The 288,358-nt window shown below is 33.3% G+C and overlaps 6 protein-coding genes across 8 annotated transcripts in view; 5 read left to right on the top strand and 1 right to left on the bottom strand.

The window, feature by feature from the left end:
- LOC129945332 (BAI1-associated protein 3) overlaps window positions 1-44,769 on the top strand; it is a 169,719-nt gene extending 124,950 nt beyond the window's left edge. For both annotated transcript variants that reach the window (XM_056055002.1, XM_056055003.1), the window contains exons 5-11: window positions 3,731-3,899; window positions 23,278-23,593; window positions 31,158-31,667; window positions 31,771-32,244; window positions 38,897-40,283; window positions 40,459-40,705; window positions 41,147-44,769. In XM_056055002.1, coding sequence (XP_055910977.1) covers window positions 3,731-3,899; window positions 23,278-23,593; window positions 31,158-31,667; window positions 31,771-32,244; window positions 38,897-40,283; window positions 40,459-40,705; window positions 41,147-41,238 — 3,195 coding nt within the window. In that variant the 3' untranslated portion in view covers window positions 41,239-44,769. The remainder of the gene's footprint in view (window positions 1-3,730; window positions 3,900-23,277; window positions 23,594-31,157; window positions 31,668-31,770; window positions 32,245-38,896; window positions 40,284-40,458; window positions 40,706-41,146) is intronic.
- Window positions 44,770-76,728: 31,959 nt separating this feature from the next.
- On the top strand, window positions 76,729-77,350 carry LOC129948553 (uncharacterized). The gene is made up of 2 exons (XM_056059626.1): window positions 76,729-76,784; window positions 76,847-77,350. Exons 1-2 carry the CDS (start codon window positions 76,773-76,775, stop codon window positions 77,348-77,350), a joined length of 516 nt encoding a protein of 171 aa, XP_055915601.1. The 5' UTR covers window positions 76,729-76,772.
- Window positions 77,351-84,670: 7,320 nt separating this feature from the next.
- On the top strand, window positions 84,671-269,119 carry LOC129944666 (uncharacterized). Of its 2 annotated transcripts, none has more exons than XM_056054259.1 (7): window positions 84,671-85,474; window positions 149,136-149,164; window positions 192,048-192,089; window positions 259,683-260,131; window positions 260,204-260,623; window positions 268,114-268,368; window positions 268,432-269,119. In XM_056054259.1, exons 4-7 carry the CDS (start codon window positions 260,109-260,111, stop codon window positions 268,694-268,696), a joined length of 963 nt encoding a protein of 320 aa, XP_055910234.1. In that variant the 5' UTR covers window positions 84,671-85,474; window positions 149,136-149,164; window positions 192,048-192,089; window positions 259,683-260,108; the 3' UTR covers window positions 268,697-269,119. The 2 variants fall into 2 exon arrangements, with proteins under 2 accessions (XP_055910234.1, XP_055910235.1); XM_056054260.1 differs by lacking the exon at window positions 84,671-85,474 and adding an exon at window positions 85,770-85,787.
- A 7,376-nt stretch (window positions 269,120-276,495) lies between these two features.
- Window positions 276,496-279,160, top strand: LOC129945922 (protein ecdysoneless). Its single transcript, XM_056055897.1, has 3 exons — window positions 276,496-277,031; window positions 277,096-277,301; window positions 277,450-279,160. The coding sequence occupies exons 1-3, from the start codon at window positions 276,719-276,721 to the stop codon at window positions 278,992-278,994; spliced, it is 2,064 nt and encodes a 687-aa protein (XP_055911872.1). The 5' UTR covers window positions 276,496-276,718; the 3' UTR covers window positions 278,995-279,160.
- LOC129945923 (RNA guanine-N7 methyltransferase activating subunit) lies at window positions 279,143-279,775 on the bottom strand. Its single transcript, XM_056055898.1, has one exon. It carries the CDS (start codon window positions 279,660-279,662, stop codon window positions 279,303-279,305), a length of 360 nt encoding a protein of 119 aa, XP_055911873.1. The 5' UTR covers window positions 279,663-279,775; the 3' UTR covers window positions 279,143-279,302.
- Window positions 279,776-282,831: 3,056 nt separating this feature from the next.
- Window positions 282,832-283,980, top strand: LOC129946198 (uncharacterized). The gene is made up of 4 exons (XM_056056290.1): window positions 282,832-282,992; window positions 283,060-283,478; window positions 283,540-283,712; window positions 283,773-283,980. Exons 1-4 carry the CDS (start codon window positions 282,947-282,949, stop codon window positions 283,876-283,878), a joined length of 744 nt encoding a protein of 247 aa, XP_055912265.1. The 5' UTR covers window positions 282,832-282,946; the 3' UTR covers window positions 283,879-283,980.
- Window positions 283,981-288,358: the final 4,378 nt, after the last annotated feature.

The following is a 288,358-nucleotide window of genomic DNA, read 5'->3' as shown; positions in this document are numbered from 1 at the left end:
TTTGTGTCTTAGACAGAAAATTATGAATACATTTTTAAAAAAGAGGCTGGGATGCGACCCACACTGATAACTTCCCATCCCGTCTGTCGATTTGTCTTGCTTAAAAGTTTGTCTATATGTACTAGTATCAATTTTACCAAATTTGCGCACTATTTTTTATAGATTTTATTTTTTATGAAAAACGAACTGTTTTTATATAAAAATCACTGAATATCGAAAACAATATTTTCTGTAAAATAAAATAAGTTTGAAGCCAATATTTTTAATTTTTGAAAAGCTATTTGAGTCGAAAATAAATTTTTACCAAGTTTTAGTATTGTTTTTTTTTAGAGTTTTATTTTTTGTAAAAAAACCGTCATTTTGATTTTCTTCAAAATTCTATCGAATGTTGAAAACAATATTTCTTATAAGATAAAATTAGTTTGAAGCCAATATTTTATAGTTTTGAAAAGATATTTGAGTCGAAAATCAATTTTTACCAACTTTTGTAAATTTTGTTTAGGTATTTAATTTTTTGTACAAAAACTATCAATTCGATTTTTTTCAAAATTTTACTAAATGTTAACAACAATATTTTTTGAAAAATAAAAGTAGTTAAAACCCAATATCTACAATTTTTGAGAAGATATTTGAGTCGAAAATCAATTTTTACGAACTTTTATTTATTTTTTTTTAAGGTTTTTATTTTTTGTAAAAAAAACTGTCAATTTAATTTTTCTCAACATCTTTCAGAATGCTTAAAACAATATTTTTTATAAGATAAAATAAGTTTGAAGTCTAACTTTCAAGTTTTTGAAAAGATATTTGAATCCATATTCAATTTTTACCAACTTTTGTTAATTTTGTTTCGGTTTTTAATTTTTTATAAAAAAACTGTCAATTCGATTTTGTTCAAAATTTCACTGAATGTTGACAACAATAGTTTTTGAAAGATAAAAGTAAATTTAAGCCAATATCTCAAAGTCTTGAAAAGATATTTGAGTCGAAAATCAATTTTTACCAACTTTTATTAATTTTTTTTTAGGTTTTTATTTTTTGTAAAAAAAACTGTCAATTCAATTTTCTTCAAAATTTTACTGAATGTTGAAAACAATATTTCTTATAAGATAAAATAAGTTTGAAGCCCAAATTTTAAGTTTTTGAAAAGATATTTGAATCGATATTTAATTTTTACCAACTTTGAGTAATGTTTTTTTTAGATTTTTATTTTTTATAAAAAAAACTGTCCATTCGATTTTTCTCAAAATTTTATCAGATGTCAAAAACATTATTCTTCGTTGCCCAAAATTGTTTTGGAGATGAAATCATATGTTAGTCGTTAAATTTAGGAGGTGACAAATTTTTTTTTTCAGTTTTTTTGATTTATAAAAAAAACCGTTATGTTGATTTTTTTCAAAAAATATACTACTTTGAGATCACATTACAGCTTATTATATAAAATTTAATTCAAGTCTCTAGCGTTTTTGGTTCGTAAGATATTTAGGGTTAACCAAAATTTTCACCTTTTTTTTAAACTGCTATGCCCTTTCTGCATCTTTCTGCCTCATTATCTGTATAACAAAATTTATTTGAAGTCGATATCTCTTCTGGTTCTTGAGCTATGGACAACGAAAAAAACGTCGCGAACGTACGGACGTACGGACGTACAAACGTACGTACACACGCACGCACAGACATCTTTCTAAAAATCTTTTATTTCGACTCTAGGGACCTTGAAACGTCGAGAAATGTCAAAATTTTCAATTTGACAAATCGGACCCATTACAATAACTTCCTTTGGGAAGTTAAAAATCAGAAGTTTTTCCGAAATCAACAATCTTCCAAATGAAAATAAAGGAAAAAGAGAGAATATTGTGAGAAATTAAAATTTTAGCTTTGAAACATTTTTATAATCCTTTACTTTACAATAATTAAATACTACTTTGAAATTTACGATTGGAAATAAACAATTTAAATCTTTAAATCCGTATTAAAAAAACTCTTATCTTCCAAACGGAAATACAGAAAAATATTCATTTCCTTTTTGAAGAGGATACACGATTTATCTTCAGCTTTTTATCTGTAAAACAGTTCTAAGCTGAGTTTTGAAATGAATTATATTTATAAAAAACAATTAAATTTGTAAGAAAATTAAAAGCTCGCCCTTCAAAGTAATAAATTAAAAACGATTAACTTAAATTTCGCATCTTTATTTTATCGATATTGATTTTATTGCTTCCGAATGTTGAAGATTTGAAGATCTAACGCCTTTTAATTTCGTTCAAAGTGATATTCCGGATACAAAAAATATAATAATTTATGCTAAAAAATAACCCTTTTGTTTCATTCAATAGCTGCTCTTAAATAAAAAAAAAAAGTTCTTTACTTTTATGTGTTTTTATTTCATTTATTTTCAAAAGCGGTTCTCGTACATTATACTAAAATCAATGAAAAAAGGGAATTTATTGCTCTTTTATTTTTTCAGAACTGTTTCTGATGTTTCTAAGCAATGAAAAAAATGCCTTTAAATCTATTTATTTATCAATCATTTGCACCCAGGTTGTGAATCCCTTTTTATTCATCTAAAGGTACAGCAAAAAAGTATTAAACTAAAGGTACCCAACCTTCTAAAGGCCACATTAGCAGTACAGGTTTAAAGTATGAGGTAAACCTTGGTAAAAGTTAAAATTGAATACGTCAATTTATATACTGTGTGAGTTAACCTAAAAAAACGAATAGCAACAAATCCTTCACAAAAAGCATCCATAAGCACTTTCTTAGGAACCTTTTTTGCCTTTTTTTGAAATTTGATTGCAAAAGGGAAGGCAGATAGGGCAAGAGCCCCCAACCCATATACATCAGAGAACAGTACCAATGTTGTTTTTGATTCGCCTTTTCATCCTGCCTGTTGTGAATTCAATGTGTTTTCAGTATTTTTTGTTTTGAAATTCACAAGGATTCAAGCTATACTTACCGGCTTTTGTGTCTTCTATGAATAGAAATTAATATGCAACCTGTGGCAAATTCAATTGCTGATAGAGGGCTTTCTTCTTCAAGGTATGTGTACCTATAAAGTCGATTACATTGTAGTTGTCGTCATTGCCGTTGGCAGAACAGTGGCGTGTTGGTAGGTTAGGAAGTGATCGTCCTTGTCAGTGTTGGCTACAATTTTGCAGGAAATACAATTCTATTTATTTAGCTAATTGAGTTGGAGTTCTTATGGAATGCTTTTGAAATTCTCTGAAAATTGAAAAAGATATCAAGGTATGTGCGGTTGAATCAGTTTTTTTTTTTTATTTCTGATACAAAAATGTCAACCATCATTGTGTTGGGTAGAAAGAGGGTTAAATAATGCATCCTTTTTTCATTTGCCGCACCGTTCTCATTTCATTTAATTTAATTTCAATTCCACTTCGAAGGAGTGAAAGCGAGGATGGAATATAATAATAAACGTAGGTAGGTAGGTATGTACCATGGGGATGGGAAATCCTTCTGCATCCATGGATGATGTCCTTTCCAATGACCATTTCTATGTATCCCTGTCTTTCGAGTTGATGCTCATTTCTGTATATCTATTCCAATTCACAGTCAATTTTATGATACTAATGAGTTTTTCCCTCTCTCTGCCTTCTTCATTTTATGTTATTTTACAGAGTTTATTATATCCTTGTTTTTCTTGTTGTTTATAAACTAAGTTTATCTTCGTTTCATTTTGTTGTTTTTTCTACTTCTTTTTTTTGTCTCAATATAGTTCGCCCACTATAAGGAGGAAATGTATTTACATGCACAGAGAGCGTTTGGTGTAAATCCGGATCGACATTATCGTTTGCTGCATGCTGCTGCAGAGGATAAGCCAAAAATAATCGTTCTATCGGTTGTTGTGCAGGAAGCGGAAGGACTCGAAGCAAAGGATGCTAACGGTGAGTGTGCGGGTTTATGTGATTTTGTTCTTGTTGTTGTTTTTTGGTTTTTGTTGTTGTTGTAAAGGACGAAGGATGACACAATAAATCGTGATTTATTGAGTGTGAATGAAGTTCTAGAATATGAATTGGTGGCGAGAATGAAAATTTAAATTGGTTGGAGATTTATATTGCATTTGTTTTAAATGATTTTGAAGACCTCGCAGCTTGAATGAAGAATACTAACTTTGTCAAATGTGGTTTAAGTGGTTAAATTGACTTGGTTTTCTATATTAAAAAAAAGGATTTCAAAACTTAACATGACTTGAATAATAAGAAGGAAAAGATATGAAAAATATACAATTCCTTCTGAATCCAATATTTTCACCCTTAAGTTAAGTCCGAAACAGTGCAATAAAAACCTGAGCTATACAATTTTTCCTTGTTTGACTATTAAATTATGTCAATCCCTCCTCCTGTTTGCTATAAAATATGTATTTCAATAAAGAATCTTTTAAATTTTCTATTAAATCTGATGAGACGTACGAGTATCAGTAAAAGCAAAAATAATAAATACATTTTAACCAATACATTAGACGACAATTTGACAATCATTTATTTTTTGGAAAAGCACTCAAAAAGACTATCAAAGAGTTGAAACGAACAAAAAAAGAAAAACAAAATAAAAGAACAAGTGAAACTTTTGATAAATGAAAATCCTTTGCATCTTAAAAAAGGATATAGCTAAAACTTTTGTCTGTGCACATTCAACGGAATTGTATTTTTTTTTAACACACTCAATGGAATATTACTACCCTTATTATGCAGAGACACAGTGTGAGCACATATATATATATATATATAGGAAATATAGAGCATCACATAAGTCCTGACTATGAAAAAGCACTTTTTTGGATAGGTATATTCTTCCAATATTTCAGCTTCTATATGACGGTGTTCGATAGAGTTAGGCGAAGATGGTATACATGAATATAGGTAAAAGGTCGATAGCAATAAATGTGAACCGGAAAGGAGATGGAACATCCTTTTTCTTTGAAGCCATCTAAAAGTGAGCTAAAGGTTATCGCTTTGACTTGGTCCTGAGGATGTGCGTTAAAGGAAGAGAAAAGTCAAAATGTCAAGTTAGACGTGTCTTGGTAACATATGCATTTTGGAAGGACGGGTGAATGTTCATATGGTTGAAATTCATTTAGGCATGCACACAATTTTTCATTCTACTTCGATAAAAGAAGAATATAGGTTAGGTACACATAAATCCGAATGGAGAGAAAGAGTTCAAAATTTAGCTTGAATATGAAAATTAGTTTTTCTTATCTCACATGTAGAGACGAATTGGACTCTTTGAATTGCTGGAATTTTCGTCTCGTATATACAAATGAGGGTATGTATGATTATCGAAAACTATTTATACTATGGGTATGTTCATTCAACTGTTGTCGATTTCAATGAATTGAATCGATTGATTTCACAAAGCAAGTAACAATTTTGGATACCTATAGTTTAAGGTATGGTTTTTGTATGGCTAAGGTTGCTTTTGAATTGGTTCCTAATTTCGTATCTTATAAAGTTTTATCGATTCTTTACCTTTATGTAGTATAGAATTGATTGGCATATAATATAATCTAGCTTGATTTTCAATTTTCAATGGCTTCTTCAGAAAATGTTGTGTTTATAAAATAGATTTACATATGTTGAACATTTAATTATTTGTTCCTGTTCAAAAAGTGTTCCTTTATTTTTAATATTTAAATTTTGATTGGTCCAATCTTAGTTTGACAAAATGCCTTTTTCTGGTAGAATAAAATAAGGTAAGAAAGGAGTAAAATGATAGGGAAAATGTGTTTAAAGTGCTTCAAGTTGTTAGAATTAAGAAATTACACTCAGTTTTGAAAATATCGATGAAGGTTTGTTGTTTTATCAACCATCGTTTGGCGGACAAACTTTCTGTGGGCCATTTATAGTCAAAATTTAGTTTTTTGGTACTAAAGTGGAAAATGAGTTAGAATTTAAATAAAGTGTAGATTCTACTGAAGAAAAAAAATTGTTGGGTAGGTTCTGTGCTGAACTAAAAATCCAAGAAATCACTAACCTTCTATCAGAATTTTTGCGTTAAATGAAAACTTAGAAAATTTAAAGAAAAAACACAATATTTTTGATAAAGTTTTTTATAAGTGAGTTTTTGGCCCAAAAATCATAATATCAAGTTTTTTAATAAGAACATTGCAAAGGTTTTTTTTTTGAATAAAACAAAAACGGTTTTGAATATCAATGAAATTCTTTATTCCTGTGAAAGTACGTTCGATGCCATTATGTATGGAACTCGATTTATTTTGCATGACCACCTTGAACGCTTATAGAAGTCCACACGCTGAACCAAAGTTTCGATGGTTTTCAAGCATATAAATCGGTCGATACTGCTGCAATTTCGTCACTGGCTTGTAACCATAGACTTGACGTAGCCCCAGAGAAAATAGTCTTACGGCGTCAAATTGAACGAAGTGGTCAAGCGACTGGAACATTTCGTTAGATAACAAGTTCTCCAAACTTCGTTATAACTTATGGTGCCGTCCTGTTGGAGCCATATGTCCTTCAATCATCCGATCGGTTTAAAAAAATATTCGGTTATCATTTTTTTTTATAATTAGCAAACACTAAAAGGTTTTTTTATACCTTTAATATGCCAAAGACACAGTGTGAGCATTAGGAAAAGAGGGAAGGGTTGGATAGGAGGTGTCAGTGTACATACATTGCTTTTAAATTTCTGAACATTGCAATGACAGGGAAAGATAGAGCGTGGCAAGGTGTTCCACATTCAGTAGTACAGCTAAAAAAAGAATATCTGTACTTCATAGTACGGCCGAAGTTGGGCTCAAAGGTAAACTGATGGGCATTCCTAGAAGCGCGGGTATTACGGATAAATTGTTTAAGGGAAGGAATGCAACTGGCTATTTCACTAAATCATAGTCCGTTAAAATAACGCTAAAAAAGTGTGAGGCAAGAAACCTTGCGTCGATGTTCGAGTGATGTAAACAAATTGATGATGTTAATGTCACCAATCATTTTAAAAGCTCTTTTTTGAATACTGTCCAAGAGACTTAAATAAGTTACTGGAGCACCAGCCCAGAGATGAGAGTTATATTCAAGTTTCGGACGTATATAGGTTTTGTAGATTGTAGCCAGATCAGACGGAGAAACAAATTTCTTGCTAAGAGTGCTACCGTCAGGGAAAAAATGTATTGGATTAAAAGTAGCAGACAGGAGATTATTTATAAAAATGAGGAAGAGGGTCGGAGTCAAAACGGACCCCTGGGGCACACCAGCGTTTATTTTATGAGTTTTCAGACTTAAACCCGTCCAAAACAACTTGTATTGAACAGTTCGAAAGAAAATTTCTAAGCCAACGAAGAAGAGATTCGTCGATACCGAAAGCACGTATTTTCGATAAGAGAGCAAGTTGCCAGACTTTATCAAATGCCTTTGAAACATCAAGTGCAATAATCTTACTTTCTCCAAAACGATGTAAAGATCTGTTCCGCTGTTCGGTGAACAATGAGATCACCAGTGGACCTATTGCTACGAAAGCTGTATTGCCGGTCATTGAGAAGCTTCCGTTTCTCAAGATATTTCTTAAGCTGATAATTAATCAGAGTTTCCATGACCTTAAAAAGAAGGGACGTGAGTGCTATCGGTCGGTAATTTGTAGGAGAACAAGATTCGCCTTTTTTTAGGATTGGCTGAACAAATGCAGTTTTCCAACTACTCGGAACGAGCCCAGAAGAATAGGATAGATGGAAAAGCTTACGCAGTGGTTTTGCTAGCTCGGAAGAACACTTCTTCAGAATAATAGCAGGGATACCATCTGGGCCAGCGGATTTATGAATGTTGAGATCTTTAAGAACTCTCGCCACAGTTCGAGTACGCAAAAAGATTGGTCCCATAGAATCATTTACGCGTTCAAGAACTTAGGGAGTCATGACACTATCTGATAAGATGGAATTTTCGGCGAACTGACTTGCAAATAAGTTGGCTTTATCAATAGAGCTAACTAAAGGAGTGTCATTGACAACAAGCGTAGGAACCGAGGAAGAGGAAGAATTCCTCATGTTTTTACAAATGACCAAAAATTCTTACTGCTTTTAAGACATTGCAGTATTTTTCGCCGTAATTTTTGGTCATGTACAAATTTGGTCCTTCGAATATAGGCGTTGCAGGCCTTCCTGGCTTGCTTAAACTTTTTCCGGTTTGAACTTTGAACGTTATCGATCCTCATTCACAGTAACATGCCGGTCTTGATCATCACAGAAGAAGTGCGGCCCAATGACGTCACCGAATAGGTATTTTGTTTATTGACGAAGCCATTCAGTCAGAAATGGGCCTCAACACTGATTTTTCGAAGAAAATCCGAATCATTTTCAAGTTGTTGCTCAACCCAATTCACAAACATACAACGCTTCTGGTGGCCAGGGGGCTTCAGTCAATTTCATATTGTTAGGATGTAGGCAAATATCTTTTCGCAAAATTTGCCACAACGACGTCACAGAGATGTACAACGCTTAAGAACGATGTGTCAGACACACATTTGGGCTTTTTGCAACTGAAGCCTTAAGAATATTCTCGACACTACGAGCACTTCTTTGTCTCTGGAACGCGAAAATTTTGTACTGTGCTTGTAGTTTCAAATTTGGCTACTAGACGCTCAATTTTTGATCTGCTAGAACGATCATGACTACCATAAATTGGACTTAGCGCTCTTAAAGTTGAGGCCACTGACTCTGAATTTCGGTAGTACATTTTAATAACTTCGACTCGTTGTTGGTTTGTATATCTTTTCATCATGAAATGGTAAACTTTACTGAAGAAAATGTCAAAAAAGCGGGAACAAATGTGGTGTCGTTTGCTGCTCCTGTCGCTCTGCTATTATGGTCTGAACTAATTCCAAATCTCTAAGTACAACTTAGTTCTACCGTTGAGAATTATTTCGTTTTTATTCCAGAACTCCCTTAGTTTAACGTTGTGACTTAGTACGAACAAAGAAAGGTAGACGGTGCATATCAAATAAATCCCAGATTTGGTGAGAGTTTGCTCCTTGTTGGAGTTAAAGTAAGCTTAAAATATGAGTCCTTATTATGTTTTCAACATCAATTGACATCTTGTTATGTCAATTTTTATTTATTTGTGGAATATCCTTTTATGTGATACAGCATTGTTTTGATGTCTTTATGGTTGCTTAAATTGTTTTCATACATTATTCTGTTTTATTATGCTCTTATTACACTAACACCTCACACTTCTGTGTTTATACATATTCCTTATGACTTCTTTGTTTTTTTGTGAACTCATAAATCCTCTCACTCTTAACTCAATTTAACTCGATTCAATATGCAAATTTTTTATTATCCTGTCAATAGCCTTATGACTTCATACAAAAATGTAAAAAAATAAAACAAAAATCGCGAATGAAATGTCATAAATCTTAAACCCAGACCGATATTTTATATGTATGAATAAAAAATACATGTTTCTCTACCTATAAACGTTTTTTCTTCTGAAAATCAACTTCAAAAAGCCATAAAAAGATTTATTTCGCTTCGCATATTGATAACACCTTCTATATACACTTAATAATCCGCAAATATGTATTATTCCCATAAAAACAACAATAAGCAGCAACAACAACAATAAAAAAGAAGTCACCTTTCATCATTCAAGAGGATTATTATATCAGACGAAAAAAAATAAAAGAATTTAAATAAAAACCTTGAAAGCAAATTTATATTTTCCCACAAATCATATAATAGCTTTTTTTTTGTGTGCCTTGAGTTGAGGTAGGTACTTAATAGAAGCCGCAAAAAAATACAGAATTCTCAAAATTAATCTTTTTGTCAATTTGAACCGAAATCCTTCAGGACAATTTCTTTTTATTAGAAAACAAATAATTTTTCTTTCTTGTTGAAGATGTTTAACTCATTCCACTTGGAAAGCATCAGATAAAAATGAAAACATCAATATTTTCTGTAATTTGTTTTTCTTTTCCTTCTGCCCGCCAGAAGTCCATTGAGTAGCACCGATATTGCCACAGGAAGATTAAAAGTATTTTTATCCTATCCTTGAAAACAATGATTGGAGTAGATCCTTGAGAATATAAAAGCAGAGCAGATGAAAAAAAAAACAGCAAAAGCTTCAAGTTTGAGTATTGTTATCTTTTTTATATCACAAACAATTATAAATTTTATAATCAGCCACAAACAATGACTGATGAGGTGGGTCGGGTCGGGTTGGGTTGGATTTGAAAGCGATGGGAGAAAAAAACACAAAAAAAAGTCCAAACAATGCCCTGTCTATCCACAATGAATTAACTTGGAACAAGCATAATATCCTGGCTAATTCAATCAAACGTATAATTTAATTAGAGAACTAATTAAAAGGTCATACTCCAATGAATTCAGTCATATTTCAAAAGAGAGTTAAACATCAGGAATATCAGCCTGGAACGATTTCAAAATTGCATACAATTAAATCTATCATGATGAGCTTTTGATGTACATCAGTGGGAAAGTACATTGTCATGTCATGTGTGTACACATATCATTCAACATTGCATATCAAATAAATCTTCACTCAGAAAAAAATTAAATTTAATACGATTTTCCAGGAATTGCTAAAGTCTTTAGAAAATTCTATCGAATGTATTTCAATACGCAAAAGGTATTGTGTTTTTAATAAGAGACTTACAACTCTCAACCATTCTTGTGTGGGCGTCATTTCAGGGATGGAGTGGCTAGTCATCAATTTATATATGCAACGTGGCCATATAATATCAACTGTTAGATGGTCTAATGTTAATGCAAATCTTGTTCTGGTTTGCCAAAGTACTCAGTTGTGCTTACAATTCTTTTTGTCAAACTTGTCAGCGATCTCTTGTCTGAAACTTTTAACTTTTTAAATTGTTTATTTCTTGATAGTTTGGGAGTTAAACTTATTATTTCTGAGTATTTTCTAGTTCAGCTTGAATAAAGGATGTCTTTTTAATAAGAGGTTTCATATTTATATCTAAAAAAGTTAGTGTTTTAAAGAGATATTAAAGAATTCTTGAAGAATAAAAAACGATATCAGTCAAATAGTCAACACGTTTATGAGAGTGTATGTGAACCGCACTTTTCATAATCCATTACCAATTTACACATTTTTTGCTATATGTCCTCGATACTTTCACATATTTCATCTTTAAGGCTTTTGATTGTTTAGCACTGGCACAAAGGTTTTAAATCTCAAGAATCAGGTGGTCAACTGTTATGACCTCTTGGAGAAATAACAAAAAAAAAGCACTTTTTTGTAAAATTCCAAATTCTAATGCTGCCTCTTCATCTTAATAGTTGCACAAGTCTCATTTTCAAATAAATAAGCTCTTATCAAAATACCAGCACCGAAATCATATCAAGCTCTACACGCTGGGAATTGAGGGCTTTCAAAAATCATTCTTATATTTTTTCTAGCAGCAAATTGAAGATTATTCTTTGATAAATCAATGTGCGAAGATAAGACGACGCCACGGTCATGGTGCTAACTGAACTTGTAAAGTCTTAAAACCTAAGCCTTTATACAAACATGAGTGTAATTTCATTTGGAAATACCTAATTAGAAAGCCTCACAAGGAATTAACAAATACTACGGGCTAAAGTATGAAATATTTTAAGTTGTTCTGCAGTAGACAGCTTCGATTCTTCACGTCACTAATTTGTCTCTCAAAAATTCTTCTATTTACGTGCTTCACGACGACTCAAAAGTGATTTAGTTTTGACAGCTGTGGCTAAAAAATGTTCATCATATTTTGGAGTGAATTTTAACAATCTTTAAATTTTTAGTAATGGAGCTGTTTTTATAATAGTACTTTCGATGGAAATTCCATTTGCGTTTTTCCCGACCAACTACTCTGGACTTTTTCATGTTTTGAACTCGAAATGAAAGGTTTGCCAAAAACATCCTTTTCTTTTAAGGAAGTAGCCACAGTTTTATATGAAAAATTAGCTGGATTTATGTCCAAAAAAGCGTAGTGTAATTTCTTCTGGCATTTTTTTCTGACTGATTAAATGTAGGCATTAAGAACCTTGTTGACTTACTTGTCTAATCTTACAGATTTGACAACAACGTTTCATGTATTGTGTGATATCTGTCACCACTTTGTAAGAATCGAACCTTAAACATATCGTTGTTGTAAAGCTGTTGCATCTGAAACTTTTGATGAGTTTTTCTCAAATCGAGAGAAATATGGTTAAAAAAGTTCTATCAAAAATCGGTCGAACTTTTTTATGTAAGTAAGTAAGTAAGTAATTTTATTTACAAATAATTAATTAATTAATACATACAATTTTGCAACAATAATGCATGGCTATTCGCCGTTTGCCCGATTGAGAACTTTGTTAGATTATTACTTAATTAAAAATTTTCATTTATAATTCTATTCCTTTACTTTACTATTTTACAATATTTGTATAATAAGGGATAAGACGTCACTTATGTCTTCTTGTTTCTCGTAGAACAGGACATCTACCCATAAAATGAAAAATGTTTTCTCTTTCACCCATATTGCATAATTCGCACAGTAAAGGCAGGTCTTCGCGATGAGGTACGTAATTTAGATTGAGAAGTTCTCCTCTTAGTCTAAATATAAAAGATATATGCTCCATTGGTAAATCATCTCGGAAGTAGTTCCTTTGGTTGAGGTTGTAGTTCAGCTTGCTATATTTCATTCTATAGCTGGATTCTTCTGCCTGTAATGCGTATCCCACTCTACATTTTTCATCAAGTGGTACAGAGCGGGTTTCCACCTTTGATACTCATCTGGTGCTAAATTTATATTTGCTTCTTCCGCTAGCTCCAACCAATCTCTAAACCAACCTGATTTACTTCGTATTGTGTGAAGTGATGCTTTTTTTGGGAGACGTTCGTCTGACATCTCAAGGACATTACATATATAGTCAATATTCAATTTCAGAGATTTAATAAATAGAGGAGAGATACCGGTAGTCGAAATATCCTTTTCATATAAAAACGAAGCAGTTTTTCAACAGATTCATACTTCATACTACCCCAAACCTGGGCTGCATACATTAAAGTTGATTCCGCTACCGCTTCAAATACTTTATATTTACTGCAACATTTTTATTACTAAAAACATTTTTCCACGCAATAATTATTGTAGTTTTGGCTTTTTGTAGTTTCTCGGTAAGATGTTTTTCCATACTGTTATTCTTGGTCATAGTGATCCCTAAATAATTGTATTCCTTGACTACTTCTATTCTTTCATTGTTGAATGACCACTGTTCTTGTCCGCTTGCTCTACCTCCACCTTTGCGAAAAACCATCACCTTCGACTTCGCTAGATTAACAACTAGTCTCCAAGTTGTGCAATACACACCAAGTTTATTTATCATTAGCTGTAGTGACTCTGGTGTATTAGCAAACAACACTAAATCATCTCCTATTATGCAAAACTGAAGTGAATTTTTTGTAGGATGCATTCAAGAAGGAAATCCCTCTATAATTTGAAGGTCTAGTGTATTGCCTTTTTTGTGGATGGGAAAAATAAGTGCTTCCTTGAATTCTTTCGGTATAACTCCAGTGTCCATGATTATATTATACATGTCCGTTAAACGGTTTATCAACATGTCCGATCCATATTTATAGAATTCGGAAGGTATTCTATCCGCTCAAGCTGCCTTGACGTACTTGGGACGTTTTAGGCTGTACAAACCTCATCCTTCTCGATTGCTGATTCCAATATTTCATTGCTAAAGGCTGGTTGAGCAAATTGCACAATATCATTGGTCGTAGGCAAATGATTGAGCAGTTCATTAAAATGTACTCTTAACGTCTCACAATTCAGGTGTCTATTGATGACATGTACCTTCAAGTTTATTGTTTGAGCTTTTTGCCAAAAATCTCTCGTACTTTTACATAATGCTAAGCTTTTCGCTTAGTTTTCATAGTGAGTTACTTTCTTCTCTCTACACAACGATTTGAATTTCCGATTCAGTCGAAGGTATTTCTGTTTAGAAGATTCAAAGTTATCTCGCCTATAGTTATTAAGCCAAATATATGCTGTTTTCCTTGCCAACATACACTCAGTATCAAATTTTTTATGTATACTAGTCGAAACATATATTCTTAATAGATCTCCGTCTATGATTAGTAGTACCCAGAAATGACTGGTGTTGTTTTTCTGAGAGCTGAAATTAGACTTTTTTTTTGTTTTAATTATTAAAACAAAAGTTTTACAATTGTTGCTTTTTTGTTCTTGTCATATCCAACTAAATAAAAATGGCTCATATTTTTACTCCATTAGTTCGGTAATTTTATTCAAAGCTTAAAATACGCTCCATTCAGAGCTAGTTCTGATTCACAAAGGAAACGTAACGTGAGTGATCTGATAACTATGGACTAAAATAGAAATACCAATCTTTTTTTGACAGCTCAGTTCTGCTCTAAGCTTAAAAAGAAAAACGTTTTTTTTATATAAGCGTCATTTTTTACTGAATGTTAAATACGCTTAGTCAAGAGAATTGAAAACTGATTATAAAATGAAGGTGATTGTGGAAAATAATGAAATGTATCCCATAAATATTCCACCTTATAAGGTATTATCTTTTTTGCAACGCTGGTTTAAGCAGCTGACACACGTTTCTTGTTTCACTGTCAAAAATCTTCGATTCGGTCTATAATTTAACCATGAATCGTCTGTCTGCGTGCTCTGTTAAGAAAGTTCATTGCGCGCTTCTTCCATTTTATGGCCAGCTTAATCGACTCACTGAAGCGGCTATTCCGGCTATTGTGACTTAATTTTGCACCAAATTTACATTAAACCACCAACACGCTTACGTAGAGTGCGAACTGAAGTAAATATCGAACCTGTATCGGGCAGTGTTAATGATGACCATCAATTATCGATTCGTCGAAGTTCGAAGATTTAGGTGTGATGCCTTTTAAAATACAGCTGGTGCAAGATTTGAAGCCGAATGACGTACTGCAACGTTAAATTTTTGCTGAATCGGCTCTTGGAAAGTTGGCCGAGGATCCACTTTTTTACCGAAAAATTGTGTTCAACGACGAAGCTCAATGGGTACGTCAATAAGCAGAATTGTTGATTTTGGGATGAATATCAACCAGAAGCATTGCAAGAGCTACCAATGTCTCTACAAAAAGTCACATTTTGATGCGGTTTATGGGCTGTTGGCATGATTGGATCGTACTTCTTCAAAAATGATGCGAATCGTAACGTAACTGTGAATGGTTAGCACTACTGTGAGATGATATTCAACTTCTGTTCGCCCAAAATGCAAGGGCTTGACTTGCATGACATGTGGTTTCAACAAGACGGTGCCAAATGCCACACAGAACGCGCAACAATGGATTTATTGAGAGGCGAGTTCGGTGAACATTTAAAAAAATAATCTATAGTTTAAATTGTTAATTTTGGATTGACTATCGATAAGTTTTCTTCCTTAACCATGATCTTATACTTATTAAACCAAAATTGTAACTTAAAGAATTCATGCGTTGATTTCTGAATTTAGGAATAAAGTTAATCAGCAGACTTTGGTTGATTACCGACATTAAATTATAGCCTACGAAATTCCAAGGTGTAAAATTCACCGACAATATCTAAACAATAAAAATGAATTGATTTACAACTACTCAAATTAATCCATATGCAGTGGGGGTGATTTGAACTATTAGAAAAAGCTCTGCATAGAATAGAATTTTATGGGTCTGAAGTCAACTTCAACCTGCTATTTTTATATGTTAGAAAATCCCAACCCAAATAAATTCTTCAATGCAAACATAAATAAAGAAATCTTCTCAAAAAGAAAATCCCTCTTTCCCAAGGGAAACTTTATTGGCCTTTCCATCCCTATATGTATGTTCTGTTGTATCCGCAATATCCACCCTCTACGGACCATCTTTTTGCGCTTCTCAACCATTATCCAGCAATGGGAATTGAATTTGCCAACCACATGAGCTATAAATCGTTATCGACAATGAGTCCTTGATTTTATTATTCGAATGTGCGCTAAGTGTTTTTTTGTTGTTGTTGTTGTTTGTGTTTATTATCTGTGGCTTTTTTGTGTATAGCCCCCAAACCATTTGAGAATACTCCACAAAAAAAAAAACACTACATTAAAATTGGGGTTGGAAACTGGGAACTAGAAACTACCAAAAGTATAGATATTTATTATTAGTGTGGTAAATAGTGTTGGGTTTTGTTTTATCATTATTTATCTTTCTGTTTATCAGATCACATTTATTTGCATTCGTACCTAGCTTGTCTCTATGCCTGTAGGCGTATTGTATACCTAACCTATGTACTCAGTTCTAGACGGTATTTTGTACTATTGTGTACAATGTTCATAAAATAACGACAAATTATAGCCTTGGGAATAGTTAAATAAACTCCATTATTGAAATGGTTTTAAAGTTTGTTTATTCATTCCCCGTTGCCAATATATGAGGCTTCATGTATTCCGGTTCCAAAAATATACGTAGGTATAAAATAATGGCCTCAAACCACGAAATATATATAAACCTTTGAATTCATGTACGAAAAGCTGATACAATACAAAACCTCGATTTTATTTTCGGGGAATTTGAGTAATATTTCATCTCATGTGTGTATTTGGAGTGTTTAAGTTTATTGGTTGATTTTAAATTTAAGGGTGAGATTTCATAATGAAATAAATGAAATATGCCCTCAAAATATAATAAACAATAAATTAATCTCAACCAAATATTGGATATTGGAGATTTTTATAGGAAAAACCTTCGATAGTAGTAGGCTAGGCTATTGATGCATACATCAGCTTATACCTATTGCTGCAGGGGAGGAAATTATTCCGGAAGTTGGTAAAATTTTAGGCGCAAAAGTTAGCTCAAGTTCACTGATGTGTAGTTTTTATACCCACGAATGTTTGTAAACATTAAAATTGGTCACAGGTAAGAGGTGAGGTTTTAAAATTATGTATCCTTTTCATTATACCTACACTGGCGGAAAATAACACCAGTACACGAGTACGTGGTATGTCTGAAGGCTCCCTCGATTTGATTTAAAAGGGGTTGACTTAGAAGGGATTTTCCTGTAATCCAACATGAGAAATGTGAGGTTCCATTATGTATGAAAATGAGTACAAAAATATTTAACCTTACATTACAACTCATTCCATAAGAAAAAAATTATTTCCAGTAACACCTGTAGAAGCCTTTAAGTGCGATACATACTCACATAAATTAAATCGTTGTAGTCGGTTTTACATGACAGGAATGATTAAAGGATTTAGGAAGGAGAACCTACATACAGATTCAACTTGGTTAATTTTTGTTTAAGAAATATTGATTTTATTTGTGACTTTGACCCGACAGACTTCGTCCTGTCATAGAGGCTATGTTTTAGTTAGAAAACATTTGTATGGGAAACAGAAAAGGGCTGAGACATTTTGGACTAAGTGTATAGGAATATGGCAAGTATTGCACGCGTACAAAATTTGAATTCGAGATTTTAATCAAACATGACATTACGATGAAGTCGTAAAAAGTGAGACCCCCTATTCCATCCGTCTGTCCTAGAGTATAACATATTGGTTCTGTTGTAGTCCCCATACAAAGTTTTTAGTTAAAAATCCGAAATTTTCGCAAACATAAAATTGACTTTATGTATTTTTTTTAACTTTCATTTAATAAAAACAAATATTTGTATATTGCTCCTGCTAATGATGTTATTTTGTTTTTAAGTTTTCTCAAGAACTAATGAACCGATTTTAATAACTCTTGTCTACTCTTCACTGCCTTGATCAACAGTCTTTGGACTCAAGTTAAATCACTTTTGCTTTTATCAATACCAAAATAAAATAAAATAGGTGACGCAACAGCCCGTTGAGAACTAGGGCTTGGTGACTTAGAACACTCAACCATTCCTGTGTGTGAGTACTGTTGTCAGGGATCTAGGGGACCTACAAAATTTGTCAATTCCTCGCAAGAAGTAGTACCCGTGAAATAAACTTGGCATATGCAGATATCGAATCCAAGACCCCTGGCATGACAGTCCAACTCACTAACTATCATGCCACGGAAACTATTTTTATCGATACTAGTTTCTTAAAAAAGACCTGAAAAAAAGTTTTTAAATGTAAGTACAAAATAAATGTACTTAAGTAATGTAATGGAGTAAAGAATAATATCAGCAAAGTACTTTCAAGTCCCAGTACTAGCAAGTAATTAAAAATACGAATGAATTATAATTATATAAGGTTTTTCAACAAGGAGTTCTCTTTGAATATCATAAGACCTTTATTAACTTTCTATAGGAAGTTATTGTAATGGGTCCGATTTGTCAAATTGAAAATTTTGACATTTCTCGACGTTTCAAGGTCCCTAGAGTCAAAATACAACATTTTTAGAAAAATGTCTGTGCGTTCGCGACGTTTTTTTCGTCGTCCATAGCTCAAGAACCAGAAGAGATATCGATTTCAAATAAATTTTGTTACACAGATAATAAGACAAAAAGATGCAGAAAAGGCTCTCAAGAAAATTGCGTGGGTGGTTTTTTTACCATAGCAGTTTGAAAAAATTTGAAAATGTTGGTTAACCCTAAATATCTTACGAACCAAAAACGCTAGAGACTTGAATTAAATTTTATACAATAAATTGTAACCTGATATTAAAGAAGTATATTTTTTGAAAAAAAAAATCTATTTAACGGTTTTTTTTATAAATCAAAAAACTGAAAAAAAATTTGTCACCTCCAAAATTTTACGACTTAAATATGATTTCATCTCCAAAACAATTTGTGCAACGAAGAATAATGTTTTTGATATCTGATAAAATTTGGAGAAAAATCGAATTAACAGTTTTTTTACAAAAAATAAAAACCTAAAAAAAAAATTAACAATAGTTGATAAAAAATGATTTTCGACTCAAATATTTTTTCAAAACTTTGAGATATTAGCTTTAATTTACTTTTATCCTTCAAAAAATATTGTTGTCGACATTCAGTAAAATTTTGAAAAGAATAGAATTGACAGTTTTTTTTACAAAAAATTAAAAACCGAAAAAATATTAACAAAGGTTTTTAAAAAATGATTTTCGACTCAAATATCTTTTTAAAAATTTGGGATCATAGCTTCTTACTAATTTTTACTTATAAGAAATATTGTTTTCAATATTAGTACAAATTTTGAGAAAAATCGAATTGACATTTTTTTTTCTAAAAATAAAACCCTACAAAAAAATGTATAAAACTTGGTAAAAATTTATATTCGACACAAATATCTTTTCAAAAATTAGAAATAATGGCTTCAAACTTATTTTATTTCACAGAAAATATTGTTTTCGATATTCAGTTATTTTTTTGTATAAAAATCCAACAGTCCGTTTATTCATAAAAAATAGTACGCAAGTTTGGTAAAAATTGATAAGAGTACATTATAGAGAAATGTTCAGCAAGACAAATCGACAGACGGGATGGGTTATCAGTGTGGGTCGCATCCCAGCCTCTTTTTTTATAAAAAAATAACAATTTTACGAATAAAAAATGATTTTATCTCCAAAACTTTTGTAAACTTTTTGCAAACGGAAAATAACAACATTCGGTAATATTTTGAGAAAAATTGAATAGACAGTTTTTTTTTACAAAAAATGAAAAACTGAAACAAAAAATTAATAAAAGCTGGTAAAAATAGATTTTCGACTCAATTATCTTTTTTTAAATAAAAAATATTGGCTTCAAACTTATTTTATCTTATAAGAATTATTGTTGTCAACATTCAGTAAAATTTTGAGAAAAACCAAATTAACAGTTTTTTAACAAAAAATAAATACCTTAAAAAACATTACTAAGAGTTCGTAAAAATTGATTTTCCACTCAAATATCTTTTTAAAATCAGAAATATTGGCTTCAGACTAATTTTATTCACAGAAAATATAACTTTCGACATTCAGTTAATTTCTATTAAAATCCAACAGTCTTTTTTTTCATACAAAAATAAAATGTACAGTAAATATCACGCGAAATTGGTAAAAAATTATGTCCTGTTCTTGATATCTCGTCAATAATAGAAAACATTGACTTCAAATTAATTTCATTCCTTCAATTTGTATTTGTTTGTGTAAGAAATGAAAACTTTTAAGAAATGCTACTAAAATTTGTAGAAATTGGGTTTCAACTAAAAATCTTGTTAATAAAAATAGATTTTGAAATCAAATTATTTCATCGTATGCAAAATGTTGCTGGTGATTATTAATTTTTTTTAGAAAACCTGCAAACCTTTTAAACAAGACAGATCGACAGACGGGATGGGAAGTTATCAGTGTGGGTTGTATCCCAGTCCCTTTTTTTTCTTATAGGAATGCATTTATAATATACCAACCACCTTTAAAAACGAGATAAGCCTTAAACAGGGAAGGTTCTTTTAATAATATTTTGTATGACAAATTTCGTAAATCCCTTGCCTTTTACAAATTATATCTTTAATGTTTTGTACACATGCCAATGCTAAACGTGAATTTATTAATTTGTTTTCAAAAATCGTTATATCGGTTTTTTCAACTGATTTTTTAAAATTTTCTTTTAAAAATAAGTAAACGTGTTTATTTAAATTTTATTTTTGGCTTTAAAAAAAGTAGAATCTATTTTTAAAAATCCAAAATAAATAGTACATATTTGAGAATCAAATAATATAAGAGCTTGCTCAGAAAAAAATTATTTAAATCAATTTATAAGCTACTGAGAATAATTAGAAACAGAATGACGGAAAAAAAATCAAAAATCTAAAATTCGAAATGTGCATGGGGCATGATATACTTGTTTTGTTAAAAAACTATAAAAAGTAACGCAAATTTGCTAAGAACATTAATGTTCAAATTCGAACCCAATTGACCTAATGGCGAAGAATGTAGGGGCAAGGTCAGGCAGACAGAGTCGCGTAAACCACTTTTAAAACCTTGAGTTCGAAATTGTAATCGATTGTAATAGTGCCATGTTCGTATATGCCATCTTGTTAATACGTCACAATTAAAAAAGAGTTAAGGGGTTTAATCACAATATTTATTTACCTCTTTGAGAGCTTCAATATTTTCACAATATCAAAATTTAATTAGTTTTTCTATTGTTCCATTTTATTTTTAGCATTGTTTATTTTTGTCAAATTTTATGAGATTGCTTGACCAAAAGCGTCAGCTGTCTAAGCTGGGGCATATTCGACTTTTACTTAAGTATGCACCAATATTCTCCATTTCATACCTGGTCTTAATATAAATACTATAAAAAACTAGGGGCCCAAAAAATTAAATTTACTTTCAACATTTAGGAACGAATAAATGAAATTAAAATCATATTAAAAGCTTGGCAATTTATTTATTTATTTATTTAATCCGTTGATTATCTAACGTTATTATAAACTTATAGCTATTTACATAATTTTTAATTTAAAATTTTAATCAACATAGAAATAAATAAATACTATAACATATTAAAAAAGCTTTCTTTAAATTGTTTACTTTTAACATTGTCATTAACAGATAAAATTAAATTATAAAATTTATTGAAGACTGAAATCAATTGAATTAAAGGGCTATTCATACCATAGTTTGTTCTGCTAAAGATCGGACGTAAAGGTATCTTCTTATGCTAGTTTGACTATAGCTAAAATTTAGACGATTCAGAGCTGTTGTGGATATACCATTAATTAATTTTAAAATAAAACAAAATTGGAGAAATTGTCTATGTTGTGAAAGTGTAGGGAGGTTTATTTGCAAAAGTCTCTGAGAATAAGGAGGTGGAGTGAATATTTGGGAAAACGGAAGAAAACGAACACAAAAACGCACAAATCTTTTTCGGACACTTTCAAGTCTGTCAATATGGACTGAATAGTATGGCGCCCATATAACACAGCCGTATTCGAGTATTTGCCTGACAAATGATACATAAAGAAGTTTTAAGACGTAGGGGTCACGAAAGTCACGAGAAAAACGTTAAATAAAACCTAGAATCTTGTTAGCTTTTTTAACTATAAAGTTATAATGGTCACAGAACGTAAATTTACTGTCAAGAATATCACCTAAATCAGAGAAAACGGAAAGCTTACAAAAGGAGGAAGAATCTTATAAATAGTTATAATCTATAATTGTTTTTTTTGCGTGTAAAACACATAGTTTTACATTTGTCAATGTTCAATAAAAGTCGGTTTGTATTGCACCATTCCCTAAAACTATGAAGATCTTCTTGAAGATGTGAGCAGTCATTAATTGAACTAAAGATTTGAAAATTTTAATGTCATCAGCGTATATATTAAAACGGAGGAGTTTTTTTTTATAACGGATGTTATGTCATTTATATATAAGATAAATAACAAAGGACCTAAATGGCTACCCTGTGGAACACCAGACTTGACGTAAAATTGGTCGGAGAATTCATTTCTGAATATAACGATATAACTTCTTTTCTTAAGATAAGACGTCATTTGTCGTTAAACCCTAAGGCCTTAAGTTTATGGACTAAAGTCTTGTGACACAATTTGTCAAAGGCTTTATTGAAATCTGTGAATACGCAATCTACTTGCTTACGATCTTCGAAGGAGTCAAAGGCAGAAAGAAGTGAAGTGAAGTAGGTTTGTAATTGTTTATTTATTCTGGACGAAACCATGTTGATTTTCACATAAACTTGAATTACAATTAAAGGATAACTTCTTACAGATAATGGACTCAAATAGTTTGGCAATAACGGAAACTTTGGCAATCGGCCGGTAATTCGTTATTTTATTCTTAGACCCTTTTTTCATGAATCGGAGTTATAAAGCCACTTTTCCATAATAGTGGGAAAATTGAGTTTCTAAGAGATTCATTGAACAAAACAAACAGAGGGTACGATAAATGAGACACACATTTTTTTAAAACACATGATGGTACTCTATCAGGGCCAGGGTGAAAAAAGTCATCAAGTTCTGAAAAAAACCATCTAAATATTATATTTTACCTTTTTTCAAACAACGAAAGCTTCAATAATAATAGATTTCTATGCATCGAACAGCTTAAAAAAGAAACCTTCATATAAACAATAAAAACGTTAATTTGCACAATCAAGTAGACACACTCTCTTCCCTTTTCAACAATAAACTTCACTTTATGACTCTTGATGAAAAGTATTTATTTTATTTCAGATCAGATTAAAACAAAAAAAAATTATTCCAATCCTCACAGCTGTACAAATAAAAGAAAACAATAATAAATGATGAATATTTCGTGAACAATAATTCGTTTATGTGTTTTGTTTTTATTCTTTGTTTCTTTTTTGAACTTTTGTTAACCTTTTTTTTACTTTATGTTTTTTTGTTTACAGGCTTTAGTGATCCATATTGTATGCTGGGAATTCAACCAGATGGAGGACCACCAGTATCACCACAACCCTTACCACCTACACCAAGGACCCTTTCGTCGGACATTAATCTTGGCACTGGAATGGGCGGTTTCGACAACAATACAGATTCTCCAACACACCGCAAACACAGTTTTCGCCTGAGTTTTAAACGAAAGGAGGCTACAGCCAGGAGAGAACAAAGGGACTCATTAGGTGGACCGGTACCTGCAAAATTTATAAGGGCCACATCAATCAAGCCGCATACGTTGTGCCCCAAATGGAACGAGAAATTTAAATTGTAAGTTGTTATCCTTTTTATGTTTTTCTTTTTTTCCTATCTGTTCTGGGTTCTTGTGGTTGTGTTTGTATGTTGGTAGTGGGGGTCGTTTTTTCTTTTCTACAAAAGCAGGATCTAGATGTACATACATAACTGTATGCATCAGGGACTAATGTATGTGGTCTAGGATCTGAGGGATGTTTTTCGATGGAATTTATTGCCTGTGTCGTCTGTGGATTCTGTGTGCATACGTTAAAATCCTCTTTCTAATATATTCGAACACCGGTGGCGCTGCTGCGACGTAGCTTTCATATCATGCAAATCAACCGGAAGCAAACAAATATATGGAAGAAAGAGAAAATGTATAGAAAACCATAGAGTGAGAGTGAAAAAGAGACAGACAAAGACAGGCCAATTTCGCAGGATAACAAAAATAGAAATAGAAAGCGTTAACTCATCCCCTCATACACTTACCTATAAACTTATTCGTAAAGAAGCTGGAAGATATGTCACTTTCAGTTGCAGGAAATTATACTCAGCCATTTTGTTTAGACTCATATCTCACACAATCTAAAGAACCTTTATATTGGCTTAGATTTAGATTTAGAAATGTGATGTCCTGAAAACCAAACAAATCACCGTAATCATTCCGCATTTGGAATAAAACATCAAACTTCAACTTAATTTGTTATCCTTCCTGTTCCTGGTTCTGCTTCTGCTTCTTCAGGGTTCCTGGACGACTAGTGGATAAAGATTGTATATCTGATGAGACGTGATTGCATTTTCATATTAGCCATACGATTTAGGGTACATAATATAGGGGTTGTTTTTTTTTGTATTTTAAGCAGGGGAGATCACAGGTAATTCAGATGATTTAATGAGATATAAAGGTAGCCCATCTGGTAGCTTTGTTTTTTGACTTTTTGTCAATCACATTTATTTAAATTTCAAATCAATATAGGTAGGTATTGTGCTGTCCTGTCGTGTCGTGTCCTTTGCCGTCCCTGTCACTGTCAGTTACTTGGAAATTACCTGAACATCAAGCTGGTGTATCTTTTGAATTGGATAGGATTTAATTTCGAATTAGAAAACTCCAAAGCATCCAATACGATGCGACGAGGAGGGAAGGTTAGTCTAGGTGTAGATTGTGAATGCGCGCATTGAATGGAAAGCAATTGAAATCGAACCAATTTCTAGGATATCTATTCAGAACACTGATGTGCCAGAAGACTTAATTGGATTACATCAATTGATTGGAATAAAATACTCTTTTCATCAAGATGCAGGATCAGTATACAATGTACACACATTTATATTCGAGACTCAAGTTAGAAAGAGATAGTGAAACAAAAAACAATACAAACAAAAGAAACAAGACTCTTTTCTCTTGAATGTGAATTTTATTTCAATTGAGCTTTGCTTTGAAAAACGAAGAAAGAATCCATAGTTTTTTGTTTTGTTTTCTAATCAACAATAGCACAAGGCAGGGGATGTTTTTCAATATATTTATATTTTTTTTATTTTTAGTGGAACAGATGGCAAATGGAAAATTGTGTTTTTATTGCGATTAATTAAAATGAAGTGTCAGTTAATACAGATAGTGATTTTCCAGGACAGAAGAAAAAGAAGAAGTTCAATTCGATGTTAAGATTTCTAGCGTTAAATTAGATTTAATGACTTTCTATTCAAGATAAGAACGTTAATTTATTAAAGCACAACGTTCTGCATACTATTTGTTTTTCTTCACTTAATTATAGTGGCTTTAAATGTAAAAGATTGGACGTGGACACATTTCACTAAGAACTCTATTTGAAATTATTTTTTCTTGTGAAATCATTTTTATCTTAAAACCTTTTGACAAATTTGGAGTTAAGTTGAGGTTACTGTAACATTTTTGTCTTGGTTAAGCAGAGACAGAATTATTACTTCTACTATCTCTCATCACTCTAAACGCAGGGTTCAAAAATTTAGATTTCGGAATTCCTCATCATAAAATTTTCTTAGTCCAGTTTCGTTTAATTTTGATGTCTTTTACTATTGGATAAAATATTTTAACATTAAATAAAGAGTGATTTTTTAAAAGCTATTAGAAGAAAAAGTTTAAAGGCGTTAAATAGCATAATCTAGAAGGCAATTGAGACATAAAATGTTCACCGAACTCGCCTCTCAATAAGTCCATTGTTGCGCGTGCAGTGTGGCATATGGCACCGTCTTGTTGAAACCACATGTCATGAAAGGCAAGCTCTTGCATTTTGGGCAAAAAAAGTTGAATATCATCTCACATTAGTGCTCACCATTCACAGTTACGTTACGATTCGCATCATTTTTGAAGAAGTACGGTCCAATCATGCCAACAGCCCATAAACCGCATCAAACTGTGACTTTTTGTAGATGCATTGGTAGTTCTTGCAATGCTTCTGACAATTTCGCTTCGTCACTGAACACAATTTTTCTGTAATAAAGTGGATTTCAGCCAACTTTCCAAAAGACCAAAAATTTTACGTTAAAGGACGTCGTCGTTCGCCTTCAATTCTCGCACCAGCTGTATTTTAAAAGGCATCACACCTAAATCCTTCCGCAAAATTTTCCAAGTTGTTGAGTAACAGAGGCCCAATAGCTGCGAACACCGGTGCGGCGATGAATCGATAATTGATGGTCACCATTAAAACTGCCCGATACAGCTGCGATATTTTCTTCAGTTCGCACTCTACGTAAGTGTGTTTATGGTTTGATGTCCAAATATGTAAATTTGTTACGAAATTAAGTCACAATAGCTCGAATAGCCGTTTCAATGGGTCGATCAAACTGACCATAAAATGTAAGAAGCGCGCGATGCACTTTCTTAACAGAGCACACATTTTGCTAATAAAATTCAATAATTTTCAAGCGTTGTTCGTTTGGTTAAATTTAAGACCAAACTGAAGATTTTTAGTATCGAAACAAAACACGAAACATGCATCAGCTGTTTGAACTAGTGTTGCCAAAAAGATAATAGCTTAAAAATCACCCTTTACAAGAAACATAAACATTTATTTCTTAAAAGTTTTAAGGGAAAGTTATAAGTGTGTGTCGTATATTAATATCGTAAACGCCAGCCCAACGTTTAAATTTAAAGGACTTTATTTTGACCTCTCATGATCTTACATTGAAGTCAAAGCTGCAGCTGTTTATTTAGTTGATTCTGTTAGTACTAACATATAAATCCGAGACCTGCTTAATTAAATGCCCTCCAACCTCTTAGATGCGTTCGAGAGAAAAGTCATGCAGGAAATTGTTGATCCCTTAACTACATAGGTGTGGAAAGACGATTCCGGAGACGATACAACCATAAACTGTATGCAATCTATGCGTCGAAAAATATATAGTAAATGAAAATAAGCGTTTAATTTTAGTGAGCTGGTCCTTCTAGCTCACGTGTTTTCCTTGGGATTATGATGAAGAGATGTAATAGACCAGGAAGCCCAAAGGCAAGACCGACTTCCGGTTAACTAGGGGATGATATTGACAATTTTTCACTGTACCATTCGCACTTAAACAAAAAAAATAATACTTTCCTCATTTTATGTATTTAGTAGGAGTGAGAAAAATTGACGATATGTTAAAATGAGTCATCTCAAAAGGGTTTAACAGAAGAACTTTAATACTGATAGGCATAAAACTTTCCATAACTTCCCATAATGCGATAGAGCTTGAGAATCTTGTATATATAAATTAATCGCAAAATTGGTTGGCAACCACATAACTCAACAACGCCTGGACCAATTTTGGCCAATTCTTTGTTTAAAATGTTCGTTGAACTTCAAGGATGGTTTATACGGCGAAAAACCATAAAAACGACCCTTTTCTTTTTTCCATACAAATGTTTTCTAACTAAAACGTAGTGGGCTTAAAGGATTAGGCTTCAGTCATATCAAATTTTAAAATAATAGGTGTTGATGTCGATTTGACACTAAAAATAAATAAATAAATAAATTGGCTGGCGTAACAGTCCGTTTGAGAACTATAGGGCCTAGTGATTGACAACTCTCAAATATTCCTGTTTGCGAGTACTGTTGTCAGGGATGGAAAGGACCTTCAGTTTTGAGCCGAATCCGAACGTCAAATTTGAGAAAGCACTTTTCATGACAAGAATTACTCTTGGGGAATTTTTCTATTCCTCGCAAGAGTCAGTACCCGTGAAAAAAAAAACTTTAGGTGGCATAGGCAGGGATCGAACCCAAGACATCACGCATGACAGTCCATCGCACTAACCATCATGCCACGGGTATTATTGGTACGGGTCGTCTAATAAGAAGCGACTGAAACAAATTCGTATATCTTGTTTTGTGCAGTGTTTAGCTAATGTTTAGTGACAAAATAATTTATGTTTGATATGCCTCCTATAACACGAATTGATTTAGGTAGAAGAACCCGAAATGCTACAAACCAAGCTAATTACTGATCTAATCGTACTGCACCAGAACGTAATGACCGAATTAAACGTGAAATAATTCGGATGTCACAAACACGTGAAGCGCATTCAACTAATTATCGCGCAATTTTTAATCGAGCTGCTTTCAAAAAACTGTATGATCTCAATACTTTGAAAGAATTAATTCAAACAAATCTTCCACTGTTGAATGAACAAGTATATATTCGATACTCTCATAAAAGTACGAAATGATGAAATTGGAGGGATTTTTTTCTCAGATGCACCTGGTGGGACAGGAAATACCTTTTTTGATTTCATTAATATTAGCAACAATTCGCTCACAAAATAAAATTGCACTTGCACTCGCTTCGTCGGAAATCGCAGCCACTTTCCTTGAAGGTGGTCCATAAACAGTCCATTCAGCACTGACATTGCCGTTAAATATGCAAAGCAATGAAACTTCAATTAGCAGCATTTCGAAGAAATGGCAAAGGTTTTGCAGCAATGTAAATTGATTGTTTGGGATGAATGGCACATACAAATCTTTCGAGGCTTTAGACAGAACCTTTAAAGATCTACGAAACCATAATAACAGATTTGGTGGTGCAATTATTTTATTAGCACCAGATTTTCTTCAAACATTGCTTCGCCGATCAACTCAAGCTGATGAAATCAATGCATGTCTAAAGTCCTCTAATTTATGGAAACATGCCAAAGTACTTCACTTAAATAAGAATATGCGAGTTGAGTTGGAAAATGCCCAATCTGGAAACATATTTTCTAAACAACTCAATGACAAATTTTCTATAGACGTTTCGACTGCCTGCTTTTCAGCATCAACATTTTTGTCAATTAACGCATTCAACGGTGAACTTATTAAGAAGGTTTGTCCAGATGTTTCTCAAAATTACAGAAACCATGATTGGTTGAGCGAACGAGCTACATAATATATTGGCTGTAAAAAACATAGACGGAAATTAATTAAATTTCAAAATTTAAGAACAAATAACAGGCGGATCGAGGATATATAAATCAGTTGATTCGGCTACTAACCAATACGATGTAGCCAACTATCCACCGGAATTTTTAAACTCGCTGGATTTTCCAGGATTGTCACTTCACAAACTTTAAATAAAGGTTGGATCAATAGTTATAATATTGCGAAATATCAACCAAACGCGTCTTTGCAACGGTACACAGTTAGTAATAAAAAAATTCTAAACAACGTGATAGAAGCAACTGTAATCAAAGGAAAGAATAAAGGAGAAGATGTTCTCATACTGTGCATTAAAATGATTCGAGTTTAAACGAGTAAAGTTTCCAGTGTGGCTTGCTTTTGCTGTGACCATAAGCAAGTCCTAGGGACAATCATTAAGTCTTTATGGTATTAATCTAAGAAACCCCTGTTTCTCACATGGTCAATGTTGCCTGTTCCCGTGTTGAAAAACCATCAGATTTGTTTGTCTATGCCCCAAGCAATCAAACAAAAAAATGTTGTAATGATAATAAAACTGATTTCTGTTAATAATAAAGATTCACATGATTAACAATACAGCTATTACTTACTTTTAAATTCCAATATATGTTTAATTTAACTATTTTTTATTCACAGAAGAATGTTTAGCCATGACTTTAAAATACGTTGGAACAAAAACTGCCACATTACAAATCTTTATGGCAGGATGAAATCTGTAGGGTCCTCTAGTTTGTAATAAAATAAAATTAAAAATTAGTATTGTTTTACCATTCCAATAAATAACAGATGGATAAATATCATTTTCAAAAATGTATTGCTATAATTTCGTGTTCACAAATCACACCTTAATGATTTTATTAAAAATCTATTGATAAACAAGCCTGAGATAGATCAAAACAGTCAAATGTCATACCTGTTTGTTTTCATTACACATGTGACAGAACTTTATTCTGGAATCGTTTTTTTTTCTGGAAAAATGTTTTAAATGTCATTTGATGAAAGTCAACAAGAATGGTTTTAAAATTAATAAATTTCGAAAACAGTATTTGCAACTAAAATGTAAGTTAATGGTCTTAAGGGATTTTCTCTTAGATTTGAGAACACAAGAGAAAACATTGATACGGTTTGAAGTTTCTGAAATCAATTTGTGTGAGTACAAGAATAATTTAAAGAGGATTATATTTTTTACTGAAAAGCCAATCCAACGAAATTTTTAGTCAAAAAGAATTTTTTTGCAATAAAACTCTAGGGTCAAGCAGTGAAAAATTCGAGTTGTTCTTGATAGCGATTGCTACTTAATGTAGTTATTTAAATTTTAAATTAATAATATAGTAATAATAATAAAGGAAAGGTTTTGGTGCCATTATAAAAAACATAAATCTTACACTTATTTTTTTTTTTCAAAAACGGTCTTGGAAATAAAAAAATATTCAATATCTATACACTGAAGGAATAGTGATTTTAAATATTTTGTCTCTCCAAGATCTACGTATATAAATGCTCATTGAGAAATTCGGGATGAATTAATATCTACCGGAAATTTAGCAATAACTTAATTTAGCCTTAAAGTGTTGAAATTGGTGCTCAGAGAAGATATGAACTTTGAGAGCATTTTTCAGTGTCACTCAAAATTCAAAAGAACGATTTTTTAAATCAACTTTTAATGGAATAAATGGAATAATAAAACATGAACTCAAATTTTATTTAGAATTTTTATTTAAAAAATAATACAACTCGTTTGTTTATTAATGATTCACGCCTTTGTCGTTTTAAAAATAAAATCTTTTTTTTTCCATTTGTATGTACTTTGGAAAACACATGCTCGTTGCTCGTTCTAATAAACTACCCAATCTTTCATTAATCTAAATTGAGTGTTCCATAAAACGATACGTGCTTTTATGTCAGAGTATTTTTTAACGACTAAAAGTATAGTATATTTGTATTCTATGAACGTGAATGAATTTATTCTCACTCCATGTGCATCAAAAACTATAGTTATAGAGAAAGAAAAAAATAGTTAAAAATTCAAACCAATCAAGCTTTGAATAATTTGCTAATCCTTATTCAAAACACTTTTTCCACACGACGACCAACGACGACACACATTTCCACATCGTCATTGTGCAAAATTTAAAACTAATATTTTTATTCTATGGTTTTTTGTTTTGTTTAAAATTTAAATCAATTTTCTATTGCAGTGACATCGATGACATTAACACGGACACATTCCATCTAGACATATGGGACCACGATGACGAAAGTTGTGTCATGGATGCGGTGTCCCGCCTCAACGAGGTTCGGGGTGTGCGTGGCCTGGGGCGGTTCTTTAAACAGGTGTGTCAGTCAGCGCGTCAAGGTTCACAGGATGATTTCCTGGGGGCTGTAAACATTCCTATAGCCGACATTCCATCGACCGGACTCGATGGCTGGTTTAAATTGGAAGCACGTAGTCAACGGAGTACAGTCCAGGGGCGAATACGCTTGAAACTGTGGCTATCGACGCGCGAGGATCATGGCACCTCCGAGGAGGACAACGAAATCGAAATTAGCAAAATTGAAAAGCTACAAATGGTCTTCATGGCACACGAAGTGTCCACACACGAGCCCACTTGGACGTGGAGTGGTGAATTACCCGGCCCCGCTCTGACCATCCTACATCAGATGGCAGTGCAGGCGGATCTGGTGGAGCTGCATTGTGCTCTGGCGAGGTAAGTCGGTGGCGGCAGCAGGCGCGACGGCACACATCACGTTCTCGTTTATCATAATTATCTCGAGTGGTTTCTTTGCTTGTGTTTAAATTTGTGTATATAGGTTTGTGGCAGCCGTTAAACTCAACCGCACCACACCCATCGATCCGAAGTTCATCCATCGGCTGCTGATAGATGTGGACAAGTTGTGGAACCAACCCAATCAAGAGGCACTTACACGGGAGCTGGAGCAGTGGTTGGCCGAAGCAATGACAAGCATGGTAGAGCGGTCACTCAACCAAATCCGGCGACACCGAGACATCTTCCCGTCGCTGCATCCACCCTCGTTGATTCGATTGGAATTCCTGTTGCGATGCCTGGGTCTGTTGGGCTCAATGAAGGCATTCCGGCAGGTTTGCCCGTTCAATAAGGGTGTGCGAGGCGAGATTGTGGGCTCGTTGCGGAAGGGCTCCATTCAATGGGGACAAATGGTTTTGCGAGACTCACAGCGCTCACCAAATCCTCTAGTCAATTTCACAACCACCCTCATAGCTGACATCCAACTGGGACTTACCTACTATCATGCCCTCTTCGATACGTAAGTATAGATAAAACCGTATAGATATGTGCATTCCAACGTTAGATAGTGGCATAGATAGATAGCTTTGTAGGTGAGGTAGGTACATATTACATACATATATATAGGAACAATTTGATGGTATGTTCTTGTGGTGTGGTCTTTGTGGAAGAAGACATTGTGCTTCTGCTTTAATTAATCGTTTGTGTTCAAGCAGCACGTAAACCCAATGCATCTCACTTTTATTCGATGGGTTGGTTTGGTTTTGGTTGGGACTTGTGGGGTTGGAATTAAACTGTACCTGACTGATGCAATTTGGAAGGCCAATGCGGGATTAATTTTATCTTATAAATTGATGAACATGTGAATTTAAAGATTCCATTATTTGTTTCACATGGGATTGCCATTTAAATTAAAGTTTATGATTTGAACAGTTTTTAACAAAAAGTGAGAAAGGATTTATTTAGATCAAGCTTATTTTTGATGTCATTATTCGTAAGACAATCGTTCCAACTTTTTGTGTTTCTATGGTTTAGTTTTGGTTTCAATGAACAATTTAAAATTTGATTCAATGAACGAAATGTTCAAAGATAGCTTCAACCAAATTATCAAAAATTATAACGATTGGTTCAATAACAAGTAAAAAAAACCAATCATATCTACAACTTATCCCCTAACCCTTTGTTGATCGGCTGTTTTAAATTCATGGTGACACCACGCATACAAAACATTTTGTCTTCTATCCTAGTTGTAAGAAAATATTTTAAATTAAATAAATCAATTGCATTATTGAATTTAATTTATATGAGATAATTCAATTACACTAGTCTGCAAATGTAAGCTTTCTTTCTGGAGAAAAAGAAAGTTCATACCCAATTGAATTCGAATAGCGAATATGCAACTTTAAAAATTGTAAAAACAAACAGTCCTATTCTGATATTCGCGTGAATCGTATATTCGATTTACCTATTCAATTCTCTTTCACACTGCCTTTGCATTCTACTATCTGTCGTCAGTGAACTACATTATCCCAAACCAATTTGACATTCACGTAAACAGCGTTTGAAGCAATTAAAAAAAATTGACATTCTCGTAAACAGCTGTTCATGTGACAATCTTTGAATGTTGGATGGAATGTTCCTTATATGTCGTTCTTCCACTACAAATTTTAATAATCATTTATTTATAAAACAAATATTCTAAATGAATTAATAAAATAGTTTTTAGTTACACTTTGCTAACAACAATTAACAAACCAGACGTCAAATGAATAATCCGCTACATTTCATATGTGGATCTGAACTGTATAAAATGAATGCGTTCAGGTGCATAAAACAATACTGCGCAATATTACCGACAAACACATACTCCCTTCAAATGAATAGCAGAATAGTTATTAGTAATTTTATGAAATACTATGAATGTTTCTTCAATATTAAAGTTAGGGATTATACATTTTAAAATCCATTACGTATTTAATTCAAAAAAAGCTGCTTCAGGAATTTACATAGCCTCAAAAAACTTTTTATGAATATGTGCTCTTTCGAATGTTAAAATGTAATGTCTCCCAAACCTTACCTTAATTTTTAAGTAAGATTTGAATTAAGGCCCTCAAAACCAATGGAAAATATGAAATTTCATTACCAACCAGTGAAATTTGGTCAACAAGGGTTTTTGTAAACAAAAGGGTAGAAACATAGCTTAAGTTATTCTTGAGGTAGTAAAAACAAGAGAAATTTAAGCAAACTAATTGTCCTGCGTGAATTGAAATTTAATTGTAACGTATTGTCAAGCTCCATTCGCGATTTACACTTCAGCGAATAAAATGATTGTGTGTTTCTTAAGCATCTTGGACATGAGCTACGAACTGCGAACGCATATTTTGACTTTTTTACATTAGCTTTATTTCTATTAGATGAATTGAATTACCCTTTTCACCATATTTTCCATAACCATGATCTTTCACACAAAAACAAAACAAGAGTGGTATAATGTTGAGGCTATTGGCGTTTTTCTTTTTTAGTTCAGAGCTGAGCTCTGAGCGAGCAGAGAGAGTAGACTTCTGAGCATAGTATGTTCAGAGCTCTCTGATTTAATTATGAAACAACTTGAGCACTTTACTGTCATGATTTTAAATGTCGTCTCTTTGAAGGCGTTCAAAATTTTCTTTAATCAAATTAATTAATAAAACAGTCATAGAGTTAGTCCATTTGACTCCTGAAATAAATTTGATTCATAAAAATGCTATATGTAATTCATTTTTTCTAAATTATCTTTCCTTCTACACTAGAGCAACTAGCCTCTTCCGCCATTTTTATTGTTTTGACGATGATGTGCTCTGAACATGTTAAGAACTAAAAAAGAAACACGAATTCGAAGCTCTGAACGATTAGAGCTCAAAAAGAAACACAATTATTTATTTGACAGTTCGAGCTCTGCTCTGAACTAAAAAAAGAAAAACGTCATATGTTGCGCGTGAACAATTTATTCGTTGCAGTGTGGATGGTATGTGGAACGCGAATAGAGTTTGACAGATCGTAGCAACCACACTGCAATTCGTTACTACCAAACTGTTTTTCCAAAATGTTCCTGTTTTAAAGAACAAAATGAAAATTTTATTATCCTAACAATAGTGTCAATATTTTTCTTATAATTTAAATATGTCATTGTTTGAAATTGACTTTTTGAATTGTGTTAAATCACGTTTGTTCGTCCATTCGTTCATTTGTTGTTTGCCCTCATGTGCAAGGCCCTTAAGCTATAAATTAAATTGATTCTAGTCTTTGTTGTGCATCTTTTATTACGAAAAAAATCAAACCTTGTAAAACAAATGTCATAATAGACGAATACTCGTTCATTCGTTGGTAGCTCTTATGTGAATACAGCTTTAAGCATTGAAAATAAAAGTGACAGGTGGAAATAAATCTCATTACCCCATTTTGGTATATACGACAAATGTTCAATAAAACAAACCAAAATGGCTCTTAAATAAAACTAACTTTTGATGAAGTTACAATAAAAATGTCATATTTAACAAAGTGACGTTTATGTTAAAATCGAATTGTATATACATTACTATATATATCTATATTTTTTAACAAGCTAACAATTATAGAATCGTGTCAAAGCAATGACATTCTTATGAGATTAATATCTCAGTTTTTTTTGAAATCAAGTACGAGTAGAACGAACGAACGAGTAGATATTTTAATTAAATAAATTAAAACCAATTATTAAAATCACATGTTGATTGATTTCTGTTGAAAAATTAGCACAGCCATGTCTCTAATAGCAAATAGTTTTCCAATTCAAAATTACATATTTAGTTCAATTTAATTTTTAATTTATCTGTGTTTTCATTTCCTATACAATAAATATTGAAACATAAGAAAATGTTTGCCATCATAGAAAATGGAACCACAAATGTTTTTCCTTTTGGATTATTTTCAATAGTTAAATGTTATAATTTTTAGGTCTGTTCCTTTACTCTACATTTCTTTGATCGGTTCCAAAGGATGTACATTTAATTTTCTTGAACTTCACATCATTAAATATCGCATACATTTAAGTTAAACAAAGTTCATAATTATGGGTGTATTAGGTGAAAGAATTTTAAAACAAAAATACGAAATAGCAAACTGTCACTTTTGACAATTGACTGGACTTTATGTCATTTAAAACTCATTGTAAGAATGATTTTAAATGTATATGTTCGTTGGTAACACTGGTATACACGACTGTTTGACATGTATTTAGTGTACGTTGGGAGGTGTTTTGATTTAAATGTCCGTCTTATTTCTCTACCTTTCTTCAACCGTTAAGTTGTTGTAAGATAAAATAATTTAACGTTAAGCTAGGCCGCCTGAAAGAGAACCAGAACATCAAGCGTCACAAATTTCACTTCCATTTTTTAAATTTGGATCGAAAAAATGGTTTGTCTTTTTAGTAAATCTATAATATGACTAATCTGGGATGATTTTCGGTAGTTAATTAAATTTGGTAATGACAGGGTTTAAAAAGTCAAATTGAGCCAATTGAAATTGAAAACCGTTGTTGCTTCACAAGTGTAATAAAGTACAATTTACATTCACTTCCATTTTTCACCAAAAATTATTTCCGTGTGTTAAGAAGTCTAAGCGCATTTCAAGATATTGCTGCTCTCTCCATATAGCCAATTTTCTACAAGCCTATATAACCATATTTTCAATATCGAATCAACAAAGGAAACTCTTAAACGAAAAAGGATGGCAAGTGGAGTGAAAAAGCTTAGCATTATGTCAATCAATTTATTATGTCTTTCAGATAAAAGCTAAGAAAAAAAATGTAGTTACCTAAATTTCACACATGCCGACTTTATTTTTCCATATAGGATCGAAAATTTCGGTACCTACATAAAATTTATTGATGTAAATTCATTTTGAATTTTGTATACAATTCTAAAACATACCAAATGGAAAATTATACCACATGGGGTTAAATAATGTCACCTTTATTTATTTCGTCACCCAAAAAAAGCAAAATTAACCCCCGAAAAAAGAGTCTGAAGAATTTTTCAAAATATCGATTTTTCTCTAGATAGGTAACTTATATGTGTGCCATTATACCTACGACGGACTGAAAACATACGAAATGTAAAAGAAAATATTTTTCCCATCTTCTTAAAAAAGAAATATAAAGAAAAAGAAAACAGAAAAAACAAACCTTTCGCCTTTGATCTATGGCAACTGATGAAATGTTGGTGAACAGGCGAGGCAGGCAAGATGTTTCGAAGACGACGCCGTCGACGAAGACGAAGACGCCGACAAGATGTTCATTTAAAATTCCTAATTTAAAATTTAAATTTACAAGCCTGTATTTCAAGCACACAGGAGACGAGACGAGCCGAGTCGAGTAACAGAACTAAGGCACATTGCAATAAAGTTTAGGAAAACTCCTTAAATTGAGTTTCCTTAAGGACGAACAAAAAACAACAAGTCTTATGTATTTAAAATTCCCCTATCTACACTTCCACCTAAGGATTTAGAATATAAAAGAGGGTATATGTGAACTGTGAAGTTGGAAAAAACCCAATTTAATGCCTTTTTAACTCTTGAATTCTTCAACAAATTCCATTATGGTAAATCCATTGAATTCCAAAATTTATTCGACATTTTGCATCATATCAAGAGAGAAGGGAAACCCGATATCTGTAACTTTTGATAGGCTCCGAAAGTTTAATTATTAACAATAATAATTATTAAATCCTATCCAGGCCCTTTTGAGGGATTTTACCATTAACTTTTGGATATCAATTTCTATATACAATACTCCAAACCCTCTTTCTATCTTCGTCTAAAAGGAAAGCTTAAGCCTAATCTGTGCCAACGTGTTTCGGTTTCAGTTTGAGTTTGAGTTTCGGATCCAAAACCATAATGTTTGTGAATAATTTAGTTGTTGGTTGCAACCTATACTCGTGTACGGGTATCTCTATCAAGCCTTCTTAGCTTCTATACTCGCCACCGACGACGACGTCACCTCTCCGTGCCTTGTGTGTTTCATTTTGGCTTCAGGACTTTGGCCTTCAAAGGTTTTCATTGACTGATGCCCTATGAGAGTGGGTAAAACACATTTCTCGTTCCCAACTTGTATACCCTTTATACATCGGCATAACGCCTGCCCTGTCCTGTCTTGTCCTGTGTTGTGCTGTGCTATGAAACCTGTCATCGACTCGTGTCTGGGAAATCAAATCAAGAAACTTTCATTCTCCTCCCGACATACCTAGAACTACCCATAGGTATAGAAGGCTCTACGTGAGCTTAAAAGGCTCTTTATAGCTGGATAGGGGGTGAGCATGTGCGTTTATGAAACATTTAATCGAAAAGGGTAAAATGTGACATAAGGTGAGACCAGGAGCAGCTGAAAAGGATTTCATAATGGTACATATATTTTTCAGACGTTTGGCTAGCCTTCATGGTAGAGCATAACAATTTTGACAGAGCCTCTCATCCTGCCCTCTGCCTCTCCCTACAACTATAGTCCTATTAGGGACTGCTTAGTCCTGTTAACTTCATAAATTGCCAAATCACGCCAATGGGCCAAGGTAGGTAGGTTTGTAGGTGGTACCTAGAGGCAAACTATCCGACATTCTATAACAACACCTTTGTGGCACTTTAATTAGATTCATGATGGCAATTTTCATGGGCCAACAATTGTTGGCATAGGCATAAGCTGAGGCATGGGTGCGGATTATGAGAGTGAATAATAAATGAAAGCATTCCGACAGGGAAGCAGTTTTTGATTTTATTAATTTTTTTTTCGGACTCTAAGAGAATAGAAATGTTAAAGAGCATTTAATTTAGAATTTTATTGGACTCATAACGGTAACGGTTATTATAATAGGTTGCTTTGGAGACTATAAGTCGTCTCGGGATAAGTTTGAGGAGAAGAAATTTTTAGTGTTTAGTTCGGTTAAGTCTTTGTTTCTGGGGATGGCTTAGGACCATTTAGGAATCTCGGGATAATTATTCCGATTAGGAAAATCCCAGAATGTTAAAGCTTTTAAATGAGGTCTTGATGGAGACCCCAATAATCTGAAGCGGTCTATTAATTTCTTGAATATTTAAAAGACCAAAAGCCTCTGAATGCCATTTAGAGTTTAAATTTTTGACAGCTCCTAATTGAAACTTTTTTACAGCACCAATGGAATCCAATACTTTAGCATTATCTACAAGCAGTTCGATGCCATGCTAGCTGAAGAAGTCCTAAGCCGCATGGAAACTGGACAAGTTCCGGGTGTACCTAGTCTCAACCAATACACCGTCTTAGAAGGCGACAAAGAACCAGTCGATATACGACCCTTCGAGCTATTCCTCGCCCTACAGGAATTTTCAGCCTTGAAGCAGCACCTGTCTGTGATGCCACAGCCTCCCGAAAAACCTCTAGCCCTGCAACTCTTTCACGAATGGTTCATCCCGATTGTCGAACGTTGGATGATTGTAAGCAAGACAAGGGCACTACAAAGAGTGCGAGCAGCCATATCGATGGACCAAATCTGCGAGGGCGAACGAATAGTTCGGTACAGTACTTCGTCAATCGATACAGCGTCGTGTTTCTATCAGGTCAAAGAGTTCTGGAAGATGCTTCAGTGGCCGGACTACAATTCGGCCCCACATTTTGAGGCTCAACTCATCGATGTTGTTTGTTCGGCGGCCATGCACTACAGTGATCTGATACACCAGGCCTTGGCTGATAGCGGTTATTACGAGCAGCAGGGACCTTTTCGTTGCTCAGACGATATGTGCGTGACGGTCAACAATTTGGAGTACGTTCGTCGATCACTCTCCGAATTCCGACCCGATGGGCAACTTCTGCACGACAACGCCGAGGCCCTCTTAGAATCTAGTCTAGCCCAATTGGAGACCCGTGCTGAGAGGGTTCTCTCGAAATTAGCTCCTCTTATGCAAGTTCCCCTTCAAAAAGCTGTGTTTCATTTAGCCTGGTCCCCGGACTCTCTACCCGCCAATCAAGCTATCGTTCCCCTTCTCGAATATCTCGATGTCCACCTTTCTGCCTTAAATAGCGCTTTGCTAACCAAAAACTTCAATCGATCCTTGAATCTCATCTGGAGCACCGTTTTAAGTGAGCTCTCCCGTCAAATGGATACTGGAGCCGAAGGCGATAAGCCATCAAACTTTCACAACAGACTGTACGAAGCCCTGCAACTGCTTGTCGAATTCTTTCATGCTGAGGGATTGGGACTCTCGATGGAGAATTTGCATTCGGGCGAATTCTGGAGGGTGGAACAACGTCTGCAATACCATAAGACCGAAACGGAAAAACTAATCGATATGTTCTACATGCAAAGATTGCAGGAGCAGCTGATGACCATGCCACCGGGGCCATATGGAATGTTATCGGTTCGGGCGTATTTCAATCATGATTCGCTGTGTGTGGAAGTGCTGCACGCGAGGGATATCATTCCGTTGGATCCAAATGGTTTCAGTGATCCTTTTGTCATAATCGAATTGCTTCCAAGGAGGGTGTTTGCTCATTGCACGGAACAGCAGACAAATGTTCATAAGGTGGGTTATACTCTCTCCATATGATGGTGTAGCGTAGTGTAGATGTAGAAGTAGATGCATAGTGGCAGATATTGAAGATGGGATTTCTATTGATTTATGAAATTCATATATATTTTTGCATATTTCTTTTTACTTTTTCGTTTTTTGAATTTTTATTTTTGCTGATTCCCTGCAGAAAACCCTGAATCCAGTTTTTGATGAGTGTTTTGAGTTTTCGGTAACGCTGGAACAGTGTCGGACGGAAGGTGCTATGATTGCATTTACTGCTATGGACCATGATGTTCTCACGGCTAATGATTTTGCTGGTGAGGCATTTTTAGCATTGGGAACAATACCCGGGGTAGCTGAATATACAACGAGCGTTGAGAATTTCCATGGACTGAAACAGATGGATATAGCATTGATGCAACAACATGATAAAAGTAAGTTTTTTTTTAATACAGACCTGCAACCGATTTTTGCAACTTTTGAAATTTTCGGCAAATTTCAAGGAAAAGTTTACAACAAAAATCAAATTAATGAATTGAACATATTTACAAATTAAATAAAAAGATTCAACTAACGAATGAGACAATCAAATGAACGAATGAGACAAATTAACTAATAAATCCGACTGAATGGACGAAATAGATAATAGAACTAACGAATCCAACAAACCAACTAATTCAATCGAGAATTAGAAAAAAAAACAAACAACGAAATAGGGGAAAACAAGTAACGAATAAAACATATAAAAGAACTTAACGAACTAAGGGACAATTCTTTTTAAGTTGAAATGTGACTATTCCACAGAAAATTTTCAAACCATTAATATTTTGAAGTTATTAGTGTTTATTAACATACATTATATTTTTTAATTCCAGATCACCCTATACTACAAATTTTGGAATCAAGAGCCTTGGACAAACAAGCGATAGATTTTGTGCGAAAACAAAAAGCACGACTTTCAGCATAATCAAAAAATTACAGTGAAAATTAAAATATTAAAAACTAAAGCTGCGTAAACTTATTGTTTCTATGCTGTTTATTGGAATGATGATGTACCTATTGTTTAACAGCTTCTATTCTTTTCCTCTACAATTTTGTAAGTGTGCGGTGAGTCAAAACAAACAAAAAAAAAAATCAAATATTTATTTTATAACTTAATTTTACAATCAGGCTAAATAAAAAACAAATATTAACATTAACTGTGAGAAAAACTTAAAACAAAAACATTATTAATCTCTCTATCGAATTTCAGACTTATAATTTTAAATATTAATTTCCAATTTTTCTATAACTATTTAAAAAATAAAAAAACAACCTAAACTTAAAGAATTAAAGACTATCAAAATTGTATATTTATATTGTGTAACTTAAATTAAAAGAAAAACAAAAAAAAAACTATTATATGGCTAAATTAAAATCTAATTTATTAAGATTATTATAAAATGTATAAATATTATCATAAAATAAATAGATATTTTTACTATTAATAAATAAATATTATATTATATTAAATGTACATTTATTAATGTATTTTTGTGAATAAATCGCCGTCAATTTTTCTCACTAGCGCACATCTTTTCATTGGAAAATAATATAAAAATATAACAAAATTATACACGAATAAAAATAATTAATTAAAAACAAAATAAAACAAACAACTATTTTTGTAAAAGCATGAAAAATCTATCTTCTCCATCAATCATTGCTTTTTATACTTTCTTACTACATAATATATAAAATAATAATAAATATAAAACTATTGAATGTAAAAACAAAAAGAAAAAAAACAGATATCAAAATAATCAAAATATGTCATAATTGTCTTCATTTTTAAAACAAAGACTATTTTTTAAAGTTGATAAAGTCTAACACACACTTTTGGAAAAGTAACTTCAAAGACAACTGCTTCCATTTGTACTCTATACTTAGGTCAAATTAGCGAGTAATTGATAGCGAGTACTGTATAGCGAGTAACTGATAGCGAATAACTAACTCTAACGAGCTTTTTCAATTAAAGCTGATTCCACTCGATATTTCTTTCGAAGTCAGTTCAGCTAGTGTCAGTCAGTTCAAATAGAGGAGCGAGTGGAACTGAGTAGCTAAAAGAGAAGTGAGTTATTTGACAGGCGGTAAATGTATCTGTAACCCAATCATTATGGACTATTCGCTAGTGTGGCCTCTATACAACGTTCTTTGGTGCTTTATAAAATATACATAAGAATGAATCTTCGTAAAAGAATCATCTGGCAGCAGCATTTTTATTTCATAGTCTCATGATTGTAACCACAACTGAACTAAGGAAATTTTAAAAATATTATTTTGACAATTTGTAACTTATAAAAAATATTTGTAAGTTATGCTGAAATACCAAATAACTTTTAAAACAGTTTGGATCATTCAAAAAGTGAAAGCAAACAGTCCGAAAATATTTATTCATAAAATAATTCGGAGGTTCCTTGAGCCGTTTTTCCTCAGCTAGAGGATTACCTGGTATTAAGTTGAAACAGCATATATGTTCCCGTAACTCGTTGTAATCATATTTCATTTAAAAAACTGTTATCTGTCAGTTTTGACAGTTATACAAGACAGGAACATTTTGTAATAAATTTATCACATATGTGATTTAAGAAAATCAATGTTTACAAATTGAAACGTCAGATGCAAACAGCTGTCAAAGTTTAAAAGAAATCCTGTTTTAAATTGAGAATTGGGCTATTTAACATCTCTGTCTCATTTATTTGATTTTACTAACAGTGATGGTATTGTTAGCTATGAGAGGCGGCCTTATTTTCAAAATTCCTTCCATTTTTCAACACTATTCTAATTTTATCGACTTCTTTTTTTAAAATACCAAACTGATGAACTGTGTTGTATACATTTTAAATTTTGATTTTAAATTAAATTTTGCTAACAAAGAATTAGGCAAACAAAAATTAATTAAAAAGTGTTTCAACATCCTTGAACAATCTATGCATATTAAATTATTATATAAAATACACCTTTTTATACCTTTTATTATGGGCGAATATTTCATCTCTATGATAAATATTTAACATGAACATACCATAAAAATGCTTAGGCTTACTATACAAACAAATATTTATTTATTTATATATTAATATATAAATTAAATGTGTAAAATATACTTAACAAAAAATAGATAATCAATTAACTAATAAATAATCTGTCTCTTCATTATCAGTTCAGAAGAAACAAAAACCAAAACAGTAAGAAATAAATAACCAGAACAAAGCAAAATGAAACTTTAATACAATTTAAATAGAAATGAGATGTTTTTTAAATAAATGTACCAAAAACATAGCTATACAGCAAAACTACTATAAATCAAAACAAGTACCACCACAAACAAATATATTTTATTAAAAAAAAAAACAAACCTTGTATAATCAAAAACAAAAACAAACCATCCAAAATATACTAAAACTAAGTGTTTTGTTTTTTGGAAAAATTGAAGTGAACATTTTGGATAAAATTTAAACGAAGCTTATTCTTCAAAACTCTGCTTGGTCATAGAAATAAAAATTGGTAAGTCGTGATGTACCTAAGTTGTGTACTATGCAAAAACAAATTTTCTTTCAACATCGCATATGATCTTCTACAATAGGACCGAAATGGCAACCTTGGGGCACACAAGAGCTTTTATAACTGGGATAAAAAGTGTGCTCATATTCTAAAACTCTGGCCAATAGTTATTCATTTATTCTTTAAAGATGTAAGGATCTCCAAAGTGTTCACTTTTTGACCCAAAATAAAACACACTCAGTACATTTTTTTAAAGCTTTATTCACGTACATTTTTATTAATTAAAATACAAAAAATACAAAACTATTTATTTTTAACCAAAACAACAACCAATACTAGCTTAAACATTGTTACCTACTCAATTGAGTAATAAAACTGAAACCCTCCTGAAATGAAAACATAATCACACTATTTAAGAAACATAAAGAACAAAACTACAATTTTTTTAATAAAAATATATTTTTTAAAAAACAAAAACTTTATTTTACATTTTTTTTAAACCAAAAACAACCTTTTTATACGAATATTTATTTTTTCGAAAAAAAATAACTAAAAAGAAAAACAAAACCAAAAATCAAAATAAGGGATTTATGTAAAACTAAAAACTTAAAAATATTATATACAAAGAAATACATACTTACATACATAAATAAATATAGACAAAATTTATTAGGGAAAATTTAATCAAGATGTTTCTATACATGTACACACACTATCTTTAAAAGAAAAGTTTAAAAAAAAGAAAAAGAAAAAACAAACAAACAACAATAACCAATCATTATTATACTACAAAACAAAAAACTGTGTTTAAATAAATATTTGCAATAACATTTTAAAAACAATACAAAACTCGTGAAATGTGTATGCTTCATGTTATACAAAAAAAAAACAATAATAATTGAAATGTAAAACCTGCAATATTGTTTAAATTGTGAACAGTTAAGTTTTATTAATATTTAAAACAGAAAAACTATCATTATACAAAAATAAAATATTATTGCAAAATATTTGAATTTAAAAAGAGAATTGTGGTTATGTTAAAGTATTTATGTATTGTTTAAACTGGCACCCAGAAAAATATGAAAAATAAAACCAATTTATTTGTACATTATTATAAAATATACTATATATGATAAATGTGAATATTATTAAAAACAAAAACCAAAAAAAAAAAAAAAAAAAAAAAAAAAAAAAACAAAAAAAGTATTATATCAAATAAAAATAAAATACAAAGAAAAGAAAATTCTGAAACTCAAACTAAATGTGTTCTTATTTTAATTTAATTTAATGATTGTTCCTTCCCCAGGATTTTTTTAGATTTTTGTCGAAAGAGTTAAACTTATGTCTTTGTAATGATAATTTAAGTCTTATTTGTTCATCTATGAGACAAAATGTGGTAAGGCATTTCACATTCGTGTAGTACGGCCTAAAAACAATTATCTGACGATGTTCGATTGTAGTAGTTGCGTTGAAAGATCTTCTTCTTGATGAATGTCTAATTGGCTTATATCATTTAATGTGTTATTTTGTCTGGACGCTACTGAATTTAAATCCAAAACAATTTTTTTTCTATCTAAAAGCAGAACTGTTCAGACATATTGACACATCAAACTTTGTTTTAGGTGATGTGAGGTCTTATGAATTTATTTCGCTCAAGCTCAATGGTTAAAAAGACGTGATAAAAGTTTGGTAGACATTTTAACTGTTTTTTTATGATAAAACATCAAAATAAGCCGTTTTTGACGTTCTCGAAAATGGACTTGAACTGACGTTTTCCAAAATAGATTTCAACAGAAACTTAATAGATTTACTGAATGATTTGGAAAGTTGTAGCTCGTTTTTTGTTTGACTGTTAAAACAGCTGGGGAAAATGCTGACGAGAAAATATTATTTGATATTTAACCAAATTACAAAAAAAAACTTATTGAAAAATATAAGCTTAAGGAAGCAAATAGCAAACCTTATACCAAAATACCTTAAATAAATACAAATGTCATTCTTCACACTCTCTTCCAAGCTTTTTCAAATACAATCTTCATGAAAAGTGTTTCTCAAATTAGCCGTTTGGATTCGGCATATAAATTGTAGGTCCCCTCCATCCCTACAATTACTCGCACACAGGAATGGTTAAAAGTTGTAAATAAAGGGTAAGTGTTCATTTTTGCACCTTCCACTTTAAAGAACAAAGAAAGCAAGGATGGGATGAGACCCAAATTGAAGTCAAAATCTTACTTTGTTATCTTAATTTTTGAGCTGAAAACCGTGAAGGTTTTTGTTGTTTTTTGTAAGTTTTCTTGTTTTGCTAAACAAAGTTGTCAATTGATTTTCTAAAAATGAAATAAATAGTTAGCAACAATATTTTTCATAACATAAAATAAGTTTGATTAAATAGGTATCCATTTTTGATTCCAACATTTCTTGCCGGAAACCAGTTTTTATCTATTTTATCAATATTTTCTTTTCTGATTTTTCTTGAAAGAAAAAAATAGCAGTTGAATTTTTTGTATAGCATTATATTAGGTTAACAACAAAGTTTTGCATACAATGATATAAATTCACGGTATAAGTCACGATATAAGTCACGGTCTTCTTTAATTTTCCAACTTTGCGTAGTAAAAAAATGTCACTTAGCTTTTTCTCAAAATTTTACCAGGCCTTAGGGGCTAATTATAGCTTTCATTTAAATCGATTCGGATACATTTTTGAATTGATATATGACTATGTTTCCATTTGATTAGAAATGAAAATTATACACTATTCGATAGGAAATTACACACAGAATTTTTTGATAAAAAAAGTGAAATAACGCATTTAATTTTTTATAAAAATGTATTTTTTATTTTCCGGACGAAAATTCATTTTCCTGAACAGCTGATGGTTTAATGTCATTAACGAATCGGTCCACTGATTTGTGGTTCAATTTCACACAATTCCAATGACATATTTCTGTGAGTTAAAATTTTTCGATGGAACTCAATTAGGAAATTTTTAAGGATAGCTATAAACAGCCTGTCAATAAAATTCCAATGTTTGTTTTCAATGATGAAAACCAATGATAGCTTTAACTGGAGCCTCAAACAAGTAAATTTTGACGCATTTGAATTTTGAATGTTATGTTACGACATATATTAACTTTACTGTATTAGGCAAGTATTGCATTCGTTAAAAATGTTAAACTCAACATTTTAATCAAACATGAAATTACGATGCTAGAGAAGTCGAAAAAAGTGGATCTCTCGAATCCATCCGTCAGTCTGTCCCCGCCCCTACAGCCCAAACCGATGGATCAATTGAGTAAAAAAAAGAGGGATGCGACCCACACTGAAAACTTCCCATCCCGTTTGTCACTTGGTCTTGCTGAAACGTTTGTACGTTTTCGTATTGGGTTAAAAAAGTTTTCAGTTGAATTATTCTTAAAAAATTTAAAATTACTAACAATATTTTTTTTAAATAAAGAAATAGTTTAATTTAATAATCTAGTTTTGTTAAATAGATTTTTAGCCGAAATCAATTTCTTGCCAATTTGGATGAATGAAATTAATTTGAGAGATATCAAGAACCGAACATCAATGTTTACCAAATTTGCACAATACTCTGTGTAGATTTTATTTTTTATGAAAAAAACGAGCTGTTGGATATTTATAAAAAAAACTATTGAATATCGAAAAAAAATATTTTCTGTGAAATAAAAAGGTTGAAGACAATATTTTTAATTTTTAAAAGCTTTTTGAGTCGTAAGTTAATTTTTACCAAGTTTTAGTATTGTTCTTTTGTTAGTTTTGTATTTTTTATAAATAAAACTATCGATCAGATTTACCTCAAAATTTTACTGAATGTTCACAGAAATTTTTTTTTAAAGACAAAAGTAGTTTAAAGCCAATATCTCAACGTTTTGAAAAGATATTTGAGTCGAAAATTATTTTTTATCAACTTTTATTAATTTTCTTCGTAATGTTTTTATTTTTTGTAAAAAAAAAACGGTTAATTCTATTTTTTTTAATTTTCAGAATGTTGAAAACAATAATTCTTATAAGATAAACTTAGTTGGAAGCAAATTTTTGAAAAGTTATTTTAGTCGAAAATCAATTTTTACCAACTTTTATTATATTTTCTTTTAAGTTTTTATTTTTTGTAAAAAAAAGTTTCAATTCGATTTTTCACAAAATTTTACTGGATGTGGAAAACAAAAGTTTTTAAAATATAAAAGTAGTATAAAGCTTATATCAAGTTTTTGAAAAGATATTTGAGTCGAAATTCAATTTTTACCAACTTTTATTAATTTTTTGATTAGGTTTTTATTTTTTGTAAAAAAATTATCAATTCGATTTTTCTCTAAATTTTACGGAATGTTGGCAACAATATTTCTTATAAGTTAAAATTAGTTAAAAGTCATAATCTTAAACTTTTGAAAAGATATTTGACGCGAAATTCAATTTTTATCAACTTTGAATAATGGTTTTTTGGGTTTTTATTGTTTAGAAAAAAAAACCGTCAATTCGATTTTTCTAAAAATCTTACCAGATGTTGAAATTTTTATTTTTCGTTGCATACAAGTGTTTTCGAGATAAAATCATTATGTATTCGTTAAATTTTTAAGATGGCAAATTTTTGTTTTCAGTTTTTTTGATTTACTGAGGCCCTTTCTGCATCTTTTTGTTATATTATCGGTATAGCAAAATTTATTTGAAATCGATATCTCTTCTGGTTCTTGAACGTCGCGAACGTTCGGACGTACGTACACACGCACGCACACACATCTTTCTAAAAATCTTTTATTTCGACTCTAGGGACCTTGAAACGTCGAGAAATATCAAAATTTTCAGTTTGGCAACTTCAACTAGTTAACTTCCTATTTGAAGTTAACTAGTTACTGAAGGTTAAAAGCAGATTTCCTAAAGACCTACTTTTGCTCTAAGACTAAAAATATCAGTATCAAATTTAATGGTGAAAAATCGTTGAATCGAAAACGAACCAATAGATTTTTATTAAAATTTCCTTAACATCTTTTTTTAATTTGGCCTTTTCAAGAAAAAGAAACATTTTTTGTATTGCTCCAGAAAAGTACCGCCAAACCGTTATTTGGTTTTAAAGTTTTCTCAAGAACTAATAAATCAATTACAATAATTTTTGTTTCCAGTGTAGACATTTTGGTAAACCCTTAATATCTTGCGAACCAAAAACGCTAGAAACTTTAATTAAATTTAATATAATACATTATAGCGCAACAAATATATATTTTGAGAAAAAAAAAAACAATTAACTAAGCTCATTTTAACTTATGGGAAATATTGTTTTCAACATTCCGAAAAATTTTGAGAAAAATCTAATCGACAGTTTTAAAAAATTAAAATAACTAAATAAAAAAAAAACAGTACTAAAACTTGTTAAAAATTTACTTTCGACTCAAATAGCTTTTCAAAAATTAAATAAAGTGTCTTGAAACTTTTTTTATTGCACAGAAAATATTGTTGATATTCAGTATTTTTTTTATAAAAATCTAACAGTCTTTGTTTGGTACGTGAATTTGGTAAAAATTAATGTTCTGTTCTTTATATCTTTTAAATTAATTTCATTCATCCAAATTGTAAAAATTTGAGATTTGCTACTAAAATTGGTAAAAATTTGTTTTCGACTACAAATCTATTCAACAAAACTGGATTTGCAACTAAACTATTTCTTTAAATGAAAAAAATAGTTGATAATTTAAAAATCTTTAAGAATAATTCACCTAACAACTTTTTAACAAAACACAAAAAACCTACAAACTTTAAAGCAAGACAAATCGACAGACGGGATGGGAAGTTATCAGTGTGGGTCGCATCCCACCCTCTTTTTTTTTGGGGTTCAAAATTGGTATCTCAAAAACAAGTCATCATTTTTCTTAGAAAATCAAATCAAAAACGTATATTAATACGCTTTAAGTAACCACATACTAAAAATATTATTAACTTAATCTAAAAAATTATATGCTTAAAAAATTAAATAAAACCCCTCAAAGGATTCTCAAAAAAAAATAATAAATCAATGTTTATTTAATGGCACTTCTATTTTTGAAGATAATAGACAAAGTTTAAAGGTTTACATTCTAGGCACCTTAAAGCATCGATACCTAAATGTTAACATTTTCAATTTGACTAAACGGAACGATTATAATAATTTTCTATGGGAAGATACTAATCATTCGATGATGTAGAATAACAATATAATTCCCTCAAAGAAAAATAATTTTTGTAACATCATGTTTTGATGATTTTCAATTTGACCGTTTTTGGGTGAAAATAATTTTTATTTCAAATATTTGGAAGAAAATGAAAAATAGTTTCAAAAAAAATGTATGTAAATGAAAAATTAACTGAGTCAAAATTTTCGCGGCTATTTTATTCGTTATTCTGAATGATTACTTTTCTTTTTTTACAAATAAAAAATTATGTTTTTGGACAATTTTCACCAAAATTACAATAAATCGTAACGTTTGTTTAGTTTGTTCTTTTCAACCAGACAGGCGTATCAAATAGGGTTAGAAAACATAAAAATAAAAATGTATAGAATTTCTAAAAACAATTTTCTTCTGTTGACATGTGTTTACAAAAAAGGATTGCTTTTGTCTAGACCCAACCTTTTTACCTTAAACATTTCAAATAATATTATCCTTTGATAATAATTTTGTGATTGTCTTGTTCAAATCTATAAAAACATACTAAACTTTATTTTTAGGTACATACGTTGTTTTTTGATAATTTCAAAGGATAAAATAACAATAGGTACTATATTTTATTATACGAACAGATGGATGCAATCTTGTTTTATTTGCCTTTTATATAAACTATGACACGTAACACAATGAAAACAAAACAAAATTACACATCGAATATTTTTTGTTGTCACCCAAAAGGATAAAAGTCTACAGATGACGTAAATTATTATTATACATATTTCTATGAGTTTTTGTCTTATATCCATAAAGTATAGAAAAGACCAATTTGGACAATAATCAACCCAAAACTTAACTTTTTTCGTTTTATGGTAAATTGTACGAAGAACAAAAAAAAAGTTAGAACAAACGCAACGAACATAACTCCATAACTCCTAAAAGTCCTTAATCCTTTTTAAAAATGTGTTATACGTGTGGGCTTCATTCTCTCTTAAAGCCTTCCAAGTTTTCAACATAAAAACCAAAAGAAAAAAGAACACAGCGCCATTGTACTCGTAATAATAAATAAGACATAGCTACAACTTTATTATTCGAATCCCAAAGCGACTCGTGTAGGTACTATTTATCGTCCTTGTCCTTACCGTCGTCGTCGTTCTCCTCCTTCCATAGGTACATGCAATATATCCTTTAAATAGGTTTGTATGAGTGTTGATGATGGGAAAATTTGGATCTAAGGGTATATTTTTTTCTTTATACAATTGGGAAATAAATAAAAGAAAAAAAAAAGGAATTTTCATTTTGGGTGCTGTCAAAAATTTCTAATCCTATAACGCTTTTGTTAACAAAGAGGGGCTTAAGAACGCTCTATTACCATGCAAAGTGGATGCCGTAATTGCATGACTGAGTTCACTTCTATACTGAGTATAAGTCTTTCCTTCGTCCTCATCACACATTATGTATGAAAAGGACTTTTCATCTTCAGAATTGAAGCCAAGTTATATGTTACTTATATCATTCTGAATGACGTTTCGAAAACGTCATATTCCAGAATAGCACCATTCTTTTGAATGCAACATTTAAGTTTGGTTGTTGTACAATGTACCATATATGAAAATGGATTACCTGCGGGTACCACCTCTCCCCCTTTCCAAGTGAGTCGGGCTCGAGACGTGAGTAGAATTTTTGAACAACCTTTTTTTTATAGAATGTTGAAGAATGTGTGTTATTTCGATATCGAGTGTCAGACACAATGTTCGATTTTGTGTCGACGATGGAATTCATAAAACACAAATGCTCCCTTTTTCCCAAAATTTGTTAGTTTACCTTCATACTCACCTCCATTCCTCTATGAATACCTTCAGATCCCAAAAACCATCCTCCTTCCCTCGAAATTGCATGATGGAATATTGATATTCACATCCGAATTCTATTGGAAAATCCTTGCTGAAATTGGAATAAGTTGTGATTGCATGTAGCGTATATGTTTATCTGTGCTAAGTAACGAACAACATACAGTATAGTCAAACAATATTGTGAATATTATAGATGTTGGAAAAGCGTGACGGTGGAGTGGTGCGGTGGAATGGCGGCCCACAGGGCGGCATGTAAGGAATTTATGCAAATTTATTTGATTGATATTTAATAATTCTCGTGTATCTTCTGTGAATCGACAGCCACATATGATGGTGATGGAAAAGGGCTTGGAGGGATGTCCTGGGCTGGCCGGGATATAGTGAATATGTAAAATTTATATTTATTATACAGAACAAGTTGATATCCGTTAAAATATGAGTTTATTAAATTAATGTTTGCATAGCGCGTGATATGAGATTTTGATGGTTTGTTTGTGATTCAGTAATTAATTAAGTTTGATGGAAGTTTAATTGAGTCGTTGACTATTGTGTGAAATAAAATTAACTTCAATGCGGTGTTTGTCAGCTTGGTTAAATATACAAACATTTTTTTAATAAGTAAAGATTATGAGATTTTTGGATGAGGATGACTTTTTTCGTTAATCCATTGTACATCAGTGATGTGTTGGAGCTGTGATTTTAACAAGACGGCGCAACATGTCACATAGCTCGTGACAAAATTGATTTAGTAACGTAAAATTTAAGGAACTGCTTGACTATTTAATGTGGATATATTTGAAGGCGCTAGTCCACACCTGTTGATGACGGTTCCGTGACATAAGGGCAAGTGTCATAAGACCCAATTTTGAAATTTCAGCGTTTGGCCTTATGTCGCTTTCAGAAAGTGTCATAAGGTCAATTTTTTTGGGGACTTAATATCAAATTTGTTTTGATATTTTTTCAATAACTGAAAGCGGTCTTTACCGTTAGAATTATGATATGAGTAACAGATGTTAAGTAAATGTAATCGGAAAGTTCCAAGCTAATCGTTTGTGTTCTTCTTAAAATGGATGTTCGAAGTGATTTGATCTATATGTATGAGTTTTGTGAAGGCTTAATAGTACGCAGCCAACAGTTTAGAGAAAATTGTAAATTATCTAAAAGATATGCGTTCTATAATAATGCGTGTATTGCAAGTGTGGTAATCGACCTACACAATGAAAACTAAGTTCGGATCCCGAAAATAAAATGAAAACTATAAATGAAATAAAAGAAACAATAGAAATGTTTCAGTAAAAAGAAGCTACATACCCGAAGTTTTAAATGAAGTATGTTCAAGGGATTGTGAGAAATCTCTACAAGTAAGCTTGTAATTTAATTCAAGTGGCATAAGAGTTTTTTATTTGTTTGCCAAATGTTTCCAACACATTGTAGCCATTTTAATTATAAGTTTCAAATTGGAAAAGTAAGACGGTAGCTCATGCGAATTCGAAACATGTCGTTCCATAAAACTTCCACTGCAGCTAAAGATGTTTAGGAATTGTTCAAAACAGAAACCGTAATGAACATTTTCGTCTTGTCTCGATACGCAGATGAACCGTTTTACAGAACCACAATATTTGAAGATAACTTTAGCTACTCAATATTTAGCTCACCAACAATATCAAATCTAATTCAAAACCTACTAAACGATTCCCCAAGAACTTTTAGCTTTGTGTCGTCATGTATATTTAAGCAGCTCCTTATAGTTCATTTCTCTCATGATATACCTACTACTGTTTGTGATTTTTTTATTTTTATTTAATCAAATTTTCAAAAATGTTATTTTAAATGTAATGTTACTATTTTTCCTGAGCCCTCCAATAGACTCAAAATCTCTAGCTCATAATTAACATTATAAGTTTGACATTAAATTTTTAAGAAACAAACTTCTTGCTGTTATTTGCTTTCATTACAAAAATTGCAACTCAAAATAAAAATATTTAAAGCTATTAGTGTCCTCTTTGAATCTTTAGCTTTGGAAATATGTACAAGAATAATGCATGTGTTTTAAGATACATCTCCAATATTCTCTGGTGATGAAGATACAGTTTAAAACTGACATAAGACCGTTGAAATTTGGTCTAATGTCACTTGGCCTGTTGGACTTCTAGACTAGGTCCCACTTATCCCTGTAGGTCAAATATCAATACAATTTAGATTATAATGCTAGAAGCCTATTTTTCAAAAAGAGAACATTTCATGTTAATTATAAAATCATCTCGTTTATATTTTGTTTCAATGATTTTTTTTTTTAAATAGAACATATGAAAACTGATATACATCTTAAGATTTGTCTTTTCCAAATTCCTACTTAATGGTTCCGAATTTTGCTTGCTTAGTTTACAGTAGAGCTTTGCGGTCCAGTTTACAATATTGGTTAACATCGTTCTATAATAATTCGCAGAAAATTTTATTTTCTCTCTCCTAACGAGATGCGTACTTATTACTCTATTCATGATACCTTTTACGTTTTCATTTAACAAAATGAGGCTTGATAATCCAACTATGCCATAAGTCGCACCAAACAGTTATTTTGGTTATTATTAGAAAAATTATTTGTTTGGTTGATAAGATTGTAGTATTGCAAAAGAAACAATAATTGCGAGTGTCAGCATGACTCAGTGACCAACTTAAATAGTGACGATTCATATCGAACCACTTGAACCTTTTCTAGTGCATTGCCCGAGTAAAGTATGACACAATTGAGTTAGGGTCTTCTTGCTACTCTTGCACTTTATACTAAATATATTTATGTATAGATAAGGATATACTATAAGGTAAAAATAATATTAAATAAAATCAATCAGTATCCATCAACTGAACATAATTGCGTATCTGTGTTTTAATCCGCCAATGCTATTCTATTACAAGATATTAAGGGTAAAAAAAATGTTCACCTTTTTTTAAAACTGGTATGTTAAAAAAACCACTCACGCAATTTTTTGAAAACACTTTCTGCATCTTTCTGCTTTATCATATGTATAACAAAATTTGTTTGAAACTGATATCTTTTCTGGTTCTTGAAAAAAACGTCGCAAACGTACGAAAACGTCGAGAAATGTCAAAATTTTCAATCTGATAAATCGGCCCCATTACAATAACTTCCTATGGATAGTTAATAAACTTTCCCTTTATGTATTTTTATTAAATGACTCATTTTTTTGTTCGAAAACTTGGATTCTAGAATTTCGAAAATCTCTCTTTGTCATACTATAAATTATACTGGTCAATAAGGTAACGTATGTGAAATCCAATAATTATACCTTTTATAGGACTTTTGATGTCTTGATCTCGAATCCGACCTAAACAAAATCTATTAACTTACGTTTATGTAGGTTTTTGAGATACAACTTGTAATAATACGAAAAAAAAACTTGCATTAAGCTTTGTGATGGTATTGACATTTTGAAGTAATTTTTTTTAAATAAAATGCATAACGATTTTAAAAATCTACCGCTCTATACTTTAATATTCCGCTAAAAAGTTTTTAGTATCCTACATATTTTTCAAAAAATCTTAAAAGGTTGTACATAAATCTTTCCCTACCATGCATAAACCTTGAAAGAAAGCTGAAGCATCTATGCTAAAATGGTTCTTATCAGAGAAACTCAAAACAGTATAAGAGCAATTATTGATTATAACATCAAGTATTTGGAAAATATTGACAAAAAGTTGAAAACGGGAAATTCTGTGTTCAAACACATGTTACTAAAATCAGAGTTTTGGTTCAAAGTTATAAAAATTAAATCAAAATAATAAAGGAATTACATTCAAGTTCTTTAAGAACTTAAGAAAGAGTCAAATGAATGAAATTGTGTAACTAATGAGAAATTACGAATACTAAATAAGATACTAAAATTATTTAATTTGTATCTAGAACATAAAAATAAGTACTTTGCAAGGCTAGAACACAATTTATTGTCCCGTTTTAAGTTGATTTTATCATTTTTAAAGTGCCATATTTTAAAAACTAGATATGATAGAAAAATTTAAAGTTGAAATTCTGTATCAGAACGAATTATAATGTATTATTTCCAACTACTGTTCTAAATGGTAACCTATTAGATGAAATTATGTCCGAGAAATAACTTTGAGTACCCAATTTCGATTTTTTGTATTAAAGAGGTTGGTTGCACTACTAAATACTTCAAAAGGTTGTTTTTCTCAAAAATGCCTTTTTTTAAGTCAGCCGGACTCATAACTCATACAGTTTTTTAACGATTGATTTTAAATTTGAAAGTATCCTACAATTTTCGTTATATTCCATACTTCAATTGTTTAAACTTTCACTTCAGTATAATGCAGTAATAATATTATGTAAAAAATTTAACATAAATACTTTAGTCACAGTAATTACAAATAATCAAAAAAAAATCACTGCATTATTATAATTATAAAAACAGCTATTAGCCCTGCCATGGACCTTTACAAAAAAGGAGACATCATTGAAATCGTTCTTTACAGCCTCCGTGTTGAAATAAATCGCTTAAAAAAATGATTGTAAAAAGCTTATGATCTCGATTTATTTTATAATATTTCTGAAAAAATCTCCAAAAAGCCTACTTAACGTCTAATCCTTAAACAAGTGCTTGAATTGATACCACCATTTTTTTACCCAACCCTAGACACTTTTAATCCTTGATCTATGCAAGCAAGTTCAAGTGATTCAGTCTCTTGTTAAAAGAGCAGACCCTACCTTAGAATCTTAAAAGTAAAATCCAAACTTATTCTGAAAAAAAAGAAAACAATTAATTAAAAAAACGGCATTCCTTCAAGTGCACAGGCAGCACTTTAAGTCAGCACCTTTTCAATTTATACTTCAATTAGAATACATTCTGAAAATATGTACCTACACAACATCCTTTGAACACTCGACTCGACTTGGGCATTCGTCGGGATCTTCTTGATGTATGCAAAAGCAAATGTATCTAGACTTAGACCTACCTATAAATATATTCTTGAATATACATAAACATCAAATTCCTTACACTAAAAGTCTGCACAACCCTGATGCTGATAGGTAAACAAATCAGCCAGCAGTTTTTTTTTTTTTGAAGAATAAAATTTAGTGCAAAAGCAAGCAAAAGGTATTTTCTTACTTCAAGCCTCTCACACTCACAGTATAATGTGTTTCATAAATATAAAATAAAATTTGTTTCTACACACAAATATATAAATATATACTTATATTTGTTGGTATTAACTTTCAGAAGATGGAGTATCTTCCTCGTCAAGTCGCGCGCTTTCTGTCTCGATTGTGCTGTTTTGTTTTTATTAGATCCATGTCTTCTCTAGGTAGGTATGTTTAAGGAGTATGGGTTGTTGTGTATGTTTTTTCATTGCAGAAATATTATTTCCCTCTCAAAACCAGCATATAAATCGAGGAAGTGTAGGCTGAAGGCTGATATACTCCGATCTGATGCGAGAGACAAAAACAGCGAAAGAGGGTGATGGGAAAAATTTGTGCCATATAATAATTTTGGTAGCAGACTTCATCCTTCAAATAAATTACCTGCCAAATTTTGTTTACGCCATCAGATGAGTTTCTGTATCCTATCTACGAGTATAGTAGCTTCTATCACCATACCTAACCCACCTATAGAACATCATCAACAGCCAGAAGCACGGTAATCGCATCCTCACACCCCAAACATGTTAATTAAAATCCGAGATAGATTTCATTACACCTTGGGGCTAGGTATCCAATATATTTCTGCCTGGATGGATGATGAATTGATTTGAGGTATAGATGAATATACACCCCTATGTATAGCAACATAGGCTTTGAAAACTATACCCGTCCTCTCTGATGCCTCTCAATACTCCATCTACGTTGTATTCTATATCTGACGGATATCGATTTCTGGGTTATAAATTATTTCACTAAGTTTGTGTGGGGATAAGGTCTAAGGTTATGAGTTCATCGCATTATAATATGTTTGCTAACAAATGTAAATGTTCAACTTTCAATACATATTCAATTTAAGGGACAACCACAAAGTTATACCTCCGTATCTACGAGTATAGTTTTGAAACAAAACTTATCAAATAAGTTTTTGATTCTATTTTTGTGTTATATTTATTTTTATTTTGATTTTGTTTTTTCTTTTTGATTCTAAGAAGGTATACTTGTATGATGAGAATGTATTATTTTGTCCTATATCTAACTTAAACTTGGTAAAGAAGAATGTCGTCAAAAGGAATAAACTTTCATTAACTACATATATTTTTCTCGAAACGATATATTTATTATATATGAATAAGAGGACTGAAATTTTGAAAATATAAAATCAAACTTAAAGGATCAGATCGAATGAATTTGGAAATTTATGGAGGTTTGAAAGATGACAACCAAAAGAAATTTTTGTCGTAGAACTTTTAAGAGCTAACGATTGATAGTGATGGTTGTTTTATAGAAAAAGATGGCTTATCGGTATTGGTAGGAAAAAAATTTAATGTCTGGAGAAGAAATTTAAAATAATTTTAGAAGAAATTTTGTAAAAAAAATCTTGGACTTAAAATGTACGGGAAAAAATAGCAGTGGGACAACAAGGTTAGTGTAAACGTGGGGCAATTTCGGGTCTTAATTTTCACTAAGTTACTCAAACTTTAGCTACATTCAGAATTGTGGTTTGGAAACCGAATTGTAATTGTCCAATTCTATCAAACCAACCTCGAAGAAGTGAAGATAGCTATATCTTATTTGAAGTCCAACAAAGCTGCTGGAGCTGAAGGCACCGCTGTTGATATCTTCATCATTAGGCAATAGCTTGGTTAGGATTATGCACCAACTCATCTTCTAAGTATGGTCGAACGAATGAATGCGCGATGAGTGGAATCTCAGCATAGTTTACCCAATTCTCAAGAAAAAAGACCCTCTGAACTGACCCAATAAAAGAAGCATCAATCTCTTAAACATTGCGTATAAGAAACTTTTTGCCCTATTATGTGTTTGAAACGCTTGAAACTGGGGTGGAATAGCGTAAGGCGATAGTTGATTGTCACTGTTTTGATAGTCAATTTTGATCATTACCTTTTCTTTGTTCTGTGTAAAGTAATCGCTAAAACTTTACTATTTGCTGACAGCACTTACCCAAGTTTGAGAAACTTGGTACAAATTACAACAAGTATAAATGTCATTTCGATCAGCTGTTGTGTTTATTGTGTTGAATTTTCAATTTGCAAAGTTTTGTTTCAGTTAAAATGTAAGTATACCTATAACTATACTCAATAATAGTTATAAATTAAAACAATTGTATGTTACATTTTTCAAAAAAATATTCTTTTGTTTAATTGAAGTGCTCAATTTTCGGCGTAGAGCCGGTGCAACACAATCAGTCCCAACTTTTGGTTGATAACCACCACCTCGAAGAAGATTTAAAGTGGCAGCCAGTTGAAGCATAGGTAGAATATATATATATATGAATCGAAAATAAATAATTTATACGTATAGATACAAACAATATGTTGTAAATAACTTATTTTTAAATATTCTTATAAAGTTTCAAAGTTACATTGGGCTAGGAAGTTCGAAAATATTTGCTTTTTTCCTTAAGTTGATTCTCAGCAATTGAAATTTTTTTTGCAGTCATTTCTCTTTCTGGTGCTCTGTACAATTACTGTTCACTTTTATTTATTTAAACTTTCATATATTTCCACTATTTTCCACTAAATTTTAAATTTATAGTGGAGCTGAAGTTCACACAAATTATCTTTCTCCCAAAAAATTAATCAAAATATATGAAAGTGACACCTAAATAGCCACCATAGCAAAAAAGTGATAGTCAATTTGATAATCACCTTACGTGGAGCAAAACCATCAATTTCAATTGTCAACAATCACCTTACGCGAATTCACCCCTGATCATTAACAATCGAACAATCTGGTCAGCCATTGGCCAAATAGTCAGATTATAGCAGATCTTGGAAAAAACCCAGGGGTGGAATCGGCTAAGTGATTGTTGACTATCACATTTTTTTCACCTAATGTAGATCAAATTCGATCATTTTAATTGTCATTTATCAACAATCACCTTAGCCGATTCCACCCCAGGTCTTCAAGGCCGCGTATGAAAGTACTCCTATAGAGAAGAACTTTATAGAGCCATTTAGCATCCCTGTCAAACTTCTCTGTTTATGCAGAATTAACGATGAAGAATACTCGCTACCCTTTTAAGGTTCGCAAAAGATTTCATCGATAATCTTGATGTCAAAAAAGGTCTAAGACAAGGCCTTATATTATCATGTGAGTTGTTCAAAATTGCTCTGGATAGAATTGTGCAAAACTTAACTGTCAGCGCTCAACCTTCCAAAACTCCAAGCTAAGGTCTTCATCAAGAAAGGACATTAAACGAAGATGTTTTCTTCACCATGGACAAGCTATCACTTTGAGATAGTTCAGGACTTTGTCTACCTAGGCACCGATTTAAATTCAGATAACGACACCAGCACCCGGAGAAGAATTCTTGCAAATACCTTCTTCTTTGGACATTGGGGGCAATTGAGTGGAAGAGCGCCATAAATGGCTGAGGTTTGAACCTTGTCAAAGAAAGATAAAAACGTCTTAGGATACTTCCAGAGAATTATTCTTCGGGTAAATTTTGGTCCAATCTGCATAAACAAAATAAGTGAAGAACAACGAAAAGTACGGGCTGTACATCAACTCTGACTAGATTAAAAGAATAAAAGTCCAACAACTTATATGGCTGGGTCATGTAGAGCGAATTTACATCAAATCTCCATCCCGAAAAGTCCTTGAATCCAATCCAGGTGGCGCAATCCGTGGTAGAGGAACTATACCGATTTGCCGTGCAAAACTGGATAAAACTATCTGGGGACCAATTTGCCTGGAGACGCATGTTGGTTGAGACTCAGTTCCGTCCCGGACTGTAACATTACCTTAAGTGAATTTCTTTTTTATTAATCCATTGAATTTCGAAAATAAGAAAAAGAGGCTGGGATGCGACCCACACTGTTAACTTCCCATCCCGTCTGTCGATTTGTCTTGCTTAAAAGTTTGTAGGGTTGGGTTAAAAAAGTTGTTAATTGAAAAATCTTAAAAATTTTAAAATTACCTACAATATTTTGCCTATAAAGTAATATTTCAGTTTGAAAATATAGCTTTGTTAAATAGATTTTTAGTCGAAACAATTTTTTAAAAATTTTAGTAAATGTTTACAAATTGGATGAATGAAATTAATTTGAGAGATATAAAGAACCGAACATTCATTTTTACCAAATTTGCTTAATTTAATTTAAAAATAAGCTGAAAGACATTATCTTAAATTTTTGAAAAGATATTAGGTCGAAATTCAATTTTTATTAACTTTGAGTAATGTTTTTTTAGGTTTTATTTCTTATAAAAAACTGTGAAATAGTTATTTTCGTTGTACAAAATTTGTATAGATAAAATAATTTTGTATTCGTAAAATTTTAGGTGTGTAAACTGTTTTGATTTATAACAAAAACAGCTATTTGGATTCTTTCAAAAAATATATTTGTTTAGTATCACGTTGCAGTATATTACATAAAATTTAATTCAAGTCTCTAGCGTTTTTGGTTCGTAAGATATTTAGGGTTAACCAAAATTGTCACTTTTTTTTAACTGCTATGGTGAGAAAACCACACACGCAATTTTCTTGACAGACTTTCTGCATCTTTCTTTCTTTTTATCTGTGTAACAAAATTTATTTTAAGTCGATATCTCTTCTGGTTCTTGAGCTATGGACAACGAAAAAAACGTCGCAAACGTACGGACGTACATGAATCTTTCCAAAAATCTTTTATTTCGAATCTAGGACCTTGAAACGTCGAGAAGCGTCAAAATTTTCAATTAGACAAATCGGACCCATTACAATCACTGCCTGTGGGAAATTAATAAATAATGTTTTGTTTTGAAAAGAAATTGTTGATCTTACTGCTAGCCAAATTTAAAAAAGCTACAATATTCTTAATGTGATAGACACACGATATTTTACCATAACAGTATTACAGATTATAAGTACGATACAAAATTTTAAAATACACAATAACCTGTTTCATTTGTATTCCCTCTTTTAAATACTTTTTGTTGTATAATACTCGTACTGTTAGAAATGCTTCTTCATTTATTTACCTATGAACTGACCTTCCAACGCACTTCTAGAGACATAATTATATTTTTTTTAATCTCGAAAATAAATGCGTAAAACAATTAACAAGCTCAATTATAGTTCATAGCAAAATTTTCAAAACTCACAAAAAATCCATAAAAATGATATTGAATTTCAGACATAGTATCAATAAACACAAAACAAACAATTTTAAAATCACGTTACAGAACTAGATTTCTGGTATTTTAAAGTATACCTTGCTCTATAGATGATAGAGAATTCTCCTTAAATCCTAATTATCTCGCGAAAAATCTAACATACCAGGAAATTTATTACGCAGTAATATGAAAAAATGACTTGAATTGCATAACGTAAATTATACGCAACCAAAAAGTAGGAACATTTTCAATTAAAATAGTACGTATACGCCTCAGTGAACAATTAAATTTTAATCAGCATTTTAAGAGGAAATAACACAACTATATGCAAATGACTATGTGTATCAATATTTAATATGCAAAACGACTACTGTTTGTTTGAAAATATCAGAAGGACAGTACAAATTAAATTTTATGCACTTTTAATAAATCATAAATTCAAAGTGTTATATGGGGAAATATATAACTTTAAATAGTCTGTCTTCATTACCTTAAAATAAAAAAAAACAAAACACAATAATAATGAATTCATCTTAAATTTATGTTCTGTATTTCTGTCAAATGTAAAACATCGTCATTATCTGATAATATTTCAAAGTTTACAATCCATCAGTTCTGCAACAACGACAGCGATGACATTTAACTGATGCTCGTTCATCTTCAAGAACAACCAAGAACCAACCACAAATCTTATAGCCAGAGACAAACTCTGCAACGTTTATGGCATATGATTGAATAGCTCACAAAAATCTTGTGTAACATTCCAAATGAACATTCATGCAACCAGATCGAATTGGACTCGTTTATATGTTCGTTCCACATTCACATTCCTTTAACAAGATTCTTTTTCTTTTTTGCACACCCACCACATTGCAACGATGTACACCTTCATTTTCCACCTGGCTAACACAATTTATCTCCGGTTGCTTTTATGGGAAACTTCCATCAATCTCTTTGTGTAGAGTCGTATTATAGTGTAGTCATCAAATCTCATTGATTTTCCCATAACTCAATTGACATCTCTTTTTGGCTTCTTTCATTTTTGGATGCTCTGCAGACTAAAAACAAGAACAACAAAAACAATTGGAATGACACATGATGAAGATGATGATGACTTGACAATAAGGACGCACAGTGATGATGGGTAAGTGCTCCAGCTCCAAGCTCAAAGGTGCGAAGATAGCTTCTTGCATTTTTAAGTTCTAACATTGTAAACCCACTCTTTCCCTGTTAAAAGGGGAAGCTTAGATGAATTTTGAATATAAATTGAGATGAATGGTGGATTTTTGTTTTGAAGCTACCTCGTTTAAAGAGAAGACACGTTGACAGGATTTTTTGAAATGTTGCAAACTTGATGAAGAATCCTCCTCGGAACTTAATTCATTTGACACAGATTTTTCATTCTTCTTTTTCTGGGAAATATCTTTCAAAGATTTTATCTTTAATTTGTCACAGGGTTTCAGAAGAATATTTTGACATTTTAATTTTTTTGTTTTCGATTTTTGATATGTTTGTGTTTTTCTTTGAACTTGGACTCTATTCAAGAGACGGATTTTGACATTTCATTTCATTTCCACTTGAAAGCAATTTAATCAGGAGCAATAAGTTTCCAGTTGTGTTAAGAATTATGTTAAGAAAGCGCTTTAGCAGTTGTCAAAGTTAACAAAAATGATATACATATCTAGCTATCAAACAATTTGTCGGTTAGATATTAAAAACTAGGCAACAGGTCTTGAGCTATAGGTGCATCAACGAGCGCCTCATGACCAACCGCATCAAGGCTGAATTCGGCAACATTATAGTCTGATATATTCTTCAAACTCTGATATGTTCTTCGAACTCTAAGACAAAAAATATTAGCAGTATCCTAGCTACGATATTAAAATTGTCCTGGTCGATTTTAATGCCAAGCTAGGAAGGGAAGATATCTTTAGTGGAATAATCGGGTAAACAGCCTGAACGACAACACTTTTGACAACGGGTTCAGGCTCATAGATTTTGCTTCAGGGCGAAACGTCATGGTAGCCAGTACGCGTTTTCTACATCTCAACATCCACAAAGGAACTTGGACTTTTCCATATCAATCTACCGCCAACCAGATTGACCATATTGCGATCGACGCCAGCATCATGGATGTCCGAACTTTCCGAGAAGCTAACATCATCTCGTTGTAGCCAAGGTAGTACTTCGAGTTTCCAGATCCAAGGCAAAACAGGGAGGTGCTGGGAGAAGGTACAACGTCGAACGGCTACAATCGCACCAGATCTGGCGATCTAGAACCGAGTTTCAAGTAACCTCTGTCGAAATTCTGTGCCGCCAACACAATGTATCGAAAACCAGTAGCAACATTGGCAAGATGCAATCAGAGAAGCCGCTTCTGACGTGCTGGGTTTAAAGCAACCACCAACAAGGAAGCCCTCTTTGACGTTCCTCACGGCATGAAAATGCAGCCAAACAACAGGCACGCAAAACGGTGCTGCATAAAAGGACGAGAGCTGCTCATGAACTCTATTAGCAGAAGAGGCGAGAGGAACACCGACTTCTCAGAAGGAAAAAGAAAGAGCATGAGAAGCGTGCAGTCGAAGATGTTGATAGGTTTAAATGCAGGAATGCAGTTTAAAAGTTTTATGAACAGGTGAAACGAAATTCACAGGTGCATACACCTAGAACCGAAAGCTGAAAAGACGTCAATGCTGAGGATTTGAAAGGACCACTTCTGCAGACTGTATAACGGCCACAACGAACTGTATTGGCTGTCAAGCAGGATGATTCATTCAACATAGACGACGAAAGCCAACGACGAAGTAAAGAGTGCCATATATAATCTTTAAAGCAGCTAGAGATAAGTTGGTTAGGAACATGCACCAACTTATCTGTAAGATATGGTCGGAAGAAAGCATGCCCGATGAATGGAACCTCAGTATTATTTTCCCGATCCTGAAAAAAGAGACCCTCTTAACTACACCAACTATAGAGGACTCAGTCTGCTTAACACCGTTTACAAAATCTTCTATGCCATAATATATGAACGTCATCGTCAACAACCTGATAGGCCCTTATCAGTGTGGTTTAGACCAGGAAAGTTCACAGTCGATCAAATATTCACATTACGGCAGATCCTAAAAAAAACTCAAGAACATCAACGATACCCACCATCTTTCATCGATTTCAAAGCCGCATATGACAGCATCTACAGGGATGAGCTGGATAGAGCCATGTCTCGTTTGGCATCCATGCCAAACTCGTCCGTTTGTGCAGGATGACTATGGAGAATTCACTTTGCTCCAGAAATGTTGGAAACAATTTAACAGAACCTTCCGATGTCAAAAAAGGTTTTAGACAAGGTGATGAGCTTTCATATGATTTTTTTAACATCGTACTTAAAAAAATGGTGCAGGGCTCACACGTCAACACTCAGCGTGATGTCAATGGGGCATTTATGAGTAAAAATACGTTTACGGTTAATGAGGGCAAAACAAAGTACATACTGTCATCAAGAAAAGACTTACAACACCGACGTCTTGGCCAAAACATCACCATCGACAGACGTAACTTTGAGGTAGTCAAGGACTTCTTCTATCTAGGCTCCGCTGTAAACGCAGACAGCAACATTGTTTCTTTGGGCTAAGGAAGCACTTGAGTGGCAAAGCCATCTCTCGAAGGACCCAAGTGTCGCTATATATAAGACTTATCATTCCCGTTCTGCTATACAGTGCAGAAGCATGGACTATGACAAAAGTGGATTAAAGCACCTTGGGTCGTTTCGAGAGAAAAGTTCTTCGTATTCCTCGAAGGGAGTGGAGGAGAAGATGGAACGTCAAGCTGTACGGGCTGTGCAGCAGAAAAGCCCAACGACTAAAATAGCTGGGTCACTTAGAAAGGAAACCAATGCTCCGGCCCGGAAAGTCTTCGAATCCACACCCACAAGATAGCACAGTAGAGGAATACCGCGTATCAGATGGCACGCACAGGTGAAAAGTGACCTCACCCAACTTGGAGCGTGAAACTGGAGACATCTAGCTAGCGACCGAGCTAGAGGGAGAAGTTTGTTAAGGGAGGCCCTAATTCACACAAGACTGTAGCATATGTAAAAATTATTAAGTCATATTTGATAGATTTCATTTAAGTTAAAAATGTTAACAAATTCGTCCTGAAAACTGTTGTCATTCGCAGAAAAGCCTTGGTTTGAGAACAATTGGACTGGACAGAAATGTTGTAAGTTCCCTAAATGCAGCCTGAAAACATTTTCATTGGATCTCGATTTTGAAAATATTATGTCAAATATTTATGTATCCACAAAGTTTGACAACCAAATTATTCTTGTGGCTTAGGGCATGGGAGTATCAGAGGACCTTTTTTATTTATTTAGAAATCACGAAAGAGTCACCAGACATGAAACTAAGCGAGAAGTCGTGTTTCGAAGTAAATTTGTCAACCTTGAACTTATAATATAGACGTCTGTATACATTAAGGCAAATTTAATTAATTTTCTGACTTTTGCAGTTGCCATTACTAAGAACTATATGCAACATAATTAATTGTTCATTGAAAGCCATCTACCATATGCTTCGCTGATGCACTGCCATCAGCATTTTAAGTTTCTATCTCACGCATTGGCATCCATCTTCATCTCTTAATAATTAAATTCGATCCTATTCCAAATTGTTTCTGACATCACATTTGACCAGACCATCAGCTCATCAACATCAACACTTTTGTTAAAGTTACATATAGAATAGGTACGTATTATTATGTCAGACACAAAGATACACTTCCTAAATTCTAATTGCACTTAGCTAGCTTCAGTAACAATACAGTAGCCTAAGGCTCTCTGATGTATTTTGCAACAACAAACTAAGGCTTTATATAATTTTCCAAAGAGGGAATTCAGTCAGACACCACCATGGACCATTACCATTATCATCATCAACAGCTTCAGCTATCCTTCGGCAAAATAATATACATATATAGGAGTGTAGTGTAGGAGCACTCTAGCGAGATTGCGCTTCGCTTGCAATTCTATATATGCCATAATATGTGCAGTACATCAAGAAAAGTAAGGTAGGTTAAGTTAGGTACGGTAAAGTAAGGTAAGGTATGTTAAAATTATTCCTAATGTGCATATTTGCAATTTGCCACTACAGCTATTCTACTTGAGATCCAGCTGCAGCGATGAGGCGTAAAATTAAAGTAAAACTTCAAATGTATCCAGTTACAAGTTGAAAATAGAAAGAGAGTCATCTATGTAAGTCTATAATAATGATGCTAGTGATCAGGGTTGTTATAGGGATATTTGGAACCTTATGACAATTTTTCAACAGAACTTTTTTTCCTAAATTAATTAATCCATTAATTTTTCCCATACATAAGAAAAGCAACATGATCCATTTAACTACCGTGGATTATTCTTGTTCAAAGCCACCTACAAGATATTCGCAACATTATTAAATGGGGAATTTCAGGAAGGTTTTAGAAGTGGTTTTACAACTATCGGATATCAGACAAATTTGAACAGGTACTTGAAAGCATCTATGACAAAAATAAGGCAGCGGTATGGAATAGTGCCGAAAATTCGGAGAGTTTCGAATCGAAGATGGAAGTCAAGCAAGGATGCAATCTGAGCCCAAATCTTTTTGCTTTGTTCATAGAGGACCTGATTGAATTTTCTTTCTAGTGGCATTGAAATATTGAGCACACTCATCAATGCCTTGCATTTTGCAGATGAAAATTTTCGCGAACGTAATGAATTTCGAAAAGAGAACAAATCTGATTATCAAAATACGCAGACATTTACTCGGCAGCAATTTGAAGTCACCTGAAGAAATAGTCGCCCTTCTCTACTTTTTTTTATAATTAGCAAACACTAAAAGGGTTTTTTATACCTTTATATGCCAAAGACACAGTGTAAGCATTTTCCTAACGCTAATGATGATAAGAGGGAAGGGTTGGATAGGAGGTGTCGGTGTACATTGGTTTTAGAGTTCTGAACATTGCAATGACAGGGAAAGATAGAGCGTGGCAAGGCGTTCCACATTCGCGTAGTACGGCTAAAAAAAGAATCTCTGTGCTTGATAGTACGGCCGAAATTGGGCTCAAGGGTAAACTGAATACTGTCCAAGAGGCTTAAACAAGTTACTGAAGCACCAGCCCAGAGATGAAAGTTATATTCAAGTGTCGGACGTATATAGGTTTTGTAGATTGTTGCCAGATCAGACGGAGAGAAAAATTTCTTGCAACGTCTCAAAAAACCTAGACATCTTGCGGCATTTTTGGCAACATCGCGTATGTGATCGCTCCACAAAAGGTGGTTGCTGATGCAAATTCCGAGGATGTCAAGATTTTCCGTTTAGTTGATGCAAATGCCACTCATATATAGTGGCAAAGAGGGTTTATCTCGCTTTAACGATGCAAGACAGCATTGCGTTTTCGAAGCATTAAATTCCACACGATTTTGTATTCTCCATTGTACAATGCTGTGTAGGTCGGATTTTAATGAGCTAATCATATTTTTCCGTTGCAGTTCCACATCCGAAGAGGAGGGTTGTGAGACTGGAAACGGATATGAAAAGCTAAGAGCGCTATCGTCAGCGAAACAATGTATTGGATTAGAAGTAGCAGGCAGAAGACAGACAAATGAGGAAGAGGGTCGGAGACAAAACGGAGCCCTGGGGCCACCAACGTTTATTTTATTATCTTCAGACTTGAATCCGTCCAAAACAACTTGTATTAAACGGTTCGAAAGAAAATTTCTAATCCAACGAAGAAGAGATTCGTCGATACCGAAAGCACGCATTTTCAATAAGAGAGCAGTTTGCCAGACTTTTTCAAATGCCTTTGAAATATCAAGTGCAATAATCTTACTTTCTCCAAAACGATGTGAAGATCTGTTCCACTGTTCGGTGAGATGAACCATGAGATCACCAGTGGACCTATTGCTACGAAAGCCGTATTGCCGGTCATTAAGAAGCTTCAGTTCCTCAAGATATTTCTTAAGCTGATAATTAATCAGCGTTTCCATGACCTTAGAAAGAAGGGACGTTAGTGCTATCGGTCGGTAATTTGTGGGAGAAGAAGATTCGCCTTTTTTTTGGATTGGCTGAACAAATGCAGTTTTCCAACTACTCGGAACAGAAGAATAAGATAGATCGAAAAGCTTACGCAGTGGTTTTGCTAGCGTGGAAAAACACCTCTTCAGAATAATAGCGGGGATATCATCTGGGCCAGTGGATTTATGAATGTTGAGATCTTTTATAACTCTCGCCACAGTTCGAGTACGAAAAAGATTGGTTTCATAGAATCATTTACGCGTTCAAGAACTGGGGAAGTCATGATACTATCTGGTAAGGTGGAATTTTCGGCGAACTGCCTTGCAAATAAGTTGGTTTTATCAATAGAGCTAACTAAAGAAGTGTCAACAAGCGTAGGAACCGAGGAAGAGGAAGAATTCCTCATGTTTTTTACAAATGACCAAAAATTCATTGCCTTTGGGACATTGCAGTATTTTTCGCCGTAATTTTTGGTCATGTAAAAATTTGGTCCTTCGAATATAGGTGTTGCAGGCCTTCCTGGCTTGCTTGAACTTTTTCTGGTTTTCCTCAGTTTCGTTGGCTTTAAAACACCGGAAGCTCACCTCTTTCCCCTTGATAACCTCTTTGCAGCTCGAATCGAACCATGGTTTAACCTTGGGATTAATATTTTTAACCCTATTCGGGATAAACGTTTCTATTCCCAAATGTATCATACTAGAAATCATATCGGCACTGGAGTCTTCGTTGCTACCGAGGAAGCATAACGACCAGTTAAAGATCCTGAAGAAATTATTGAGAACGTCCTAGTTGGCTTTCTCGTACTGACAAACGGTTCTCTTTGGAGCTCTTTCTTTAACTGGATTTGTTTGACACGAGAAATTAGCAGATATGACACTGTGATCCGATGTGCCTAGAGGCGTCAATACACTGATTGTGTACTTATCAGGATCAGAAGTGAGAAACAAGTCAAGGGTATTTTCTGCTCGTTAACGTCTGATATACGAGTAGGTTCATTGACAAGCTGAGTAAGATGGTTAAACTCAGCAAAATTCTCAGCGCACATTCCTTCCGGCGCTGCGGCGTCGTCTGGCCCGAATGGCGAAGCTACGAAGAATTGTGAACATTGAAATCGCCCGTTATAACGATTTCAGTGTCAGGATACAGGAAGACAATTCTTTGTATGGAGTCAGACAGAGCATCAAATTCCTGAGAAGTTGAAAATCTGTCCAGGTTTGGGCTCCGATAAAGAAAACAATAGTGAATGATGTGCTTATTCATGGAAAGTTTTAACTACATGAAATTAAAAAGGAAGTTATTACAATGACCATATTGTGGTAAAAGTTGATATGCAACATCATTCCTAATATATATGGCGAGACCATGGTGTGAGAAGAATAATGGCACTAAGCAATACCCATGAATACAAAATTCAGCAATATCGGAATCTTTACCTACTTGTGTTTCACTCAATGCCAAAACAGCTGGTCTGCTAGAATTAGATAAACATTGTTAATTTTCAAACAGAACACAATCCGCAGACGGCAAAGCCAAGCTGTAACGATTTTACTAAAACAAATTTTAACGAATGTTTATTATTACTTTCGACTCAAATATCTTTTCTAAAATTTAAAGTATTCGCATCAAATTTATTTCTCCTTACAGAAATTATTCTTTTCGACAATCAGTAAAAATTTTATAAAAATCCGACAGTCAGTTTTTTCATAAAAATTAAAATCTACAAAAAATAATACGCAAAATTGGCAACAATTGATGTTCTCTTCTCGATATCTCGTCAATAAATAAAGGTATTGACTTCAAAATGATTTCATTCTGTGATAAGTTTTTTACAAAAATCCAATTTGTATTTGTTTATAAAACAACTAAAATCTTTCAAAAAATGCTACTTAAATTGGTGATCATTGGTTTGGGAACTAAAGATCTCGTTAACAATGAAAGATTTTGAAGGCAAACTATTTCATCATATGAAAAATATTGTTTGTAATTTTAAGTTATTTTTTTTTAATAATTTAACCCACAACTTTTTTAACAAAACAATTTTTTTTACAAACCTTTTAAGCAAGACTTGTTGGCAGACGGGATGGGAAGTTATCATTGTGGGTCGCATCCCATCCTCTTTATTTTAATAAATTGAAAACTTCGATTTATATTACAACCCTGCCTTTGGTATTATTACATCAATTCGGTGCGCATTTGGGTTCCGCGTTTAGTGCCTTGCAAAATGATCGAGTAAAATCATTCCTTCTACACCTTCGTGGTATGGCAGGCGTATGATAGAGAAAGCCAAACCAGCAATGGAACACCAAGAAGTGCCTCACATCAGAACAGAAAATTCGAGTTCAGTTTATTCCAGAACAAACGAGCGGGCGGGCACAAAGTCCGTATTTCTATGTTTCTACTAACCAAGCCAGCAATTTTAAGAATCATTTAACCATTTACCATTATACCACCAGCTAGCAGCCAGCAGGAGGAACTTAACACCGAATACGAAAGACACAAAGCCGCGGCATAGTTCCTCGTTGTAGTCGTCGTCGACGTCGCGTCGCATCGTTCTTTTACGATTATGCCCATTGATGTCCAGAGCAAAGTAGAGGTCCCATTTGGTGTGAAGGAGCCGACCGTGTTAAAGTGTTCATTGAACTGACAAAATTATACCAGGATTTTGAAGCACTGCCTGTTAGATGTTAAGTTGGAAGGTGAGAAGCAGAAGAACTATATTACAGCGAGTGCTAACCCAGGGATCGCTCATTATCGTCATCGTCGTAGTCGTAGTCGTACGTCCTCGTCCTCGTCATAGTCAACCACTTGACCCAGTCGGATTGGAGAGGGGGGTTATCTGCTTGTGCTGCACCATATAGTTGGGTACCGCTGCTGCCGGTACCAACTGCCACAGTTAGGTATAGGCTCTCGCTGTCTTGAAGGTTTCGCAATGAAATTATGCAAATTACTAGTAATCCACGTTGGGGTTGGGTCTTCAAGCTATTTTGTTTCACTTATTTTTGTTTTTTGAGTTTTTGTGTGCGTTTTATTGTTGGGTGATGATTGGATGGGACGGTTTGGGATCACAGATAGATAATATGATGATTCTGTTGAACTGCCTTAACGGCGCTTTGAGGAAAAAAAAAAGAGGCCATTGTTAGCGAGGCCCGAGCACACTGATTTAGACCCAAAAGCAAGGAGAGAACCATTTTCATAATTTCTCCACAAGAATACAACAAAAACATAAACAAAAAAAGGTAAAGTGGCAAATGGGCTTTTCCATTTGAAATTCCAACAAACCCAACATAGAATTACCGCATCAAAAAATGTGCGGGGTTTTATGGACGGGCGGGGTTGAAGACTTTGAAGACAGCTATGATAGTATGGTTGGTTGGTTGGTTAGTTGGAAGGTTCGGTACCACCATCAGCGCACTCATGATGGGTAAATGGAGCATTTTCAGGCATAAAACGATATTATGCGGCAAATTAAAGAATTTCCTATGGCAACGGGCAACGAGTGAGCTGTGTGATTTATGATTGCATTAGATTTCCTGGAATTCTTTTCTACTAATTTGGTTGTTGTTGATATGTTTTTTTTGATTTAATAGTTGGCTTATTGTTGGTGTTTTTGATTATCTTTTTTTAGTTTAATTGAATAATAAATAAAATTCGTGTGGAAAGTATGATGACTATAGTAGCTATGGAAATATTTCGTCTTTTTTTTGCACATTAATTTGTCTAAAAAATGCAAATATTTGTTATTTAAAAAACTCGGTTATTTTTGAATATTTCAAATTCATAAATCGAAAAATCATCGTAAATAGAATGGGCGTGTTTGGGGATAAAATATTTCATATGTGGTGAGACTTTTAAAAATGTAATAAATATCTATTCAGAACCAATGAGATGTGGTTTAAATATTTGTATACAAAAACATTGTTCCATGAATTATACACTCAAATTTAATTCGGAGTAATTTAAGTGAATTCTACTGTCATTCCAAAACAAAGCCTATAATATGAATTAATTTCTGTTGTTCAATTCATTCTGTTTCACAGTTAAAATACCCTTTTATAGAAAAATATATAGATAATTTCTCAATTATTATTATTATATAATTTGAAACTTATATTTAGTTGTTACAGCTAAATTTTCGATTGAACAAATTTCAAAAATAGTATGCAATTAATAATAATTGAAGTTGAAACCAATTTCGAGACATTTAAGACCTATTCCTTGTAATTTTGTTTTGATTGTGAGTTGTGAAGAAATTTGAAGAGACGGGATTGGTTCAGGATATTTTAAGCCCTGTGCATCATCGTTTTGCTCGTACCACTGAAAATACCCCTCATGTAAGTGAAAGTGTTGTCTATTCTCAGGAATTAGGACTGTCTAACGGCACATTATGGCGATAAAGCACATTTCTCACTACAAAATTGTAGTATTTGGGATTTTGAGAATCCTCAAGTAATTGTAATAGTGCTGTTTGGTGATCTCTTTGGTCCGGAGAAAACGACTGTGACCAGTAGTCAATTCGGAGAGTTATGGTCATATGATAACCGACTTTAATTTGCCTGATATTGAAGAATACGTCTATACGAGAATATGTGGTTTCAACGAGATGGTACCACATGCCACAAAACTTGAGGTAATATGCCTGTATTACAAGAGACATTTCCTGGTCGAGTTATTTCTCGTCGTGGTGATATCAACTGGCCACCATGACCATGCGATTTTACAACGCTGGTTTTTTTTTGTGGGCGACGTGAACGACCGTGTCAATGCAGATAAACCTTTAATGCTTGAGCACTTAAAAACCAACATTCGTCAAGTCATGGCTGAGTTACCGCCCAATATGTGTCAAAAAGTGACAAAATTACCTCAAAAGAATCCATTCTTTCAACAATTCTCGTGATAGTCATTCAAATGGTGTAGTTTTTCATACATACTGTCAATCAATCCAACAATGTTTAAATATTAAGACGAACCTTTTTTTTGTCTAAAAAAAATTCCAAATTTAATTTTTCTAAACATTTCACCAGATATTAAAAAAGTTATCTTTCGTAGTAAATCATTATTCTGAAGACCATTTTTTGTTTGACTTGAAACGACTTGACTTTTTATTTAAAAAAAATTTCAAATTTTAAATCTGTGCATATATCGTCATAATTTGAAGAAGAAAGTCGATTAAATGTTTGTAATGTGATTTCTGCACATCTTAATTTTTTATCTGAAAAGCTAAATTTATTAAAAGTCAATGACGCAAAATTTGTATCCATTCAGCAAAATTTTAATGATTTTTAACTTCCCATAGGAAGTTATTGTAATGGGTCCGATCTGCCGAATTGAAAATTTTGACATTTCTCGACGTTTCAAGGTTCCTAGAGTCGAAGTAAAAGATTTGAGGAGTGCGTGTGTACGTCCGCACGTTTGGAACGTTTTTTTCGACATTCATAGCTCAAGAACCAGTAGAGATATCGACTTCAAATAAATGTTGTTATACAGAGAAAAAGGCAGAAAGATCCAGAAAAAGCTCTTAAGAAAATTGCGTGGGTGGTTTTCTTACCACCGCAGTTTAAAAAAAGGTGAACATTTTGGTTTACCCTAAATATCTCATGAACTAAAAATTCTACACTTAAATAAAATTTTTTATAACATATTGCAACGTGATACCAAACAAGTACCTATATTTAAAAAAAAATCCAATTAACGTTTTTTTTTTTTATAAATCAAAAAACTGAAGGAAAAAATTTGTCACCTAGAAAATTTTACGAATACAAAATGATTTTATCTCCAAAAGAATTTTGTGCAAGGAAAAATAACGTTCATAACATCTCGTAAAATTTTGAGGAAAATCAAATTGATAGTTTTTTTTATAAAAAAATAAAAACAAAACAAAAACATTACTCAAAGTTGGTAAAAATTGAATTTCGAATCAAATATCTTTTCAAAAACCTTAGATTATGGCTTCCAACTTATTTTATCTTATAAGAAATATTTTTTTCAGTATTCGGTAAAATTTTGAGAAAAATCTAATTGACATTTTTTTTTGCAATAAATAAAATCTTAAAAAAAAAATCAACAAAAGTTCGTAAAAATTGATTTCCGACACAAATATCTTTTCAAAACTTTGAGATATTGGCTAAAACTACTTTATCTTTTAAAATATATTGTTGTCATCGGTCAGTAAATTTTTGAGGAAAATCTAATTGACAGGTTTCTTACAAAAAATAGAAACCTAACAAAACAACAATACAAAACTTGGTAACAATTTACTTACGACTCAAATAGCTTTTCAAAAATTAAAAATATTGTCTTCAAATTTGTTTTCATAAAAAATATTGTTTTTGATATTCAGTAGTTTTTTTTTTTTAAATCCAACAGTCCGTTTTTTCATATTTTACGCAAATTTGGTAAAAATTAATGTTCGGTTCTTGATATCTCACAAATTAATTTTATTCATCCAATTTTTATAAATTTAAGAAATGCTTCTAAAATTGGTAAACATTTCTTTTCGACTAAAAATCTTTTTAACAAAACTTGATTTTCAAACTAAACTATTTCTTTATTTAAAATATCGTTGGTTATTTTAAAACTTTTAAGAATAATTAAACTAACAATTTTTTAAAACCTACAAACTTTTAAGCAAGACAAATCGACAGAGGGGATGGGAAGTTATCAGAGTGGGTCACATCCCAGCCTCTTTTTTGTTCAAAATTGCCAAAATATAGTGTACTGTTAAAGTTATCAAAATTTGAACAGATGTTAACTCGAATGTTTCAAAACGTTGAACAAATATTTTTGCAACTAACGCATTTTATAACTTTTACAAAACATTTTCCATTTTAATTATTTTCCCAAACTTTCTGAACCTATAAATTTTTAATGCATACGTATTTGTAAGGTATCTAAAAAATGTAAGTACAAAATGGAAATGTTGTTTGTAAAAATAATTCCAGGTGATTTCATTTTTAGAACTCACAATTTTTTCCAAGAACTATCTTTTTGAAATTCCTCAAATACAAGTAATGTAAAAAAAAATTGTTTCCAAGTTGTCTTAAAAACGTCTTATTTTCTTTATTCAAATTATTTATAATGCCATTTTAGAATCATATCATTACTTTTTGTTGCTTAAACACTCTTGGTTTCTTTCTGAATCTAACTGATGTCCACAACATTCGATTTTAAATGTTCGAAGATTAACTTCTTACAAAAATTAAATTCTTCAACTTACACATTGAAAGCAAAGTAAATGTATACTTTCAAAAATATTAACCCACATTAAACCACTAATTGTCAAACATTTCTACAATTTTTTTTAGACTGAACGAAAAGCTATAAAAGACTTAAAATTTTATTATTAAATTAGATACAATGCACATAAATGTGTTATAATTTATGCTTGCCTTAATAAAACATGTGTTAATGATCTAAGGTGATGATGAGAATTTGGCACTAAATTCAATCATAATAAAATTAAACTATCCCACCATATAATTTTGTACTATAATTGCTTTAATTTGTATTTTCTTATTGAATTTGTATAAAAGCAACACCTAAAAATATTTTGACTATCACAGTTCAAATACTTTTAACCAAAGCTATAACAGCTCAACACCGATTATTATATCCAAGAATATGTTTTGTTTGGTAAGAATTTGTGGTGCATATTCATTTAATTTTATGTTTTGCAATAATAAACTTTTTCATAGGTTTCAGTTTTGGTTAGCATCATTGCCCTCAATTTGTCGGTTGATGGTAGTAATGTACATCATCACCATCAAGGAGCTTCATATGGTCTTCCTTCATCTATTATATCATCAGGTGGACATGGTGGCCATGGACATCAAGGACATAGTAGCCTGACTAATACGAGAAAATTAGTGTCTACTCCAATTGTTTCGTCCTATAGCACTTCAATTGTTCATCCAGATTCTTGGATCTTACGTCCAATTGCAAACCATAATGGCTACAATTCTCAAATTGTTCATCAACATCATCATCAACAGCAGGAACCACAGCAACATCAACACCACGTTATTTCTCCAGTAACCCATCAATTACCAGCTTCTTCTCAGTTATTTTTGGGACACTCTAATAGTCACCATAACACTAATTCCTACGCAATTCAAAGTTCATACAATGTTCCATTGGCACCGCATGGAATTTACTCTGCATCACTAGCTTCAACTCATAACGGCCTCTCAAGATGGTAATCAAAAAAAAAACATTCTATATTTCTTTTTTTAAATCGTTGTTTAAATAAAAATAAATTTGTTACCTATTCCTTGTGTTCTAGTTTCCCTTGAAAGTCTTAAAATGTAGGTATGTTGTAGAATTTTTGATTTTGGAACTATTGCAATAGAAAAGTTTGACCCTAGGAAAGATCCTTGATCATACAATGCTTGGTAAATTTTGCTGTTTTCTAAAGTTTTTCTTCTTTGAAAAGAGTGATATCCCACTTTATTCATATAAAAACTTGAAATTCAGTATTTGTTTGCTTCCCACAACCCTCGTTTCTGAAAATTTTGAGAGCACTTATTTCTTAAAGATTTTTCATTTCAAAAAAAAAGGTCAACAACTCCTCACTAGATACACCCATTTTTTTTTACAAAATATACGTCGTTCTTACCTCATTATTTTTATAGACCTAAAGCTTTGTTTCCCAAGGCTGTTGATTCAAAAATGTTGTTTTACAAAAATGTCAGCAAAAAAGCCGATGGTATATGAAAAAACTTAACTGATAAACAAAAAATGCAGGCAAAGTCAATTTTCAATTGCTTTTTTCCTAGAAAAGCAAGTACTGTTATATATTGTACACGTACATACATCTTCACCAACATGATATCAACCACTATTTAACATCTTTCATGTTGTCGGTCGCCTCCTTCTCGCTATTGAGTCAAGCTATGAAAATAAATTGTTATAGATGGGAAACTGACTGCAAAACCTTTTATCTAAATTAAAGTCTGAACGATTTTCTAGAAAAAGGAAGTGGTTTTTCTTTATTTTTTTTTGTCATATTCAATATATATGTACATATGTATGTAAGACAAAGAAAAGAAAAAACAAAATTAAGTTTTGTGTTAAATTGTAAAAAGAAAAGGAAAAGACAAAATAAGTATCTTTCTATATCATTGGCTGGACAGGTGACAAGTTTATATGTTGTATTTTATTTTGTCATTTATAAGTTCATTGATAATACAACAAAAAAAAAAAACACCAACCCCTAGAATTTCACAAAACAGCAGGACTAAGGACCTGTATTTAATAAATAAAATATTTCCTTTTTAAGTTTAAGTGAGGTTGACCGCCATTGAGGAATGAAGGTACAAGGTACAAGTTTTATCATAGGAGAAGTTCCCTAATATTTTATTTTATTTTATTTCTTATATTATATTCAGACAGAAAAAAATGAAGAATTTTAGAAATGAAAGTTTAAGAAAGTAGAGTTGGAAGATGACGTTAGGGTGATAAAGTCACATAAAGTCATCAGTCATTATATACAGTGCCGTTCGAAAAATATTGGACAAACTTTTTTTTCGTATTTTTTCGAATTTTGTCAAATGTGTTTAAATAACAACATGTTTTTTAACGAGGTTATGTTTAATTAAATTATTTTATGATACAATATAAATTTTGAGATTCTTCTAAAATGGTCACGGGATTAAAAAGTGAATGTGACGAAAAATGAGTTTTTTAGGCCTTATTTTTAAAGATTGAAGAAAACATACTTTATTGGTGCAGTTTTTTGGTAAGTTTCGTTTCGTGTTCCAGATCCGGGTAAGAAGTTTTTTTCATTCATCAACTAACTCTGGGTGCTTTTTCGCAACCTAAAATTTCATTATAGACCAAATATTCTCCATTCTGGACTGAAGGGAGGCCAAATTCGAACCTCGGTATTATTTTCTACGAAGTTTGAGCTTAATATTAGTCAATCATACTTACTTACTTACTAAAGGTGGCGCTTCAGTCCTGTGTGCCAGTAACAAACTTCTTCATATAGCTCGGTCCCTAGCTAGATGTCTCCAGTTTCGCACCAAGTTTGGTGAGCTCACTTTCCAATTGTGCAAGCCACCTGATTCGCAGTCTTTTTCTACAGCGCTGTCCTGTGGGTGTGGATTGGAAGACTTTCCAGGCCAGAACATTAGTTTCTATGTGCTCTACGTGACCCAGCCATCTTAGTGCAGCTTGTTGTTTCAAATTCTCCTCCACTACCCTTCGATGCATTCGAGACCGTTGATCACACGAAGAACTTTTCTCTTAAACCGACTTTTTTCTTAGTCCATGCTTCTTCACCGTAAAGCAGGATGCGGATGATAAGGGTCTTATATAGCTACACTTTGGTCCTTTGAGAGATGGCTTTGCCTCTCAATTACTTTCTTAGCCCAAAGAAACAGCTGTTAGCAAGAGCTATTCTTCGTTTGATCTCAGCGCTGGTGTTGTTTCTGCTTGTATAGCAGAGACTAGGTAGATGAAGTAATTGACTACCTCAAAGTTTCGTCTGTCGATAATGAAGTTTTGACCAAGACGTCGGTGTTGTAAGTCCTTTCTTGATGACAGTATGTACTTTGTTTTGCCCTCATTATCCTTTAAACCCACTTTTGCCGCCTCTGCCTCAATACTCACAAAAGCCCCATTGACATCACGCTGAGTTTTCCGATTATGTCAATGTCATCAGCATATGCTAGTAATTAGACAGACTTTTGAAAGATAGTGCATCTAGTGTTGACGTGTGAGTTCTGCACTATTCCTTCAAGCACGATGTTAAAAAAATCGCATGACAGCGAATCATCTTATCTAAAACCTTTGTTGACATTGAAAGGTTCTGTTAAGTTGTTTCCAACCAGCAGCGTGAATTCTCCATAGTCATCCTGCACAAACGGACGAGTTTGGCAGGGATGCCAAAACTAGACATGACTTTTCACTGTAGATGATGTCATATGCTTATTTAGAGTACCCGTGGCATGATGGTTAGTTCGTTGGACTGTCATGCAAGGGGTCTTGGGTTCAATCCCTGCCTGTGCCACCTTAATTTAAAAAAATTAATTTGCGCGGGTACTGCCTCTTGCGAGGAATTGACAAATCCTTCAAGAGTAATTCTTGTCATGAAAAAGTGCTTTCTCAAATTAGCCGTTCGGATTCGGCCTAAAATTGTAGGTCCCTTCCATTCTTGACAACAGTACTCGCACACAGGAATGGTTGAAAGTTGTAAGTCACTAGGCCCTGGTTCACAACGGACTGTTGCGCCACCCCATTTGATTTGATTTGATGTCATATGCGGCCTTGAAATCGATGAAAAGATGGTGGGTGTCGATTTGGTGTTCTTGGGTTTTTCCAGGATCTGAAGTAATGTGAATATATGATGGGCTGTGGACTTTCCTGGTCTAAAACCACAATGATATGGACCTATCAGGTTGTTGAAAATGGTCTTTAGACGTTCACATATTACGGCAGAGAAGATTTTGTAGGCGATGTTAAGTAGACTGATTCCTCTATAGGTGGCGCAGTTCAAAGGATCTCCTTTTTTCAGGATCTTGAAAACAATACTGAGGTTCCATTCATCGGGAATGCTTTCTTTCAACCTTAACCAACTTATCTTTAGCTGCTTTAAAGAGCTTGGCATTCAAGCGATCAGCTCCAGCGGCTTTATAAGTCTTCAGCTTAGATATGGCACTCTTTACTTCATCTAAGTCAGGACGACGTGATTGTTGGCTTTCGTCGTCTATTTTGAATAGGTCGTCCTACCTGACAGCGAAATTCAGTTCGTCGTCGCCGTTAGACAGTCTGCAGAAGTGGTCCTTCCTGATCCTAAGCATTGACTGCGGTTCCACTATGATGTTTCCACTTTCGTCTTTGTAGCCTTTGGTTCTACATTTATGTACCTGTAAATTTCGTTTTACCTGTTCATAAAACTTTTGAACTGCCTGCTTTTAAACCTCTCAACATCTTCGATGCTCTCTTTTTTACCTTTTGAGAAGTCGGTGCTCCTTTCGCCTTTTCTGCCCATAGAGTTCATGAGCAGCTCTCGTCCTTTTATGCAGCGCCGCTTTGCGTGGCTGTTGTTTGGCTGCATTTGCCTGCCGACATACCAAATCAAACCAGGGGTTGCTTGTTGGTAAAAATAAAAACAAGTTCAAACTTATAATTTTGGCTTTTGAAAAATGAAACTGCAAGTGTCCCCAAAAAGTTTTAGCACCATGGGCTCCATTACGTTATCTAGGACTCGAAGGTAAACTTTTGCATTGACTTTGGATTCTAGCAAGCTCATTCTACCATTTTTATCTCTAGGGAAGCATCCCCACTCCATCACACTTTCAGTTTTGGGGGCATCCGCAAAATGCAATCAGAGCTTAGTCTTTCTTTTGGGTCTCTTCGCCCAAAGGTCCTCCCATCTCCAACTTGCAGTTTGAATTTTGATTCGTCCAAAAAGATGACATTGTTCCATATGCATTGAGTTTAATTTAGGTGCTCAGAGCAATCGTTTTTCACTGACTTTTTTTTAAAATCTGGCTTGAGTACCAGCTTGAGTGCCCTAAGTGCAGTTTTCACAAGCTTTTTTCTCACTGAGCTCGGCACAAATCATTCTTAAGGTCCACCGAAGTTCTGAACCGATCCTGACGACTGAACAACAGTAAAAAACAAGCTTCAATAGCCGTCGTCTTTTTTGTATTCCCTGAGCCTTATTATTTTATTAATAGTTTGAACCCGGTCTCTCTTTATTTTTTTTTTCAAATTCCATGCAACAGTTTTTTGTGCAATATTCAGTCTCTTAGAAATTTCACGTGTTGTCAAATTGAGCCGTGACCGACACAAAATTTTGGCTTTATGTTCCGAATTGATTTTTCTAATTTGTTTTAACAACATCACTTCGGTTGATATTGGACTACTATCAAGAGTCAAATGTAGCTCTTATTGATAATAACATCAACTTTTATACAGTACGTGAATGAAATGTCGCTACATAGTGCAAAAAAACCGCAGCGGGTAATAAAATGTTTGACCATCATTTTTCGAACAGGACTGTGTATATATGCTGTCCAATTTTATAAGAAGTTAGGGACACTTCAATCTAAACAATTGCAATTGCGATAAAAAATACTGAAATGAATCACGGATTTCTTACATCCAGGGACGAACAGTTTAACACATTTGTAAGCTAATTTGACCGTTGTTGACAGGTAAAATAGGTTTATATGGTTAATACAAAGGTTGTTTCAAACTAAATGCATTATTTTGAAATATTGTTCAACAGTGAAAAAATGTGTATGATCCTCAAATGCTTAATTTTTATAAATCATAGGATTTCAATTTTAAAGTGGCCTTTCAAGGTTGTCAATAATTTAAAATACAAATAGTTTCAACAACAGTTGACTCAATAAGACGATTTATTTTGTGTGCGTAAATGCTGATAGTAAGTAAATTAAGTGTTAACTAATCAAATTATGTTTTAACTAAATTTTAATATTATTCTGACTTTAAAGCAACAAGGAATGGAATAATGAATGTTTCTATGTAAGAAAAAAAATAAATTTATATCAAAATAAATAAATGTTTTAAAACAAAATAACCATCCCTGGATTGAATATAAATTGTACAATCCCTTAACCATTATTGTCAAATTCAGTGTTACCGTCATCGCCATTGTTATTTTTTTGTCATGTTAAACATCGGAACTCTCTTGAAGACATTTTTTCTTTATCGTTGGACATTATCAGTCAATGTCACAAAAGTTGTATTTGTTTGCACAAACATTCCAATTCAACAGAGCACACACCTTTATTACTATTTGAGCTCGTACGTTGTCGTCTTCGTCGTCATCGTCAATGGGTGACAAATATATAGGTGAAAGGCGAAAAGGGCAAAGGTATCTTATTTTCTAACTGTTTATCTACCATCTCTAAATACACACAAAGGATTTCGTATGCAAAAGTTTACTTAACAAAATTGAAGTCGTTTTATACCTTTACCTAACTTTTACTCATAAGTGTATAAGGTATCTGCAAAGTCTATACAATACATGTTTATACAATACACTATAACTTAAGCAGGATTTTTACGCGTCTACCATGTCGCGTCGTCGGTCGTGTCATGATGATGATGATGGTTTGTCAGCAGAAGCCGCATTTTATGCAAATTAAATTTGTATTTCCTGAAATGCGAAGGACGTGTCATTGGTAAGGTTCTTTTTTGTATAATATGTATCTGTATGCTTTGTGTGATGTTTTTGTGTGTTATTAATATTATTCGAGAGTGTGTCGGCTGTGTTTTGTGACAATGACATTTTATTTAACACTAAAGTACGTACATACTGAAAATTTGATGCGATCTTTAAGTTAATGATGACATTTAATAATATAGAAAAAGGTTTTAATTAAAGTGTAACTAAGGCATTTCTGGCGACGCTGAACACTGATTTCTGGTTGTTAGATAAACACTTCCAATTTCCGGTAAAAATGCTAATATGTATGTTCAAGGCAACTTATTATGCGCCGTTAATGTGTACCCAATCTTATGAGGGAACTATTTTTTACTTGCTACTCACATTATTTTTTCTATAAGCGATAATGTTTGCGAGGGCTACAATGCAGTAAAATACAATTTTTCTTTTATTATTTAAAATGAGCCGGATGTAACAAGAAAATATAGCTACTTCCGCCTAAGTTTTGCAAAATATATGTCCTGAAAATAATTACAAAGTTACTGACTTGATTATTTTCAGTAATAAATTTATACTGTCCAGTACCATCAATCCGGTTTAAAACCTTACTTTGGTTGAGTTCAACAAAAGTACTTATTTTCTTACTTTATTTTCACATTTCAACATCAAATACAAAAAAATATTTGTAAAACAAAAACAAATGTAAAATTTTTGTATGAAAAACAAAAGAGCTGATATTCGAACTTGATTTAATTTTGTATTTTCTTTAATCAAATTTGAATTGTTAACGAATATTATTTTTTCTAACTTAACGAAAAAATCAAATATTGCAACCATTAAGTTTAAGACATGAACCATAAAACTTTGTTAATTCCAAAACTATAAAGATACTCTAACCATCATCGTGAACACTCCACTCTTTCTCTCTTAAACGTTTTAGTTTCACCACAAATTACCAATCTAAAATAACACACACACCAAGAAGGTGATCAGATGATCAGTTGTTAAGTCATTAATCACGTTTTGAGATATTCTCTCTTGATATCAAATTTGAAAAGTTAAAAAGAGCTTTTAAATTCTTACTTCTGGTACAACTCTATTGCAAAACCAGACCGATCATTTTTGCCACCACACCACCACCCGCCGTCGTTCGCTACAAAACGCCAACCAAACAACTGTCCAACCGATCGCAACCTGTCAGATACATTTACCCCCCTCCCTTTCTCTTCAACCAGCAGACATTTCTCGGCAAACGGCAAACACTGAATGTAGGCTCTCTTTTTTCCAAGTTTTATATACATTTTTTTTCATCTAGAAACTTAGGTAAGTAAAAACAAATCTCGTTTACCAAACATGCCGCGCTGCCACAATACCGCAATTAACTCGGTCTAAGCCGATGTTGATTTTTTAACTTGGTTTAGTCTTAGTTTTACACTCGCAACGAACGAGCAACCACGACGCAGGGTTAACAGAGAAAACAAAAATAAAAACAAACTCACACGGCTTATTTTTAATACTTCAGGTGCGGTTAAAGTTGTTAAAGTTTTGTATCTGACGGATCTATGTGAAAATTCCAGTCAATCTAATCGATGACGTAAACCTGTTTCAAAATAAAAATACTCCTAATTTCATAAATAAATATTAGTTTTTAAATATATGAAAAAAAATCAACAACAAATTTGTGTTAATCATTTCCTGTAAGAGTATCTCCATCTGTCCAAAAGAGTTACTTCGTGCAAAAGTATCTTATGTCCACGATTATACTTCCTCAAAAATAAAAATACACAAAATGAAATGAAAAGTTATATCGGTTAACAAAGCTGAGAAAATTGCCGCTGTTTCATATATGTAGCTATACGAAAAGAAGAAAAGTGGATGTTAAGAAAATACAAGAGTAAAATAAAATTTCATCTCGAAAAAAAAGAGTTATTGAGAAAAGTATCTGTATCTGTGCTATTATATCATCTCGTATCAATTCATAAAAAAATATAAATAAAATAATACAAAAAAAAGTAGATTGCAATCTTTTGGCTGAGAGGAGTGTGTGTGCTGTGTGGAGTGTGGAATAGATTGCGCGCCCTCTATATTGCTGTATATGGTGGATTGGATGGAGTAAGCCGTACTTATTCGATTACAATAGGCAGCTCGAGAGTCTTATGACGGTGGGCGGTGTTGCAAGGTGAGGGGTGTTTAGTGTTATTTTTATTTTTCTTATTATTATAAAGCACAACACACGGTAACGACGACGACGTCGCAGAGGCCGTTTAAAGCCGGTTGGTCGTTTTGGTCGGTGCTGAGATACATTTTTTAGCTTATGAAGTAGTAATGTTATTATTATTATTTTTTTTTCTCTGTGAGTGTATCTGAGAGATTGAAACAGAGTGCGGAGAACAATAAGAAAAACTTCAAAAATAGAAGAAGTAGAAGCACCCTACACACGAAGAATTAAACAACAACAATAGAGTTGAGGTACAATCGAACGACCGCAGAAGGTGAACAACTTTATGTGAGGTGTTATTTTTTTGCTTTCTGTTCCTAGTTTGATTTGCAGATTTGTTTTTGTTGTAAACATTCTTGATATTTTCTTGTTTCTAAACAAATTTGTTATTTATTATTATTATTATTTATTTTTACTTTTTTGGTTTTCCTATGTGGATTATAGCTATGAATGGCTTTATAGAGAGGGTGGTATTTTTATTTATACCATATTCGTTATCATTACACAATTATAATTGTGTTTCTTGAATTTGTTGTTTTTTTGTTGGTTTCTCTATCTTTGGTTGGGTTGGAAATAAGAAGAAACTTGCGCTCTTAGAATAATGGATTAAGGGGAGGCGATACAATATTATTACAAATAGGCGGTTTGTATATACTCGTGGCTGAGTGAGAGTTTTTAATTGCTTTTCATGTGTTTCTTGGGAGTTGACTGTAATTTTTTAAAGTAATTGAAGTTTCGTTTCGAGAATTTGGACGGGGTGCAGAGGTTAAAAAGAACTCGTAAAGAAAAACGTAGTGGGTTGGATTCTTTAGGAATTTAAATCTTACTCTATTCTATCAGTTTCACTGTTTTTTGTTAATAAACTATCAAAAAATAATTTAAGAAATTTGCTTCAATTTTTTAACGACAATTGTCATTAAAATAAAATTTGATTTGATTTTTTTAGAAAATGTAGATTTAAGGTTGAATTTGCAGTTTCTAAAAATTGTCCGAATGGACTTGTTTCTATAAATTGGACCGAAGTTCTGATTCACATTGCATTCTTACTGAAATTTCATCTTAATAGTGTTGTCTAATGTTTTCAATTTTCAAACTTAATAAATAAGAGTCAGTCTATTCAGAAGTAGGGCGTAGTGCCTTACAACTCTCAATCTCTCTCTCTCTCTCTCAATCGTTTTTTTGTGCTAGTAATTTTGATAGATATATAGGGAACCTACAGTCTAAAGCCGAATCAGAATTGCTAATTCGTAAAAGCACCTTTCATGATAAGAATTACTCTTAAGGGATTTGTCAAATTCTAGCAGAAGTGAGAACGGTGAAAAAATTTTAGATGAAACAGACAGGAATTGAACTCGAAACCTCTGGTATGATAATCCTCCTCTAACATTCTCCTCTATCCTCTATTTAAAAAAATTGGAGCTTCACACCACATCAACTCTCCTCTAATGAAAAAAAAACACTTCATGCTTACCTCGAGGAACTGAAAATATTCCATTTTTATTTAATTATTTGAAAAAGAATCCATATTATTTTTAATTAGATAATGCTTCCAGGGCATGATTCGTTATTCGCTTTTAATAAAAGTCCTTCAAGCAACACCGCTAAGGTTTCGGCCACGCAATAAGCGACGAGCGACTGAACTACGAGTAGCTGAGCGACCAATCTGATCGATGGAGGCCATTTACTTATCGACATGTCGCTGAGCGATTCGTTGGAAAAATGGCATCGTTAAGTGCGGTTCGTCATAGCTTACAAGTTCAAAGTAGCGTTCATATTTATAGATCTATAATAAGATCGAGAACCCGTAGATTTGGTGTTTACCCAAACACTCAAACAAATGCAACCACTCAAGAAGAACAGTCCCGTTATAACAGAATCTCAAAACAATGCGTTAAATACAAGAAATGAGCTTGTGCAATATTTTTGGGAATACGGGCATTGAACAAAAAACACTATTTGTAATTAAAGATTAAATAAATAAAAACTTATCACAACAATTACAAATTTGTCCAATTTTTTCCACTCTTTGGGGACATTTTTATTTTTGTAATCTTTGTTGGTGTCCTGCCATAGCACTGGGAGGCTTTGGACAGCTGAAAATAAATGTTCCGTGTTTATTGTACACATCTTTTTTCAGCGTCGCTCAGCGATCGACTGAAAAATTGAAACAGATTTGATTCCTGAGCGACGTGTCGCTCTGTTGCTTAAAAAATCGCTGAGTCGCTTCGGGTTTATGTGGCCACGTCCATACGATTTTATGTGTTCTAATTTTTGTGCAACGCTTAGTCGCTCATTGCGTGGTCGGACCCTAAGACAGAAGGTCCTAGCTAATAGAAAGAACTAAATGACTATAAAGGATATGATTTCATAAACTGTCTTTTTGAATTATTGGGAGCCTTCCATTATTTACAAAAAATAATGTCGTATAAGTCTGAAGAATGACACATTGAAACTGTCAAAAAAAAACTTTCTGATAGGATCAAAAGTTCATAATTCAAAATTCTATACAATTTTTTTTAGAAAACAATACGAAAACACGATTTTTGTTGCAACATTTAATCATTCCAGAAAATATCACTATGGCATCTACAAAAATAACCTTGATTTTACACTTATGCACATATATGGCCTTTCATTTCAATCGTACAAGGTTCCAACTCTCAAACTAAAAAAAAATCCAAATTTTCAACAAAATCCTTTCTCTTTCTTTAAAGAATTATCTTATCTCTAAAACTATTAAAAACATAATAATAGGGTCACATTCCAGCGTGTCTGGCGTGTATATAACATTCTTAACTTTATCTCTGTTAAAAAATCTTTCTTAAGCTATAAATCTGAATTTAAATACATAATAGTAACAATTCCCATGAGATACAAAAAAAAACATAAAATGCTAACGCATAACTGGAAAAATTCATTTTAATTGTTTTTTGTTTTTTTGTTTAATTTGGAACATGTGAACGAAATTGTACTTTTCTCACACTTGTTTATGTCTTAAAGATGTTTTTATAAAGCGTAAGTGTATTTTAATTAAGCTACTTAAGATAAAATCAAGTTAAAGTTATAAAAATTAAATACCAAAAGCGAAATATCCTAAGTGACACTAAGAATACAAAATGACTATTTGAAAATCAAACCCTTTTTAGAATTGAAAAAGAAACCCACATAACTGTGAGAAATAAAATTACTTGTTTTCAAATGTGTACATATCATTTACCTTCATAAAAATATATTTATATAAAAAGAAGCACCACAAATGACCCTGAACTTGAAATCTTAAACCACGCGATATATAAATCGAACTGAGAAAAAAGAACTTAGTATGCCTAATGCCATATAAAGAAACAGAGCGTCCCTTAAAACCAAATTTATTCTTCGTTTGATTCTGAGTTAATTTATTTAAGGATTTCTTCAAAATAAATTGCGGTTTGATGAAAACTCGTTTTCAAAAAATTCAGTACAAGAAAGTATATGCATTTTGGACATGGTTGCCAATTAAAGAAAAACTCATTCATTTGAAAAAAAATACACTCGTATAGTTTCTAGAAAGGTAAAATCTTTAAATTTATGTGTTATGCCGCATTTCTCAAAAACAGTCTGGATGAATAGTTTAGGTTTTGTTTTTGCAGCCCCGTTAATATAACTTTTTATCTGAACCAAATCAACACGTAAATATAATGAAAACAAAAATTTAATTCATTTTTAGCAAGTAAAAAAATTCAATTGTTTTAACGAAATAGCTTTTATTCGTTAACGTTAACAGTCGTATTTTCGTAATAACATCGAAATTTGTTCGTTGTATAAACTATTAAAATTTTTCGAATTTCTTTATCAGCTAACAAAACTTCTATCATACAAAAAACATGCGGAATTATTTACTACCATTTTGGACGTCCAGCTCATAGTCTTCGTTAATCATTTTGTATATTTAGGTTTAATGTCAAAAGATGCCTTATGATAGTTTTTAAAAAAGATTACGTACGTCAGCTAACGATTTGTCTCTTAATATAATGAATACTTTCATTGATCAATTCAATTATCATGTGGAATCATACGAAATAGTTAGTTAGTAAGTAATTCATTAATTTACATTAATTTACAAAATTGTATACAATTTTTGAATTTAGATGCTATTTAGATGCCGTCAGCCAGATTGAAAAAAAAATTAAGAATGTTTAAATTTGTGTATGTTTTGAGTTTAATAGAATTTTTAGATTTTAAGTTGCACAGCGTACAGAATGGCTTAAAACTACCATTATAAGGGCTTCCATTTAAGTTGAGAACTTCACATCTTGCTTTATAGATTAGGGATATCTCTTCATAACTTAGTGAACCCTCGAAATAATTTCTGGCACCAAGATTATAGGTGAGCTGACTGTAGGTTATTCTACTAAATGAGTCTTGAGCTTCTTCTACTAGTAAATGCTTCAATATGTATTCATACATTTGTTATTTCACATGGTTTACATTGTTGAAATCACCATTCAATCTCACTCCACACTCATTGCCAACAGATTGTCATCTTGCAAACCACCAGTCCTTGATTCTCAGCTCGTATAAAAGAAGTTTTTTTGAAAGTCTTGTGCTCTGATGGTTGCTGCAGACTTTGATGATGTAGTCAGCTTGAGACTTCAGGGTGCTTGTAAGAAGTTTTGGAAGTCCTGTTTCTAAATATATGGCATAACTAGGCGTATTCAGAGGTAGGTTGAAAAGTTTCTTCATAAAATTCCTATACAATTTTCCGATTTCTTCCCCATTTCTTCTTTTGGATTTTGTCGTGTTGATAGAAGGTCCCCATCTGTTACAATATGCAGATAACCGATTAATCATCAATTGCAAACCTTCGGGTAGTTCCGAAAGTATAACGAGGTCTTCGGCGTATAATAACACATTCACGGTGCAGCTAGCTATTTTTATTCTTCATTTCCTGTTCATCTTTATTTATAAATAACGAGAACAAAATAGCGCTAAATGGGCATCCTTGTTTAACCCTTGTGCTGGTGCTAAACCATTCTGAAAAGATCAATTCATCCTCTCACAGTATAGCCTTCGTACCCGTTTACATCTCTCTAATTACTTTCAGGAACTTTGTTGATATGTCAGCGTATAAATAAGAGAATTCCTTTTGATACCCGTGGCATGATGGTTAGTGCAATGGACTGTCATGCGAGAGGTCTTGGGTTCGGTCCCTACCTATGCAACCTAAAGTTTTTTTTTCACGGGTACTGCCTCTTGCAAGGAATTGACAAATTCTCCAAGAGTTATTCTTGTCATGAAAAGCGATTTCTCAAATTTTGGATTTGTTTGGATTTGGCTTAAAACTGTAGGTCCCTTCCATCCCTGACAACAGTACTCGCACACAGGAATCGTTGAAAGTTGTCAGTCACTAGACCCTTGTTCTCAAACGGACTGTTGCGCCACCCAATTTATTTTGTTATTCCTTATGATAAGGTCAAAAGCAGCTTTAAAATACGAAATAATTCTTTAACTTCATGAAATTTTCATAAATTCACTAAAGATACATTTTTAAGCTGATGAAACTTTTAGTTCGTTTTGTAAACAGTTTTTAGATTTTGGTATTTTCCTTCGATAAGAAAAAGATTACAATTTTTTGTAATGTTTAGGAAAACAAGGAAAATTCAAACAATTTGATTCAAATACAAAATTATTTCTAAATACTTAGGACACTCACGCTCTTCCAAATACGGCAATTTTGTTGGATACCAAAGCCATTCACTCAAAAATGCGCCTCGTCACTAAAGATTATTTTTCGACCAAAATTAGGATTCTTCCAAACGATTCGAAACTTAGTCCGCGAACAAACGGCGTTATCTACGGTCATGAACTTTGAGCTCCTGAGTCAGTTGGATCTTGTACGAGTTTAGGCCCAAGGCCCGACGCAAAATTCACCAAGTTGAAGTCTGCGAAAGGCCAAGTTCCTATGCCGGGCGAGGAATAGACTGTCTCGGGTTCTGTACACTTTTACGGACCGCGGCGATGATAGGCACAATGACCGCAACGTTTGCGTTAACGAACACTCATTTTTATAATAAAGTCTTATCATTTGAACGTGCAGTTCAATAATGTAACTTGTCATGATGATTTGGCATAAACAACTGAATAATAAACAAAAGATTTGACAGATGTCATCAAAACTAAATGGCAGACACGGAGTGCCAAAATCTATCCGCACCGATTAAAAAATCCTTTAATAAATTTCATGGTAGGCGTCAGAGTGGCAGACCTATAAATTGGAGCTTTCATATATTTCCATAAAATGGTTTAAACAAACTTTAAATTTATTTTTTATTTTTTCTATAAGTCAAAAACTAATGAGAAAAAAAATGATTTAACTATTATTTTTTGATTTATAAATATTTTCCACACTTGCTCACAATTATACTGCACAAAAATTGTAATAAATAAAGTTTCTATTTCTCTTAATTGAGTTCAATATTGTTATTGAGTTGTGGAAATTTTATATTTCAACACTGAACAAAGCTAATTAAACTCAAACATTTGGCAACCATGAATTTTGACAAAAAAGAAAAATAAAGATCCTAAAAAACCAACCAAACAACCAAAAACTTCAGACTTGTTTTCAAAAGAAACTCCAAAATCGCAAACCAAACGATGATGTCACCGTCATCATCCGTATCACATTTTTTTTGGATTTTGTTGTTGGTTTTTGGACTAAATTCTCTAAAACTTTTCTCATTGTCTACGAAGTGTGTAAGCTCTGCTGATGCTGAGTAAGCACAACAATAACAAGCAACAAAAAAAAAATATTTGCCGAATATAAATTTAATCCAAAATCCAACTATGGTTCCCCAAATTAATGCTAATGTCACGATTTGGTCATAAAAATACCATAAAACTATGTCGCGAGAGTTTCCGTTGCTGCACCAGAGTTATACGCTAAATGGTACTCAAAACTGAAGATATACGAACAAAGATAGACCAAACTTTTATATTTTTGTTATAAGTTGACAGGAAAATATGGAAAATCCAAGATCCCAAATCGAGAGAGAGATGTTTTAGAGGCTTTCAGACTTTTCTGTTTGAACAAAAATTACGAAACAACATCTTTATACTGCATATACTCAAGGCGGAGGATGGGAGAACGTGAAAATAACATACCAAGTTATATATGGCGAAAATTCAAACTCACGTCACGCAGAAGGCACATCAGTGAAAGTGAAATCACTGATGATGATGATGATGAGATTGTAGACCATCGTCATCATCATCATCGTATCGTCGGAATCAGATGGATTGAATTGAAACTGGATTAAAGCTTCCATCCCATTGAAAACCTTGCATCGCCTAGACGCGACTTTATCGTGATGTCGATCTATCCAAATTGGGTGAATGGTTAGTTTGGTTTGTTTGTTGGTGTAAATGAGAGTGGTAGTTTCTCCAAATTGGGCATTAGTTGGAGTTCAAATTGAGTTTATACATAGTTATGGAATTCCATCACAGTTGGGATTATAGATGATTGTTGTTTTTCAAAGTTTCGTAATGATTCATACGCCTTGATTCTTCAAAAAGGCTCTTTTACTCATTGAAAAATCTTTAATTTGATTTATATTTTTGGTCATATGGTATTTTTAATTGTGTATGCGAGAATTTATTGATTTGTTATTAATAAACTTTCGCAATTCAATCAATATTTTTGCTCCAACGAATCATAAATATTTAAGTTCGAAATTCTACTTAGCGGTACGAAAAAGATAAAGTATAATGTTTTATGTCGTCTATGGTCAACTTATAAATATTAATATTCAATAAAATGTTAGGTAACTGTATCGGACTTTCTGATCTTCTAGCACCACTGCTGATCTTCTATAATATTCTGTTTTATTATTTGGTGTGACTGCTTCTTTTTTGACCAGGGAATTAATTAACTTTGTCTTCTTTTGAGCGTCTTTTGGAGCAATACTTTACACTCCCATGACACAAAATTGTTTAACATTTTTAGTTCTGGTTTAATTTTAGGATATCAAAAAGATCGACCCATTTTGATCTTAATAGAATAACAATTAAGCCCACATAAAAGTCTTCAAAACAAACATTTTTCAAAATATTTTGTTTTGATTGATAGATTAAAAAAAATCCCATGTCAAATGACCACACCTGCTTTTGACTTAATCAAATAAGAACGAAAGCCATGACTAACGTCAAAAGTCACGTTTCGATGTTAACAATTCTGAAAGTTCACACGATGAAGTGCTTTTGCGAAGTCCATTCCTCATATAGTTAATTAGTTATAGTAAAGGTTGGTAAGCATCTTGTTTAAGATTTATTTACTTTCCTTAACCTCATTTTTTATTTCACAGAGTAAAGAAATATTGAATAAGTAATAATTTTTATAAATATGTCTACCTACTTTTTGGAGGTAGGTAGGTTGGAAAAGGTATATTTAAATGCCCTAAAGAGTTTAACGGTAAACGTAAACAATAGTTGGTAATTGATTAGCTCGAACAAAGTTTATAGAATGAATAATTTTTCAAAACCACTTCATTCATCAAAATAATTTTATTTTGTGTTTAAATTTAATTGGCAAGTATCTTTTATTTTTACTTACCTTGCGGGCATGATAGTGCTAAAGCAAATGATGATGATTTGCGGTATTACTCTTATTTATTTGTGTGTACAATGGCTTAAAACATAAAAGGCAGTACATTCATTCTCATCAGTTTTTTTTAAGAAATGTAAGTGGTAGTTGATTTTTATTTTGATAAGTTAAACGTTAAGAATTGTATTTTTTTGTATGTAGAAAACTTATACTCTCTTTTCGCTTTAAGATCCATTCGAAAGATTTAAAATCTTTATAAAATGCCATGGATCAGACTTGGGAAAAATACATTTTGCATGGTTTATACAAATTATTCAAATTATTAGTGCACAAAAATTCAAACAAAAACTACGTATAATTTTTTCACTTAATAATGCAAAGACGTAAATATCTTCCATTATGAAAATAAATGCAAAATTATTCTTCTTTCCATAAAATTCAAAAAAAATAAAAATAAACAACTATTTTAATATTTAATCAATTTATTTTTAATGGACGAAAATTTAAAATGTTCTTTACATCCGCCTGGGTGAGGGTCCATGCTTTTGCACCATACAGCAAGACCGGGATGATTAAGGTTCTGTACAGTGTCTCTTTGGTACTTCGCGATAGGGCCTCATTCCTTAACTGCTTGTTTAGGCCAAGGAAACAACGATTAGCAAGATTAATTCTACGTTTGATCTCCACGCTGATGTCATTTGCAAAATTAACAGCAATGCCTAGACAAACAGATTCGTTTACTACCTCGAAGTTATACCCATCAATTGTCACGTTTTGACCAAGTCTACGGTGTGAATCGACTCTATTTGACGACAGTAAATACTTCGTTTTATCCTCCTTAATCTCAAGACCCATTTTCTTCACCTCAGACTCGATATAAGGGATGTCACCCGTCACTGCTTGTTTGGTTGTTCCCATAATGTAGATGTTATCTGCATTTCCAAGATATTGTGTGGATTTTTTAAAGATGGTTCCACTTGTATTGGGGTTGGTGTTGCGCACCACTCTTTCAAAAACTTCCTGATACATTTTTTGCAAAGCTGCCAGTCTCTGGGTCTCTGGGCACATCTCATCCGTTAGGGTTTCTCGCAAGCTCTAGGGATACTCGGTTTGCAAAGGCATTGGTAGTATCCTCCTGCTGGAGTCTTTCAACTTTGAATCTTCTCCAAAGATGCCTTCTCTAATAATTTTGGCGTTCAAATCTCAAATTTGTACGTCGTTTTTAGGACATATGTTTTGGCGAGGAGCTCGTAGAATCCTTTTATTGGTATTCTCTTCCGTCGGGGAATGCGTGCTGATAAGACTCAGATACAATTTGGCCTTAATGCAGATTGTCGTCACTCTTTCGCTTACTTCCCAAAAGCTTAAAACTCTTTGTCTAAGTTTCCCTGTGACAGCAAAACCACATCCAAATAAGCGCTTCCTTCCATCGAGTAAACACTTCACATATAGTAGAAATTGCAGCCTTAATCTTGCTACTGGCCCATTCCATCACATTTCCTGGAGGGCTGTCACATCAGTTTTGAGTTCGGCGAGGGCATCGGCAAGCTGCTCTGCTTTGCGTGACCGGTTGAGTGTACGCACATTACATGGACATAGACGTAAATTGTTGTCCATTTTTCATTTGCGGGGGGGTTGTCAACATATCAGTCCGTTCATCCGAGGCTATTACTTGTGTTTTCATCACACTCTAAAATTTCCTTTCATGACCGGCTTGTGAGACCTGCGCATGACTAAGATCGTTGGAGATGGTTCTTCAGAGCGATATCTAGTCTTTTGTTCCTACTTCCTGAGAAGTTCCTGAGAAGGTAACTCAGGTGTCCAATGGATCCAGCTGGCACCACTAGGAGGTGACGATACTATCTGGCATAAAACCCTGAACTCGAAGACTGGGTTCTATTAATGACAATTCAACTTGTCCACAGGCTCCAAGATTAAAATGGGACTTATCCAAGTACGGCAGCTTGTCAATGGTAGTCCGTTTTCAATTTGAGTATCATCATGATTTTATGTATACTCGCCTCTTTAGCTCAACCCAATTTTATAGGTAACTGGTGTCCAATTGATTTGTTTTTTTTTTCCACTTGTTGACCAAACCTAACACGACTCCTGATGAGATGTCAAACCTTAAGCAATATTCTCACATCTCGAAGAATCCCTCCTTCATTGATTCAAGTCTGAAAACAACAAAATAAATGCTGGTGTGCCCCAGGGCTCTGTTTTATCTGCAACACTCTTTCTCATTTTTATTAATGATCTCCTGTTTGCAACATTTTATCCAGACGATAGTACTCTTAGCTTTCCATATTCGTTTTCAGATTCACACTCCTCTTCTTCGGATGTGGAACTGCAACGACAAAATATGATAAGCTCATTAAATTCCGACCTAAACAGAATTGTACAATGGGAAATAAGAAACCGCGTGGAATTTAATGATTCGAAAACGCAATGCTGTCTTGCATCGTTACAGCGAAATATACCCCACCTGCCATTATCCATAAATGGCACTTGCGTCGAGGAAACTGAACATCTCGATATTCTTGGTATGTGTATCACCAACCACCTTTTGTTGAACGGTCACATACGCGATGTCGCCAAAAATGCCGCAAGATGTTTGGGTTTTCTAAGGTGATGCAAGAAGTTTTTCTCCTCCTCTGATCTGGCTGTTATTTACAAGACTTATATACGTCCAAAGCTTGAGTACAACTCCCATATCTGGGCTGGTGCTCCTGAAACTTACTTAAGCCTCTTGGATAGTATTGAACGTAGATCATTTAGATTGATTGGTGATATTACCATAATAAGATCATTTACGTCACTTGAACATCGTCGAAATGTTTCTTGTCTCACCCTCTTTTCCGTTATTTTAATGGTTTATGCTCTAATGAAATAGCCAGTTGCATTCCTCCCCTTAAACAGTTCAACCGTAATATTCGCGCTTCTATAAATGCACATCAATATACCCTCGAGCCCATCTTCGGTCGTACTGTCAAGTACAGAAATTCGTTCTTTAACCGCGAATGTGGAATGCCTTGCCACACTTTGTCTTTTCCAGCTATTGCAATATTCAGGAATTCAAAACCAATGTGCACCGACATCTCCTTTCAACCCCTCTCTCCCTTTCCTAGTGCTCACACTGTGTCTACATAATAAGGGTAATATATCCCTTTGAGTGTGTGCTTATTATAAAAAAAAGTTGGTAACTTTGTCAGGCACTAAAATTTGGTAATTAAAAAAACTAACATTGTAATCGGACAACACCTTATTTGTTTGCTCTTTATTCATTTTCATATCAAATAAAAACAAAAAACTAATTATCAGCGAAATTCCTCGCAGCTTTCATTTTGATCGATAACACTCAACGGAAATGAAAAGTGGTACATAATTAACATTGACTTGCAGTAAAGATAATATATATGTACCTGCATATCTATCCCAAATTATTTGCACAGCTTCAATATTATACTCTTCGTCTTCGAACTTGTATATCCGCTTCAATATATTCATTTCATTCTGATGTTTAATGAGTCGAAGGTAAACATTCAAGACACAAAAACGTGTAGATAAATACATTTTCTGTTAGCTTATAGATTGAAGCCATCATGCAAAGTGTACCAGTTTATATGTAGCTCCGAAAGATATGTCTACTTTCTGATTATATTTTGAATGATGAAATGAAATGGAAACCAAAGATACCTACTTTGCATTTCAGATGTTTTATGATGGAAGTCATGCGAACAAAACGTTCACCTTTACCAACAAAAAAAAAACAAACAAACAAAACGACAACAATTTTCAATGGTGTCTTTTATCTCAAAATGGCGTAAAAAAAATACATATAGAAATAGGTAAAACGATCTCTTCATATGTTGGTCGTATGTAATACTCCCACACGAAAATATGACAACATTACTGCGATTTTCTTGCACCACCGCCACTGACGTTACCACTATATGGAATACCAAAACCAAAAAACTAAACCGTCAGACAACAAAGAAACCGCATTTCGACATTCATTATGTTTGTGGCATTCATTGAAATCCTTTTCCACATCTTCCATCCACCATCCTCATCCATCGCATTAAAGTTGTCATCACTCTTCATCGGTTCTTCATCAAAAACCTGACATCACATCATTCTGTCACAGCGAAATCACCAGCACAGAGCTACATTACACGATGGTTTGGTTCTTCAGCATGAGAGTGACAACGAAGACTTCGACGCTGACGAAGGAGCAAGATAAACAAAAACAACTTTATAGCTAGTAAAATTCCGCCATATTTGTACTTCAGATACTCGTATCTATGAGAAAACTTAAGTTCGAAGCGAAAATTGTCAAAACAGCCGCAAGGTTCCCTCCATTCAATTAATTTTAACAAATACCTTTTTCACATTAAAGGTGGGTTGGCATGGGTAAATAAGTGAGGGGGCTTAAAGAGACGCTTAAATATACAAGTTCCCCACATGTGCTGGATGGCAAAAGTATCTATCGATTCGATATCGGTAACAAACAAAAATTCCAGCTCTTTCATCAGCTGCAAAGAAGATTCTAAGCACACATATTGATAGTTTCGTAATGATGACACAATTCGCTTGGAATCTCCCCCCACTTGATGTTTAGGCCGATCTATAGAATAGAAGTATCATCATATCTGGCAGTTGCCAGTGAGAAATGACACATCTCTAGATACTTGCTAGACATCACACACAAATTCATAAACAGGTATTGGCCATAGATACGGAGGTATCTAACTTTTTGCTGTATTTTGAAGTTGAAAAGCCAGTTGGTTGGTTTGTCGTCTTTTGGTTTTGTGCTTAGTGTAGCGTACTTGATTGCGCCAAGTGCACTTATTCATTCAAGTGCATTCGCAGTGCCACTCCTCTTCCGCCCCTTCCCAGACTCAATCTATCTATCTTTACCTAAGACTGTGAGACTGAGACTGAATATACATTCTTTAAATGCATCTGCATACATATTATATGCAATTCAGCGCGCATGCATCTGCTTCATCCGAGTATCTTTATACGATGCAATGCTGCGATGCTGTGCCTCGACAACTTTACAGCATTTGATGAATGCATTCAGATAGATATTTAAATTTTGTGTTTCTTAGGTAGGTCGTTATTGGTGGTGTTGTTGTTGTTGCTGTTGTAGCTTCTGCTGATATTGCTGCTGCACCTTGCACTTCACCGACACAACCGTTTTAATTGAATTTCATCTTGTCATTTGTATTCTAGGTGAAGTATTCATTGAGGTTTATATTTTTCCTGCATTTTTGTTTTCTTCAATTTTATTACCCTCTCTCTCTCTCTATTGATATAGTGATGTTGATGTTGAAAATTTGAATCTATATTGGTTGAGGAAGAAGTTCATGATTATTTTTTTTTTTTTTTTTTTTTTTTGATTTTTCTCTACGAGATGATAATTATTTCAAGTACGAGGTTACTATACGATACTTCGATTCCAGCTTGAAGGACCAATTTACTTTAAAGTTATTTTTTCTTTGTAGATTTTTATTAATGGTTAGTTCATTATTGCAGTTCATTGATTTTCGTGAATATTCTATTTTTTAGAAGTGGAATTTCTTGGAAAAAATAATTTAATTAATATCGACTCTAAATGATAATAAGAAATGGGTTTCTTTTTGCTATAGAGGGGAGATAGAAATATGAATTCCTTGATGTTTCTTTTTTCAGAAATTTAAAAAAAAAAACGATAAAATGACAGTAACTTTCCGTAATGGCTTTAAAGCTGATTTATTTAGTGTATATTGCTATAAATGAAAAATATAGTTCTACTGAAAAAAAGTCTGCTCTGCTCTGACATTGCTCTCTTTTTGATGTAAACAATTTTGTATAGATTCATTTAAATAAGTTCATCCATCATTTATTGATACAAAGTTTTAAACAATTGTAAAATTTTAAAAGGACTTCAAAGTCAAAAATGTCCGTACAAATTAATGCCTTCAGTTTTGATCACGAGCCAAGACTTACCAAACCTTTGGATAACCTTAGGTTAGTTTTATAAAAACCGCAAAATATATGTGTACATACTTCTAATTTTTTTGGCAGTCCTTATAATAATAAAGCTCAGCACAAAAAATGTTAGGTAAATACTTTTTATTTACGTTAGTGGATCCCTTATCAAACAATTATCAGCTCAAGAAATATCTGGAAGATCGAAAGCTTCTTAATGACCGACAGTACGGCTTTCACAGCAATAGGTCCACTGGTGATCTTATGGTTCATCTCTCCAAACAGTGGAGCAAATCTTTACATCGTCTTAAAGAAAGTAAGTTTATTGCACTTGATATTTCAAAAGCATTGGACAGGGTTTGCCATCAGGCTCTCTCATTAAAAATGAGTGATTTTGGTTTTCATGAATCCCTTTTTCATTGGATTGGCAATTACCTCTCGAATGGTTCAATATGGATTCAAGTCTGAACACTTCAAAATAAATTCTGATGTACCCCAGAGCTCTGTTCTATCTCCAACAGTTTTTCTTATTTTTCTTAATGATCTCCTGTCTGCAAGTTCTAATCTGACGATAGTACTTTTAACTTTTCATATTCTTTTTCAGACTCACGTCCCTCTTCTTCAGATGCGGAAGTGCAACGTCAAAATATGACAAGCTCATTAAATTCTGACCTAAACAGCATCGTATAATGGGGAATACAAAACAGCGTGGAATTTAGTGCGTAGAAAACTCAATGCTGTTTTAAATCGTTAAAGTGAGATACACCCTCCTTGCCATTATCCATGGCTGGCACTTGCATCAATGAAACTGAACATCTTCATATTCTCGGTATGTGTGTCACCAACCGTCTCTTGTGGAACGATCACGCTATGTCTAATGCCACCAAAAATACCACAAGATATTGCGTTTCCTTAGGCGATGCTGGAAATGTTTCATCCCTTTTAATCTGGCTATTATCTACAAGACTTATATACATCTAAAGCTTCAGTATAACTCCCATCTCTGGGCTGGTGCTCCTGCAACTTACTTAAGCCTTTTCGAAAGCATTGAACGTAGAGCATTTAAATTGATTGGGAATAATACCATCATAATTTCATTTATTTTCGCTTGAATATCGTCTTAAGCTTTCTTGTTTAACCCTTTTTTGTGTTATTTTAACGGAAATAGCCACCTGCGTTCCTCCTCTGAAACAATTCAACCGTAGTACTTGCGCTTCTAGAAATGTTCATCAGTATACCCCCAAGAACTTCGTCCGTACGTCAAAAAAAGAGATTCGTTCTTAAGTCGCACTTCACGAATGTGGAATATCCTTCCACACTCTGTCTTTCTTAGTCATTGCAATATTCATGAATTGAAAACCAATGTGGTTTTATGGTCACTATCATCGACCAACTACGCCAGCAATCGGTAAAATTATGAATTACTTTGAAGAAACTGTAAACGATACTGATGTCTTGAGAATTGTGTACCATTGTAATGTTACTGATGATCTGAATTCATCTATTTAACAGCGATTTCTCACTTTGGCCGATAGGCTCAATTTTCGACCACCTTTTTGCAGCAATTGAGACCGTTTATTCACCAACTTGTCGGCGAAAATTTTGCTTACATATCTTGAATTGTAATATGCTCTAGAAACAACAAATGGTAGATGGTCACAGAGTACAACCTGCCTAGCAACCAAGCAAATATGGCCAAGTATTGACCTAAAATGGTCAAAAGGCTTGATATCAGTGAGCTTATAAAGTATAAGCTCTACAATTGGAGTAATAACGGGAAACTGCCTCATAGGAAGACATGCTCTGAATCTAGGGGTCTACACAAATGACTTCTGTAGAAGCTGCATGGACGAGGAGGAAGAGGAAACGGTCCAGCACCTTCTATGTACATGTCCAGCACTCTCCATTAGAAGGAATAACTTTCTTGGTAATTCCTTCTTCCATAACACCAGTGATATCACAATGGACCCTTGAGGTCTACGTGCGTCAATGTCATCTGGACAGCCACTCCAACCTAACCTAACCTATCTTCAATTGTATCGGACTTAGATAAGTGATTTGAAATACTCCAACCAAAATTAGTCCAGTGGTGTTAAATTACACGATTTTTTAGGCCACACCACAGGTCAACGACGACGCGAGATAATACGCTCACTAAAAGTTTCTTTCAATAAATTTGTTGTTTACTTTTCCCCATTGAGCAAACTATAAAATGGTGTAATAATGTCTTCGGTGCACACTGTCCGTAGTCACTGAGGGTGCTCATTATCCATTAGAGTAAAGGTGGTGCCAAACCAATCCACGGTTTTGCCAAAAAGAACCATTATTTGATAACAAACATGTACGATTTGTAAACGTTTTTAAGAAGTTAGTCTATATTGTATAAATTTATAAATTTCCAGCCCGGAAAAGATGTTGCCAGATTTAAAACCACACGTTTAAAAAAAAAACATTCGTTATTTATGAGAAATGTGGTTCATACAAAAACAGAACAACAAATGAAATAATTTCTAGAATTCGAACTCTTTTCAAACCTTCTTTAATTTAGGCAGCGATGCCTCCCAAAATTAGCTAAAAAATATAAAAATTCTTACATGAACGATTAAATTTTTTACGATTAACAAATTACTCAAAAGCACACAAAATGATACTTTGATGAGTTAAAATTTTGAATACATTATTTTACTGATGCAACGAATTATGATTTGAAAAAAAAACTTATCTTATTTAAATGAATTGTAAATATCGTGTTTATAAATAAATTTAAATCACGACATTCTCTTTGTTCGTAAAGCTTGAAATTTAATGAATGTAATATTCAGATCATTTTATTGAAACTCACACACTACATAAATAAAAAGAGCATTTCTGAGAAATCATATAAGTTTGTTTCTACATTTTTAACAGTGAAAAAAGAGTGTTTTAAGACTCCCTTTCAAAAAAAAATCTTAAAACTCATTCCAGTATGGTTCAAGGAAACACACTTTTCATAATTGTGTACTTGTTCCCTATATTGCTTTTATTTTCTTTTATCTTTATCTTTATTTTTTTGTTTTTTTTTTTCGAAACATGGTGAAGTAATTTACTGTATATCAACGCTCCTTCTATATCCTTTTTATTTTAAATCTAATCTTTTCTTTGAGCTGGATTTTGATGGATTTGTTTCGTTTTTTTTTGTATTAAAATGTTATTTTAATAACATTTTTGATTTTACTCATTTTACTCTGAGTTCTTATGTATCGTGCTCTGTAATAATTTTATGAGATTAAAATGAATTATTTTGCCTTTTTTTGACAGCTTTAACACACGTGTTCACATTTTTTTTCCTGTCTTTGAATGACTTCTTTGATTTTAAAATTTATCTCGGTTCATCTTATTAACTTGTTGGAATTTTTCCATATTCCATCAAATTAATAAAAAAATAAAAAGCAGAAAATTCTAATGAACCCAATCTCTTAATGTGAGGATAAAAAGATTCCTTAATTTATTCATATTCCTAAAAATTGTTCAAAAGGTTTTCTTTTTTTTCAATAGAAAAGTTCCAATAACGTGTTAGAAAACATATTATACTGTAAAGGTGAAAAAGGTATCTTATATACAACATTAAATACCTACACATCCATTCATTTTCATTTTCAGCTAAAAAGTAAGATTCAAAATAAATATATATCATATTTTAAGTAAGTATCTTTTTATATCTTTTATGAATTTGTGTAAAAAAAAAATATAAATAAATTTGATTCTGCTAAGAGCTTATATTTTTTATGGAGATACATATTTCAAATAACTTACTGAAAAAAAGTGTCTTCTTTTGAAATGTTTGATTCTTTGGTAATTTGTTGGAATTTGAATAAATGTACATAAAGTTGAATAAGTTCAAAGGCTAATAAATTTCTATATAAAAGTAGAATTCATATATTTAGAAGGGATCATTTAAATTGTATATATATATATTTTTAATTTATAAAAAGTCAGTCTTTTTATGGAACAACAAGAAGCATTAAAAGCCCATTCAAAAGGTTAGAATTCTTATGAACTCCGTAAATATGTGAAGGGAAAAGCGTATTTATTTCTAAATGTTCATAATTTGTTTCTTGTTCTGTTAATAAATCTTTGACTTTAAGAAGTGCAAAATTCAATAGAGATAAATTTTAACATCCAAATTTCAAGAACCACTTTATTGTCATAAATGGAAATGTTTAAAATATGTAGCTACCAGATTCCTGAAAGCCTTAAAACCACAATAATAATAACATTTTAATAAAGGCCCAATTTCTGAAGTGAAAATGTGATAGAATTCCCTGAAACTGTCAATTTTCCATGAGAGAAGTGTATTTCATATTTTATTTCCGCATTCGGAGGAATTTAATTCCACCATAACCTCAAACACACGATAGTGTAATAGAATTTTGAAATCCAAAATTGTCAAATTGTGTTTAAAGAGCTGTCAACTACTGGGGATTGACATTTTATGCATTCTATTTCTGTTTTAAAACCTATTAATATACTTTGTGAGGTGAGATCCAGTTGAATGGATTTAAACTTAACGTTACACTACTTTAAGCAATCACCCTCTTTTATGTGTCAGTTAATTAAATTAAATCACCTTTAAACAAACCTGATGGTTGACCTACTTTACTTTAAATTTTCAAAAGAACTAACAACCTTCCAATCAAAAAATTGTCCATTAGCTTGTTGAAAAGTAAATAGACCAACTACAAAGCTTATAGTTAAACAAAAACAAAAAAACTAAACCATAAACTTGATTGCAATCTTGTCACTTTGTGGATTGGATCATGAAAACATTGTTTTTATAAACATAATTTATCAAACTACAAATCGAAGTCTGATTTTTTTGTAATCCTTTCACTAATTTGTTTTTATTCATTAGTCTATTGCGTGTCGACTGATTTTATGTTTAGATTATTTTATACAAAATCATAGAAATAAGCTTTATTTTAAATTAATGAAAAAGTATTTATTTTATTTTGTTCTTTAGAATAATAAAAATTACGATAATATTTTGTAATTTGCATAAGTAGTTAAATTTGTTATCTTTTTTTTTAAATTCTCCTAAAATTCTTGTTTTACTTTTGATTTAGTAGTGTTTTTAATTTTTTTTTCTTTAATCTTTAGATTTAAACCATTAGTCTCTTTTAAGTTAATTGAAATATTTTGTGGTTATTATATTCAATTTGAGAAATATTGATGAGATTATTTCATCAATAAATGTAATGACTTTATTGCTCTTTGGAATCATGTTTAGATAAAAATATATCTGAATGTGTTCTCATGCATACAACACAAGCATAAATTATATATATTTTAAAAAATTCTTTTAACCATTAAATTGATAAATTTATGATGTTTATCGTTTTTAATTAATGAAATGACATCAACAAAAATAACAAAAGACGCAATTTAACTTTTTTTTTCGAATGACACTGTTTATTTCTTTGTTTACAAAACTTAAACCTAACAATTCATTGAATAGAAAGATTTGTATTATTTAAATTCATTGACATGTAAGTTCAAGGTCTCTGGTTTATTCATGGAATCTTGTCAGCTTTATGCATACGAATTATTTTTTTCCTGTTTTAAACGAAATATTGAAACTTATAGTGAATTGCTGAGGTGCATCTTTGCACACGATAGTCAACAAATGTAATTTTAACAAATCGTTAACTATAGCCATTCCTTAAATTCAAGATTGTAACGATTTGTCAATACATGACCTCATCTTATCGTAACAATCAACGAAATAAGATAGTTGAACTGTCAAAGTGAATGGTTTCCTTACAATCATCAATTTTATTATGAAATTTCTCAATGAAAATAAAACCACTGGTAGATTAACAGACCAGGTTAGGTAAGGTAAGATTAAAGTGAATGTCCGTGATGGAATAGGACACTCTTAGTCCAGTTTAAAGGCCCATTGTGATACCACATATGTGGTATGTTTTTTTGTGACCTGACACGTGGTGATATTGTTCCACCTGGAGTTTGCCCTATTCATAGCTTCACAGACCAAAGGTCATTTCTTACAATAGTCACTCCTGAATGATTTTTTACAAATTCGAACAATTTTTAATAATTACAAATAAACAAATTTTATTAACAAAACAATAAATAGTAAATTATAGAAATACAAATAGCAAATCAATGGCTGCGTTCGATCTCGTGTTGGATAGGGTACCTTAGATAGATGGAGTTTTAGATAGATAGCTGTCCAAAAATAAAAACAACTTTCAGCTGTTCACAAAAAGCAGAAAAACATTTAAGCTCCTAAGTCAAAATTGTTATATTTTGTTCTATCTCTGATGGAACAGGATGAGGTTCTTTAACTTCAGAATTCTGGAGACTAGACTGGAGGTAAGACCTAGCAAATTGGTCATCTACAAAACGAGAACAAAATAAGTCAATTTTTAAGTTTAAAAATAGATCATAATAACCTTCTGAAATTCGGAGGCAAATAGCTTCTTCATCGTCTATTTTCCACGTAAAACACCAACAAAAAGGTATCAGGTTACTCTATCTGTCTGAGATTGAACGCAGCCAATATTTTGTGAATTGTAAACTTATGTGTTTGACAGTTCACATATGATTTACATAGCTTAGGTTGGGAATTGATGGAAACGCTGCCGTTTTTTAACATTCCTAAATTTCTAAAACAGCTATTCCAAAATTTAAGCTCTTTAATTTTTTAAAACCATATCTTTTGGTTAAAAATAATATTATTAATTAAAATAAAAAACGGATAAGCTTCAATTGGTGTCCACTAAAAAGTGTCGAATGAATTTTTGTTTCAAAAATGCAAGTGTAAGCTTCCGTTAAATTAATAAAATAATATTTTTGGTAGGACTCTGAGTAGTGTCAAAATTAATGTTATTTGTATTTGTTTTTTGTTAAACCTTATAATATATCTATAAATATTTGTTAAGATTTTTTTTGCTAAGAAATTGAAAATTATTTTTTTCTTAAATTTTACAAAATGTTAAAAACGTTATTTTTCGCTGCATAATGTTATTCAATATCAATTTTCGTTTGTAAAATATTAGAAGTAAAAATATTTGTATTTAAAAAAAAAACTTCAACTGATAATTTCTTGACAAATTCTACTCGGTTTATTTATAAATAAGAACTCGAGTGTGCTCTTAGTCATTTCTTCTGGGATAGAAGTTCGATTTAATAAGAATTCAATTTTGTGAGTCTAGGATATTAGAACTCGGTTCACCAATGATTAAACTTCTTCCAAGGGCCGAGTTTTTTTTTTAAATAAATAACGAAACACATTAAGACACGAAAATACAATTTTTATTTAAAAAAAGGTGAGATTATTAAAACTTAGTCTTAAATAAGTGTCTGCTATAACAAAAACTGACAGATGTTTTAAATTTTGTTCATAAAATGCCGGAATTTTGTGTCAGAAAAGTACGGGGTGCTACAAAAAAAAAACAAAAAGCACGTCAGAACTCAGTTCTATTCAACTAAAATCTAAAATTTCTAGAACTACATTTGAAGAAATTCTAAAATTCAAAATACTTTTTTATATGTACAAAAAAGCTACACTAATTTAACGAGAGGATATTTTGTTAGCTGTCAAATCCAAATTAATCAAATTTATTTTGAAAATCATGGTTCTGTTCGAAATACGAAATAAATTAATTTTGTTTAGCAAGTCGCTCAATTTTGGTTGAACGGATACGTTAAGAAATAGAAACGAGACATCGTTACATCTAAAAAATGTACTGTTTGGTGCACTTTATATGTTAGTGAAATATTCGAACCGTACTTTTTTAAGAACGATGCTGGCAGACCCAGATCGTGCGATTATACGCCGCTTGTCTATTTTCTGTTGAGATATGTACAGTCACTAGCCTGCACCGGAAACCACTTGGAAAACACTATTCGTTGCGTTATTACCGATACATGGGCCCTAAATGTTGGAAAAAGTCATTGAAAATAATGCCTCACCATAAGACTACGGCTCAGTCGCGACATACATTTTTTAAAGCTAGAAGATTATATTTCGAATAAAGTAAAGTTCATGTCAATTTAAAAAAATAATCTCAATTTTATTCCGTTTCAAAGTTCTGTGCCTCTAAATAAACACCCTTTAGTTATTCAGTTTAACGTCTCAACGTATAACATTAAAATTAATTGTAGTAGTGAAGAAGCTAGTGTTATTGGGTTCGTGAGATATTCTTCATCAAGCTAAATTTCATTTGGTCTTTTAAATTGTTGTAAACAAAATATTTCTGCATCGTCTGATGTTGGTTATTTTTAGGGAAACAAATTATTTGAAGTTTATCTCTGCAAGTAATTGACATATGGCCGACGAAAAAAAGTAAATCGAATGTACGGAACTACGGAAACACATACAGTCATCTCCCTAAATACCCTTGAAATTAAAATTCTAAAGTACTTGAAACTTTGATAAACGTCAATATTTTTAATTCAATAAATCGCAACCTTTACAAAAATTTCCTATTGGCAGTATTTTATTTTTCTAAAAATAAATGTTCAGTATTTTAAAAAACAAACAACAAAAAACACTTACAGCGCCTAAAGTCAGCATCAGATATCATAACAAGTGCATAATTCAAAAGATGACAGTTGGTTGGATAATGGCTTCAAGCAATACGTTACTATGTATCCTGTATAGCCTTTGATTTATCAAATCTGTTTACATAAAATTATATATTATGTACTTAAATCAATTAAGAATTTCCTTTGATTAAAAAGAAATACCTTTTTTTTCGTTGCGTTGTAATAATACATAATTAAGTCAATAGCAAATATTAATCTATTTCAATAGGAAAGTTAAAGGTAAGCTAAGACAAGTGCTTAAGCTAATACTTAGCCTCAATTTATTTTTCATTATAACAAATAGTATCTACGAGAGTATAAGAATTTCCTTCAATTTCAAACCTTATCATTTAATTCAAACTCCTTTTCAATGACGTCGTAGAACACGACAGCGAACGGGCCGAGTTGGGCCGACTAACTCAAAACGGACTTCCTCTCTTCTATTACGTATTATTATTATTATTACTATATTTACAAAAGCTGATGGCTGCTGCATCATGCTTCGTGAATTTCTGCATTTGTCGTTTCTTGAACTTCCCTATATCGCATTAAGAGCGAGATCTTCTTCGTCTTCGTGGCATTGAATTAAATATTATTTGAGATGTGGTATGATGGTGGTGACGGTGACAGAGCGGCTGCAGCAGATAGCGGATGTTGTCTTAGAGGTTGTCATGTAATTGCAATTGCATCAACATTTTTAACTACTCCATTATGCTTCCTTTTGGCTCGTCATTGTATTCCCACCATCATTTATCTAAGTAAGCTTCATTTCTTTCTTTTTCTCTCTCTCTTCATTCTCTATCTATCTTTTCTTTGCGTTTCATCATCCAAAAGTTACAACAACGAATTATCTTCATTTCATTCCCACAGAAAATTATAAAGTATAGTTACTTGTTCTCAAGTAGCTTTGATTACAAGATTCAAAAGAGAAGAAAATACTGCGAATAAAATTACCACAGTAAAAGGTATTAAAAACTAATCGATTCACATTACATAATTATGTAAGAATGTGGCATGAGTTGAGTTTTTCTCGTTGCTATAGTTTGTGGTAAATTTTATATAGTGCATTTTTCTCCCTTTAGATTGCGTAACGAATAAAAAAAATCGCCTTTATTGGCAAATTAATTGCAATTTTAATTCTCAATCGCCACCATCTGGGTGTAGTTTTTATCTTGAGTCTTTAATGCAGTTTTGTCATTATATTATTTAACAGAAAGGAAGGAATATAATGATTGATATCCTTTCCGGACTTATGGTGCGATTATTCAATGAAAATTAATTGCTTCCAACATAAGTTCAGGTGGGTATAGTTGGTCAAATAATAACAATATAAAGACATTAAAAGCACTTTATCTTCTGATTTGTTGGAAAGGTATATTAATTTTTGATCTCTATTTAATAATATATGTCTGTAAATATAAATTGTTTGTAAGTTCAATTATTTTAAATACAACACTCAGAGAAATTGTGTAATAAAAGAAATGTGATGATGTGGTTTAGTGGTTTCTTCTGTTAAATATGTTATTATGGCACTGATAACTGTTTCTCGCTCGAAGTCTTGACAGGAAGTCAGTATCATACTTTCTCAGAAAAAAAATTAACGTTTTGAAATGAACAATTATTTCCAAAGAATGTGCTGCAAGTTTCTCGAAACGTTTTGGTCGAAATGAAGAACTTACTGAACATTCCGTACTCAAGTTCATAAAAAACGTTTTTTTGGCAGGCAATGGTCTAGTCACAGATAAAGCATCGGTACCTATTGATCACAGAAATTAAGTATCAATGAGCCTGGTCCTGGAGGACCATCTCGAAACCTACCGCGTGCTGTTGTCATTTGTTCTTTCTGTCTGTTGTTCTTTCTCCTCTTTCATGTTGTTTTGTGTTGTTATCAACTTATATATTCAAGTTGCTCAAAGTACTTAAGGTGTCTCTGCTCTATACATTTACACAATCCATCTTTAGTGCACAAAATTCTCAAATCGTGTCATCAGTAGTCTTGGCTTTGTCAATTTCCAGCTGTGACTTCGGACTTTTTCAACTTTCCATAGAAAGTTATTGCAATGGGTCCCATTTAAAAATTTGGACATTTCTCTGCGTTTCAAGGCCACAAAAGTCGAAATAAAAGATTTCTAGAAATATGCCTGTGCGTGCGTGTGTATACGTCGTCCATAGCTCAAGAATCAAAAGAGATATCGACTTCAAATATGTATATTTTGTTATACAGATAATAATGTTGAAAGATACAGAAAGTGCTCTCAAGAAAATTGCTTGGGTGGTATTCTTAACATAGCCATTTAGGGGAAAAGGGGAAATTTTGGGTTAACTGTTTATACCTTACGAACAAAAAACGCTAGAGACTTGAAATAAATTGTATATAATATATTGTAACATGATACCAAACAAATATGTTTTTGAAAAAAATAAAACTAACGTTTTTTTTTTATAAATTAAAAATAAACTGAAAATACAAATTTGTCTCCTCAAAAATTGTACAATTAAAAAATGATTTTATCTCCAAAAAAAAAATGTGTGCAACAAAAAATAAAGTTTTTAACATCTGGTAAAATTTTGAGAAAAATCGAATTAATAGTTTTTTTTACAAGAAATAAAAACCTAAACAAAATTCATTTTGGAATTATATAACCATTAAAAAACTTGAAATATAGGCTTTATCAAGTTTTTCTTATTAAAAATATTTGATCTCATAAAAAATATTGTTTTCAACATTCAGTAAATACATTGAGAAAAATCTAATTGCCATTTTTTTTACAAAAAATAAAAACCTACAAAAAAAATACTAAAATTTGGTAAAAATTTACTTTCGACTCAAACAGATTTTCAAAATATTGCCTTCAAACTTTTTTTATTTCACAGAAAATATTTTTTCGATATTTAAAAAAAAAATAGTACACAAATTTGGTACAATTTGATGTCCGGTTCTTGATATCTCTCAAATTAATTTCATTCATCCAATTTGTAAAAATTTAAGAAATGCTAATAAAATTGGTAAACAAAATTTTTCGACTAAAAATCTATTTGACAAAACTAGATTTTGAAACTAAACTATTTCATTATATGAAAAATATTGTTGGTAGTTTTGAAGTTTTTAAGAATAAATCTACTAACAACTTTTTTAACAAATCACGAAAACCTACAAACTTTTAAATCGACAGAGGGGATGGGAAATTATCAGTGTGGGTCGCCTCTGTTTTAATAAATGCTTCAGCATTCTGGTTACGGTTAATGGTGGGTAATTGAATTCATACATCTAGTGAGGATATTTTGTAAAACAAATAAGACGCTGACAACGTTAAAACGAAATATTGAGTAAGGGATTGAAGATATGGACAAGCAACACGAATTTTATTTTAAAAATAAAAAACATAGAATTATAAGAGCCTGATTCTTAAAAACTTGATGAGAAAGATTGATTTTTAAATCGGTTTTGAACTTAGGTCATCAAAAACATTAGAAAACGATAATTTTATTTCCAGCTACATAACCTTGTTGAGTAGAGCAATTTTATTTAGTTCTTACTAAATTCCATTTCACTTGCCAACATTATTTTTGGGCGATGGCACTACAAAGCGGTTTCCTTATCAACTGTTCAGAAATCCAAAAAATTTACAGTAAATATCTGATTTTCTTTCTGAAATTTGACATGAAGAATTTTGGTTGCGTGTTTTTATCAAAAAATATCCCGACAGCCTTAAAAATAAGTAAAAGCATTCTAACTTCGAAGTTTACTGGAGAAGAAGCTGAATTTCTATATATAATGCAACAGATCTACATGTTTCATATAAAATGAACCAAGGCAATAAGGACAACAAAATTATGTGTTAGCTAGCAACATGTGCAGCATGATGATAGAAGCCACATTTATAGTCTCAACTTAAAGGAAACAAAATAGGAAAATGTAAATTCTCTACATGAAATAAGGCTTTAAAATTGATTGTGACCTCTCCGACAAGACGTTTGTGTGTGTTTCTATAGTCATAATGTCTGTCAGTTGTATACTTCTATAGAGAGAGAGGAAGAATACACGTGTTTTCCTGCTACCATTCTATAAAACTATACCCATAAACTCAATAAAGACTCATAGTAAACTCACCAAGAAGTCTGTACGGTTCGGATAGGCTATGAAATGAATGAAACAACAATGGATATGAGGTTATAGCTACATGTAAATTTATTTCTATAGCATGCAACTTATTATAGAGAAGATGCCTATATGGCTTTTAACACTTTTCAGCATCAAATAAATGTTTAAACACGTGAACTGGAAGGACGAGTATTATATGTCTAAATTTGAATAGAGTACACATACTCGTGTTTATATACGGAAAATTGGCACATTTAGGTTTTAACATGATTTTACAGGAGCAAAGCTTATAGAAACCATCGGACCAAAATAATGGGCATTGTAAAAGTACTCTTCTTGAGAAAATAGATAGAAAATTTTCTCCGGACAAGTTAGTTGATTATGAAAATTGCTATAGGTATCCGAAAAAGCTACTGTGATAAAGAACTCATATGGGTATAGTTGTTTTTGAAAGAAGGGTTTCATAACGACTATTTGATGGACGTGACAAGTGTTTATTCAATATTAAAGTTGTGTAGACTTTTTAAAGATAGAAACGAACCAAAAAAAAGCAAAAAGCTTTTGACTACTTGCAGAAGTTGAAATGTGAATGTTTAAACGAGAACGAGTTGTATTCATTTCGCATCATCTGAATTTTGTACGAAAAAACAACGGAAATGAATGATTCAGAACAGCAAGATCTATACCAAAGTTTTTGATTTTGTTTTCTATAATTCTACATTATCAATTAGCCAATTTGTTGCTCTTTTATCATTTGAGGATTTTTCTAACATATTTATAGACTCATATAATATCTTTATCAAAATGTCCCCATTACGACAATTTGTTCAAATTGGTTGTATTCCAAAAAATGGATCCATAAACAAACACTACTATTTTTATATTTTGTTACCGATAACCGAACGCAAAAGCTAACAATTTTCTGAATGAAATCATTTTATTCGACAGCTAATAATGTTAATTGTATGTGCATATTTATTAGATGTATGATGAGGGTAAGGTGTAAAAATACATTAAGTCTACCTTTAAAGTGTGAGCATCATGAATATCATAAAAGTAATGTATATGTATAATAGGCAGAGCTATACTATAAAATATTAACTTCCTCTCCTATACAAGCTTTTTGAATTTGAATATGTTTTCTGTCTATACCTACACACTTCATCACACGCAAAAGAGGTATTGGAAAAATTATATTGATACACAGTTGCAACCAATTATTTCCAATAATAATGTATAGGTTAGAGAAATTGTTTTTATAGGAAATAGAGATTAGGTTTAAGCATTATACAAACATTTTAAGACTTATAAATATGCCTGTAAGATAAGTTTATCTTCAAAAATGTAATTTCTAAAAAATACTTTAATTTATAAATTTTTTTTTCACAAATCGTTGATTAAAGAACAAAATCTTTAAATTGATTTTGTATAATTAATTTTCAATATTGTTAAAAACAAATTTTTGATATGCAGTTAATTAGGGGTGGAATCAGCTAAGGTGATTGTTGATAGAATAATCGAATTTGATCTATGTAAGGTGATAGTCAAATTAATACCTTGAAAGCAATATTCAACAAAAAAGAAAACTGGTCCATAAACAACGCGCCTATTGAGGTCGTTCATTATTTCAATTATCTTTGAGTTTTGCTGTCTTACAAACTAAATGTTTCGGAACAGGTGAAAAAAGAAAGCAACGAAGCCAAAATAGTTCTAAACTTGATCTGGCCTATGTTTTACTCTAACTAAAAAATCGATCTTAAATCCAAATATCGTGTTTTTCAAGCAACTCTAAACTGCTGCATGTGCTACGGTGCCCAAGTTTTTGGACATTTACGACTAGAGGAGTTTGAAGCCGTGCGAAAGTATTTCTTCAAACGCTTGTTCAGATTGCCTTCTTTAACGCCCAATAATGCTATATATGTAAAGTCTGGCATAACACCTCTTTCCATTACAAACCTTAAAACCAACTCAGAATACATATTGAAAGTTATGAGGAGTGATGAAAGAAGCCTTCACAAATCCATTATGATAAGGCTTATGCAAACAAATGCCTCCCCATTTAAGGAATAAGACCAGATAGCTTCTTCAAATGGCAGTAATCTATTCTTTTTGGAGTCCAATTTGAATCAATGGCACACCATGTTCAATGATCTGATCGCCAGAACTGATGATCAAATATTCAGTGAATATTTTTCAAGATCCTCAACAACAATTTCAAGAAATGTGTATAGAAATCTTTTCTACTAGTTTCAAATCATGTACAAATTTGTACATTTTTTATTTCAAAATCATCTCAGAATTGTTGAATTCGCACTTAAAGCTTTAACAAACTATAATTTCTTTTTTTATATATATTTTGTTGAACTTATGTTAATTATTTAAATTTAACTTCTCTACATTTAAATTGTGTTTTTGTTATGAAATGTCGATCAGGCAAACGGCAGAATTGTCCTTATTCTTAAAAAAAACATTTGTTAATAATTTATATCTTAAAATAAAGAAACTGTCTATCTATTTTTCGATCTATTTAGATATTTTATAGAACCATTTTAAAATTTAACCATAGCAACAATTAATTGTGAAAATTCTAATCTGAAAATGTTCAATCGAATTGAATTAAATTGAACCATCTTACAACGATGGAAAACTCGATAATAGTCAATTGGACTATTAAAAATATAATAGTCAATTGACACCTGAGCCGATTCCATCCCAGTTCTTGTAATACGAATAAATAATTTTAAAAAAATATTAAAATCAGTTCACTAGTTCCTGAGGCAAATTTACCCCCATATTGAAAAAAGCAAAGAAAGAAAGTTAACAGAAAATTTCATAAGTGGACCGTTTTAAAACAAATTCAAATTTTTGACTTTTGCCATGTTCTCGTACATATTATACTTCGCAATTTAAAAAGGTGGTTATGTGACTAACAATGATAAACTAGTGCCTTTACAGATTTGCGGGTAGTAGTTTTGTAATAATTTAAATGTTAACTTAATATATATTTAAAAAAAAAAATGCAATAAGAAATTGTATTTTAAGCTGTTTCCTATCAAAATATTCGAAATTTTAAATTAGTTTAGTAGTATTTTGAGTACGATTAAAATTGTTATAGAACACATTTGTCTTAAACTTTAAAAACAACAACATTACTTATATTGAGAAAGATGTTTTAAGTCATTACTTTTTCTCGGTTCGAATGATATAAAAGACAAAATTAACTATTAAAACATTTTTCTAGCATTTTGTTAAAGTTTTTCTTTTTGTAAGAAAAAACTTTAATTTGTATTTTTCCAAAAGAAAACTAATACCAAACGCCAAGTACATCATATTTCATAATAAAAAATTAGTCTGAAATAAATGAAAAATTTTACTTGCTACACATAAAAACTTTTTGGCAAATATTGCATTCGTAACAAATTTCGAACTCGAGATTTTAAGTCGAAAAAAGTGAATCCCCCGATTCCGTCTGTCTGCTGTCTGTCTTCGTCGCTATACCCCAAAACTATTAGGTGGATTGGCTTCAAATTTGTAAAATTAGATTTTAAGCCGATTTACGTTAGGCTTTTTTTTCATTTCTCAAGACTTTAAATAACAGAAGTCCCGATTCATATTTTTAAATCAACAATGTACCTAAAATTCCAGTTTTCTCAAAATCAAACACTGGATTTTTATTTAATTTTCTCCTACATTATTTTTTTTAACTTGGCTTCTCACCATAAAAAATATATATATTTTTGAATTGCTCTCGCCATAGAACCGACATTGTATTTATTAATTTATGTATTTTTTTTAAGTTTTCTTAAGAACTAATAAACTGCTTTAGTTAGTTTTCTGCATAAGTTCTTATACTGTCTTAATAATATTTGGTGATCAAAAATATCAAATTTTGATTATTAGATTTTTAAAAAGTTTATTTTTTTCATAAAAATTCGATATTTCAAAAACGAGGCAACATTTTTAAGTTTTAAAAAACTGCATACTACAAATATTTTTAAATTATTAATTAAATGGCATTTAAATCTTTGAAGACAAACTTATTTTATTAGCAAATTTTAAAATTATAGAACATAAGTTCTATTTGTAAACAAATACATTGATACAGGAACAAGTTTGTGCAATCCAGTCGTGCACTTTATTTTTGGTGTGATATCTTGAGAAGTCAAGAAATGTCAATTTTGAACAGTGGGAAGTTGAAAACGAAATCACTTATCAGTTAACATTGGAATATACTTCAGTTTTTTGATAATACAAATACAGTCGAACTTCAATAACTCGAACTTCCTTAAGTCGAATTTCTCTATAACTCAAAATTTTATTAAGTACTTTGATTTTTCAATCTTATTTTCATGAATTTGGACCTCCATAATTCGAACTTCTGTAAGTCGAATTTATCTATAAATTGATTTTTTTATATGTATTCTGTTTGATGCCAAATAGTCTTTTTAATTCGAACTTTTCCTTCCATTTGGGAAATCCCATTTTATTTAACCTCTTTTTCGAAATTTACTAAGGCTACTTTAATTATTTGAGACGTTTGTCCAGTAGATATATTCTAAATTCTTTGCCCTTATTTGGGAACCCCCCTTTTGAACCAATTTTTTGAAAAATACTTGAGTCTACTGTGATTAATTTCTGTAGTTTTGTTTGAAGAAGGGGGGTGGCTCTTCAGAATTTGTATGTTTTTCATTTGAACTTCGGTCTTAAACGGGTTAACAGAAAAATGTAAGAGAATTTCTCGCGTATACAAACTACACAGGACATAACATTCAGCCTTCCAGAGTACATCAACTTGGATAGTGAAAATATTGTTTGTCATAGGCAGTCTGATCAAGAAATTTTAATTTCGGTTGCATCTGATAAAGTGGAAGTCATCAGTGACGATGAAGTTGATGCTGATGCTTAACTGTGCAGCCAAATCAAGCTAAGGTCCACGAAGCCTTGGAAACAATACGGAATTCTTTTCTTACTGAAAACAGCACGCCAGATCGGTTTTTCAACGTAATTAACGAGATTGAAATTTTGTATAAATTAAACCGCCAACATATAATTACTATTTTTCTTAAAGCTTTTGTTAATCACAAACCATTTTGTTTCTTCAATTATATTCCATTTCGAATTTGTTTTCTTTCATTTTGAGAGTTCGACTTTTGGAAGTTCCACTCTTAAACTTAAATTTAAAATTTGTTTAAATATCTACTCAGAAAATGGCTAACAAAATAGAAATTTTCAATTTCTGGTTTGATAGATGAATCTATTTAATATATAGATTTTTAATAGACGTGTATTTATATCTCATTAAAGTAGTGTTGACAATGCTGTTTTCGAATCCTTAATCAGTGATGGAAAAAAATTTTCTAAAGAACAAGAAGTGATGTCTAAACAAAAGCAACCGAAAAAGCAGAACTTTTTTCTCATTTCCACATTTGCATGAATACGTAAGAGAAACGGACAAAAATCATCGTGTTACTTTATTTTAAGCCAGTTTTGAAAGCCAAACAATAAGATTTCTGACAAGTGTTTCCTTAAATATAAGAATATTATAAATGTCACTTACAAAATTTTCGGTAATAAGTTGTGTAAAGTAAACAAAACTTAGCTTATTCTCATTTCAGTTAATCGGAATCTACTGTAATAAAATTTAATGGCATAAGACCAAATAGCGATATGAAGAGTCAAAGTTACTTATAAAAGCAATATGTGTCGCATATATTTTTTGCTATACAAGAAAACCTATGTCAAATCGAAGAAGAAAAATTCAAATTGAATTATTTATGTAATGTGCGACAAGGTGTGTTCATTGTCGTTCAATTATGACAAATTGGTTCTAACTTGAAGGTCAAGGGTATTAAAAAATTATAATAATAAAAAACAACACTTTTAATATCGTAAAAAAATAACACAACCAAAAATATCGACATATGTATGAATATACAATACATGAATATTGGATATGTTTGTTTGTATGTACAAAATTCAAAGCTTCAAGTGTAAATTGATGTTAAGTGAAGAATGTTAAATTGATTACCACAAATATAATAATGTTCTTAGAATAAGTGTTTATAAGTTTTTTTTTTTTTGAACTCGTGACAGCTGTGCCACATACATACCTACCTTTTCTTTTTAATTTGTTGTTGTCTATTATAAAGTTTAATGTACGAAAAAAAACCTGGTCATGATGTCATTTTAAAATTGTTTTTTGTCTTAACCTTTTTGTCATGCACACAATGTCATATGTAGTATGTGCTGATTTTTATATTTAATTGGGTTTAGTATGAATTTTTATAGATTCAATTTTATAATTTATTAGCTACAAAATTCTTGTCACGTCAATATATGATTGTTAAAATAGAATGTAATTCAATCTAATGCAACCGGATTTATTTCATAGAAGTAAAAAGTTTTTTCCTAGGTTATATTAGTTCTCTGCTCACTAATATTTTCAAATAGGTATCGCCTTCTCCATACGTCAAAACAACATTTGATTATTTGATCAAATTATTATCATTGACTTTGTTAGTTTGTCTTATTAATTCAAGGGCATTAATTAAGGTGCACCACATTTGCCCTTTAAAAAAAAGGTTAAAACTATCCTCTTATTTTTCTTTATAATTTATTTTGATTGGTGATTGATACAGAATGACCTGAACTGGCATTCAATAAAGAATCAATCTTATTTATATAACTACCTATAAAATGCATCACTCTACGAGTATATCAAGTTTAGCTCATCAATCCTCAAGCCATTCATATACACAAATATGGAGAAGTCTCTTCATCGACAGCCTTCGCTTTATTTATGTAAGATTTTGTTGACCTTCACACCAATTTGTACGACGTCGTCCATTGCGTCGGTTGCTCGCACCATAAATGAATTGTTGTTTTGTTAGTTATAGACATAACTATATGTTATGTACCTACCTACCTACTGTTAAACAAAGTGCGGAGGTGATGATTATATTGCTCGAGGCTGTCTTAACATGTGAACTCTTCATAAGCTCAAACTTAATTACCAAATAAGGAACATTCCAGTAGAAAGCGAGAGTGCGATGATGATGAAGATAATGTGTTTTATTTAATTTTATTATTAAATCAAAAATTAATGGGCTATGACATATTCTTTCTTTGTATATTTGTAATGATTCAAAAGACAGAGCTAATCTTCTTTTGTATATCACTTGCATGCATATATCTTTTGTCAGTCCATTAATATATTAAAAAGTTTTATAAAAACAGAAGTCGACAAAGAGAATCCTTGATAATGGATGTTTTATTTTTGAATTTACAAAAATACATCAAAAAAATCATGATCCATCAGAAGCACTCAATCACAATATCTACCTGACCTTTTAACCATTAAATTGATGCATATAAATATGAGTATAGGTATATGTATGTGTAGAGGTACAAAGGTAAATATGTAGATAATGAAGAATTTAAATTTTGTCCTCGTTGTCGTGTTGTGATGTCAGAGAAGAATAAATCAAAAAAAAAAGAAAAAGAACAAAATTGACAGGAATCCTCACATCATTCGAAATTCAACGGAGACACATCGAACTGAAAAAGAAACAAAATAAACTTTTATATGCCTTACCGATGTCAAATTTTAAGAGAAATGCTCGGCATATATTCAGTCAAGAGAGACAATCGATTGTGAACCGAAAAGTGACAGCTTCTGTCAAATGAAAAAGAAATTCTTTCAAGGGGTTCAGACTACAAAAAACAATGCATAATCATACGTTGCGTCGGTCGTGCTTCGTCAACGTTCGTTGTCGCGAGACTTGACACCAAGCTCCTCGCTGATCCCTACGACAGTCTCAATACTACCTCCATCACAAAATCCACATACCTTTTCAATCCCAAACACACACCCTTTGCTCATTCACACATGGGTCGTTACCCACAGAAATCACCCAGTTGTTTGTATATTTTGTTCATTATGGAAAACTCATTCCACGCACAATGAGTAGAATAAGAGTGTTACATCACCTCCATTCCTCTTTCCCCACTTAGCTTACCTTACCTTTATGATTGGCATATGTTTCTGTTTCTACTCGTCGTCGTTGGCGTTGTTGTCGGTCGTCGTTGTAGTCGTCATCATTTGTGCCAGCTAAAGAGAGGTTGAGAACAGGTACGAGTAATATGTAGTAGGCTCGAGGCAACGAAATGCTTTTTTGCTCACATGGGTGCCTTCATCGATATTATGATGATGATGATGTTGTTTGTTTATTTAACAAATGGAGTGCACAGGTGTAATCGAGTGATACGTTATTCCAACAATTCAAATAAAATGACACTTTCCATTGTGTATTTTTATTTTTCAAAATCATTCAATTGCAAAAACCTACTTAGCGCAAAAAGGTTCGAATTTATCTACTTCTTCTCTTTCTATAGAAATTTCTACAAATGTCAAATAAAGGTACATACATATATGTTTTAATATATGATAGAAATTAGACTTTGATTGAAAATTATGAATCTAATTTTAAATGAAAACCATTCCATGTGTGAATACAATAATTTTGATTGTTTTCTATAATTAAGTTCTTACGTCAACTCTTTTGTTTTAAGTAGTGGGGAAATTTGATTTGTTTCGGTTTACGTTTTAGATTTACTCAATCGGGGTGGGTAACTTCAGAGTTATTTTCATTAAATAAGAAATTTTAGATAAATTCAAATTTAACATGAAATCGATTAGTTTCTCACAACTTATTCGGCAGTGAAAAGAAGAACTAGAGGTGGGCCATCTGTTGGTTTAATTTGACATTGATAGCTTATTTCTGCTCCAAAACTGACAGACATCAAAGTTATAGAAAAAAGGTAAATTTAAAATACAAGGTTTCAAAGAAATTCAAATTAAATGCTTTTGATGCAAACCCAAACTTATGTAAGATCTATACCTCGAGAATATCAGTTTTCATCTAATTTAAGTATAAAGTGAAAAACCTTTTGATTTCTATTTTCAAGGAAACAATATTTGAACGTATTTAAATGAAATGATCTTAGATTTAACACTTTCTGTTTAAAAAAGTGTTCTTTGGTGATTTGTATGTGGTCTTAGGATAGGCAAAGCGCATGTTGCATATAGCATAATATGGCCTACAACATTGAATCTGCACTAAAACCTGAAAATGGATTAACTTTCGGTGGTATCCATTCTTTTGGGTGGCTCAACAGTCCGTAGAGTACCAGGGCTTAGTGATTTACAACCCTAAACCATTGCCTTGTGCGAGGACTGTTGTCAGGGATTAAAGGGACCTTCAGTTTTAATCCGAATCCCAACGTCAAATTTGGAATAGTCAAGGATCGAACTCGAGGCCTCTGGCATGAAAGTCCAACGCACTAACCATCATGCGACGGGTACAGTGGTGTTCAGTTTTAGTTAAAAATTACTTAGGTTGTTGGGCCGAACTTGATTCATGTACGATTATCTGAAAGAACTTGTTTTCAAAATATCCCTTACGTCGAATACAATATCATTTCTGGGTCACAAAATTTAAGCCAAAATCTATTTAAATTATATTTAAAATAAATAAGGGAGCAAGTTGCAACAACAATATTTGATTTATTACAACTTACCTACTTTGGTTTTAATTTTGGGAAACTTTTTAGGAGGTCTCTCAAAGGATAAAAGCTCTGCAAACAATCCTCAATAAATGCATCTTTACAATTTACGATAATGTTCGGAACAGAAATCGAAACTAAAAAAGGTAGGTTAAATATTTGAAGACCTTTTTGAAGGTTAACAAAAACGTAAATCCCCCCAATCATGTATTTTCATTGAATTCCTAGCTATAATTTGGGTTAATAAGTAATTACAGAAAAAAAAAGAATAAAATCACGTTTCACGAAGATTAATTATAAACTTCTACAAGTTTGAAGCAATTTCTTTGCAATTAAATATTAATTTAATTCAATAACCGTAACAGATTAAGATTTCCCTAATAAATATTTATTACAACAAACCACAAAAACTATTCTAGAAGAAAAATTTCATATTTATGTGTTTTGTTTTTTTTTTTTTTTTATTTCTTCCACGCAAAAAAAAAAAATATCTTACTTCCAAGGTTTATATTAAATTTTTGTTTGTATAACAAAGATACACATATCATAAATAAATTTAAACTGCACAATCTCAACCTCGATCTATGAATGGAATTTTCATCTATTTCATGCCACTGTAATAATAATAATATACAATGTTAAATAAGGAAATGATTTAGTGGTTAAGCAGCTTACACAGATCAATCATATTTCTAACAACACCTACAAACATCACATTTGTACATAAAACTACTAATTTCATGAACTGAGATTGTAATATTATAATGAATGACACTTAACATTGTTAAATGATAGAAAGAGATAGTGATAGAGTTAGATGTATTTGCCTTTGACATTTAATTAACATAATTACGTGACATAAATGACATTCAATTCAATTCAATTATATTTTAAGCCTACATATCTACAAGTTGTTCATATTAGAAATTCATTGAGCGTTTGAGGGTTTGAATTGTTAAAAAAAAAAAAAAAATACACAGTTATATGTACCTAAAGTCGTGGAAAATGGTGGCGGTAGTGGTCTTTTTGGCAAAACACTTAGAATATACCAATAGTTACTCTTTTGGTTAACCGACAATGAAATTTTGGTTTAAGGTTTTCGTATTGCAAATATGTACATTGTACCTACTTAAATGAATTTGTGGTCTCATTTCCGGCAGCAATATTGGTCGTTATACAGCGGAATAGGTCTATACTACATTATAACTATATTGAAATTCAAAGATAAATAACTCGCGGTTTGAATATGTAATTTTTGAATATGCATCAGTGCCGTTTATAATGACTCATAAATTCGGAAGTTCTATACACTAATATTTTAATACCATGGTTCAAGGTTTCCAAAAATTATAATATTGATTTAAATTCTTTGATTGTGTTGTTTTCAATTCAACCAATTTCGCCGAAAACGTACAAAATACGTCATTTAAAACTCAACTAGTGGAATTGACGTCAATAAATGACAATCTCATGTATTTGATGTTATTTTATCACGTTTCCTGGTTTCCCATCTACATCTTTAAGATTACAGCTATCACATCTAAATTCTTCTTGACCTTCTTTCAACACTTTAGATTGGAAATGTAATTTATTTATCAATTATTTTTCGTCATTAACAATCTTGTGATGTGTAGGTTGTTAAACTACAGGTCTTTTTACGAAAGAAAATATATGTACTTTTTGTAAGATACATTTTGGCTGTTTTTTTGATGTCAATGAACGATTTGCATCACTAGTAGATGGGAATTATATGATTAATATTTTAAGACTCCAACTTTAATTCTTTAAACTTTAATAGTTTTCCAAATTTAGTCAAAAGAATTCAGAAGAACCTCAAGTCAACTCTGAATTTTAATATAGGAACCATTATTTCATATTCGGGACTTATTGTATAATTCAGGTGACCAGGTTTGATATGAATTTTCATTAGTCTACAACTTTAGTAAAATAGCCTTTATGTTCATAGGGTTTTTAAACTTTACATACAGATTTGTGATTTAGATTAAAATTTTTAAATAAATCCACAAGATGGAGGAATAAATAAATATAAAAAAAAAAACAGGGTGAACTCAAAATCTGGAGGACCATAATCAAATTTTTTCCTCCACCTTCAAATCTGTGATAATCCTAGTTCGACGTTAAACTGGAAACATCCCACCTTAGAATCAATTTAAAAAAAAAAACCTATCATGGGAAAATTTAGTGCTAAAACATGTGGCTTGACGTTTAGCTAGGAACACCAAATAGCACTACATTAGCAAAAAAGATTTTCTGGGTCATTCAAATTCGCTGTTTCTAGTTACGTATGTACTTAAGATAATCACCGATTTTTTGAATTAGGAGTTCTATTTTATGTCTTGATTTGAGCCATTTTTCAGGGGCGAACGCAGGTAGGGGTTTAAAAATCAAAATACCGAAAAATTGTTCGGCTCTTTTATGTTAGTTTTACTTTAAATAAAAAAATCTTTTTACTTAATTTGTTTCACTTCTTGTATTGTGACTCAAGAACATTTTTTTGCTTTTTGTCGCGTGTTTTAACTATTTTTCAAGAACAAGAATCAAATTAATATTGAAAGTTACGTGATGTCTCCTAAATTCAATGGCACGTATTCATAGGTTAGGTTAGGTTAGGTTGGAGTGGCTCAAGGGTCCATTGTGATACCACTAATGATGTTACTCATGGGAGAGTAATGAACTTAAACAAACCGTTTCGTACTTTTAATAAAGTTAGAGAGACGTTTTGTGTCAATCGTTGCCAGTTCACTGCTATTATCGAAGAAGGTATTACCGAGAAAGTTATTCCTTCTAATGGAGAGCGCTGGACATGAACATAGAAGGTGTTGGACTGTTTCGTCCATGCAGCTTCTACAAAGGTCATTTGTGTAGACCCCTAGCCTCAGAGCATGTTTTCCTATTAGGCAGTGTCCTGTTATTACTCAAATTGTAGAGCTTATACTTTGTCTGCTCAGGGATATCAAGTCTTTTGACCGTTGCTAGGCAGGTGGTACTCTGTGACCATCTAGCATTTGTTGATTCTAGAGCATATTGTTTGAGAAGATATTTGCATGTAGCAAGTGGTGTTCCTATGTTATGTTTTTGTCTAACATTAGGCAGAAGTGTTCCGTTTTTAGCGAGCTCATCAGCTTTGCAATTTCCCGGAATGTCCCTGTGGCCCGGCACACAAATGAGGTGAATATTAAACTGTTCCGTCATCTCATTCAGAGATGATCGACAATCGTGGACTATTTGAGAGTTTGTGGAGACAGACGCGATAGATTTAAGAGCGGCTTGGCTGTCCGAGAAGATTCGTATATCCTTGCAAGATATAACGTTTTCTTTGAGCCAGGATAGTGCTTCTTTAATCGCCATTACTTCTGTCTGGAATACACTACATTGATTGGGAAGTCTATATGATAGACTGAGATTCAGTTGTTCCGAATAGATACCACTTCCAACTCCGTGATCGGTCTTTGAACCGTCAGTATAGAAGTGTACCGCATCGTCTTCCAGGGTTCTCTCTTTTTCAAAGAGGATCTTGAAGGAATGGGCACATGGAAGCTTTTACCGAAGCGAAGTGCACCTGTGATGCGCATACCTGCTGACCGCTGGACTTTGATGAGCTTATGTAGATTTACTATCTTGTCCAGTGCGATCCACCATACGACAGCTTTATAAATGAGTTTCGGTCTGATTACCGAAGTGTATAGCCAGTGGGTTATTTTTGGGGAGAAGCCCCATTTTGATCCTATGGCCTTTTTACAAGTAAAAAGCGCTACAGTAGCCTTTTTTACTCTTTCATCAATATTTGCCTTCCAATCTAGTTTTTTGTCTAAAATGAGGCCCAAATATTTAGCTTGGTCGGAAAAGATTAATGGTAATCCTTTAATCTTGGGTGGGCTAATCTGAGGAATTTCATATCCTCTCGAAAAGATTATTAATTCTGTTTTATGTGGATTGACGTCCAAGCCACATTCCTTAGTCCATTTTGTTAGCCTATTTAAGGCATTTTGTAGGAGTTCCGAGAGAACTTGGGGGTGCTTCCCAGAAACAGATATTGCAACGTGCGTCGTCAGCATAATTCCAATGATGTAAGTAGGTCGTTTACTACCATGTTCCATAAAAGAGGCGAAAGGACCCCACCTTGAGGGGTGCCTCGATTCACCGATCTGGTGGTAGTAAAACTTCTCATGTAGAAGTTATTGTCCTGCTTTTGAGCATGAGACTTATAAGATCTATGAGTGATTTCTCTAATTTCAGCTTATTCATTGCTGTTGTGATCGCCTAGTAACTAACGTTGTTGAAAGCTCCTGCAATATCTAGGAACTCTATTAAGTTATATTCTTTGTATTCGAGGGAATATTCAATAATACGTACCTGCGAATGAAGTGCTGATTCTACTAATTTTCCCTTGGAGTAAACATGTTGAGCATGAGACATGGTTTTAAGTTATGTCTGATGTAAATTTCAATCAATCTTTCCAAGGTTTTAAGAAGGAAGGATGGTAGGCAGATTGGTCGTAGATCTTTAAGGTTAACGTGGGAGGGTTTTCATAGAGACTTACTAAAGTCGTGATTTCTTGAACTTGTTGGCTTGTTGGTTTAATAAACACAGCTCTTATTCATAGCCAATTTTCCTGATGTGTTCAGTAAAACCCCAGTTTGCGATTGTATTCTACTACAATCTACAATTATACTTCAATTGTCAGGTCAAAGCAAACAAATATTGTTATATTTTCAAACTGGTTATTTTGTGCTTTCATTCCTCGAAAGCTATTTAATAGAAAAAAACTAACAACGTTCAATAATATGTTGGATGAACACCAAGGAAAGTATTTAAAGCAAACGGAAAAGCAGGAAAACTTATCGCAGTGAGCCAAAGAAATTTGTAGAGAAAATTGCCAAAATGAAGAGCTACACCAGAAAGTTTAAGTACAATTTATTTGATATGATTTTGCTTTTCAACTTTTTAATTCACTAATAATAACTACTTAAACACAGCATTTTCTATGTTTATAGTTAAACCACAGGTTTAGCTATAAACTTAGGTTTAAAAATTTTTATAAACAGCCTAAATTCTGGACTTGCTTAGTAACAACTTAGCAAGAGTTTAGCAAACATCTATGAATATGTCCCAATATTATTAAATATTTGAATGCTTTCCTGCATTTAAACATACCTTAATGTAAGACACAAAACAATATGGGGCTTATTCATAGTCATATTTTAAACCCGAGTCTATTTAAACTGGAGGCTAAATTTAACATATAGGCTAGACACAGCTGCTATTCATAAAGAATGTGCCTACTACAATTTTTAAAAATTTCACTTCAACCTATAAAAAATGACTTGTAGAGGGTAACAAAATGAAATGCGTTAGCTGGAGAGCCAAAATCTTTGAAACCTTTTAAATTATTTTGTTTACTGTTAGTTGAGAAATGTTATGAAGAAGGGCTGCTGGTTTTTTAGACTTGGAAGCACGCAGATATTAGAAAATATTTGATTGAATTTCGATCTATAATATTTAGAACGTCAATCTTAAAATTGACAGTTTTTTTTTCTCGAATCGATACTTTTCATACAAATCGTTTTCATCTATTTCAAAGGTGTCCAATCGGGTTAAGTAGAGCTTTCATTTTTTGTTAGTTGATAGCATTCCAACATCCAGTAAAATATCAAAATATTGATACATGCTTAAGTCTTTTGACATTTTAATTTTTGTTTTTAAATTTTCAAATAAAATTTCTCTTAACTTAATTCAATCAGTTTGTCTTTTTTGACGATTAATAGATTTAGAAACAGCTTAGACATAGGTTCCGTCGTGTTTATTTTGTCTCCAGATTATCGTTTCAAAATGGGTTTAAATTGTCTATGAATAACATAAACTGAAATTTAAAATAAAAAAAAAATATAATATATATTTTTTGAAAAATTAATTATTTTCTCCGTTCGCCCTGCCCTTTATTATCAATTCTGCTTTAAATTTAAATAATGGAAAAAGTAAAACGTAAAATGTTATTCATCTGGCAGTTTTTTAATGGAGCTTTTAACAGAATATTCAACTTTGTGTCCCTTCTTAATCCAAATGTATGCCTTGACTTAAAACTTGCTTGGCATTTTATTTCCTCCTTATTGTTTTAAGAAGTAATGTAAAGCTTTCATCTCAAACACAACTTTTTGATCTACAGTACTTCTATTTGTACTCAACTGCTTATAGTTTCTAAACATAAATAATTGCTTATAATTCTACGATAAAAATTCATAAAAAGCTTTGAAGTACTGAATATGAATATTCCAGTCATTTTCACTTTAAAAGGCACACAATTTCCATTGATTTCAAATTACATATGCAATGCATATCCCATTTTGCAAATCACCTACACAAAAGCTATTGATCCTTGACCCATTCGCCTTAATGACTGTCAGAAGTTTTCTCTACTATAAGAAATTGCCAAAATATTCTTATATTCCTTTATCTAGTACCTACGAGTATGTACCTAGTTTTAACTTTCATGTCAATCTAAGGCAATTCAAGCGAACAAAAATGAAATGATAGTCTTCTCTGAAGCTCAAATACATCAGTAGATGGGTTTGTGTGCCTATATTCAATGTCCACCTAAAAGAAACCCTGACGACGACGATGCATTCCATTCTAAGGACAAACAAGCCTATGTCCACTTTTAGAAGGCTTGACATATACGAATACGTATGCTTATCGATAGTGTTCTTGTGCATACCAAAAATAAATCACACGCGCTAAGTCTTCTTATACTCTTGGTCGTTCTATAGAAAATGACAACCACTCTTCTCAATGGGATTTTGCGGAGGATTTTCTCCTCTTCTCCTGTTTTTTTTTTTTTGTTGTTGTTTGTATTGTTTTTCTTTTGAAAAGTCTTATCCTGTCGCCTTTTTCCAAATGCTTTATAGACGCTAGACGCATCAGACATTGCAGCTATAAAATAGAACATGAACAAAAAGTTCACATCGGGCCGGGCGTTCTATATGCGTTGTTCATGCGCTGCCCACACAAATCAAAGAGAAAGAAGAATTTTACAACAACTCCAACCTGTTTGTCATTTCCCTGTGTGATGTGTTGACAGGAGTAAAAGCCCACAAATTTTTTAGAAGCAACAAGAGCAAAAATAAACTACAACAACTTCTACTGTACTGTGGATGAAAAGTCTCTGCAACGCAGCGTATGTAGCTTGATTAGACTAGATGCTTGCTGGCTCAGGGATTTCTGTCTTGTCTATCTCTTAGGAGTCCTATTTGTGAGATTCTGGAAAATATGTGGAGGTTTCAGATACGTATGATATGTATGATGTTGGAAGTGGTCGTGGTCGGCTTTTCTGGAATATGTCGTCGACAACAGTGAATCATTTCCGAGTGTGTAACATAATATTAAGGATTTCCTTCCTCTTTTCCAGGATGCACCATCGCATCAGGCATCAAGGCAAAAGTGTTGAAATTTTTAGTCATACTCATATAGTCTTTTGATATAGTCTGCTAGTTGTTGATAGATGCAAAAAGTGTGGTTAGCTGAACTTTCAACGACTTATCACATCCGAGTATTAAGAACAAGGTTACCATTTGAGTATTAAGTGTTCTTAATATTATTTTATTGCATGTTAATCTTAATTGAATCAAGCTACGAAAGATAATGGCACTGCAAGCAAAATGTAGAGTCTTAAAAGTTTATCAAATCAAAAGACTCCAAAAGGGAAACATATCTCCTGCTTTATTCTAATTAAAAAGAAAAAGGCTTCTTTTGTTGCAAAGTTATTGGTTGACAATTCCATTTCATACCTTCTTCTCGAAATAACTCTGTACTTGGTTCACTCCTACATATAAATAAAAATTATATATAAAACGTATAGTCATTCTGTTATTAAGAACAACTGGGCCAATTCCAATGCAATTTTTTGTTTCGTTTTCACGAAAGTAAATTAAAAAAAAAATCGGAAACTACACATCAAAAAATCACTTACTCACTTAAGGTTACGCTAAAGTCCTGTGTGAACTTAAGCTCACCCAACAAACTTCTCCATCTAGCTCGGTCCCTAGATAGATGTCTCCAGTTTCGCGCTCCAAGTTGGGTGAGGTTACTTTCCACTTGTGCGCTGAACCTGAATCGCTGTCTTCTTCTACTGCGCTGTCCTGTGGATTTCGAATCGAAGACTTTGCAGGCGGAGCATTGGTTTCCATGCCCACTACGTGACTCAGCCATTTTAGTCGTTGGACTTTTACCCTTCTGGCTAAGCCTACGTCCCTGTAGGGCCCGTATAGCTCGTCGTACCATCTTCTCTACCACTCCCCTTCGATGCATACGGGACCGTAGATTACACGAAGAACTTTTATCTCGAAACGACCCAAGGTTTTTCATCTTCTTTGGTCATAGTCCATGCTTCTGCACTTATAGTAGGACAGGTATGATAAGGGTTTTATAAAGCGACACTTTGGTCCTTCGAGAGAGGACCTTTTTTGATACCGAAAGGTGCTGTTAAGTTGTTTCCAACCTTTATGGAACAAAGTGAATTCTTCATGGTTATCCTGCACAAACAGACGAGTTTCGGGCATGCTTTCTTCCGACCATATCTTACAGATAAGTTGGTGCATTCTCCTAACCAACTTATCTCCAGCTGCTTTAAAGATCTCAGCAATCAAGCTATCCGCTCTAGCGGCTTTGTTAGACTTCAGCAAAGATATGGCAATCTTTAATTCGTCTAAGTCAGGAGGACGGGATTGTTGCCTTTCGTAGCCTATGTTGAATGAATCATCCTGCCTGACAGCGGAATTCGGTTCGTCTTCGCCGTTATGCAGTCTGCAGAAGTGGTCCTTTCATATCCTCAGCATTGACTACGGTTCCACTATAATGTTTTCACATGTTTAGAAATTCAGAAAAGAGCTTTGAAAATGAAAGGAAATAAAACTATAATCGAAACCTTTACATCGCTCGATTGCTGTAGCAAAATTTTATACTATTCGTTGTTCTACCGAAATTTGTATAAACAATTTTTTTTGAATTAGACAGTTAGATTCCCTCACCCCTCCCCTCAAACACATCAACCGTAATACTCAGACTTCTAGAAATGCGCATCAGTGTACCATTAAGCTCAAGTATAGAGATTCTTTTCTTAACAGCACATCAAGAATGTGGATTGTTTTAAGTCCCATTTTGAAATTCAAAACTTTAAACACAATGTGCACCTGTATCTTTCTTATATACTTCCCTCTTTACCTCCACCTAATTTTCCACACTAACCGTAGTTCTCTTTGATAGGGGCTTAGAGCAAAGTTAGAAAAACATAACTTAATAATTGCAAGCTGCATCATGGCAACCCTGACTAAAAAATTCTAAGTAAAACTGGTACATCATTCTCTGTTGTTGTCGTGTGTATATTTGCAAAATCATACAACCTACATTAAGGGAGGAGAAATAGAAATTTCACATTCAATGCCTGTTAAATCTATCGTCCACCTCTTCATGTCTGCCATGTGTCTATGTCTATTGGACATGACTTAAAAAAATTGTGACATCCTTCGTCCTACCTTTTTCTGCAGAGGTACCAGTACTATACATGTCTGAAACAATGATTTAGAGAAATGGTGAAGGTTTTGAAGCTTGTTTTCAGTTTGAATTTTTGTTCTAATGCAACAAAGTTGTAGATAAAGTATCTAAAATACGTAGATACAAACAAAGAACCACAGAGAACCATACCAAAAGTCCAAACAAAAGTAAGAGGACTGTATATTCAAATTCAAGTAGATTTTGTGGGAAAATCTATACACAATGTTGATTTCACATCCAGAGAGTCTATAGAATCTATATGGGGCTGAGATAAAATGCGAATTTACTTTTAGTATCATTTTGCATTGCTTTTGCCTTTCGCAAAAAAAAAGAAGTTAACAAACAAGCCAAAGAACGTTTGAAAAAAGGGCACGAAGTACAACAAAATACAAAATTTCGAGCTATTGTGGGATAGAATGAGATGAGACTAAGATGCAGTACTTGAAAATAAGATAGCAAAGGCTACGCTAATATAGCCTCAATGTAACATAGGATTTTCTCTTTGAAGTTTTGGTTATATTTTTTTTGTTTGTTGGTACTTCTCAGCTTATAGCTCTCTATACTATTCGACTTGTACCTAGCGCGATCTTGGTTGCGATATGCAAATGTACTTATTCCAACTGCAGAAGACAGTTGTTGGGATATTCAAATAAAATTTGTTTTTTGGCATGAAGTACAAAAAAAGGTACAAGTACATATATTTTTACTTCTTTAGGGACTTTCTATCTCAAAACATCGCTATGGTCGTAGATACTTGTTTAATGTGAGTAAGTATAAATATAGGTAAATGTGTTTCTATTTTTTTTTTTGTTTTTATCATTTTTTGAAATGGTTTTAGGTCAGATGCAACATTTTTTTGCTTTCTCCTTCTTTTCATATATTTATTTTTTTTAGTTTATTCTTTATTTTTATTTTTGTAATAAAATTGCGCAATAGTTCGATCAAATTTGAAAGGTAACTGAGGCAATAAAATTAAATAAATTCAACATAGCCTCTTTTTGAGTGCGTTATTATCTATGGATAAAGTAGTTATATGCAAGTTTTGATTCTATTGAAGGATACAAATATTTTCAATGTAAGAAAGGATAAATTTATTAAATTTCTTTGAATTTCAAATTGAATTAAAATCTTCGAAGGATTGAGAAAAAGTTTAAGCCACTTGAATACAAATTTAAGGGTCTTAAAAACCTATTACTTAGTTTTTCGTAATGGTATTCATTTAAAAAATTATTATTAACTGTTCAGAACTGATGCTTGTTGTTTTTATTGTAAGATTATTTTTTTGAAGAATAGAAAATCAAAGATTTCAGTCATTTGGTTAATACATTAATTTAAATTGCCGCAAACTACGAAGAAAAGTATTGACAACCCTTAAAAAACAAAAAGAATTTAACAGCAGTTATTCAAAATATTAATTAGGACTTGACATGAATATATTTGATAAGGGTAGTTTTCATTTGAAAACCTTGAATGAATGTCAATTTCGAAGCAGTGCTTGAAAATCAGTACAATAACATCATATCTCTTTTTATATTAAATTTAAAGAAATTATATTTTACATCAATAAATGAAATAATTCCAATTTTTTTTTTAAACTACAGTCGCTATTCCAAAAATAAAGTTTTATCTTTTTACCTTTTTGCTATTACTATTCACAATAAATTAAATTACTTAGAAACATTATTTTTTGGCTTAGTGAGAAAAGTTAACTGAATTCACTCAAGTGCATTACCAATTTTCCTTTGAGAATTTTCGACAGTTAATTAAGTTTTAAATGATTAAACATTTTCTAAAGAAATTTAATTTACTTAATTTGACTTTCCAAAAATACACAGAAAACATACCTCATGGAATTTATTTTCGGCTCTTGAATTCAAAGATTTAATCAATGGGATTGTTTCTATTTTTGAAACTATTTAAAGAAATTTACATTTAATAAATTGGAGTCTTTTAGTTTTTCTATTTGGGGAAAATTAATGTTTGTGAAATAAATGTACATGTATAGGTAATATTTTAGAATTACTAGAATGTTAAAGATTTGAACTAAAAATCCAAAACAATATTCTTGGAAAAAAGTACGTATACGCCCGAGTGTACTTTTGAATTTTCAATTATTTATTTAAAAAATAATTTAAATTTGTGCCATTTTTACTGAAGCAAACGGAGCCTTTTAAAACTATCACTTCTTTCTTTACAAAGTGAAATAAAACCAATTTTCAAAATGTTGTCATATTGCACTTTGAAAAATGGAAATAAGGGTAAATTATTTTTAGAAATAAGGCGAACTTATTTTATCATAGAGAAAGCAACCAACATAAGGGTGAGTATAACAGTGGTTTATGTATATGGGACATAATGGCCCTTGCACATTTTAATATTTTAGGTAGGTGCATTTAAAAAATCTATTTCACCATGAAATAACTCCCCAAATTAAAAATAATATAAGCACATAACTTTTTCACGGAGCCGTTTTAAAAGCTGATTTTAACTAGAAGAGTTTCTTAGATGATACAACTTTAAAATTTAGCTGTCTATTTACACTTAGGAAAGTTGCAATTCGAATAACTTTTGGAGTCAACGTATATTTTTATTTTATTTAATGTTGAAACATTAAAATTTTTCATTGCATTCAAGATTTCGAAGATCGATCGATATTCAGGCAATGTTTTCAAGCAACGTTTCTCAGTTTTAACACTCAAAAAGCTTATAGTGAAAAAGTTTGTCATTTGAGTTTTTTATGGTGTAGGTGTATTTAATAATTACCAAAAGATTAACTTAGAAAAATCGACAATAATTTCTTAGTGGTATTAAGTCTCAAGGATAACTCTTTACAATTTGTATCAGTTCAGCCTTAATTCGTAGACATCAGTCCAGCTATGTTAAAATACCAGCGATAGTTCCGCTCAAGGTATTTAACTCTGATATATGGTTAAAACAACTTCATAATAACCTCAAAAGAAAAAATCGTATCCATATGATTTAAAACAAGACCCTTTTTCTACTTGAAGATAAGGCTAATGGCCTGTTTGATAGTATTATAATTCTCATTGTCGTCATTTATTCGAATTCTTTCGAAAACTCAACATACATACTTTGAAACTTAGTTTATTGAATTTGATTAAAAATAATAAAGGGGTTTTTAATAATAAAGGGGTTTTTAATAAGGGTGGGTAGATGTTGTGTATAGATGTCGTAGCATTTGCTGTGTGGCACGTAGCGTTGTCCTGCTGAAATCACATATTGTCTGGGCCATAAGAAATTAGTTATCATCGTTATGTGTGATCGCCCCAGTAACGTCGTTTTCAAAAAAGTACGAACCAATTATTCCAATGGCCTTAAATCCATACCAAACGATAACTTTTTGAGGATGTATTATCACCTGGTGAACCTCGCGTCGTTGGTTGGTGTCGTCCCATATACGTTAATTTATCTTAACACAGTCATTCATCCAAAAATGCGCCTCGTCACTAAAGATGATTTTTCGGCCAAAATATTGGTCCTCCTCCAAACGATTTGAAGCCCAGTCATCGAACAAACAGCTTTGTCTATGGTCATAAATTTTGAGCTTATAGGTCAGTTGGATCTTGTACGGGTGTAGGCCTAAGACCCCACGCAAAATTCGCCAAGTTGAAGTTTGCGAAAGGCCGAGTTCTTGTGCACGGCGAGGAATAGACTGCCTCGGGTTCTGCTGTATGCCTTGACTGATTGCGTTGATGTTCGTGGCTGATTTTGCGTTAATTGAACGTATGGATGTCGTCTCAAATTTGACCATGAAACATTGAAGAGTCGAACGTGAAGGGTTATCACGTCTACCGTTAAAGTAATGCAATGCGCTCAACGTTTGCGTTAATGAACACTCATTTCGATAATAGAGTTTTATCATTTGAACATGCTGTTCATTTGTGTAACTTGCCATGATGATTTGGCATAAACAACTGAATAATAAACAAAAGATTTGACAAATGTCAACAAAACAATATGGCGGTGCGGGGCGCCAAAATCTATCCGCGCCAATTTAAAAACCATATAACATTGAATATTTAATATTAATAATTTTGAGTTTGAAGGATTTCTGGCCTTAAGAATAGCCTCATCGGAATAATGTCGGTCTTACCCTTGTTTTCTTATCTTAGGTTTTGTATGCCAACTTACTTTTCTAAAATAAAATTCTCTTGAAACTTAGACACAATTAGTTGTACAAACAATTTTCATGTAAACATAACTTTGTACTCCGAAAGTCGTAGAAAATAGTTGTATTCAAAAGAGGTTTCCTTGGGCTCAAAAAATCGTCAGTAAGGAAAACGTTGTGCCCGAGTTTCGGTAACATCATAAACAACTCACCTAATAAAAAATACCCGTGACGTGGTAATAAGTGGTTAGGGCTGTCATGCTAGAGGTCTTGGGTTGGATCCTTGCCTGTGCCATCTAAAATTTTCAACAACCTCTTGCGTTAAATTGCCAAATCCCACAAGACTAGTTCTTGTCATGAAGAGTTAATTCTTAAATAAGCAGTTTGGATTAGCTTAAAACTATAGGTCCTCTGTAATCAGACCAATTTTAGTAGACGGTGTGGCAGTATGGTGGACTACTTTAGAAAAAGCTAAAAACCATGACACAATAAATAAAGGCCAACGTTCAGCTTGTCTATGTATATGCGGATGGCTTCGGCACGACCCTTGATTGTGGATTAACAACAACATTGGCCACTCCGTAATTCTTAGGTATTTATAATAAATTCCAAAGCACATAGACTACACCATCAAAAAACTGCAATTCGATTGAAACTTGAAGATTTCTATAGCTTCCAGAACTTTCAGGAAGAATAGGGCATTGCTGGAAGACCAGTCAATCCACTTTGATAAAGATGGATCAAAATAAAAAGAAGGGGTTGGTGGTGTTGTGTACTAAGAACGACTGAAATTAAGTTTCTCATTCCGCCTTCCCAATCATTGAAGCGTGTTCCAAGCAGAACTTTTGGTGATAAAAGAAGTCTTGTCCTGGCTTAAAGAAAATCTGATATCTGTAATTTCTCAGATAGTCAGGCCGCTATTAAATCTCTTGACTCTGTCTCTACAAACTCTGTATTATTCTTTAACTGTTTATCATCTGTAACCTCTACTGGGTGCCAGGTCATAGAGACATTTCAGGTTACTGTAAGGCAGATAACCTCGCTAGAAATGGTGTAGTGCAACCCATTCTACCAAGTTTGGCACATACTGGCATACCAATAAACTATTCCTAGTGCAGGACACTATGAAGACGGAAAACACCAGGTGGAATAACATCACCACTTGTTTCATTGAGCTTGGAAGAAAACCTCAAGCTATTAAACTGGCCTAAATGTGTCCTACTCCATCACGGATAGCCACTTTAACCTATAATAACCATAGGCCCCCTTTCCACCCCTTACAACATTACTAACAAACAAGAATTAATGAGAGTTGTAAGTCACTAGGCCATTGTTCTTAACGGACAGTCGCTCAACCTAATTTATTTATTAGTAGTAAGAACTTTTGAATTTGACTTATGGTCTAATGCATAAATCAATATTATTTTTAAAAAAATTGTAAATGTTTTGAAAACAAAAGAATTTCTTGATAATTCCTTTCATCATTGTATAAAATCTTTTCCTAACATTGATTCACATACCTAGTTATTATCCTATCTGCTTCCCAACGACCACAAAAACCACTCCCTAATACAAAATAAGTTATAAGACTCGTTCGTCTCTATGTCATCAGCGTTCCTTTGGCCTCTCGCCTGAGATCACATATCATTTGCAATAGTCCCCTTCTTGCACTACATCAATTTATCTGTCCCCACACATCGTGTACATATAACAACAACAATGACAAACAAGGTGTAGTCTTAAATATGACATTATTCTCTTAATCCGCCAAAGTTTGCATTTAATAATGTAACCAATATCTCACAAAAAACTCCCAACAACGCCCCAAAAAAAAAACTCCCTCCTCCTTAATAAACTTATTATTCACATGCCTCGAGCACCGAAAAGGTACGGTTCCTACGAGTAATGGAAGTTCTCATTTCTCACATCATAAACCGCACGCAAATAACGTAACAAGTTGCCGCGTTCCAGACGTCACATTCACTCGTAATACACATTCGTCTGTGACCCCAACGTAGACCCCATCATCATCATAAGTACTCTCGTATAGCAACTTGTCTCTGGAAGTCTATCTATATGTAACCATTGAAGGCGTAGCACCTTAGATTTTAAGCAACAACTTGACCCACAGCTAAATGACAAATGCATTTGCCCTCCTCATTCGGAACAATTGTGTTGGGTTTTATGTGTTTCAACCTTTGTACATTAATATTACTGAAACAGAATCAACGGAATGACTTGACTTTACTCTGAAGTCTCCACGGAATTATATTGGGTGCGGCGCGCGGTGTCGGTGGCTGTTTTGGTTAGTGGCGGTGGCGTTGGCGGTGAATATATCTACCTACATAAAATTCGCGCTACCTATGTAATTTATGCAGTGTCAGGTGCCATGACTTCAATACCCAGCAGCTTCATAATGAAAAATACAAAAAGACGATAAGTTTGTCAAAGCCACAAAAAGAGCCCACCGGGCTCTGTACTTCGTACCCTGTTGCTGGAGGAAACCGGAGGTACCAACCTTCTGTATACGTTTCTGTTAATTGGAATTTTGGAGGCAACAAATGTTGCAACAGCATTTGCAACTGTAGCAACGTCCAAATGGACCATGAATTCTTAATGGAATCTGCAACTGTTTGGTGCAACCACACCCCACCCATCTCAATTCGTGATCTATTCGACTTTGCATTTACAAAAATCAAGCATAGCTATTTCGAAGTAGGTACCTAAAAACCAGGACAAATAGTAGATCCAAGTGAGAGATAGGAGATTAACAGGATTGAATGGAACACAAAAATTCAGCCCCTGCAGTAACAACTATCGTGCTTCAATTCACTTCATGGCTTTGACCATAACATCGACAGCAACAGCAAAACATTTTATATCCCACTGATTTTGTGTTGGCGATTACAGAACAAACATAGAAGAGAACCGTTTTTTTTTTAAAAGAATTCATTTGGGAAAATTGTTTTCCCACGTTTTTCGCCACTGCGAGTTCCAAACTGCTTCTAATTAATCCGCGCGAGAACGGAATGCATAGGTAAATTAAGGTTCATATTTTTATGTTGTATAATGTTTTATGTGCTTGAATAGTAAAAGGAGCGGATTTGGTGGTCATCGAGTGAGTAAAGATTTTGGGGAGTACATGAGGTTCCAGCGAGAAAATGTCTTCTATATTTTATGACGATGGTTGTAATCAACGAAGGTAGAATCCTTGAGACAAATTTTATCTACTTTCAAAACATCAACAATCGACTTGGATTAATTATAAGCACTTAACTCTTCAAGTGACAACCTTGGGACAGATTGTGTCGTTAATTTTACGTTGACAGTCTAATAGTAGCCTAATCATTTTTCTGATTTTCTTTCTTTTTTCCTATGAATTTTCTGACGCTTCGAGTGAAGAGGAATTTTCTGACGTTTTGAATTAGGAATTAATAATAAAAGAAATTTGATTACTACGCAATTGTTTTTTTAGCCTTTTTGACATGTTGTTTTCTCATTTTACGAAAGTCACACATTTTTTGGATATTCTTGCAACAAAATAGTGGCGTACTTTCTTCTATCGTTATTTTCGGAAGCCTCTTTTCAGGGTACAAGACTTTTAGTTTTTTTTCAGTTACTTTGATTACTGAACTTGATCCCAAATCTTGCAGTGAAAATACTTACTTAAAATATCAGAATAACGTTTCAATGTAAAATATTTGTTAAAGCTTGACAATTTTAAAAATCCTAAGACTTGGAAGACCATAAATAAAAATAGAGTTAATTTTTGTGCATTAAAAATCCTGCTTTGAAAATGTAATTAAATCATAGTCTTGATTTTAGTTTATTTTAAACATTCACTATTACACAATAAATTAGCTTTAGCGCTCCCTAAACCATGAAATTTGAAACTATAAAAGTTGCTGTTCCGCAGATGTTAAGAACTGAAAAACCCAATAACATTAACTTTTTCACTACAAACTTCATCTATATTTTGACAATTCTGTGGACCTGAAGAAAACAAAAATACACTACACCGTTTTTGATGGACTTTCAAAAACAGTGTGTGACTCAAAAACAGTTTGTAAAATTGCTACTTTCTCATTTCTTGTTGCACACCATTGATTTTTAAATAAAGTGGAAAATAAAGGCGTATATTTTGTGAAACTAGAAGCAAATTAAAAACCTTTTAGTCTAAGACATGTGGAAGTATCCCCATACAGTTGACAGAAAAGTTGACATCTAACTAACAGATTTAAGAAAGTAATTGACCCTTGCCGAAGACTTAACATCTCAAATGCAGGCAACTCTGTGTTGGAAAAACTTTTGGTTAAGAAACCCTTTTCTAAAGTGTGATTTTTAAAAGCTATAGGAAGGTTACAATACCATTCAGAAAAATGCATGAAATTTTTATTTGAATCGACAGTACGGTCCATTTAGTTTAATGTTTTAAGATTGTTTCATGCAAATGTTGACCTTGACTATGCCTCAAATGGTCTATCCGCTAAGTCCAATTTTTGCATACTCCTTCCAATATTTCGGCCGGTATCTCACGAATATATGCTTCAATGTTGTCTTCCAATACGTCAATTGAAGCGAGCATGTCTGTAAAGACATAAGCTTTAACAAAGCGCCACAAATAATAGTCTAAAAGCGTTAATTCGCACGATCTAAACGGCCAATTTTTCTGTCCCCAACGTGAAATAAAATGTTCAACGAACTCGCCTCTCAATGGGTCCATTGTTGCGCGTGCTGTGTGACATGTGGCACCGTCTTGTTGAAACCACATGTCATGCAAGTCAAATTCTTGCTTTTTGGGCAAAAAAAAAGTTGGATATCATCTCACGGTAGCGCTCACCATTCACAGTTATCGTTACGATTCGCATCATCTTTGAAGAAGTACGGTTCGATCAAGCCTCCAGCTTATAAACCGCACCAAACTGAGACTTTTCTAAATGCATTTGTAGCTCTTGCAATGCTTCTGGCTGATATTCACTCCAGATTGACAATTCATTGAGCCAAAAATGACCTTCATCGCTGAACACAATGGAAATTGAAGAAACGCGAGGAACTTTCTTAACAGAGCACCCATTTTAATAATGAAATTCAATAATTTGCAAGCATCGTTCGTTTGTAGGACGATTCATGGCCAGCTGTTTAAACCATTGTTGACAAAAAGGTAAAGCTAAAAAATCACTTTAGCACCCCAAGCAAAATTATTATGTTTCATAAACTATTGGCTATTGACAAATAATAGATAATTGTAGATATTCCTTCTTTAATTTGTAATTTCAGTAAAGTGTCCAATAATTTCTTGAGAAAACTTAGGCGTAGACATTTTAAATTCTAATAAGACGAAAGTTAAAAGAAGAATAAGAGAAAGCTTCCAAAGATTGGTTTTGAAGGAAATATTTAACTTTGAGATTCTTATTTAAAAAACAATCAATTTGCATCTAAAATTATAAACCCCTCCAGAAGCCTGTCCCGCATTCATGTAGTCTTATTTAAGATCTAGAAAAGAAACTTTAGCTGAATGGTCAATTAGCAACCAGTATCAGTCAATTATCCATGACAATGAAGTGCCTAAAGCGTCTTTCGAGTTCCCAGCTAACGAGTAAATATAAAGCCTTAAAAGTTTCCCAAGCCCATAAATATCATCGAATTTAATAGCTTTCCTATGAAATTTCGCCTCGAGTTATTTTTTTTAAATATTAATAAATACAGCCCTGTATTTATTATGTTGCAAACTAATTGCGCACATTCTAGGTAGGTAAGGTAAGGTATACGGTACACGGATACATATTGCATGCGATAATTCGCGTAATGACCGAGACTGCACACATAGCACACATTCATTCGAAATCATGCCAATAAGCCACCACAATTTTACCGTAGGACGATAAAATCCGGTATAAAACTGTTTTGACGGTACCTTACCTACATTACATGTGAAAATATGTATGTAAGATACGTTTGTATATTCTCTTTAGGTTCTTGGTGCTTGTAGTATAGTTGCCGTTTATCATGCAACGGTACCACGGCCAGCAGCAACAGCAACTTCAGCAGCAGCACAGTCGTCAGCAACAAAGTCGTCATCGTCAGCCTATAGTGAGAAACGAGACATAGCAGAATTACCACCATCCTAGTCAATGTCTCTATGCCTATACCTAACCTAGGTGCTAGGTGTTGCGCGAGATTCAGTTGGGGGAAACGTACATACAACAGATGCACAGAATATGGATACTTTGCATTAGACCGACTTGCTGATGGGTACAATTAATGGGGCGGTGTGCGCCATCAGAGTGCCTGAGCTGATTCAATTAAGGCTCACATGCCTTTGGTATAGAACTGAGCTGATGCAAGTTCGCTTGGGCTGATGGGTGGTTGACTGGTTGGTTGGTTGGTTAGTCGGTCGGGCGTAAAGAGGAAACTTATAGGTATTTATTCACGAAACTTAATTGCGATGAAATTAAAACAATACGCAAGCAAAGCAAATCCGCATTATTCGTTCCTGTTGCTCTGCGTTTTGTTTATGTTTATTTTTATTTTATTTATGTGTGTAGACGTATAGTTAAGGTTTGACTGTTGGTTTCTCATTTTGCATTTACGTTCAGTCAGTTTTAGAGTTACGCAAGTGTTTCTATGTGTATTTTTGTCGGTTTGTTTCTGTCGAGTGCCTTGCCTAGCGGCTTCATGCTGGGCTGACGTTTGTTGGTTCATTATATTCAACCGCACTTCCACCACCGACCGACATCCATCGTCATTTCCATGCCATCGTCGCCGCTCCACACTACCATCAAGTTCCGACCGACGACCGTAGCGTCATAGCTAGAAGGTGCGATCAACCACCTGTAAGCTTGTTTTTGCGTTACGGTTTTTAGGTTATTTTTGTTTTTATTTTATTTGTTTGTTAATTTCATAGAAACAAACATCTTGATACTTGATTTACCGAGGCGTAAAGAAATGATCTATAGTCTTTTAGAAGTAGCTTTATTATCACCGCCGCTGGTGCTGCTACCACCCTCCACCACAAAAAAAAAACCCTGATGCGAAGGGTGGATATTTTTTTTCACAGATATATTTTTATTGCCTAAAATTGTTTTTATCTAATAAAATATTTTATGGCATTAGATAATACACAAACATAAATCGCCCACTTGAATTTTATATTAATAGACTTTTAAGCTTTGCTTTTTTATTACCTCTGCCACACTATACACCATCAGTTAGTTAGTAGAGAGCAGAGTTGGAGCCCCCTCTTGGACTTAAGTCATATCTGCAATAAAAATAATCATGAGTCATTTGACAGAAGAACACGTTTCTCCAGTTTATTCGGAGGTATAACGATTGGACATTGGAACCGATGTTAAATTTATTTTATTTGTTGGTTTCAGACTCGTAATATAAAAATTGCTTGTGGGAATTAAAATACAAAAATCGCAAAACGCAGATCACAATCCGTTAGTTAAGTGGGAAATATAGTTCTTTTAAAAAGGCCTTTGGCGATTTTAATTTTTGTTCAATTGAAAGTGAACCAGATATACCTTTAAAAAAAGATACACAAAACGACTATATTGCATTAAATAAACTTGTAGGTAGATTTTCATAAAGGCGCTATGTAGGACTAGTTTAATTTTTTAGTTTTTCTTTTTTTCGGATAACATTTTGCTCTATCAATTAATGCTAAATGGTTTTATATTACACACGTAAGTCACTTATTAGAAAAGTATGTAAAAATCAAATAAGTAATATTTAAATTTATAGAATTAAGTAGCGATTTTTGACAGAAATATGCAAAGTCTTGAATGTAACTTGATTTTGGTGTTGACATTTTAGAAAGGGGCATGTCATGTACTTTTTTAAAATAATGAATAATGACTTTTAGAAAAATTCACTTATGCATAAAGATAATTCGCACCAACTTTTTAACTCTTGACAGTATTAATTTACAGTTTTTAGAACTAAGTTTGTAATTTTCATTTTAATAATACCTAAGAAACATATCAAACAATTGAATCATGAATTCACGATTTTCATCTATGAGCTCTTGAATCGATTATGGATATTTGCCGTAGACCTAATATTTTTGTAGCTCTAATGAAATTGAACGCAATTCCCGGGAAGTGATGGTTGGTGCGTAGAACTGTCATATAAGAGGTCTTGGGTTAAATTTCTGCTTCTGCCACCTAAAGTCTTTTTCACGGTTACTGCCTCTGTCGAGAAATTGATAAATCCTCCAAGAGTAATTCTTGTCATAAACAATGATTTCTCAAATAAGGCGTTTGGACTCAGCATGAAAGCTGTAGGTCCCAACTAACTCTGACACTATTCACAACAAGAATGGTTGAGAGGTGTAAGTCACTTTATATGCCCTGATTATCTAGGAGCTGTTGCACCACCAAACGTTAAATTGCAATAAATTAGTGGCAAATTGCTATTAAAGGGTTTTTCAATTGGCACGGGTATCTTTTGGTGCCCAAGTCGGCCATTTTCTTTTGGTGACATCTGTCAAATCTTTTGTTTATTATTCAGTTGTTTATGCCAAATCGTCATGTCAAGTTACACGATTGAACAACACGTTCAAATGATAAAACTTAATTATCAAAATGAATGTTCGTTAACGCAAACATGGTGGCAATTCACAGACAACATTTGGTGGCCAAATTTGAGACGACCGGTTCATTAAACAATCAGCCAACATCTGTTCGTTAAAGAACGAAAGATCGATGTAGAACATCGCCGTGGTCTGTGAAAGTGTACAGCAGAACGCTAGGCAGTCTACTCCTCGCAGTGCAATAGAACTTGGTCTTTCGCAGACTTTAACTTGGCAAATTTTGCATCGGGACTTAGGCCTACATGCGCGCAAGATCCAACAGTCCAGGTCCTTAAAGTTCATGACCATAGACAACTCCGTTTGTTCGCTGACTCGGCTTCAACTTGACTTGCATGTGTACTGAACATATTATGTAAGTTGTGATATTTAATCAAAAAAAGGGGCTGGGATGCGACCCCCATTGATAACTTCCAATCCCGTTAGTCGATTTATTTTGCTTTAAATGTTTTTAATTTTTAGTGTTTTGTTAAAAAAGTCGTGAGTTGAATTATGCTCTAAAATTTTTCCACCAATATTCTGCATATGATGAAATAGTTTGATTTCAAAATCTATTTTTATTAACGATATTTTTAGCCGAGGACCAAGTTTTACAAATTTTAGTAGCATTTGGGAATTACAGCAAATGAACCACTTTTTCCAATTTTTTCTATATCTATACATCATATTGCCTTAACTTTTCATTTCAAAATACTTTATTTTTTTAATCATAATGATAACTCATTAAAATTTAACTTTGCAAAAGCCAATTCTGGATCGTTTAGTTTAGCCCAATGATTTTACTTCTATAGGGACTTTCTTAGTACTTTTAAGGAAGCAATTGAAGCACACATTAAAACCTAACTCTAAGCCACTCGGGTACAAAAAAAAGACTCATAAATTTGAAAAATAAAAAGAACAAACTTTATAAACTGTTTCGGGTTTCTTCGTCTGATGCCAATTTGAACGTTGAATACATTGCTCTTGAAATGAGCTTCAACATGTTAAATAAAGTTCTTTATAAAAACTATATTTGTTCAATGGAATCTAAATTAAAAAACAATAGCAAGTATTTTTGGAGTTTTATTAAAAATAAAAAAAAAATAATAATGGAATTCCAAAGTGTATGGAGTATTTGGGAAAAACGTACATTGACTTACCTAACATTTGCAATAATTTTGCTTAATTTTTCAAATATAATTATTTAGTTTCAAGTTACAATAATGTTTTCTCTTTGGCACCATCTAATAATACGGTTAACATTGGTCAGTTAATAATGACGGTCCAGATGAAATTTCTCCCATTATTTTAAAGAATTGTGCGCCTTCTCTGTTTCGAAAAACTAGGTATGCATTCTAACTTGCTAAATTGGTTGCGTTCATATTTCACAATATATACTTACTTACTTAATTAAGTTGGCGCTACAGTCCTGTGTGAACTAGGGCCTCACCCAACAAACTTTTCCATCTAGCTCGGTCCCTAGCTAGATGTCTCCAGTTTCGCGCTCCAAGTTGGGTGAGGTTACCTTTCACTTGTGCGCGCCACCTGATCCGCGGTCTTCCTCTACTGCGCTGTCCTCTAGGTGTGGATTCGAAGACTTTCTGGGCCAGAGCATTGGTTTCCATGCGCTCTACGTGACCCAGCCATCTTAGTCGTTGGACTTTTACCCTTCTGGCTAAGTCTACGTCGCTGTACAACCCGTACAGCTAGTCGTTCCATCTTCTCCTCCACTCCCCTTCGATGCATACGGGACCGAAGATTACACGAAGAATTTTTCTCTCGAAGCGGCCCAAAGTGCTTTCATCCGCTTTTGTCATAGTCCATGCTTCTGCACCGTATAGCAGGAAGGGAATGATAAGGGTCTTATATAGCAACACTTTGGTCCCTTGAGAGAGGACTTTACCACTCAATTGCTTTCTTAGTCCAAAGAAACAGCGGTTAGCAAGAGTTATTCTTCGTTTGATCTCAGCGCTGGTGTTGTTTTCTGCGTTTACAGCGGAGCCTAGGTAGACGAAGTCCTTGACTACCTCAAAGTTACATCTGTCGATGGTGACGTTTTGACCAAGACGTCGGTGTTGTATGTTCTATCTAGACGACAGCATGTACTTTGTTTTGCCCTCATTAACCGTTAAACCCATTGACATCACGCTGAGTTCTTCCGATTATGTCAATATCATCAGCATATGCCAGTAATTGGACAGACTTTTGAAAGATAGTGTCTCTAGTGTTGACGTGTGAGCTCTGCACAATTCTTTCAAGCACGATGTTAAAAATATCACATGACAGCGCATCACCTTGTCTTAAACCTTTTTTGACATCGAAAGGTTCTGTTGAGTTGTTTCCAACCTTTATGGAGCAGCGTGAATTCTCCATGGTCATCCTGCTCAAACGGACGAGTTTAACAGTTATGCCAAAACTAGACATGGCTCTATACAGCTCGTCCCTGTATATGCTGTCATATGCGGCCTTGAAATCGATGAAAAGATGGTGGGTGTCGATTTGGTGTTCTTGGGTTTATTCCAGGATCTGCCGTAATGTGGATATTTAATCAACTGCGGACTTTCCTGGTCTAAAACCCCGCTGATAAGGACCTATCAGGTTGTTGACGATAGGCTTTAGACGTTCACATATTACGGCAGAGAAAATTTTGTAGGCGATGTTAAGTAGACTGATTCCTCTATAGTTGGTGCAGTTTAGAGGGTCTCCTTTTTTCAGGATCGGGCAAACAATACAGGGGTTCCATTCATCGGGCATGCTTTCATCCGACCATATCTTACAGATAAGTTGGTGCATGCTCCTAACCAACTTATCTCCAGCTGCATTAAAGAGCTCGGCATTCAAGCCATCTGCTCCAGCGGCTTTATTAGACTTCAGCTAAGATATGGCAATCTTTACTCCGTCTAAGTCGGGAGGACGGGATTGTTGGCTTTCGTTGTCTATGTTGAATGGATCATCCTGCCCGACAGCGGAATTCAGTTCGCCGTCGCCGTTATACAGTCTGCAGAAGTGGTCCTTCCATATCCTCAGCATTGACTGCGGTTCCACTATGATGTTTCCAATTTCGTCTTTGCAGCCTTCGGTTCTAGGTTTATGTACCTGGCCTAGTGACTTACAACTCTCAACCATTCCTGTGTGCGAGTACTGTTGTCAGGAATGGAAGGGACCTACAATTTAAGGCCGAATCCGACGGCTAATTTGAGAAAGCACTTTTTCATGACAAGAATTACTCTTGAAGGAATTGTCAATTCCTCGCAAGAGGCAGTACCCGCGAAAATTATTTTTTTTAAATTAAGATGGCACAGGCAGGGATTGAACCCAAGACCCCTTGCATGACAGTCCAACGCACTAACCATCATGCCACGGGTAAATTTCGTTTTACCTGTTCATAAAACTTTCGAACTTCATTCCTGCTTTTAAACCTCTCAACATCTTTGACCGCACGCTTCTTATGCCCTCTCTTTTTCCTTCTGAGAAGTCGGCGTTCCTCTCATGAGCAGCTCTCGTCTTTTTATGCAGCGCCACTTTGCGTGCATGTTGTTTGGCTGCATTTGCCTGCCGACATTCCTTATCAAACCAGGGGTTCCTTGTTAGTGGCTATTTGAAACCCAGCTCATCAGAGACGGCTTCTCTGATTACATCTTGGCAATGTTGCCACTGGTTTTCGATACATTGTGTTGGTGGCTGAGAACTTCGAGAGAGGTTACTTGCAACTCGGTCGGAAAAGGATTTGGCGATCTCTGGCGATTGTAGCCGTTCGACGTTGTACCTTCTCCCACCACTTCCTCTTTTGCCTTTGGTCTGGAAATCCGAAGTGCTACCTTATACATACACTTAATAAAATACTTTTTTTTTAAGTTTCTTAAACATTTTTATAACTATTTGTGAACCTTTTCCGTTTGTAAACTTTACTTAGATCAAAATGGTGTTCTAGCTGAATTGACATTGGCAGTCTTTTATTGATTTAAGGATGTGTTACATGTGGAAACTTGTAAAACCGATATCGAAAAACTAATACCTTTAACCACAAATATTAAACTAATAAAATATCATTCAAGTAATTCAAACTTTCTTTTTTGGCAAAATAAACTTCGCCTAAAGCAAAACATAATGACGAAAGCGTTGTGTCAATAATAAGATTTTTAAACAATAATGTTTCCACCACAGAAATAGGTTCCTAAAAAAAAAAAACAAAGCTGTGAAGTGTGAATTACAAAGCCAAACAAAATTAATTTGTTTGTCGTTCGATTGGGCTTTTTACTAAAAGTAATTTATTAATGAACAAACCAGTTTATACAACTTTTAATTCGTATCAAAATTTTGTGGAAAACAAGTTTGATTTTAAGCAGAAAAACACCATTGTTAGTCTAACATTGTCATTTATTAAAACGAATCACCTTAGGTTATATCAATAAAATGTCTACAACTTTCTATTTCACCTTTTAAAAAGGATTTTTAGTAAAACATCTGTTTTGTATTGTTAAGAAAAAACGACAGTTTCAAATGAAATTAACATTTATCTAATATATTTCTTTTTTGTTCTATTTTCAGTTTCGGACCTTGAAGGACAAATATTTGAGGTTAGTATTTAAAAAAAAACCCACAATTTTTAAATTTACATTAATTATTTTGTCCAAATTAATAACATACATATATGTCAAGTCCATACCCCATAATATCAAAGTGAATATATGTACCAAAACGATTTATCACATTATTATAAATACCGAAGAAAAAAAAACACATTACATTTCAAAAACAAGGTTTATAATTACTGTCTTATTAACGCAAGTTCACCAAAGTAATAATTAATGAAGAAAAAATTAACTTAATAATCTGCCATGAACAGGAACACCCCAAAAAAAAAAACAGAAACAAAAAAAAAACAACCTCGAACTTTGAACGCCTTCTCCCAAAAGAGCTAGAACACGTAGCTTGTCAACGAAGCCAACATCAACATGTGGTCTCATTAAGCAACACTTTTCTTATTTATATGGTTTTTCTTTATTTTTTGACAAATGTGCGGTTTTTGATTAATGCCCCCCAAAAGGACATTTCAAATAATTCACAACTCAATTAAGTAACTGATTGTGAATTATTGCAAAATGCACTATAATAACTTCGAGCAAACTATAATAATACCGTTAGACTATCATTATAGCATAGCGCCCATGGCATGGCATTTTTTCGTAGACCAAACGACCAAACCAACTGAAGGCAAACTTAGTCGTTGTTATAGATCAAAGTTCATTTTGGTGGTAGAGCGATGGCATGGTCATTTTGACCATCATAAGACTAAACGTCAATGATTTATGAAGTAATAATCCCACCATCAAACGTGACCAATTAGCCACCAGCTGTGCGAAGAACTATGTTGGGGGCATAATATGGGGGCCATACAGTATAATTTTCTGTGTACAATTCTCTCATCTGCGGAAAGGAAGGAACTTAAATTGACCGGAAACTTAGATGTTTTCATTTAACAGGCTGTCACGTCTTGTGTGTGTGTCGTGTGAACATCATCATATTTGAACTCGATATCTATAGGTTCGGTTTTATATCCTTCCATCTTAGTTGGGTATGAAGCGTGAGTAGTTGTTTTATTTTCTTTTAAGCCCGGATTCTACAAATTTCATTTTGACAGACCCTTCAATAATAAATCAAATAAAGATGTCCAACCGACCGACCAACCGACACTTTAAAGGGCATCTAAAGCTGAACGAAAGATAAGACTTGAAAAATATCGATTAAGGGCTAAGATGATGCGGTGAGTGAATTTCTTCAGTGAAAATCATTGTACAGCTTATTTCTCAAGCTCTCCCATTTGTGTGTCAAAATGGACAATGAACTGGTTCGTCTACTTGTGAAATACCTCTCCCATCCTTAAGTACTTACAATTTTTAACCAATACTAGTAAATAAAAAAAAGTATCTGGTCAAACATAAGAAAAAGGTCAGTTAGGGGATAAAAATAAAGCAATTGACTGAGGTTGAAGGTCTGTTGGTATTTACTTTTCTGTGCATAGAGCTTCTACTCCATATACTTCATTCAGTCGAAATAGAAGAGTATAGCGAAGGTCTCTAATAGATTCTTCTATTATTTCGATATCGATATCGATACTGAACTCGTCTGACCCCTCAGGCTTCAGCAGTTCATCGCAAGCATTAAATTTACGATAGGGAATGCGAAGAACGGTTATCGTTGTCAAAATACGTGACATTTCAAAAGTCGTTTATTTTTAAAAATCCTTTAAAAGTAAAAAAAATAAAGGAAGAAGAGCAATACTGATGTAAAGTACAGTACTGAATTCTATGGGATATTTGTAACGTTGCTGGTCACTTTGCGTGTAACCCTTTAATGGCGGTGGTTTGTTATTATTGAACTTTTAGGGTTTTGACTGTGCCGCTTCTTATGCATCAATTGAAGACTTACTGCGGTAGACAAAAATACACAAGACATAGCCTTTTTTGAGTTCTTTTCTCCCCTTTTCCTCTTCTGATTCTATTGATTTAGAGATTTAAAAAACGACAGCAGATTCTTCTACTCAATTGATGTAATGGAGATTTTGTGGTTTGAAAATAAATTCAAAAGGTATTCGTACAAGAAATATGTTTGTGGTCACAGGGAGTGTAATTTATCTAAAATTTATTTGACATAATACGGCTGTCGGTTATAGAATAAAAATGATTTTAAATAAATACGTGATATGTCAAATAAATGATCATCAAGAACCTTTGTTTGGGTTAAATCGATTACACTGTTTTCGTAGGAGGAATAAAGATAATGGCCTAAATGATTTTAAAAATTATTTTGTTTTGATGATGTATTCAGTATTCAATGGATTTTTTTGCTGAAGAAATAATAAATTATTTAAAAAGAATGAGGGTGACTGAAGTAAATAAATTATGGTGCAATCATGGAAATGAGACATAATTTTTAGAAGAATTTGAAACTTGATAAATGTGATGAAATATTGAATTCTCTAAAGAGCAATTTTGTTTAAAAAAAATTAAAAATAGCAGTGCCGATTTCATCGCACATTTCATTGATAATTTTAAAGATCGTGTCATCTGAAGACACTAGATCTGTCATTCTGGTTTGCCTACAAGCTGAAACGTCAATTTTTACGAACCCTTAATTCTAATACCAATTCCCCACTGCTAAAGTCAATTCACTACTAAGTCATGAGAAATTCCTAAAGGGGAATTTTTTCCTTGAGTATTAACGTAGTCCTATTTTGATGTAATAATCAAATATGAATCCAGCTTATTTAAATGCAAAAGAAACTTTGGCTAAAAGACTTTGTGATTGAAAGTGGCAAGAAATTGTTAATTTTTAACTTCACAACATTTAAAATGGTGTTCTAAGTAGAATATACTTTCCTATTTAATAAAAAGTTATAATTGTCTGAACAAGACATTTGTTTTATTATGTAAAAAAACTTAAAAAAATGTTAGCAAAATGTTAAACATTATTTTTTTTATTTTAAATATAATATTAAGAGTTATGATCTAAGTAAAACGATAATATTCTAATAATTTTTTTTTTCAAATTTAAAAACGATGACTATTTCATAAAAGTTTTTTGATAATAATAATGATAATAAAAAGTGAAGAAGTTTTAACAATTTCACTATAATTTATGTTTTTTAAAAGAAAAAAAAAAACACATAAAAGTCTGACATCACTTCAATTAAGAAAATCTAAAATCTTCACCACACAACTTAATAACAACAACAAAAACACCTGTCAAAACAAGTAAGTACGCCGCATCGAGTTGTTGTTGGACTTTCATTATTCATGGACCTAATGCTAAAATTACAAATACAACAACGTAAACAAATAGGTGTCGAAGGGCGAAACGTACGAAAGATCATTAAATGAATTGTCTTTGGTGTTATCGGTTCATACCATCTGTTATTACTTCGATGATTAGGAAAGTTAAAATACATGTTTTTACTACGTAAAGATCTACCGAGCACATAGAAAGGAATTAGGGAAACGAGGTCGATAGAAGTTCTTATATTATCTAAGATATCTCGTATACGGATTGAATTTGCCTTCTATCTTTAAGTGGTTTCATATCAATCAGTAGACATGTCGAATTATCGCTAGGTTTAATACCCATCCAATTAAACTTTTCTAAGCAAAACTCTTAAACCGTTTTTGAATTTTTTCAATCCAATTTATGCTGTTTTCATAGCATTGTGACCAAACGATACAATAATATTCCAACTAGGAATATAAATAATTTTTTAATTTTATATCCATCTTGGAAATAATTTAAATTTCGTTTCAGAAAGCCTAATAAAGAATGTCCCTTAGAGACAACGTAATCATTGTGTGACCAAAAATCCATTCTTGAATCAATATAAACTCCCAGATCTTTGAAACAGTGCATTCTAACAATAATCAAAATCTATGACTGACGTGGATCTTGTTATTCGTAAAATTTTAACAATTTACAATTGCACTAATTAAAAATATTGTTTTAGTCTTACTGCATGAGAAAACAAACCTCAATCGAAGAAATTCCAAACAACTAGTTGACATCGTCAGAGTACATTAAAAAACTACAAAATTTCATGGCAGAAGGTAAATCGTTGATGAAAATGATAAATAACAAGCGTCGCAAGTGACTTCCTTGTGGGAGACCTGAGATCTCATTATTAGGATTCGAAAGACACTTTTCAATTTTAACTATTTGTTTTCTACCTGTTAAATATGATCTCAACCATTTTAAAAATGATGAATATAAACCTAGTTAGCCAACTTCTATAAAATAAGACCATTATAGACACGGTTGAAAGCTTTTATAAAATCTTAATCTTAAACTTCAATTTGTGCTATTCGATTTACCCTTTAAACGGAGACAAAGAAAAACTGCGAATGAAAATAAAGCTTTTTGATTATGTTTTTCATGCAGTTTTGGTATAACAGAAAGTTTTGAGATAAGTCTGTTTAATTCCATTTTCAAAAAGAGGCTGGAATGCGACCAACACTGATAACTTCCTATCGCGTCTGTCGATTTGTCTTGCTTAAAAGTTTGTCTATATGTACTCGTATCAATTTTTACCAAATTTGCGTACTATTTTTTGTAGATTTTATTTTTTATAACAAAACGGACTGTTGGATGTTTATAAAAAAATTACTGAATATCGAAAACAATATTTTCTTTGAACTAAAATAAGTTTGAAGCCAATATTTTTAATTTTTTAAAAAAAAGCTATTTGAGTCGAAAGTAAATTTTTACCAACTTTTATACATTTTTTTAGGTTTTTATTTTTTGTAAAAAAACTTTGGGTTCGATATTTTTCAAAATTTGTCCTAATGTTGAAAACAATATTTCTTATAAGATAAAATTAGTTTGAAGCTAATATCTACAATTTTTGAAAAGATATTTGAGTCGAAAATCAATTTTTACCAACTTTTGTTAATTTTTTTTCTGTTTTTTATTTTTAAAAAAATAAATGTCAATTCGATTTTTCTCAAAATTTGTTCTAATGTTGAAATCAATATTTCTTATAAGTAAAACGTAGTTAGAAGCTATTATCTCAAAGTTTTGAAAAGATACTTGAGTCGAAAATCATTTTTTACTAACTTTTGTTAATTTTTTTCTGGTTTTTATTTTTTTTAAGAAAACTGTCATTTCGGTTTTTTTCAAAATGTTACTGAATGTTGAAAACAAGATTTTTTGAAAAATAAAAGTAAATTAAAGCCAATATCTCAAAGTTTTGAAAAGATATTTAAATCGATATTCAATTTTTACGAACTTTGAGTATTGTTTTTTTTAGATTTTTATTTTTTATAAAAAAAACTGTCAATTCGATTTTTCTCAAAATTTTATCAGATGTTAAAAACATTATTCTTCGCTGCACAAAATTGTTTTAGAGATGAAATCATATTATAGTCGTACAATTTTGTAGGTGAACATTTTTTTTTAGTTTTATTGATTTATAAAAAAACCGTTATATTGATTTTTTTTCAAAAAATATACCTGTTGGGTATAAAATTTAATTCAAGTCTCTATCGTTTTTGGTTCGTAAGATATTTACGGTTAACCAAAATTTTTACCTTTTTTCAAACTGCTATGGTAAAAAAACCACCCACGCAATTTTCTTGAGAGCCCTTTCTGCATCTTTCTGCCTCATTATCTATATAAAAAATGTATTTAAAATCGATATCTCTTCTGGTTCTTGGGCTATGGGCGATGAAAAAAACGTCGCGAACGTACGGACGTACGGACGTACGAACGTACGTACACACGCACGCACAGACATCTTTCTAAAAATCTTTTATTTCGACTCTAGGGACCTTGAAACGTCGAGAAATGTCAAAATTTTCAATTTGACAAATCGGACCCATTACAGTAACTGCCTATGGGAAGTTAAAAATTGTTTCCATGAAAGATATCTTCCATTCGTCAAGAAAAGATCCTCCTTCTATGGATTTGTTAAAAACGCGAGTGATCAAATAACTCAAGGATTTCGCACAATTTAGTAACAATAAGTTTTTTTTAAGTTATATCAATATCAAGCAAACTTTGCAGATTTTCCTTGTCGGAAAAATTATGTAAGCCAAAATTAGTTACGGGATTTAAACAGCAATAGTATTCAATGATATTTGAAATTATTTCGCTGTTGTGGTATGTTTGGAAGAAGTAAGCAAAGAGGTTGCAAGATAGTTAAGGAGCTGATGTTAATAACCTTATAACTCAATTCAACCATTGACAAACAAAATACAGTGTTTCGCTTTCTTCTTGGAGTTTTCAGGATTTTTAATCCTTTTGTTTGGTCTTCTGTTCTAATCAACCAACATAACTGCTCCACTTAAGGTACGAAAAATCAGAGAGAAGACGAAAATGTAAACAGTGTTTTTTAATAATGGTGAATTCATTGATTTTTTTAATTTTGAAAGCAAAAGCAAAACACATTGTTATATGTTTGACAAAATTTATATTTTATTATAAAGTTTTGACCTAACCATTCATTTTTCAAAGAAATATCAATCAAAATGACATTCCGCAAAATTCGAAGAGGTAATTTGTAACCTCTTTTTTAAACATTCTAAAATTGTCAGTAATGTATATTACGCAATATTTGGAGTCTTCAGTCACGTCATCAAAACTTAAAATAAGGCAATGAGGAAAGCCATAAATCAAGGCTTATTGTATAGTTTTGTTGGAATCATAGATCGTCCAAGCCATGTTATTTAAGCAGTGGTTGAAATGACAACAATTGCTAAAAAACATTACCGAAGCAGCATGTTTACTTTCAGCAGCAATATTCTCTACATTTTGAAGATTCCCAGATCTTACGACATCAGTAACGCTTTCAATATCTTAAATTTGTTAAAAAAGTGGTGATGTTGAAGGCACAACTTTTGATGATGAATTGATAGGTGCGTAACAATTTAATAAATAATAGATAACCTTTACCTTTAATCTATGTTAAATTTTCGCTTAGCTCAATTGGAATTCTATACAAGTAATAATTTACTTTCGAGATCTTCGGTTTTAAACGGTTTACATATAACAGAAAACTATTCTAACAGAAACGAGGAATATTATAAAGTGACAATACCAAGACATATGTAGTTTGGAAGAATTTCGATCACTTTGCGGTAAGATCATGAGTTGGTTTGTTCACAGTAGATAAAGTTTTATCTTAATAGTAGGACCAACGCAAGAACTTGTATTGAATGATATAACCGTTTGGTTATCCAACGCTTCTTTAAAAACATTCAAGGGGCACCATCAACTAGAATAGCCAATAAAATGTGAACAAACAAGTCTTGATATCTTTAATGAATTGTTTATTAACGATTTCAAATTATTAGGATCTCTTGCACAAAGTGCAGCAAAAAAAAAAAAGAACTTTTAACTTGGAGAAAAAACTGTTGTTTTTTATTTGGATCTTGATCAAGCAAGAAAGTTTCTTAACAGCTACCTATTTTGCATTCAGCGATATTCTCCAAGTGGTATTTTCATTGCTCGAAAAATACACAAATTAAATCATAACTACCTTCTCAAATTCGGAGCAAATAGTTTCTTCATCATCTATTATGTACAGAACATCCTCAAATACAACTTCAACTAACATTTTGTATCTTTTTGTTTACCAACATATACAAAAATCTGAACTCAATTTTCAAGTTTCTTGAAATTCAACCATGTGTTAAATCAGCTGTTCTGTGAGATACCCCAGAAATTCTTGGATACCTTTGGATTCCTTTTTTGACATCTCAGCTGTTTTGCTGTTTTTGACCAGCTGTTATTTTACACGCAAAAAGGTATTCGGATACCCTATCTGTCTGAGATTGAATGCAGCCAATAAATACGTCTGTTTAATTAAGTGTTCTATTCGAAAAAGTATATTCAAATTCTGGTTTGATGGTTCTGTTTTTTTAAAAATCTTACTGTCCATAAAATGGAATTTGAATTTTGACTCCAAAAACCCTCACTTATTCGGTACCGCTTTCAGCATTAAAATCGTTAACCTATTTGTTTTCACAGACATATTCTTTTGTAAAAAGTTCAGTTTTTTTTGGCTAATGAAATTATTGAATTTCATTAAACATCTTAGACCTACGAAACTTTTAAAGGATTGGAACTAAAAAATGAAAAATTTTAACTGATATTTCAACATGCCCGTTTACAGCCAACTGTCGATGGCAAATCTTCCCACCTAGCAATCAAGATAGTTGTGCATTTCTTTTCATCCTTTTTGAATTGTGCAATAAAGCATTCCTGAAATATCGAAATATACAAATTCAGTTCCAAGATTTCTGAATTTAAATTCGTATGAGAAATAAAAAAACATACATAATATATTTTTAAGAACTCGGAAATCTCTCAGATCATAGAAATATTTTATAAAGCAGACAATTAATATTTCAATCGGTTCTTAGTTTAAAAATTACAAATGTTAATAAATCTTTAAAATTAAGTACCAACATTTCGAGTCAGCAATTTTAAACGCGTTAACCTCAATTTTATTCAAAACATTTTGGCTTCGCGCTTTGCAATTTCTTCTAAAAATGACTTCTTTAAAAACAAAATACATACAGAAATGTTATTAATCAAGTGAAAGCCTTCAAAATGGTGAAGATTTCATTCTGGTTTAATATCATTAAAACTAATTTGTTTTTTTTTTAAATGAAGTAACAAAATCCATAACAAACAAGTTTAAACCCTTTTGCCTTGACAAGGAACCTTCTATTTCATGTGAAATCTGAACGACTAATTTGTGGAAAATCATTCTATTTTGTTATTAGGAAATAAAACTTAAATGTGGTAACAAGTAACCACAATGGTCATCAGCACTGATAAAAAAACGTAACCCTATATAAAATTTCCATTAAATGCAGTAATATATTTTTATTAAATATAAATACATATATATAAATAGTTAAACCAATCTGGGTTAAAGTAAATACCGCACAAAGTCTTTCTATAAAAGGACAGGCAAATTTAAGGTTTTAAAACAAATTTTAAAAAAAGAAAACATTTCTGTTCACAATTTAAGAATTATTTACAAAAAGCTTTTCATTGTCTTTTCTATTTTATGTGGACAAAGGAAATACTTCCCATTAGACTTATTTATTTATTTTTCTATAGAAAAAAGTGGTCACGAAAAAAGTAAAAGTGTCTTGTGGAAGAATATTCTTCTATTTTCTGAAAGTTATATTCTATTTTTAAACTTACCCATTTATGTATAGGCATTTTATTTAAAAAAAAAATAATAACAATACAATAACTCACCACAAACAATGGAAAGATTAAATCTTAAATATCCTTTTTTTCTTACCACAAAAAAAGAACCCGCATTTGCATTAATGTCTTTTTTTCCATAGACCTGTTTATTTCCATTTTTCAAATTTTCGTGACGTCTATCAGGTTTTCACTTTGTTCTCTCAATTATCGACCCCATTTAGCTTTTGTTTATCACAGAAAAACAAAAAAAAGCCTTAAAAGTTTTCTTTTTGAAAACGAAACAATAATTTTGACAAAGTATATAAAAACCAAATCATCAGAGTGATAATAATCAAAGATGACTGACCCGAGCACTCTTAAAGGGTGGGGGCCTAAAATATCCAAAACACAAAACAAAAAAATTAAACTTTGAAATAATGGTTGAAAACAAAAATAAAAATTATGAATAAGTGTTTTTAATAATTTTTTTTCTGTTCATTCTTTTAGAGTTGTTATTGTTTTTGTTTTGTTTAGAAAGCTGCTTACGCCATCATAAAACAAATTTTTGGGAATTTTTCCCAAAATTAATTCAGTCATGAATAAGAAATAAGATTTTTATCACCATTTATTTGTCCTATACAAATAAGTGGGTGTACGACCACGACGACGACGTTGTTATCGACCGACCGACGTAAGTGGGTATATCTCCAGTAAAAATTATTACTTTCCTTTTTTCGGAGGTATTAAAGGAAAAAAAAGAATATATTTTAACAAACATTAAGTCTTCTACCTAAAAGACATTTGTCTCTGTTTAGAATTATTATATTTTTAAGTTTATTTGCACCTCACCTACATAAGCATAAAACACTTAAGATTTTGTCAAATTGAGGGACATATCCTGATGGAATCTTTTGAATGGCTGGGAGAAGGTGTCTAGTCGGTAATAATATTTTCTAAATTATAAGCATCAAAGATAAAGTCGTCTTAATGAAATAAAATTATTACGCTAGGAACTAAGAAATTTAAAATTATTTTTTGAAAATGATTAATGAAGAATAAGTGGTCACATGACGTACCAACATAAAACAAGAACGTGAGAAGATTTATATTTTTAAAATTTTTATAAACATTGTTCCTCTAATAAATGATTCTTCTTCGAAAGAGAGAAAAGTAATGCGGTTTGGATACAAGACTGTTGCAGAGTAGATTTATTTGAAAGCTGCACAAATCAAGTAACAGACATGTTAAGTATGTTTATAAAGGATCTTATACGAGAAGCACACGTGACTTTATTTAAAAGAAATGGAGTCTTTGATATTACTCACACTGAAAGTTATCATCCCCTTGATATGCTCAAACATTATTTGTTACAATGAATCACAAAGTCATTTAAATAACTTCAGAAGCCTGCAACGAACAACATATATAAAGTTAAAGCTATTTTGCGTGCAGATATTTATTGATTTTTGTTAAAAAAAACAATATTTCGTATAAAATAAAATTATTGATGTCATTGATGCCAATGGCTTAAAATTTTAAAGAATTAAGTAAAATTTTTAGAAATTTACTAATTTAAAACGATGGTTTAGATGCTTTTAAAAGATTTTGACACCTTACAATCTCATAATATTTAGCTGAAGTCAAAATTAGGGAATGGCTTCTTAAGCTTTTAACAATTTGCTAAAAATTGCAAATTTTACTTGAATTAGTTGATCTGTGTATTTTTATATTTCGACGTGACGAAGATTTCTAAATACTTCGTGTCACATGAATAGGGACAAGCTTTTTTTTTTCTATTTGCCGATGTTTTTCAAACCCTAAAGTTTTTTTTTTTGGGAAACCCAAATGTGGAATGAATGAGGTATGTATTAAGTTTATACTGCAAACAAAACTTTTGGATTGAATTGATAAACACAAGTCATTAGATGGTTTTTCCGAAGAAGTATCTGTTTTTTTTGTCACATGAATAGGGACAAGATCTAAATTTATCTGTAAGACCCTTTAGAGTAAAGAAAATAACATAAAATCTTATGGTTTAGGTAAATACTCATTTTAATGAATAGATTAAAATTCGTACGTTATATATTGGTACATTATATTGTTGAGAAGTCCATCGTCGTCCACCAAATAATTCAGAAAAATGAGAAAAAGCTCGTTCCAGAATTTACTTTTAAGTGATTGCCGTCATTTTAGAGCTTTGGAAATCCAGTTCCACGGTCCCGTAATAGGTAATTACTCCCCATAGCATTACACCAACGCCTTTGCTGTGTGGGTTTTCAAGATAGATTTCTTCCTTTCTTAAATCATGGAAACAGCAGCTATATCTATCAGGTATGCTAAGCTCCTTCTGTGGTTTGTTGCAAAATTAAGGCGTTGGCTCTTTCCGATGGTGTTTTTTTTTCTTTATTTTTTGGTGTTATGTAGTGTGTCTTTTACAACAGCTCCTGCTTTTGTTTAACTAAAGGAAAGCCTTGAATTTGAAGTCGCTCTAATACTATCGCCTGTCTTTTCTGAAATGATGTGTCTTTCTTGACTTTTTCGTTGTGGGTTTTCCACAACTCTCTGGGTCCTTGAGGTAATTGTATACAACATTTGAAGTTCTTCTAGTTTAGCTGGCTATAAAATGGATGGTTTTGCCAAGATTCCAGTAAGCTGGAATTTGGTCCATTTCCTCTTTGGTTAGCCGCTTACCTCTGCCCATACTTATTGATTCTATCAAATAAAAACTCGTTATAAGCGCCCAACCAATCAGATTTAAAACACTTATAGTTAAATTTAAATCTAGTCCCTATTTATGTGACACAAAAACCAGGTAACTTCTTGGTAAAAATCGCCTTACAACTTATTTTTATGAACTTAATAAAAAGTTTCAATACAAATTTAATACATACCTCATTCATTCCATATAATTCCAAAAACTTGTCCCTATTCATATTACACGAAGTCTATTTGAAGTCTTGGCTTTGTGCAGACAAAATATGATGTTTTAAGTCCCGAGCAAATCCCTTTGAAGATCTGGACGATGAAGAAATTAAATCTAGATATAGGTTTGACAAAGTAACAGCTAGGATCTTGATTAAAAACATAACATTCCAAAACCAATTACCAAACGGTGGTTTCACAAAAAACAAAATCAGAATATAGTTCTGATTTTGACATCCGAGTTAAGTCGAAGTCGGAGTTATCTGTGCTTTGTTTAATTTCACGAACTTTAACTATTTAGACGTGTTCAGTTCGGATGACCGTTGTTTAATAAAAACAAACACCTTATTACGTGAAAGAAAAAGTTTAAGATTTTAGCGTCTCTAGTAAATTGCTACTTAGTAAAATGTCAAGCCCTTAACAGTAATTTGATTAATATATTGCACCAATACCATTTTTTCTTCTCTAGATAAACGACGAGTCAAAAATCAAGTATTACCAGCTTTAAGCTGTTTTCTTTTTGTAAAAAAAAGTGTCAAATATATGTTTTTAGATTGTTTTCAGTTTTTTTTTCTGGATTTGTAGGCCGAAACTTTGCATGACTTCAAAATCTTTAGAGTTAATTGCACTATTCATTTGTGAGATATCTGAGAACAACTATTAATTATTAACAAAATTTCGAGAAACTTAATGCATAAAGACAAGGGTTTGAAATACAAATTTTCGAAAATTAAAACGACCAACAAAACAAAGTCATTTAAAAACATTGTAAAATACTTTTGATTATCAAATTTTTGGTCTTTCAAAACTTTTCCTTTCATAAAAATGATGAGTTTTAAGCGTTCATATGTCGGTTACGGCCAAATTGACGATACAAATAAAAAATAGAGCATAAATCAACTGACAACTGTCAAAAAAGAATTACCAGATTGAAAACAACACCTCTAAAAAACATCTCTTACATAGCCCAAAGGTTTAACTAAAAAATTTGTATCACCTTTTCGAAAAATAACAGGGTTTACTTTTGAACCCAATTACCAAACCGTTTCTTCTTAACAAACAAAATCATAATAAAGTTCTCATTGTGACATCCGAGTCAAGTCTGAGTCGGGTGTTATCTGACATTTCCAATTAATAGGTCCGTTTATATTTCTGTGCTTTGTTTAATTTCACGAACTTTTATTATTTACTCGTAGACTTGTTTGGATGAACGTTGTTTAATAAAAGGTAATTAGCAGTTTGCTTAACGAAAAGAAAAGTTGAATATTTTGGATCCGTCAGTTAACTGCTAAATATTACGAAAATTACTACAACAAAATGTTCAGCCCTTAACAATAGTCTGTTTAAAATTTAATATTTATTTCTTCTCTAGATATCGAAAATCAGGTATTACTAACTTTAAGTTGTTTTTTGTGGATTTTTCGAGATATTCGAGCTAATAAATATTATTTTTCAGTTTCTTCTCTTGATTTATAAAACAAAACTTTACATAACGTAAAGCTTCGAAAAAAATAAACAATACAAAAGCAAAGGTTTGAAAACCACAGATTAAAAAATAAAACTCTACTTGTCTAAATGGTTTAGGCGTTTAATATTTTCTTTGTTGCTGATGATGATAGCAAAACGAGATTTCAATACCTTCGGTTCAAAAAACATTGTTTATTCAAAATTTTGACTATCGAATTTTTGGACTTTTGAAACTTTTCCGTTCACATAAATGACAAATTTTAATCGTTCATATGGCTGTAACGGGCAAATGGCGATAGTTGATATGGTGCGAACCAGTTTTTGCTGATTTTACGTCATTAACTATCAAAACTTTTCCTAAAATACTAGCCAGAATAGAAGTATCAAAGAATTAGAGCATAAATTAACTGACAGCTGCCAGAAAGGTCATCTCCCAGGAAAGTATTGCCAGATTGAAAACCACACGTCTTTAAAAAAAACACACAAGTAACCTAGTTTTCAGTTGCCAATTGTTAACACATCTTCGAAAAAATTACAAGGTTTTCTTTCAAAATCGTGTGACTTTTACCCTTTTTGGAAGTGATTTTTGACCATTTCAAAATATCAAGGACCGAAAGATGACACCCTCAAAAGTGACAGGTGAAATGAAACCACTTATTAAGGTCTTAGAGTAGCTTTTAAATAATTAATTTTAATAATTTGTTAGTATTAATTGTTCGTGAACTTCACCGCCATGAAAATATTTTGTATTGTTAAATGTTTTGACATTGACAGGTTAAGGGTTCGTTCATAGGGAAAACGCATTGACTTTATGTTCCTTTTACATTTCTCTTAATTCGAACTTATCAGGCATATTGCAAATGTAGAATTCAAGTGCAGACAAATATTTGAAAAGTTGTGTCCGCAAAATGTTAAGGCAAGCGAATTGAGTTTTTAAATTTGTGCTCCAATGTTGTGTCAAACAACAGTCCTTCATAACAGTAATTTAAGATCATTGAAAAAATTCAGATAGAAATGAAAATGCTACGTTTTGGTCTTATTGGAGGTAATAAAACAAATCAATTATAACTTCTTGAGTGGTGACCATGGGACACAAAGTATCACTTTCAAAGACATTTATTATTTTTAAAACGCTATCCATAAACAATTCACAAAACAAATAGATATTAATTCTTTTGAAGTCATGTCCTTTCAATTTTAAAAGTCTCTAAAGTCACACAAAAAACAATTCAAACAAAGAATTTACCCACATAAAATATATTCGCATATATTCAAACAGCGAGGTATAGCGATAAATTTCAGATATTTATACAAAAATCTAAAAAATTTCGAGGAATTTCTTCTGTGATGTTGGTTTTTCCAACGAAAAAAAAATATTCAAATAAAATTTATGTGAATTTTATAAGAAAAGAAAAACAAAAACATAAATATCTCATTACAGGATATTTTTTGTTGAACGTTCTGAAAACAAATCTTGAAACCTTTTCTTTATAGATTTCCTTTGAAAAGACAACAAAAAGCTAAATTCTATAGAATTAAACATGATTCTTCTTTTAATGAAACTGAGAGTGATTTAAGAAAAACCTACATGAAAACATTTGTATGTTTTGATAAATAAAAGGAAAATTGTAGTATAATTTAAAATACATAAAGGTAAGGATAAAATAATAGTTGATTAAATATTCATTCATTTTTAAAATATCTTAATATAAACAGTCAACGTTTTTTAAAGGCGCATTTGAATTGCTTTAAACAGTTATAATGCCTGTTTACACAAATGTATGCTTATAAGTCCTGAACAAGAACAAATTCAACAAAGCAACGTACATACGGGTCAGCTAGTAGATATTTTAAATAAAACATTCTTCTAAATCTTGTCGGAGAATCTTAAAAATACTCTTACAACTCTCAGTAATGTGGCCAAAAATTAAAAAAAAAGAACAAAACTGATGAAACTCTTGTCCTTACAAGATCCTCCGATCTGTGTTTAAACTTAAAAACAATAATAATTACTACCAATCCTTGTTTGTTGTTATATTATCTTTCATCACTTTATTTTATATTGTACTGTATAAAAATTCAAACCCTCAGCACTTTTAAAAATCCTTATACGACAACATTTTCCATTTTGACACAAACATACTGACATGCAATTATGTCCCAGTCAATGGATGAACCGCACCATGCCGCGTCGTTGGCCGCCTAAAGATCACTTATCGCAACTTGTGTGTAATTAAGCCCTTTGGCTAATATGGCCAACTCCAGTCTAAGTCTCCAGACTCACTCAAGCCGATTTGTAAACAAAATTCCTCACCAGAGAGTGAAATCCCACCAATATATATATAAGATAGTCCATCTTCTTTTGCTTGCGCGCACTCTGTCTGTCCGGTCGGTCCCTAAGGCTAGCTGTCAGTGATTTAATGTTGCGAAACTTAGGTCTTAAGACTACCTTCATACATACGCAGAAGAAGGCATCCAAAGAGTCCTTCCATCATCAGCCATTGATCCAGTAGTGATGAGACCACTCTGACGCGATGGACGAAAACCAAAAGGTGCGGTGCGATGGCTGTGGAGTGATGGCGGTTAAATGTCTTTTCGGTGTACTTAACATTGATTAAGAATGATTAGTTGGACGAGTTGGAGGTGTAGTCTCAGACAGCCTGGGTAGACGCGCAATTCTTTGATCTTTCAATATGAAACCGGCGATAAAGAGGAAGAATGTCCACAGGACATGACATACCCAGACAGCGAACACACATCGCTTCGACATCACATGCTTAGGCCGCATCCAGCCAGACTAAAGCTTAAGCCGACTAATTGTAAAATTATGGCCGACTAGCTCTGATGACCAGCCCTGGTGATATAATGCAATGAGAAGAATCACTTGCGATTTGGCTTGGTTGGGACGACGAGTGACGCGACGAGCGACGGACCGGCTGGTCTAATGGAGGTAATTAAGGATCATTGTGCGAGAGTATCTTTTATCGGGTTCGTATCTGGTGAGCTGCCATTTTCTGAATGTTTGCTACAGTTATTGAGTAAACTCATACATCTATACGTAGTCGTACATACTTAGAGTACTTAAACTTTTGCTTAGATTGTCTCTGGACATAAAGCCGCCACCGACCGACAAAGAAGACCAATCTAAACGAGACACTTATACGATCTGACAGTTGTAATGATTTCCTTGATTTCCAGAATCCCACCAAACTACAATTACCCAACTATATAGACAGGCTTAAAAGTGAGTAAATCCTTGAAGTCTGTCTACCATATGGGTGGTCTTAGAGTGACGATACTACGTACACGTTATGGAATGTTTAAGCATTCTAAGCAAGAAATTGTTCTTATCAGAGCTAATTAGTCTCGCAGGAAGAAGAAGATTTAAGGATGGAACCTTAAAGGCTGCATTTATACCCTATTCGGTAAGGGTTATTACAAATATTTAATAATTGACTTCGGATCGGATGTTTTGAGGTCATCAGACAGAGATGAAAATCCTTAGCCTGAGGAACTCAAAGAGTTATGCAGACATGGGAAATTGTTTTCAGGATAATAACATGAACAAACAAAAAATCAAATTCTTCACAAAAATTGTCAAGAACAGAGTTGAAAGAAAAAAAAAAACATAATTGCGAAACTGTAGACATATGTACATAGAATACAAGAAACTACATTGTAACAAAACAAGAAATAATCAAGCTTTTTAAGTGAATGGGCGATTTAAAATATAAATCAAACAAAAAACTGAGAAAAATGATTAGGTGTTAAAATGGAACCCTGAGGTACATCGTTTTAATTTTACCTTTTAGAAAATCGAAGAATTGGAAATGTTTAATACGAGTGAAGCCATTCGTATGTTTGATATTTCGATATTCAAATTCTGTGGGGAAAATTATAAAATACTCACTTACCGCCCCCCCCCCCCATTCATCTCCTCAAGATCTTCAACATTCCTTTCGTTCTTTCTGTCAATTGATCTTTTGTTTAGACCTTTTAGAAAATGGAAATATTAATTTTAAGGTTCGGCATCCAAATTCGAATCAAATGAAGTTCCAATGTATTGTTCAAAATTTAATATATTTTTCCAATAACTAATGCTGCATAAAACACATACAGCTCTAGTGGAGTGATGGTCAGTGCTTTCGCCTGAGACTGTCATGTCATAGTTCTTGGGTTCAATCCTCTTTCTACGAATATTGCCTCTTAGAAGGATTTGACAAATATTCCAAGAGTAATTGCTTTCTCAAATAAGCTGTGTGGCTTCGGCGTAAGAACTGTAAGCTCCCTCCATTCCTGACACTACTCACTGACATCAATGTTTAAGAGTTGTAACTCAGTAGGATTTAGTCCTCAATGGAAAAGGCAAGGTTTAAATTAGATTTGGTTTTTATTTTGATAACGTTGATTAAAATTTTTTTATAAAGCTTACAAACAAAAACAGTTGACTAATCATCAATAATATATTTAAGACCTTTCATTGATATAATTTTTTAACTTCCATATTGTTAAGCAAAAGTATAACTTGCTTTTGCGTCAGTATTTCGCTACCAAAAGCATTCCTTTTTATTTCTTTAAGAGCTGGACATCTTCCAACAAACATCCTTCCTTTCCTTTAAATTGCACAATGGCTATATAATTGGTAAGTCATCTCTATGAGGTATAAAAATCAGCTGCAGAACTTCACCTCTCAATTAAAACATCATTGAAATGTTAACAATGCTATAATCGTCTCTAAAATAATTCTTTTTTTTCCAAGTTGTGATTTAGTTGGCAGTGTATTCATAGATCCTGTGGCGTCATTCAGGTATTTCTCACGTTGTTTTATGTCCACTGCGGACATAAGCTGGTATAAAAATGCTTTTTAAACATCCTGATTATTACACAAAAGGTTAAGTTCCATTCCACATTCTCTTGCCAAATTTATCCAAACATCACACCATCCCTTCTGGTTCGTATTAGTTAAAGAGCTGCTATCTTCGGAAGCCTATTATTGCTCATCTTCATCACTCTCAAAATGTAATCGACTTGCATTTTTTGGGTTCGTATGAACATAGGTGATAGTCCTGATTCCAACATAATAACGTAGTCCGGTGTATTTGATGACAGTCTAAAAATTCGCTTAATATAGTATCGGACACGTTTCTCAACTGTTTCGCATTGTTTCGTTCCCCAAGTTTGGGCGGCCAAAACATGACAGACTCAGATACCGCTTCACTATCCGCTGTCTTGAACTTGCTGGTATGTGCTATACTTTTGTTAGAAAATCATTTTTTCCAAGTTGCACTAATTGCACCTTTGGCCTTAACTAGTTTCTCTCTTAAATGAATTTCCATGTTCAAATTTTTCGTTAAGTGAACTCCAAGATATTTGAATTCCGCGACAACTTCAATTACCTCTCCATTATAAAATCATTTTTCTTTCGCTTAATTGCGGCCTTCTCCTCGTTTAAAAATCAAAATGTTGGTCTTATTAAGATTAACCATCAAACTCCAAAGCTGACAATATTGATACAGACGGTTTATAATTAACTGCAATGATTCAGGTGCTGCCAAAAGAACAATCTCGTCCATAAACAGGAATTGTTTTATTATTTGTCCGGCGAAGTCTATGCCACCTAGTAAGAGGTCTGTAATTGTATTTTAAACGCTCTCGACAACTCTTCTCCATTCCATACCTTAGCAACTGTGTCTGCATATAGATTCTGAATAACTTGCAACCAAATGCAGATTTAAAGTCAGCGAAAAACTTATATAGCTTTTTGTCCTTCTTCAAGAATATTTCTGTGATACTTTTAAGGGTACAAATGTGGTCAACCTTCGAATTACCTGTCCTAAAGCCTGCTTGAAACTCCTTTAAGAGCTTGTTGTCTTCTATTCATTTGTTAAAACGTTTTTGCAAAACCAGAGTGAATATTTTATAAGAAGCATTTAGAAGGATATTCCTCTATAATTAGACACCTCAGCCAAGCTCCTTTTCTTATGCTTCGGGAAAATAATGGACTCTTTGAATTCTAGTGGTATCATTCCTGTCTACATGATATTGTTATTTATAGTTGCCAGTCGGTTGATTAACCCTGCTGTGCCAAGCCTTGCTTGATATTTCATCTCGTTTGTCGGTTTCCATTTAAGTTTCAATAGGGAATTTATGACCTTGGACTCTTGAGCTCCACTGGAAATCAGTCAAAACGTTATGATCATTGGAAAGTGGTCAATCATATGCTCATTGCATTCGTTGCCTACAAGACTATAGTCTATCACAGAGCTTCCCTGACCACTGACAAAAGTTAATTGTCCTTCCATATCTGACAAGCTTGTACCATTCTGTATTCTTAACCCGTACGATTTACAAAGGTCAATAAGCTTTAGGCCTCTTGCGTTGCAGACTAAATTCTTCGCTTTTCTCTCAATTCCCATAACACTGTTCTCATTTCCAGCTTGGCTTCCAGTTGTTGTCCGCAAAGGACTATTGCGCCTATTTTATTTATTAATATAAATCATTTTATTGATTCGGAATGATCAAAGTAAGAGATTCTTTTAAGGCTTTTTTCCACACTAGGTACCTCGACCATAACTTGAAAAATGTTAGTGTTTAATGAAGTAAAAGTTCTAAGGTTATTTGCGAAGCTCCACACACAAAAATTTAAAGGTTGAAAATCCCGTGATGGTAGCCAATTGAAGTCAGCAAAAGGCGAAATAAAGCTACCAGAAAACTTTCAATAATGAAGAAGTGTAACAATTTGAACTTTATAAAAACGAAAATATTATAATGCTAACGCTAAGTTCGGTGTACAAAACGTTTAGTTGCTACGAACGCCATCGAGAATTGATAAATTAGGATCATCAGCTATATTTTGACTAAGGATTAATTTCTATAATGCACATTCTTTTCAAATTTCGTGAAATGTCCACAATTACCAAACTTTTACATAATTATACGAATTATGACGACCATAAAAATAGCTTCGTTTGAATCACATGCAACAAGTTCCATATGACACTCAAAATGACAGCTGGGTTTGACAGATGTCAAATGAAAGCTCTGCCATCTTTAAACCACGCAATAAATGATCCTTTTTTTTGTTTTCGAAAATCCCTACTCTAGAAATTAATCTATCTCTTCTAACAACTTAAAGCTTATTAAAATAATCGTATTCTCGAAAAATATCATCCACCTCTCTTATAAACAAAAACGTCAATTTTAAGCTCTTTGAAAATTCAAATCGCACCCACACCTTAAAATACATTCTTCATTCTAAGCCGTTATAATATACTGCGTCACGGATCAGCCAGTGTATGTTTATTGGCTTTTCTATAAAAGTCAAAATGTCAGAATGATAACAATCAACAAAGAAGACCTTGAACTTAACCCAATAAACGTGTCTACGTTCATATACTTATGTATTTTTTTATATGTGTAGATATTTATAAACTTTCTGTCGAATCATCCTTTATTGTGATATATTACTTAACTTGTTATGGAACTTTTTTCCACCATCAGACAGCTTTCTAAACTCTGGGGTTTTTGTTGCATCTATAATAAAGAAAAAGATGTGTATAGACATATTTTTAGAGAGGCATTCACTCCTGTCAATCAATATCAGAAAAATGTTGGATGAACTCTGAAATTCTATTATCCTACGTACCGTCAAAATACATACATATATAGACCCCCCATTGATAGCTGATGATGGGCGTCCAAATACATACTGATGGGTGTTGTTACCGCCTTGATAATTAAGTTTGCATTTTATTCAATGCAAAGGTTATCTTGAATCTTTTCTTCACTTTTTTTTTGCTTGTTTTGTCCAAACACCTTTTTCTCCTTTTTTCAATTCTACTCCATAAAGGCAAATCTCTAGGAGGTGCTTGGTGTGATTTCCATGGCATTTTACATGCAAATCAAAGATCCTCCTCTGTCCAAGTGTTCACTTCTCCCAAGTGGCTTAGGTACATACCCATATAAAAAAACCTACAAACCTTAAATAGAGTATGAAAAAAAAAACTTTTCTAGAGTTGGAATTTTTTTAAATTCACTGCACACATAAAAGTAAGAGCGATGTGATGTTGTGAGAAAAAAAAATAAAATACAAAAATTGAAATTAAATTTATACAGGTATCGTCAAGAGATACATCTCAGTCTCAGAGTTACAATGAATAATTTATCGCAAAAATTTATTTATTTTAGGCTCAAACTCAATACAATACTAAAAACCAACCTCCATCGCCTGACCCTTACCGCCAACCCCTTCTCTCCTGAGAAAACCATGGTTGCTTTTTTTATGGATTTCCATCAAAAAGGTGGCCTTGTCTCAAAGGATTATCGGATTGAGAATGTTTTGCATTTGATCCTTTTTATTTTTTCTCTGCCCATCTGCCGTTTGGTGGCGTCACGTTCGCGGTTGCCCTTGCGTCGTCGTCATCTTCGGCATCTTCTTCACTCAAGGCAGTCGGTCGATCCATCCGTCCGTCCGTCAACATCGTCTTTATTACCCTTTCAAGTCTTTATCTGATTTCAGGATAGCAAAATTCCTTACCCTTTGCTCCAACGAAAATCAAGTCCCACAGTTAAAACATTTACATAGTTAGTTGCGAATATGTATGCAAATTTGAGTGCCACACCATCAGTCCTAAATAATATCACCGCTGCCGCTGGCGTTCGCAGTTGTAGCCACTCTTCGAAGGTTAAAAAGAAGTTGAGAACGATGGAAGGACTACCACCACACCAGACCATCACCACCATCAGTACTCGAAGAAGCTAAGAAGAAGTATACGCGTATCCCTAGAAGTAATAACATTTATATAATAACAGCGAAACAAGAAAGAACAACAAGTTGTAACATTTTACGAGCTACTTTTGAAAAAATGGTTCACATCGGAGATATACCCCCTCTGATGGTTTGTGTGCCCCTTCTTGAAGAGTTTTAGTGCAAAGCCTTACCCTTTTATTATATTTTGTATTTTTTCTCTTTTTTATTTTTTGTTAAAAAGGATTTTACTTTGCAAAAATATAAAACAAAAGTCACTCCTTAAGCCAAATCAAAGCAAAACAGTCCTTAGGGGAATATGATGAATTTGAAGATAGAGAATCGCGTTATGTTGGGATGTTATGATTCCCTGTAGTAGCGAAATGCTGGGCAAGGATAAAAGTGATGATATGAAACTTAAGGACGACTAACTTTAAGGCAATTCGAATGAATTTTAAATTTAATAAAATAAAAATGTCAGAGTATATTATATATGTATAAATAAAAGATGCATTTTATATGTTTTTTTGATGTTTGTGTTTGTTGACATGTAAATTGCTAAAGTAAGTTCTTTACAGAAGAGTGTTGATAACGCAACTGCCTTGAGTCAACTTTGATAAATCAAGTTATTATATAGAAATTTAAAGGCAAACAAAAAGTCAAGTATGTTTGATGAAAGAAGAGCTCTTGACTGAGTTTAATTCCTCAATTTAAATGAACCGAGAAATTTATTATGATTAAGTTAACATCACTTTTCTAAGCTACCATAAAGTGAACAGATAAAACTATAGAAAAAAGTATTTACAGTAAAAACATTTTTTATTAACGACACTTCAAAGGGGTCGTTCCTATTTTTGATGACTTGGTTTAAGATGCACTTTGGGCTGATAAGAAGAAAAGTGATACGACAACGGAGGCTTATTGGAACCACAAGAGACGGAGGCTTATTGGAACCACAAGAGACGTTTCAATTATTGATGAACGTAATATTGTATCGTCAAATAAATTTACACAGGGTTCAAAATTCTTGCATTTTTAAGGAAATGTAAATTGTTCACCCAGGCGTATACGTACTTTTTTCGTACATTCATATTATCAATGAGAAAGAAATTGCGTGGAATAACATTTTGAATCATTTATTTAGAACATAGAATTATTTAAAATGCAGTTTTTATGAAGTTCAGTCACCGCTTTATAAGGTTTGTAAGGGGCAAATAACAAAATATTTATTCTTTTTAAATCTTTAATTAAAAGAAACACAATTCAAAAGTGGTTCGTCAAGAACATACAACTTTTCATTTTAGGACTTCAGCTTGGAAAACATATTAGGTTCAAAACTGTTGGGCTCAAAAATGTCGGTTTCATGAGTTTTTTGAAAGAAGAATTTGATCAACTTTTTTTACAATCTATAAATTAAATAAATGTTTTATTTCAATAAACGTTATTTCTAAACATTTCAACAAAAGCCATAAAAACTATGGATTTTGTTGCTTACTCTTAAAGCTATCGAAATAACTTAAAATTTATACTATATTTTGATTTTGTATTATAAAGTTTTGTACAATCTTTTAAGAGATGTTCCCATTCAAATATGGCAAAAAGCAAAAAACAAAGACGTTTCGTGCATAATTTTGAATAATTCACCATTTTTTGACAAACATATAAATCAAATGTGTTTTTATAAGAAAAAAAGTAACATTCTGTTTTAATGTAATTTTCCATCTTTTTCTCTTAAACTTCCCAATATTTAAAGTGACACATATTTTTAACTTAAAAAAGGAAGTTATTGTAATGGATCCGATTTGTCGAATTGAACATTTTGACATTTCTCGACGTTTCAAGTTGTCTAGAGTCGAAAAAAAAATGTATTTAGATTCATAGCTTAAGAACCAGTAGAGATTTTGGCTTCAAATCAATTTTCTTATACAGATAATAAAGCAGAAAGATGGAGGAAGGCGTCTCAAGAAAATTGAGTTGGTGTTTTTTTTTAACAATTAACAATTTCAAATAACTTCCTATGGGAAGTAAAAAAGAAGAACATTTTGGTTAACCCTAAATATCTCACGAACCAATAACGATAGAGACTTGAATTAAATTGTATGTTATGTCTTTTTGGGAAAAATGCCAATAAACGGTTTTTTCTATAAATCAAAAAACTAAAAAAAAATATTAATCACCTCGAAAATTGTACGAACAGAAATAATTTACCCTCAAGAACAATTTTATGCAACGAAGAATAACGTTTTTAACATCTAGTCAAATTTTGAGACACATCGAATTGGCAGTGTTCAGTTCAATTTTGAAAAAAAAAAACCGATTAAAAGTTTTTTAACAAAAAATAAAAACCTAAAAAATTTAACAAAAAATGGTAAAAATTGATTTTCGATTTATATATCTCTTCAAAACTTTGAGATTATGGCTTTCTACTAATTTTTACTTAATAAAAATATCTTTTTCATAATTCATTAAATTTTGAGAAAGAACGAATTGACAGTTCCAAAAAATAAAAATCCACAAATATCTACCAAAATTTGGTAAAAATTGATTTTCGACTCAAATAACTTTTCAAAACTTTTTGATATAGACTTAAAACTAATTTTATATCTTAAAAAATTTTGCTGTCAACATTCAATACAATTTTGAGAAAAATCGAATTAAGGATTTTCTTACAAAAAATAAAAACCTAACAAAAAATTAATAAAAGTTGGTAAACATTGATTTTCGACTTAAATATCTTTTCAAAAATTGAAAATATTGGCTTTAAACTAATTTTATCTCAAAGAAAATATTGTTTTCTATATTCAATTCGGTTCTCGATATCTCTCAAATTAATTTCATATATTCAATTTGTATTTGTTTATATAAAAAATAAAAATGTTTAAGAAATGCTACTAAAAAAATTGGTTTTTGATTAAAAATCTCGTTAACAAAAAAAGATTTCGAAATCAAACTATTTAATTATATGCAAAATATTGTTGGTAATTTTAAAATTTTCAAGAATAATTCAACTAACAACTTTTTAAACACAACACTAAAACCTATAAACTTTTAAGCAAGACAAATTGATAGATGGGATGGGAAGTTATCAGTGTGGGTCACATCACAGCCTCTTTTTTGCTTAAAGCCTTTAGTCTTGTCTAGTCCGTTTTATAGACAGTCTATTCAAGAGTTAATATCACTTGAAAAATAAATCATTTTTAAAATTTTAATTTTTCTCAAAATTTTATCAGATGTCAAAAACATTGTTCTTCGTTGCACAAAATTGTTTTGGAGATGAAACTATATTTTAGTCGTGAAATTTTCGAGGTGACAATTTTTTTTTTCAGTTTTTTTGATTTATAAGTTTTTTTAAATATACTTCTATGATATCGCATTACAAGTAACTATATAAAATTTAATTCAAGTCTCTAGCGATTTTGGTTCGTAAGATATTTAGGGTTAACCAAAATTTTCACCTTTTTTTCAAACTGCTATGGTAAAAAAACCACATACGCAATTTTCTTGAGAGCCCTTTTTGCATCTTTCTGCCTTATTATCTGTATAACAAAATTTATTTGAAATCGATATCTCTTCTGGTTCTTGAGCTATGGACGACGAAAAAAATATCGCGAACGTACGGACGTACGGACTCTAGGGACCTTGACACGTCGAGAAATGTCAAAATTTTCAATTTGACAAATCGGACCCATTACAATAACTTCCTATTGGAAGGTTAAAAGGTGCAAATACTAAACCCCCAAATAAATACACCAAAAAAGTCTAAATTTATCAATTTAGTTTGTTTAAAATTTGGCCTCATGTCCCACACTTTAATTAAATTAAATTGGGTGGAGCAACAGTCCGTTGTGAACCAGGGCCTTGTGACTTACAACTCTCAACCATTCCTGTGTGCGAGTACTGTTGTCAGGAATGGAAGGGACCTACAATTTTGGGTCGAATCCGAACGGCTAATTTTGAGAAAGCACTTTTTCATGACAAGAATTAGTCTTGAAGGATTTGTCAATTCCTTGCAAAAGGCAGTACCCGCGAAAATTAATTTTTTGTAATTAAGGTGGCACAGGCAGGGATTGAACCCAAGACCCCTTGCATGACAGTCCAACGCACTAACCATCATGCCACGGGTACTACTAAATTAAATAATTAGATTTGAAAAATGTACGTATGTCCCAAATACTCCATACACTTTGGAATTCCATTGTTATTTTTTTATTTTTAATAATAGTCCAAAAATACTTGCTGTTGTTTTTAATTTAGATTCCATTGAAAAAATATAGTTTTTATAAAGAACTTTATTTAACATGTTGAAGCTCATTTTAAGAGCAATGTATTCAACGTTCAAATTGGCATCAGACGAAGAAAGTTTTATCATTGGGCTAAACTAAACGATCCAGAATTGGCTTTTGCAAAGTTAAATTTTAATGAGTTATCATTATAATTAAAGAAATTAAGTATTTTAAAATAAAAAGTTAAATCAATATGATGTATAGAATTAGACAAAATTGGAAAAAGTGATTCATTTACTGACATTCCCCAATGCTACTAAAATTTGTAAAAATGGGTTCTCGACTAAAAATCTCGTTAACAAAAATAGATTTTGAAATCATACTATTTCATCATGTGCAGAATATTGGTGGTAAAATTTTAGAGCATAATTCAACTCACGCCTTTTTTTAACAAAACACTAAAAATTAAAAACATTTAAAGCAAAATAAATCGACTAACGGGATTGGAAGTTATCAATGGGGGTCGCATCCCAGCCCCTTTTTTTGATTAAATATCACATCTTACATTATATGTTCAGTACACATGCAAGTCAAGTCGAAGCCGAGTCAGCGAACAAACGGAGTTGTCTATGGTCATGAACTTTAAGGTCCTGGACAGTTGGATCTTGCGCACATGTAGGCCCGATGCAAAATTCGCCAAGTTAAAGTCTGCGAAAGACCAAGTTCTTTTGCACAGCGAGGAATAGACTGCCTCGCGTTCTGCTGTACACTTTTACAGACCACGGCGATGTTCTATATCGATCTTCCGTTCTTTAACGAACGGATGTTGGCTGATTGTTTAATGAACCGGTCGTCTCAAATTTGGCCACCAAATGTTGTCTGTGAATTGCCACCACGTTTGCGTTAACGAACACTCATTTTGATAATAAAGTTTTATCATTTGAACGTGCTGTTCAATCGTGTAACTTGATATGACGATTTGGCATAAACAACTGAATAATAAACAAAAGATTTGACACATGTCACCAAAAGAAAATGGCCGACATGGGCACCAAAAGCTACCCGTGCCAATTGAAAAACCCTTTAATAGCAATTTGCCACTAATGTATTGCAATTTAACGTTTGGTGGCGCAACAGCTCCTAGGTAATCAGTGCCTATAAAGTGACTTACACCTCTCAACCATTCTTGTTGTGAATAGTGTCAGAGTTAGTTGGGACCTACAGTTTTCATGCTACGTCCAAACGCCTTATTGAGAAATCATTGTTTATGACAAGAATTACTCTTGGAGGATTTAACAATTTCTCGACAGAGGCAGTAACCGTGAAAAAGACTTTAGGTGGCAGAATCTGGAATTGCACCCAAGACCTCTTGTATGACAGTTCTACGCACTAACCATCATGCCATGGGTACTACACTGTCCCACACTTAGGGAATTATACAATTTATTTCAAATGTAATGACAAATTAGTTCAGAAACACAAACAAAAAATTGTATGATGCCCAAAGTGTCATATTTTCCAAACCTAAGTCGAAAACAAAATTAAGCTTTACCAATTATTCATTTATAGTTTTGTGTTTTATAATTTTTGGCTTTTAAGACCTAACGTCCTAACCTAAATTGAAAAAATTGTATTGTTATGATTATGGTTTTGATACATTTTGTTTGTTAATAAATATAAATGATGTGCCGCCATCTTGGGATGTGAAATTGCAACGACTTTCGACTTAAACAAAACCATGCGGAATTTAATGGTGAGAAAGCCGAATGCTGTCTTGCATAAGGTAAAAAGACACACCTTCACAATATCCATGAGTGCCACTTGCTTTAACAAATTATGTTCTTGTGAAATAGTCAACTGCTTTCCTCCCTTTACACTATCCACCGTAACAATCGCACTTCTGGCAGTGCCGATCAGTTAACTCTTGAACCCAATTTTGGCTGTACTGTGAAGTAGAGTGATTCCTTTTGTAGCAGTACAACGCGAATGTGGAATACATTTGCCAAGCTCTATCTTTCCCTATCAGTGTAATGTTCAAGAATTTCAAATCCATGTACATATACACTCTCACCTACTTTGCAACCAATCCCTCTTTATCATATTCTCACACTGCGTCTTTGTCATATTAAAGTTTTCAAACTCTACAAAGTTTGTTTGCTTCATTTTTAAACCTTAACTTTAAACCTACTATTTTTGGCGAATAGTTTTAAATTTAGTATTATTATTGTTAAAGTGGTCTCGGAAAGGTGTCACTTGAATGAAAATCAAATATTTTACTCTAATCTGTGACATTTTAAAAGGCCCGAAACGTCTGATATAGTTCCCTCGTTATAACCCTCATCATTTGTCTTTCGGCTGAGCCTACACCTTTTCAAAATATTAGTCGCATCATAATCTTAAAGGAGAAACCGAATTTTGATAAGACTTTCAGACTAATCATGACAAGTATATTATCTTCTTTGAATCTTTCAATTAATCAAATCAAATTTTGTATTAAGAAGAAAAAGAAGAAGAAAGAAAATCACTTACATGCTTAACATTCAACCGATTTTTGCTGCAAAAACTATTTTTAAAAAATCCTTCCTTTTAACTCTTTTTTTGTATCTGTGTAGCCTCCAACCAAAAATAGTTTGAATTTGACACAACCTGAAATTATAATAACCGCAGCAGCAATGGCAATCAAATCAGTACCGGTGTTGCGAGATTTTCGGGGCGATTTTAATTGAATATCAAAGTTCAAGTTTGAATATTTCGACAATGGAAATTTTACCTTCCTACCATCCAAACCGCGGTACACACATATTTCCAGAGAGAAGTCGTACAAAAACAAGGCCTTCAGGGAATTTTGCTGAATTGCTGTCGGTAGGTTATGGGTGTTAGTATATATGTATGTATGTCGATCTGTACATCTTCTGATTCTGAGTATTGGATTTCAATTTAAAATCAGTTTCACTTGTTTTTGGGTTTGGCAGAGTTTATTTTAAGCGCCATCATCATCACACAAAAGGGAAAATATAAGCAACGCGCCGCTCCGCCGCCGCCGCCTCCAACATGCCACCGCTCCACACCCTCTTTCTTTGAACTTTGGTTCTCATTTAAATTTCAAATTTTATTTGATGTTCCTAAAAATAAATGAATTGAAATGTATAATAAAGAAAAAAAAAACATCATTGTAATGAAACGTTGTAATGTATTTTTGTACATTGTAATTCTGTACCTCAAACTTGGAATATTTAAGAAAATTATAATATGAAGACATATTAAGTGTGATTTATGGTTGTAAACTGGTTCAGGTTGAATATTCGAAGCACGAAGTGTACGCATTGTTTTGAGACTACAAAATAAACATAACTCACATGTGCTGCCTTGAAAATTGATTTTTTTTTGTTTGGTCTTATTTTGGAAATTTGAAGTTCAGACAATTATAACAGAAAATCAACCCTCTCTTAAAATGTGCTCACTGCTCGTGTCAAAATGGTTACACGCGCCTTCGTTTGGTTTGTTCCTTTATTTGTCTTCCTTTTTGCAAATGCCAAACGTCGGCCACATGCCAACAGCTCCTAATTGTCTATTTTACAGAAAAAGAGGTATACGAGCATCCTGGAATCATAATAACAATGAATGAAAAAAATAATCTACCCACTCATCTTATTACTTGTACAATTTAGAATGTCTATATCTATATGCGAGTTGAAAAAAAAGGATTTATCTCGATTCAGAAACACACATTTCATGAGAATGAGTAAACACGAATACACACTTTATTTAATGCCCTAATAAGATTATTCTTTTTCTAACTTGGATTAAAGGTTTAACAAAAAATTAATATCCGGTCTGGTTTTAGTTTACCTTCCTTCCAAAGGCTAGCATTTTTACAGGATAAAAAAAATAATTGGTTTGAAAAAGGAAGGATTTTGAAAAATCAATAAGGCACTTGTATTTTTAAAAGTTCTTATTCAAAATAAAAGAAATTGAGGTTATAAGAACATAAGAAAAAAATAAACGCAATTGTTGAATTTTCTTCTGATATATAAATCAATTCTTTATTTTTCATATATTCTGTTTTTTTATAACAAGACCATAGGTGCTCGCGCTGAGGATGGTGAATATTGAATAATTTCTTAACGCTGGAGCATCGCCTTTTATATTTTTTCAGTTGACAATTTGACATCACAGTAGGCTGGTTGCCTAGGCCTACTCAGTTGAGGTTGAGTTCTTTTTTGTTGTATCGTGTTGCTTGTGTGTGTGTGTCTGTTTTTGAGTGCGATGTCTGCAAGAAGTAGCACCAGGGCTGCCACTTTATACGTATTTGTTACAATCTCCCCTTTTGTATCTGAAAGAAAATTAGGAAGAATGATGATACAAGGAAATTAGTTTGCCACAAGTTTTCGTGGTCTTCCTCTTGGTCTTATTGGTACAAGAGGTTTTTCTGCATCTTGAGGATTGCTACATCTGGTCAAGGCAGATGTATGATATATGCCAATAACTTCTTGTGGATTGGCGGGACTGGCTATTTCGTAGCTGTTGGAACCTTTGTTATTGAGAATAATGTACGATCCATCTCGTCTAGGTGCAAATTTGTTTGTGAAGCGGTTGGTTGCTTTACTGTGTGTTTTAGTATGAACCCAAACATAGTCTCCTGGTGAGTAAGTTGGATTCGGACGACGTTTTACATCAGCGTAAGATTTTTGACAATCCTGTTCTTTCTCATTGACTTCTCGGGCATTTTTAAGGGTCTCTGCCATTTTGCTCAAGTACGGTGTAATGCCGGGTATGAAATTCTCGGATTGGATTATGCTTCGAAAATCACGTTGAACATCATCGGGAGCGCGAAGCTCTCTTCCGAAATTTAAGAAAGCTGCGCTGTATCCGGTAGTTTGACATTTTACGGTATTCATAGCGAATCTGATGAATGGTAATTTTTCCGGCCAGTTGAAATGCTCGTTTCTAACTAAGATAGCCAGTTGAGTCTTAAGGTCGCGATTCTTTCTTTCCACATGGTTCGCTTGTGGGTGGTAGACTGGTATAAAGCATTGGGTAATTCCCAGGCAGTGAGTTATATGCTGCATAACGGCACTGATAAACTGCGTACCGTTATCACTAAGTAGTCTTCTCGGGAGTCCAAATCTTAGGAATACTTCTGTGATAAGCGTCTTACCACATGCGGATGCTGTTGCTTCTTCTAAAGCAAATAGTTCTACCCATCGTGTAGTAACGTCTTCCACTATGAAAATCCATTTCATGTTATTATTTGACGGAGGAAGTGGGCCGAAGAGATCTATTGCAAGAACTTCGAAACGTTGATTTTGCACTGGAGTTTGAAGCAATCCGGCTGGTTTCGAGTTCGTTATCTTATAGCGTTGGCATTCAGTGCAATCTTTGACATATTTAACAATGTCTCTTCTCATACATGGCCAAAAATAGCGGGATGAAATCCGTTGAAGAGTCCGTTCGGACCCGTAATGTCTGGCTGTAGGCTCGTTATGATACGAAACCATGATTTGCTGTCGCTCATCTTTTGGCAGCACTAGTTGAGCTTCTTCATTGTCATCATCTTGTCTATACCGGTATAGTACTCCATCATGAAGTAAGTAGCCTCGTGTAGTCCAGCAGGTGAAACGTTCTGGCACGAAAGATTCGAGATCGTCTATTATTTTCTTTAGATCAGGATCCTTGAGTTGATTATCACGTGTTTCTTTTATACTTCGATGAGGAAAGTCAACAGAGATGATAAAGCTTTCTAAAGTTGATATTTCTTCACTTACAGGAGGTCGGGATAGCATATCTGCTAATACATTAGCTTTTCCTGGAGTGTACTGAATATGAATATCGTGCGGTTGAAGCTCCTAACACCATCTTGATAAGCGTCCGGTTGGTGACTTAAGTGTCATAAGCCATCTCAAAGCTTGATGATCAGTAATAGCACTAATTTTGTTACCTTCAATGTAACTCTGGAACTTGCGAATAGCCCAAACAACAGCTAAAGCTTCTCTTTCCGTTGTATTATAATTTCTTTCAGCTGAAGTCAAAAGTCGGCTGGCGTATTCTACTGGTCGTTCATCTGATCCCTCCCCTTGTAGTAAGGCTGCACCGACTGCATAACCACTGGCATCAGTTCGTATGGTGAATGGCTTTGATTCATCTGCCTGTCTAAGGATTGGCGCAGTAATCAGTCGATTCTTTAGTTCCTCAAAAGCATTTTGTTGGGAAACTTCCCAAACCCATTTTGCGTTTTTCTTTGTAAGGTCTGACAAAGGACGTGAAATTTTTGCGAAGTCGGGGATAAATCTACGAAACCATGAGCACGTTTGTAAAAATGAGATCATCTCTTTTAAGTTCTTTGGAGCACTGCGATTTCTAATTGCTGATACCTTATCAGGATCGGGACTTATACCTTCTTTGGTTAAGATGTGTCCCAAAAATTTTACTTCAATTCTACAGAAACAGCATTTCTTGGCAGATTGTAATGGTTTAAAATGTTAAAAAGTGCATCGAGATCAAGCAAGTGTTGTTCAAATGATGATAAGAGGATTAGTAAATCATCAATGAAAGCAAGTAGGCGGACAGTAGATAGTTTTGTTTTTATTCTATCTATCAATCGTTGGAAAGTGGAAGGCGCGTTTCGTAACCCGAAGGGCATGCGGAGGAAACGGTAAATACCAAATGGTGTTATAAAAGCTGTCTTGTCTTTGTCTTCTTCCTTCATTTTAATTTGCCAGTAGCCTGATAGAAGGTCAATTGTTGACATGAATTCGGCATTCTTTGCAGCATGTAGCATATCATCCAACCGTGGAAGTGGATACACATCTGGTTTGGTTACTGAGTTGAGTTTTCTGTAATCTATACAAACTCGGACACCACCGGTTTTTTTTGGAACCATCACTACAGGTGAGGCCCAGGGAGATTCGCATTCCTCAATTATGCCGTTGTTAAGCATCTCCTTTACTTCCTCTTGTAGTACTTTCTTTTTATGCTCGGAAAGTCTGTAGGGTGGAACCGCAATCGGTTCATGATTACCCGTTGGGATTGAATGCTCGACAGTAACAGCTGGCTTATCAGATAGTTGGAACAACAACTGTTCTGAAGTAAAAGAGCATTCAGTTGTGTCCTTTTATTTTCATCGAGATCCGGTGCTTCGTGTATTTTGAGTGTTATGTTTTCAGCACTAAATGATTCAAAAAAAATGAAATCAGGATCATATAATGCTAACTCGAGGTGAGACAGCGTAGATTTCTTTGGGATTACATCCTCAAAGATTTTGTCAATAGAGTTTGGCGAATAATCTCTTTGACGCGCAAATAGCGTTCCTTTAGTTTCATGTGAGTGATTTGTGATATCACGAAGAGGTGTATTTGCTATCGGACTGATTGCCATTGGGATTGGGGAACGGAGTCCCAGCAACTCGGGTGGAGTTATCGGTATATTGTGGTTTTCGTTCTTTTTGTAATCGTCTGGTGTTGATTGTGATGGTGCTAGGCTCATTGAAGGTATTGTTTCGGTTTGATAAAAATCATACTTTTTCGAAGGAGTGTCAGCAAAGTACCATATGCGTTGAGGCAAATTCATGACCATTCTAGCATCTTCGACAAAATCTATTCCGAGGAGCGTTCTGTTGTCGGTTGAACTTTCAATTACCATAAGTTTAGTCGGTATGGATCGTCCTTCTAAGCTGATCATTGCTCTTGTAACTAGGACATCTTGGTCTCGTTTAATGCCGTCAGCAAGTACAACCTTAGCTCGATATGCTGTGAATTGGTAACCTAAGTCAAGCATTTGTTTATATAGCTGATAGCTAGCTACACTCATTCTGGCACCAGTGTCGATAAAAGCAATACCCTTCTGCCCACCAATTTTGATTTTTACGGAAGGTCGTTGACGGAGTGGCGGTAAGATTTTTGTTGGAAAAGAATCAACAGAACAAAAATTTATGTTTGCAGCTTCTTTTGCTTGGTTGCAGTTTGGGCATTGGCTGCGTACGTACCCAGGTTTCCCACAACCGTAGCAATTAAGAGTAGCACGAGATGTAATTCGGTTCTCTCGACTCTTGTTATCGTCTTGTTTTCCGTCTCTTTCTTTTTTTCTACACTCTTCAATGGTATCTCCAAAATTGGAGCAATACGCACACTTAATTCGCTTTTTGTTTGAATTTATATTTTTTTCATTTGATTTCTTATGACTTGTTTCTTCTCTTTTTTCATCTAAACTGCTCTCGACTTTACGTGCAAGAGATAGAAGGTTTTCGAAACTCAGTAATCCAAACAACATGTCTATTTGTTGCGCCTCGTCATGGGATCCTTCATCCAGCTCGGACAGTAGAGCGCGTTTTTCGCAAATGAAGACGTCTGTAGGTGTTCTGTCGCTTTGCCTTACATCAAAAATATCCACGTAGACCTGGTAGCGTGGCCTCGGGGTAGCAAATGAATTTCTCAGCATTGTCATTGCCTCGTCCCATGTTTTTGGCTGGGATTTAACACCCTGCCACCAAGTGGATGCGATGCCTTCGAGGAGAAGAGGAAGACCAGTAAGTGCATTATTCTCACTCATGTTTGTAACATCTTTGTAAATAGTAGCGCTAGAGATGAACGTGTCTACTACTACCTTTGACCTTTCGCCGTTGAAGCGTGTGGTGCAGTTTGCAAAATTTCCATTTGCGGACGAAACCGTTGCGGACCGTTCTAACAGTGCACGCAGTTGTTCGTCAGACATCTGTACGATGCTCATTTCTTTTCCCCTCTGCAAACGAGCGCTTTTTCGTAAGGCCGTTGTTCGCAGAATTGGAACCGCTATCTTTTTGTTTCGAATTATAAAATTTTGACCAGTCGAGGTGCAAAACTTTTATATTTATTATGCAAATTGACCTTTAAGGTGCAATTTGTAAACTTCGACCAGTCAAGGTGCGAAAATGTATTTTATTATATTATTATTTCGACCAATATTGGTGCAAAATATCGAATTAGTTTTTTTTTTTATTACTAATTGACTCGAATTCTAGTTCGGGCCTTAAGTTGGGCGTCAGTTATAAGAACATAAGAAAAAAATAAACGCAATTGTTCAATTTTCTTCTGATATATAAATCAATTCTTTATTTTTCATATATTCTGTTTTTTATAACCATAGGTGCTCGCGCTGAGGATGGTGAATATTGAATAATTTCTTAACGCTGGAGCATCGCCTTTTATATTTTTTCAGTTGACAATTTGACATCACAGTAGGCTGGTTGCCTAGGCCTACTCAGTTGAGGTTGAGTTCTTTTTTGTTGTATCGTGTTGCTTGTGTGTGTGTGTCTGTTTTTGAGTGCGATGTCTGCAAGAAGTAGCACCAGGGCTGCCACTTTATACGTATTTGTTACAAGGTATAAAACTCGTCCTGCTTATTGATTTCCCATATTTTGCTATTTAAAATTTACACGTGATATTATTTTGAAATAAGCCAAAATGTCATTTAAGGAGCTTCGAAAAACAGAGAATCTAAAATTGAAGTTTAAATTATTTTCTGTAAAAAAAAGTATTTTGGAAACAAATCACACATTTTACTAAATGTTTACAACAATATTATTTATAAAATTTATATTTTGTTCACAAAATGTTTTAGTCGGAAAACAATTCTTACAAACTTTTGTTTTAGCATTTTGAGTACGTTATTTTATATTTTGGAAAAAGAAACTTAATACATTTTTTTGGTAACTTTTAGTTTGACACCTGGTAACGTTATTCTTTAAAAACTTGTTTTTGTTCATAGTGGCCAATCAAGTGATTTTAACTCTTTAGGTTTTTTTGTAGAACTTTCTTAAGTTGTAGGCCTATGCAAATAAGCTGAAAACCACTGTGGCTTCAAAGACAACATAATCAATGCCATCGGTCAAAATCAGCCTTATTTATGCGCCATCAAACTGGGTGTTAAGAATGGGCGTGGTGATGACCATATCAACGATGTTATAATACACAGATAATGTCATTGATAGGGCTCTCCAATAAAGATGAGACCTAGTTGATATCCCAAAACACAACCTCTTTTATTCACTTCCCATAGAAAGTTATTGTTATCAGTCCGATTTGTCGGATTTAAAATTTTGACATTTCTCGACGTTTCAAGGTCACTAGAGTCGATATAAAAGATTTTTAGAAAGATGTCTGTGCGTGCGTACGTTCACGACGTTTTTTTCGTCGCCCAAAGCTCAAGAACCAGAAGAGAAATCGACTTCAAATAAACGTTGTCATAAAGATAATAAGGCAGTAAGATGCAGCAAGGATCCTCAAAGAAATTAATTGATTAGGTGTACTTTTCGCCATAGCGATTTAAAAAATGGGAACATTTTTGTAAACCCAAAATACCCCACGAACCAATAACACTAGAGACTTGAATTAAATATTAAATTATATTTTTGTAAATAAATCCAATTATTGTTTTTTTATAAATAAAAAAACTACAAAAATATTTGTCAACTCAAATATTTTACGAAAAAAAATTATTTTCCCTCCATAGTTATTTTGTGCAACGAGGAACAACGTTTTTGACATCTGGTAAAATTTTGAGAAAAATCGAACTGCCAATTTTTTTTCAAAAAATAAAAACCGAAAAAAAACTGATTTTTGACCCAAATATCTATCAAAACTTTAAAATATTGGCTTTCAATTAATTTTATTCAATTATAGTTTTCAACATTTAAGCTTAAGTATTTTTCGACTCAAATATCATTTCAAAACTTGGAAATAATGAATTGTGTCTTATAAATATTGTTTTCAACATTCGCTAAAATTTTGAGAAACTCGAATAGACAGTTTTTTTACAAAAATAAAAAAAAATTCAACAGTTTTCTTTTAATAAAAAATTTGAATCTACAAAAAATTATACGCAAAATTAAACATTCATGTTCGTTGTGGCATACCTCGTGAAAAATTGAGGACATTGACAGTAAATTTAATTCATCTTATTTGTATTTATTTATATTAGCAATAAAAACTTTTAAAAAATGCTACTGAAATTGGTAAAAATTGGTGTTTGACTAATCAAAAATAGATTTTAAAATCAAGCTATTTTATCATTTGCAAAATATTGGTGGTAATTTTTAATTTCTTAAGAATATTTCAAATGACAACTTTTTTAACACAACACGAAAACCTATACATTTTTAAGCAAGACAAATTGACAAACGGGATCCGAAGTTATCAGTGTGCGTCGCATTCCAGCCAACCCAAATTTTGGGTGCACCTTAAAGTTAATATTTGTAAAACAACATTTATTTGGAGTTGATAACTGTTTTCATAGTTTTTGAGTTTGCAACAAAAAACTTCCCCACTTATCTGACAATATTTTAGATTACCGGGGAAAATATTCTTCAAGTTAAACCAATGCATTGGTTTGATATTATTACTAACTTTTACCTGTCTTACTTCTAATAATTTTTAACTTCCCATAGAAAGTTATTGTAATGAGTCCGATTTGTCAAATTAAAAATTTTGACATTTTTCGACGTTTCAAGGTCCCTAAGGTCGAAATAAAAGATTTTTAGAAAGATGTCAGTTCGTGCGTATGTATTTACGTTCGTACGTCCGTACGTCCGTACGTTCGCGACGTTTTTTTCGTCGTCCATAGCTCAAGAACCAGAAGAGATATCGATTTCAAATAAATTTTGTTATACAGATAATAAGGCAGAAAGATGCAGAAAGGACTCTCAAGAAAATTGCGTGGGTGGTTTTATTACCACAGCAGTTTGAAAAAGAGGTGAAAATTTTGGTTAACCCTAAATATCTTACGAACCAAAAACTATAGAGACTTGAATTAAATTTTATATGATATATTGTAACGTGATACCAAACAAATATATTTTTTTGAAAAAACTCCAAATAACGTTTTTTTTTATAAATCGAAAAAACTGATAAAAAAAAATTTGTCACCTCCAAAATTTAACGACTTAAATTTGATTTCATCTCCAAAACAATTTTGTGCAACGAAGAATAATGTTTTTGACATCTGATAAAGTTTTGAGAACAATCGAATTGACAGTTTTTTTTATAAAAAATAAAAATCTAAAAAAAATATTACTAAATATCGACTAAAATATCTTTTCAAAAACTTGAAATTTGGGCTTCAAACTTATTTTACTTTATAAGAAATATTGTTTTCGACTTGCGATAAAATTTAAAAAAAAAATCGAATTGATAGTTTTTTCACAAAAAAAAAACTCTAAAAAAAACAATACTAAAACTAGGTAAAAATTTACTTTCGACTCATATAGCTTTTCAAAAAATAAAAATATTAGCTTCAAACTTATTTTATTTCACAGAAAATATTTTTTTCGATATTTAGTAATTTTTATATAAAAATCCAACAGTTCATTTTTTCATAAAAAATAAAATCTACAAAAATAGTACGCAGATTTGGTAAAAATTGATACGAGTACATATAGACAAACTTTTAAGCAAGACAAATCGACAGGCGGGACGGGAAGTTATCAGTGTGGGTCGCATTCCAGGATCTTTTTGTTAATATATTTACAAAACAAAAAATTTAAAAGATAAATTTAAACTGATTTTATGCCATTTAAGAAATACTAAATTTTACGTCATATTTTTCATATTTTTTCAACTTTGAATACAAATTTCAATATCTAAATTTTTTTTTAAAGACATGCTATCACATCCTAGTTCTACAACATAATTACTGTAAGACATAATACAGCTTTCATAGCAATGAGTTTTTTTTCCACTTTTCTCCCCACTGTGTGTCGTGTGTTCGCTACTTGTATTTTTGGGCCAACGCAAGTTCATCGCAATTTTAGTCGAAAAATCATCTATAGCGATAAAGCCCAATTTTGGATGAAAGGGTAGGTGAATAAGCAAAATTGCCGGTTTTTGGGGCGACGCCAATTCACCCGAGATTCACAAACTGCCAATGCATTCATATATAGTTAGTGTTTGGTATGGATTTTCGGATGCCAAGCCATCACCTTCTACGCCGATCTCTATATAGGTCGATGATCACCAACTTCTTGTGGTCTGAATTGGACGATTGACACCAAAGACTTATGTTTTTTTTTGTAGTTAGCGAACACTAAAAGGGTTTTGTATACCTTTAATACCCCAAAGACACAATGTGAGCATTAGGAAAAGTACAAAGTGTTGGATAGAAGAATCGGTGTACATTGATTTTGAATTCCCGAACATTGCAATGATAGTAAAAGATAGAGCGCCCGCCATATTACGGCTAAAATATGAATACAAGAGGCTAAAATAAGTTACTGTAGCACTTGCCCAGAGATGAGAGTTATATTCAAATTTTGGACATGTATATCTGTTTTGTAGATTGAAGCCAGATCAGACGGAGAGAAAAATTTCTTCCATCTTCTCAAAAAAAAACCTAGACATCTTGCGACATTTTTGGCGACATCGCGTAAGTTCCACTCATAGCTAGTGGTAAAGAGGGTATATCTCATTTTAACGATTCATCATTGGGTTTTCGAAGCATTAAATTCCACAAGGTTTTTTATTACCCATTGTACACTGCAGTGTAGATTGGAACCTAAAAGCTAAGAGTTCTATTGTCAGCGAAACAATGTATTGGATTAGAAGTAGCAGACAAGAGATTATTTATAAAAATTAGGACAAGGGTTGAAGACAAAACGGATTCGTAAGGCACACCAGCAAATTCGTCCAAAACAACTTATATTGAATAGTTCTAAAGAAAATTTTTAATTCAACGAAGAAGAGATTACTCAATACCAAAAGTACGCATTTTCGATAATGATCAACATTCCAGACTTTATCAATTGCTCTTGAAATATCAAGTGCAATAGTCCTACTTTCTCCAAAAGGATGTATAGATTTGTTCCACTGTTCGTTGAGATGAACCATGAGATCACCAGTGGACCTATTGCTACGAAAGCCGTATTGGGGTATATTAAGAAGCTTCCGTCCCTTAAAATATTTCTTAAGCTGATCAGTATTTCCTTAGAAAAAAGGGATGTTAGTGTTATCGATCGATAATTTGCGGGAGAAGAAGATTCTCCTTTTTTGAGATTGGCTTAACGAATGCAGTTTTCAAACTAGTCGGAACCAACCCAGAAGAATAGGATAGATGGAAAAGCTTTCGCAGTGGTTTAGCTAGCGTGGAAGAACACCTCCTCACAATAATAGCAGGGATTCCATCTCTACCAGCGGATCTATGAATGTTGGAGCTTTAAGAACACTCGCCACAGTTTGAGTTCGAAAAAATATTGGTCTCAAAGAATCATTTAAGCGTTTAAGAACAAGGGGAGCCAAGGACTATCGTTAGATTTAATTTTCGGCGATACAGTCGATATTTATGCGTAAACAGTTATATGACATTGTTATCTCATACATTGATGTGTGCCCGATGAGTGGAATCTCAGCATAGTATGGCCGATGCATAAGAAAGAAGATCCTCTAAATTGCGCCAACTACAGAGGCATCAGTCTCCTTAACATTGCGTATAAAATTCTCTCTTCCGTATTATGTGAACATCTGAAGCCATTTTTCAACAACTTGATTGGTCCTTATCAGAGTGGCTTTAGAAAAAGAAAGTCCACTATTCACACTACGGTAGATCTTGGAAAAAACATAGGAACTTCAAATCGATACCCACCATCTCTTTATCGATATTAAAGCCACGTATGACAGCATCTATAGGGAAGAGCTCTACCGAGCAATGTCTAGTTTTGGCATCCCTGTCAAACTTATCCGTTTGTGCAGAATGACTATGGAGAATGCACGCTGCTCTATTAAGGTCGGAAAAGATCTTACCGATGCATTTGATGTCAAAAAAGGCTTTAGAAAAGGCGATGCACTGTCATGCGACTTCTTCAACATCGTTCTGGAAAGAATTGTGCAAAACTCAATCGTCAACACTAGAGGCACAATCTTCCAAAGGTCCATCCAATTACTCGCATACACAGATGATATTGACATAATTGGAAGATCAAAGCGTGATGTCAGTGGAGCGTTTTTGAGCATTGCAACGGAAGCGAAGAAGATGGATTTATTGGTGAATGAGGACAAGACCAAGTATATGTTGTCATCAAAAAAGGACATTGAATAACGATGTCGTGGATAAAACGTCACCATGGACAGCTATTACTTTGATTTAGTTAAGGACTTTGTCTACCTAGGCACCGCTATTAATGCAGACAACGACACCAGCGCTGAAATCAAACGAAGAATAACTCTTGCAAATCGCTGCTTCTTTGGACTTAGAAGGCAATTGAAAAGTAAAGTCCTCTCTCGAGCATCTAAAATAACCATATATAAGACACTCATCATCCTGGTTCTCATTTATGGTGCTGAGCCCTGGACCCTGTCAAAGAAAGATGAGAGCGTCTCAGGACGCTTCGAGAGAAAAATTCTTGAGGTTATTTTTGGTCCCGTACGCATAGATGGAAAATGGAGAAGAAGATATAACGACGAACTGTACGGGCTGTACAGCGACACTGACCTAGTTAGTAGAATTAAAGTCAAACGGCTTAGATGGCTAGGTCATGTTGAGCGGATGGACATCAACGCTCCAGTCCGGAAGGTCTTCGAATCCAATCCCGAGGGACGGCGCAGTAGAGGAAGACCGCGACTCAGGTGGTGTACCCAGGTGGAAGAGGACCTCAACCCACCTGGCGTTCGAAACTGGAGACACCTAGCTAAAGACCGAGCTGGCTGAAGACGCATGTTGGTTGAGTCCCAGGTCCGCCCAGGACTGTAGCGCGACCTTAAGTAAGTAAGTAAGTAAGTAAATTTTAGTTTACTTTCTAAGACAATACCAAAGTCAGAAAATACATAGACTCTACTTAAAGGACAAAAATCAAACATGCAACTAAAAACGATTGGAACTTTTTTATGCGTAAAATTCATGGTTTTGCATTTTTCAACACTGAAAACAATTGCACCATTCCCTGAATAATATTAAGTCTTCTTGCGAAAGAAGACAGTCAGATGAAAATGTACCTTTTTTTAATTTGAATGTCATCAGCATATATTAGGACAGACGAATGATCGAAACCAAGTCATTTATAGATAAAACAAATAGAATATGACCAAGGTGACTACCCTGGGGGACACCAGAATTCACAACAAATGAACTTGCAAAAATTAGGAGATCCAGTGTATGAAAAAGTGGTTAAAACCTAGCTGTGATATTTTTAAAAGTAATGTTTCATGACACAATTTGTCAAAGGCCTTGCTGAAATCAGTAAAGATACAATCTATTCTACACGAGTTTTGCGGAGAAAAACGTAATTCATCAAAATGTGTCTCCCTCAAATAAAAATATACCATCATTATCTTTTTCATCTAAGACCTTAAGTTAATCACAATCTGATTTAATTAGCAGAATAACATTCAATCCTTATTATTTTAGTTGTATTCAACCGAAAAGTACCTAATTTAACTTTTCTCACATTTTTCTTTTCAGAATTTAACTCGCTTCGCAGTCAAAATATTTTCATAAAAATCCGTAAGTACCTCTCTACTAAAAGAAGAAAGACTTAAGTCTTAATTTTCTATAGAACAATTCTATACTCTATAATAGATATATTTACCACTAATGGTTATGTCTGGTCGAGCCACTAAATTATATCCAAAATCAAATTATACGAGTTTATTAAGAGAATAGACAACGACGCACATAACGTACCCTATACACACTTATTTTTGTTGCTCTGCATCGCATAAAACTTATTTCTTTTTTATTTTATTTAGATGTTAAGCTCCATTAAAAAATTACTTTTTCACACACAAAAACTACAAATACCCTATGGGAGCTATTATTGTAAGTACAGTACACAGACAGAGTGAGGTCCAGTTATATATATGTTTTTCTTTTTACTTGTGTTGTGCATCAGCACTATATAAGCCAGACATTGCACTCCAGGGAGTCAATCCTATAAAAGGACATTTTACGATCCAAAAACTACGAAACGATGCTGATGCTATACGGTGCGGTGGTGGTGATGGTTTATGCTGGATGCTGGAGCCTGAAGCTGGTGTTGAATCGTTCACCTCCTTGTCCATTGTTGACGATGGCTTCTCTCTCTCTGATTATTATCCTTGCTGGTATCAGCAAAATATCCAACCATTCCTCCTCCTTTCAACGGAGAAAAAAAGAAACACTAAAAGCAATACAATCCTTCTTCATCTTTTACTTGTTGAATGGACGCAAAAAGGCGTGTTGTGTATACCTACCTACAAGGACGCCTTCCTACACAAAAGCACCAACTCCCAAATGACTATAAAATATACACTACACTACACAACACACCTCCCAAAACATACTCTATTCGTGCTATATTGAATAAACTTTATTGTGCACAATCAGGACGAGTACAGATTTTTGAGGAGGCGAAGAATATTGTGTTTTGTATCCTTTTTAAAGAGTATGAGAAAGACAGACACTATCATCATCATCACCATCAAGGACGACTGTCTGACGGTGGATGACTTTGTTTTTAGCTAAATAAATTTATTTGCAGTGCAAAATTTTAAAACAAAAGTGAAAAATATAGAAAGTACGAGTATCAACCGCACAAACAATCCACAAAGAAAGTTACGCCAACAAAAAAGAAAACACTTCGCCGCACTTTTAAAGTAGGTGCTGTACTGCGACATTGGTGAATTTATTGCTGCCGTCAGGACTCTTACCACAAGGCGTTTATTTCTTCTTTTAGCCCTGCTTAAGTCTTGCACTTTTTTATCTTTGAAATTATCCGCGAATCTTTTTATTTACCTACCTTAAATGAGCTCAACGTAACTTTGTCGGTCGGTCGGTATGGTGGTTAGAGAAGGTGGTCTTTTTCTTTTCATTTAAGTGAAGACCATTTTATTTTCTGCAGCTATTGAGTTAAGAATTATTTTATAGAGTACTTAGGGGCAGACGAGTTTATCTTCTTTTCGCATACTAGATTAAGACGCAAATATAACTTTATTTCTATATAGTTGAATTCCTTTAAAGACTAAAAAGAAGAAGGGGATTTTAATTAAAGGTATTTTTTCTTGGTATAATGTTTCGTGCAAAAATGCATTCTGCAACAAATATTGAACTTTCAGCAGATGTTTCAACAGACATCAAAGTTTCAATCAAATTAAAATTTAGCTGTCAATGTATTTGATAATTTTTGCTACTTTGTCATCAAAAATTCTACGTTTGTGAAAAGTTTGGAAAATACAAACCTATAATGAATTTCCACTTGAGTTGATGCATCAGTACCCGTATTTTTGTCATTCTATAAATAGTATAGTAGAAAGTTAACAAGAAAACCCATCAGCAGTAGCCAGAGTTTTGTATTTAAAAATTGGTACAACTGAAAGAAGACCTGTCAGAATAGTCATAAAAAACACTAATAGAAGAAATTTTTGTGAAAATTAATAGTTAAAATTAACTTCAGCAAAAAAACTAACTTTAACTAATAAAATGGACAATTTTCATGAAGAAATGGTAAGAAAACATCTGGAAATTGAGATTTCAAAGTCTTAACAAAACAATTTTATATAAAATAAAAAAAAAGTTTAAGAAGGGGGTTCGTTCGTAGACTACTACATTAACATGTGGTGTTGAAACGAGCTTGAAGCTCAACCTAACTAAAAAGAAGAAAATACCATTTTTATTGTTTCTGTTTTTATTATTTTACATACTTATGAATTATCATAGGTACATATGTTATTTTTCAAGGAAAGTATATTAGAACATTAAGCTTATCACAAATTATTATGATATTTCCTAAAAAAAAAAGTACTCCGTTTTCAAAACTCTGCATTTTAAAATACTGTAAATAAGGCTAAAAAAATAAAAATCGTGCACTTTTTTGCATTGTCAAATCGATTTTTATTTTCAGCCTTATTTACAGCATTTTAAAATACAGACAGATCATAATAATTTGTAAAATTATGAAATACAGAATTTTGAAATACAGAATTTTGAGATGCAGGATTTTGATCATACAGTATTTTGTACACACTATTTTGAAATACATAATTTAAGTATTTTAAATACATTATTATAATCCATACAGTATTTCGACCCGAACCAAAAAAAATACTGTCAGGGCCAGATTGAGGGGAGGGCAACCAGAGGCCTTCCCAAACCAGGGACCCCCACAATAGAGACTTCGGCAAATTTTTGTTTAAAATTCCAACTAGTAAACACTATAGTAAACATCTTTTCCTTTGTTATGTATTTTTTTCGCTCTTTTACCTTTACCTACAGCCTTTTTGTGGTCATTCTCTGAATATAGTGGGAAAGGCAGCTGCTAACTCTTGTCCATCAGCTGTTCAATTCTTTGATTTTGTACAGAATTGTACACATTTTTCACAGCCAGTACAGAGCGGCACCAAATTTGGATTGAGAAATCATCGTAGAAGAAAAGCGGCCAGTTTTTAATCTTGAAAAAGCTCAGCGACACTCGTTGGCCTTGTCGAGCTGAAACTACGAATGCCTTAATACACGGCTATACGGAAATCTCAGAAGCTCAAACCTCGTGTGAAACTCATGAGGAATGAAGCAACGCACCTTATACAGAAGATGGATGAGTGGTCTCGAAACCGCTTTGTTTGCAACATTTTGGAACGATGTCTTGGAGCGATGTCAATGCTACAAACAAGATGTTCCAAGACCCGAAAATGATTGTTGAATCGGCAATGCAATGGAACCCAAACGAAATGATTTTGATAAATACTAGGAAGCAGCCAAAAATGTATGTACAATCTTGCACCCGCACTTTAACGAGAAATGTGACGTTGAGTGCGCTAGAATACGGGAAAGGACAAGACGCAAATCTGTCATCCAAGAAAAAATAGAAAGTATCCGTCTTCATCCCAGTGATTGACCAGCTATCCGTTTCTCTCACTGAAAAATTATATGCCTTTAAAGCTGTACGTTCGAGATTTGGATTCCTGAATCACACCTATAAGATGGATGCTGAAAATTTGCACGCTGCAGCAGAGGCATTGGTGAAAGTGTATTCGGATGATTTATAGCCTAGTCTTAGTAATGAGTTGGTTCAATTTGTGTCTTTGATTGACTCATACAAAAATGAAAAAGGGTATGGAACAGAGCAATCCCCGGAACTATTTTACTACCGATATCTCGTATAAATTAAAATTTCAAAGCTACATTCCCAAACCTCGAAATTTCATTGAGAATGTATCTGGTTTTGATAGTAACAAATTGCACAAATTGCTCATTTTCAAAAATAATTTTTTTTTAAATTGATTTCGACCTACGATGGGACAAAAGCGTCTATCGAAGCTTTCTCTACTGAGCATTGAAAGCGATTTACTCCGAGAACTGGATTTCAAAGAAATCATCAACGATTTTTCGGCGGAAAAAGCTCGAAAGATTCAGTTCATTAAAACTGAAATTTTATCTCAGATAATTCTTTTTTTCTGTTTATATTTATATGTGTTTGTTCAATATTAAAGGAATCTACTTGGTTTCACAATAAGTTATTGATTGAAAAACTCTAGTGATAAAGATGGTTTAGCTCCTTTATTGGCCTGAGGCCTCTGAACCTCCGAATTCGATCCTGAATATTATTCTCCAAAATCTTGCATGATCAAAATTCTGTTCTGTATGTTACTGTTATCAAATTCTGCATATCAAAACACGCACTGTAAACTTAAAATATTTGATACCATACTTCATTTCATTATACTGTATATTCCGAATTTCTTACCACAAAATACTGTATTCTTAAAAAGTGTGTGTTTTGATGGTTCTGTTTTTTAACAATCTGTAATCTGCGTTTTTTTGAAAATCAGAAAAAATGCTGTATTAAAATTTAATAGAAAGGCATATTAAGGATAACAAATTTTATTCAACGTTAAATGGATGTAAGAAATTTTATAGACTTTTTCAAAGGCAATCAAAATATTTATATGTTCATTAAAAAAGTCACAAATTTTAAGTTCCATAAGAAATTCATATTTTTTACATTCACGTTGCTGTCTTAAATTTTTTGCTTAAAGGTTTCTTTAAAATATTCTGTTTTAAAAATTCTTTTCTTTTAAATGCTGTAAATGCAAAGTGCGCACTTTTTTACATTCTCACCTATTTACAGCATTTTAATACACAGAATTGTGACCAAGAAGAATTGTAAACTTACAGAATTTTGTATACAGTATCAGCTTGAATATTTTACGAATAATTTTATGTAAAAAAAAAAACATTTTTTTTAAATTGTTTAATTTTTTACTGTAAAAACCCAATTGACAGTCTTTTTCACAGAAAAATTAAATCCTTAAAAAAACAACACAAATTATTTAGAATTGATTTAATAATCAAATATTTTTAAAACAAAAAAATGTGTTGATTTCGAAAAAAATGTTAAAATTTACTAATTTTTTTTATAAAAATCTATTAAACATTTTAATAACAACCTGCACCTTGATTCATTTGACGTCCTAAATATCTTGACCGAAAACAACTCAAACATATTTTATATTTTTGCGTGCCGTGAAATAAGGCCAAGCGAAATAAAACCAACTTTCAAAAATTGACCAATTGCACTGAAAAAAATGAAATAAGCCAGTGCAAATAAGCCAACGAAGTGAAATAAGGCCAAATTATTTTGAGAAATAACACCAACTTATTTTTACGATGCGATTTGCACAGTATAGAATTTGGGGTAGGTCCGAGTTCAGTGTATTTTTCTTCTTGATTCAAGAGACTTAATACTTAGAAAAAGACATCTTGCTTTATAATCTGGGATAGAAGTCCACTTTATCTTATAAAATATAAATCTAGTAAACCGCCTCTGAACTTTTTCTAAACGATCAGAGCAGGTCTTAAAACCCGGATTCCAAATGATATCTGCATATTCCAATATAGATCTCACAAGAGATATATATAGGCATAGTAATGCGTAAGGATCACTGAAATAAACACAATTACGTTTTATAACTCCTACAGTTGAGTTAGCTCTTCCAATTACATAATCCATGTGACTTTTAAAGGAATAATTTTTGTCCAATATAAGACCTAAAACTTTTATGTTTTCTACACAAGATAATACATTAGAATCGATCGTGTAGTCAAAGCTAATGTGGATATAGGACCTATAGAAGGAGATAACATTGCATTTTTTTATATTTAATTTTAGACAATTTAATTTACACCATTTGGAGACATGTCGTCCTGTAGCAGCTTGCGATCATGGAGGCAATTGATTTTTAAGAAGAGTTTCAAATCATCAGCGTAAAGGAGGTATTGAGAATATTTTATCACTGTAGTTATATCATTTATAAAAATATTAAAGAGGAGCGGACCCAAATGACTTCCTTGAGGAACACCTGAGCTTCATTGAATAGATCTCGAAAAAGTGTTATTTATTATGACTTTTTGAGATCTTCCCATTAAATAAGATGACAGCCAATCAAGAAGAGTAGAATGTAAGCCATAACGTTTTAATTTGTGTATTAAAGTGGAATGATCCACCGAATCAAAAGCTTTACTGAAATCGGTATATATCGCATCTACTTGATTCTTACTTTCAAACGAATTTAACACATAATTTGAGAAAAGAGCTTAATTAGTTATTGTAGAACGACCGGAAACAAAGCCATGTTGTCGGTCAGAAATATGCTCTTGGGTTATGATATCCAATTTATTTTTCACCAGGCTCTCAAACAATTCAGGGATGGCAGACAACTTGAAAATATCACGATAGTTCTCAATTTTATTTTTAGGTGCAGATTTATGAATTGGCACAAGATAAGATATTTTCCAATATGGCTTTATTCAATTATGTTTTGAGTGTAATAAGACCAGCTGTTGGAAATTGACTTTTTTACACTTTACAAAATTGAAATAAGGTAAAATCTTAAAATTTAGTCTTATTTCACTTCACCCCATTTTTGATGCTATCCTTTTTAAGTCCTTTGAATGACAATTGGGCATTAAATAAAATATCATTTGAATAGGAGCTTGAATAACAAGTCATCATCCAGCTTTTTTAGTAAGATTTTCACATACATATGTTCCAAGTTATAAGATTGTGTTGATGAACTGAACTGAAGCCGGACGATAACACCTATTTCGTCTTGTCGAATGAGGTTCGATTTTGTCTAGAAAGACAAATGTTGATCGTTTATTAGAATTTATAACATTGTGCAATTGTTGGTCCTCAATTCTCTAGAAAAAATGTTATCCTTGAGTACATTAATGTCAGGTACAGTGCAGTTTAAACAGACGTTATTTGACCAAATTTTGAAATTTTCAATGTTCCGAGTTGTGGTTCGAACGAATCCAAAAACTCAATTATCAATCCTTATCACTTTAAATCAATTTTTGGCTGAGCTGTCCGACAAAGCCAATGTTCAGCAAATTTGAACTAGAGCTTCCGTTTGGACTTTTGGAGTCACATTACGTAACATAACGTTCTTTTCCTTACGATTGTCAATTGAAACGTGAGGTCGAAGTTTCATTGTGGTAGCATGCATTAAATTCCTATAGCTGAACTTTAAAAAAGGTAGGTACACTTCATATCTTGGAATTTTTAAAGTCTTATCCTCCACTGTCAATATAAAGTTAAAAGCTCTTAACTTCTTGGGAAAAAAATGTCCTAGGTTCCAGAAATGTTATGTATTGTATGTATGCAATCTTGCATTTTGCAACAATAAGCTTTGACCCAGTTGAAATATTATGATTTGGACAAACTCTAATTCATTTTTATTTCTGTATTCCAAATCTCTACTATCAAACTTTTTAAATGAGAAACCAAAAAGTTAATGAAATCAGTTATAAACTTTTAAAATTCAAACCGCTTCATACATCAATTCGAGTATTATTTAAAATTTAACATGGAACTGCAGTTTCCTTAATTAGTGCATTTCGGCGAACGGAGCTACAGTATTATTCTCACACCTCAAAATTTAGAATATTGCCTATAAATAGAATTCCCTTATTTGCCGTTCGTACCCATGTTTATATTAGTTTATGAATTAAATTAAGACACCCACATGTGCCTTTTGTATTAAAGCATAAAACAAGCTCGATGAACAGATTATCATTGTTTACACACAACTATACAACACCATCATTTTATAGACTCACTCAATATATAAAACATAACCAAAACCAAAATATAATAGAAAACACGATGCTGAAAGCCTGATTATTATTAAACTTAATTTTCTCAACCTGCTTAGCAGACCGCAGGGCATCATGGCATGGCATTGCATGGCGGCAATATAACATCATGTTGTTTTGTTTTTTCATCATCAGGCTATACAATAATTTTGGCTTTTAGCCAACAGCCAGCCAGATAGCTTAGCCTAGCCTAGCCACTGTTTTGTATAAAGGAGAGAGGGGGTGGATAATTTTATTAAATTGCACACAATGTGGAATAATTGAAATGATAAAGGAGCTTTGTCGCTCTGATCTTAATGGCTGATTTGGATGCGGGTAATACTGTTTGAGTAGTTCTATATATTCTGCTCCTGTTCCAGTATATATATCGTCGTGCATCCTCATCGTTCGTTGTCGTCGGCGCTGCCGTAAGCCACAACTGAATTAAATGACAAGCTGGATTAGGTATATATGCTGGTGAATTTAATTTAGTATGTAGGGCTTTTGCATTTTGAATAAAGTTCGAAAATACCATAGATTCATAACATATACGCAATTATATGGTCAGGCAACCTTTTAAAAAGGGTTTTCCAATAAGATGTTTCATTTTTAACAACTCGCTATTTAGGTATCTGTTACTTTTGAAACTGTATTTTATTTAACATAAGTCAAGTAGAAACTATGCCATTACTAAAAGCTTACTATAGTTGTTTCAAAAATGTTTTAAAGTTGTTAAAAGGTATGAATGAAAAAATTGGAAATTTGCAGGAACAAATTCTTGGTAACTGTCAGTCTAGAAGAGTTGATCACAATTGACCAAAGAGATGTTGAGATTTAACACCTTCAAACATTTTTCTTTGAAGCCACGTGAACGATGCTGATATTCTAATTGGTCATGGAAATTCCATTTAAAGGAAAAGAAGCTTCAACCATAGCCTTTACGATCATTGGCCGATGTCGTTTTTTTGGTATACGTTTCTCTTTCCATAATAGGCGATAGAACTGTAATCGAAACATTTACATCGCAGAACGCCACCGCCCCAATAATTCATGACCTTCTTTGTTTTTTTTCGATATTTTTACAAAAAATGTTCTGTCAATGAATTTCACCCCTTAAACGATTCAGCCGAAATACTCGCACTTCCAGAAATGCTCATCAGTTTACTTTTGAGCTCAATTTCTGGCGTACTGTGAAGTATAGAGATTCTTTCTTAAATGGCACATCGAGAATGTGGAATGCTTTGGCTGACTCTGTTTTTCACTCCCATTATCATGTTCAGAACTTTAAGACTAATGTGCACCGGTTTCTCCTCTTAAATCCTTCCCTATTTTCCTAACACTCGCACTGTGTTTATATATAAACATATAAAGGGTACTAATAACCCCTTGAGAGCCTGTATATTATTAAAAAAAAATAATAACTTAGTCAAGACTAAAATATTTGTGTTGAATATTGTTTTGGTTTTTAAGCACCAACTCATCCCTTGTGAAACTATAAATGTTGCAAAAATTGTATCAGGATTTTCTAAGACGATGCTAAAAATGTATCTCTACTTCTGATCTAGCTATAATCTATGTACGTCAAAGACTTAAGTACAACTCTCATAACAGTTTAACCCTAATAATTGCGCTTCACTTTAACTGTACTGTGAAGTAAAGAGATTCGTTCTTCAGCCGAACTACTCGAATGTGGAATTCCTAATCGCAAAGCTTACACCATGCCTTTAAATGTAAAAAACAAAACACAATTTAAGCTTCTAGTTGGAAAACCCTGTTGGATTGTATTAATCCATAAAGGTATAGCTTCTAGCTGTCAACAAATCATTTAACAACCCAACTTCGTCCCTATCCTAATCTACTTAGAAGCAAAATCGATTTAGGATTTTATTATGTGATTTAATTATATGATCCATAGATAAGTTGGTGCTTTTTGCTAAACTCTAACATATTCACATTTAACGCAGAAGTTTATTTGGTTGTTAAAGTACTTAGAGCGAAATAAATGTATTTAAAATTTCCATTATCCTTAGAAAATTCAATTTTAACTTATACTCAATACATTTCACATAGATTTACTTTACTTAGGTCCTCAAACCTATTACGTCCGTTGGGAACCCCTTAAGGAGCATACGCCTACGCGCTATCGTGTACGGTTTCCGGAGATGTGTCGATCCAACTTTTGCCTAGTGACGCTGATTCCGCCTCGACTGTCCTGCGTTATGTGCTTCTCGATCATCCAGCTCGTCTTCCTTCTTGTGTTAGCAAATTCCACTGCATTGCTTAGCCTGCAATGCAGTCGTTACCTTTTCGAAGCTTATGTCCAATCCATTGCCCCTTACGCCTTCGTATTATATAGTCTATAGGTTCCTGGCCTGTCCTTCTATGAAGGACTTCATTTGGCATACGGTTTGGCCAGAGAATCCTTAGGATGTTGCAGAGACACCTATTCACGAAGGTTTGCAGGTTTTTTGTTATGGCTGAAGTAACCTTCCAAGTGCAACATTTGTGCGAAACGGTCGAAGCTTTGTTGTTATTCCTCCAAATTTGCGACAACATACTGAACGCCGCTTCTACTTTGCCGATGCGGCAGATGACGTCTTGTTCCGTTCCGCCTTCGATGGAGACGATACTTCCAAGGTATTGAAAGCTCTTCACTTTTTCCACCAGTTGTGAGGAAATATTTATTTGAGAGAATGGTCGGGTTTCGAAGCTGATCATTTTTGTTTTTGCTGGAATTAATTTGCAGTCCCACAAATTCTGCTTCTCTCTCCAGACTTGTTGTAATTTGATGGAGACCCATGGTCCTATGAGAGACTTAACAAACATCTTCCGCGTAAGTGCTTTAAATAGGATGTCAAAGTCCATTGGATCACTCCGCTACCTGACAAGGATGCGAGCAGTACATCGCTTATCACCAACAAAAACAATATTGGTGACAGAATACAGCCCTGCCTGACTCCGCTACGGTTTTAAAATCATTTGACAACCTACCATCGTGCAGAACGTGACACTTGGATCCAACATAATGTTGTTTTTATAATAGCAATTAGTTTTTCTGAAATGGCTCTCCTCCGCAAAGCTAACCAGATATATTCCCTGTTAACGCTATAAAAGGCCTTCTAGAAGTCGATGAACAGCAGTTGTACTGGTGATCGATATTTATCAATAGAGGAAGATCCAGCGCGAAATCCTGCTTGTTCGGCATCGAGTGTGGCCTCAAGTTGTTCTCTGATGCGTTCCAGTTTGACTCTCGCTACTATTTGGCAACGCCAGGTAGAACGCAAATTCATTTACAGTTTTCGCACTTTCTTAGATCTCCTTTTTTTTGGCGCTTGACGATAATTCCCTTCTTCCACTCATCGGGGAAGCTTTCGGTGGCCCAGACTTCTTTTATGAGCGGATGAAGCAGTTTGCTTGATGACCTTGTGCTGCTTGTAAAAGCTCTGGGCGAAATTCATCAAGTCCTACCGCTTTGTTGTTCTTAAGTGCTTTAGTTGTGGCAACGGTCTCACTAGGATGTGCGGTACGGATTTAGGAATTAGTGTGTTCAGGCGCTTAAGAAGGCATCGGTTACACGTTGTTTTAAAACCGAGGAAAATTTTCGTTCCACCTAATGAAATTTTTATAAAGCTTAGAGCTGTCAATTTTTTGACATGAATATTCTTCATATACAAAGGTCAAAAGTTTTATAGCAACAGATTTTTTTTAGTACTATTAATATTTGTTGAAACTTAAAACTGGCAGGCATCGTGAACATAACAACCTCACCTTTTAAAAGATGCAGTTGATTCTAAAACGTAGTTTTATTATTCCTTTTTATAGCTTTTGTTTTATAGCGTTTGATCCCATAATCGTTTTATATATGTATATTTTTGCTTTTATGTGACTTGTTTTCTTAAATTTCTGATGATTTTACGGTGGAATTTTTATTTTAAAATTACTCAAAATCCGCTCAACGCATTCCATACACGTTTACAGTAAATTCACCATTTAAATCCTTTTTGTATCACCCAACAACCAACCATTATACCCCACACCTTAAGTGCCTCGTGTCGTGAACGATGCGATGTGAAGCCATTATTAATCACTGCCATTGGATTGTGTGTGTCCCTCTTTTTGCAACAACATCAACCACCCAGATCCTGGGTCTTCCATATACCTATAATATAGAAAGACACTCTTCTGCCTTTTCAACCTATTTCCTACCATGATGGTATATCTTGGTACATATGAATATATACACCTCTACCCAACTTAATTCAAATTGAAATTAATTTCCATTACTTAATTGCTTTACGTTAAACAAATAAAAGCTGCAAGCATCTGCGTTGCATGAATAAATCAAGAGAATATGTATACATTGTTCTACAGCCCTACACCTGCTATGGTCTTGTTAATGTGTCTTCCTCCCTGGAGTTCTTCTATTTGAACAACATGTTGTTGGAGACATTGCCCTGGTTGTTCCTGTTGTAATCCGTGTCGTTCTTGTCCAACCACATACTTAGGACTAAATTCCAAACAAAGTGTTTTCTGAGGAGAACAGAAAAAAGGACACCATCGTTGTCCATGTCCACCATTTCTTTTTTTAATTTAAACAATTGAAAAATTTCATTATATATCATACGAAAAAAAAATTAGCGCCCTGCATAAATGAAATGGTCGATACGATCTCGAGTGACGGACAAACGCACGACTGACGGACGAACGTACAGCTACGTCGGAAAAAAAAATCAACGTCGCTCGTCGTTGTCGTCGTCACTGAATAAATTATACTGCAGCAAGCCACAAGCGAATTTCCGTGAAGAGCAGCAAATTTTCACCACTAAATTGACACTTCAGAAAAACCCTCCGTCATTGCTGCCACCGCATTTAGTCCGTGATGCCCGGCACCATAACCACCGGCTCCCTACACTCGCCTCGCGAACCGAATAATGAGGTTACGCCTCCACGATTCTGTGGTGTGCTAATTGTTTTCCTACATTGTTAAAGCAAGCACGCAAGTAGCTTTATGCAGAAACCAATTATGAGCGTGGCGGTCCTATAGCCTTTGGTTTGGTCACTGTTGCTATTTTGGTGGCAAAAACATAAATTTCTTATAATGTCTCTTAAATAAGGGAAGGCCATATTTTTATTTTTATTTTTTTATTTTTTTATTTTTATTTGAACTTTTTGTTCAAGAAGAATTTTAACGAAATGATGTTAACTGTCATCAAAGCAATCATCAGTGCGTGTCTTTATTCAAAACCATATATGTTTTCTTATAAGAAAGACTTAAGACTCTGTCTTGTGATGATGTGCCAATTATTAGACAATTTTGGTAAGGGAATGTTACTATAAGCAAATGGGATGTTAGAAGAAATACTCCACATCCAAATGACGTCCCATGAAATGTTGGTAAACAACAAATTATAAATTTATTTGATAAACGTGAAGAGTAAAGTTTTTCTCCCGGGCGCCATTTTTCAACAACGATTTGTTTAGAAGTAGAATTATTAGATTCAGAACATAAATCACTTTGATGCAATTAATATATGTTATTAAACTTTGATGCAGATAACATATGTTATCTTTATCAAAGTGATTTATGTTATAAATCTAATAATTTTAGTTCTAAACAAATCGTAGTTGAAAAATGGCGCCCGGGACAAAAACTTTACTTTTTTAAGTTTATCAAATAAAATTATTTATTATGTCATTTAATGTAAAATGAAATACATATATAACGAAATGAGATTAGTTAAAATATTCCTAAAGCAAAAAGAGTCAAGAGATACCTACGTAAAGAGTTTTCGAGGCCAATATTCATGGATTAAGCACGAGCTGCAACTTTTGCTTTAAAACTTTCATTTGCATTCCAGTTTATAGAAATCGTAAGGATTAAATAGAGAGAGACTTTGATGCTTTTTAAAGGGTTTCTCAATAAGGGCGGGATGATGTTGAAATGAAATATAACAAGCTGTGTGTGAGGTATTAACAACATTATTTTTTTCATTTAAAAGATGCTTGGACACCATTAAAAGTGGCCTCGACTTCTTAAGGTGTCACGGATCCGAGTGGTCCAATTTTCAATGACATAGATTCGGCTGAATTTAAGCGATGGCCTGTGTTAAATTCATCTTTAGGGCATCGGTCGATTGTGATTATTTTGCAAAGACCTGCTTTGATGGCCAGTTCACATCACCACTGCGAGAGATAACCTTACCCTCAAATTGTTCATGCAAAATGTCAATCGTGGCGTTTGCTGTGTGGCACGTAGCGCGCGCCGTCCTGCTGGAACCACATTTCGTCTAGGTCCCCATGGTTCAATTTGTGCCATAAGAAATTAGTTATCGTCATTATGTAGCGCTTGTTGACGGTGACCACCTCACTAACTTCGTTTTCAAAAAAGTACGGATCAATTACGCCACCACCAAAATCCACACCAAACGGTAACTTTTTGGGGATGCATTATCACGTGGTGAATTTAGCGTGGTTTGGTGCCGTTTCATATACGCCAATTTTACTTGTTAACACAGAAATTCATTCAAAACTGCGCCTCGTCACTAAAGATGATTTTTCCTCTTCCACACGATTCGAAGCCCATTCAGCTAACAAACGGCGTTGTCTATGGTCAAGAACTTTAAACTATTGGCTTAGTTGGATCTTGTATGGTTGTAGGCCTAAGTCCCAACGCAAAATTCGCCAAGTTGAAGTCTGCGAAAGGGCGAGTTCTTGTTCACGGCGAGGAATAATAGTCCAGTTAATGAACGAACAAAATTGCCTCCACCTAAAAAAAAATCTAACAGTTTTGAAACTTGGCACACTTACTAAGAAATGTGTGGTGATGACCCAAAAAAAAATCCTCAAGAATCCGACACATGAGCTCTAGCGTCATCACATCCGTCACAGACATACCTTAGTAAGTGAGTCAAGTTTCAAAAATGTTGGATTTTTTTAAGGTGAAAACATTTATTAACTACACTAAAACTGCCTCGAGCTCTGCTGTACACTTTTATGGACCGCGGCCATGTTCTCGGCTGATCTTGCGTTCCTTGAACATACGGGTGTTGAGTGATTGTATACTGAACCGGTTGTCTCAAATTTGGCCACCAAACGTTTTGAAGAGTGGCGACTGTGAAGCGATAATAAAGTTTTATGATTTGAACTTGCCGTTAACTCATGTAACCATGATGATTTGGTATAAACAACTGAATAATGAACAAAAGATTTGACAGATGTCACCAAAACAAAATGGCCGCCAGTAGGCACCAATATTTACCTTGGCCAATTCAAAAGCCCTTTTTTAAGAACATAATAAATAGAACAAATTTATTTACAATTTACTACAAAAATTTCGAAACCTTAAAAATGAATTTGAAGTTTTAGTTCTTTTTTAAATGTCTCGTTCAAGATTTTCCCAAAACTGATTTTTAACGTATGTGCTTTGACTTTTATAGTTGTGCCAAAAAAAAAACAACAGTCCCTATTTTGTATGTTCGTGTAGTTCACATTTAATATTTACATACAAATTTATTTCCATGAAAAATCAATAGTTGTATAGGTAAATTTGTGAGCCCTGATGGTCAAAGACAAATTTTGCATACCAAATTGAAACTCACCAAAAAAAAAAGTCACTCATCAAAATGGCAATGGGGGCCTTTGCAAAAAAGAAGACGACAACAACAACAATAAAAATCCAGATTACTTATGGTCTCTATTGTTTGTGGTCGTTTGGAGCTTCATTGGTTCTTATTTTTGCAAAAAAAAAAACAACAAACAAAATACACACTATATAAAAATGCAAGGCACGTTTTCCGTGATACATGTCAATAAAGTCTGAAATACTCTGACAAAAACAACGTCAACAACTAACCAAAGTTGAATAACTTTTGTCATGTTTTTTGGTCTTATTTCGAAAACATTACGATGAAAGACCGATGACGATACTATGCGATGCGATGGGACGATGACTCCTACATAAAGGCCGATAGCAATAATATTTTCTTTGTATCATCATCTTTTCAGTTAGGTATTTCGATAAAAAAAGAAACAGTAAAAATAAAATATTTAAATGAGATATTAAAGTTGTTTACTTTTTTACATTTGAATAGATAATAAAAATAAAATAATTTAATTCAAGCAGCTTTTTAGGATTCCCAATTGTTTGTTTTTGGTTAGTCCTTGGGAATCTGAATTTTTTTTTTCAAATAATTTTAGGTTTTTTAATGATCTGTAAATAATGAAACGGAAAAGTATTGATTATCAGTGAATTTACCACTATTGGGAATCATACAAAAATCATATGAACTTTAACTTTGAGATTATTTAGAAAAATGTAATTCTGCAAATTATTAAAATTTAAGTTAATCCGACAGCAGATTTTTGAAACAGCTTGGTAAATCATCTGTAATTTGACTGACTGAATATCAATTCTCTTCTAAAGGGAATTAGATTTCAGATTGATTTTTGTCTGTCACATTATGTTAGATTGTGAAAGTGACAGCTGTCAATTATGCATTTTTAGGCACAGTGGCGTCAAAATTCAGATCTTCTAAATTTCTTTCCAGTTAATCAAATCAGTTCTTGTTACAGATAATTAGAAAAAACACTATCCTGTCAATATTGCTATTTTAAAAGTCAGCTCTACCTTTTCAGTATTGCGTCAATTACATCAACGATCAAAAAATGGACCAGCCTTTCACAATTACAGAACTAAGAGCAGTACTAGTTGAAATGAAGGTTGCAAAAACGCCTCGAGAAGATCAAATCCAACACGATTAATATTATTGTTCTGACGATTTTGCCAAATGTCTTTTACATCAGCTCAATGAATTGTATACTTACTTAAGGTGGCGCTACAGTCCGGGGCGGACCTGGGCCTCAACAACAAGCGTCACCAGCCAGCTCGGTCCCTAGCTAGCTGTCTGCAGTTTCGCACGCCAAGTTGGTTGAGGTCCTCTCCCACCTGGGTGCGCCACCTGAGTCGCGGTTTTCCTCTACTGCGCCGTCCCTCGGGATTAGGTTAGGTTAGGTTATAGTGGCTGTCCAAGATGGAAACGGACACACTTAGGACAGTTTAATGGCCCATTGTGATACCACATGAATCTTGAGGCTTCATGTGGGATTGGATTCGAAGACCTTCCAGGCTGGAGCGTTTATGTCCATCCACTCTACATGACCTAGCCATCTAAGCCGGTGGACTTTAATTCTGCTAACAGGGTCAGTGTCATTTTTACCAAGACGTCGTCGTTCAGTGTCCTCCTCATTGACCACTAAACCCATCTTCTTCGCTTCCGTCGCCATGCTCAAAAACGATCCACTGACATCACGCTTTGATCTTCCAATTATGTCAATATCATCTGCGTATCCGAATAGTTGGATGGACCTTCTAGTGTTGACGGTTGAGTTTTGCACAATTCTTTCCAGAACGATGTTGAAGAAGTCGCATGACAGTGCATCGCCTTGTCTAAAACCTTTTTTGACATCAAATGCATCGGTAAGATCTTTTCCGACCTTGATAGAGCAGCGTGAATTCTCCATCGTCATTCTGCACAAACGGATAAGTTTGATAGGGATGCCAAAACTAGACATTGCTCGGTAGAGCTCTTCCCTATAGATGCTGTCATACGCGGCTTTAAAATCGATAAAGAGATGGTGGGTATCGATTTGAAGCTCCTGGGTTTTTTCCAAGATCTGCCGTAGTGTGAATATTTGGTCGATAGTGGACTTTCCTGGTCTGAAGCCACACTTCAGAAGTTCACATAATACGGCAGAGAGGATTTTATACGCAATGTTAAGGAGACTGATGCCTCTGTAGTTGGCGCAGATGTGAGGGTCTCCTTTCTTATGTATCGGGCAAACTATGCTGAGATTCCACTCATCGGGCATGCTTTCTTCCGACCATATTTTGCAGATGAGTTGGTGCATGCTTCGTACCAAGTCATCGCCTGCTGCTTTGAAATATCTATAATATGTATCTTGAGCACACTGTTCTTCCTCTTCCTCGATGATATAGTATGTTCAATTGTAAATGTATTTAAACGGTGGGATTGATATACGAGGTAGTCTAATCAAAGTCTTGATGTATCCTGATGACATTGTGATGTTAGCCGACACTCCCATAAACCTTCGGATGATGATTACCAAATAAAACTGCAAAAGATGGAACCTAACCGTAAATCGTGCAAAATCTCAGATAATGGTGTTTGGTAGTGGTAAGGGACTTTGGAGTGGTAATTTTAATTGGAAACTTGATGGGATTCCTGCAGAAATAGTAGACAACTTCAAATACCTTGGCTTGATAATGACGCCAAAAAATAGTATGAAGTTTAATTTAGGAGAAAAACTAAATTTCGACCACATCCTTAAAGTGCTTAACATGAATGAATCTCATCTTTCTAAAACAGTAGCAACCTGTGCCTGTACAAAAAATCGTCATGTTTTGAAAAGTGGGAGGAATTGGCTGAGAAGACCAATCCTCTCAATCTAGAAGCGTTTAACTTTCATCATATGAAATCAGAGTTATACAATATTCTTCGGGTTTTGGATGAAAGTATGCTCAAATCATTTATCGAAGAAGCACAATCTTTAAAATACAGAGTATATTATCCCAAGATCGAGCATGATCTCAGCAAGATAAGATATTTTTAAAGCACAAGGAGAGTTACTGCCGTTAAATTTTAGACCCCACCGCCCAGATCTCCCAATCCAATGTAGTATGTGTAATCTGAATACTCGTGAAGAGTAAGTAACAAATTCATTTTTATTAGAATATAATATATACAGAGTTAATAATTATTTATATGAAAATTAAAGCCGTCAGCCTGGTTGGTAAATATAGGTACTTTTATTATTTATAATATTTAAGACTTTAGATAATAGATACAAAAATCAAACATATTCTGTTATTAAAAGCATTCGGTATTTGTAAATTGCACTCAAAAAGTTGCTTAACATTTTCCAGTCCTATCCGTTTAGAATTTGAAGTTTTTCTTTTCATTGTTAATGTTTGTTTACCAAAGAAACGTATCCTTTGTTGTTTAAATATAGGACATATACTTATAACATGAAATCAATCCTCTTTGGATTTAAGATTACAAAGGGTACAAAATTGATTGAAGCTGCCGTTGTTAGATTTACCGTTTAAACTGAGTGACTCGCTTCTTGCTTTAAAGATTAAAGATATTTCTTTGTAACTCAGTGAATCGTTGAAGTAATTTCTATTATTAAGGTTAAAATCAAGTTGAGAGTATAAAAATCTGCTGTCAGATTCGCAGGCCTTAATAATGAATGCTCGTATTTGTCTCGTATTGAGTCTTCATTCTTTTGGATAATTTTATAGAGCTGATCTTTTACATTGCACAAGTTGTTTATGTCTATACGGAGCATTTCTCCTCTAGAGCAATCCTTATTCCTCAATTCATATAAAAGCATCTTTTTGGATACTCTGGAGTTCTGAAAAGCACATATTTTGATTATAAAATCAGCCTGTGCTTTAAGTGTATTTGTCTTGAGTTGAGGTAAGCCTGTTTCCAAGTAGATTGCGTAACTTGGTGTGTTGAGTGGAAGATTGAAAAGTTTTTTTTTAAAAATTCCTTTGGAATTTCTCAATAACCTCATATTCCTCTGATCCTCAAACCTGAGAGGCATAGCACAAGGTTGATTTCACAACAGCATCAAAAATTTTGTATTTGGCTGATAATTGTATCCTGTCGTTTGAAAAAACTTTTTTCCATGTTGAATTCAACAAACTCTGCGAAGTGTTGACCTTCTCTAATAGGTGTTTGTTAAAATCCAAAGTTGAGTTTAACTTGACTCCTAAGTATTTTATTTCTTTAGATATTTCCAAGAGATTCCCATTGTAGAACCATCTATTCCGAGTTTGAGATTGTACGGATCGTGAGAAAATCATCACTTTGGATTTAGCGGTATTGATGGTCAGCCCCCATTTGTTGCAGTAAGACGCCAACCGATTTATCATCAATTGTAAATTTTCAGGTGATTCGGACAATAGGACGAGATCATCTGCGTACAACAAAACATTTATTGTAGTACTTACGATATTTATGCCTCCAGGAAGGTCATCTACTACGTCATTTATAAAAAGCGAGAAGAGCAGAGTGCTGAGCAGGCAACCTTGTTTCACTCCCGTACTTGTAACAAACCATTTTGAATAAGCCGAACTATCCCATACTGCTGCTTTTGTTTCAGTGTACAATTCTTTGATTACATTTATGAACTTCGAAGATATGCCCAATTGCGATAGTTTATAAAAGAGCGCGTTTCTGTTCACTAGATCGAAGGCTGCTTTAAAATCGACAAAAAACGAGTACACTTGTTTATTCCTTGCTTGGAAAGCTTTTACAATTGAGGAAAGTGTAAAAATGTGTTCTATTGGAGAGTAATTTTTCCTAAAACCAGCTTGGAGGTTCGAGAGGATGTCTCTTTGTGTCACCCGTTTGTCTAGTCTCTCTACTAAGATATAATACCTTTTGTGAGAATACGTCCATTACTTAAAGAAATACGAAAACTATATCTAGGAAAAGTTATTTTCACAACGTAAGAAGTTATTGATCTTTTGAATGGAAATGATTGGTCGGTTCATTTCAAATTTGTAAAATGCGCATAATGATTTCGAAACCAAATTTTAATTATAGGTAACTTGAGTAACTATTTTGTTAAATTACGATTATATTGTCAATCTGACAGACGGTTTTTGCCATGTCATAAAAGATTTGTAAACCTTATGTAAATTCTTATAAATTATTGTATCTAATAAAATCTTATTTCAAATCTAAGAAATCTAAATCTATAAAAATTAAATTGGCATGAAATTTACTTTATTCATAATTGTCATAATTGGCAGCTGTCAATATGTATTTTCATAGTGGCTTAAAAATTCAGAAATTTATTACCGGTCGACTAAGAAATCAACTCTTTTTAGAGATAATTAGAAGAACAATATTCTGTCAATACCGTTATTTTAAAAGATCCGAACTAGAAGTCAATTGTTTTTATATGATTTTAATTTGACAATCTGGAATAACTTTTCAATCTAGTTTTCTACAATTGTGTTTGGATCTTGATGATTTATGAATGTTTACCATTTGAAAATCAAAATAATGCAACTTTTTTCGAAAGATAATTTTCTGATAATATAATTTAAATATATTATAATAAAATAATGTCTTCTACGGATGTCTTGGACGTAGTCTAATCTGGGTGTAAAATGTTCGATTACTTTTCCAAAATGTTTGCCCGTATATTGGCAATAACGCTGCGAAGGTGGTCAATCCTTTCAGGCATATCAGCCGGCGTACACTAGCGACCTCACATATCCCTACGTAAAATAGTCAAGTGGCGCTAAATCGCACGATCTTCAAGACCATAGAGCGAATCTATGCGATAACCCCAAACGTTTCCTTCATTAAATTAATTCTGGTAGAAGCTGTGTCCAGCTTCTGCACATCATAGTTGTTCAAAAAAACCAGTCAGTAAACATTGCTCTATAGCGATCGCCATCAACATTAAGACCAAGTATATTTTGTTTAGTAACTATCCTTTCAACCAAAAGTGAGGTTCATAGCTGACCAAAATTTGGGATAAGAAAAATCGCTTCAAAACTAATGGCTACCAGATTAAGGTTCTTCTTAAAAAAACACCCTTAATAAGGAGTTTAACCATTGAATCAACCGTATGTGTTTTGTGAACGGATCTGTTACATTGACGTTCGAAACAGATTAGGGTGATCCAATGGATGCGTTGTATTGTTTTGACAGTTCACTTACTTCAAATTACTAGGTCTGTTCAATTTCTGGCACTCAGTGCGTACTGAGGAATTCCGGAGCTTTTACTAGAACTGATAAAATTTTTACTTTCTATATTGTGTTCGTTTGCTAGATTTAAACAAAAACTGAAAAACTATCAGAATAAATCTGTCAAAACGGAGATAATAATGGACAAGCCCATTTTCGTATTTTCTTTACAATAATTTTAGTTGTTTTCATTGGGTTCAATTATGTTTGATTTTAAACCTACAGATGAAAATTTCTTTGCACAATTTAAAAACACGTTGTTTGATGAGAAGGAATCACATAAAAACAACGATTAAAAATAGTAGTTGTATTAAAGCAATCATAATATGTATAAGTAATAATTAAACTTAAAAATTTAATTATTTTTTCATGTTCTTACAACTTTTGATCACGCTAAATACACAAAAAACGCTTACACACTTTTCAGAGAAAATAGATTTTTGATAAAACAACTTGAGCTGATCGCAACTGACCTGGAGTGAACAAACATTATCAGAACGATTTCGGAACACTGCGATGCATCATGTTATCGAACATGGCCATTACTGATGTCAATGTACCTGCCAAAAAGAAAAGTTAATGGGTGCGTTCAATCTCGTGTTGGGTAGGGTATCTTGGACAGGTGGATTTTTAGATACCTTGTTAAACGAGTTCGATAGCTTTCACAAAAAATAAAAACAACTTTTAGCTGTTCACAAAAAGGCAGAGAAACATTTAAGTTTCGAAGTCAAAATTGTTGTAAGATAAAACATTTAATGGATAATTCAACTGATTCGTCGGACGATGATGAATTGATAGGTGCGTAACAATTTAATAAATAGATCATAACTACCTTCTAAAATTCAGAGGCAAATAGCTTCTGCATCGTCTATTACATATGTACAGAACATCCTCAAAAAGCTGAAATCAATTTTCAAGTTTCTTGAAATTCAACCATGTATTTAATCAGCTGTTCTGTCAGATACCTACATACCCCAGAAATTCTTGGATACTTTTGGATTCCTTTTTTGACATCTTAGCTGTCATTTTACACGTAAAATACTGACAAAAAGGTATCCGGATACCCTATCAGTCTAAGAATGAACGCAGCCAATTGCTAAAACACAAACACGCTTCTTCTTCGGCTTCGCCTGACGTTTACGAGTTCAGACATAGGAATTCAATGCATAATAAATTGGGTGGCGCAACAGTCCGTTTGAGAACTAGGGCCTAGTGACTGACAACTCTTAACCATTCCTGTGTGCGAGTATTGTTGTCAGGAATGGAGGGGACCTACATTTTATATGCCGAATTCGAACGGCTAATTTGAAAAAGCCCTTTTTCATGACAAGAGTTACTCTTGGAGAATTTGTCAATTCCTCGCAAGAGGCAGTACCCGTGAAAAAGACTTTTAGATGACATAGGCAGGGATCGAACACAAGACCTCTGGCGTGACAGTCCATCACACTAACCATCATGCCACGGGTACTTTAACTCAATGCATGCTATCACAATAAAGCTTCGACCTCACGTTTTATTTGACAATCGTGAGAAAATAACGTAATGATACGTAATGTGACTCCAAACAGAAGCTCTAGCTCAAATTTGCTGAACAATTGCTTTGTCTGACAGCTCAACAGCTGTAAAAAAGTCAACAAACAAAATACGTTTGCTTTTGGAGGGATTCCCTTCGTCTACGTAACGTAGACGAAGCCGAAGCTGAAGCGTGTTTGTGTTTCAGACATTTTAGAAATGTCATATTGGAAGTGTCATTCAAAGCAACCTCGAAACAGGCCCAACGTAACGAAGACAAAATCGAATTTGTGTTTCACCCATAAAAGTTCAGCTAATTATTGCGTTACGTCCAGTAAATGCGTTGCTTATTACCAAAACGTGTGTATTTAATCAACCTGTCAATTGGATACTACATTGATGCAACGCATGCGACAGAGTCCATGGGTTGCCGCTTAACAATATATAAAATCTTCTGATTTTAAAGGTGAAGCAAATTGTTCTTCTTTTTTAATTCAGAACTTTCATTTTTCCCAAGTTGATAGATACTTTCAGAAATGCTCATAAATTTTGGAATAAAAAGATATTGCCAATGAATGACCCCGTTGTACTGTGCTGCTGACAGCTGTCAATTTCATAACAAATATTTGCTTCAAATTGAAACTATAGATGTCTTACCTTTCAAATACACTGAATTTGCCACATATACATATGTAGAATTTAAAGTCTCATACCGTGTGTCTATATTTGTGATACATAAATATCATGGGTTTCATGGAAGAATAGGCACCCTTCATTATAACCATTTTCACGGTAAGATTTAGGTATCCAATTCTATAAACACGAATTTTTCAATTACAAAAAAAAAACATATTTCAAAACATCTCAAGTAAATAATCGTTTTCCCTTATAACAATAAAACCCACCTACATTATAATCATTGTAGCAGAAGAAATTATTTCAATTCTTTGATTTTATCAGAAGAATAGAAAACCGTTTAGCTTTTATTCTTGTTGAACATTAGAACTTCAAACTAATATTTCACTTAACCATTTCTGTACTATAGCTAAGCTATGTGACATTCTCAAAAGCAAATTTAACGAAAGAACCTATCTAAATAAATATAAATCAACAAAAACGAAACCATTTGTCACTATAAAGCTAAAATCCCTTTTGCTTCCCTTCATAAAAAGAATCAAAAGAAGAAAAAAGGAAATTCCATCGCATGCTCCACCTAACCAATATCAAATTGAAGTCCGCAAAAAGATTCCTTTTCTCGTATTATATACATATTTTTTTTGTTGATATCCAAAAATAGCAGCTTTTCAAATAAACCAGGAGAAAAAGCAGCAGCACCAATGTGGCTACCACCAACTGGAAACAGCCAGGCTCTTGTTGTGGAGACGGAGAAAGCCCATCGATCTTCTATCAACTTAAGCGTTCGCTACTTTATTTGTAATGATTTGCTTATTTATCCACTCAGAAAGGCCATTCATATACTAGGTACTCAGAGTCAGTCAGTCAGTCATTCATTCAGGCTTCAGGCTTTAGGCAATGCCAGTATGATGATGGTGAGTTTTTCGGTTCGGTTCAGTTCGGTTTGGGTCCATTGAAAGGCTCTTATGCGAATCTCCTTCCAGAGGAATAGACTTCAACAACTTACACCAAAGAGGCTTTTCATCAAACTTAATTGCTTCCGCATATATTCACGAATCGTTTTGCTATACAGCGTTACTCCACTCTCTTTCTCTGGCTTGGCTTGGTTTGGTTTGGCTTGGCATGGCTTGACTTTGGTGCTTATTGTTGCTCTAAACTATTTCAAGTACTTGAAAGCGAGATACCCAGTACCTATACCAATACCAATACTAATACCATTGCCAGTACCCACGTCCGGGTTAGTTGGACTTATCTAGTGCAGTGGCAGTGAGTTCATAAAGTTTTGCTTATTGCAACAACAGCTTAAGTACTATACGTAACTTTTTGAAACTAATGACGATGAGGAACATCATTTTCACGACGACGACGCCAACGCCAACGACGACGACGGAGACCAACTTCGAGAGACGCGACGATATGATGGCCTGTTGGGTAAGTTAACTCAGCTCAGATTATCTAGAGAATTGCTAAACGGATTTTCCTTCTGCTTCAGTGATGGTCGACTTCTCGTATCTCGTCTACTTTGTCCACAAAAATGAGAAAGATGTTCAAATTAAGTTTTCAAACAAAAAGTCCTGTTTTCCTCCTTCCATTGTTATCGCCTGGTTAAATAATGTCCCCTCCGTTTCTCTATCGTGCGTCGCCTTCGTTGTCGTAGCTCTGTGACGTAATCGGTGAAGTTTAAAAGACACACTGTTGCTTCTTTGCGTATTATTATAACAATGTTATTGTTTTATTATTGCCATCTACCAGCTACCAGCAGGAAGCTAAGGTACTATGTGTAATAAAAGTTTCAGTTCGTCGGATTAATTTGGCAGAATTTATGTGTTCATGGATTGTTGGGCTGAATCTGAATCACACTGCGAATCATGCAAAGGTATACCTTATGTTGTTTTGGCTATGAATGGGATGTTTCTGTTTTCTGTTTTCAGTCTCTGGTTGCTATCAAGAGAAGAATAATATTCAATTCATGTCGATATTTTGTATAGAAACCTTTATAGCGATATTTTAGGCTTTGAAACTGGCAGATTTATTTCCATCAACAACCTTGGGCGGGTATATACTTACTTACTATGGTAAGGTAGCTACAATGATTTCTCTGCATCTCTTTCAATTTGAAAATACTTATAGTCGTGTTGTTTATGTAGGCGAATAATACAATTTTGCAAAAAGCTAAAGCTGAAGCTATAAATTTTAATTTGAACATATGGGAAGGTTTTGGTATTTCCATGATGTTGATGTTTATGTTTCCTCTTTTGTTATAACAACATACCACCAAATGAGGGCGTATTATTTGTATTTTGTTGCACAATTAATATTATAGACCTACAACATTTAAGTAGATACATTATATTATGACCTTAACCTGTCTGACACATTTGATGAACCTTACAATGGTGGAAAAGCTTCACACATTTGGTAAATGTGATTAATTTTATAAAATTAAAATTAATTTTTAGTTTGGACACAGTTGGCAAATACCATTTCGTTGTTAATTGTTTTTCAAATGTCAAAATCAGAGTAACGCGTTCACACGATACATGGCATTTGACAGTTGTCACTTTCTTAAAGCCAACGGTTTTGACGTCTATATGTCATAATATTTAGTTAAAGAATTTCAGTTCTAAAAGTAGAAAGGCTTAGATAAGATAAGGAACTTTATTTGCAGTCAACTGCATTCCTTGGGAACTTGTTAGTTTTTCAAAAGTGTAAAAATTTATAACGTACTATAACTCTACTTCCATATCCCTAACCTTTAGTTGCTCTCAATAAAATAAACAAATAATTATCATTCAAAAAAAAAACCTAACACAAGCTTTAAATCCATATTTGTAAAAAATTAACAATTAAATTAATAAAATACAAGTAATGTGACCAGCTGGTATGTTGACACAAGTCTCTTGACTTGTATCCTTGAAGGCAGGGGAGATTTTTCTGGAATAAAAGAGCCAAACTATAGAATCCGTCGCGGCTCGATTAATTACGCACGTTATTATAAGGCATCCTGCACATGAGCTACGAACTGCGAAATGTGGATGTTCGCATATTTTGACTTTTCTTTCACATGAGCTTTATTTCTATTCGCAGACAGCGACGAATTGTCAATTTATAATTATCATTTTCAACAAACAAAATAAGAGTGGTATAATTTTAAGGTTAAGTTGGGCGCGAACAATTTATTCGTTGGAGTCTGGATGGTATGTGGAACGTGAATAGAGTTTGACAGTTCGTAGCAACCACACTGCAATTCGTAACTACCAAATTTTTTTTTACAAAATTGTCTTGTTTTAGAAAACAAAATGCAAATTTTACTATCCTTACATAACTGTCAATTGATTTCTTATGATTTAAATGTGTTTTTGTTTGAAATTGACTTTTTGAAATGCGTAAAATCATTTTTTCGTCCATTCGTTGTTCGCTCTTATGTGCAAGGCCCTTAAGAAGCGGCCCATAAGCAATTCATTTACCGGAAGCAACGCAAAATTTAGCTGAACTTTTAACTTTTCTCTCTAGCAGTTCCGTTGACAACAGTTGTCAATAATAGGCATGTTCGATAACATGTTGCATCGCAGTGTTCCGAATTCATTCTGATGAGGATTGTTCACTTTAATTGAGTCACTTTCTCTTAAAATTGTTAATGTATTTTTATATGGATAACATGTATTGAGCTTGAATAGACGGTGTATGCATACAAAAAAAATATAGTTCGAGCTTTAAGGATACTTATAAATATTATAATTGCTTTTATACTACAGTTATGTTTAATCTTTTTATATTTAAAATGTTTCATCTGTAACTTAAATTCATCAATTGATCTTTCTTATTATTTTCCTCCTTTTTGCAAGTTATTTTGACACCAGTTCGCCAGTAAAAACAAACAAAATATAAAGTAAAGCTTTTATTCTTCAGTACGGACTGAGCTCAAAAAATTAAACAGACCTTGTCATTTGTTAACTTTAACGATTCGCAAGAATTGAGCTGTCAAAATAACGCAACGTATACATTAGGGGGCTTTACATGGACGAGCATGCTCGACAATATGGCTCGACAACTATCTATGCTCGATCATTAAAACGCTAAAACAACTGCTCGACCAACATGCTGAATGGATTTCAAAAATTTTTGAAAACCTGAAGACTCGTCCAACCAGCCAACTCGTGTGAACAGAGGCTCGATAACTTCGTATTTTTTTTCATTCGGTAAATGATCTCGGGCACGGGCACGATAAGCGAAAATAATGGCAACAATACCCATTAATAGCGAGTTTTGAGGTATGAAAAAAGTGACATTTAAAAAAACAAAAATTTAAATCTAAAAGCATACGAATTGTTACTGGAAAAATATAAAAAAAAATCAAAAATCTAGTATTTTTTCGTTTTTTTCTTTTTTTCCTTTATTTTTGTTTTCCTTTCTCTTCCTCTTCAAGAATCTCATTCATAATTAAATCTGCCAAAATCATTTTCGCAATCCTGCGTCTGTTTGATTCAAATTTTTAAAATACTGAAGCTCGACAACATCAGTATCAATGTAAACGCAAAGTTGTGCGTACAGTTATTTTTGCAATAGAGCCATGCTGTCGAGCATGCTCGTCCATGTAAACCCCCCTGCTTTGTACGTCAATAATGTACTTTCCCGCAACGCGAACGACGGATTGTATAGGTAGGCCCCTTAACTTTCCAGTCAATCTTTCAATATCTTTGCCAGAATTGGAAGGCAATTTTTTGGCAGATATCCAATCAGATACTTGAAACTTACCCTACCTTATATCATCTGTCATGTATCCGGAACTGTTCGATAGGAAAAGAAATTGATGTGAACTTACTCAAATTGGATTGAATAAGACATTCTGCAGGTTCCGACAACATAAAGGACTTTATTTACAGTGTCATTTCAAACTTGGAACTTTACTTCACTAACTTCTACCTTCAGTTCATAGTACAAAAAGTATAAAAAAACAGTATTGTCCACAAAACACTTTTCAAGCAAGCTACAATTCCGTCACGATTGGCACTTTGTATTGTAAAGAGATATTTCTTATTTCTATTTCAATTTAACATTAAACCCTTTAACAAAAAACATTAAATGGAATTGTGCAGAAAATATGTTAATCATAGGGTAGTAAAGTTCAGCTTTGAATTGAATTAAAAAAACATGATCTTTTGTTTTTTTTTGATATAAGTTGACTTAACTTGATAGTTAGGGAAATTTGTCTTGACTTTCCAGTCAAAATTCCAATAAATTTTGCAATTTTTTTGCAGCTAGCGAATCAGATGCTAGGAACTTGCTTTACTTTCAAGTCCCTTATATCGTCTGCACCTGCCAATTGTCAAAAAAGTACTGACAGTTTACTCCAGATAAAATTTTGACAATTTAACTTAAAAACGAACTACACATTTTTTTTAATTCACAAGCACTCAAGGGGTTATTAGTACCCTTTATATGATTATGTTTAAACACAGTGCGAGCGTTAGGAAAATAGGGAAGGATTTAAAAGGAGATACCGGTGCACATTGGTCTTAAAGTTCTGAACATCAAAATGGGAGGGAAAAACAGAGTTGACCAAAGCATTCCACATTCTCGATGTGCGATTTAAGAAAGAATCTATATACTTGACAGTACGCCCGAAATTGAGCTCAAGGGTAAACTGATGAGCATTCCTAGAAGTGCGAGTATTACAGTTGAATTGTTTAAGGGGTGGAATGCAACTGGCTAATTCGACAGAACATTGTTTGTAAAAATATCTATAAAACAACGAAAGGCATGAAACATTGCAAAGGTGTTCTAGCAATGTAAATGTTTTGATTATAGTTCTGTCGCCTATCATTTTTAAGGCCCTTTTTTGAATTCTATCCAAGAGATTTAAATTTGTTTTGGGGGCACATGCCCAGATATGCGAATTATATTCAAGCTTTGGACGGATAAAAGCTTTGTAGATTATAGCCAGATCAGAAGGGGTGAAAAGTTTCTTGCATCGTCGGAGAAATCTTAAGCACCTAGCAGCATTTTTGGCGATATCGAATATGTGATCATTCCACAAGGGGTGATCTGTAATACACATAACGAGTACTGATAGTTGATTGGTTTCCTGGATGCAAGTGCCACTCATAGATAGTGGAATCGGGGGTGCGTTACGCTTTAACGACAGGAGACAGCATATTGAGTTTTCGAAGCATGAAATTCTACACATTTTTTGATTCTCCATTAGACAATGCTGTCAAGATCAGAATTTAATGAGCTTATCATACGCTGCCGTTGAAATTCCACATCCGAAGGACAAGGATGTGAATCTCCAAAAGAATATGAAAAGCTGAGGGTACTGTCGTCGGCGAAACAGTTTAATAGATTAGAAGTGACAGACAAAAGATCGTTTATAAATATAAGGAAGAGAGTCGGAGACAAAACGGAGCCCTGGGGGACACCAGAATTTCAGACTTGAAAGCTTGTATTGAACGATTAGAAAGTTAATTTCTAATTCAACGAAGAAGAGATTCATCAATACCAAAAACACGCATTTTCGATAAGAGAGCCTGATGCCAAACCCTATCAAATGCTTTTGAAATATCAAATGCAATATTCTTACTTTCTCCAAAACGATGTAAAGATTTGTTCCACTTTTCGGTAAGATGGACCATGATATCACCAGTGGTCCTATTGCTACGAAAGCCATACTGTCGGTCATTAAGAAGCTTCCGTTCTTCAAGATATTTCTTAAGCTGAAAATGAATCAGCGTTTCCATGACCTTAGAAAGAAGGGACGTTTGTGCAATTGGACGATAGCTTGAGAGGGAGGAGGATTCGCCTTTTTTAAGGACAGGCTGGACAAATGCAGTGTTCCATCCAATCGGGAAGAGACCTGTAGAATAGGATAGATGGAAAAGCTTACGCAGTGGTTTTGCCAGCGTTGAAGAACACCTCTTCAGAACAATAGGGGGAATACTATACCCTAAAGAAGTCACCAGAAATACAGTTTAAGTTTGAAGTAAGAAAAATGCAACATTTTTGACGTTTCTTTTTCTTCATTTTTTTAAGGGCTTAAGAAATGAGATTTTAATCCGAAAATTGTTGTTTTTTTTTCTTCTTATCCAATTGATTTCTATTTTAGTATAGTTCTTTTTTCTCCTGGGTTTCCAATCAACAAAAACAAAATCAATCTTTTTGCCTTAAATGTTTTGACAGAATCAATATAAAACAAAATATTTTCTTTCATCGTTGAATAAGCCAATAAATTCGAATTATTTTTAACATATACATATGTACAACTCTTTTCACATTTTTAATTTCAATTGAAATAAAATTGAGTTTTTGTCAGTGGAACCAAAATCAACGAAGCTGTCAAGTTGCATTAAATTATATTTTTGATTGATTTACATGAATTTTGATTAAATTTACATATAAATAACAATTGTTTTGATATTTGTGCAAGAATTAATAATAAATCTATACAAGAATTAAAACTCCAAAACCAGTCAGGAATCAATTAATGTTGACCAATGGAACTTGAAAAATTGAACAAAATAATAAATTGATTTACTTTATGAATTGAAATACCAAAAGTGTCAAAAATTAAATTTGGAACCAAATTTAAAACAGTAAACATACCACAAAAAACTTCTCTAATCTTACTTAAAAAGTTTGACATATTCCATTAAACCAACAATATTTGATTTATCTAGAGAAATTTAATTTCAAGAACACTAAGTACTCTTTCTCTCTCTATCTCTGTCTGACATAAAGTAGACTTCTTTAACTATATCTGTCTAAAGAACAGCTTGAATACACATACGTATATCTACATTATTATAGACTAAAATAGATGTAATCCTATGCGACACAATCCATTAAGTAGATATCACTAAAACAGCATAGGACACTTTTGCCTTAAAGTGTCACCTCAACACTTGATCCTGACAAAAAGAGTGTGTCTGTCTCTGTCTCTTTGGCAAATGAAGTAGATTGAAACTTAAGTTTGACTAAGGATACACTTTAGTAAAGTGTAGGTAAGGTAGTTTTATGCAATCAGGAGTTCATTGCACTTTCTTAAATGTGCAATTTTACTATAATATCCTTTGTTTTAAATCCTTACACTCAAAACTACTTGAGAATTCAAAAATGAACAAATTTATTCCAGTCATCAATTTTATGTGATGTTTAAGAATAAATATTCGACTTCTATAAAAGGACATGGATTAATTAATCATATTGTTGGGGATTGTGTTGTTGTTGCTATTGCAAGGATGATGATATTTTTACTTAATTGAAAAAGTTTTTCTTTCACCAACAAAAGGAACAAAATGTATGTATGTATATTTGGTCTTAAGGAGCACATCCTATATTTATATTATAATTTATTAATGTCGTCTTGGTTGTTTTTTTTTTTTTTTTGCTGTTGTTCCAAATGTTCAAGTTGTATTAATCCCAAGTTTTATAGTGTTCTTTATTGTTCGGGGTTTGTTTTTGAAGAGGCTTTTTGAAGAAGTCTTAACTGGTCGACTTTATTAATAAGATAAAAGATTTATTGATTTAATAAAATTAATGAAACAAACAAACAAAGAAGAGGAATTGATATATAAAAATAAATCCTCTATGCTCTATAGTTGTGAGTCTTTTGTGTTTTCTTTGAAGATGATTTGATTAATATATCTACCTTCGTAAATATCATCGAACAATAAAGGCTGAAATATAAGATTTTTGTTTTTGTGATTGTGACTTCGAGTTAAAGGACTTTCAAGGATATCTACCTCTACAATATGAGGAGGTATGATTTTGTTTTGCCTTCTTCATTAATATAAAAGAGTGGATAGTGCCCTTGAAGCTTCTTCCTCTTTTTTTTTCAATTACTTGTTTTTGAGAAGGTGTGTTGTGTTGCTGTTGGATGCTTTTTGTGTACATCATGTGGAGTTAACTTTTTCATAAGAAAGTTATATTTTTTTTATATTTTCATTAAGTGGTTAGTTAAAAGTTTGAAACTAATTATCCAGGACTCTTTAACTTTTTTAGTTGTTGTTTTTGTGGAGAAAAGGATCAATTTTTGCAGAAAATAAAGGTGTTCACAAAAGTTAAGAAACCCCTATGATGCTTCAATTGGTAAGACTGGGTGAAAAAACTCTTAGCGTGAGATCTAAAATGAATTTCCAAACAAAAAAGTCTACCAAGGTTTAGTGCTATCAATTCTAAAGGTAGACAGGCACCTACTGATAAACTTGAAGTTCTAACTGAAAGACTATTAATTAAATTCTGTTTAACACACTAATGAGTTAGAACGTATACAACTGCTTATCTGGCATTTAAAAGAAAATAAGAGTTAGGGCTTCAAGCTAAGGGATTTAAGCTGTATATTTGCTTGAAGGTCAATTGAACAGAAGAACATTGTGAAATAAGGTGCTAAATAAGCATCAAATAGTGAAAACATAAACAAATACACAGGTCATAATAATTGTGTAGATCTATGAAATTAAGGAATTTTATTTAGGAAAAATTTGATATTTTGACAATAAGATATTTTTCTGTTACAATATTTTATGTGTTTTTTGAATGGAAAAAAAAGAGGCTGGGATGCGACCCACACTAATAACTTTGTCTATATGTACTCGTATCAATTTTTACCAAATTTGCGTACTATTTTTTGTAGATTTTATTTTATATGAAAAAAACGGATTGTTGGATTTTTACATAAAAACTACTTAATATCGAAAACAATATTTTCTGTGAAATAAAATAAGTTTGAAGCCAATATTTCAAATTTTTGAAAAGATATTTGAGTCGAAAATCAATTTTTACAAACTTTTGTTAAATTTTTTGTACAAAAACTGTCAATTCGTTTTTTTTTATTTTACTGAATGTTACCAACAATATTTTTTGAAAGATGAGAGTATTTTAAAGGCAATATTTACAATTTTTGAAAAGATATTTGAGTCGATCAATCAATTTTTACCAACTTTTGTTAAATTTTTTGTACAAAAACTGTCAATTCGATTTTTCTTAACATTTTTCAGAATTGAAAACAATATTTTTTATAAGATAAAATAAGTTTCAAAGCCTAAATTTCAAGTTTTTGAAAGGATGTTTGAATCGATATTCAATTTTTACCAACTTTAGTAATGTTTTTTTTAGATTTTCATTAAAAAAAAACGTCAATTCGATTTTTCTCAAAATTTATTCAGATGTCAAAAACATTTTTTTTTCGTTGTACAAAATTGTTTTGGAGATGAAATCATATTTTAGTCGTAAAATTTTGGAGGTGACAATTTTTTTTCAGTTTTTTCGATTTATACAAAAAACCGTTAGATGGATTTTTTTCAAAAAATTTATTTCTTTGATATCACGTTACAATATATAATATAATATTTAATTCAAGCCTCTAGCGTTTTTGGTTTGTAAGATATTTAGGGTTAACCAAAATGTTCACCTTTTTTTCAAACTGCTGTGGTAAAAAAACCACCCACGCAATTTTCTTGAGAGCCCTTTCTGCATCTTTCTGCCTTATTATCTGTATAACAAAATTTATTTGAAGTTGATATCTCTTTTGGTTCTTGAGCTATGGAGGACGAAAAAAACGTCGCGAACGTACGGACATCTTTCTAAAAATCTTTTATTTCGACTCTAAGGACCTTGAAACGTCGAGAAATTTCAAAATTTTCAATTTGACAAATCGGACCTATTACAATAACTTAATATGGGAAGTTAAAAATATTTAAAGATTCAAAATTTTACCTTTAAAATAAGTTTTTCTTGAAAAATTTAAATGCCTTTTTATAAATCAATAAATTCTTGACTTTTCAAAAAATTTTTTTGAAAATCGTTAGAGCGGTTTTTTTTCAAATTAACTTTTTATGTATGAAATTTTTCAATTTAGTTCTAAAAATATATTTGGTATGCAGTTGCTTAGAGATTAAAAATATACCTTCAAGATTTGAATTCCGTAAAAAAAAAATTGACCAGTTTTTGAGATATCGAATTTTTGAAAAAAAAATATTTTTTTTTTTTAAATTCAAACAATACAAAATTGCACTTTTAATAATCAAATATTGTTAAGGAAATATAAGAGCTTATTAAAAAAAAATTACTGAAAATAGTTCATTAGTTACTGTAAAAATTAAAAAACAAAATAACGGTTCTATGAGCGGTACCTTTCCTGGGCAATACAAACATATGTCTTTCTTATTAAAAGAAGCCAAGTTACAAAATAAAATGTTAGAGAAAATTTAAAAATATCTACGGCTTGTTTTTGAGAAAATTCGAAATATCGTTTTTTGACCAAAATAATTGTATGGGGGCCACTGGTAGTTTTGATCTTAAAAAATGAAAAAAAACCCGAGAGCGAATTTGCTCAGAACCTTAACTTTGAAGTTTGAACTCAATCGACCCAATGCTTTAGGCTGTAGGAGCGTGGACAGACAGACTTGTCTACCATCGTAATATCATGTTTAATTAAAATCTCGAATTCAATGCACGAATGCAAAACTTGTAATATAGTTCCTTAACTTTTTAAAAATTTTTAAGAGAAAATTAATTTTATTTGCATTTTTTGATTGAAAATTGTTCGAAGTTCTTTGAAAGCAAATTTGGTGTGGTTTTTAGTTGTAGGTTTATTATAAATATAAAAGTTTTCTTTTATATTTAAAAAAATAAAAATCCGGGCAATTGGCAATCGTGATTAGTTCGCATAAATTCCTGTGAAGAGACCCAACTTTTGACTTTTTTGGCGATTTAGGTCGTATGTCAGCAATAAGGCGTACAATATTCTCTTTCAAGGCGTCAAAAGTCTGAGGAGTATCTGCGTAAACAAGTGACGACACATAACCTCACAAACAATAGAAGAGCGGTGTTAAATCGCATGATTTTTTAGTTAAGCCATAGGCTAAGAACGCGTCCATTAAAAGTTTCCTTCAGTATATTGATTGTTTCGTTAAAAATTTGTATGATGTGCAAAACGTTGTTCAAAAGTGAACACTTTTAGTATGAAATGCAAATGAAACCAAAATCAATTCACAGCTGTCAAAAAAACAAACTCCGAAAAATGCATTGTCAGATTGAAAACCACACGTCAAAAAAAAATCAATATTGACAGCTGGCATTTATTGGCAACTTTGACAGTTGGTGCAATAACAGGAATTTAAAAATACTCTATCAGTAACTCTTGGACACGAGAAGCATTGTATAGGTGTAAATTTATTATAGTACTATTATGAGACGACATTTTTTATTTCATCTCCACAACTGTTGAGGGCGCTGCGTGTATCAAAGCACTCGGTATAGAGTTAAGAATGAAGAGAAAATTACAAAAGAAAGAATAAGAGCAGTATATTTGTTTAAGTTCCATTAGCATTTATATGCTTGAGGAAGTTAGCCAAAATACAAATTTCAAACCAAGGAGGAAAAATATTTGTTTACATTTTAGTTGCTTCCACGTGTCAATGTAGAGGAGACATGCGTATGCATAGATACATATATTTTAAAGTTGTAGGTATTTTGAATTTAAAAATTCTGGTTTGATTTTAAATTTTATATTTTTGTGGAAAATGAAATGTTGCCATATTTGGCATATGATTCATTGAAGATTCTAAATATATTAAATTGTTTTGTTGTTGTTATTATGACGTAATCTTTGTCATTTGTACGTTTTAAGTACAAACACCATCAAAAATGCACACATTGAAAGTTATTCAAAACTAGTTGGATTTTTTGTTTTTTTTTTTAAAGGATATACAGCATTGAATTTATAATGTTTATATAAAACTTCTTGCATGGAACAAATAATATGTATAGAAAATTTGATTATACATCAAAGGGTTCCTTTCATTATGATTCTTTACTGTGGCGCAGCATAGAAAACAAATTTTCTGCCACATCTGTGTTAAGATGTGAAAGCAGCAAAAATACGTTTGGTCATCGCTAGTCGAATAGCTAAACGCACTTCTTATCCATCGGTGTCATGTCCTTAGCTTTGTCACTAGGCAGCTCCTTCATTTTTTCACTGAATCCTGATGGCAAACGAATTTCTGAATGCCACTGAAAAATGGTGTTTACCGATGAAAGCTTGAAACCCGCATTCAACATGAAGTTGTAACATGCCGGAGACTTAAAGAAATTTTTTGAGAAGGCAAATGCACCATAGACACCTAAAGAGGAAGATTTTCTTAAGGTGTCCAAGGTGCATTTGCCTTGTGGAGCTACATTTGCTTATGTTTTTCTCTATTTTCTATTCTTTAATTATTGCTGATTATTGTTGTATTTTCCCTTATTCTCAACTCTCTCAGATGTCGCTGATATATAAATCACTGAATTGTCTTCTCTCTTTGGGAGGAAGCTCATGTCTTGACATTTCATTTAATCAAAAGAGAGTCTGAAAAAAAATTATGAAAACTATTACAATTCAATTATAAAAATTAAAGCTCTGCAAGAGTTAGAAGAACTAGAGCTATTAAAAACTAGCGAAAAGCAGGAAACTAAAAGGAAACATCGGTTTTGAATAAATCCTTTTCTTACTCTAAGAGACGCCCATGACCTTGAAGAACATTTTCTCAAGAATTTACTCTGTGATCAAGGACAGGATTATAAAAATTTCCTTTTCTCTGTAGAGATTGATTGAATGCTTCGTTTCGCTTTGGGAAAGTTTCCAGTCAGCCATTAATTCTGATAAACCTGTTTATAAACATTTGTTAAAAATGCATTTTATGAATAAAAAATGTTTTATTACCTTATCTCCTCTTGTTAATTAAAAAAAAGTTCTAAAAATATTATTCCCGGCTCGAAAAAAAATGATTAAAGCGCGCTAAAAAAACAACTTCCTGCGATGAAATGTCAGCTGCACACAAAAAAGGAAAAAAAAGACATACGTCAAAATTTGATGTCAGACATCGATGTCAAATCCCAACGCGACTCCATTAGACATTTCATATCAGGATGAGTATTTTGAGAAAAATTATAGCCAGTGGAATGGGCCTGTTATAATAGTACCATAATAAATATATACAATGCGAGAAGTTCTTCTGACCTAAGACGATCAGTTTCGGCAGATAGGAACTGCAAGTCGCCTCATCCCTGACATTATTAGCTGTTGCGCCACCTTTTTTAATTTGTATTTTATTAATTTAGCTCACCAATCTTTTCACCAAAAAAAAAACAAAACGCACTCTTTGTATAACTTTCGAGTTATGAATAAAAGAAATAGGGCAAAATAAACATGGGTTTGGGCTCAATTAACAAATAAACAAATGTTGAATTTTCGTACTTCAATTAAAAAACTAATTTCACATGATTCAAAAACAAACAAAAAATGATGATAACCACCTTAGAGTATTCCACAATAGCGGGTCGTAAGATTTATAACAACGTGCTTAAAATATAACACCTAACTTCCACCACACACAATAAGCACAGTGCCCCGAAAAATTCCCAACTCCAATTCATGTGTTCTCGTCCCCGCACAACACCATTCCTTAGTTTATTTAAAATTTAATTCCATTTAACTTGAAACGACCAAAACATAAAATTAACGACAATGTATTTTAAGTTAGCTATTTGGTATCATTTTAAGTACGACAACACTACCACGTCGAACAACGCCAATATCCGATCACGTTTCATTCCATTCCATCCAAAGACAAAGTCCCATTTTTCTTATCGTTTGTTGTCGCGTCTTTGGGTTTGAGTTAACAAAACAGCTTAACCCAGTAACGAGCCCAATTACCGTTTTGCTACCGAGTGTGTATCCGGTACAAGAGACATAGAGTCGATATAACACCAACTTCTATCCTATGCGAAGCTTTCAAAATGCATGATGATGTCCCTGGAGGCTCGGAGGGTCACATATTGTACATACTATGTTCGTATGTGAACAAGAATCGCTTCTGATGTTGTTGTTAGTTTTTTGTGTTCATTCATGAAAAGTGTGTCTTTGGTTTTCGTGTTGAAATCCAATTTCAAAGGTGTTATTTGCGAGTCTAGCAGAAACCGAAAAAGCCAAATTTATAGCATGATTTTGGCTCATATTACCCACAAGAGAATAGCGCATTCGGTTTCTGTAAAAGACAGCTAATTAAATTAGAAAATTAGACAAGGATCACAAGTTCGCATTAATTAACTTCCGAAACAAAAGATATTTAGGGTAACGGTAAAGTATCTAGAGATATACCTATGTTGATGTAAGATACTTTTTGTTCCGCTGCCAAAATGTGCGCTGTAGTCGTTCGAGGATGTTTGCTTCTTTCGATGGGGTGTGTTCGTAGTGTTTGGGTTAAATTCAAGTTGCCTTTGGGACACAAAACGTCAAATGCAAATTGGATTGGATTGGCGAGCCAAATGGAGATGCATGTCATAAAGGAAAACAACTAAATCAGTAAAATCCCATTGGCAAACAATTGTGCATAGGTTTAGGTACCTGACAAGAGAGAAGCTCTAATCAGCACGACAGCTCGCATGGAGGATATTTTGTTTGTCAGTTTCTGTTTTCCTGATGCATATATTAGAATGCCTCAAATATTTTCGTTGAATTGCTTCTGCAAAGCACTGAATAAGAAATGAGCTCTGGGCCTAGGAGATACGTATGCTGCATACAATATGCTTTGTTGACCAGTGATGTAGAGTTTAGAGTTTTCAGAATAAAAAAAAATACAATTTGAATTGAGTCCTTTGTAGAAAGTATTGTAGCTGCATGGTAAAGGATTTATTTAATAAACAGTGGTGTCTTGAGCTATGTGTCCACGATTGGAAGATCATTCAATATTGTCAGATTTTTCGCAGAAAATATTAACACATTTTGTATCAATCACGTAAACACACAATTATATCTGTCAAAAGTGACAGATTGGCCGATTTTCAAATACATAAACGTTTGGCCACTAATTGGATATTAGATGATGTTCTTGCCAACAACATAATCAAATATTTAATTGGTAGGAAGTTAACAACAACAAAAGTTTACAGAATTTTGAAAAAAAAATTTTAAAATACGTAAATTCTGAGAAGTCACCTATGGCAAAATAACGAAAAAGAAGTTATAAAAACAAAAATTTGAATAGGATTAAAAACATGAACAAACTTTACATTTTATCAAGCTTCAATCAGATTAAGACCTGGCGAATTTTGTGCGAAAAAGCTTGTACAAAGTAAAGGGTGATTTTTTTGAGGTTAGGATTTTCATGCATTAGTATTTGACAGATCACGCGGGATTTCAGACATGGTGTCAAAGAGAAAGATGCTCAGTATGCTTTGACATTTCATCATGAATAGACTTATTTACGAGCAACGCTTGCAAATCATTGAATTTTATTACCAAAATCAGTGTTCGGTTCGAAATGTGTTTCGCGCTTTACGTCCGATTTATGGTCTACATAATCGACCAAGTGAGCAAACAATTAATGCGATTGTGACCAAGTTTCGCACTCAGTTTACTTCATTGGACATTAAACCAACCACACGAATGCGTACTGTGCGTACAGAAGAGAATATTGGGTCTGTTTCTGAGAGTGTTGCTGAAGACCGTGAAATGTCGATTCGTCGCCGTTCGCAGCAATTGGGTTTGTGTTATTCGACCACATGGAAGATTTAACGCAAAGATCTTGGTGTAAAACCGTATAAAATACAGCTCGTTCAAGAACTGAAGCCGAACGATCTGCCACAACGTCGAATTTTCAGTGAACGGGCCCTAGAAAAGTTGGCAGAAAATCCGCTTTTTTATCGACAAATTTTGTTCAGCGATGAGGCTCATTTCTGGTTGAATGGCTACGTAAATAAGCAAAATTGCCGCATTTGGAGTGAAGAGCAACCAGAACTGCCCATGCATCCCGAAAAATGCACTGTTTGGTGTGGTTTGTACGCTGGTGGAATCATTGGACCGTATTTTTTCAAAGATGCTGTTGGACGCAACGTTACAGTGAATGGCGATCGCTATCGTTCAATGCTAACAAACTTTTTGTTGCCAAAAATGGAAGAACTGAACTTGGTTGACATGTGGTTTCAACAAGATGGCGCTACATGCCACACAGCTCGCGATTCTATGGCCATTTTGAGGGAAAACTTCGGAGAACAATTCATCTCAAGGAATGGACCGGTGAGTTGGCCACCAAGATCATGCGATTTGACACCTTTAGACTATTTTTTGTGGGGCTACGTCAAGTCTTAGGTCTACACAAATAAGCCAGCAACTATTCCAGCTTTGGAAGACAACATTTCCGAAGAAATTCGGGCTATTCCGGCCGAAATGCTCGAAAAAGTTACCCAAAATTGGACTTTCCGAATAGACCACCTAAGACGCAGCCGCGGTCAACATTTAAATGAAATTATCTTCAAAAAGTAAATGTCATGGACCAATCTAACGTTTCAAATAAAGAATCGATGAGATTTTGCAAATTTTATGCGTTTTTTTTGTTAAAGTTCTCAAGCTCTTAAAAAATCACCGTTTATAAACTACATACCAACACGGTTTGGCAAGACGTTGGCGATGCCATTGTTATGGTCGTCAACGAATGTAAAGCCATATAGTCAAACTTCTATACAACCTTCAATTTTAGGACAAAATGCTGAAGCTTCAATATGTAATAGCTTAAAAATTCGTTAAGTCGACGCTATTTTAAAAACAAATTATCTTCCAATGAGTCTATCAATTTGTTTTTCTTATGTCTTCCAACCCATTGAAAATATTGTCAGCCAAACTTCTATCAAAAAATGTTCAAATAGTTGGATAAAATTAACCAAGTGAATGAACGAATTGGATTCTATTGGAAGACTTTTTACTGTTTGCTCAATATTGGAAGATCTTCCAATTGTGAATACTTAGCTTTACTAGTCACTCTAGCTGTCACTTTTTTACATTTATTTCTGTTCTGTGCAATAGTTCATTATCTCATATTTGAATAAAATCAACCAATTATATAAACGGACACTTTTCATTTGATAAGATCATCCACACGTGAATACTTAGGTTTAATTGTCACTCTAGCTGTCACTTTCCTATATTAATCTCCACACTGAAATAAACCATCCGACTACTAGCTTAAGGATACTATTTTCGTATATTCCAACTTTACCAAAATGGCAAACTGTAAACTTTTTTCTATTATCCGCGGTTTCATTTAGACATTTATGATAATTTACAAATCTTTCAATGACAAGTGACAGCTAAGACTTTGGTGAAAAAAACGCATTATTAGGATGTTTTATGGCTGAATCACAAACACACTTCAAATTCGGCTTTGTCTACGTTACGGTGGGCCAGCTTCGAGGTTGCTTTGAATGACATTTCTGTTATTACATCCCTCCAAAGAGCAAATATTTTGTTTGTTGACATTTTTTTATAGCAGTTAAGCTGTCAGACAAAGCAAATGTTCAGCAAATTTGAACTAGAGCTTCCGGTTGGAGTCACATTACGTAACATTACGTTAGATCCTTACGATTATCAAATGAAAAGTGAGGTTGACGCTTCATTGTGATAGCATACATTGAATTCCTATGGTTGAACTCGTAAACGTCAGGCGAAGCCGAATCTGATGCGTGTATGTGTTGCAGCCATTATATTTCTCCAAAGTCACTGGTTTGACGTTTTGAAAAAAAATGAACACAGCCCTAAGACCACTTGATTTCAATGAGGCTTCACTGACTTCCTCCCATATCACTGTTTTTGTCTATTTACTTTCAGTTTGTTTTGGTTTTATTTCGAGCCAACTTGGAATTTGGCATCGTCGTAACTGCAACTTTGATTCCACCCAGTTTCTTTTTTATAGAATTGTTTATTATTTTGTTTTTGTTCGTTTTGAAACCCGCTCCCAAAAGCTAGATCGCATGCGAATATAGCATTGCAACAGTTTCAGTTCAGATTCAGAGCCAAAATCAAACAAACATTGGGGAGAGGTCAGATTATCAAGTCACGCTATTTTCCGGTCCAGTATATGGTGGAGTCAAGTACCTGTCCAAAGATAGTGAATTTATGTGTTCGTCTTTTTGCGGTAATAGCAATCACATTGAGCCAGCCAAGCCAGCTCCAAAATCTATGTTACCTACTTGGACTTGCATCTAGAGTGAAGGGGAAGTCAGTCAGAAAACAGCACATCAACAAGGCAAGTAAAATACAACAACAACAACAAATAAGAAGGAAAAAAGATGTAGAAGAAAGACACACAAAAAACGGTACCAGTTGTAAGGTCTGGGAGTTCTATAGAAATGCGGTCTCGCTGAATTAACTCCGTAAGTTTACATCTTTGACTTGGTATGGTTTTAATCTTTTCGGTGTTTTTTTTTTCTTTTTTGTTTGGATTTTCAATTTTCTGCAAGTTGTTCAATTTTCAGTCAAGGGGGAAAGCACAAAAACCAAGAAGGAGCAAATAAATGTTGCCTATGAAGAAATGTCCCACAGCTTCTTCACTTCTTCACTTATAAAGACTCAACAAAAAGAGATAGAGAGATAGAGAGATAGAGCTATAGCAGCGCACCAAGTGGAAAATTGTAAAATTATGTGGACGATGGGTGGACGACAACCGAGAACCGACAACGCTCGTTGAACGTTGATGGAGTTTCCATTGTTTTGGTTGAATATACGTTTATTGTTTTTATTGCTCGGTTCTGTTTTAGGGGAAAGGCGATTAATGATTAAAATGTTTTCAAGTGTTCTTATTCTATTTTTTTATTATTATTTTACTCTTCGTTTTCTTTGTTCCGAAACTCTCCAAACTGGAGCAGAGTTTATACCTAACAATATTACCTACTTGTCTTGGGTTCTTTTTTATTATTGTAACGTTATTTTGTGGTCATGTCTTTTTTAGAATTTGATTTGCTTGAAATTGCCCATCATGAAAGGTGAAGACAGAGTAAAAGAAAGTCAGTTGGTTGGTAATAACAATAATTACAATTTTCATAGAAGATAAACTGTCAGAATGAATTCATTGTCTGGAAGACAGCCAAATTTAACTCGATATTGTTCTATGAATGTTATTTCGTTAGAAATGTGAATTGACCTTATTATATTTGATGAGGGTCTTTTGAATGCTAAATAAAATATAAAATAAAATTATTTTGAGATCAACCAACATTTTTAAATGTTTTTTTTTTACTGAAAGTTTAAACCATTGTGTTCTTGTGACACTTTTAAATTTAAGAGGCTACAGTCTTCGATGAAAGTTTTGTCAGCAAACCCAGATTTGTTCTTTTTATACAGATGACAAGTGTGACAGGTGACCGATGTCACTTTCTACGCGAAGAAACTTACCATTGTGCAGTTAAAAAAGGGTGCAAAAACGGCAATTTGCGTACATTACTCTTTTCGATGTGAGTGGAAGTTTAAATTTGTTTGAGTTTGTTGTAACTATTTTAGCTTTGATAATACTTTTAATGTTTTCCGTCAAGCCTTTAATGCAGCTATTTGAAAAAGTCTCCACTATAACTTTGCCATTTAACTCCTTGGAAGTCAGTTGGTTGCATTTTCCAATACAAAATAGCCCAGTGACGCCACCTGCTTGGGAACCACGTAAAACTATTCCTTGTGGATTCCATTTCTAAGGGTATATTCACAATGCGAGTTTTTTTTAAGTCTCCACTCTTTATTTTCTCTCATTTTATCACGTGGAAGCAATAAATGTTCTTGTTCATTGGTGCGTTAAGTAAGCGTATAAATTAAGAAATATTTTGTTCTGACAGTTTGAAGATGCAGCTTGGGAAACAATGTGAAAGAGTGATATTTTATTCTAGCACAACTTACTGTTACTTACTCACAGCAATGAAATGAATAACTTACTATCTACCGATAAAAAGCAATGCCATGGTGATACCAAATCCCACCAGGACTATACATAAAATTTTATACTTTAGAAGTCTTCATGTAACTTTATCAAAATCGTATATTTCTTTTGTATCCAATGAAGCACATAAACATCGTTCTATGATCCCTTTCCAAACAGAAAACCAAAACAAAAGCGCTAAGAAACCAGGACACGACACCATAGTAATCTAGCTCACCTTGATTATAGGACAAGTTTTCTATAGATGCCTTTGATACTCGTAGGTACTCAACGCTCAACGTACAGTTCCTACCTGAAATTTATGATCGAAGTAACTAACATTGTTCAGTGAGCATAAAATAGGTCCCAAAGCACAGCGCAGCGCCAGCACCCCATCTTTCGCCATCGGCTAATAATGAAATTTACGAAGCCGCAAACTGTCCCATTTCTGTCCCTCTGTGTATACCACCATCATCATCATTATCATCATCAGGCTTTGAAGATTGACTGCATGGATACGCGTGCGCGCGCGCGCGTTCCAGCACCCACTGATTGCCATCTCGGTTGTATTGAGATTTATCGCGCCCCATAAACATTTCCCCAGTTGTATAGCACAATGCACCTTTCTGTTGTATTGAGCCTGCAGCCTGAAGTAGACCACAAGGCTCTGTTATAGAAGACTTTTATATAGATGACAAGAGATCACTAGCTGACGAACAGAGTCCCCCTATAGACACTCGTATATTGTATCGAGCTCAAGCCATCGATGCCTGGGTTCTTCTGGGAGGCGTGCTTGTTGTTTTTTTAATGTTCGTTCAACCTTAATGTGCTAATCGTGAAATTTCTGTCCCAGAGTTGAGAACCATTGTCACGCCTGCTGCTATAAGGCTATATTGTATAGGCTGTAGCCTTCTGTCGAATAGACAACAACGATGACGATGACGACAACGTTAGCGACGCGACGTTCACGTCCATCGCCTGCACTAGATTTATGTTTAGATTTGAATCACTAGTAGTTATTGACTCTTTGCATGTCTACCGAAGCGAGAACCAAACTTGCACAAGATTTTGAAGGCAAAATTATTGAGAGGGGTTTCACCAGAAGTCTATACATATACACCACGCTTCCGTCAATTGTGACCCTTGTGATAGTGATTGAGTGTAGCGCGGATGTAACGAGCTAAGATTGACGTCTAGCTTGTTTATAGTCATTGTTGGATGGCGTTTTTCTAAATCTTATCGAAAGATGGCGCATTCGTTCAATGAGAATGACTGAATAATGATGGCAAGTAGATTCAAGTGTTGGGCTTTAGCGCAGTTAGTTAAAAATATAAAATAGGTTAGTTTTATTTTTGTTTATCATATTTTTGTTAATAGTGAAAGAATGTTAAATTCTATTTCTCTTATTTGCATTTTGACAGAACACAAACCTAAGACTAAAGAAATTTACTGTTATTTTCTATCAGTTTTTAGGTTCCACAGAACTCCTGCATTAAGCACACTCCACACTTCCACAGTATTTTGTAATGACTCTTACTCTTTTACACCAAGAAACTTAATACTTAATGGTGATCTAAGTCAAAAGACTTTTAAGTAGTATTCACATGGGCGCGACCAACGAACGACGAATGAATTACAAAATGTGAGTTTATATACGTTTGAAGACATATTTCCACACAAATTCTTAACAAAACGATAGCAATAATGTTTCTATTTGATTTATGATACATACTTTTACTATTCAATAATATATATTTATAAATTTAAGAAAACGAATTTATTCGTCCCAAAAAAATGTATGGTTTATACGAACTGTCAAACTTTATTCGCGTTCCACATTATCCACACACTTGCAACAAATAAAATAATCGCGCGTACTTAACGTAAAAAATTATTCTTGTTTTGGTTTCGGTGGTGAATGGTGTTCAGCTGTGGCTCCTTGAATTAAAAACTCTCATGTGAAAGAAACGTCAAAATCGACGACTATTCGTTCATTCGTTCGTCGTTGGTCGTGCTCATGTGAATAGTGCTTTACATACAATTTTCTAGGAGTGTTACCAAGATTAATGTTGTTTATTAAGAAATTATTTATGGAACACTTCTGCATCTTGTTTTAAAAACAATATTGTAAACGTTAATATTTTGAAAATTGGTTTGAAATTTGAAAAGAAACTAAGGCAATTACTGTAGGCTTTGTATATAAAATCTAAAGTATTATCAAAAAGCTGTCCGCTGAAGCCTCAAGATGGCGTTTGAAGTTTAATATAAAAGTTAAGTAAAAAAAAAAAAGCAATAACTAATGTCGCCCTAACCACAAGGTGCATGCCTATAAAAACTCACGATGCTAGTATTAAAGATTTTATCTACAAAACTGTCAAAAAATTGTATACAATTTCAAAATTAAACTTTCTGAACGCACACTACTTGAAGTGAATTTAAAAAAAAAAACTATTGCTATAACTTAAAACTTGATGTACCTTGATGGAAAAAATACCTTTAAAGCATCTTATTTCCACAATAAGTGCGTTTTTGTTGAAATTCCATATACAGTACAGTGAGAAAACAACACGATCCGCACTAGCCAGATTTTTGTATTTGAAAATTACTACATAAACGGCGATTTTTTAAGAGCTTGAGAACTTTTTTTGAAAAAAAAACGCATAAAATTTGCAAAATCTCATCGATTCTTTATTTGAAACGTAAGATTGGTCCATGACATTTACTTTTTGAAGATAATTTCATTTAAATGTTGACCGCGGCTGCGTCTTAGGTGGTCTATTCGGAAAGTCCAATTTTGGGTAACTTTTTCGAGCATTTCGGCCGGAATAGCCCGAATTTCTTCGGAAATGTTGTCTTCCAAAGCTGGAATAGTTGCTGGCTTATTTGTGTAGACTTTAGACTTGATGTAGCCCCACAAAAAATTGTCTAAAGGCGTCAAATCGCATGATCTTTGTGGCCAACTTACCGGTCCATTCCTTGAGATGAATTGTTCTCCGAAGTTTTCCCTCAAAATGGCCATAGAATCGCGAGCTGTGTGGCATGTAGCGCCATCTTGTTGAAACCACATGTCAACCAAGTTCAGTTCTTCCATTTTTGGCAACAAAAAGTTTGTTAGCATTGAACGATAGCGATCGCCATTCACCGTAACGTTGCGTCCAACAGCATCTTTGAAAAAATACGTTCCAATGATTCCACCAGCGTATAAACCACACTAAACAGTGCATTTTTCGGGATGCATGGGCAGTTCTTGAACGGCTTCTGGTTGCTCTTCACTCCAAATGCGGCAATTTTGCTTATTTACGTAGCCATTCAACCAGAAATGAGCCTCATCGCTGAACAAAATTTGTCGATAAAAAAGCGGATTTTCTGCCAACTTTTCTAGGGCCCATTCACTGAAAATTAGACGTTGTGGCAGATCGTTCGGCTTCAGTTCTTGCACGAGCTGTATTTTATACGGTTTTACACCAAGATCTTTGCGTAAAATCTTCCATGTGGTCGAATAACACAAACCCAATTGCTGCGAACGGCGACGAATCGACATTTCACGGTCTTCAGCAACACTCTCAGAAACAGACGCAATATTCTCTTCTGTACGCACAGTACGCATTCGTGTGGTTGGTTTAATGCCCAATAAAGTAAACTGAGTGCGAAACTTGGTCACAATCGCATTAATTGTTTGCTCACTTGGTCGATTATGTAGACCATAAACCGGACGTAAAGCGCGAAACACATTTCGAACCGAACACTGATTTTGGTAATAAAATTCAATGATTTGCAAGCGTTGCTCGTTAGTAAGTCTATTCATGATGAAATGTCAAAGCATACTGAGCATCTTTCTCTTTGACACCATGTCTGAAATCCCGCGTAATCTGTCAAATACTAATGCATGAAAATCCTAACCTCAAAAAAATCACCCTTTACAACTGAAATAAGATCTGTCAGAATAATAATAAAAAAAACACACACAAATAGAAGAATGTTTTGTGAAAAACAAAAGTTAGAATTAACTAAGCAAAAAAGGCTAAGTAAAGATTGATTTTATTGATTGATTTTTTTCCCCAATGGAAAACATAATGCACAACTAATCAACGAACACAGGCATCGAGATCAATCGTACCAACCATTGGTGTGAATTTTACATACAAAATTTTACACTTCAAATTAGCTACACTAGCCCTTTCAGGCCCAGTGGCAAAAAAGGTATGAAATATTTAGCGACATCTGTTTGTATTTAGTTGAGATAAGCTTTTTCTGACATAGAAAGTATTGACATCTACTATAACTTGTTGAAGACAAACGATGCCATGTTTTTTTTGCTGTGAGCAGTGCTGTCGTTTTAAAAATTTCAAGAGTAGTATTTTTCTATCATTTTGGGGAGTATTTTGTTAAATAAGGAGGAGTACCTGTGGCATGATGGTTAGTGCGTTGGACTGTCATGCAAGGGGTCTTGGGTTCAATCCCTGCCTGTGCCAGCTTAATTTAAAAAAATTAATTTTCGCGGGTACTGCCTCTTGCGAGGAATTGACAAATCCTTCAAGAGTAATTCTTGTCATGAAAAAGTGCTTTCTCAAACTAGCCGTTCGGATTCGGCCTTAAATTGTAGGTCCCTTCCATTCCCGACAACAGTACTCGCACACAGGAATGGTTGAGAGTTGTAAGTCACTAGGCCCTGGTTCACAACGGACTGTTGCGCCACCCCATTTGATTTGAAGGAGGAGTAAAACAAAAAAACAACAAACACATGCTTTGCCCATGAACAAAATTAAAAACTAAAAACAATAATGTCCAAATTCGAAGTTAATTGTCCTATTGCGAAGGTTAATGTTCCGAAAACCGACAAATAGAGGGATGTAGTGTCGTACCAAATTTTTGATTTCACTGTTTAAAGGCCAACATTTTAAAATAATATTGTTGAAATAAATAATTTAAATTCAATACTTTTTGTTTATTAAATAAGAAATTGACAATTAAAATTATATTTTACATCAACATATACATGTTTGAATATTCATGAATAAATTAAATTCATTATTGTAAATTCGATGTTTTATATTTTCAGTTACAAACATTAAGGGGTTAATTATAGCTACCATTGAAATCGATCTAGAAAAAAATGTTGATGATGTTTCCCTTTAATTAGAAATGAAAATTATATAATCATCCATCGGAAATCACACAGAGAATTTTTTTTTGAGAAAAAAAAGTGTAATTGCGCATTTATTTTTCTCTACAACGGACGGAAATTCATTTTCCTGAACAGCTGATACTTTATGTTCAAAAGTGAAACGAATCGTTCCACTGATTTGTGTTCCAATTTCTCACAATTGCAATGATAGATTTCACTTAGTAAAATTTTGTCGGTGGATTTCAATCGGGAATTTTTTCAATGACAGAAATGTTTAAGGATAGCTATAGACGACCTGTCACAAAAGTTCCAATGTTTGTTTTCAATGATGAAAACCAATGATAGCTATAACTGGCGCCTTATACAATGTTTTGTTCTTCTAGATTAAAGTTTTCGATGGCTCCCATTTTTCGGTGAAATTGTTTTTAAGAAGTTCCTTAGCAGTAAGTAGGGCATTCGCCATTTCTACCTTGAGTGAATTTGTTTTTTATCTTTTATAAGGCTTACGGCTGAAAATTTTCTTTCTGTTGTTGCACTATTATTGGGGCAATATATTTTAAATTTTGGTTTTTATTGTAAACCAAATACAAATTTCTTTTCCGTGTTATTTTGGGGAGTAGTTTTCGTCCTTAGGTAGAGTAGAAGTTGACTCTGAAAATAGTAAAATACTACTATAGAAGCAAGAACGACAGCAGTGGCTGTGAGTATTAAATGTTACACAATTTATCCGCATAGCCCTCTTTGCGCTAGTGTTTTGTCCGTTAAAAGTGGAACCATCGTGAAGTTGGCTACTAGCAGTCCATGTATAGTATGTCGATGGTACCAACATTTGAGAACAAAATCACATAAGGTCCATTCGCGACTTGTATAAATGTTAAAACCCCATCCATAGTTAGACTCTACTCTAACTCTTATCGGTGTTATTCATACTATGGATATTATTTTTGTTATTCGTGTAAAGTCCTTCTATACTATGGATAGATAGATTCTAATAAACTTTAAGAGAACATGTATCAAACTATTCTCACATCTTTTATTATATCACCATTCATCATTTTTTTAGTATTTAATTTAATTGAATTATCTAAAGCCTACACCACTTCCACACTTTTAATGGATGCCTCCACCTAATTCTATCCATATCTAGTTTGCTTATAGCATCAGTAGTTATGTTTTATCATAGATCGATTAATTAATGTGTTTATAAGAAATTTTTAATTGCCTCACTTGTCGCATGCTAATGAAGGCTTCAAACACAATGTTCTATAAAATCCAGACAAAAAAATCAAAACCTTGTTTACCATGTACACCATCAGGCATAGTATAGGCTCCTCATAATGACGCAGTGTGTATAAGGGTTTACTTAGGCTACGCACAGACCGTGGAACTTTTCTTTATGTGTGCTTAGTACATAAACATATAGTGTGTTTCCTTTAAGGACAGGTTAGCAGGTTGGTAATTAGATAAACGAAGACTACGACGACGCATGACCACCTTATTTAGTTTCATGATAAACTGCGATAATAAAACTATTTCTCTGGAGTATAGGGCTCTGTTTTTGTACCTCTATACTCTTGGACCTCACAGGGGTATTATTATTTAATTCTGCAATAATGGGTAGGTTTAATGTGAGTTTGTGTTTTCTTTTTTTTTTAAAGGATTTCAAGCTTTTAGGATGGCAATCAGCATCATTGATAAGACTTTGATGGTTAAATTAACTCATTTTGTAAAACTGTGATATAGATAAGAGATGTTGCATACGCATCTGTGAAATATTTTTTAATGATTTAATACTATATTATAAGGCTGTTTTTTATCTAAGCAAATAAAATTAAGTAATAAAGTTTTTTATGACTTTGGAATATTTTACCTGTGGGAATAATTCTTAGGTAATTAAATTATTTTATTGTTAAACCAAATAGAGGGTCTTTATGGGTTGGATTTATTTACGTTCCCTATACAGCTAAAGGTATTCCCAAAGGTAAATATTTTTAATTTGAATTTTTATAGGTGTTTTTTAGTTGTTGGTTCTTCTTAATTTATAAATCACATAGGGCTTGAGATTGTTAAAAAGTCATATATTCGCTGAATGAACATCGGCATTGTTTTATCAAAGTAAATAATTGAAGCTGCAGGGAAGTTAAAATTAAATTGAAAATATGCGTTAGGAACATTTTTTAACCATGATTTAAGATTATAATTATTTGGTTTTTAAGTCTTTGTTAGAGCTTAAATATTTAGTTGTAGGAACTTTAAGCAGCTAGAAGCAATTCACTACAATCCAGCACCGAAGTTCTTTTTGATGTTTGATTTTTATCGAATAAATCTAGCGCCCTATTTCTAAAAGCTTCATACACTTTATCTTATTTGTACAAATGAACAGAGTGCGCCATCTAGTGGTTTGTTTTTAAATTATTGATCAATTTGACAGCTGATTCCCACTCGAAATCTAGACAGAAATTCGATATTTTTCCTCCACGAAGCGAAATGATTACTTTAAAAAGTGGGCAAACATTGAAAACTTAAGGCCCAACTATAATAGGCATAAGCAAACATAAGCTTATGTCAAAAACCCAACGAAAATTCACTTAAGTTTGTGAAATTACTGCGGATAGCCATAATGCAATTTTGCTCACGTATCTACATGTCAGATTTTACTTATGCGGCGAGCGACTGGGATAGCTCTTGCTTAAGTGTGCTTACGAGTAAGTTAACGAAACTGAGAAAAACTGAACGAAACGGAGCTAGACTCCATTATATTCACTCGTATTGAGATTCTTTGTATTCGCACGTTTACATACGCGCGCATATGCTAGCTTATGCTCATTATAGTTGGGCCTTTATACTTATGCAAAGTGATATGAATTGTCTACGTTAGCATTAAAAACCCGCACGTTATCATCGAGAGGCCGATACGTCAGAGAGAGTGACATTTGGGTACAGATTGTGTGATGATTATGATTGGTTGCGTTCAATCTCGTGTTGGATAGGGTATCTTGGATAGGTGGATATTTAGATTCCTTGTTGAACGAGTTGCATAGCTGTATTGAGATAGCTGACAAGAAATAAAAACAACTATAAGCTGTTTGCAAAAAGTAGAGAAACATTTAAGCTTCGAAGTCAAAATTGTTGTAATATAAAACATTTAATGGATAATTTAACTTATTTGTCGGACGATGATGAATTAATAGGTGCGTAACAATTTAATAAATAAGTCAATTTTGAAGTTTAAAAAAAAAGATCAAAATTAACTTGTAAAATTCGGAGGCAAATAGCTTCTACATCGTCTTTTATGTACAGAACATCCTCAAATACAACTTCAACTCACATTTCGTTTTTTTTTGTTTACCAAAAAATACAAAAAGCTGAGATCAATTTTCAAGTTTTTTGAAATTCAACCTGCTGTTCTGTCAGATGTCAAAAAAGTAATCCAAGAATTTCTGAGGTATCAGCTGTTCTGTCAGATACCTATATACTCCAGAAATTCTTGGGTACCTTTTTATTCCTTTTTTGACATCTCAACTGTTTTTGACCATCAATTATTTTACACGTAAAACACAAAAAAAAAGGTGTCCGGATACCCTATCTGTCTGAGATTGAACGCACCCATTGTGTCATAATTCGACCATTTGTGAGGTTTTGGTCAAAGGTGGGCGTGAAACTCAATGCCACAATCGATCTTTTGTGACCCAAATTCCCAAATCGTGTTATCAGCAGTCTTGGAGCTTTGTGATGTCATTTGACCGCCTGGAAACTGCGATTTAACCCCTTTCTATTTATTTGTGAGAAGAATGAAGAATGCTACAGATTTTTGAAGTCTTGTAAAGCTCTTGAATGGAAATAAGTTTAAGATTCACCGAAATCTAACATCGACATTAAGAGTTCTTTGAAATGTTGACAGAGCATTTCAAAGAACTCTTAAATCCCCCGTCCAGCTCCGTAAATATATCGTATGCTGAACCTAAATTCGACAATAATCTCTTAGATGCGCCAATAACACAAGAGGAGATAAGACGCAGTTTAAAAACCTTAAATGATGACAAAGCGGCAGGCACTGACAGTATACCGGCTGAGTTTTATAAGTACGGAACATCGGAACTTATTGATATATTATTTATATTTCATTCAACCAAATTCTGGAACATGGTATTATTTCGCAAGAGTTTAAAAAGGCCTTAATTTTTCCGATTCACAAAAAAGGAAGTACACAAAATCCTGAGAACTCGGTGGGATAAGCTTTCTTAATGCATCATATAAAATATTTTTGTCAATTTTGTATCAACGACTCAATGAGTGGATAAACGAAAACGGGTTATTAAAACAATTTCAAGCTGGTTTTAGGCCTGGTTACTCTACGATCGATCACATATTTGTGCTAAAAAGTATCGCCGAAACTTTTCTTCAAAATGGGAAAAAACTGTACAGCTTTTTCATAGATTTTAAAGCAGCGTTTGACGCTGTGGATAGGCGAGCGCTTATCTACAAACTCTATGCACTGGGGATGTCTTCAAAGTTTGGAAAAGTCTTACAAAATCTGTATAACGAAACAAAGGCAGTTGTTTGGAATGGAGAGGAATTTTCGGAATGGTTTCAAACGGAATCAGGTGTTCGACAGGGCTGTACGCTGAGCCCTTTTCTATTCCCACTTTTTATAGAAGATTTAACATTTTATTTCTGGAGGAGTTGAGTTTGCGGGGACCACTATAAAGGCTCTTTTCTACGCTGACGACATAGTGCTTCTATCAGCAGCACCACAAATGCTTCAGTTGATGATGATTAACCAACTATATATGTACTGTACTACGTGGAAACTCCAACTGAACCTTAACAAATCGAAAATACTGGTCTTCCGAAATGGAGGTGGAAGAAATAGTCAGAATGAAAGATGGTTCTTAAATTCAATACTTATTGAGGTCGTAAATGAGTTTAAATACCTAGAAGTATGTTTTACAAAAAACTTAAGTATGGAAAAACATCTTAATGCAAAACTCTCTAAGGCCAAGATTGCGATTGGAGCTACATGGAAAAAGTGTTTTGCCAACAAAATTATTGTGCAAAGCTGTAAGTTTCGTGAATTTGAAGCAGTGTCGGAATCAGTACTATTTTATGCATCGCAAGTATGGGGTTACGAACAATACGATTGCGTAGAAAAGTTTCTGAGATTTTTTATCAAAAGGATATTTCACTTTCGTCTAACACACCAAACTACGTAGTTGCATTAGAAACTGGTCTCTCACCACTTTTTATTCAGACGCTGAAAAGTCAGGTAGACTATGTTATAAAATTTCTACATATCAATAATGATAGACTTCCAAAGAAAGCAGCTTTGCACGTAATCATCCGAAGTCTCAGTTGGTATGAGGAATGGAAGGAGCTCGCGCAATGGTGTGGTATCGAACTGAACCTGCATGTTGGAAATCGCAATGAATGGAGGGGTAAACTGTACGAGCTTATTGCCTTCGTTGACGAGAAGCTTAGGGAGAAGTAATTTGAAGATGCAGTGAGCTCTAACCACAGAGTAATCTACACTCAACTTTGTCATAATCTAGGCCCAAAAAACTACTTTAGAGATGAGAATTGTGTGGAAAAAATTTCAAAGATGTTGAGACTGCATGCTGATCTTCTTCAACTGAATTATATGCCACACAGTGAGGATCTCCCAATCCTATGTAGTTTGTGTAACCTCAGGCAAAAAGAAGATATGTATTTTTCATTTCCTAGGGAAATGTCCGGTTTTAATGGAAACCAGGCGATCCTTCTTCGGCTGCAACCTCTTAATTGAGGCAGAAATAAAATCACTTTACATTACTTTACCTAACTTTATTTGTGAGAAAACGTATAAGCATTTTTAAAAAATAATCTTCTATTCAACCACTCTTTAGTATAGAATTTAAGATTTAAGTCCACAAAAAAAGCATGTGTAAATTCTAGCACGTACGATTTACAACCTTAGACGCTAAAATCTTAGTTGCTTGAGCTTATTAAAACTAATCTTAATCTGTAAGAAAAAAAACTCACGTTTAAATTTAAAACTTTCTTTTAGGAAAAGAGCACTTCAATACCCGTGTTTTGTTGGGAAGTCTATCAATAGTATAGTAGGATCTTACAAGAATAACAAAAACAATATCCGCAGTATGAATACTATCGATAAAAGTTAAAGTAGAATCTTACTACGGAAGGGTTTTTAACATTTATACGAGTCTCGAATGGATCTTATGTAATTTCGTTCTAAAATGTCAGTACTATTGATATTGCATTTGTATCTCGATAGTAGTGTTCGTTAAGTAGTGGTGCATTTGGAATCGTATGTTTTCCATTGGCGTAAAAAAATCAATCTGTTACTGTTTATATTATTAACTTTTTTTAATGAAAATAGATTAACTGGGTTTATTTTTCAAGAATAGAAGAGATAATTAAGTTTTGCTAAGTTTCCACTAAAGGTTTATCTCAGTAAATTAAATAAATATTTTTGGAAAAGAAGATTTAAAAATGATTAAGTTTGACAGCACTTTCTAAAATGCAAACGGTGTTTCGATGTTTCTTATGAAGTGCAAGTAAGATAGTTTGATTCGTGTTAAACAATGACGAACTGAATAGTTCTGCAATATATAAGAATACGCTACCTACTCCATGTGCAATATTTTTTTTAATTTGATTAATGCAAAACTAAATTTTTTGTACACAAACACGCAAATAAACAGACCGTAATGCATTATCTGTAAAACTACTCCTCCACACAGGTTTTCTTTACAGATTTTGAATCGACTCCGATCCCTGACCGAAATCGAGTCAAATCAACCTCATTTCAACCCAATTCAGTTATATAAAGAATTGAGACAAGCTTCAAGCTCGCTTCAATACCACATGTTAATGTAGTAGTCTACGAACAAACCCCTTCTTGAAGTTTTTGTTTTATGTCAAAGCTCAAATTGTTAAATGAACTATTTTTATAGAATCTCAATTTCCAGATGTTTTCTTACAATTTCTTCGTGAAAATTGTCCATTTTATTAGTTTTTTTTTGCTGAAATTAATTTTAACTTTTGATCCTCTTTCAGTTGTACCAATTTTTAAATACAAAAATCTGGCTACTGGTAATGCGTTTCCTTGGGAATTTTCGACTTTACTATTTATAGAAAACCAAAAAAACACGTGTAATCTATAGTAGTTTTAATGCCTGGGTAGTTTTATTATTTGTTTTCCTTAGAAGTTGTTCGAATTTGTTAGAAAATTGTAGGTCCCCTTGAATCTCGTATTTCAATAGGATTTTCCCTCAAATTTGTCTTCAGATTCAATGTTGAAAGTCCGTGCACTGAAATATTTCTATATATGAGTCGAATTCCATTTCTAATCAATTCTGTCAGTTTTTATAGCACTAAGTTGTGGCTTTTAATTTTACCATCTAACATTGACTTATCAAGACCCAATTTTTCAAATATCTTATAGCCTCTAGCTGTGTTCACTTCCAAATCGGAAAAACTCTATGAACAATACAATAAGATCAAATTTACAATGGCAAAAAAATGAAAACTCATTCACCATTTTGTATCCCTTCTATGTACCTAACCTAATGCCTTTACCACCACAACTTTCAATCAATGTAATACCTCTCTATCCTTTCCCTGGCGCTGCGCTGCTTGGTTGAATAACTTTCGCTGACTTGGCTTGCTTTCTGTATAAAGCATTTTTTTATGTTCAAAAAATACAATGTTTTCCAATACATGAGTCCCGGTCATGTTCAAATCAACCAACAAACAACACAAAGCATCAGCAACATCCATAAATGGCATTCCAATGAATTCCGGAGCAAATCGCTTGAGAAGCAATCGTTGTTCGTTACAATCCCTTTTTTTGTATTTTGTTTTGTTTTTGTGGTTGAAACAAAGTTAAGGCATTTGAGAGCTACTCGGGCAGTGGCGTTGGCCTTCGTCCTCATCCCGATAGTCTTAGTCCCGTCAGCTCCTAGAAACCTACTAGAAGGGACCACCAGCTACTTGAGAGGGGTTCGGTTGAGTGTATAGACTTTGGGCCTACATCATACCTTTTCTATATAAAGGAACTTTGCCGCCGTAAGCTGCTTCCATCATTATTTTGCTCCATCATGGCCGCAAAACAATCCAACAAACACCGCAATGGTTGGCGGGCGGTTGCGATGGTGAGGTGAAGAGTTCCGCCGCACCGGCCGGCCGCCAACAATTTTTATCGGCTCAAAAGTGATTCGATTGTTCAATTTGAATCGATTGAAATTTATTCACATAGATATTATACACAACACAGCACAGCCAGATCAGAGCATAGAGTCGTCCGTCCGTTCGGTGCTGTGGCAGATAAAGGTAACAACTTGATAAATGCCTGCACACTTGAAAAGCCAACCTTTTCGGAAGGCCGTAACACAAAAACATGCAACATAGGATTGCAAGTGCAATGCAGTGCAGTGCAGGAAAAAAAAGTAAAGTAGAACAATTGAATGGAAAAGCAATTGTCGAAACAACATCGATGCACAATAATCCATTTTTATCGGCTGCAAAAGAACAATTCACATTCAATTGTCACGCTACACTTGATTTGGGGGAGACACGACCAACCGTCGAATGAAGCGGAATGGAGGAAAACGGAAGGTGGGACGGGCAATGGGGACCGAAGCGATAGATGTAGTGCCTGTTGTTGCCACTATTCCAGCCATTGTTCTAGGACAATTTGATGTCTCTATCACTATTGCTACTATCAAGGCATTTTATCCTCTTTTCAACATACAACATTTTCAAAAATACATTTTATCTATATCACTGTACTAAAGGGGCTTACAGGCACATACCTATGTATGTTGATTGAAATGATGGATGACTATTGAGTTTTTATATATCAGGATCAGGAGGATAATCAAAAAAAAAAACATTTACCTTCCGAACTCATTCCTACCTACAGAAAGGTTTGTTTCAAAAAAAAAAATATGTTTTTATTTCAATTAATCGGATAAGTTAATTGTTTTAAATTGAAATGAGTTTGAGAGGAAATAATTTATCATCATTTTTTATTGATTCTCACATTCTCTTTAGTAAATATTTCGAAATTGTATCAAATTTGGAATTAAATGATAAAAAAATATTGAATATTGTGTGTTTACCTGGAAAATAATGACGTTTTTGACACATTTCAATCTTGTTCTTGATGAGATAACAAAATATATAATGGTTGCCACCTTCCAAAACTAGACGTCAAGTATTAATAGATATCAGAAAAGCTTAAATCTTACATCCCGTGCCTGTCGCCGACGTCCCTGGTGACTGTAAATACGGCTTTTCAAGCTTTATTAGAATTTCTCTTTAAAACAAACACTTGTTTCAGTTCGAAAGACTTTAAAAAACTTTATTTAAAAAATGTTAATAATTAATAGAGTTCATTTTGTTTAAAATAATTTTTAACTTGCTCTTGGTCTGCCATGGCTGCTGCTCGTGATTTCTGTTCCCTTTGTGCAATTTACAAAAATAATGGCTTCTTAAAATTTTCGCACATTCCAGAACGATGAGTGCGTTCAGAGTCAGTTAAAACGAGCAACATTCACGGAGATCAAGAGCAAGTTCACACGAGGTTGGATGATGGTTCACACGGGCGTTGGTAACAGTGCCGACTAACTAACCAAACTCATTTTCAGCACTGATCGTGATCGGCTTACTGTCATTATACATAAGAACTTTAAATACTTACTGACATTTAGTTATATTTTATCTGAACGCTTTCATTTTACATAATAAGCGAGTTTATATTTCTAGTAACTTATAGCCTTTTCACACCAAACCCAATACCGGGTTTTAAAAAAAAAATGTTCGAAAAACTGAAAATCGTTCACACCGAACATTTACACGTTTTCATTTGACAACTAAATTTATTTAATACTGGCTGTCATATTTTGTATTGATACAAAAATTTTGTGAGTAAAAAGTTTTGTTCTTGAGAAGATTCTGAACGATTCCTGTAGGTCTTTATGGCCGGAGCAGAAAAGGTCAATTCCTAGTTCCAGATTCGTACCAAAACCACACTCATCCAGAGTGATCACTGAAGCTGTTGCAATTTCTCCATGCTTGTCCAAAGGACTGAGGATGTTCTTGATGTTGGCATCGCTATCCATCAAGGGACGATAGCTTACTGTTGTGGTTTTATTTACTGAAACAACGATTCCTACGTTGTGGAATGTTTTGGCGCAAATTTTCCTAGCCCGCTGCGATATAGCCTCCACTAGAGATTTTCTTTCATACTTATTCTCCTCCACAAATAAACTTATCGCCTTTCTCATATCTCCCAATCCCTTGTAATTGAACGGAGTTACCGAAAAGTCTTTTTCCAGGTAGTAAGCGAAAGCGTCGAACATATTGTGGCGGCGAGTTCGAAGACGCATCCATTGGAAACGTTATTACGAACTATGAGCAAGTCTTCCTCGTCCTTGGGGTCGTCACGCCAGTAGCCGTAATAATTCCGGTTCCTCGGCTTGAATAATATATTGTAACGCTTAACAAAGAGCGTTTGAAACTCTGAAAGATCATAAAAGAAACGCCAGTGCCGCAAATAGTCACCAAGGTTTTATTCTCGACGTGTTTTTGTTGCCACGCAGCTCCCCCAAAGTGTCCTAATTTTTTCTCTTCCATATTCTGTAAATAAAAAAAAGCAATAATTCTTATTTTGTTAACAAATTGTATAAATAATATTATATACCACAACTTGAGTTTTCGGTGAAGGTTTTTGGCATAAAACTGATAATTTCGCTAATACCGGGTTTTGGACTTGGTGTGAAAAGCCTTTAAGAGATTTATGTACTGCCAGCAATGTGAACAAATTTTCTCATTTTTGCTGTCATAATTCTGAGAAAGATTGAGAATCACTAGGCCCTAGTTCTCTATTGACTTTTGTTCTGCTTTGTACACTATTTCAATTTTTTAAGAATATTATACATTTAATTTAATTAGTTTGGTTCAACATTTTACTCACAACGCTTATTTTTCCTCTTCCGAGAAACCAAACTCTCAACCAAACAAAGTTATAGAACTTTGAAGTTTTGAGCCCAATGAACAGAAAGAGAAAGCGAATTTTGAGTTTAGCAGTTTACGATCTGTTCACATACAATAAATGCGTTACGCTTGTAACATAACGTAGGCTGTGTCAACGTCTAAATGGTTAAATATTAAGTTCAACCAAAACCATTACATGAAAGCTGTGTTCCAGACCTAGTTTCGAACAATTTCAGACTGAAAGTTTTATTTTTAGCCCGAAGACGTTGCACACTTCAAAAGTTGTGCTAATTTTTACAAAAAAAAGCGCCCGTAAGAGAGTAAAACATTTTCGATCAATTTCTTCTGGCGATTTCTAGGCTGGCTGTCAAATACAATTTGACGTTCACGTCAAGTAATGACAGAAGAGAAAAAAAACGTGTGTGGCATTTTGACAAAGGTTTTAGTTTTGCTACATGTGAATAGTGTTCGTATTTTCTATTTCCTTAATATAATCAAATAATTTTCATGAAATTTATATTTTTTTTATTATACTGCTATTGAAGAAAAACTTTGTAGTACAAAAAATATATATAATTGTCAATATTTATTGAAAATTGTAGTGATTTTTTGTGAAAAAAACTTGTTTAAGTTTCATTATTTAATTTTTAATTGAAGGTAAAAAAGTAGTCCAAACTAATGTACGAAAACCGTTACGTACATTTTGACAGTTTGCTTTCTCTCTAAGAGCATTTCATTACCCACTCCTCAAATTTGACATTCGACCAAATTTTAGTGCGAGAAATGTCAGACTGAAAGTGGAACACAGCTTATAAATCCTCGGTAGCCATCTTGATTTATTAGTTGACTCAATGTGTGCGTGACATTTATGCACATAATGTAAAGCATAGTTTATATACATAAATATTTAGGATTTTAGAACACACACCTCCACGAACCAGATTATTTTGTTGTTTAGAAATTAATAAACATAAGTTCTTAGAACTTATCAAATTACATTATAACATATTTATTGACTTGACGTCTCGTCGTTGCCTGCTGTGAATCTTATACATTTTTGTCATTTCTGAACCATTTTTTTGTGTTTCTTTAAAAAAAAAAGCAATTTTAAATTTTATTTTATAACCATGAAATATAAAATGTTATTTCATTATTCTCTATTTCTAAAGTTAATACCTTTTGGGAAAGAAAAAACCCCAAACACTGTCATCCTTCATAAAAAAGAAAACAAACAAAACAAAAATAACATCAGGGCAAAGTAAATGCTAGTGACAGCTTTGTGTACACTCGGCACCAAACCTACCTTTTTTTTCTTTATCAACTTGAAACTTCTCATCGTTGCCGTGACTCCTTGTTTCAATATTTTTATAAGTTAAATATCACTAACGGAGCGGGGGAGGGAAACATCATACATACACATAAATATGAACATAGAAAACAAAATAAAGAATCTAAGATCCTTTGATAATTTCTTCCCCCAGTTAAAGATGAAAGTTCTAATTTTAAAGTCAAATAAAATATAAATTTGATTTGTCTTTCTTCATATAATTTGTATTTTTTATTAATTTGGTCATATTGCCAGTAAAATATGCGAACAGTTGCAGACAGATTATGATGTTGGATCATTTCAATACAAAAAAACATTTTAATTTGTTAAAATTGACTACACAAGCTAGAAAATTTAATGTCTACTTAAATGGCGCCCAACGTGTGATGTTTTATTTTAATTTCAAGTTGAACAATCGTCATAGTTTGCTGATTTCTTACACACTTTCATTTCAATTCGACTTTAGATGTTTATTTTGTTATTTCACTTATACATAAATAGATATGCTTGAAAGTTATTCAATTTAATAAGCAAATTAAAATGTTCCATTCGTAAAATAAAACAAATAGTATACTAAGCTTTAACTTAAGCACAACTCAGAAGAAATAAGACCCTCGTTAAACGAACGAAACGACTCCAAACCGAAAAGGCATTCCAATATTGCTGCATAAGCTATGTAAACAAATGGAAACAACTATGTTTACTTAACAGAGTGTAAAATACATACATTTTATTTATAAAAAAGTAAAATAAAAATAATAAGAAAATAAAACTGGAAATAGGAATAGGAATAGAAAAACCATCCAATTCCTGTGTAACCATGTGCAACCATTGGTACAAAAACATAGCTAAGCCCCAGCAGAGCCCCCAGACCAAGCAGCAAGCACTGTCATACCTCCCAGCCTCATGGTCTACACTCTTATACCTTCCTACCTATACGACCATCGGCAATTCCATGGAACAACAAGGATCCATGAAAAATAAACAAGAAGCAACAAAAAACAGAAACACTAATAATAATGTGAAAAACTCATTGTTTTCTTCTTCTCTGTTTTTTTTTTTTTAATTTTGTTTTTATATTTTTGTGAAGTGTTGGCTACTCCAAAGAGGAGGAGCGCACTTTAGAGCTAGAGAGGGTTTGACTAGATTATATATAAAAAAACATAGTCGTTTATATAGCTAAGCGAGAAGTTGTTGGCTTCAACCAGCAGACCTTATCGTTTCCGATCAATACTTTAAAATTGTTTGTTTATTTTTTTCTCTCCATTTTCATTTATTTTTAGGACCGATAACTGCGTAGTTAAGACATATTTTTTTAGTGGCCTTCTCAAGCACTGTATGGTGTCCACATTCTCGGGAACATTCGTTATCTTTAAGGTGTATCAAGCAGTTTTGTGTCTTTGGAGTGCCGACAGTGCGTATTAACTGAAATAAAAAAGAATTTGCAGTTAAATGTTAGTACAAAAAAAAAAAATCCACAATAATATACCAATTAGTAGCTTCGAAAAATATATCAAAAGTTGCATTTAAGAGTGGTAATATGCTTTTGAACAGAACTTGTGATTGCTGTACCTTTTTTTCGTTTAAACTACTTTAAGTCTACAGTCGTTCGTGTACTAAGTTTAAGGAACTGCCAAAACTACCAAAAACATCCAACTGTCAAAATACTAAGCGAAAATGAAGGCGTTCTGTTGACTCTCTTGAGGCAACTTATTTTAACGTCTCGTTAATTGTGCACAATTTCAGATAATCTCAACACTGTCAAATATTAGATCAATATTTCACTGTATTTAGTTTTGATAAGTAATGCAAAATATGTTCTGATTGATTGGAAATCAACCACAGTGATTTTTTTTCGTTTTCCAGATAGAAATTAATTTTCCTGAAGAATCGTTCCACTGATTTGTGTTTCAAATTCACACAATTCTAATGATAGATTTCTGTCAAAAAACATTTTGTTCAACGATAGAAATTTTCAAAGAATCAATTATTGAAATTTTTTTGACAAGTCGATAATGGCTATCATTGAAAATGTCTGTCATTCATTAGAATCATTTATTTGAGATTAATGAAACTAAAAAAAATGTTCCTTTTTCTTTGTATTCCTTGTGAGTTTTACTTTCAATGATCAACTTTAACATCAAATGCTTGATTCTAATCAGGAAGTGCTTGATTAAAGTCAGGAAATTTGTGTCCAATTGAAAACTATTACCAACTTATTTCAATTATTGGATTCAATAATGAAAACCAATGATAGCTATAACTGGCCCTAATTTTGTTAATTTTATTTTCAGAATCTTATGGCTAAAACACAAACACTCTTCAACTTCGGCTTCATCTACGTTACGTTGAGCTTACTTCGAGGTTGCTTTGAATGACACTTAAAATATGAAATTTCTAAAATTGCACTTCTGTCATTATTTATTTATTTATATTTATTATTTTTTCTCAAAATGAAAAAAAGTATGAGTTTTGAAATCGAACAAAAATAAATTTATCGCGGAAATAGCTTACACAGCCTATAACCAATGGGAATCCCTCGAAAAGCAAAGTTTGTTGACATTTTTACAGCTGTTGAGCTTGTACCCAAATGCATATGTTCAGCAAATTTAAACTAGAGCTCCCGTTTGGAATCACATTACGTAACATTACGCTATTTTCTTACGATTGTCAAATGAAACGTGAGGTCGAAGCTTGATGGCTGAATCACAAACATGCTTCAGCTTCGTCTGCGCTACGGTGGGCCTGCTTCGAGGTTGCTTTGAATGACATTTCTATTATTTCATCTCTCTAAAGAGCAAATATATTGTTTGTTGACATTTTTTTACAGCTGTTGTGCTGTGAGAGTGAGACAAAGCAAATGTTCAGATAATTGAACCAGAGTACCGTTTGGATTCACACTACGTTCTTTTCCTTACGATTTTCAAAAGAAACGTGAGGTCGAAGCTTCATTGTGATAGCATGCATTGAATTCATACGGCTGAAATCGTAAACGTCAGGTGAAGCCGAAGCTGAAGCGTGTTTGTGATAAAGCCATCAATGTGATAGCATTGAGGCGAAACCGAAGCTGAAGCATGTTTGTGTTTCAGCCTTTATTGTCTCTTAAAATGTTACTTAAGTCCAAATCAAAAGATGGATACTTTAACTTTTAGTTATTTGTTGACATTTCAAAAAAAAAGGTGCGTTCGACAAACTTGGATTTGTTTTCTTTTTACAAAATGTCATTACTTAGAGACCTGTTCGGATAAATCAATTTAAAAACTAAAATATTCAGAAATATTAAGCAATATGTAATTATATTGATAATTATTTTAACAATAGTTTCATTTTTAATTGACGCCATTTTAAGTAGTGTTTATGAAAATAGCTTCATAAAATATACCAAATTGCTGAAGAATATGCAAATCTTTATAGCCTTTTCACACCAAACCCAGAACGGGACATTTAAATTTGTTTAGCACTAGTTGTCAAACTTTGTATCCAAGAACATATTTATGAGTAAAAAGTTTTGTTTTTCTCAAATTATCTGTGAAAATAAAATGAATTCTAACCAATTCAAAATGATTTTAACGTAACACTAGCTCGTCTAGAAAAAGTGTTTCAACTGAAGTTCAGAAAAGGTCAATTCCTAGTTCTAGATTCGTACCAAAATCACACTCATCCAAAGCGATCACTGAAGCTGACTATCTCTTTGGCTTCTTCCTTTGAGGACTCGCCTGGTTTGTCCAATGCACTGAGGATCTTCTTGATGTTGGCAGGCTGTTCATCAAGTTGCGATAGCCCACTGTTGTGGTTTTATTCACTGGAACAACGATTCTCACATTTTGGAATGTTTTAGCGCAAATTTTCCTAGCCCGCTGCGGCTTAGCTTCCACCAGAAATTTTCTTTCATACTTATTCCCCTCCACAAATGAACTTATCGTCTTTATCATATCTCTCAAATCCTTGTGATTAAACGGAGTTACTGGGCAGTCTTTCTCGCGAAAGCGTCGAACATACATATTTGTGGCGACGAGTTCTAAGACACATCCCTTGGAAACGTCATTACGAACTATGAGCAAGTCTTCCTCGTCCTTGGGGTCGTCATACCAGTAGCAATAGTGAATACCGGTTCCTCGCTTAGCAAAGAGCGTTTGAAACTCTGGATGAGGACAAAAGAACTGCCAGTGCCGCAAATAGTCACCGGGACTTTTATTCTCGACGTTGGCAAATTTTCCGGCAATTTTTTCTGTTGTCACGCAGCAAAAAGTTTCCTTTTTGTTTTTTTTTTTTCTTCTTTTCCATATTCTGTAAATAAAAAACAAAGAAAAATAATTGTTATTTTATAAGGAAATTGTATTTATTTCAAAATGAAATATTTGTTCTGACAGCAGTCAACAGCTGTTTTGTTTACATTAATTTGAGCGCTGAATATTTCGAAAGGTTTGTTTGTTTAGTTCAACTTTGAACTGCTGTTAGTTTTCTATATGTTTTATATAAAACTTGTGGTTTACCAAAAGTGTATGGGAAAACTTGAGTTTTCGATGTATAGTTTTCGGCCAAAACCGAAAACCGGGTTTTGGACTTGGTGTGAAAAGCCTATAAGTCAAAATCAAGAGATGGATACTTTAACTTTTAGTTATTTGCTAAACGGACATTTCCGACATTTAAAAAAATAGGTCCGTTCGACAAACTGAGGTTTGTTTGATTTGAATTTTTCTTCACAAATTGTCATTACTTAAAGACCTGTTCAGATAAATCATTTTAAAAGCTTGTTCATATTTTAGAATATTATTTAAATTGATTATTTCGAGAATTGTTTAATATGTAGTAAAATTTAAATTATTTGAACAACATCTTCTTTTTTTTAATCAACGCCATTTTAAGTAGTGTTTATGAAAACTGGTTCATAAAATATACTAACATTGAAAATTTACTAATCTTGTGCTTGTTTGAATATTTGTTTATAAGACCTGCACTTCTATAACAAAATGGTATAAAAGTGTTACTACCAGAATCAATAATGAAATAAACAGCTGTTATAAATATGCTTTAAAGCCTGTTTTTTTGTCAAGATTACTTCAAACTCAACCTTATTTCAACGTAAATCTTTTTCAAAACGCATTTAACTTAACAATTCCCAAAAACATGGCGCCATAATTAAAATCACCATAACTACAATCAATGGAACAAAAAGCACTAAAATCTATTACCGCAAGCCTTAAAATCCTCAAACTTCAACCCAGTTATGTATGTTCTCAAGCACTTATATATAGTTACATACATATATATTAAATCTAGTTTTAATGTCTTTTTAAGAAACCCATCCCATTAATTTGATCAATCAACACAAATAATTCCCAAACCCCACCATAAACCACCTCCAACATCAGTCACTTTCTCCTTACTCCTCACTCCTTTCAAAAAATATTTCTTAAGTCTTTTCAAAAATATCTCGTCTTTTGCGCAAGAGAAAGTTCTTCAAAAATACCATCAGCAATTTAAATGCAAAGCATGGAAACCGATTATTTAAGGAAAATATTTGCCTCTCGTTAGGGAAAGACTATAGTCTACGTCTACGTAAAGTAAGTGAGCTCAGATTTTGCAATTTTCTTGTTTTCTGTGAGTTCTATTTTTATCCTTGATGTTGTTTGCTTGTTTAGTGTTCCAATAAAACCAAAGGAAATATCCTTCTTCGACCACAACTCTAAAACATAAGATACTTTACCACCAGCAACTATTATAGGTTTAATGATAATTATTATACTCTAACCTCTTCCTATACATAACAAACTGTGTTCATTTCAATTCGTCGTCCTCGACTTTGGTTGGTTGGTTGTCTATATTTATATTTATGTATTTATTCATTTTCTTATCGTTTTGTAACTTTTTTTCCTGTTTTTCTCATTCCAGATAAAAATGGATGCTAAATGCCCGGAAATAATCGCTGAAAATACAATATCCTCTTAAGGATATCCAAGTGGAAAGAAAACTACTTCCCTAGACCTACCACAGAAGAGAAGGACATTTTTTCCTGTGCAGCTATACGTATAGATATATCTTACATCTTTTGTCGTTGTTTTGTGTCCTTCAAAGAATGTGGATATTTTCTTGACTGAAATTAAAATTCACAAAAAGTCCTTGAATGTACACAATTAAAGGACTTTAAGGTTGACAAGAGCAAAAAACTAAACATTAAACGAAAACGACGACGGCAACGACGAGTCACCAAAAAGCCAAGAGAAAAGGGGAAACAAACAAAGAATTCCTTTTCTTTCTTCCTTATAGTCAAATATTCATTAGCATTGTTAGCGCAAGCGGAATTCACTCAAAGCCAACATGCACGAGCGCCGAGTAAAAAAGTAACTTACCATTGTCCTTTTTGAAAAATATGTGATTCCTTATTGTTTTGTGTGCATTTTTTCGTCTTTCAGGTTAAAAAGTGGACATTATGTAGCTACACATGGCCGGCAAACACCTGACCCACCATACGTGCACTCCCATTCAAATCGAGGCTATTCCACCGATGGCGAGGAATCACATCGTGCCCCATCGGAACGCACCATGTCCGAGTATACGATGGCGAATGAGCGCACCTCTCCAGGACATTATAATTCAGCTCGTAAGACAAGAATGAATGGAGTCCACACAACGGATAGCGGGATTGGGGGTGGCATGGGTGGAAGTTCGGTGAGCAATGGCGGACCAAGGTCGTTGGGCCCTAGCGTTATAAACGGCCCACCAACACGAATACCTCCGAGAGCGCCATCTGCACTCAGCTATGACCATGGAGGCGACGCTGGAAGTGATATATATGTCACGAGTGCCGCTTACAAAGCACCATCGGAAATAAGGTGAGGACAGGACTTCGAGGACTGAGGACAGAATAAAACAGAATAGAACAGAATATAGGACAGACAGAATATTATAAATGAGGTTGAAATGTTGTCTCTTTTTCCTAACAACCAACAACGGGAAGCAATTGGATTTTAGGGAGCTCTTTTCTTCTTTTATAAAATATTACAACTATACGAGTATCTGTCATATGTATATAGTGTGTGCAGTGCAGAATATAAGGTAGAGTTTAGACTAGGTATAGACCATATCCAGCAATGGCAGATATATGACTATATATTTATGAACATAGCGAGTTGCTGTCATTTAACGGAGCATGAACGTTCGTTTAGTTTTTAAACATGGCTGTTGTTGAATTTATATATTTGTCCTCTGTGTGTGTACATGAAAAGATAAAGAAGTAATATTGAAAGAGAGAAAAAGAGAAAGAGGATTTAGAAATTCTATTCAGAGTTTACTGTGGGAAACGTGACACATGAAACATTTCGCTTCAGGACACACACTCCATTTGTATAGCTCGAAAACGTGTGACTTTCGAGATAAAATTCAAATTAGTTTGTCACTCTACCATCCAGTGAGATTTTTTGTTTTATCTTTCATATTATGTATAAATGTACATATATTTTTTAAATAAGAAGCTGATGTTGTTTATTATACTTTTATGTTCATACAATGGAAAATTTACTTTAATATGATTTTTTCTTTTAGTTTACTTCAATATATTTTTGTCCATCTTATTAAAATTTATTATTATTATTACAAAATATCAATTTCCAAGATTCTTATTTACTTTTTTAAAAATTAGGAGAGTTATGCTCCAGTTATAGCTATCATTGGTTTCCATCATTTAGATGTCAGATGTCATTTAGAGCTATCATTAAAAATGTCTGTCATTGAAATAAAGTTTTTACTCTGACAGAAATCTGTCGTTGGAATTGTGTGAACATGAATCAGTGGAACGATTTGTTCCACTTAAAGACATAAAAGTATCAACTGTTCAGGAAAATGGATTTCCGTCCGGACAATAGAAAAATACATTTTTAGAAAAAAAAATTACTACGAAATCAAACTTTTTTCTCAAGAAAATTTCTTGTGTGATTTCCGATCGATCAGTATATAATTTTCATTTCTAATCAAAGGGAAACACCGTCGAATATCGATTCAAACATTTTTTCGGATCGATTTCAATGGGCAGGTTCAGACAACATAAGGGACTTCATTTGCAGTCAACTTCATTCTTTGACCGTGAGTTTTGACCAAGTCAACAAGTTATTTTTTCAAGTGCCATGAATTTCAAATTCAGAACTTTACTTCACAAACCTCTACTTTAAGTTCATGGTACCCAAAACATTACTGCCTACAAAACACTCCTCAGACAAGGTAAAAGTCTATCACGATTTGTATTTTGTACTATAAAAAAATATTACTTATTCCTTTTACGAATTGACAAGGAACCTTCTTACACAAAACATTAAAAAAACGCTACGCAGAAAATCAATTAATCATAGAGTAATAAAGTTAAACTTTCAGTTGAAAGAAAAGACATGATCAACTGTCATTTTGACATAAGTTGACTTGACTTAATAGTTAGGGAGACTTTTCTTGACTAACTGTCCAGTAAAAATTCCAATAAAGTTGCCTTAACTGGAAGTAAATTTTTTGACAGCTGGCAAATTAGATGCTAGAAACTTACCTTAATTTCAAGTTCCTTATGTCGTCTGAACCTGCCCAATAAGATTGGCCCCTTAGTTGGTCGATAAAGCTGAAGATTTAAATTTATTAAATGCTTCGATCATTGAAAACAGTGCATTTTTAAAGTATCGGAGTAAAAATTAATACTTAATACACACTCAAACGCAACAGTGAACACAAAACATTAGAATTAAGTCCTTATGAAAGGTTGAATGGGCTCGAATTAAGTGGAAGTGAAAAGTACGATACATAATAATAAGGAAATTGAGACCTTGCCATTAGCTAAAGGTTGTTTTGTCAGATTTCATGTTAGACAATTTGACTCCAACCCGTGCCTTTTATTGGACGCACTCACCCATATTTTAAACTTAACGAAACAAAATATTGAAATATGACATTTGATGAACACGAAATCCACAATTTGTTTTATTTTATAGTTAAGGCCCAACTATAATAGGCATAAGCAAACATAAGCTTATGTCAAAAACCCAACGATAATTCACTTAAGTTAGCGAAATTACTGCATAGCCATAATGCAATTTTGCTCACGTATCTAAATGTCAGATTTTACTTATGCGGCGAGCGACTGGGATCGCTCTTCCTTAAGTGTGCTTAAGTTAACGAAACTGAGAAAAATTGAACGAAACGGAGCTAGACTCTATTATGTTCACTCGTATTGAGATTCTTTGTATTCGCACGTTTACTTATGCGCGCATATGCTAGCTTATGCCTATTATAGTTGGGCCTTTAGTCAGAAAATTTAAATTAAGTAAATACTTTAGAGAGAAAATTTCCACAAAGATATTTTCCATTCAAATCTTCAAACCTAATTATTACATAAATACATTTTAAAAGAAAATAGAAAAAACCTTTGTTCTTAAACGTCAGTCTGTAAACAAAGAATACTATTTTTAGAGGAACAACTTCTGCTCAGAACAAAGAAAAAAATATATTGAAAGGTTCTCTCTTATTTGAACTTTGTAGCTTAAACAAATTGCTTCTTTACAACAGCAAAAGGTTTTATTATTTTCTTAGTTTCTTTTTTTAATTAGAATTAATTTTCAGCGAATTTCAGTTTAAAAAAAAATCCTTTACAGACTGTGGTATAATGTTTATGTTTACATTTTTTGATCGGTATTCGTTACTTCGTGTTTTCGATGTATTTTTTTTTCTAATAATAACAACAAAAAGAAATTAGTTTGAAAAATTCTTAACTCGACGAATATCCTGGTTTTATATTCATGTTTTATTGAATTGAATTTTTTATTAAACCAATTTTTATTTTTGTTTTAAAATAGAAAACAAATATTAAGGTACGTTTCCTTAGTCTGCATTTATGTATGTGGCTTTCTTGAACTTGAAAGGTCTTTGAAATAAATGTCACAGAATATGACAGGAATTCATAGTAAACGAACAGACCTATTTGAATGTTACTTTTTAAATGCCTTACCTATCAAAATTTTGTTCAAGTTCTGTCAAAGATCATAATACAAATTGGCTTAAAGAAAAACGAGTAAACGATCAGAACTTTTATATTAAAACACCATGTTCGATAAAAAATACAAATGGGCCTGTTTATAATTCTTTTTCAAACCATGAACATAGTTTGTCTACCGTGAATAAATAAAGAGAAACAGCTTAATTTGTTTAGGACGGAATAACAAAACCTAAACGTCAAACATTTTTTTCTTGTTGACTCGAAACCAATACTTGGACTATAGAGAAACGAAAAAGAAGAAAAAAAGAAATTAATTGACTCATAAAAGAAAATAAAAAGAAAACTTTTCACTCAATAACGAAACACAAACATAATGTTTTCTAAAGATTATTATTAATGAGGAAAAATTCTAAAGAATATTCAGAGAGGAGATGAGCCATGTCAAGTAACTTTTTTTTAATATTTAAAATTACTTTTGTTTTTCTTTTCTTCATTAAAAAAAAATGTTTAAAAAAAAACGAAAATGAATGAAAAAACTTGACGAAGTGTTGAAGGACTTTTTCACTTTAACTATAAAGACATTGTAATCTATTGATAAGTGAAAGGCTAAGAGATTTTAAATACAAATTAATAAGACTTTAAAAGCGCTTTCTTTTAAAATTTAAAGTGTCATTATTTTGATTAAGCTTTTAAGATGATGTTTTCGCAGTTTTAGCGAAAATATTTTCTTTAAATTAAACACTAATTCTTATTATAAATCATTTAATATACAAGTTAACTTCAATTAGTTAATTGGTTTATCTCTTTAAAAAGAAATGTTGAGGAAAAAGTGACAGATGATTAATATCTTGGACATAGTATTTACATTATTTGCTTTTGGTAGAATTGTTGATAAAAAAATTAAGTTCAGAGCAATGGAAATAATGGAATGGAACTTACTTTCAGTAAAATCCAAGTTGAAGCATTTCGTAGAACTCTAAAGAAAAGTAATGCACTGAAAGTAATATGTTTTTAAATGATAAAAATAGTATTTTGTTTAAATACAATTGAACTAAAATTGAAATCATATTCATTTTGACGTCTCGGTCTCAATATTGTATCTTCCGTTTTATCGAAATAAAATGATGAAGCATCAAAATGGGATGCATCAAAAGACTACCAACAGGAGTGCTTTTTTTGGAAAAGTAATCCGTAGAACAATGATATAGATTGAAGGAAATTTCATTGTAATTTCGGTTGGTAAGTTAATTCTCTCCCTTAAAGCCCAACTATAATAGACTTAACCGAAAGTAAGCTAATGTCAAAACCGAACGAAAAGTTATTAGAAGTTATCGTCAAAACAAAAAGTAACCATAATGGATTCAAGTAACTTAAGCAAATGTCAAACGAAATGCGTTTCAAATTTGACATTTGCTTAAGCTCGAGCCATTTAAATGGCTCTTGCGTAGTTACGCGAAAGTTAGCGAAATTTAACGAAACTGAGCAGAACGTCTATTATGGTTAGTGACATATAAGGCTGCGTATTGGTTCGTTCCCTTAAGCTGGCTTAAGCTCGGTTAGGTCTATTATAGTTGAGGCTATACTTTGCTGTCTGCTTATGTTAATTATAATAATATTTTCCTCTCGCTCCCATGAATCTCTCCACTTCCCGACATCAACGCCAATAATGCGTAACGTGGTCGCCCTAAAAGTTTCTGCTCATGGGAGTAGTATGGATGTCATTACAATGTTCTAATTTACAGTCATAATTGGTTCTAGTCTGAGTTTAACATAATTTTTACAATTTTGTTTTCAATTAATCTGTCAAATGTTGAATTGCATTAATTTTTAATTTTCGCTCACTGTTCTGTATATGGAATCCCAAGAACACTCGTCAAATCTTAACATTAAACTACTAAGAACCCATCAATAATTTTATTTTTTTGAATGCAAAAATGGCAAAGTCTTTAATTTGACACATCATACATAATTTGATTTATGTTACCATTGGAACATTACAAAAGTAAGAAGATAGATATGCAGACGCTAGAAAAAAAAATTACGGAATGTAATAATTATTATTATATTATTATAATTATAATAATTGCCAATGTTCTGCATTTCACTTATTGCGAATACACTTTGCGAAATTGAATTTGGGTGTTTCACAATTCGTTATTGTAAATTGGATTTTCGAACATGCAAATGGATGTTCTGTATTTCGGTTTATTAGATTTTTTGAACGCATTCAAATCACATTTTTTATTTCTGTAAATTGATCTTTGTTAGCTTCCATCTGCTAGGAATCGGAGGGTTACAGCAAGTTTTTGAACTGAAGGAATCGATGAAGGTATTATAAATTTCGAACTTTTCGAAATCGATCTAATTGAAGAACATGCAATTTCATTTCACGTGAAATTGAAAAGTGATTTCAATTCACTTTGGATCGAAATTCGGAACATGGGAGAATATATAGGCATTGAACCTTTACATATTTTCACGGATTAAATCAGCTTCAAGTATAAGGAATTATTTCAAAATTTTGTATGGCTGAAACACAAACACTTTTTAGCTTCGGCTTTGTCTGAGTTACGTTGGGCCTGCTTCGAGGTTGCTTCGATTGACACTTCCAATTTTAAAATGGAACTTCTGTCATTAGCAGCTGTTATTTTTTCTCAAAATAAAAAAAAAAATATGAATTTTGAAATCGAAAAAATTAAATTTTTCGCGGAAGTAGCTTACTCAGCCTATCCTCGGGAATCCCTCCAAAACAGGCACGTAGCCAGAGGGGGGGGGGGGGGCTAGAGGGTCAGACCACTTAAGTGGAGTACAGAGTAGGATAAGGCAACAGTATCCAAATGCCAGATATGTTCACTGTGCAAGCCATCGCTTGAACCTGGCTCTGTCTAATGCCATGTCAACACCCTCGATTCGGAATTGTCTTGGTGTAGTAAGCGAAATAGCTGATTTCTTCCAAAACCATTCAAATGCAAACAAGACTTTCCAAATCGCCATCCAAAAATACGCTCCAGAAAGCAGAAAAAAACGCCTATATGAAACAAGGTTTATTGAAAGGCATGACAGCATTCTTTTACTTAAAGAGCTCTTCAAATGTTTTGCTATTAGTCTTGAAGAAATATCCACCAAAACGTGGGCAATGTCTTCAAAAGCATCAACTCTGTTAGCAGCAATTCAAAGAAGTGATTTTCTGGTAAGCCTCATGGTATGCGAAAAACTTTTTAGTTTAACGCTACCCTTACCAATTTTCCTTCAAAATGAATCTTTAAATTTTGTGTCTGCAATAAATCACACGAAACAAGTCTTAACTTCTCTTAAGAACATAATTTTTTTTAATCCGCATCACAACTTCCAGGGATTTATTTGAGGTCAGCATAATAATTCCAAGGCTTTCTTTGAAACAAACAACGCGCTCCAATCCAGAAACATCATGTCCAGAAGACTATTTTAGAGTTTCTATACTTATTCCCTGTCTAGATTCTCTTATACAAAATCTTACTGACAGATTTATGGTCAACGAGGACGTTTTACTATCGTTTCAAGCTCTGATTCTAGGTTTTGCTACCGCCACTTGACTAAATGAAATGGAAAATCTAACACTCTACTTCGATAACGCAATATAATTGTCAGCTGTTAAAGCGGAGTACATACTCTGATGCGAAATCGATGGGTCCCTCTTCCGATGTTCTGAAACTGCTAGATATATGTGACAAGACCTACGGCAGGAGCATAAGATACTTGCTTACAATTTTGGTCACACTACCAGTTACAACAGCTAGCGTTGAAAGAACCTTTTCAACGATGAAAAGGATCAAAACAGTACCCCGAAGCATTATAGGCCATCCAAGACTAAGCGCACTTGAAATGCTGTCTGTTCACTCAGGTATTGATGTGGATCCAGATGAAGTGATCGACATTATGTCTAAAAAAAGACAAGGCGTTTATTGCTGTAAAAATCCAAACTATTTATTTAATTAAATAAAAAAATACAAACAAAAATAAAACATTTTGTAGTTTTTTTTAGAGTTTACGTTTGCAGGAGTCACATTACGTTATTTCCTTACGATTGTCAAGTGAAACGAGAGGTCGAAGCTTCATTGTGATAGCATGCCTTGAATTCCTATGGCTGAACTCGTAAACGTCAAGCGAAGACGAAGCTGAAGCGTGTTTGTGTTTCAGCCATTACTCTCTGACTCCGTAGTAGGTGTCAATATTTTACGTTAAACTTCAAACTGTGAGGGGTTTTTTTCATATAGTGTTTATTTATTTATATTTTGTTTTTATAATTTCTACTTTAAGGGTACCTTTACCAAACTTTTGCCTGATGTTAATTAATATATTTCTAATTTTGTGTATTTATAGTCGCTACAGTCATCGTCCTCATTCGCGAGGTGGACCACGCAGTGTTTACTCCGTGGCAAGTACAGCGAAAACAGGCCGTAGTGGGAGATCAACGAAACACAGAGGTGCCAAAATCGAAGCAATGTCAGCCCCAAATCCATTCTGTCCGAATGTCAAGGGTGTATGCTGTCTCATGCTTTTGCTTAATTTAGGTCTAATTCTAGTGACACTTGGCTTTGTGATTGTCATTCAATTCTTTGAGCCGTTATTTGTTTGGTAATTTTGTCTTAATTTGGACATTCCAAAACATCAAAGTAACGAATTATTTTATTCTTTTAGGGTTTTGGGAATAATATTCCTGATCTTTGGTTTTCTCACTCTTATCGGAAGCATGGTATACTGTGTATACGTGTGTCGTGATGCAAAAACCCCATCTCAAGTTCGAAACGAGGATCTCTACTGGACACATCATTGGCAGAAGAATATCGGCTATACCACTCAGGAAATCAACTACAAAGCAGACAAATACGATGGATATTCTGACCGTTATTCTGTTAGTAAAATGAGTGGCAAATATTCGGATAGGGAAAGTAATCGTTACTAAGAGCGCGAATTTTACGTGGGACAGGAAAACACATAAAACAATCCTCGTATACGAATTCGAATTCTAAATACCTTATCCAAAATGCCATAGCCGTGAACATGGTCGTTATTTCTATAATTGAAATCAAAAACATCCGAACACATACATTATATACATATGTAAATATATGTATGGCCCTCATGAGTGAATATTATAAACAGTATATAAATTTAAATAGAAAATCCTTATTCCGAAAGGATTCAAGTCATTTTCGATATTTTATAAATTAATTAAATCGATTTATTTTACTAAGTTTAAATCTAATGAACAAAAAAAAACAATGAGACATTATATCTTCTAACAATAATTATTATGTGTATGTATAATGTATGTTGCAAAAAATAAAATAAATTTATTTTTGTATAACATAATTATTGTAAATTTGAATAAGTAAAAATAAGCGAAATAGAAATTTAGAAAACAAAGTTTTAATAAAAAAAAAAACTTTCTATTAAATAAATAATAATGTTTATTATAATAAATTAATGTAACTAACTAATTTTTAAAAATATTTTTTTTTTTAATTTAATGTTAATTAACACAATGGTTTCTTATTATATGTATGTTAATAATTCTCTGTAAAACAGATTTTTTTATATAAAAATAAAAATTTACAAAATTTTGATATTTCTTAAACGTTTGTAAATAATAAAGTATACAAAAAATATATTAATTAATTAATACTACAATCAGAGTTTTATTTAATTATATGATTTGACTAAAGTGTCTGTGTTAAGTTAAATGAGTATATTTTTTTACAAGAGGAATTTCGGAGGTTTCAGTTGTATGGTTTGCGGAGCTTTTGGCGATCGTGGTAAGGTTGCACTAGTCTTCACAAATGGCTAAATGTTTCAACACAACTTGGTTGCTTGGTTGAGGTGATTTTGGCAAATCCAGCCTTTTCGGAAAGATAATGCTACAATCCCGGTTAATTGTGAAAATTATGAGTGATTTAAGTCCCAAGCTATAATTTTTTGAAGGTTTTAGCTTTTTCAACCCAGTTTAAGACGTTTTGTAAATTTTTACTTGCAGAGCTTATATCTATAGGTAATAATCAATTTGTTATTGTTGTCGGGAACTGTCAGACAATTGCATGGTGCATGGACCTTGTGAGACGATTCCTTATTAAATTAATTTTTACCAGTCTTTAGTAGAATTTTTCATTTTATTTCATTTTTTGATAAAAAAGTGTGCCTTCGATTTTTATAAAAAAAAATACGAGCTGTAAAAATGTTATCCTTTGATGCGTACAATTTTTGATGCCCAATCTGTTACTCTCTTTCACAAAACACACAAAAGTGCACTGCATCTTGACGACACGAGAATAAATGTACAAGGAAAAAAAGCAAATAAGGTTTGCCTGCATGCAAGCGTAACTTAACATCTAAAAAAAGGCGCTCTCAGTAAAGTGTTTACAGTCTCTTGCTCGCTGTTTACGTTAAAGAGAGCGAAGAAGGAGAGATAATACACACACGGCTGCCAGTTTGGTCATTTACGACCAAATTTGGTCATTATTTCCGCATTGGTCGCATGGTAATTTTTTATTCCATTTGGTCCCTTTTTAAGAAATTTAACAAAAATAACTCGACTCTATTTCTTTCATATTCTCAAAAATAAAATGCATACCTAAAGTTCAATTGAACACATCCCATAACATAACAAATGCACGATCATGGAATGCACACACTGAATGCATTAATTTCACAATTTATTAATTCTGTTCACTGAGGTTTTGTCTAGATCAGAACAGCACTGGACAGCACAGTTTCGTTAGAAACGTCAGATCCAGTTAGAACAGTCAGTTGTCAAAAAAAAAAAAAAAAAAAAAACAAATTGGAAATTGTGTGAATTTTTCGTTTCTCGCTCATTTTTCTCATATTTTGTGTTTTTACTGTGAAAAATATTATTAAAAATTATTGAAATGGATAATCAAGTGAATGCTAAGGTAATACTAAATGAATAAATATTTTATGATTATTAAATTAAACAAATTGTCAAAATAACTTTATTTTAATTTTTTTAAATCACGAGAAAAAAAACACAAAGCAGCCAAGTCAAAACGTAAACAAAAAAATGACAACTTCGATTTTGACATTTCTCGCGAGTCTGTTCTAACCTGATCTGACTCAAAAGCAAGAACAGAAAATCCTGTTATAAACTGTTCTAGGTTTGTCAATCAACAGGAAAGTAGAACAGTTAAGCACAGAAAAAACCTCAATGAACAGCTGTATTTTCTGTCTAGAACAGTCCAGCACAGCGTCAGTGAACACAGCTATTGACAGATTGCTCAACATATCCAAATCATCACATCTCAAGATCATAATTTAACAGATAAAATGGACATGTCAGAATGTTGAGTTCTACTTTATCATTCTGTGTCACTCTGGCATACTCAACGACAGCAAGCTGAACAAACCTAAACTAATTTTGGCGTCTGACAGATACTATCCAAAAACACTCCTTATATAGTGCCCGATTACACGAGATGTTTTTTCGGTTGTTTCCTCTTTCGTCTTTTTGACAGATCGGGTGAGGGGTGTAGAAACGTAGGGGAAAAGAAGTCGTGAAAAGAGTCCTGAAAATGTATGGACTTTTTTTGGTTGAACTTTGACGTTTATGCTTTGACAACCAATAAAAAAAACAAAATGCATAATTTACATCTATAAGTTCAGTTGCTAGTAAGCACATAGCAGCTGCTGAGCTAGTTAATAAGTAAGAAATAATTTTATTAGTATTATCTTCCATAAATTTGTTTTATTTTCACCAAATAGTTGCCACAGAAATCCGATTATAATTTGTAGGTACTCTCTGATTATTACTGCCCGGACAACGAAACAAAATTAAATTCTTCCCCCACAGTTTTTTCAGAAACGTCAAAAAGACGAATAACGAAAGGAACGAAAAAAGGAAAGGTGTAATCACGAGGGTAGGTACCTGTCAAAAAGACGAAAGACGAAAACGAACGAAAAAACATCCCGTGTAATCGAGGTCAGAGTATAGAGTTTATATTGCGAACGATGTTAAGAGTTTTGAGTTGTCGACTTGACGGTTTTAAAGTTGCTCATAAAAAAGTTCGAGTTTGGTAAAAAAGATTGATGAATTTAGATTACCTTTTGAAGAATCGCAGATCGACGCGATCTGTGTTTCCGAAACGGGGTTCTTTGTGAAAGATGAAATATACTCTCTTAGCGGATATAGGAATTTCTAGTCTGATTGCGATAGGTGCAGCCTCGGAGGAGGTGTTGCTATATATGTCAGGGAAAACCTTATCTGTAAGAAGTTATACTATTCGTCACCCTGCTCTTCTTGCGAGTATTTGTTTTTGGAGGTTAAAGGTCTATATGCCTAATAGGTATATCCATTTGGAACAAATCTATAGAGTTATCACCAAGTCGAGTTTTTAAATACAAACCTTAGATTTTATTTAATCAACACGTTCCATTGAAAACATGAACGAGGGTTCGCGAAAATAAACAATGGTTTACTAGAAGGATTAAAGACCTAATAAATGTATTGTCTCTAGCATATCGACGCTGAAAACGTTTCCGTGTTAACGAGCTCAGTGAGTTGTACAAATCACTACGAAATAAAGTTGTTTAAGAGGTTAGACGCCCAAAAATACAATTCTACTCTAAGCGTCTAGATTAAAGATACGATGGTCGTTAACTATGGAAAAATCTCCGCCAGCTAGGAATAGGTAAACAAAGAAATAATTTTCCTGCTGCAATGAATGTAAATGCGCTAAACAGTAAATTTGCTTCTACACCTTAAGTAACTCCAAGAGATCATGTATCTCACAATACCATACCACCATCTTCTGCAGACACTTTATTCAGTTTAGATTATGTGAACGCCTTAGACATAGTTGAAAGTGGCATAAGTATAAAGTCCAATGCCACTGGTGCTGATGATTTGAATCCAATTTTCATTAAAGCTATTCTTCCATTGCTTCTACCTTACTTTACACACGTTCTAAATACAATCCTTACCCCTGACATTTTCCCGCAAATAATTCCTATCCCCAAAAACTTGCTTTGTAATGAATTTAGACCGATTTTAATACTGCCTTTTCTATCTAAAGTTTTGTGAAAGGATAATGCAAAAACAATTAAGCAGCTTCATCAGTCGCAAGAACCTTTTAGCCGATGTTCAATCGGGTTTTCGTTCACGCCATAGCTGTATTACGGCACCAACTAAAATAATCAAAGACATAAGAACTGAACTCGATATTAAAAAAATAACTTTTTTAGTCCTACTAGACTTTTCAAAAGCATTCGACATGGTGAATGTCACTCTTTACTTCTGAATAAACTGCGTCACAAATTCAACATATCTTCAGAAGGTATTACTGCTTTCTGAATGATAGAAAGAAAGCCGTTTTCTTAAATTAAAATCTCTCCGATTTTCTTCCGATTCAACAAGGAGTTCCCCAAGGAACAATTTAATCCCTCCTTCTTTTTCATTACATTATGTGCAATGAATGTATAAATGAAGTATTAAAACATTTGTATGCCGATGACATTCAAATTTGAAATAGCTGTCCTTTGGGTTTAATTGTAGACTGCGTTTTCACCCTGAATCAAGAACTAGAAAAGATATCTTACTGGGCGTCTTGCAATGGGTTGATTCTCAACGCAAACGAATGCGTTATATCAAGAAAAGGATTCGATCTAATATAGTTTCCTTCCATAATTTTAAACAACAACCCATTAGAATTCGTAAATTGCAGTAAAAATCTAGGTGTAATCTTCAATAGAACATTGACCTGGAATGATCACATTAACCGATTGATAGGTAAGACTTATGGAACGCTTAGAACGCTGTGGACCGCCCAAAACATCAGTTCCTTTAAAACTTTAAAACCAGGACCCTAGTTTTACCTGTTCTCACTCATGGATGCGAAATTGTTTACAACTGCGATTCTATCAGCAAAAGTTAACTAAACATAGCCTTTAATAGTATCATTCGATACATCTTTGGGTTAAGAAGGTACGACCATGTTTCACATTTGCAAGAGATTCTACTTAATATGCCTTTAAATGACTTCATGAAGCTTCGAATATTGATACTGTTTTTTTTTAAATCTTGAAAACATGTCAACCAGCCTATCTCTTTGAAAAAATCAGAATGTCAACATCGAACAGATCGACATCTGTTATTTTGCCACGCTTTTCGTGTTTAACCTCAGAAAGGCATCGCTTTTCATCTCGCTACATATCTGTTAAGTTACTGTGTAAGCTTTATAAATAAATAAACTGAAACTGAATCGGAGAAGTGTAAGTGTAATGGCTGAATCACAAACACGCTTCAGCTTCGGCTTCACCTGACGTTTACGAGTTCAGCCATAGGAATTCAATGCATGCTATCACAATGGAGCTTCGACCTCACGTTTCGTTTGACAATCGTAAGGAAAAGAACGTAAAGTAACCCAAACGGAAGCTCTAGTTCAATTATCTGAACATTTGCTTGTCTGACAGTTCAACGGCTGTTAAAAAATATCAAGAAACAAAATATTTACACTTTGGAGGGATGAAATAATAGAAATATCATTCAAAGCAGTCTCGAAGCAGGCCCACCGTAACGCAGACGAAGCCGAAGCTGAAGCGTGTTTGTGATTCAGCCATAAATATCGGCTTCAATTCTTATGTCAGATTGATCTGTTATAGATGTAAACCAAGAACGTCTACGCACGCCTGAACGGCATTGCCTGTCAAATAAGGCTACAATCACTACTGAAATTAATAGTTAACGCTTTTAATGTTTAAAGATGCTGTCAATGACTACGAATTTAGATCGGCAATTTTTATATTTTGCAGATGTTGCTTGTGCGTGCAATTTATCATGATGAAAATGTTAAGTTTACTCAATAAATTAACAATGACTGTTCAATGATTACTGGAAAGGTGCATTCACAAATTGCATTCCAAGCTGTCAAGTCCCTATTACAAAACTTGGTATAATATAAAATTTAATTTAAGTCGCTAGCTGCATTGTTTTTTAAATTGCTACAGTAAAACAACACAGCCTGAATATTTTTGAAAGTTTTTTCTCTATCCTTCAATGTTATTATCTATAAAACTTAATTTGTTTTAAGTCAATGTTTCCACTGGTTTTTATGATATGGTTGACGAAAAAAGGTGTCTCCCTAAAAACTTTTGATTTTGATTCTTGAGACATTGAAACTTTGGGAAATGTCAAGATTTATAATTCGACAAATCGGACTTATTACAACAGGTTCATATGAGAAGTTAGAAATCGTGTGTAGAATGCCAATAAGGAGTTTTTATTCTAATTGAAAATATGGGTTATAAGATAGCGGTTTCTGTTAAAAAATGAGAAAAATTCAGTTATACTTTATATATACATATATTTATATACTTTCAGTCTTATTTAAAAACGCTGTATAGAGCCTACATAAAGTTATGTTATCTCTATAATGGCTCTAAACGCAAAAATGCTATTTATAAAACTTATACAAGGTTGCATAGTCCCATAATAAGCTAAACGCGTTTTGAGGTTGAATAGAGCCTACATAAGGAAATTATTGTTATTATTATTTCGTAAATGTCATTTTGATTTCTCTCCTCTCTTTTTGAAATTAAAATAAAAACAATAATGCCTCTCGAGTTTAGCTCGTGAGCCGAAGAAACGAAGAATCTAAAAAAAATATAGATTTTCGAAAGAGAATATCATACAAATAATTGGAATTATTTTGTTATATTTTAGTTGTTATGACAACTAGCAGATTTTATAGTACTTTTGGTACTTTTTTTGATATAAGCATTGTATAACTAAAATTTATAGCAGATTTTTTTATAAATAGGAATTTTTGCAACGTTACATAGAGCCTACATAAATCCTTATTCACTGTATAACTATTCATCTGTTTAGCGAATTCTATTAAATAAGACTGTTTATGTATAATCAAACTGATATTAGTGCCGTTTGATATTTGAATAAAATTTGAATTCCACGAACAAATTCACTTATCGAAATGCGATATTTTAATTAAATCAACTGAAATAAGCCTTGAAATTAAGTGCCGGCTTTATGAACACACTCTGGAGTGTCAACCATTTTAGAGCAATCTTTTTTGAAATGTCTCATTTTGACGTTTTCTCGTTCTATTTCACTTATACCAATAAAAACAAATGTATATTCCTTGTCAATATAATCAAGCAATATAAAAAGATTAAACGCCAAAATGAATCTCCTCAGAAGAACGAAATGTGCATCGACAATTTTCCTTTAACTAGTTGCAAAAAAAACGTTACAAATTGTTTCAAAAAGCAACCAATTCATTTTTATTTCATACACAAACCAAATTTCAGTGGTTTTAACTTTGAATATGAATTATTTTTCGTATACAAAGGTTTTAATAAAAAACAAGCTTTTTCCTTACAAACTTCCCTCAATAGCATCCCTGGCTATTTAACTTGTCAAATAGGTTCATTTTCAAAAGCACATATTGAAGAGATGCCATTGTCACATAATGTTGATAAGTACAAAAGTACAAAAATACAACAAAATAATACAGAAATCAATATACTTTTTAATAAAATCATGGAAAATAGAAGTTTTTTTAACACATTTTAAAAACATAAACAATTTTTCAATAAAAAGGGTTACAAGTTTCACTTTAACATTCTTAAACTTTGATTTGATTTGGTACTAAACAAAAGTCGAAGCTACCTCGGCAACTCATCCATGGAATATCAACTGTCAAACGAAATGGAAAACTCCCCATTCCCCAACAAAAAAGCATCTTTTCGTTGGCTCGATGTCGATTCATTTTCGATTTTAAAAAGTAGTTCTTCAATTTCAATCGTTTATTCGCTTGTACACATTCATTAGTGACACACACAGCTTCTCAGAATCAGAAGAAGAGAACAGAGTTCCAATAAAATACGTGATTTGTGCTTCTCTGACGCTGAGCTGATCTGCATATCAAAGAATTTGAAGGAAAATTCCAAGAACTAAAAGATGTCATCGACTCCAAGCACCAGTAGTACCCCAACCAACAATCCCACCACTCCGACCAACAACCTCGGCGCTAATCTTGAATTCGTCCGCGAAGAAGATTTCGTTGAATATTTCATTTTTCCTCCAACAAACAAAGACAACAACGAAGACGACGACAAAAACGAAACACACCTAGAAAGTCTTCTACAGAAAATCAAAGCACAAGTGGACCAAATCAGCGAAGACTATATATGGCACAAGGATGAATTTAATCTTACCATTCGCACCGAAGCCCGGGAAAGTCTGAGGGAAGAGGAAAATAACGAAAAACAAGGTAAGTTATGGCGATTTTATTTTTTCAATGCCTATTTATAGTTGTTTTAATATTCCCTTGCCAGTCCCTTTGCCTCCCCACTTACATGGAATTACCCATTATGGTGATAATATTCAAGATGAGTGGTTCATCGTGCATCTTCTGTACGAGATCACACGTGAGAATGCTGGAGTTGTGGCTCGCGTCGTTGATGCTGATGGTGAATTTCTCGTTATTGAAGCTGCCGATTACCTGCCAAAGTGGGCCAACCCTGATACATGCGAACAAAGGGTAAGTCAGAGTTAGAGGGTGCGGTGTTTGTAATGTTGTATGGCTTTGTGTGTGCCTTTGTTAGTTGGCAATGTGCAACATGCGGAAGTCGCTCGGGTTGGGTTTCTATTGTTGTCTGATTGTTGTTCTCTTTCTCTCCCCTTCTCAGGTGTACATAGCCGAAGGTCACTTGCTGTTGGTACAGAACTCTCCTTCGAATACTGCCGCTGTACTGTCCGTGGCCGGAGCGCTGTCGAAAATCTCACAAAATCCAACTCTATATAGGGTTTCCGCAAACATCCAGAACTGCGTGGATGAGCGTTTGAATGAGTTCACAAAGGAACGCCGTCAAGAAGCTATTCACACACAAGTTGCTCATCTTCCCATAGGTGTGGCTTCCATCTTAGCCCAGCGGCCTTCGTTGATAGCGCCTGCATGCAGGGCCTTCTGCGAGAGGGATCCCATTGACATGAAGGCCTGTCGGGCCATGCGATTCTTCCCGCCAGAGGATAGAGTGAGGACGGCCGTGAAGTTCACACGTTGCATCTATGCTATGCTGATGCACAGTGCCTATGTGCCGGATCGTCGGACAGGGTGGAATCTTGCATCTGCCACTAGCCCAGAGGAGTACAAGGAGGACCTGTTGGGGGTAAAAATCGCTTGCGGTTTTGAAATCTTAGCCTCGCAGGCCAAGGAGAATGGAGACCTTGAGAATGATTCAGCCTGGCGTGCTTATCTGAGAAGTCTCGTCAGCAAAGGATACTTCAAGGACAATCTAGAAGGCTCAGCAAAGTACAACCAGCTGATGGAGGATGCCAAGTCGTTCTTCATAGCTAACCGGTTGAGATTTCGCACTAGGCCCGTTGTGGGCAAAGAAATTGTCCAAATGCTTCACTCCTTGGATCCTGTTAATGCAGAAAAGCTCAGGGAAGACGAGAGTAGCCTTCCACGGAGCGATAGTGACTCTTGGCTGGATATATCGTCCGAGGAACTGGATGCGATGCTGACCAAGAAATATGGCACAAAGAAGCTCTTCTCACCAGCCGGTGATATGAATGCAAAGGAATTTACATCCAACATCACAGACTTCTTGGACAGACAGTCAGAATTTGATGGAATTGATGACGATGAACCGACTGTTGTGTCTCCAAGGAAGTCCACCATGCGGAAGAATACGTCGATGAGAAAGGCTGTCAAGGAGCATCCCATTGCCGCTCCATCACCAGACCAATCGGTCAGTTTTGACCCCGATGCGTTCTCAACACACGTGAAGAATTTCCTCGACTTTGTGATCCCCGAGGATAACTGGGAATCGAATTCCGAGATGAGTGACTACGAAGACGAGGAAGACCTAGAAAGGAATATAGAAGAAATGACAAACTCCGAAATGCACATCGAGTCGGATATCAAAGCGTATATGAACCAGATGGACAAAGAGCTTTCGAAGACGACCATAGGCAAGTCCTTTGAAAAGAGCAGCGAAAAACGACCCAAATCTTGCGGGGAGGATGACTTCGACGACATCGAGTCGTTCAAACCAATCGACATCAATGTGAACACCCTTAAGAACATGATGGACAGCTATAAGTCGCAGGTGGGTGGATCTGGACCAGCATCAAATCTGTTAACTGCCATGGGAGTTGGAATGGGTAACTCAACGGCGTCAGTTAAGGCACCCAACAAAGATGTAGATTTGTCTGAATCCACAGTATAATGAAAAGATCCAGCCGACTTAATTAGACTTTAGATTTTTAAGTACTTACCAATACCATAAATTGTAAAAGGTTTCCTCTCAGGCATTTTACGACGAATTTCCTTCAGCGGCACACATTTCACGAAAATAATCGAAACACAACAAAAAATAGCTTTAAAAACATTTATCTTCATTTTCTTTTCTTTATTCTTTCGTCCATTCTTGTTGCTTTGGATTGACCAAATCATTTATTAAAAAAAAAACTAGTATTCTTTTTCTTCTCTCACTTTTGAGCAATAAAAAATACAATACAAAAAACCTAAATAATTCTATCTATTTCTGTTCCAATTGTTGTCTCGTCTTTGATGATGGTCGCGGTTGTGGTCTCTTCGGTCGCCACCGCGGTTGTCACCTCCGTAGGGGCGATAGCGATTGTTATTCCATCGTCGATTATGACCACCACCGCCGCCACCACCACCTCCTCCTCTTCCATTGTGTTGATGTCGATTGAATCCTCTATTCTCGCCCCAGTTGGGAACAACTGGTGGATCTGGCATAGGCTGAGAGCAATACTTCACGAATTCTTCATCCTCGTCAGTGAAACGGAAGGCGAATTCCTCCTCACATTCGTCAAGGAATTCGATATCTTTGTCTGTGAGACGGTTGATTTTACGATTTGGGTCGACCATGTTTTTTAGTGTAGTTTTATTTTATTTAAAGTTTTTTTTTAAATGCTGTGCCGATTTCTAATGAAAAATTCAACAATTATTTTTTGATTGCTGTCAAAAATAGGGATAGCTTACAATAGAGATAACTAAGGCTAACTCTACACTAATTTGGTATTATTACTAATTAGATGTATTAGGTTCCTTTCACACGGGGAAAGTAGACATTGGAGATTTGTTTGATGGCTCAACAATCTTCGTATGAGAGAACTTAATTGCAAAATATACGTGTGATGGTCTTTTGAAGTGACAACATATTGCAAACAAATTGTGAATTTGCATTAACATACCACGATTACATGTTTGACTACTTATTTCGATGTTAACCCCCATTTTGAAATGCCCCAAATGTAGGTAACTGTCACTTTTGAAACTGTTATTTTTTTACGTTTGACAATTTAGCAACAAAAGTTTGTTACTCCTCAAAAAGACATGTGATCGTAATTTTTAACAGAGATTTTGTGATTTGACGCCTTTAGACTCTTTTCTCATGGTAAGATCTATGCCAATACTTCAAAATATGTTAAGTACCAGATGGAACTCGTGAAGTTATCGAGGACATACAGCAAAATTTTGAATTAGCTGGAGGTAAAGTCTTGATGACCATTAGGCTGATATTTCACTTTGTACTTTGGACCTACTTTATATGACAGCAACTAATGTAAGATTGATGGCAATAAGGTTGATATTTCACTTTGTACTTTGGACCTACTTTATATGATAGCAACTAATGTAAGGTCGTCAGTTTAAATATTTGTCTTAATATATTTGCATACCAAATTACGTTTTTATTCAATCAATTATATACAAGTTTTTCCTTTTAAATGATGCGAACATTTTTTTTCAGAATTAAGGATAAAGCCTAGTACATACTTCCTCGTGAAGTGAACGTTCGCCAGTGGAGAAAGTGAACTTTTGACATTGCTCACTGGTACACACTTGTGAGTACACGTTGTGAACATGAACAAACCAAATGTCAAAGCTTCACCAACAGTTCCCGTACATTTTGCACGTGAATTGCCCGTGAACGAAAACTCTCCACTTTGTTCTCCACTCAGCTTCACGAGCAAGTTCACGGGTGAACCAAAAACTGAAATTTGTATGGGTTCACGAGATGGTTCACAAGTATGTACTAGGCTTAAGGGTGCAGCTAAAGTCAACACAAACATTACTAATGACAAAAAATTGACTAATTAATCTCACATAGGCTTCTCACACCAAGTCCAAAACCCGATTTTCGCGAAATTATCGGTTTTCGCCAAAAACATACATCGAAAACTTAAGTTACATTTTTGGTAAACCACAAGTTTTCGTAAACCTCGAGTTTTATATAAAACCTCTCGAAAACTAGTAGCAATTCAAAGTTGAACTAAGCAAACAAACCTTTCAAAACATTTAGCGCTCAAATTAATGTAAACAAAACAGCTGATGGCTGCTGTCAAAACTAATATTTCATTTTTAAATAAATTTGGTCGTGGTAAGTTATATTAGTTATATAATTTCCTTACAAAATAAGAATTATTTCTTTTTGTTTTTTATTTACAGAATATGAAAGAGAAAAAAAAGAAAAAGGAAACTTTGGGGGAGCTGCGTGGCAACAGAAAAAATTACGGGAAAATTATTTGCTAACGTCGACAATGTGGGAATGGTTGTTTCAGTGAATAAAACCACAACAGTGGCAACTTGATGAACAGCCTGTCAACATCAAGAAGATCCTCAGGACATTGGACAAACCAGGTGAATCCTCAAAGGAAGAAGCAAAAGAGATAGTCATGGAGAAATTACAGCCCATCATAACAGCTTCATTGATCGCTTTGGATAAGTGTTATTTTGATACGAATCTGGAACTATGAATTGACCGTTGATCGGACGGCCACAATATTTGGCGATTCTAAAGGCACATTTGGCCAACAGAATCAATAGTCATAAGCTCAGTATTTGGATTGAATTCGTTGTGAAAGAAGAAGAAAATGTTTTAAATAAAGTGAATTTTATTTGTAACAGTTTTGTTTGTTGTTGATTCTATGATATATTTTCTATGCAATTAGCTTCTCCTTAGTGAATTCTTTGGACCGGTGAAGTGAACTAAGAGATAGCTGCAGCCAAGCGAGCTTGTACTTCTTGTTGGTTCATGTCTTGAGCCCATTCCATCCATCCCCAGAACTTCAGTTAAAACTCTTTTTTTAGACGAGCTAGTGTTACGTTAAAATCCTGCACCCATGTTCTGCAACTCTGACGATAACTTTTCGCATCGTTAAAAAATTAAACGATTCGTTCCCCACTTATCGCCATATACCTGAACGCGATAACTTTAGTTTTGCGATTTTTTTTACTTTAATTTCCATTGGAAGGCGATAATTCAATCTGTCATTTTTTGATTTTCAAAACAAAAATCTAAAATTGATATCGGCTCAACTTTCCATTACCGCAGCACGAATTTCGACTCGCGGTTTTTTTTATTCGATAGATATGTGCAAATTAATAATAACTATAGTAATTTTAGAGCGAGGAAACATTTATTTCTATTTTTAATTAATATTTAAAGTTCACTTTTTTCCATACAAAACACTCAAAAATGGTTGATTTTGACATTTCTTTCCTGTTTTTTGTTCAGTGTTGCCATACTTGTTTTTTTTTTTTTTTGGTAATTTCTTTTATTTTAGTGCTCAAATGGATATACCCAAACTCGCACCCACCCCAAATCCTATAGTGACCCCAAGCAGAGGGGTTGCAGGGGGGCAGCATGCCCCCCCTTACATACCTGGCTGTTAGTACGCCGTGCTATCAATTAAAAAAAACTTGTTTTAGGCTCATAAAATGCAATACAAAAAAAGTAGGGTTAAGTCCGAAAAAGAAAATATTTTTTTTATGACTTAAAGTTGTTTCCTCGCCCTAATATTTAAAACATGTTCTATTGAGACCCCTACCTAACTGTAAAAAAAAAATCAGAAGGAAATTCGTGCTGCGGTAATGGAAAGTCGCACCGAGAAATTTGCGCGATTCAAATCCCTTTGAAATGCCGGATCAACTCACGTTAAGAAAAGAAACAAAACTTTTTTCTCGTTTGCCATTGTGAATTAAACATAAACCACCAAAGGCCCATTTACAATGCTAAAAAAAAACATTCAGCCATGTGCACAAAAAATAACAGCTGGCTAGCTAGCTGCATGAAGTATGATCCAAAAAACATAAACAATTGATAATTATTTTACTTTATCACATTTTTCTAGAAAATAAGAAATTACAAAATGTTATCGAATCTTATATCATCTCAAAAATTTGTTCTTATTGTTGGTAAGTTAAAGATTCATTAAAAAAAATCTTAGTTCACTGAAAAATAACAAAATTACTACCCTTCTAGACAATAATGGCCAAGAGCGAATTGCCTTGCCAACAATCAATGGTTTTCTCAAGGAACAAGGCCAAAGTGGTGCTATTAAATTATTCAATCCAAAAAGAGATGTTCATTCTGAGGAGAACATCTACCAAACGTTCTTGAATGAATGCTCCGATAGTGAAAATAAACTCAATGTTATTCTTCCTCCTCTAAGTGATTTGCTTCTTTATAATCCCAAAAAATCGGAGCTCTTTAAATGTATTCATCAGCTTAAGTTAAATCGCAATGTTAAGCAAATATATTTGTGGGTCTCAAAACAACACATTTTTGAAACATTCACCATTGCATGCCTCGAGTATATGGCCGATCATGTACTTTATATAGAATCAAAAGATACTCTGTCCATTTTGACTAGGAAACCTGGTGGATCTGTAACAAATAAGGTTTGTATGCTTTTAATAGGTGTGTACCATACCCATTGAATTTAAAATACCTGTGTTTCAGAACTATACTTATAAAAAAACCAAAGACAGTTTTCAAGTCGAGGCCATCAAGAAGAAAGTAGTTAAACAAGTTGAAAATAATCCTGTTAAGCCAGAGCAACTCGGTACCTTTAAAATTGAACTCGAAGAAGATGAACTTATAGCCAGAAATGCTCTTAAAATGCCATACGAAAAGTAAACCTTAAAATTTTATACTCAAGGAATGTTATCAAATAAATTTATTATTATTTCCAGAACTAGTGAAGCTGAAGGAAGCAGCGGTGGCGGAAATATTATTTATACTCCTGACAAGGATGATGATTTCGATGAAGAGGATCCAGACGATGATTTGTTTATATAACACTTAACATAGAAAAATCACTTAAAAGCTGTAAATACAATAAAAAACGTGTTCAAATAAATAAATAACTTAGCGCAACTAAGTTAAAGAGTAAAACATTCATTTTTGATTTTATTGGGAACCTAGTGTAGAAAATATTACAAAATAAACTTAAGGACGTTATATAAGAGCTTCATCTTTATTAAGCTATGAATGCTAGTCCCTTAAATTATTTTTGGAAAATCTAGTCGGAAAATTTATGAAGCAACTTAAGTTAAAACAAAAATTTAATGAAGTACAATATTTTGGAAGTCGGTTTCTTTCAGTGTTGAGAGTCGGTTAGTTAATCTTTAAGAGCTTAGCTGTCTAATGCATTGAAGAGATCATTTAACAGAGAAGTTATTTGAGCGGATGCGAAACAAAATGAGTTAATTTAAATACATTTATTATGAGGTAAGGAACTCTTAAAAATTTAATGGAAGAGTTACATTACATGCAAATCATTATTATGCTATCCGCTAGATCGTTCCAAAATTGGTAAAAAACTTCTTTTCAATGACTAACTTTCAATTCAAACAGACGTTTGGAAATAAACACAAATAGAAACTCATGTGAAAAGGATAAATAATATTGAAAACAATACCAGAAGAATTTTTCTGGGAATCGATAAATACCGTCAAATAATATTTTAAATTCTAAGAAACAAAATATCACTAAAGGCTTAACTATTTCAAATAGAATTATGAGGATTATAAAATTTTATTTTGTCTCATGTTGATAATATGAATGCATGGGTTTTTTTCGAATTCAAAATTCAGGTAGTTAATTTCTTCTTTTGGGGTGTTTTTGGCAGAGACAAAATGCCAACACCGATATTTAGGTATATTACTAGTAAAAAAGGGTTGTCTATTATTTGAATTTTTAATGGGAATAGATCAAATTATTTTTATATACAGACATGGACATTAAAATAGACACAGAGACAGTTGCTAAGAGTAAAACCAAATTAAAACAGCAACATGCATTAGAAGTAGATTTAACCGCTATAAAAAAAAAGTTAGACTTCTTATGCAAAATAAAATGAATTTTTTGTTGTTGATTGTTTGGAGATGAACCGTTCCTTAGGTAAGACTGTATTTTTGTTTACTATTATAAAACATCAAGTTCACTTTATGAAGTGAATTAAATTATTATTATATTAAGCATTGGGCAGGTTCAGACGTCAAAACGGACTTGAAAACTAGGCAAGTTTCTAGTATCTGATTGGCCAGCTGTCAAAAAATTACCTTCCACTTAAGGCAACTTTAATGGAAAGTTAGTCAAGAAAAATCTCCCTAACTATTAAGTTAATGTCGATTTCCATTGAACCACATGAAATAGACGGCCCGTCGCTACTAAAAATCAATATTTTTTGGTTCCAATGGAAAGAAAAAACGTAGCAATATCTTTTTGGAAGTGTATTAGTGTAGCCGCTGTCAGAAGCATACTAAAATATTTACAGTAATAATCCCGCGTCTCGTCTATTGTTTTGGTCTGGTGTGAATTGATGTTTCCCATGTCGGAAAGAAAAACAGCACAAAAAAACCGAAAACAAACAATTACTAAAAAGTAAAAATTTTCAAATGGGATTATAACCAAACAAAATTTTTGCTGCATTTGTATGGAAAATATATGGCTTCTGTAGGCCCCTTTGGGCAATTCAAAAATAAAAAAATGATGTGGTGCTTCATCGCCGAAAAAATAAGCTGAATTCTCTTCAATTATTTTTTCCACAAACAATAATTTCATTTGACGTTTGCAAAACTGTCAAGTTTTTAGTATGTGTTCAAATGAGTGTGAAAATCTGTGTAGATTCTTCTCAAAAGACGAATTCAAAACGAATCAATTCGTCGGGAAAAAACATCAATACTTTTCCCATTGGAAAACGTTTAAGAAAAAAATATTGCCGGCCCGTCGACGGCACATCAATATTTTGGTTCAATGGAAAACCACATAAGTCTACTTTTATCAAAATGACAGTTGATCATATTTTTAAATTCAAGTGAGAGCGGAACTTTATTACTCAATAATTTATTTATTTTCTGCACAACTTCATTTAGTGCTTTCTGAAAAAGGGTTTCTTGTCAATTTGAAAAATGAAGTACATAACTATTATTTCTTTACGATACAACATACCAATTTTGGTGGACTTGTAGACAATATTTTTGTTGGTACTTTTCATACTACAAACATAAAGTAGAGGTTTGCTAAGTAAAGTTCTGAATTTGAAATTCATGACACTTGAAAAACTAACTAGTTACCTTGGTCAAAATTTACGTTAAAAAAATGAAGTTGACTGCAAATTAAGTCCTTTATGTTGCCTGAACCTGCCCATTGTTCCATAGAAGAAAAAGCTGTTATTTTAGTTCTACGAAGTAAGGGCAAATTTTGAGGGAAATAGCCAAAATAAAGAGCAGATCTCTCAAGTTGATTGCAAAAGCAATTTGACTGCTGAGAGCTCAAAAAAATAAAAATATAAATAAAAAACAAACTACAGCATCTAAGCTTCCAGAACTGTTCGTAGAAGACTTGTTGAACCTAACTTGCTCAGAAGGATCGCAATCGCAAGATTGGTACTTTTTTTTAATGAAAACAAAATATAACAACGCGGTTTAAATTCGACACGATCATTTTGATTGGAGTGGGGCAAAAGGAGGCAAAAAGTGGAGGAATATTTTGTGGATGGACGAAACAAAGATAAATTTGTTCGGAAGTGATGGCAGCCAAACCGTTAGAGGGCTTAATTTGATAGAACTGAATCCCAAATATATCCAGAAAACTGTCAAGAATGGCGACGGCAGTATCATACTTTGGGGTTAATTTTCTTGGTTTGGCGTTGGACCAATACATTTGATTGAGTATAAAAAGGATCAAAATATGAAGGTAAATATCATGAATAATATGATGCTGCCTTATGCGGATGAGAACCTGCTTCTCAAATGTGTTCTACAGCAGGACAACGAACCTAAGAACACATCAAAATCTACTCAAATATATTTTAAAGATAAAAAAATCAGCGTATTGGAGTTGCCATCGTAATTGCCGGACTTAAATCCAACAGAACATTTTGGGGGAGATTTAAAATGCGCAGTTGGGAAACATTTAACAAACAAATTAAACCGAACTGTGGAGGATGGTTCAACTTTTTAAAATTTTTTAAATCTTTGTATCTATTTTAATGTCCACGAAATTTGTTCCTTTTTTTACATTTCTCTGTCTTTGAGATATGAAGCCGCAAATTATATTAACAGTGGTGGCCACACAATTAGAAACGACGCCCATATATTAATATAAGTATGCAAAACTTTTTTAAAAGAAATTTCTTCAGGTTGAAAAAGACCATGAAAAAGAGTACCTACACATTAAATATTTAATGCTAGAAAGAAGCTGGACAATATCAAATATAAAAAATAAACATGCATATAATTAAAATTGTGTGTGGCCATACAATAAGAAACAGAACATATAAAATGGTATTTCTTAAAAAACCAACCTTCCAACCTTCTTTCCATACTTTCAACCAAAACCCATAAGTTTTCAATCGGATTTAGGTCCGGACTTTGCGCGGACTAATCCAAAACACTGGTTTTTGCATCCGCATACCACTGCCTTACAAAACGTGCAGTGTTTTTCGGATCGTTGTACTGCTGAAAAACGTAACTAATGAGCAAGTGTGCGAATGAATAAGGCTCCATGACATTTTCCAGTATGCCTTTATAAACGTGTTGATCCATTCGACCGTTTATCCTTACTAATGGACCAACACCACTCCAAGTAAATGCACCAAAATCAATAATGTTTCCTACTCTATATTTCAAGATCTTCAGCGTGTATTTTGGGTCCAAATTCTTTTTTTTGAGGACGTCTAACGTACACTTTACCGTCTGACCGTCTGACCCAAACAAATTGAACTTAGATTGATCACTCCAGAGTATTTTTTTCCAAAATTGTAAGGTTTTATTTGAGTGCACTCTAGCGAGAGTCAATCGTGCCTTAAGGTTTTTTTTTTTTTGATACATGTGGTTTTCTCCGTGCAACACATCCGCGTAGACCATGTTCTAAGAGGCGACGCTTTATGGTTCTAGCTGACAGTTCTCGACCGATTTGGGGCCTAACAATATCTTTTATCTTACCAGAAGTCAAAAAAGGATCGGTCTTGCTGATTCTGCATATCAGCATGTCTTCTTTTGGCGTCGTTTTCCGTTCAATTGGCTTTCTTTTAGGAGTTTCAAAGCTTTCAGTTCTTGTAAATACTTGTATGGCTCCAAATAACATCTTTTTTGAACAGATAAATCTTTTAGCTATGGAGTTTATTGACTCATTGTCATTTTTACCCATTTTTTCACTGTATTATTATTAATATTGTAAGAATAATGACAATATAATAAAAACAATCAACTCACATCCATAAAAAAGCAGAATTTAAAACAAATTCACTGATTCTAGTTCTGGTTTATAATTT

Source organism: Eupeodes corollae, chromosome 2 (assembly GCF_945859685.1).
Source record: "Eupeodes corollae chromosome 2, idEupCoro1.1, whole genome shotgun sequence".
In the NCBI taxonomy this organism is placed as follows: domain Eukaryota; kingdom Metazoa; phylum Arthropoda; class Insecta; order Diptera; family Syrphidae; genus Eupeodes; species Eupeodes corollae.
The sequence above is the reverse complement of the archived record's forward strand: the minus strand, read 5'-3'. Positions and strand labels throughout refer to the sequence as shown.

What these genes read in the sequence shown, in the direction of transcription:
- LOC129944666 (XM_056054259.1), top strand. Translation starts at nt 260,109, where the DNA reads ATGCACGAGCGCCGAGTAAAAAA. An exon ending in CACGAGCGCCGAGTAAAAAA is followed by an intron (nt 260,132 to 260,203) that starts GTAACTTACCAT and finishes TTCGTCTTTCAG; the next exon opens with GTTAAAAAGTGGACATTATG. An exon ending in AAAGCACCATCGGAAATAAG is followed by an intron (nt 260,624 to 268,113) that starts GTGAGGACAGGA and finishes GTGTATTTATAG; the next exon opens with TCGCTACAGTCATCGTCCTC.
- LOC129945922 (XM_056055897.1), top strand. Translation starts at nt 276,719, where the DNA reads ATGTCATCGACTCCAAGCACCAGTAGTACCCCAACCAACAATCCCACC. An exon ending in GGAAAATAACGAAAAACAAG is followed by an intron (nt 277,032 to 277,095) that starts GTAAGTTATGGC and finishes TTCCCTTGCCAG; the next exon opens with TCCCTTTGCCTCCCCACTTA. An exon ending in CTGATACATGCGAACAAAGG is followed by an intron (nt 277,302 to 277,449) that starts GTAAGTCAGAGT and finishes TCCCCTTCTCAG; the next exon opens with GTGTACATAGCCGAAGGTCA.
- LOC129946198 (XM_056056290.1), top strand. Translation starts at nt 282,947, where the DNA reads ATGTTATCGAATCTTATATCATCTCAAAAATTTGTTCTTATTGTTG. An exon ending in AAAATTTGTTCTTATTGTTG is followed by an intron (nt 282,993 to 283,059) that starts GTAAGTTAAAGA and finishes CTACCCTTCTAG; the next exon opens with ACAATAATGGCCAAGAGCGA. An exon ending in GTGGATCTGTAACAAATAAG is followed by an intron (nt 283,479 to 283,539) that starts GTTTGTATGCTT and finishes CCTGTGTTTCAG; the next exon opens with AACTATACTTATAAAAAAAC.
- LOC129945923 (XM_056055898.1), bottom strand. Translation starts at nt 279,662, where the DNA reads ATGGTCGACCCAAATCGTAAAATCAACCGTCTCACAGACAAAGATATC.